Here is a 252,028-nt window from a genome sequence, read left to right as displayed (position 1 = left end):
TGCTGATGGAACTCAATATTTACAGCTTCTGTAATGGATTTTGGAGATGTGCTGCTGTCTCGTTCCACTTTTCAATTTGAAATGGGATGTCCACACTTCCCAGCTTAGTCAAATGTTGATAATGAGTCCATTAAGGACCTTGTATTTGCTGAAACTTAACAGTTAACTTTTTATAAAGCAACACATTCATGCCCCGCATATATCTCTTCTCAGGGTTCAGGCTTTCACTTCTATCACACTTACTTTCAATGATAGAGCACTCCAGGAGAGAAGATGCACAGATACAACTAACGTATGACACTGACTTGGACCACAGCCTCAATCTGCCTGTGTACCTTGTACACGGTACGCAGGACTCTATTCTGCAGCTATTACCATTTAAGGTCTAAGAGGTTAATTAAGCTAATCGCCTCTTGAGATGGTGAGTACGGTATGAGATGGTGAAGAGGAGCCTCCCTTGTAACTCACCTGTCTGGTTAGTCTTCTACTGCAATGTCATCAGGCGAGATATCACGTGAATCTGTTCCTTATTAAAAAAGGATGAACATAAAGCTCAAGCTGAACCTCGGCAAGACGGAGCTGCTCTTCCTCCCGGGGAAGGACTGCCCGTTCCATGATCTCGCCATCACGGTTGACAACTCCCTTGTGTCCTCCTCCCAGAGTGCTAAGAACCTTGGTGTGATCCTGGACAACACCCTGTCGTTCTCCACTAACATCAAGGCGGTGACCCGATCCTGTAGGTTCATGCTCTACAACATTCGCAGAGTACGACCCTGCCTCACACAGGAAGCGGCGCAGGTCCTAATCCAGGCACTTGTCATCTCCCGTCTGGATTACTGCAACTCGCTGTTGGCTGGGCTCCCTGCCTGTGCCATTAAACCCCTACAACTCATCCAGAACGCCGCAGCCCGTCTGGTGTTCAACCTTCCCAAGTTCTCTCACGTCACCCCGCTCCTCCGCTCTCTCCACTGGCTTCCAGTTGAAGCCCGCATCCGCTACAAGACCATGGTGATTGCCTACGGAGCTGTGAAGGGAACGGCACCTCCATACCTTCAGGCTCTGATCAGGCCCTACACCCAAACAAGGGCACTGCGTTCATCCACCACTGGCCTGCTGGCCCCCCTACCTCTGAGGAAGCACAGTTCCCGCTCAGCCCAGTCAAAACTGTTCGCTGCTCTGGCACCCCAATGGTGGAACAAGCTCCCTCACGACGCCAGGACAGCGGAGTCAATCACCACCTTCCGGAGACACCTGAAACCCCACCTCTTTAAGGAATACCTAGGATAGGATAAAGTAATCCTTCTAACCCCCCCTTAAAAGATTTAGATGCACTATTGTAAAGTGGTTGTTCCACTGGATATCATAAGGTGAATGCACCATTTTGTAAGTCGCTCTGGATAAGAGCGTCTGCTAAATGACTTAAATGTAAATGTAAATAAAAATCCCTCATGACATCAGAATCCTATATTCTCCCCTAGTGAATGTGGGTGGCAGATTGAGATCCATCCAGGATGAGTTGTTTCAGAAGTGATCAGGATCCTGTAAGATCTCATAAATCCCCATGTAGAATGGACTTCTGGCTTGTAGAGGTCCTCCTCGGTATTACAGCTCTGCATGTCATTCATAAAAAACCAAACTGTCCGTCAGCGCCCCCTGGCAGACAAACCCTTCAGGCGTCAGACTTTGGTCTGGTAAGGGGTTACTGTTGATGGGTGCTGACACATTTTCACACATTCACAAACAAACGCATGATGCTGTGTCTGGTTATACACAAACCATTTTTAACGATTAGCATGTGGCTCATAAAAGCCACTTGGAAATGCAACTCTCTTTGTTTTCTCGTCATGAAACAAACATATTTTTATACTTATAGCACGGAGTCTTTTGTACCCATAATTGATGGACTTTGTATGAACCCCAACTCCTGTGACTGTGCCTCTTGTCTTTACACTGTATGTATTTATGTAGCTAAGCGTGTGCATATGCCATTCCCTTATCACATGCTCAGCCTTCCCTGTAAAATGTATTGACTGCAGGGTGACGTTTTTTGGGATTAGTCTTGCCCTGGAGGCAGAACTGCGTGATTTCCGCTAGATGTGCCAGCGGAAAAGCAGTGGCGGTTCTAGACCATTTCAACTGGGGGGGCCAAGCTGGGGCCAGTTGTACTGTTAGAGGGGCCAGTTACATTAGACGTTATTGTTGTCATATCGTTTTCTTCACTGCATTGCAGGCATTAGCAGGCAAAAGAGCATGTTCATAATCATCATCGTTGCCACTGTCTAATAACGGATGTAAAAAAAGAACGATAGCAAAAATTTGTTATGTAAAAATTATTTCAAACTCCACATTTAGGGGGGCCACAAAGGGGTCCAAAATTGTTCTCACAGGGGCACTGCCCCCCCTCCCAAGAACCGCTAGTGCGGAAAAGTCAAAATTGTATGGCAAAAATTAGTGAAAACAAAAATGTGCTTTTTGTTCTTAATTTAAGGTTAGTGTTAGCGGTGTGGTTACGATCATGACTTTGTGGCTGTGCCAGGTCGTGACCACTCTGTAGAGCTGCCTCCAGTACATGAGTCATCCCAATAAATGCTAACCTACGTATTGACCTCTGTCATGGTTTGCTGACCTAGTCACAGATCTGTTTGTGCTGTTACTGCCAGAACTGATCTGCGACCAGGCTAAAGGTTAGCCAGGTTGCACCCATACTGTAGAACTCTGCTTGTTATTGACCTGACGTCGCATTGTAACCAATGTGTCAATTTCACTATACAACAGGCATTTGTGTAAAATAAACATTTGTATGAACATTTGTTAACTGGCTCTAAGAAATACTTTTTCAAGCATTCCTTTGAAAGGATATTTTTTGGGTCCATACAACTATATCCTAAACATGTCTGTGGTCCTGTGGTGGTTATAGGTAACACATTGAGTGCCATTGGTACTAAGAAATCACTTGTATTGACTGTCACCCAGGCATAGAAAGTGAAATGACCATTACTTGTTGCCTCTTCTGTGAAGGCTCAATGAGGAGCTGTCAATGTGTATAATTGTCTAGACTAGAGTTCCACTGCTTTATAAATGAATACAGTGCAGCCAGACTAACCACAAGTACCACAGTGTGTTGTTATGACCTATTAACTGTCAAACCCCAATTTTAAACATTCTGCTCTGTCATCGCCCATTAACAGTTTGATCCTGCTATATGAGCCAAATGTCAGCTTTTTGGGTTATTTTGGGGCTGGCTGGTTGTTGTCATGGTGCCCATAGTAATTGGCTTGCTGTCAGGCTCTCAGTGGGGCACCACGCAGCCTTGTGGGTAAATGAATGTGTGCAGCGGCGACGCACGCGACCTCATCCCCTGAAAACTAGCTGCGGGCCCATCTGTCACTACTCATCTATCACCAGTTTAATCCTCGCTTCTCCTTCGCTCTCCAGAAGAGTCACAGAGATACATTGTCAGAGTGTGGAGAGGAAATGAGAAGCATTTGCATCTAAATGGAATGTTTTTTTTCTCATACTTTCCCTCGTTTGGTTTTGTAATGACTTGGTGATGTGTGCTGGCCTGGCTGTGTGCAGACCGACTGAAGCAGGGAGGAGAGATCAGTGGTATTTTGTTCTCACAGCCTGCTCTGAGCCAGGGCTTTTGGGCTTTGGGCTCTGCTGAACAAGATCAGTTCTGGGTAGGGCAGATCTATAGTACTACCCTGTGCTCACAGAGTCTGACGAAGCTCTCCTGACCAAGGAGCTTGACTCTGAAACACATCAGGAATACGCACTGAAAGGTCCAATGCAGCTGTTTTTATCACATTATCAAATCATTTCTGGGTAACAATTAAGTACCTTAACTCTGATTGTTTTCAATTAAAATGGTCGAAAAGAAACAAAAATAGCTTCTTAGCAAAGGGCAATTTCTCAAGCAAGAATTTAGCTTGGACTGTCTGGGAGTGGTCTGAGAGGGGAGGGGAAAATGGAAAATGAGCTGTTATTGGCAGAGGTTAGAAACTCTTTCTTATTGGTCTATTAAATGAGAATGTTGCTTTTTCACAACCAAATCTATTATGTAAATTCCATGTTATCGAAGGGTCCAGACACTTTTTTGCGATTTCACTTGTTTTTGAGAAACGTACACCAAGCAGCGATTCGCTTCCTCATTGCACCATGGGGGCTCTGAAAAAACATGAACAAATTCTACAAAAACATTCAGAACTTTATCCACAATATTATGTTCTGTTTTGTTGCGACTCGAGCGATACCTCTCCTTCCATTCTAGCAACAGGCTACACGGAGAATGGGACTGCTGGGTAAGGGAAACGGCATTAAAATGGAATGGAACCTTGTGGATGAAGTTCGGAATGACAATTTCATGTGTACAATATCTAAACACCTGCATCACTATACTGAGTGTTTCCGTTTCAAAAAATACATATTTGGGTGTTTTTGGAGCATTTGTTGCTGTTTTTTTTAGAGGCCCCGTACTGCACAACGAAGATGAGGAAGTGAATCGTTGCTTGGGGTAAGTTTCTAAAAAACTAGTGAAATCACCCAAAACAACCTGAAACATTACAATTACATGAATTGAGATTTGGTTGTAAAAAAGCCAACTTCTTTAACTATATAATTTACTGCATCCCACCAAAACAGGCTGAAATTTCAATTTGTCTTTTCAAGTAGCGCTTACACTAAAGTAGCATCATTTTCACAATTTCAGCAAATTTTGTGTGGAAAAATATATAAAACACAGGAAATCACTTTTTTGAATGCACTGGGCTTTTAAATGTGCACTAATAGTGGCAGGTGCACATACAGTGCCTTGGGAAAGTATTCAGACCCCTTGACTTTTTCCACATTTTGTTACATTACAGGCTTATTCTAAAATTGATTAAATTGTGAGAAAGCAAAAACAGGTTTAGACATTTTTGCTAATTTCTTAAAAATGAAAAAAAGTAATCACATTTACATAAGTATTCAAACCCTTTACTCAGTACTTGGTTGAAGCACCTTTGGCAGCGATTACAGGCTCGAGTCTTTTTGGGTATGACGCTACAAGCTTGGCATACTTGTGTTTGGGGAGTTTTTCCCATTCTCTGCAGATCCTCTCCAGCTCTGTCAGGTTGGATGGGGAGTGTTGCTGCACAGCTATTTTCAGGTCTCTCTAGAGATGTTTGATCGGGTTCATGTCCGGCCTCTGACTGGGCCACTCAAGGACATTCAGAGACGTGTCCCGAAGCCACTCCTGCGTTGCCTTGGCTGTGTGCTTAGGGTCATTGTCCTGTTGGAAGGTGAACCTTTTCCCCAAATCTGAGGTCCTGAGCACTCTGGAGCAGGTTTTCATCAAGGATCTCTCTGTACTTTGCTCCGTTCATCTTTGCCTCAATCCTGACTAGTCTCCCAGTCCCTGCCGCTGAAAAACATCCCCACAGCATGATGCTACCACCACCATGCTTCACCGTAGGGATGTTGCCAGGTTTCCTCCAGACGTGACGCTTGGCGTTCTCCCATCTCCACAGAGGAACTCTAGAGCTCTGTCAAAGTGACCATCAGGTTCTTGCTTACCTCCCTGACCAAGGCCCTTCTCCCATGTTTGCTCAGTTTGGCTGAGTGGCCAGCTCTAGGAAGATTCTTGGTGGTTCCAAACATCTTCCATTTAAGAATGATGGAGGCCACTGTGTTCTTGGGGACCTTCAATGCGCAGAAATGTGTTGGTACCCTTATCCAGATCTGTGCCTTGACACAATCCTGTCTCGGAGCTCTGCGGACAATTTCTTCGACCTCGTGGCTTGCATTTTGCTCTGACATGCACTGTCAACAGGTGTCCAATCAATTGAATTTGCCCCAGGTGGACTCCAATCAAGTTGTAGAAACATCTCAAGGATGATCAATGCAAACAGGATGCACCTGAGTTCAATTTCGAGTCTCATAGCAAAGGGGCTGAATACTAATGTAAATAAGCTATTTCTTATGCAGGTGCTTCTACACCTGCAGGTGCTTCTACACCTGCAGGTGCTTCTACACCTGCAGGTGCTTCTACACCTGCAGGTGCTTCTACACCTGCAGGTGCTTGCTGTTTGGGGTTTTAGGCTGGGTTTCTGTACAGCACTTTGTGACATCAGCTGATGTAAGATGGGCTTTATAAATACATTTGATTGAAATTTGATTTAGTTTTTTAATACATTTGCTAAAATATCTAAAAACCTGTTTTTGCTTTGTCATTATGGGGTATTGTGTGTAGTTTGCTGAGGAATTGGTTTTATTTAATCAATTTTAGAACAAGTAACAAAATCTGAATCTGAATACTTTCCGAAGGCACTGTAACTCCTGAGTGGCGCAGCGGTCTAAGGCACTGCATCTAAGGCACTGCATCAGTGCAAGAGGCGTCATTATAATCCCTGGTTCAAATCCAGGCTGCGTCACATCTGGATGTGATTGGGAGTCCCATAGGGCGGCGCTCAATTGGCCCAGTGTCGTCCGGATTTGACTGGGGTAGGTCGTCATTGTAAATAAGAAATTGTTTTTAACTGACTTGCCTGGTTAAATAAAAAAATGTAAAAATAAATAAATACTGAGGTCAGATCTCACACTGCCAGCCAGAGTCCTGACCAGCATCCTCTCACTATAAATTATTCAAACCGTTCTGAATAATGCAACATTGTTAGTCCTTCTAATGCAGGGTGGGAAGCACAGGCAGCCCACACACACACACATACACACACTCTGGGTGAATCGGTGTTACTGGGTATAAATGAATAATGAGAGATTCACTTCAAATCACCTCCCTCCAGCTACTCATATGCTGTGGTATGCAGACAGTATGTTTGGATTATGGCAAAATGCATAAACATGCAGCATGGCTGAAGGGATGTGGTGGAGGAGCTAAGAGGTTGTATCCGTAGGCGACAGGACAGATCACTGCATGTTCTCCCTGCCCCATGGGAACCGGGGAGTGAAAACACTTAAGACCAGAATGAGTGTGTGAATTATGGTTGTGGCCCCCAGTGAGAGTCTCCAGGGCCTTCAGTTTTATTGATACCCGTGTCACGACAAAACGTGATGATGTTCAACATGAATAATGGCTGAAGTAAATGCAAAGAGCGGCTGGCATGTAGTTCAGGGTTTGGGTTATTCAGTGAACAGCACAAGCTCCATGGAAGTGGCCAGCTCTAGGAAGATTTGGTCGAGAAGGGATACAGCTTTTATTAAAATTGACTTTTCGTAGCTGGTATAGGAGAACTTACGCAGCAGGTTAGGATAATTAATGTAGCAGGTTAGGAGAATTAGGTTAATGTTAGGAAAAGGTTTTTTATTTTTTTTATTTTAGTGTTAGCTATAATCCCTTCTAGACATGACCCTAAGAAGAGGATAAGAGTAGGTAAATGAATGAGGCCCAGGATGGAGATTACCTCTATCAGCTCAACAATGGGGCCCTAAAACTTTTTTTTTTTGTGGGGGACTTAGAGGGAGGTTTATTGCAGGTGCAAAATCAAATAAAAAGAGACGATTGATTGAGGGGGAGAGTTAAGGAGCCTCTGTAATGATAGGGGTCTGAAGCTCTCTCTCTCTCGCACGCACACACACACACACACACACACACACACACACACACACACACACACACACACACACACACACACACACACACACACACACACACACACACACATACATACACACACACACATACACACACACACACACACACACACACACACACACACACACACAGTACACATTTGTCATACTTGAGTAAAAGTAAAGACACCTTGATAGAAAATGACTCAAGTAAAAGTGAAAATCACCCAGTAAAATACTACTTGAGTAAAATTCTAAAAGTATTTGTTTTTAAATATACTTAAGTATCAAAAGTTAAAGTAAAAATATAAATATAAATAATTTCTTATATTAAGCAAACCAAGCACCATTTTCTTGTTTTCTGAATTTACGGATAGCCAGGGCACACTCCAACACTCAGACATCATTTACAAATGAAGCATGTGTGTTTAGTGAGTCCGCCAGATCAGAGACAGTACTGATGACCAGGGATGTTCTCTTGATAAGTGCCTGAATTGGACCATTTTCCTGTCCTGCTAAGCATTCAAAATGTTATGAGTACTTTTGGGTGTCAGGGAAAATGTAAAAACTACATTATTTTCTTTAGGAATGTAGTGAAGTAAAAGTTGTCAAAAATATAAATAGTGAAGTAAAGTACATATACCTCAAAAAACAACTTAAGTAGTACTTTAAAGTATTTTTACTTAAGCATTTTACATCACTGCACGTACACACCAGCGGAGGCTGGTGGGAGGAGCTATAGGAGGACAGGCTCATTGTAATGGCTGGAATGGAATAGATGGAACGGAGTCAAACGTGGTTTCTATATGTTTGATACCGTTTCATTAATTCCATTGCAGCCATTAAAATGAGTCTGTCCTCTTATAGCTCTTCCCACCAGCCTCCACTGGAACAACACACATCACATGCATACATGCACCCAAAACCTTTAGGTTGCATTACATTTATTCATACAGTATCACATAGTTATACAATCAAGTATTTATGGAATCAAGACAACACAACCTGGTCTCATAAGAACCTTTACCTTTACAATCCTCCGCCATAAAGAAGCTTTAGCTTTTATTTAGAAAATGTAAAAAGTCATTCTATGATGTACTGGTGTTGCGGTTTATTTCACAGTCTAATTAAGTATTTACTTGCTATGGTCTGAGAAATTGCATGGTAACAATTGGTTATTTTAGTGCATCTAGTACAAAGAACTGAACACTACAGATAACTACCTGGTATCAAGCAGTAAAGGCTATACATGTACTTATTTTAATAAATCCCACAGAAACCAAGCGTTTACTATTAGATCATTCTCAGGCAACTACCATTTCACCCTACAATTTCCATGAAAATGCAAGATAAAATACCAGACTGTTCAATAAAGCATAACCCATGCAATCTCTGCTATACTGCAGGTTAGTCACTGTCATCATGGTCATCATAGTCTCCATGATCCTCGTGATCGTCACCATGGTGCCTATCCTCCCTGTCAACCCTGTCATAATCATAATCATCCTTCACATCATCGTCATCCTCAGTGTTGACCTTCCCAGACAGCACGTCTTCTATCCAGTCCTCCAGTTCCTCAGCTGTGGGCAGGTCTTCATCGTTGGACATGTCCAGCCAGACACTGTCCGCCTGCCACAGTGGGGGTCAAAGTTCAACCACAATCATCCAATTCAATTTAGTCTTCGGCTCAAGAGGTCATACAGATTCTATTGTAACGAGATGTCCACAGATATTATATGTTGAACCAACAGTTGGAACACAACTTAAGTTAAAGGAGAGCTCAACTTACGTCTGTCACGTTCACAACTCCAATCTGAGGCTTAAACAGGTTCACCTTGAAGGTCTTCTCCCAGTATGTGGTCAGCTGGATCGGGGAGACAGACACAAAGCATTGGTGCAGTTTATAAAGCTGAACAATCACACCAGATGAAGTAGGTCATCATATACAGTATGATGGTGTGTGTGGGGTCAGAGGTCATACCAGTGGGAAGTCATCAGGGTCAATCCACACTATACTGAGCTCAGGGTTGTTGGTGTTGTCTCTGGCCACATCTTTCAGGATCTCCAGGAACTCATAACCATCTGGAGAAATCACAGATGGACAGCTTAGATATATTTGTACGCACCCATTTGTGTCTCTATCCATGTACTGTGTTAAATATAGAATCCGCATTAGGGGAAACAGCGCCACTGTCCGCCCCAGCACATTTGTTATTGGTTTTGTTTCGTGGACAAAATGGCGGAGAGGTGTGTCGAGAAAATTGGAGTACATGTTCTTCTGTTCTATTTCATGGGGGGACGTGTCTGTTGTTTTCAGTAACTTCTTTGTTGTTGTAACATCCCAAACGGACGTTGCCGTTTCACCATTAAGGATTCCAGCTTTAAAAATGAGAAAATAAAGATCAACAAACCAGGGTCTTCCTCCTCAGCAAAGGCTACAATGTGGATCCCATCCAGGTCATCCTCCTGGGAATGGGATGTTGAATTTGTAAAGGGTACACATATAATACTACCAGTATAATTCCCTTTTCTCAGGTAGAGGTACAGTGATACTGTAGGTAACTCACCCATGTCTCAAACATGTCCTCTGCACGCAGCTTTCTCAGAGTCGCCCTGCAGAAGACAGACCGCAGCCACACAACATTTCAAGAACATCCAATAGTAAACCGGGTCATCCATATGAGATAAGGAATAATAACAGGGACGATATGAAAAATGACTGGATTCTAATGATCCGTCTGCACCAATGGGAGACGTTAGAACCACAGAACTAAAGGGTGGCACACATCGCATTGAATGTGGATCTCCTGTTCATCTGTCGATCGTTCAGTGAAGTCTGACTGACAACATTTTCACGTAATTCTACATGTAAAATCGGTTTGCACGCTCTCGGCAGGAAAACGCTATTGGTGTGTTCGAGCCCTGAAATGAAATATTTTTTAGGGTTACCTTTTGTGTTGGTGGACAAACTCCACTATCTCCATCTCTGAGAGTTGCCTGCCAGGGAGGATGGCTGGTTCCTCCATGAAGGGCTCATAGAAGTTTACCTCGTTCATCTTCAGAGAAAGGTGCTTCGCCGTCTGCATCACAACACACATACTTAGCCATCACTGATGTTGTGTAGAAACTGACCTAGATACTGTCTACACACACACACACAGGTTTCACTGGATTCAGGTTTGTGGAGTGTACTGTACTTACAGCTTTGTCGAATGTGGCGAAGAACTTGATGTAGGGCTGAAACCGCTCTGAGGCCTCCTGGAACGCCTTGTAGTCTGATAGAATGGAAGAAGAGGGAGAGAAAGAAACGGATTACAGTTTGGCAGGATTGCATTCAAAACTCATCTTCCTTCAGAAAAGTATGTGATCAGGAAAACAAGGGTTGACATTCAATTTCAATTTCCCAGCGTAATCTCTCTCCCTCCTCCTCCTCAGTAACAGAACCATTTTACATCCAGCTTCTGAGGCGCCAGGCTATCCTCTCAATAAGCCCTAAGGTCACGGCCGTAGGACCTACAATCTTCTCTCCGAAATAGGATTTTTCCTAATAAAAGCTGCATCATGCCTCGGTCAAATATGAGATTTTATCTTCCCTTCTCTCGTGTCTCGGTTTCTTCTTTGGAGCAGCACTGTCTATAATTGCTCTCGACCTATTAGACAGAGAACTAGAAGCTATTAAAAGCATCTCAGGAGGCAAGAAGGAGTGTAGATCAGCTCAGAACAAAGTGTCTTTTTAGCAGCTGGCTTAATGGCTATTTGCCTCTATTAGGTCCTATGTGGAGTAGTGAGCTTCTGGGTTGTATAGGGCAGGAACAGCAGTTCTTCACACAATTCACTTGTTTGACCCGTGTGAACAGGCCGTCCCATAATGCATGCTTAGGCATACACAGACTCACATGAGTCCTCTCCCTTGAAGTAACCAATGAGGCGTATGTCTTCCTCCATCCTCTCAAAGGCCCTCAGTTCCATTGGGTTACTGATGAGCTCCACTGGGTCCTCCAACACCTAGGGGGCAGAGCAGCACAACAGCATGGCCATTCATTAACACAGTGGGAGAGAGTGGGCTGTGACGAGTGAGTTGCCTTTGATAACAGAGAAGTTGCCAATTGTATTAGGCCAAAAAGCATTGTTTATACAAGTTTACTCCTTGCGTTAATCTTTTATTAATTCATAATGTTTGCTCCCTACTCCCGTCAAATTCTACACCAACAGCTATATTTACCAGTTACAACATCCCTTCAAACACTAACTGTTTATTTTCCCTGGAAAGACAAGGGGGAGAGGACTTACAGTCTTCTCCCGTTGAGCCTTGCATTACATTGCAGAATTTACATCTCATCTAACAAGGCAGAGGCTGTTCATTTTTTATAACATGATGAGCTAGGAAGTCTCCCCCTGTGGTTATATCCCTCTTACAGTGGTGGAAGAAACACGTCCCTCTTCCCTCTCTCTTCCACCTTGCACTTACCTCTCTCTCCCATGTCCCAGCTCCCTCTTCCCTCTCTCCTACCTCCCTCTTCCCTCTCTCTCCTACCTCCCTCTTCCCTCTCTCTCCTACCTCCCTCTTCCCACTCTCTCCCACCTCCCTCCCCTTTGATCCTACTCACATCCAGCAGGAATTCCACCAGGGTGTCTGCTGAGAGTTCCCCGTCAAACTCAATCACACGGTCGTCCTTGAAGATGTACAGACTGCCCTCCTCCTCCAAACCTGAGGGCCCAGAGGAAAGGAGGATTCAGGAAGCATTGGTGACTGAGTGCCAACTGGAAAACAAGCCTTGACAAATACCTATTTTGTAGAAGTTATGGCATTTTGATATTTTTTATGTAAAGGAATAGTTCAGAAGCCTTGTTTCCATATTTGTGTTTTGTGACCAGGGGTTTGCCTGACCATGTGACCTGCCCAGGAAACACACTGGGACCTACAGAATATATGACAAATTACGACGTACCCAGTTTCTTGGCAACTTTAGCGTCCTTCTGGGAGTCGACCATCCCAAAGCCAATGTCCTTGTCCTCCAGGACCTGTGCAGTCAGCTGAGGATTTAACAAAACACAACATTTGTCATCAGTCAACTTGGAATTTCAACAATGTAGCAACAATGTGTTGTTTGGGGTGTTGTGGGCACTTATTTTCTTATGATCCACCTCAATAATTAGAACAATTCAGCATTGTATTAGTCCACTGTGGGAAATATAAATATATAACCTGCTTTCAAACTCAACTTCCTCTCTCCCTGATGCTTGGAATTTTGGCAAGTAACTGCAGCCAGTGCTGTCTTTGTCTATACAGCTTTGATCACCAAGTTTCTAGAGGAGAGCACCCTGTGGACTGACTGTGGGAGAAACTCCTTTGTAAGTGTCAGCACTGTTTACTGTTCAGAGAACAATTTCTCAGAGAGGAAAAAAGGTCTCTAAACTACCACTGCACTGCAGAGGGCTAAAGTGGAGTTTGACTCAGGTCCTTTTGTTGTGACTGCGGTGGGTACTTCTAACTTTCTGAAAAACAGATGTTTGCAACTAGTTAAGCTACTGTTTAGTATGCATCTATACTGTCACAAGAAGCAATTGAGCCTCTTTCATTAGCTAGTCAATGTATTCTGAGGCAATTAAGTAGTTACAGTGCATTCGGAAAGTATTCAGACCCCTTGTCTTTGTCCACATTTTGTTAGGTTACAGCCTTATTCTAAAACGGATTAAATCGTTTCCCCCCCTCATCAATCTACACACAATGCACCATAATGACAAAGCAAAAACAGGTTTAGACATTTTTGCAAATGTATAAAAAAAAATGAAATATCACATTTACATAAGTATTCAGACCCTTTACTCAGTACTTTGTTGAAGCACCTTCAGCCTCGAGTCTTCTTGGGTATGAAGCAAAAGCTTGGCACACCTATATTTGGGGAGTTTCTCCAATTCTCTGCAGATCCTCTCAAGCTCTGTTAGGTTGGATGATGAGTGTCGCTGCACAACTATTTTCAAGTATCTCCAGAGATGTTAGATCGGGTTCAAGTTCGGGCTTTGGCTGGGCCACTCAAGGACATTCAGAGACCAAGCCATTCCTGCATTGTCTTGGCTGTGTTGTCTTGGCTGTGTTGTCCTGTTGGAAGGTGAACCTTCGCCCCAGTCTGAGGTCCTGAGCGCTCTGGAGCAGGTTTTCATCAAGGATCTCTGTATTTTGCTCCGTTCATCTTTCCCTCGATCCTGACTAGTCTCCCAGTCCCTGCCTCTGAAAAACATCCCCACAGCATGATGCTGCCACCACCACGCTTCACCGTAGGGATGGTGACAGATTTCCTCCAGACGTTACACTTGGCATTCAGACCAAAGAATTCAATCTTGGTTTCATCAGACCAGAGAATCTTGTGTCTCATGGTCTGAGAGTCCTTTAAGTGCCTTTTGGCAAACTCCAAGCGGGCTGTCATGTGTCTTTTACTAAGGAGTGGCTTCCGTCTGGCCACTCTACCATAAAGGCCTGATTGGTGGAGTGCAGCAGAGATGGTTGTCCTTCTGGAAGGCTATCCCATCGCCACAGAGGAACTCAGAGTGACCATCGGGTTCTTGGTCACCTTCCTGACCAAGGCCCTTCTCCCCCTATTGCTCAGTTTAGCCGGACGGCCAGCTCTAGGAAAAATCTTGGTGGTTCCAAACTTCTTCCATTTAAGAATGATGGAGGCCGCTGTGTTCTTGAGGACCTTCAATGCTGCAAAAACTTTTTGGTACCCTTCCCCAGATCTGTGCATCGACAGAATACTGTCTCGGCGCTCTACTGACAATTCCTTCGACCTCATGGCTTGGTTTTTGCTCTGACATACACTGTCAACTGTGAGACCAACTATGGGACCTTGTGTGCCTTTCCAAACCATGTCCAATCAATTGAATTTCCACAGATGGACTCCAATCAAGTTGTAGAAACATCTCAAGGATGACCAATGGAAACAGGATGCACCTGAGCTCAAGTTCGAGTCTCATAGCAAAGGGTCTGAATACTTATGTAAATAAGATATTTCTATTTTTTATTTTTAATAAATGAGTAAAAATGTCTAAAAACCTGTTTTCACTTTGTCATTATGGGGTATTGTGTGTAGATTGAACATGTTTCATTTAATCCATTTCAGAATAAGGCTGTAATTTAACGAAAAGTGGAAAAAGTCCAGGGGTCTGAATAATTTCCGAATGCACTGTATAAACTATAATTATAAGCTGACCTAGAAACAGTCCTGGGAATACACATAATCATCACTTCCTGATGGTATGATATTGCTCTGTTCTACAAGAGAAACCAGGTAATGCTCTCTCTGAAACTACCCATCAACCTTTGACAAATAACAGCAATATAAACTGTAGAGTTCACTCTTTAGGTCAGGGGTGTTCACTCGTTCCACAGAGGGCCGAGTGTCTGCGGGTTTTTGTTTTTTCCTTTCAATTAAGACCTAGACAACCAGCTGACGGGAGTTCCTTACTAATTAGTGACCTTAATTCATCAATCAGGTACAAGGGTGAAGCGAAAACCTGCAGACACTCGGCCCTCCGTGGAATGACTTTGACATGTTTATCAAGTATGGAAAAGGGAAATAAGATATTATTCTAGTTTTAGTCTGTTCTTTCTCATGACATGTTGTAACAGATAAGCTTCAGTGTAAGTGACAGAAAGGTATGTGTGATTGAGGTGCCATTTGGCTAAACATTTGGCTTTGACTAAGCTCTGACATCAAATCTTTGTGTTACAAAGGCTTCTCAAATGGTCATATATCTGCTGTCCAGGCACAGAACTTATTTCTCTTGTCCACACAGTGTCTAGCAATCCTCATTTAAAATGTCCTGGTGGCGCATAAAGATGTCAACTCTATTTATGATGTCACTGGAGTTGAAGTGACAGACGGTTAACTTCAGCGAGAGAAGACATGTAAATCAACCAGCTTGAATGTGATGGAAAGACGATGCTGACCTTGGGAACAAACAGGTGCTTTTACAAAGACGTATCTAAGGAACTAGGATGTGTAATATATCTGCCGTGTCAATTATCAAATTAAATTTATAAATTCACTGTGATTACCATTAAGCCTTAAAGCTCTACATGTCCCCATCCTCATCTGTTAAAATGACCTTTTGTCTGTGCTCTACACATTTTGTCTTGGGGTCGAATAATAATCCCATAATCCTATTCACAACCTTATTGACCTTGCTTACCAGGAAACGTCTACTATCCGGGATCCTTAGGAATGTCTCTGCCCTAAACCCTAACCTTAACCATAACCATAACCATTACCATAACCATAACCCTTACCTAACCCTAACCCTAATCTTAACCCTTACCTTAACCATTTTAAATTTCAACTTCAATGGGGAGTAGGGACATCCCAAGGATCCCAGATAGCACTGACCCTCAGACAAGGAATGTTGGCCCCTGTTGGCTGACCTATAGCATCTGAACATCCCTGCACTACCTTCCCCCATCTCTCCTCCACTCTCACCTCATCTCCTCTTCCCCCTCTCCCCCTCTTACCTCCAGCACAAGCTCAGTCATCTGAAGCTGCTTCTGCCTGCCTTTGTGAGCCGGCTGCGGTTCATGGTAGAGTAGGCACAGCATGTCAAACATCTTCAGAGCCTTCTTGTAGTTGCGTTCGTTGATGTGCAGAACGCGGTCCTTCCCGTCAAAGCTGGGGAACTCCAGTCCCTGCTCTGCAGAGCACAGAGAGGTCACGTACAAACAGGGCAACAGAGACAGCCAGAAGAGCTGCATGTTTCTTAGAGGGAAATGCCCACTAATGGACAATGAGTAGGAACTGGAAGAAGTAGGGGAAACTATACAGAACTATAACCCTTGAGACTTCAATGGATAGTAGCCAGTACTAGCCACCAATTTGCACCAGTAAAGAAACAGAAAAATAAAGTTTTGAAAATAACAAGCAAGAGTAGAATTGTTGTTCGCCCTAAAGTCTCCAGCTCTAGTCGTATTCTTTCACTCTATCTCTTTCTCTCTCTTCCTCACTCTCTCTAGTTCTCTTTCTGCCTCTCTCTTTTCCTTCCTCGTTCTCTCTCTTTCCTTCTCTCTCTCTCTTTCTCTTTCTTGACTGCCTCACACTGTGGTTAAAAAATAAGTCCCCAAAAGTGAATCCAGGGAGCTTTGGCAGAGTGGAAAGCTCACAATAAAATAGCAAGTGACCCCCTCTCTATCGCACTTTCGGGGCCTTTTTATGAGGCCAGTTGTTTCTGGGCTTAAAATAACTGTTGGGTTGCAGAAAAGAGGACGGATAGATAGATAGGAGAACCCCAGGGAGTTTCCACTGTCTCTCTATCAGTGCCTGACATGATGAAACATCTCTCTAGCTGTCGGGGGAATAGCCAAGGAGTTGGGATGTGGGGCAGAGGAGAGAAGTGGATATGGAGTGAGAGGGTTCACCATTATTTTTGGAATGTGTGTTTTCAGTAATGTGAAGTGCTGTTACAGCATGCATGTTATCCTAATACAGTAGGGTGTTTAAAGAATAATAGGTATAAAGCCTGATCTACAATGTGAAGGAAATGTAATCATTTCCCTCACACAAGCCACTGTTTGTGCTAAGGAAGCCACAGTGTGTTTAGCTAACATTCCAATCCTTGTACTCCGTGTCATATGCCAAATGGCAAGGAGTGGAATGATATCTTAACAGACTGGTACCCAGACTAACAGTGTGTTTCCATGGTACAGATGAGCATACTGAATACTGATTTGTTCATTGTGTAATGTAGCTCCAAGGCTGGGTAGAGAGGGCCAAAATAACACTTACATTGCCATTGAAGACACGAGAGAAAAGTTTAAAAATGTAATATGTCTGTGTCCTATATTTGTCAGAGGGACTAACAGCATTGAACGAGGGTGTGTACATAACTGTGATTGAATGCGTTTTGTATTTGATCAAATTCAAATCTAAAAAGCAGCAGATTGAGGCCTCTTTACATTGAAACAAAAAGAAGCAATGTAGAGAACCAACCTGGACTCACAGCTACATGTAACATAGTAAAAGGAAATCTGTTTCTTATGGTAGGTATTCATTTGTGAATGTCCATCATCCATTTTGTATGATATGTTCCGAATTGCAATTCGTACAATATGTTACGAATGTGCAAAGCGTATGACATGTTACGAATCCCAATTTGTTGTGGCTAACGCTAATATTAGCTATGTGGCTAACATTAGCTAGGCTAGGGGTTAGCGTTAGGCGTTAAGGTTAGGAGTTAAGGTTAGGAGTTAGGGTTAGGAGTTAGGTTAAAGGGTTAAAGTTAGGGTTAGCTAACATGATAAGTATTTGCAAAGTTACTAATTAGCTAAAATGCTAAAGTTATCCGTGATGAGATTAGGCAAACTATTCGAATTTAACAACCAGGAAATGGAGGAGCGATTTCTGCATAGTGCTTCTTTAAAGATGCACTATGCAGAAATCGCTCTGCCATTTCTTGGTTGCTAAAATTAAAAATGATCATTGTTCGCCTAATTTCAGTTTATGTAACAAAAGTCATTGTGTAGAGACTCATTGTACCATCTAAATCGTTGTGAAATATATGTTCCATAACCCAAAATATTGTATTTTCAGCTGTTTGAAACTGGTGTACAAAACTGAAAGTAAAAGACACAAAAACTAAACTTAAGAACGAGAAGCCTAGAAATAACGGACAGAAGAGATCTACCGCTTACTATACTTGCATTCAAGATTTATAACGCACGTTTCTAGGTGAATTTGATCAGGTCTCCCAAAAAATGACGTATTGTAGCTTTAAGTAACCTGTTTTATGTAACTATACCAAACATTACATGTCATGCTAATTTGAGATCTCGGATTTACGTTTACTATGTTACATCTAGTCTATGAGACCAGGCTGACAGAACACACACGAATGCGGAAATGGTCCCAATATTACGGTAATGATACGTCAATACTTGTAATTACGGTAAGGGTTTTCAGACCAAACTAGAGGCTGACCAAGCATCAGTCATCGCTAACTGTCTAAGCGAAGAAAATGAGACTGCCGTGGCTCTTGATCCCTCTTCTAACGTTACAGTTTTGTGGAGTTGATTTCAGCGTGGCCGGATCAGGTAACAATAAAGATATGGAATATGTACAGTTTCGGAGGTCTGTGCTGGACTGAAATTGCATGACCGAATTATTCTCAGGAGTTCCCATTCATCCTAGCTAGCTAGCCCAGTTAACGTTAGCTAACAAACTAAGTTAGCTTGCAAGTAGAACCAATTGGTTGCATGCGAAATGATATTTATTGGCAGATATCTTAATACAATATTGGATACAGAGTTTTCCCAAGGCACCCCTTTAAAGAAGGAATTTGATTAATTGTGTGGCTCAAATTGTTACTTTAGCTAAGGTTGGTTAATGTAATGCAACAGGTCTGTCAGAGCTGTAGTAACGTTAGGTCGGATTATCTGACATTTAACCTAACCTTTCCCAGCCTGGTCTCATAGACTAGATGTAACACAGTGAATGTATATCCGACATACAAAATTAGTAAAATACAGTATGTTACGTTTGGTATGGTTACATAAAACAGAAGGTTACTTAAAGTAAAAAGGAAAGGAGTGTGGTTGTTCGGGTGGGCATATAACGCAAATGTCAAGGAACCCAAAGGTTGCGTATTCGAATCTATTCATGGTCAATTTTAGTTAATTAGAAACTTTGCAACTACTTAAAATGTTAGCTGACGTTAACTCGTAACCAGCTAGCTGAAGTTAACCAGCTAGCTGAAGTTAACCAGCTAGCTAATGTTAACCAGCTAGCTAATGTTAACCACCTAGCTAATGTTAGCCACCTAGCTAATGTTAGCCACAACAAATTGGAATACGTAACATATCATATGAATTGCAATTCGTAACATATCATACGAAATGGAGTGTCTCAGATTTATGTACAGAATAATATGAAATGCTCTGAGACCAGGTTGCCTTTCCTGACTTCAGTCTCTTCTAAATACTAGTGTGCCGCTAGTTTATCTCATATTTACAACCCAATGCAGTGTAAGTAGCCTTTGCCACGGGCTTTCAGTGTGTAAGCAATCATGCACACTGATCTGTATTTCAGTAGTCCAGGAACTGCATGCTCTTTGCCTAACAAGCTCTGTTTTATTAGGTAATGGTGGCAGGTGGCAGATATACCTTGAAAAGATCACCAAAGCCACGCAACTTTACAAGCCTTGCAGCCCATACAACTGCAGTTGCCATCTCAGGTAATGCATGCAGGAGAACCGATGTTGCTTCCTATGAGAACAGTATTGCTATACAAAAGGGTTTCAGCTTTTTAACAAAAGCCATTGGTTGCCTTGTTAGAGCAGATCCTTCATTCTCTCTCCGTTGTCCTCAATCCATCCAGTGTCTTGAATGATGACCTACGACCCTTCAGAGAAGGAGTGTCTGAGGAGCTAATGGCGGACACGCTTCGTCGTGGCGTGGGCACCCATTACCAAATCATTAGTGGTAAACTGTATCGGGAACAGAACTGTATGTTCCCAGCCAGGTGAGGAAACAAAACATTACAATTAGTCTCTGAACACATCTGAGTTTGTGTTTCTCATCAAGCTTAGAAATCAGACCCTGGTTTTGTATGATAAATGTGGTCCGTTAATTAGTGGTTTAGTAAAATGTATTATCTTTAGGCCTATATCAGTAGTGAGCAAGTTAATATGATAGTCATCATGTCCCAGCTGTCTGTCTCTCTGATTGGTTTAGGTGTAGTGGGGTGGAGCACTTCATCCTGCAGGTGATTGACAAGTTGCCAGACGTGGAGATGGTGGTGAACGTGCGGGACTACCCTCAGGTGCCAGGCTGGGTGCAGCCTATCCTGCCTGTCCTGTCTTTCAGTAAGGTCAGCTCTGCGACCATGCATGTCCTCATCACACACACACACACACACACACAACAGTGTTGCTTGTTTATGTTATTTATAAATGTTTCTACTTTTGTAAATGTATATATATTTGTTGGAAGTAGTAAAAGAGAGTTGTCCAATGTGATGGCATTTGTGTGTGTAAAATGAAAGTGTGTTGTGTGCATTTAGACTGCTGACTACCAGGACATCATGTATCCTGCCTGGACCTTTTGGGAGGGGGGCCCAGCGGTATGGCCCATATATCCCACTGGACTAGGACGATGGGACCTCATGAGGGATGACCTTAAAAAGTAGGTTTGACCTTGTGGTACAAGGAAACACTTGTATTTTATTTATATTACCAGGTAATTTTCTCTGTTATTCACAAACAATCTGTTTGTGTTAGATCGGCAGCACAGTGGTCCTGGAAGAGGAAAGAGTCCAGAGGATTCTTCAGAGGCTCCAGGACTAGTCCTGAGAGGGACCCCCTGGTCCTTCTGTCCAGAGAGGCTCCAGACCTGGTGGATGCTGAGTACACAAAGAACCAGGCCTGGAAGTCTGAGAAGGTCCGTCTGGAACTACCAATGCAAATGTCTGTGTGACAGTGGCTTGAATGCACTGAGAGCAGTGCTATGTTTTTCAACCGCAATATCAACATCAACAACTGTTCAATTGCCTCTTCTTTCTTTCTTAGGACACACTAGGTAGACCACCAGCTAAGGAGATTCCCCTGGTGGAGCATTGTCAATACAAGTAAGAACAAGATATCATGGTGGAATTGCATTGCGCTTGGTTTTGTGTTTACAATGTTTTACATCAAGTGCATAGATGTGGCTTCACTCTGACACTCACTGGCATTTTCCAGGTCAGCCTGGATAAAATTTGACTAATTTAAAAAAAAAAAATGTTTTTAGCTTCAGAGATTTTTAGATTGACTGAGAAAACATGGCCCTGGTTTTCATGAGTTGAGAGGGAAACTTCCATTACCTGTTTCAAAGGTCTGTTAATTAACCCTGGCTATTTATCTTAAACCTTCAGCTATGGAATAAAACACTACAGGTGTGCATTGTCAGCATCAGTTACATTTGCACGTCAGGCCAGGGCTCCAAATCATTAACTCACCATTGTGGCCCCACCTGTTAGACTACCAAGGACAGGGTAACTTTTTCCTTACCCTGTACACACTGTGTGATTTCCACCACAATTCCTACCTCATCATCTGACCTCTAACCCCTCAGGTACCTGTTCAACTTCCGGGGCGTGGCGGCCAGCTTCCGCCTCAAGCACCTGTTCCTGTGTGGCTCTCTGGTCTTCCATGTAGGGGAGGAGTGGCTGGAGTTCTTCTATCCCCAGCTGCTGCCCTGGGTACACTACATCCCTGTCAAACAGGACCTCTCTGACCTCAGGTGACCTGTCTGACTTGGCTGTGTATCATAACTGTTCAACTGTCAACCTGCTCCATGGGTAGTGTAGTGGAATATGCGGTTTGTCTAATGTCTGAATGTTCTTTGTTATATCTATAGTCATGTCCCCCTTTTCTGTCTTTCCAGGGAACTGCTACAGTTTGTGAAAGAAAACGATGACATCGCTCAAGAGATTGCCGTTAGGTAACAAGCGGGGTTGTGAACTAGAAAAAATGGCTTTAGACTGGCTACATTAACTGTCTGCTTTCTCACAGCTTGTACAGCAGCATGCTAAATAATCAAGACTATTGATATTGTTGACTTATGTTAGTTGACCAACCTCTGCCTCCAGGGGTCAGCGGTTCATCCTGGACCACTTGAGGATGGAGGACGTGTCGTGTTACTGGGAGAGACTCCTCACTGAGTTTGGTGGGCTGCTCAAGTACAAACTCCAGAGGAAGACTAACTACAATCAGGTCATCCACAAGCATGGGAGGACAGAACTGTGACCGAGCCGGGGAGGGGGGGGCATTCTGTATGGACTATATGAAGGCAGCTCCAGTCAATAGATAGCGGCAGATCGCACTGCTTATTAATGTCCTTAATGCTGGTCTTAGAATTAGGAATTGCTGGTCTTCACATTTATGCTGTGGTCTCCCCATAGATTCTTCATAGGGTTAGATGTAATGGAGTACCTTTTTAAAGTATTGTGTTATAGAAGATTTAGGAGCTGAAAAACACTATAAGAAGAAAGCAGCTATTTGGGATTGAAATGACCATTGGGATTAGCACACAGAAAGAGTAGGATACTCTATATATTGGTTCTATCACACAGTTTGCATTTAGCAAACCTGGGTTCAAATACTCTTTAGGATATTAGGATTACTTTCAAATATATTTGGAAGTAATTATTTAGATATTTTTCATTTGAAAAGACAAGTAGTTGAATATTGGAGTGTATTTGGAAATGCACTTGGAAAGTATTTGAAAATACTCAAATATGCATTTAGCCCAGGCATTCTATTTTTTGGTGTTGAAATTAGTATTGGAAAGGGAAAGGGGGATACCTAGTCAGTTGTACAACTGAATGCATTCAACTGAAATGTGTCTAATGCATTTAACCCAACCCCTCTGAAAATACAGTACTTTCAAATAATTCCAATAAAAGTAGTTGATTCGGGCCACGTTATTTGAAAATACTTTATTTTCTCTGTATTTAAGTAACAAATTATTAAATACTCATGTATTTGAACCCAGACCTGGTATTTAGTCTTTCCATGCTCAAAATATCAGCGACTTTATGCCTCGAAAGGAACTTAGGGTAGAGGATTTATGAAGTGCTTGATAGCGTTTGCTATTAGGCAAAATCAGTTATCTCACCCCACACTGAAATTGTGTGAAAAATCTATGAAATTGGTTGATTCTGGGAAATTACACCTAAAAGGCCATTTTCCATCTGCTTTCCCTTACTGCCCTCTAGTGTGTGACAGAAGCCCTGTATGCTGCTCAGGAGTTGATACTTACATCTTCCATTTTATTGCCACTGGTCCATTCAACTATAAACACAACCAAAACACTCCTCACCTCAGTGTTGCCTCTGTTTAAGAAGAACAATACACCACCATTGCCATATACTGTAGCGATATGATGTAGCTTGAAACACTACATGTTAAGCCGTAAATAACTACACTCAACACCAAGTGCCAATAGAACGTTATTCATTAATGTAGAATGACATGTTGTCAAACCCACTGTCACTGCACTACTTTACTTGGACCTGCCTTGGAAAAGATGAGTATAAGCCACAATTGTACCAAAATGTTGAATATTTTCAAGTTTTCCCATTGTAGAATGTATGTGTTAGTTCTCTGATTCTACAGCTGTGGCATACATGTATATAAGGTACTTTGTGCGGTGTATTGTCTTGACCAAAGAGTACGAGGTACAATGCCAAAAAACCATGTTCAGCTTGTCAAAACATATGATGTGCTCTTCATGGTTCGTCAGAGTATTGTATGCACAGAGATTGTACTATCATGGGCAGGTTGATTCACCTGCAAAATTGGTGGAATAGTTTTGGTTTGTCTGTTGGGCTTTAATTAATAGTAATTGATGCTATTTTTGTTGGCTTGAAACACAATGACAATGTTGTGATATGATGCAATAACAGCCTTTTGTCAATGTTTTGTTTCCTTACATTTTTATTCGAATGTATCATTTTTACCTCTGTAATAAACCATTCAAATCTCAAGTAAATTCAGAATGGTGTCCAATGAATGTGTATGTTTGGTCCTCCACGTGAAGGGGGTGCTCTCCAACTAAATAGCTTTCATTTACTACCTAGCAGTTCAACGGTGTGCCGGTGGAAATCACAAGCAGGTAGGAAAGACAAACTACAAGGACATTTCAGAATAAATTGGTAAATACTCAGTAAACAATTTAACCGTTTAAACGTAGTCTGCGAAAAACTGCTTAGCTACGTTAGACAAATAATAGACTGTGCTTCACAAAAGACGGAACTGCTGAACAAGTTAGCTTATACAGCTAGCTAGCTAGCTAGCATGATGAATCCCCTTTGCATAGAACAAGATGCTTTGAGAACGTGAAGTTATGGTAAAGACATGTACTGTCTTTGGTAACTGTGTCGTGTCACCTCACCTGCTCCACTTGAATGCAAACGTAACATTGTATCTATTGTCGTTCAGTCTGCTTCATACGATAGCTACGTAAGTGGTCATCTTTACCTTGGGTGTTGTTGACCCATATGTCATAACAGCTGATTGTAGCTAGCCTTATAATTTCCAGCCAGTGTAGACAGTATTTATCAATGTCCCAGCAAGTGTTAAAAGTTCCATAAGAATAAATACCAACTCTGGAAATGTATAGTAATGTACAGTAGGTATTCTATTGTACACACTGACTATGCAATGTCAGATGCGGTATTAAAACAGCTGTTGCACTGTGTATGTGTTTTGTCCATTTGCTCTCTATTCCTCTGCCCAAAGGGCATTTATTTAGCAGAAGGATTAGCTGTAACATAAGTGTAACATCCTAGCTCCTGGCCATGTGTTCTCAGATCCAGCTCCCATTGCTGGTGAAGCGTTCATGATGCATCCTCCTGAACGGCCTGGGGCGTCCCCAGCCCCATGGCAGCAGGCAGCCTCTGCCCTCCAGGGCACCCTCTGCACCAGACCACTGCGGGGTCTCCTCCAGCTAGCCATGCCCTCCCTGGGCCTCCTCCCCAGGGTCCATGCAGCTGACAGTGTTGTGCCAGCCCCGGTACAGATCCCCTCCCCCCTGCCCAGCCTCGTGGGCAAGCCAGAGTTCCCAGACACTGGATGGGACCGCATCAAGGATCTTTTCGACAGGGAGTAAGTTATGACCGTGACACCTCTCTCCTATTGTCTGTGGCTTAGCTGAGTAAACCCATCACCATCGGGGAGCGCTCTCCATTGCTTACCTCTGCAGCAGATGAGTTTTCTAGCCTGTACTTAGTTTAGAAGGTTCCAGTTAGTTTAGAAGGTTCCAGACTTCTAGTGTAGCATAACCATCACTTGCCTTACTGGGCTTCATACATTGGCTGTCTAAAAATGCTCTGTTTGATTTTAAAGCTTGTTTATACACTCCTTCCCTGTGCTCCCAGTGAAATGCAGAAGTATCCTGAGGAGCTCTCCAGCGTGGTGAAGAGTACCTTAGCTGCCGCCTTGGCCGGCATGATCTACGGAGGGTTGCCCGCCGCCCGGCATGCCAGGGAGAGGTTCATCCAGCTCCACCAGGCTGAGATATACCACAGCCGAGTGGAAGCTGTGGTGAGTGTCTGCGGTTGTGAATTAACAGCAGGCCGTTACATACATACGATGTCAGTGCTTTTGTATACATTTTCCCAAGTGCAGCAAAAACACATTGTCTGTCAATTTAAAAAAAAAAATGTTTGTCTTGTGTTGATGGAGGCTTTGTGTTGTCGTTGTTCTCCCCCAGCGTTCTGCCCATAACGCAGCCATCCGGGGCTTTGTGCGGTACGGCTGGAGGTGGAGCTGGAGAGTAGCAGCCTTTGTCACATTATTCAAGTAAACAATGACTACATGACTATTCAGTATGGGACTCTTTCCTCTGTGGCCACTATATTAGTTTGTACTCCTGTGTTGAGTGACATTGGTTGATTCTCTCGCTCTCTCTGTGTGTGTGTGTGTGTGTGTGTTCTGTCAGCACTGTGAGCACAGGCCTGTCTGTGTACAGAGATAAGTATACCCTCAGCCACTACGCAGCAGCAGGAGGTGAGTTACTTCAACACCCAAATGGAGAGGATACCTCAATGTATTATACACATCCACACTTATTCAACTACTTTACAGTAATAATTTGAAAAGACATATACAGTGCCTACGGAAAGTATTCAGACCCCTTGACTTTTTCCATATTTTATTAAGTTACAGCCTTATTCTAAAATGTATTAAATCGTTTTTTTTCTACACACAATAACCCATAATGACAAAGCAAAAACGGAAATATCACATTTACATAAGTATTCAGGCCCTTTACTCAGTACTTTGTTGAAGCACTTTTGACAGCAATTACAGCCTTGAGTCTTCTTGGGTATGATGCTACAAACTTGGCACACCTGTATTTGGGGAGTTTCTCACATTCTTCTCTGCAGATCCTTTCAAGCTCTGTCAGGTTGGATGGGGAGTGTTGCTACACAGCTATTTTCATGTCTCTCCAGAGATGTTTGATCGGGTTCAAGTCCGGGCCACTCAGGGACATTCAGAGACTTGTCCCAAAGCGACTCCTGCGTTGTCTTGGCTGTGTGCTTAGGGTTGTTGTCCTGTTGGAAGTTGAACCTTCGCCCCAGTCTGAGGTCCTGAGTGCTCTGGAGCAGGCTTTCATCAAGGATCTCTCTGTACTTTGCTCCATTCATCTTTGCCTCAATCCTGACTAGTCTCCTAGTCCCTGCCACTGAAAAACATCCCCACAGCATGATGCTCGCAAACTCCAAGCAGGCTGTCATGTGCCTTTAACTGAGGAGTGGCTTCCGTCTGGCCACTTTACCATAAAGGCCTGATTGGTGGAGTGCTGCAGAGATGGTTGTCCTTCTGGAAGGTTCTCCCATCTCCACAGAGGAACTTTAGAGCTCTGTCAAAGTGATCACCTCCCTGACCAAGGCCCTTCTCCCCCAATTGCTCAGTTTGGCCAGGAGGCCAGTTCTAGGAAGAGTCTTGGTGGTTCCAAACTTCTTCCATTTAAGAATGGAGGCCACTGTGTTCTTGGGGACCTTCAATGCTGAAGAAATGTTTTGGTACCCTTCCCCAGATCTGTGCCTCGACACAATCCTGTCTCGGAGCTCTACGGACAATTATTTCGACCTCATGGCTTGGATTTTGCACGTTCAACTGTGGGACCTTATATAGACAGGTGTGTGCTTTTCCAAATCACAATCCTGTCTCTGAGCTCTACGGAATTTAAATTGATGAAATAAAAAAAAAAATGCCCATTTTAGAAATTTCAACAAATTTGTTGAAAATGAAAAACATATCTAATTTACATAAGTATTCACACCCCGTTGCTATGACACTTCAAATTGAGCTCAGGTGCATCCAATTTCCTTTGATCATCCTTGAGATGTCGCTACAACTTGATTGGAGTCCACCTGTGGCCAATTCAATTGTTTGGACATGATTTAGAAAGAAACACACCTCTCTATATAAAGTCCCACAGTTGACAGTGCATGTCAGAGCAGAAACTATACCATGAAGTCCAAGGAACTGTCTGTAGATCTCAGAGAGAGAATTGTGATGAGGCATATATCTGGGGAAGGGTATAAAACCATTTTCTAGAGTGTTGAACATTTCCATGAGCACTGTGGTCTTCATTGGGAAATCTGGGTTTTATGGGAGATTGGCCAGACGGAGGGCACTCCTGAGAAAAGGTCACATGAACGCATGCTTGGAGTTTGCAGAAGGGCACGTGAAAGACTCTGAGCATAAGGCAAAAGATGATGTGGTCTGATGAGACAGAAATGTAAGTCTTTGACCTGAATGCAAAACGTTATGTCTGGAGAAAACCAGGCACAGCTCATCACCCATCTAACACCATCCCTACCGTGAAGCATGGTGGTGGCAGCATCATGCTATGGGGATGCTTTTCAGCAGTAGCGACTTGGGAGACTGGTAAGGATAGAGGGAACAATGAATGGAGACATACATGCTAATCCTGCTTCAGTGCAAACAACCTTAGACTGGGGCAAAGATTTACGTTCCAACAGGACAATGACCCCAAGCATACAGCCAAAGCAACGCTGGAATGGCTTCAGAACAAGACTGTGAAAGTCCTTGAGTGGTCCAGACTTGAATCCCATTGAAAATCTGTGGAAATACACCGCCGCTCCCCATCTAACTTTAATAGAGCTTGAAAACACCTGCGAGGAAGAATGGGAGAAAATCCCCAAATCCAGATGTACAAAGCTGATACAGACATACCCAACACAACTAAAGCTGTAATCGCCACCAATGGTGCTTCTACAAAGTATTGGCTCAAGGGTGTTAATATTTTTGTAAATGAGTCATTTGTGTATTTAATTTTCAATAAATTTGCTCATTTCTAAAAACATGTTTTCACTTTGTCATTATGGGGCATTGTGTGTAGATGGGTGAGAGATTTTATTTTATTTTGAATTCAGGCTGTAACACAACAAAATGTTGAATAAGTCAAGGGGTATGAATATTTCTGAAGGCACAGTAAGTGTGATTATTGTAAATGTGTGAGTATGACATTCCTGCCTGTGTGGGTTTGAGCAGCTGTGACAGGAGGCCTATTCAGGCTGAACCTGGGTCTTGGGGGACTGATGGCAGGCACGGCCATAGGAGCAACCATGGGGTGAGATATGAGGGTTTTCAATGGCAAAATAATGGGCTAGTCTTGAAAAATGTGGTTACCTGGACTAATAGTGTTGACAGTGGAGAAGAGGTATGAGGAGTAGTTTGAGGGAGCCAGATAGTCTGGGCTTGCCCAGCAGTATGGTAAAATATGAACTATGAAGCCTGAAGGATGTCAGAAGCAAGTCTCTGGCTGCCAGCTGCGCCCCCTCCCTGCAACCCCTCTGCTTCCCAGCTGTACCCTTTCCTCCTCTCCCCAGCCCCCCTCCCTCCCCCTAGCCATGCGCTGGGTGCCAGAGGGACTCATGTGCGTTGCAGAGGGCTGTGTTTTGGGCAGTAGAGCAGGGACAGAGGCCAAGGCAGCAGCTGCCCATCTATTTTTACCACCCCATTGTTACGCCAGCGTTTCATCTCCATCCAGCTCCCTCTATCCCTGCTGCACTAGTCCCTTCTGTCCTCTCCTCTTCACCTGTCTTCTCTCTCCTTTTCCTCTCCTGTCTCTCTTCCCCCTTCCATGTCTGTCACATAGTCTTTGATTTGTATGTATATCTAATGTGTCCGTGAAGGTTTTTAGAGTAGTAATGGACTGGGTGTATGTGATCCAACATCCAAGCCATGTTGCTGTGTCTCCAGAGCGAAGCAGAACGCTGTCCATGTCTGCCTCAGTGCCCAGCCACCTGGACCGTGTGTTTGATGTGTGCAAACAGCCCCGGGAGCACCCACAGCCTCAGCCAGGTGCAGGGGAGGGGGGAGGGAGAAATGAAAGCAGGCAGCTAATCAGATAACACATCACGCTTCAAATGTCTGCCCCTACCTCCCTCGTAGTCCTGACACATGGACGAGGTGATAGGGGCGGGCCGGGTTACTAAGTGAGTGACAGCCACCAAAGCTCTTCATACTAAGCTATGTTTAGGGGGGTTGGAATGAGAGCTGTAGTCGGTAACGGGAACCTGGATAGATTAAACCTTGATTGATACTCATGAGTGAAACAATTAAATGCTTAGAGAGGCAGCAACATGGCGTCCAGCTCTGAAGTTGGCCAAACTCTCTGTATTGTATAACAGTCTGAGGGTTACTGAGAGTAAGTGACAGCCACAGTGACATAATTTAATGTGACACAGAACATTGACATGTTGGAATGAAGGTGATGTCAGCTAAGCTCATGTCATCTCGTCAGGGTGCCGGCAGGAGCTCTGATCATTGCCATGCAGGGATTGGCGGGAGAAACGGTCCGGGAGAGGAGGAGGAGGGAGCGCAGGGAGCTGTATGAACTAAAACTGGCAGAATGGTACATTCCATGGGCATCAAAACACACACACACACACACACACACTTTTTTACTCCTAGTATTGACTCACTTTTTCCTACGCCCTCAAGGAGTGCCCGTTTGCAGTTGACGGATGACCTGATTGGTGATTTGAGCAGCAGTGGGCGGATCCAGGATGTAGACCAGGACATACAGAAGATCCAGGAGCTGCTCAGTTTACCACGGAACGAGGGCGTGGCCCAGGACTCTGACAGCCATTGACAGCAGCTGAAATACTCTAACTGATACCAATCATAGCCATCCTCACAGACAGACAATGGTGGGTGAGACTTTCCTCACCTCAGAGGACATACTGGTTTCTTTTGATGTTGACTACTCTATTCTATGTTCTGTTGAATAGAAAAGAGGACCTACTTATTCGCTCAACAAAATATGTATTGATGCTGAATTATGATTTATACTGTAAATGTGATTACTTTGTCTGGAACTTTTAAATGATTTCCTACATATTTAATATAAATGGCAATAATGACAACAGTATCTTCAAGTTTGAAATTCACTGCATTAGTCATGACATTGTGTGGAAAGTACATGAGGCTGAGAGCCAGTGGGTTTGAAGTTGTGGTCCCATTATTCAGATGAACTCTGAGGAAAATCACTACATTTTAGTAATTTAGCAGACAGGAGCAATTAGGGTTGTGTCTTGCTCAAGCGCACATCCGATTTTTCACTTAGTCGGCTCGGGATTCAAACCAGCGACCTTTCGGTTACGGTACCAACGCTCTGAACCGATAGGCTGCCTGCTGCCTAGTGTGTAGGTTAAGACACAATCACATTGCCATTATGTTCAGATAAATGATCAAGCAACCCACTGCTAGGCAATTCCATGGTAATGATGCTGAGACTCTGATTTTTCACTTTAAAATGTATGCCAAACAAAAAACAATGATTGCAAAGTTAAACAAACCATAAAGCTCTATGCCCAAGGACGACTTTTAACAATTTCCATTGAACATTTTACAAAAACATTTCTTTGAACAGTGCAAATGCAAAGTTTGGTAACAGAAGGACGGTTTGTGCTGTTTTTGCCATCCTTCTGTTACCAAACTTTGCATCGGCACTGTTCAAGTAAATGCGTTATTGTAAAAAAAAAAACATTTAGAATTGAAAAATCGGAGTCTCACCATTCTGTTACTATGGAATTGACCTGCTTTATTCTTTCGTAATCGCAGTGGGGCGTGTGTCTAGAAACATGAAAATTGAATTACAATCTGTGTGTGTTTCCATGTCTGTTTGTAGGCCTGTGATGTTGGCCCCTGGGCTTGTCAGCAGCAACTAGGTCAAACATAGCCTCTGCCCCTGCTGTAAACAAGATGTGGCACAGTAACAGCTGGGGCTCGGAACGCGACTCAGATTGACAACAAATAGCCAGGAGATTGGAAAGAGAGACAAGTCATTAGTTAACAAAGCTAACATTCTAATTCTACTTTAAAGGTTTGGTCAGTGACGATCGGTTACAGCCATGTGCCTTAGTGTGTCATTAAGTTATGATTGTGTAATTCAATTCAGTAATCATCTGAATGAATTACATTTCATGTCCTATCAGAGGGAGTCTGCTCACGTTATTATGCAAATTAGTTTTTGTTGAAATGCAATGCAATAGTGTCTCCTTTTGTTCCAGGGAGCTATTACTAAAGAAATGCATTCCTCTTCACCTCCCAGCTGAAGGCTAGCCTACAGTCCAATTGAAATAATTTGATTAGAATGGCATTAGGAATGTATGGAATTTATTTTCAGGGCACTGGGCAGCATGTTTTAGACAAAATGATGACAGGCTTTTAAAACATACAGTCGAAGTCAGAAGTTTACATACACTTAGGTTGGAGTCATTAACTGGTTTTTCAACCACTCCACAAATTTCTTGTCAACAAACTATAGTTTTGACAAGTCATTTTCCCAATAATTGTTTACAGAGAGATTATTTCACTTATAATTCACTGTATCACAATTCCAGTGGGTCAGAAGTTTACATACACTAAGTTGACTGTGCCTTTAAACAGCTTGGAAAATTCCAGAAAATTATGTCATGGCTTTAGAAGCTTCTGATAATTGACATAATTTGAGTCAATTGGAGGTGTACCTGTGGATATATTTCAAGACCTACCTTCAAACTCAGTGCCTCTTTACTTGACATCATGTGAAAACGAAAAGGAATCAGCCAAGACCTCCACAAGTCTGGTTCATCCTTGGGAGCAATTTCCAAATGCCTGAAGGTACCATGTTCATCTGTACAAACAATAGTACGCAAGTTTAAACACCATGGGACCACGCCGCCGTCATACCGCTCAGGAAAGAGACGCGTTCTGTCTCCTAGAGATGAACGCACTTTGGTGCGAAAAGTGCAAATCAATCCCAGAACAACAGCAAAGGACCTTGTGAAGATGCTGGAGGAAACAGGTACAAAAGTATCTATATCCACAGTAAAACGAGTCCTATATCAACATAACCTGAAAGGCCGCTCAGCAAGGAAGAAGCCACTGCTCCAAAACGGCCATTAAAAAAAGCCAGACTACGGTTTGCAACTGCACATAGGGACAAAGATCGTACTTTTTGGAGAAATGTCCTCTGGTCTGATGAAACAAAAATAGAACTGTTTGGCCATAATGACCATCGTTATGTTTGGAGGAAGAAGGGGGATGTTTGCAAGCTGAAGAACACCATCCCAACCGTGAAGAGTGGGGGGTGCTTTGCTGCAGGAGGGACTGGTGCACTTCACAAAATTGATGGCATCATGAAGTAGGAAAATTATGTGGATATATTGAAGCAACATCTCAAGACATCAGTTAGGAAGTTAAAGCTTGGTCGCAAATGGGTCTTCCAAATGGGCAATGACCCCAAGCATACTTCCAAAGTTGTGGCAAAATGGTTTAAGGACAAAGTCAAGGTATTGGAGTGGCCATCACTAAGCCCTGACCTCAATCCTATAGAAAATTTGTGGGCAGAACCAGGGGCGGAAATCCCGGGGGGGACGGGGGGGACACGACTCCCCCATCCTGGGAAAAATATTTGTCCCCCCCAATATATCACTGAAACATAACTATGTAATTTAAATAATATTAATAATACGCAATGAAAGCAATTGTGCTGATTATAGACACTTAATAGCGCGTTTTTAAGTTTCAAAAGATTGCGACCCCCCCCCACCCTTTGCCTCACAATGGTTTGATCCACTGACAGTTCCTTAGCTTGCTAGGTAACAGAGAGGTCGTATCTACTGTAAGTTAGTGCTTCAAAGTCCCTGTGATAAGGTTAGCGATAAACTGAAATCCAAACTGAACAGAACTACACTCTCTTCTACCATTGTCTTAAATATATTTAATGGTCTCGTTGCAAAAGCTAAATTGTCGCAAGGGAACTTTTATTTATTTATTTTATTTCACCTTTATTTAACCCGGGTAGCAAAGATTATAGCAAAGATTATAGAGTCTTTGTTTGGCAACATTATGAAAGGTTCTCAATTTTTTTTACTTGTAAAATAGGAACATAATTGGAAAATGCCATGGATACCCCCACTCTCAACTTAAACTGGTGACTGAACTAAGATTTGTTAAAGGCAATGGCATTGCTGTTGTGATTAGTTGTGTAGTTTTGGGTACCGGTAGTTAGGAGTACGGCAAACACCTTATTTCTTTGGTTCCTCAATATACATTTACCATATTACAATGTAGGCTATGTGTTACAGCACTACTTTTGGTGTCCCCCTCAGGAATTGCTCTTGAGAAAATTTCATGTAATTGTCCCCTCCAAAGTTGATATCAGATTTTCGCCCCTGGGCAGAACTGAAAAAGCGTATGCGGGCAAGGAGGCCTACAAACCTGACTCAGTTACACCAACTCTGTCAGAAGGAATGGGCCAAAATTCACCCAACTTATTGTGGGAAGCTTGTGAAATATCAGGAATTGTGAGAACTTGAGTTTAAATGTATTTTTGCTAAGGTGTATGTAAACTTCCGACTTCAACTGTATTTTACTGCTGTAAAATATTTTGCAGCTGTACATTGCATAGATAGTATAACATCTCTACGCCTACAGTGTGTATGTAAAGCTGTCAAAGCTAAGGGGATCTCCGTATAGGGCAGGCCCACTGCACCCGAAATAACATTAGAAAGGTAGGTGTCCATAGAAAAGCAACCTCAGAGGTTACGTGAGAAATGCTAATGAAAACCGACCAATTTGGTGCAGTTGAAAACCTCACCACTGTCAGTTCCTTGTCTCACTGCATCAGTGTTAACATCGCCATGTGCCCGCTAACATAACGTTGGGTTACGGATGTAGCCTTGGTTCCTTGAGTAGTCTGTCGCCAAGCGATTTATGGGAACTCCTTCACGCGATGTGATTGAGATGCTTAATATCAAAGATGTTTAAGTGATATGCCGGCTTTGGGGGCATTTTCACTTGTATACGAGTGGTTGCTAACATATTCAAATAATGATCGACATATTTTCATTAAACGTCAATGTATTCGTACTATTTCATCCTGCCACAAGATATAGTTCCGACACAAATGTAGGGTTGCGACCCAGTCGTTCGTTCTTTTTGTCTGTATGTATAGACGCGACCCAGTCGTTAGTATGGCAATGGAACATTTAGAACAGACTGGCAACGTTCTTATCCCTTGCTTTCTAGCTAGCCAACTACGGCTAATTTACAGTCACGTAAAAAAGTGTAGTCAGCAAAGTAGCTGCATTTGTTTAAGATGTTTTCTAGTTAAGATTTATTTGGATACATCCATAACAATGAGTTGATGATGCCTGGCAGAACAAATGTGTTCTCTTGTCATGACACTGTTCAGACAAAATAAAGACAATCCATGACATTCATTTGAGCTGGTTTTAATAAATGAAACCATACATTCACTTTGTTATCCACCACAGCTGACTTATGTGATAATTCCCGAGAAAACGGTGTTTGTTGGATATATTGGCACCGGTGTCTCCCTTGGGTCCAGAAGATTCTTTGTCGCCTCGTTATATGCGAGAGTGGCGTATCTGAGAAAGAATGCGTTGTTATAATATTGTTTTCCAGAAGCCTAATTACGAGTGCAATTTAGAAATAACACAAACAGGTTATGGACAACATGCCGTTGGGCTTTAGTTGTCTGTTACCCTCTTTTCCTCTTCGACCCAGATGTAACTGGAGGTCGAACCACACTTTCTGGACCAGACCGCTTGGTGTACCGGGATTCAGAGCCTGGGAGTTTGAGCTGGGCCATGTCCTTATCGGCTTAGTGATATATTTTCCTTGCGTTCTCAGCTGTTTGATGTTGCCCTGAAATACATGATTCGAGGTACCAGTTGCGACCGATGGGTGGGTCATTTAGAAACCGGTTGAGCCCACTAAGGAGTGCCAGGTAGAGACATGCTATACTGCTCCCCCTTCCCAATTCGTACATTTCCATAAAACTGTCGGAGCAGGATGTTAAACTCTTCCTTAGTGACAGTTTTGACGTCAACAAATTTATTCTCTGCTAGCCAGCCCCCGAAGCAACGCACAGCCCCGTTTGTGTTCTTAACTGTGTTTTTTTTTCCGTTGAGGCTTTTCTCTAGTCTAGGTCATTCAATGCAGTATCCTCCAAATCTTCATGCCTTGGTATTATTGCCATCCCCTTTTCTCATTCATCCATAGTAATGCCGTCGAAAAGATGTTCCACTCATCCGTTTTAGTTTTCGCAACAAAGTATCGATTTAGCCAATCAACTGAAAACGTTTGTGTTGCTATGATAACCAACTAAATTTGCTGTCAGTGTCGTTCTGATACATACATTTTATATGGGACGGTGGAGATCGCAATTAAATATTGAAACAATATTTAAAAGGTCGGAGAGCGACAGCAATGTTTATACAAATCTCTGCTGTTGAAAACCAAATGCTAATCTAAAAGAAATGAGGAGATAATGTCTAGATGTTTTTTTTTATAGTGGAGATCAAGTTTATACATTTCCTGGCAGGGTTGATGAGACAGTGGATGGAGCAGTGAGATGGAACAGAGTAAATAGGCATTTCAACGTCATTGATTTTGCCGGTGGTAATTTGTGAAATAGACACAGGCTGGAAAGCGGTTTTAACCAATCAGCATTCAGGATTAGAACCACCCGTTGTATAATTACATTCACTCCACACCCTTACTGTACCCACTTGACCTGTCATTATAAAAGGCGGTATGACGTGACATACTGTCTATTACTTCACATAACCCCACAGAGGTGGAGGAACGAAATGAAAGCTTAGCGACCCATTACTCTAATCTGAGAACCAAGGTTACATCAAAACATTCTCTTTCGTTATTGCAACATGTCACCAAACAAACTATGGGAGAGGCCCACCATTTTACTTAGACCAGATGAGTCCCTGGGACATCCTTGTATGCAGGATGCAGCAAAAATATAATTACCCAACAGGGTAACACAGAATTTCAACTGTGATATACAACCGTATACACAAGCAAGCTGAAAGCTAGAACTTAAAACATGAGGCTTCAACTGGGTGCAACAGCACCTTGAGTGGAAGGTCACTGTTTAGAACATCCATCTCACTGATGGTTGATAAGTATGTTCAAGGTTCACGGTACGCTCACTTTTCTGGGTTGAGAGAGTGTGCCGTGTCCAGATTCACAGCACTCACTGATGGTGTGGACATAACATTGAGTGTGTAGTACCTTATGAAAGTCATGGGTGTTGCCCTACTTACAACAGCACAGATAAAGTCCAGGGAGAACCCTCTCATGGGCCCTGCTCCTGGTGGAGTGTGCTACTACGCTGTCTGGAGTTGGTCTACCTGCTGCAGCGTATGATTTTGACACTGCATTGGTAATCCAATGTACCAGTCTCTGCTTCAAAACAGTGCAACCTTTGAAGTTCTCCCCATAACACACAAACACTGTTCCGTTTGACAAACAGTTCTTGTTGCAGCAAGATATACACTTTGCCCGGTTAGGGCATTGAGTGCCTGCAACTCATGACTCTCTTGTGGGGAGGCAGGTGAAATGCCGCTATGATTAAGCGCTGGTTATTATGTGATGATGAAAGCGCCTTAGGTAAGAATGCTGGATTTGGCCGAAGCACTGCCTTAGAGCCATGTTCTGCTGAAGTGAGGCAGGAAGGATGGGTAGAAAGTGCATATAATTCTCCAACATGCTTGGCTTAAACAATAGCCAATCAAAAGGCAGTCTTGACTGAGAGCTCACATACACTATAAACACAAAAGTATGTGGACATCCCTTCAGATTAGTGGTTTCGGCTATTTCAGCCACATCCGTTGCTGACAGGTGTATAAAATCGAGCACAAAGCCATGCAATCTCCATTTGACAAACATTGGCAGTTGAATGGTCTGAAGTGACTTTCAACGTGGCATCATCATAGGATGCCACCTTTTCAACAAGTCATTTTGTCAAATTTCTGCCCTGCTAAAGCTACCCCTGTCAACTGTAAGTGCTGTTATTGTGAAGTAGAAATGTCTAGAAGCAACAATGGCTCAGCTGCAAAGTGGTAGGCCACACAAGCTGACAGAACGGGACTGCCGAGTGCTGAAGTTCATAGCGCGTAAAAATCTGTTTCATGAAATGGGTTTCCATGGCCGAGCAGCCGCACACAAGCCTAAGATCACCATGCTCAATGCCAAACTACGGCTGGAGTGGTGTAAAGCTTGCCACCATTAGACTCTGGAGCAGTGGAAACGCTTTCTCTGGGGTGATGATTCACGCTTCACCATCTGGCAGTCTATGCATCTAGGTTTGGCGGATGCAAAGAGAAGGTAGCGACCTGCCCCAATACATAGTGCCAACTGTAAAGTTTGGTGTTGGAGGAATAATGATCTGGGGCTGTTTTTCATGGTTTGGGCTAGGCCCCTTAGTTCCAGTGAAGGGAAATCCTAACGTTACAGCATACAATGACATTCTAGATGATCCCGTGCTTCCAACTTTGTGGCAACGGTTGGGAAGGCCCTTTCCTGTTTCTGCTTGACAATGCCCCCGTGCACAAAGTGAGTTCCATACAGAAATGGTTTGTCAAGATCGGTTTGGAAGAACTTGACTGCCCAGCACAGAACCCTGACCTTAACCCCATTGAACACCTTTGGGATCAATTGGAACACCGACTGCGAGCCAGGCCTAATCGTCCAATATCAGTGCCTGACCTCACAAATGCTCTTGTGGCTGAATGGAAGCAAGTCCCTGCAGTAATGTTCCAGCATCTAGAGGAAAGCCTTCCCAGATCAGTGGAGGCTATTAAAGCAGCAAAGGGTGAACCAACTCCATATTAATGCCCATGATTTTGGAATGAGATGTTCAACCAGCAGGTGTCCATATACTTTTGATCATGTAGTGTAGCTCAAGTGAAGACAGGGGCTCAAATTGTGGGCTCATAAGTGATCGTAGGACAACATCTAACACCCATGAGGGTTTTGAAGGAGCATTGGAGAGCCGTAACCTGTGGGCACCTTTTAATGAATTGTAATTCTAGAATGCCCCTGATGATGCACCCACAATCTGGCCATGTTCCATAAAGATGGCTGCCATATACACTTTTAATGTATACTGAACAAAAATTTAAACACAACAATTTCAACAATTTTACTGAGTTCATATAAGGAAATCAGTCAAGTAAAATACATTCATTAGGCCCTAATCTATGGATTTCGCATGACTGGGCAGGGGCGCAGCCATGGGTGGGCCTGGGAGGTAGGCATAGGCCTACCCACTGGGAAGCCAGGCCCAGTCAATCAGAATGAGTTTTTCCCCACAAAAGGGCTTTATTACAGGCAGAAATACTCCTCAGTTTCATCAAGCTGGATGTAGAGTTCCTGGATGGCATGGTTACATGTGGTCTGCGGTTGTAAGGCCGATTCGACATACTGCAAAATTCTCTAAAACAACGTTGGAGGCGGTTTATGGTAGATCATTTTATTTTAATTTATCTGACAACAGCTCTGGTGGACATTCTTGCAGTCAGCATGCCAGTTGCGCACTCCCTCAAAACTTGAAACATCTGTGGCATTGTGTTGTGTGACAAAACTGCACATTTAAGAGTGACATTTTGTCCCCAGTACAAGGTACACCTGTGTAATGATCATGCTGTTTAATCAGCTTCTTGATGTGCCACAACTGTCTGGTGGATGGATTATCTTGGCAAAGGAGAAATGCTCAATTACAGGGATGCAAAAGAATTTGTTCACAAAATGTGAGATAAATAAGCTTTTGTGCGTATGGAACATTTCTGGCATCTTTTATTTCTGCTCATGAAACATGGGATCAACACTTCAGTATAGATGGGGACTTCCCTACAGACATAAGCTACTGGAGAAAAGTCAAATTACTGAAAAAATTCCACTTGTAGGTATACAGCGTAGAGGATGCCCTGGTTGCCTGAATTGTATCAATTACCAAGGAGGGCAACCCTGCAGCTACAAGGCAGTCACTTCCATGGGCCACACCCACAACTTCAGTATGCTGGGTTAGGGTGCCAAAGCTTGCCGTTCGCTTGTGACAGGAGGTCCTTTCGAAGAGGGAAATCCCATGGTTGGGAGGTTGTCAGCTGTACAAGGTCTGACAACCAGTGATGCTATGGCCAATGTGGATCAACTAGTAGAACTGACGCGCTCTCAGGTCTTGAGGAAGATCAAAGGAATTGGTGGAAACGTATACAGCAGCCCACTATATCCTCCAGTCATAAGGATAAGGGCCTCCCACTGGAGAGAAGGTATGCTGCCTGATTCTCCACACCCGGCAGGTGTATGGCTCTGAGGGATGTAAGGTGTCTGTTTGCCCAAAGCAGTAGCTCCCTCACTATCTGCTGCAGTGCCATAGACCTCAGTCCGCCCTGGTGGTTGATGTGTGCAACCACTGTTAAGTCCGTATCAGTACATGTTGTCCTATAGTACTGGGAGGAAGTGCCGGAGTACAAGGTGAACCGCATTGAGCAGTACGTTGAGGTGAGCTGTTGTCCATGGTGCTGACCATACACCATGGACCCCTGACTAGTTCAAGGCTGCTCCTCATCCCTGTAGGGAGGCGTCTGTGGTCAAAGTCACCCGGTTGTAAACTGTGCCTAGGAGAACTCCACTGGGAGTTTGAAGTGCAAAGCACCACCATTGTATCGCTCTTCAGTAACTCATTGAAATTGTCAGCTTTTTGTGTTTGTCTCTTCTGGGACATAGATAGTGTCTGTTGTACCAGCGTTGTATTGGCCACATGTGGAGCAAGCCCAACTGTACAACATGGACTGCAGCAGTTGGAGGCCTAGGAGCCTCTGGCTCTCTGGGGCCGTCACCTGTTTTCTCAGTTTGAATGTTAAAAGGCAATTTGGCAACGACACCACTCTTTCTGTAAAGAGCGTTGCTCACATGATTTGAGTGTACAGTGTCAAGCCCAGGAAGTACACACACTGAGTGGGGACCAGATAACTCTTTTCCAAGTTAATTGTTAGTCCCAACTCGGAGAGGTGATGTGAGACCATGGATGTGTGTGTCAAAGCTTAGCGATGTGACCCTGCACATATTAGCCAATCGTCTAAGTAGTTCACTACCCTGACTCCTGCTTGGCGAAAAGGGGCTAGCGCTGCGCTTATGCACTTCATGAGAGGGCTAGGCGCGAGTGAAAGGCCGAAGGGTAGAATGAAAAAACTGAAAACCCGTTTCGAAAGGCAAATCTCAGGTATCTTCTGTGTGCAGGTCGAATGGGGATATGAAAGTATGCGTCTTTCAGGTCCACTGTGGTGAACCAATGACCTGGTTTTACTGACTGAAGGATGATTTTGATTGGCAGCATTTTGAAGGGAAGTGCTGAAAGATGATGACTCAGACACCTTAGGTCCAGGATCAGACTGAGGCCTCTGCCCTTTTTTTGCCACCAGAAAATAGATTTGGGTAGAACCCTAAGCATTCTAGGCTTCGGAATGAGGCGCTGAAGCTCCATTTTGCTTCCTTGTGTTCTTCAGAAATATGCCTTGCCACCCTAATATATAGTCCTTTGTTTCATCACAAAAAAAGAGAGCAACATCTGTCCAATGAAGTCCACAAAGCATATTGCATGTAACAAATAGTCACATCAGTGGAGGCTGCTGAGGGGAAGACAGCTCATTATAATGGCTGGAACGGAACAAATGGAATGGCATCAAACCATATGTTTTGATGTATTTGATACCATTACCCTTTTCCAGGGGCGAAAATCTGATATCAACTTTGGAGGGGACAATTACATGAAATTTTCTCAAGAGCAATTCCTGAGGGGGACACCAAAAGTAGTGCTGTAACACATAGCCTACATTGTAATATGGTAAATGTATATTGAGGAACCAAAGAAATAAGGTGTTTGCCGTACTCCTAACTACCGGTACCCAAAACTACACAACTAATCACAACAGCAATACCATTGCCTTTAACAAATCTTAGTTCAGTCACCAGTTTAAGTTGAGAGTGGGGGTATCCATGGCATTTTCCAATTATGTTCCTATTTTACAAGTCCAAAAAATTGAGAACCTTTCATAATGTTGCCAAACAAAGACTCAACAAACTTACCTGAGACTCCCTGTCTCTGCCAGTCTGTCCCTGCATATCTGTCCCCAACTCTGCTGTCTGTGTGCCATCTGTTGCATGCTCTGCCTAATGACATCATTGTGAAACATTTCCATTAGAATTTCATTTCTTTCTTATAAACATTTTATCAACTAGTCTTTGAGATATTAGGCTACTAGGGTTCTTACTATGCGTTTTGGTGTATTGAAAAATACTCTGATGTCCGTCTTTTATTTTTCTGCCATTTTTCTACCTGGCTGGCTGGCTGGCTACACACACAGTGTGTAGGTTATTTACAGTAGGAGATGGGCTTCTATCATCTTCAATCATTCTATTTGGGCTTCGATCTAAAAGGTAGCTAGCAAATGTGAAACGGATTAAAATGACAAGAGTTGACAGCTGTATGAGTTCACCATTTACACAACATATGCTGCAACCTTTTGTAATTTTAATAGTTTGTTTCATATTGGCTGGCTTCCAACAATAGCTGAATTTGCAAAGCTAGCGAGCACCAATTCAGTTTCAGTGGTGTTTGCTATAATCTTTGCTACCCGGGTTAAATAAAGGTGAAATAAAATAAATAAATAAATAAATAAAAGTTCCCTTGCGACAATTTAGCTTTTGCAACGAGACCATTAAATATATTTAAGACAATGGTAGAAGAGAGTGTAGTTCTGTTCAGTTTGGATTTCAGTTTATCGCTAACCTTATCACAGGGACTTTGAAGCACTAACTTACAGTAGATACGACCTCTCTGTTACCTAGCAAGCTAAGGAACTGGCAGTGGATCAAACCATTGTGAGGCAAAGGGTGGGGGGTCGCAATCTTTTGAAACTTAAAAACGCGCTGTTAAGTGTCTATAATCAGCACAATTGCTTTCATTGCGTATTATTAATATTATTTAAATTACATAGTTATGTTTCAGTGATATATTGGGGGGGACAAATCATATTTTTCCCAGGATGGGGGGGTCGTGTCCCCCCCGCCCCCCCCCGGGATTTCCGCCCCTGCCCTTTTCCCGCTCCAGCCATTACCACGAGCCTGTCCTCCCCAATTAAGGTGGCACCAACCTTCTGTGAGTTACATGAACTACAGCATGGTCAAGGAAGTTAATGTTTCTGTCATTTTCGAATAACTAAACAAATTAATGGTTTATTCGACTGGACACGTTAGACTCCTCCTATTTATTTACACATGTTGGCGTGGTGTCATTGCACAATGGAACAACTGAAGAAAGATGTGAAATTTAATCCATCAACAACAGCCAATTTCTTTTCACGGGTGTTTTTCTGGTAAGTATACAACTTTGTTTACAGTTTGCACTGTAGCTCGATCTTTTGAAAGTAGCCTGGCTATTATGGGTGCGTTCGTAAATTCGCTCTGGCTATCGTTTGAGAGTACCAGAGCTCAAACAGACATTTACGAACGCCCAACACCCGTTGCCTATGGCAGGTGTCATTAAACGTAGGCCAAAAAAAAGCGTGATTAAATTGTTGCCAGCAGCACAGTTAGTCACCAATGATCTGGGTAACATAAACACAGCATAACCAGCTCTGCTAGGGCGAGTAAAATGGTCAGAGGTCTCCTCTCATTTGAGTCTGGAAGTAGCTGTAATGTACTGAACATTATGCCATATTCCAGTCCGTGTATGCTCCATGTTTTACAGTAGCCAGACAGTAGGAGTGATGTCATGTGAACTATGTAATGCCAGCAATACTTCGGAGTAACTTTAAACTAAAGTATACGAACGCACCAACATCTAAACAACTGTGGATGTTACAATTGGCGACGAGTGAAACACACAAGAGACGAATGCAATTTACAAGGCGAACCACGTGCCTATGTGAGTAAACGAAGATAGCAACAACAGACTAACCAAGTGTAACAGTGTAGGTTCCGTCCCTCTCTTCGCCCCAACCTGGGCTCGAACCAGGGACCCTTGCACACATCAACAACTGACACCCCACGAAGCATCGTTACCCATCGCGCCACAAAAGCCGCGGCCCTTGCAACGCAAGGGGCAACCCTACTTCAAGCGATTTAGATGCACTATTGTAAAGTGGTTGTTCCACTGGATATTATAAGGTGAATGCACCAATTTGTAAGTCGCTCTGGATAAGAGCGTCTGCTAATGACTAAAATGTAAAATGTAAATGTAGATTTCACATCGGTTACACAAGGTTGGAATCAGCTAGCTAACATCATACATTACGTTACAATACAATACCATGATGTACACACAGAACCCAGCTCAATCGGCTCGAGGTGGAAACAATTTTCTAGTGGCATTAGACATCGCGGATAACACACAGAAAAGGGCATTACTTTTACGCTATGCAGGGTCGGAAATGTACGATATATTTGACACAATGCAAGATACCGGAGCAGCTGATTACTATAATACAGCTGTAGTCAAGCTCAATGCATATTTCTGTCTAAAAATCAACACAGAATATGAAACCTACGTTTTCAGACAAGCAAGACAAAATTAAAACGCTGTGTACTACTCCCTTTACAGAACAGTGCAAACTGTCTAACCAGAATAGAAAGAGTGGGAGGCCCCGATGTATAACTGATCAGGAGGACAAGTACATTCGAATGTCTAGTTTGAGAAACAGACGCCGCACAAGTCCTCAACTGGCAGCTTCATTAAATAGTACCCGCAAAACACTAGTCTCAACGTCAACAGTGAAGAGGCGACTCCGGGATGCTGGCCTTCTAGGCAGAGTTCCTCTGTCCAGTGTTTTTCTTTTGCCCATCTTAATCTTTTATTTTTATTGGCCAGTCTGCGGTATGGCTTTTTCTTTGCAACTCTGCCTAGAAGGCGTAGCATCCCGGAGTCGCCACTTCACTGTTGAATTTGAGACTGGTGGTTTGTGGGTAATATTTAATGAAGCTGACGTACAATAATCCCTTTCAGAGTTTTGGCAGTTTCATCTCAACAACAAAAATAACGTACACCAAATGGCTTTTGAGGAGTGCTACCCGAACACGCATAACACCGTTTTTAAAATATACTAATTCAGGGAAAACGTAAAGAGGTATTCTGCTCGTTTTTCAAGTTAAGTCTCCATTACTCCTCAGTTGAGTTTACTTCACATTTGATAGCTAATGTAATGGATTTTTGCCAGCGCAAGTCTAGACATCACTAGCTGTTAACACGTTTCAGTCAACCAGGTGTATCTCTACAGCATGGGCATATCTCTGGGTTTGATGTGGACATCCCCATGCATGCACCTTATCAAAATATGACTTATTCAATATTGCACCATCCCGTTCTCTGGGCTTTGTCTGCAATCATAACCAGTAGGGTGTGTGTGTGTATATATATCACACACCACAGTGCCCTACATTAATATTGGTACCCTTGGTAAAAATAATAATAATTTGTTTATGCTCTTAGTCTTTCATTCAAAATATTCACAAAAATCTAACCTTTTAATTAAAGTAAAAAAAAAAAATATCATGTTTTTCTCACGTGTGACACAATTATTGGCAGCCCTACATTCAATAATTTGTGCAACCTCCTTTCCCAAGAGAACAGCTCTGAGTCTTCTCCTATAATGCGTAATGAGGTTGGAGAATACATGGCAAGGGATCTGAGACCATTCCTCCATACAGAATCTCTCCAGATTCCGAGGTCCACGCTTGTTGGACTCCTCTTCAACTCATCCCACAGGTTTCCTATGGGGTTTAGGTCAGGATACTGGGATGACCATGGCAGAATCTTGATTCTGTGGTCAGTGAACCATTGTTGTGTTGATTTTGAGGTGTGCTTTGGATCGTTGTCCTGCTGGAAGATTCAACTACGGCCCAGTTTAAGCTTTCTAGCAGAGGCAGTCAGGTACTTAGAGTCCATGATACCATGTATTAGAGGTCAACCGATTAATCGGCATGGCCAATTAATTAGGGCCGGTTTCAAGGCTTCGTAACAATCGGTAATTGACATTTTTGGAGGCCGATTATGGCCGATTACATTGCATTGCATTCCACTCCACGAGGAAACTGCGTGGCAGGCTGACCACCTGTTACGCGAGTGCAGCAAGGAGCCAAGGTAAGTTGCTAGCTAACATTAAACGTATCTTATAAAAACAATCAATCTTCACATAATCACTAGTTAGCTACACATGGTTGATGATATTACTAGGTTAATTAGCTTGTCCTGCGACGCATATAATCAGTGCGGTGCCTGTTAATTTATTATCGAATCACAGCCTACTTCACCAAACGGGTGATGATGTAACAAAGCGCATTTGCGAAAAAGCACAATCGTTGCACGAATGTACCTAACCATAAACATCAATACCTTTCTAAAATCAATACACAGAAGTATATTTTTTTAAGCCTGCATATTTAGGTAAAAGAAATTCATGTTAGCAGGCAATATTAACTAGGGAAATTGTGTCACTTCTCTTGCGTTCATTGCACGCTGAGCCAGGGTAATGTTATATGCAACAGTTTGGGCCGCCTTGCTCGTTGCGAACTAATTTGCCAGAATTGTACATAATTATGACATAACATTGAAGGTTGTGCAATGTAACAGCAATATTTAGACTTAGGGTTGCCACCCGTTCAATAAAATACAGAACGGTTCCGTATTTCACTGAAAGAATAAACAAAGGATAGTTTCCGGATTTGACCATATTATTGACCAAAGGCTCGTATTTCTGTGTTATATTATAATTAAGTGTATGATTTGATAGAGTAGTCTGACTGAGTGGTGGTAGGCAGCAGCAGGCTCGTAAGCATTCATTCAAACTTTACTGCGTTTGCCAGCAGCTCTTAGCAATGCCTGATTCACAGCGCTGTTTATGACTTCAAGCCTACCTATCAACTCCTGAGATTAGGCTGGCAATACTAAAGTGCCTATTAGAACATCCAATAGTCAAAGGTATATGAAATACAAATGGTATAGAGAGAAACAGTTGACGCGTCATAATTCCTATAACAACTACAACCTAAAACTTCTTAACTGGGAATATTGAAGAACTGGGAGTATTGAACCACCAGCTTTCATATGTTCTGAGCAAGGAACTTAAACGTTAGCTTTTTTCACATGGCACATATTGCACTTTTACTTTCTTCTCTAACACTGTGTTTTTGCATTATTTAAACCAAATTGATCATGTTTCATTATTTATTTGAGACTAAATAGATTTTGTATGTATTATATTAAGTTAAAATTAAGTTAAAATGTTCATTGTTCATTCAGTATTGTTGTAATTGTCATTATTTCATATATATATATATATATATATATATAAATCGGCCGATTAATCGGTATTGGCTTTTTTTGGTCCTCCAATAATCGGAATCAGCGTTGAAAAATCATAATCGGTCGACCTCTACCATGTATCCTAACAAGTTGTCCAGGGCCTTTGGAAGAAAAACAGCCCCACAACATCAAAGATCCACCACCATACTTCACAGTGGGGATGAGGTACTTTTCTGCATGGCTATCTTTCTGTCTACGCCAAACCCACCTCTGGTGATTGTTTCCAATTATTATTATTTTTTTTTTTCATCTGACCATTGAAAGTTCCAGTAACGTTTGGCAATCTGTAGGCGGTTGAGTTTGTTTGATGACAGCAAAGGCTTTTTTATTGCAACCCTCCCAAACAACTTGTGGTTATGTAGGTGGCGTCTTATTGTCGTTTTGGAGACTTTCTAATCACTCAGGTGAACATAAAAACGTAAAATATGAATGGGAATTTTCTTCAGTTAGATTTTACTCAAGAATTTCTAGGGGTGCCAATAATTGTGGCACATGTTTCGGAGAAAATGTTTATTTCGTTAACTTCACCATTTTTTTTCAATCACTTAAATTTAAGGTTTGATTTTTGTGAATATTTTGAATGAAAGACAAGAGGATAAACAGCAAAGACGTTTTTTTTCCATTGCCCGTTTTGCTCATATTTACCAAGGGTGCCAATATTAGTGGAGGGCACTGTACCAGGAGTAATGAAACACAGAATAATAATAATAATAATAGATGTTAGGTGAATGAATTATGACCACTGGAGTCTTTGCCACTGAACATATTTTTTTAAATATAATATTTAGATTCATCTCATCACTCAATCTTGCCAAAACATATTCTGTAGGAGGGGTTAATAGGAATTGAAAGTAATTTGACATGATTTATATGAATCGGGTCATTAACCTTTTATTTAACTAGACAGGTCAGTTAAGAACAAATTCTTATTTTACAATGACGGCCTACCCTAACCCGGGTCATGAACATATGACCTTTGAAATGAACAAGGGAGAAGTTAAACGTAGGCTAAGTCTGGCATAAGCTTATTCCCATACTTTACAATAACTCTGTTGCAGTGGTCTCCGTATAGGCTATTCCCTCCATCACCACACTTCCGCCCAGTTGAAGAGCTTGTGATCTCCATGCAGCACCGCAGCACCATGCGCCTTCGGAAGAGCACCCCTCAGCCTCAGAAGATGCCCTTCTGGAGGCATGCAGTCAGTCATTATACCCTAATGTAGGTCAATTTGCCTACTAGCCAAATAAAGTGCAGAGCATGCATGATGCGTGCAACTCGTCATTCCAACATATTTGAACATTTACTTCATTCACTTCAGTCAGTCAGTATGTCATCCATTTAGTAATTTGCCATTAATTCGGTGATATGTCAGTTGCAATAGGAACGAAATCAAAGAGAATAGAACAGTCTTATCCATTTGTTTATTGAAATCCATGTGTATTAAATATTATTCAAATTATCCAAAGTATTTTAGCCTATCACTTTAATAATTAAATGTTTAATTTAGTCCTATCCAAATAAAAAATGGGTCTTCAACTTGTAGGCATTGCAATTCAGGCTATAATTTTGTGTACTGGTATCTTACGGAATGATTTTATAACTCTATTTGTGTTTTATAACAATTTTTATTTTAGGGCTCCCTTTAAAAAGAGACCCAAGCTCACAGGCCTCTAAATAACAATTTCATGTGCATATTCATGTGGATATTCTAGACAAGGCTCTTCTTTGTCATTCTCTCTCAAGTCATTTGCTGAAGGCCCAAGCCTATACTACGCCATCTACTGGTATAACGTCGTTATTGAATGCAGGTCTAAAACAAGCTCTAGACTTTTGTATTGAAATGAAACCAGAAGCAGCAAAGCAACTCTTAACGTCTGGGCTAGAGTTGTTTGATTGACTAGCTACGTTTGGTTCATGTCCTTTGCAGATGCCACATTACTGACAAAAGTTTGTATGCATAAAAAGATCTGTAACCAAGTAAAGGGAGACGTGAAAATGTTAATTCATAGTTGTAACATAACTATGTACATTTACAGATCTATTTTAACGTTTGCGTTTCCCGCATGGCTTTTCTTACGATCCTAACAATTTACATATGGATTTTCTTACAACCCTAACGATACGTACGTTAAACCTTTTGGCAGGTATCTGGCTCCATAGATGTGTTCCACAATGTGTGCTATAGGAGGGGAACTCACCTTCCACTGAGTTGCATTATTTTCCAGAGCACGCATAGAGCCCCGATTTGAATGCTCTGCACCAGAGGTTACTCAGGCAAAAAGCAAGTTTAGCTTTAAAAAACAGAATTTATAAATTAATGTATCACAGCGCCTCTCCTCTTTCGAAAAATCGAATTCATCTGTACTGTATATATTAATAGTATGTTTGTTGTCGCTTGGTGTCTTTCCTATATAACTTATTTAGTTTATATATTTAATATTTTATGGTGTTCTTGTCTATTACTGTTCTGTACTTTGTCATGTATTTGTACATTTTATGTGGATCCCAGGAAGAGTAGCTGTGGCATGTGCAGTAGCTAATGGGGGTCCGAATAAACTAAACTTCTATACCATGCCCGTAATTTAACACATTTGCCGCTAGAAATATGTTCAGTTGCAGGTAGAAATGTGTTCAACATCCACTTAAGTAGATAGCTATAGTAGTTGCCTTGGCAACCAAACAAACAGACCTGCTAGTTTAGCTAACCCAAACCATCATATATACAAAAGTATGTGGACACCCCTTCAAATGAGTGGATTTGGCTATGTCAGCAACGGGTGTGGCTGAATGGTATATAAAATCAAGCACACAGCCATGCTGTCTCCATAGACAAACATTGCAGAGCTCAGTGACTTTCAACGTGGCACCGTCATAGGATGCCACCTTTCCAACAAGTCAGTTCATCAATGTGGTAGGCCACACAAGCCGTCAGAACGGAACCACCGAGTGCTGAAGTGTGTAAAGTCCAAACTGCCTCTGGAAGCAAGGTCAGCACAACACAAGTCAATGATTACCATGCGAAAAGCCTTGTCGTGTCTTTGACTATCATTAAATGTGAAGACCGTATATTATCAAATCAATTCTCTGTCATTTAATTACGTGACTAAACTAATCATGTCACTTTAATTAACTAGGAATTTGGGGTACCACAGACAAATGTTTATAGTGTGTTCATTTCCCTACTATAACTCTTCAGATATTTTCACATCTTATCAAAAGTCGCTTATTAATGAATTTTACCTCAGTCTCATTACTGAACGTCGTAAACCCTTGGATATTTGCACGAATCCTAGCATAGATTCATGAATTAGCGATATACAAATTGGCTTAATTATTTACTAACTTAATTAATCACAGAATTACATAAACACACACACACACACACACACACTCAATAGGTAATATATTGGTTACTACATGATACAAAGAAAGTCCCTAGCGGACAACCGATATGGCGGCTTGGTAGACAAAGGGGTGGGGCAGTTCAAGAGCGGGAAACTCAGTGGATTCACTACATACATAGAAATTGCTAATACTTTGAACATGAACACCCGCTATTTAGAAAATAAATTGCAATTTACATATTTACGAGTGTCTGCCTTTGTTGTCCCTCTCTGCGACTGCCGGTCCATCTGCTGGATAGTCAGTCGACATGGAGCCTCTGGTTTGTCCACCAGAGATCAAAGTCATAGGTTGTTAGAACAGCTACTTCAGAGTACCATTCAGAAATGTTCTTAGAACGGATGCGTTTACCAGACTAAAGTATTTAAACTGCTGCAGTCTGAATAATTGTTCTTTAGTTTGTAGATTTCTTAGCCATTTCAATGTGGGAATGATCTCCACGTTCCCCGTCTTGTCCTTTGGTAGAGTTGTAGTTCTTAACCATTTCAGCATGTTTTTTTTATTTTACCTTTTATTTAACTAGGCAAGTCAGTTAAGAACAAATTCTTATTTTCAATGACGGCCTAGGAACAGTGGGTTAACTGCCTTGTTCAGGGGCAGAACGACAGATTTGTACCTTGTCAGCTCGGGGGAGCCACAATGTACACCCAAAAGGGCCACGTCGTGACACATTGTTTTTAAGACTGTTTAATCATGATTTCTGCTAACAGACATAATACGCTACATTGATTAATGTGTAGAATTGCAGGAAATTAAATTGGAAAACCTAAATTTCTTTCTCTATGGTCAAGAAGGGGGCAACTAAAAAGTTTTGCTGCAAGGTGTGGGGTTGGAGGGGGGGAAACCAAATCTTGCATACGGCCCCCAAAAAGCTAGAGCTGGCCCTGACCATGTCAAATTGGCTAGCAAACTAATAAAATATGACAATATGGCTAGTTAGCCATCTAGTTGATACCCTGAAAGTTAGCTTATGTCCAAATATTGTTTGATTTACTTGCCATCTATAGTGGTGATGACAGAAGTCTGACTGACAACTTTACCAGTACGAGGACTTGCCGATGTCAAGCTCATTCCAAAAGCCTAATCTCTGTTGAAGCAAGCAAGCTGAAGTGCCTTCAGAAAGTATTCACAACCCTTGACTTTTTCCACATTTTGTTGTGTTACAGCCTGAATTACAAAATGTATTAAATGGAGATTTTGTGTCACTGGCCTGCACACAATACTCCATAATATCGAAGTGGGATGTATGGTTTCAGAATGTTTACAAATGAGTTAAAAATGAAAAGCTGAAATGTCTTGAGTAAATAAGTATTCAAACCCTTTGTTATGCCACGCCTAAATAAGTTCAGGAGTAAAAATGTGCTTAGGTCACCTAATACTTATTGGACTTACTCTGTGTGCAGTAATGTTTTACATGATTTTTGAATGACTGCCTCATCTCTGTAACCCACACTTAGGAATTATCTTGAGGTCCCTCAATCGAGTAGTGAATTTCAAGCACAGATTCAACCACAAAGACCAGGGAGGTTTTCCAATGCCTCGCAAAGAAGGGTACCTATTGGTAGATAGGTTAAGAAAAAGCAGACATTGAATATCCCTTTGAGCATGGTAGTTATTCATTAGACTTTGGATCGTGTATCAATACACCAAGTCACTACAAAGATACAGGCGTCCTTCCTAACTCAGTTGCCGGAGAGGAAGGAAACCCCTCAGGGATTTCACCTTGAGGCAATGGTGATTTTAAAACCATTAGAGTTTAATGGCTGTGGTATGAGAACTGAGGATGGATCAACAACATTGTAGTTACTCCAAAATACTAACCTAAATGACAGAGTGAAAAGGAAGTCTGTACAGAATAAAATATTCCAAATCATGTATCTTGTTTGCAACAAGGCACTAAAGTATTACTTTCCAAAATGTGGCAAAGAAATTAACTTTATGTCCTGAATACAATTACATTTTGGGGAAATCCAACCACACATCACTGAGTACCACTATTCTTATTTTCAAGCATGGTGGTGACTGCATCATGTTATGGGTATACTTGTCATCGGCAAGGACAGAGCTAAGCACAGGAAAAATCCTAGAGGAAAACCTGGTTCAGTTTCTTTGCCAACTGACATTGGGGAAACAAATTCACCTTTCAGCAGGACAATAACTTAAAACACAAGGCAAAATATACACTGGAGTTGCTTACCAAGACGACATTGAATGTTCCTGAGTGGCTTAGTTACAGTTTTGACTTAAATCGGCTTGGAAATATATGGGACGTCTTGAAAATGGCTGTCTAACAATGATCAACAACCATCTTGACAGAGCTTGAAGAATTTGAAAAAGAATCGTGCAAATATTGTGGAAAAAGTCAAGAGGTCTGAATACTTTCCGAATGCACTGTACTGTGCGCTATAATGAAATAGAATGCCTTTCAAACCAATCAAAAACTAGTATTCAACAATGCCATGGTGTAATTGTAAACAAAACACCAAATACCTTACTGAATCAGCCTTATTAAATGTTTTAATTATTCTTCAGGATGAAGATCCAGTGATATTTCCCCTAAAGGCTAAATTGTTTTTCATTTTCAGGAGAGTAACTAAGCTATTTACTGTGTGTTCTGTAATCATTACAGAACGTACTGAGCAATCGGGGGAGAAGGGCCTTGGTCAGGGAGGTAACCAAGAACCTGATGGTCACTCTGCCAGAGCTCTAGAGTTCCTCTGTGGAAATGGGAGAACCTTCCAGAAGGACAACAATCTCTGGTGAAGTTCTGAAATCAGGCCTCTATGGTAGTGGCCAGACGGAAGCCACTCCACAGTAAAAGGCACATGACAGCCCTCTTTGAGTTTGCCAAAAGGCACCTAAAAACTCTGACCATGAGGTTCTCTGGTCTGATGAAACCAAGATTGAACTCTTTGGCCTGAATGCCAAGCGTCATGCCTGGAGAAAACCTGGCACCATCCCTACGGTGAAGCATTGTGGTAGCAGCATCACGCTGTGGGGGTGTTTTTCAGTGGCAGGGATTGGGAGACTAGTCAGGATCCTTGATGAAAACCTGCTCCAGAGCGCTCAGGACCTCAGACTGGGGCAAAAGTTCACCTTCCAACAGGACAACGACCCTAAGCACACAGCCAAGACAACGCAGGAGTGGCTTTGGGACAAGTCACTGAATGTCCTTGAGTGGCCCAGCCAGAGCCCGGACTTGAACCCGATCGAACATCTCTGGAGAGACCTGAAAATAGCTGTGCAGCAACGCTCCCCATCCAACCTGACAGAGCTTGAGAGGATCTGCAGAGAAGAATGGGAAAAACTCTCCAAATACAGGTGTACCAAGCTTGTAGCATCATACCCAAGAAGACTCAATCAAGGCTGTAATTGCTGCCAAAGGTGCTTCAAGAAAGTACTGCATACAGGGTTCTTATGTAAATGGGATAATTCTGGTTTATATACATTTTCAAAAAATTCTAAAAACCTGTTTTTGCTCTGTGATTGTGTGTAGATTGAGGAGATGGAGGGGGGATTAATCAATTTTAGAATAATGCGTAACAAAATATGGAAAAAATGGTCTGAATACTTTCCAAAGCACTCCCTCTATGCAGAATGTAAATGTCTATGGTTCAACTCTTCAGATAGGCATTAGAAAGACAAGTTAAACTAATTAACAAGAATAGCTGTACCGCAAATGTTTTTTTTTATATTTTACTAGGCAAGTCAGTTAAGAACAAATTCTTATTTTCAATGACGGCCTAGGAACAACTGCCTTGTTCAGGGGCAGAATGACAGATTTTTACCTGGTCAGCTCGGGGATTCGATCTTGCAACCTTTCGGTTACTAGTCCAACGCTCTAACCACTAGGCTACCTGCCGCCCCAAATGTGAATCAGCTTTCAGATAATTAATTGAAAGTGGTGTGTGTTACAGTCTTTGCATGGTTTCTTATCCACCGAGGGCCAGTGTGGTAGGGTTTTGTTCTATCCAAACAAAATCACACCTGATTCAACTAATCAAGTCTTGATTGAAGTCTTTGATTAGTTGAATCAGGGTTTTGTTCTAACCACTGGTTGGCAAGAACAAAAGCTTAAGTTTACATTATCTGTCGATACAATTGGACATCCCCTTGTTATGAGTGCTACTTTCATTTTTATTTAACTAGGTAACCTTTCGGTTACTGGCCCAACGCTCTAACCACTAAGCTACCTGCCATCCCAAAATGTAATGACATGGTAATGATCAGTTTATTTTAATAACTTTAGGGTAAATTAATATAATCAAATTTTACATAAGAAATGTCAGCTTGTAAGTTTTGAACATTTGGAGATGAATTATATAAGAGGTGGGCTTTTTTGGAACACACATGGGCTGAAAGGGTACATTCAGTACCCATTAAGCCCAGTCTGGACTTTTCACATATTTTATCAAATATTTGTCTCTTGTTAGAAAATGTTAAGTAAAGTCATAAAACTTGATCAGAGATTCATCTCCACTTTATTTGTTATTTGATCTCTCTAAAAATGTGTGCAGTATGTGTTAGAAATATCTAAACTTAGATTTTGGTGGGCTTATTAGGTACACTTACCATATCAACAATAGGTTAATAAAACAAATACTAAAATATCATATTTGGGTGGAATTTTCCTTTAAGTGTCAGTGGTCTCTTTTAAAAATAACACTATCTGGATATTCTCTGCTGTTACATGCTCATTTCAAGTATCAAAACCCAAAATATGGTTGTACTTGTATTACTCTTGTTTATATTTTTGTTGTCTTTCGAGTCTTGTAAAGAATCAATGTAAAGCATCTATTACATTTGAGAGCGGTTCCATTTCTCCAGCCCCATCCTTCAGTGGAAGTGGTACGGCTGTCCACAGACCCTAGATTATCCATTCAATGCTGCCTGATTATCCATTCAGTGTTTTGCAGGGTTAGGAAACACCACAAAATCAGTAGAGCAAAGCAAGCAAACTGATCACAGGTCAGTCAAAAAGTTAACCTTCTGTGTCATAAAGGTCTACTAGAGTTCAGAGAGAATGTTGCACAGTGTTGATGGACAGTATGATGAACTGGTTGTTTTGAGCAAGATGAAGATAATGTGATTTGACACATCCAGATCTGAATGTGCCATTCCACACTGCTCATTGCTTCAGTCTAGAAGGAGGCAACCAGTTGCAATGTTCTTTCAAGCTGAAAAACAAGGTAACAGTAGCTAGGTTTCCATTCAATTAGCAACAGATTTCCATATGAATATAAAATAAATCTGCCTTTTGCCATTAAATTTCCATATAATGAATGGGAATTCAGTACATGGGTGCACATTTGTTTTTGCCCTACCACTACACAGCAGATTTAAAATATTCAAGGCTTGATGATGAGTTGATTATTCGAATCAGCTGTGTAATGACAGGGCAAAAAACTAAACGTGCACGGGGGGGGCCAGGACCGAGTTTGGGAAACCCTGCTTTAACAAACAGATGCAGTGTGGATAGGCTACCCAAGATTATTATGGATAACGCCGATATTATTTGTCAAACGGCAGCCAAGCATCAATCATGTCACCAGAATAAGACCCTTAATATTTATTGGAAAGGAGCATCAAACTCATCACCTTGCAAATTCAGCACCCTGTGAAGTTAATCATAATTGATTTAAACTGTAGCTTAATAAACTGCATGCTTTCCCAAGTCATAGTGGGAGGACCACACAAGATATCATCTTGTGACTCCAAATTTACTACAATATGATGGTTATTATATCAATATTTGCCCATAAATACATTTTACCAACAAATGGATCCCACCATGTTGAACTAAACGTGTTCTGTTGACATTTATACAATTGTACCGGCGTGGTTTGTGGTACTGAGAAAGGGGGAAAGTTCACAGTGCTCCTTGCATTTAGATGTAAAAACATTGTTCTTGCATGCATATTGATCACGCAACAGTTGCCACCTGTAATAGGATATTCTTTGTTCCATACTAATTCCTATATCAGTGACACTGCTGAGGGAGAGTGGCTGAGGTCACGTAAAGTTGGCGGACACAACTAAAGCAAATGAGCTATTGGTTAACACATTCATAAATAAGTAGCTTTATCTTTTTAAGGTACATCTAATTTGTTACTCTTCAACCAAGTTGTCGTAGGGCAGTGCAAACAAACAAGTCCAGTAGAGTTCTTCCAAAAACCAGGCCCTTCTACTACATGTATATCCTAATAGCAACCCCCATAAAGCAGAACATTTAGTACAGTGCATTTTGACATTGGGATTCATGGATTAAATGTTGCTCATACACATCCACTTCCTATTTTGTGTTTTCTCTTTCCTCAATGTGCATTGGTTAATTATTGCATTAGTTAATTGGTTATTGCATTGGCTAATTAATACATAGGTTAATTAACCTGCTCTCTCCCTCCTTTTCCTTCTCTATCAGTTGGGTAACCCCTTTATTCAGTATTGGAAATAAGCGGAGGCTAGAGGAAGATGACATGTACCAAGTGCTTCCTGATGATGCATCTCAGGGCCTGGGAGAGGAACTACAGAGGTATGACATACTGTGGCCCAGCTCTATTCTTCTCCCTAGCCCTATCCCCTAGGACATTGCCCTATCCCCTAGGACCAAGCTCTATTCCCTAGCCTAGGCCTATCCCCTAGACTTATCCCCTAGCCTAGCCCTTTCCCTTTTCCTTGTTTACATCCCTTATTGTATTTTTTGTTTTCTGAGCATTGAGAGATTACCTTTCCTTGCTCCATTTGAAGTTTCATGTTAAACACTGAATTTAGCACCATTTGTGTATTTAGGCTCCAAATAGCCCGAAATAGAGATTATGAAAATATTAATGGCCTGTGTTCAGTTTTCTGATCATAGTCTAACAATGTGCTTATCTTTACAGACATTGGGATAAGGAGGTTCGAAAGGCTGCCAAGGAACTGAGGATGCCCAAACTCACCAAAGCCATCTTGAATTGCTATGGGAAACCCTACGCAGTGCTGGGGATCTTTAGTTTCACTGTAGTATGTAGAAATATATATGTTTTCCTGTTCTTGATAATAACATTTGACCTATGTAACTACAGTACATGGTGAGTGGGTTATACAGTTGAAGTGGGAGGTTTACATACACCTTAGCCAAATACATTTAAACTCCGTTTTTCACAGTTCCTGACATTTAATCCTAGTAAAAATGCCCTGTCTTAGGTCAGGTAGGATCACCACTTTATTTTAAGAATGCGAATTGTCAGAATAATAGAGAGTGATTGATTTATTTGAGCTTTTATTTCTTTCATCACATTCCCAGTGGGTCAGAAGTTTACATACACTTAATTAGTATTTGGTAGCATTGCCTTTAAATTGTTTAACTTGGGTCAAACGTTTTGGGTAGCCTTCCACAAACTTCCCACAATAAGTTGGCTGAATTTTGGCCCATTCCTCCTGACAGCTGGTGTAACTGAGTCAGGTTTGTAGGCCTCCTTGCTCGCACATGCCTTTTCAGTTCTGCCCACAAATCTTCTATAGGATTGCGGTCAGGGCTTTGTGATGGCCACTACAATAACTTGACAGTTGTCCTTAAGCTATTTTGTCACAACTTTGGAAGTATGTTTGGGGTCATTGTCTATTTGGAAGACCCATTTGCGACCAAGCTTTAACTTCCTGACTGATGTCTTGAGATGTTGCTTCAATATATCCACATAATTTTCCTCCCTCATGATGCCATCTATTTTGTGAAGTGCACCAGTCCCTCCTGCAGCAAAGCACCCCCACAACATGATGCTGCCACCCCTGTGCTTCACGGTTGGGATGGTGTTCTTTGCCTTGCAAGCCTCCTCTTTTTCCTCTAAACATAACAATGGCCATTATGGCCAATCAGTTCTATTTTTGTTTCATCAGATCAGAGGACATTTCTCCAAAAAGTACGATCTTTATCCCTATGTGCAGTTGCAAACCGTAGTCTGGCTTTTTTATGGCGGTTTTGGAGCAGTGGCTTCTTCTTTGCTGAGCAGCTTTCAGGTTATGTCGATACAGGACTCGTTTTACTGTGGATATAGATACTTTTGTACCGGTTTCCTCCAGCATCTTCACAAGGTCCTTTGCTGTTGTTCTGGGATTGATTTGCACTTTTCGCACCACAGTACGTTCATCTCTAGGAGACAGAACGCGTCTCCTTCCTGAGTGGTATGATGGCTGTGTGGCCCCATGATGTTTAAACTTGCGTACTATTGTTTGTACAGATGAACGTGGTACCTTCAGGCGTTTGGAAATTGCTCCCAAGGATGAACCAGACTTGTGGAGGTCTACAATTTTTTTTTATGAGGTCTTGGCTGATTTCTTTTGATTTTCCCATGATTTCAAGCAAAGAGGCACTGAGTTTGAAGGTAGGCCTTGAAATACATCCACAGGTACACCTCCAATTGACTCAAATTATGTCAATTAGCCTATCAGAAGCTTCTAAAGCCATGACATCATTTTCTGGAATGTTCCAAGCTGATTAAAGGCACAGTCAACTTAGTGGATGTAAACTTCTGACCCACTGGAATTGTGATACAGTGAATTATAAGTGAAATGATCTGTCTGTAAACAATTGTTAGAAAAATTTCTTGTCATGCACAAAGTAGATGTCCTAACTGACTTGCCAAAACTATAGTTTGTTAACAAGAAATTTGTGGAGTGGTTGAAAACGAGTTTTAATAACTCTAACATAAGTGTATGTAAACTTCCGACTTCAACTGTATATCCATATATGTCAGCTTTTACAGTGTAAATAAGTGGATTTTAGTTCAGGTTGAAATCGCTCTACCTCTCTCTTGTTCCCCCAATAGGAGGTGATTAAGGTGATCCAGCCAGTGTTCTTGGGAAAGCTGATCCAGTACTTTGAGAAGTACGATCCTGATGATATGGATGCGCTGTATGAGGCCTTTGGCTACGCTGCTGGTATCTCTCTGTCCACTGTCGCGCTGACCGTCCTCCAAATTCATTATTACTACCACGTCCTGAGGACCGGCATGCAGATACGAGTGGCCATGTGTCACATGATCTACAATAAGGTCATTATACACTACATACTTGCATACAGGATTATACAAATTAAAATCTTCAAGAACAATTTACTAGTAAATGTAATTCCCCCATAGGCTCTGTGTCTCAGCAGCGCAGCGATGGGAAAAACAACCACAGGCCAAATAGTGAACCTGCTATCCAACGATGTCAACAAGTTTGATGAGGTAAAAGCAAGACGTGCATGAAGACATGCGGTTACTTTGGATGAATGGTTGAGCACATCACCACCCTTCATTCCATAGGTTTCTGAAGAGTATGGCTCTAGCTTATATAACAATTGACCATTCGTCAAATGTACAGGAATGGAATGCACCAATATCTGGAATGCCTTTGAGCCGTCTGTCATCCTGTCCTTGCAACTAAAGTACATAAGTTAAATCCACAGAGAGAACAAAGTCATGGATGAATGGAAAATGCAGATGGTTGCTTAGCACAAATGTTTACAATAGTCCGATGCTAAACTCAAACCAGACTGAAAGAATATAAATGTATATAACATAGGGAGCCCATGCAGCTTCTTCAGTGGTATGATGACAAGCGTGGCCTGTTGGCCGCTGTATTAGGTCATGAATCCAGCTCGAAGGATCATTATCATCTTTGTTATGTTAAATGCAACTACTTAGAAATATTATGTAACAGCAAAATTAACCAAGGATCACTGGTCTTTGCAGGTGACCACCAATCTGCACTACCTCTGGATAGCACCTCTGCAGGCTGTGGTGGTTATCATACTCCTGTGGCATGAGATTGGCCCGTCGTGCCTGGCAGGCGTGGTTGTCCTTGTGTTCCTCATGCCACTACAGACCATGTTTGGAAAGCTCTTCGGCTCCCTCAGGTGAATTACATAAGTTACATGACATGGCTTGAACTTAGAGTGGGGTCTTCTTGAGAAAAGTTGACCTTGTCCTTATCTATAGGGGGCAACGTTTTTCAGTAAGTGGCTCCTATGCTAAAGTGATTGTCAGAGCTACCTGTTAAATGGTAACCCATAGGTCAACCTACCTATATGTTAATAATGTCCTTGTTTTAAATCCCTTTTTTGTTTTGACTAATAATTTGCCCTTTGGAACACTAAGCACGTGTGAAGAAAAGTTAGCTTCATATATTGGCTGGCATATTGACTGACAATTGAACCGTGAACTCTTGCTTTGGCAGTTGTTCACACGATCAACGACACAAGTGCTGGAAGTAATAGTTTTGATTAGGCGTTATGAAACCCTAAAGCAATGCTGACTTCTCTGATTCTACTAAAGAGTTATCTTAATTAAATGCAATTTAAACATTGCCGTCGGTTCGTTAAACTCGGGAAACGTCAGAAAGTGTTTTATTCACAAGGAGGAGATCTGACTGAACTCCTTTTCTTGCAGGAGTAAAACCGCTGTCCTCACTGACAGTAGAATACGCACCATGAATGAAGTGGTGTCTGGAATCAGGATCATCAAAATGTATGCCTGGGAGAAGCCCTTCTCAGCACTCGTCAATGAAGTCCGAAGGTAAAAACTACAGTAGTAACATAAATTGTACAGTTGAAGTCGGAAGTTTACATGAACAAGAAGTAATGAGTTCAACCTAAGTGTTTCAACCACTCCACAAATTTCTTGTAAAACTATAGTTTTGGCAAGTCGGTTAGGACATCTACTTTGCATGACAAGTCATTTTTCTAACAATTGTTTACAGACAGAATATTTAACTTATAATTTACTGTATAACAATTCCAGTGAGTCAGAAGTTTACATACACTAAGTTGACAGTGCCTTTAAACAGCTTGGAAAATTCCATAAAATTATGTCATGGCTATAGAAACTTCTGATAGGCTAATTAACATAATTTGAGTCAATTGGAGGTGTACCTGTGGATGTATTTCAAGGCCTACCTTCAAACTCAGTGCCTCTTTGCTTGACATCATGGGGAAATCAAAAGAAATCAACCAAGACCTCATAAAAAAAATTGTAGACCTCAACAAGTCTGGTTCATCCTTTGGAGCAATTTCCAAACACCTGAAGGTACGACGTTCATCTGTACAAACAATAGTACGCAAGTATAAACACCTTGGGACAACGCAGCCGTCATACTGCTCAGGAAGGAGACGCGTTCTGTCTCCTATAGATGAACGTACTGTGGTGCGAAAAGTGCAAATCAATCCCAGAACAACAGGAAAAGACCTTGTGAAGATGCTGGAGGAAACGGGTACAAAAGTATCTATATCCACAGTAAAACGAGTCCTATATCGACATAACCTGAAAGGCCGCTCAGCAAGGAAGAAGCCATTGCTCCAAAACCGCCATAAAAAAGCCAGACTACGGTTTGCAACTGCACTTAGGGGCAAAGATCGTACTTTTTGGAGAAATGTCTTCTGGTCTGATGAAACAAAAATAGAACTGTTTGGCCATGATGATCATCGTTATGTTTAGAGGAAAAAGGGGGAGGCTTGCAAGGCAAAGAACACCATCCCAACCGTGAAGGACGGGGGTGGCAGCATCATGTTGTGGGGGTGCTTTGCTGCAGGAGGGACTGGTGCACTTCACAAAATAGATGGCATCATGAGGTAGGGAAATGTATATGAATATTTTGAAGCAACATCTCAAGACAGCAGTCAGGAAGTTAAAGCTTGGTCGCAAATGGGTCTTCCAAATGGACAATGACCCCAAGCATACTTCCAAATTTGAGGCAAAATGGCTTAAGAACAACAAGGTCAAGGTATTGGAGTGGCCATCACAAAGCCCTGCCCTCAAACCTATAGAAAATGAGTGGGCAGAACTGAAAAAGCGTGTGCGAGCAAGGAGGCCTACAGACCTGACTCAGTTACACCAGCTCTGTCAGGAGGAATAGGCCAAAATTCACCCAACTTATTGTGGGAAGCTTGTGGAAGGCTACCCAAAACGTTTGACCCAAGTTAAACAATTTAAAGGCAATGCTACCAAATACTAATTGAGTGTATGTAAACTTCTGACCCACTGGGAATGTGATGAAAGAAATAAAAGCTGAAATAAATCATTCTCTCTACTATTATTCTGACATTTCACATTCTTAAAATAAAGTGGTGATCCTAACTGACGTAAGACGGGGCATTTTTACTAGGAATAAATGTCAGGAATGGTGAAAAACTGAGTTTAAATGCATTTGGCTAAGTGGTATGTAAACTTCAGACTTCATCTGTATATGTTTATTTCTATTAGCTGGATACAGAAACGGTATGATAGACCAACAACCCTCAGCTAGATGCGATCAATCCCTTTAACATTCTAATTTAAAAAATCATTTTTTTTAACTAAACAAGTCAGTTAAGAACAAATTCTTATTTTCAATGACAGCCTAGGAACAGTAGGTAAGATTGATGCTAAACAACGTTTGACATGTTTGAACGAACGTAAATAAATTATTTTTTTTACTTTTCGCCGTGACTCCCCCCGCTACTTTTTTAGTAGCCTACCGAAGCGCTAACAACTTGGAGTTATTTGGACATCAATTATGAACTTTGTTGAAAGAAACCACATTTGTTGTGGACATGGGATTCCTGGAAGTGCCAATGGATGAAGATAATCAAAGGTAAGGGATTATTGACAATAGTCATTTTGATATTACATGGTTACAAGATGGTGCTAACCTGTATAGCCTAGCCTATTGTTCTTAGCACAGCACCCGGGTTATTGCAAATTGTGATTTCCCAGTAAAGTTATTTTGAAATCTGGCAATGCAGTAGCATTTACGAAATGTTAAACTATGAATATTTGAATGACAATATTATAATTTACCAATGTTTTCGAATAGTAATTTTGTAATTTGTAACGTTGTTCACCGGAAGCATTTCAGAGAAGAAAAAAATCTGAATTTCACCGCTACTGTAAAATGCTGTTTTTGGATATAAATATGAACTTGATGGAACAAAAAATGCATGTATTGTATAACATAATGTCCTAGGAGTGTCATCTGATTGAGATTGTCAAAGGTTAGTGCATAATTTTAGCTGGTTTCTGCTTTTGGTGACGCCTGACCTTGAATTGAAAATGGATGTTTGTACTTTTGTGGCTATGTACTGTCCTAACATAATCTAACTTTATGCTTTTGCCGTAAAGCCTCTTTGAAAATCGAACAATGTGGTTAGATTAAGGAGATGTTTGTCTTTTAAATTGTGTAAAATAGTTGATTGTTTGAGAAATTGAAATTATTAGATCTTTGATGTTTTGAATTTCCAGCCTTGCTAGCAATCCCGTCTCAGGGTTCATTGCTAACCTGTAGCCCCAACAGGTTTTAACTGCCTTGTTCAGGGCCAGAACGACAGATTTGTACCTTGTCAGCTCGGGGATTCGATCTTGCAACCTTACGGTTACTAGTCCAATGCTCTAACCACTAGGCTACGCAGCTGCTCCTTGTACTGTCTCAGCCATTTGTCTTGATGGTGGCGCTGTGGAGCGATGGTGCTTGAACCCCACCATGGCTGCTTGCGGCTATATTTTTATATATGAATTTCCCTTCGATGTGTTGATTTAAATTGAAAATAACTTTTGCATGCTTGCAACTGTTGTTTTCATAGGGGGATATCAAAGACCAGAAAATAAATGGGTCATTCCACCAAATTAATACCTTTTGTGTAGTGTAACTTTGGCATTTTTGGCAGGATTTCACCTAATTTGAACATTCTGCCATAAAGAGTACATGCTCAACTTGAAGGAGAAATCCATGAAGGTTGGTAGCAACATGGAAAATTGTTGCGGAAATCGGTTCCAACTCAAGTCGATTACAAAATCTACAATGTAATGCTCGCTCTATGGGCTTGCTAGCTTTGTAGCAAAGGTAGTTACACACAATAATACCAAAGACAATATCAGCATGTAAAGTGGCTACTGCAGTTTGTTTAGGCATTTTACAACGAACTGCACTATCAATTTAGGAGTCTATAATCTCACCATGTTCAACCTGCAGATCGATGTGCCTCAAACATTCGCAACGGCAGATATACTTTTGAGGAGATAGGAAACCTTGTCTATTCTACGTCACTGGGTCGCGTGGTGTAAGGAGCGCTCTCTTACAAGGACCCAACATTAGCATGAATTTCGTCAACAAAAAGTACAACTTTACAAATCTTTTCCGAAATGTGAGGTAATTAACTTGCTACCTGTAATATCGTATAGCTTTGGAATCGTGCCGTGATGTACTTTCGAGGAAAATAGACAAGTTTCTTGTCATATACACTGACTTTGAAAAGGGATTGTGTGACGATTAGCTTAGCAACCACATGACACCGTGAACGCGATTGGTCGACAGTCTGCTGGGTGGGGCGTTATACGTTCATTTGATTGATTGGATTCCTATCTCTTTCTGTAATTTCTCTGGCACCGGCACCATACAATGCACCCTGGACTAAAGAGGCAGACAAATAGGAAACATGTGCTAGACCCTCCGTTAAATTACACATTTTTCAAAGTCGTAAACATATGATCAATGGCTCATTCGAGAGAGGACATCCATCCGAGTTATGACATCGGCCAGCATTGAAATCTGACGGATGATAGACGTTTTCACGATCAAAAAGTCATATCCCTTATTAACTTCCAGTGTATTGAGAGCGACTTTATCACAGTGCTACGTCATACCGGACGGATTTCTGCCTGCTTGAACGCCAATAACTCAGATACACATGAAAACATGAAATGACCCAGAGAATCAATAGAATATCACTCAGAGATGCACAAAAACAATTCTAACTTAAAACATGCGCAAACATTTAATAAAAAACATTTTCCAATTTCAAAAGTTTAAATATAATGACTATAGTAAGTGCCTATTATGTGCCAAATAAAGTAAGGGTTGACTTTAACAGTGTTGACGATTTCATTTTAAATCAACCATAAATCCCCTTGACAGGAGGAAAGGAAGCTTGTTGTAACAGGGCTATGCTCAACCAACTCAGTTTTCCACAACAAAACACATTATTATACTCTGATTTGACTATTAGATGTTTATTTATTTTAAAACCAGAGTTCAGTTAATCTAACAGGGTTGACCTTAAAATGAGACAGACATTTGATGTCATAAGATGAATCACTCGCATTAAATAAATAATAATCTTCAGAAATGACTTTGTCAAAGCAACAAAAATAACTAGGGCTTTATAATGATGGTGAAACTTGGAGATATTTTTGGGATTAACCAGTCAAATGTAATCTACATAATCCCCAAAAGTAATGATTTATCATGAGGGCCATGAACAATAACTAGTAATGCTGCTTACTCAAAGGTTAAAATCATACCGTTCTGGTAGAAATAGTTATAAATTGCTGAGGTGTTGACACTTTTGAGGACACATGCTCCACTACACAGTGAAATATTTTATATGGTGGTATTTCCTATTCAACAAAACTGTATGAATAAGGCTTGAAATGACTTACTGTATATGCTTTGTAAATATAGCATAAAAATTATAAAACAACTAAGATTTCACCTTCCTTATAACTGTAAAATACATATCTGTATGTTTTGTTGGAGAAAATGTTCATGTTTTCTAAAGGTCGCTCTTAATCAAAACGTCTGCACCCATTGCTGTGAACGTCTAACAGAGCTTTAGCTTGTCTTCCTGAACTCGTAAGGAACTCTCCTTTCATCTCATATTAATCTTGTCCATCTATGACAAAGTGTTTTTTGTTTAAAATCTATTGTTTTAGATGAATGGCTATAAATCGAATATGCTACAGTGATGAAACCACTCTCTCCTGCTGCGCTACGATGTAACGATTGCAGGCATGTGCCTTTTCCGTGGCTGTGATGTATGCCAGGGGTTGATCGACAGTCTGAAGAGCAAATTAAATGGTAGGAGGGACATCCCAGCTTCAAGTGGTTTCAGATTTCACATCCTGCGTCACACAGGCTAATAGCCTAACCTTCATGACTAATGTTCCAATTTAGACGTCAAACAGTATAAATGTTCTGGTCCAATGCTTCTAAAAATGTTATACTACTGTATCCGAGGGAACCAGGGCTATCACTCAACCCTTTCGATCTACGATATCCACAGATTGATTTATAAGCGAAAATGTCAGTCGGAACCTGTACAAGAACCACGCCGGTCGCTTAATGGGGACCTTACGTCCTAAGAGGTTTTAAGTGGGATAAATTATTCCTAGAAGTCACAGTGGGTGTACAGAGATGTCAAAATGCAGAATTTTGGCATGTCTTTATTCATATAAAAAAATCGGATTAATGCAACTTTCCGTGTGGTTTATACCAAACGGTACTGGAGCATTGGCTCTCAGACCAACAGGCTCCAAGACAGCTTCTACCCCCAAGCTGTCAAGCTGTTTAAATAGCCTGACTTGACTCAAAGGTTTGAATACTTGTATAAATTAGATATTTTTGTATTTTATTTTCAATACATTAGCAAAAAATGCAAAAAATTGTTTTGACTTTGTCATTATGGGTGTGTAGATGGGTGAGAAATAAAATCAATGTAATCCATTTTGTATTCAGGCACAGCAAAACAAAACAAATGGAATAAGTCAACGGGTATGAATACTTTCCGAAGGCACTGTATATAGTGTGTGCATGTCTGCATGTGCGGTTTATAGTGTTTGGCTGAGTGCCAGGGACCCCTAGCAGGGTCTCACAGAGAGAGCAAAGCCACATGCACTTCACCAGCTGCCAACAAACAGCTATCAATTACATCACAGGTCTGGTCCCCTGATCCCTCTCACCATGACCAGCCAACACTATCCAGCCACGAGACCTGGCTGTAGTCTTCTTTCTGCTTCTCTTTGTTCTTTAACATGAGGAGAAGTTGCATGTTTTTGTCTCTGAATGTTATTGAATCTTACATTCTATGGCAGCTTTTAGTGGAATGTCTGGGGCGTTTGTGGAATTCCCATTCCGAAAACACTACCTCCCATATTCCTGGCTGCAGCAAAGTGCACAAAAGCTGTAATAGTCATTCTGCAGTTCTTCCATGTTTCCTCTGAGTGAAAAACCTTTGTTAAAATCCTTCAGTCTATTGACGCATCCGTGCGTCAATCTAATGAACATCATAAAAAAAATCCCCATCCAAATCTGTCAGTTTAAGCTAGATGTTTTTTTTGCATGGGGAAACGGACAAACACGATTTGAGAAAATGAACTGCAATTTATAAAGGAACTGGTTGACTTTGTCTTTTGGCTAGCTAGCTGTCTTTTTGCGGAAGGGCCTTCCCGCAACAGTGGTGGAAAGTAGCAGAGCAATAGCGCTGTTTGTCAGACCATTAGACATCCCGAAAATTGGCCTTCTCACGAAAAATGTCTGCAGCGTCCGAATGTTTTGGCCTACTAACAAATATGACCACTCTATGGTCTACAAGCCCCACTGGACTCTTCAGAAGTCAGTAACGCTATTGGGCGTTTGTAGCGTCCGAACCGTTTGAGCTACAAACTAATACGACCCCACTGTGGAAAGGGGAGACTCTCATGAACACAATGGTGTTCTCTGTTGTTGCTCTACGACCCAAACAAGTGTCACGGGAACTCATCTGAAGGTAGACCATACAAATGAATGGATGTATGGAGGTATTTTTGTGCCATCAAAAATAAGGGGTTAAATATGTGTCCAAAGAGGCACAAATATTTCCTGAGCTTTCTTATATCTACTAAATCTTATTCCTTTATGAATTTTTTTTTTTCTTTTTTTGTTGTCATTTATGAATGTTATTCACTGTGAATCTATGGGCTACAGTAGTAAAGGCCAAATTCAATACTTTATAAAACAATTAAATATATACATACACCTAAAAGGGTCCTGAAATTCCAAATCAAATAGCTAAATGATCCATCATATGACCCCCCCCTTTCTTTCATTCTTCTCTCAGGAAAGAGATCTCCAAGATCATGTCGAGCTCCTACCTGCGAGGCCTCAACATGGTCTCCTTCTTTGCGGCCAGTAAGATCATAGTCTTCATCACCTTCACCGTCTACGTCCTCCTGGGGAACACCATCTCAGCCAGCCGGGTGTTTGTGGCAGTGTCTCTGTATGGTGCCATCAAGATCACAGTGACCCTCTTCTTCCCACAGGCCATAGAGAAGGTGTTCGAGACCATCATCAGTATCCGCAGGATCAAGGTACTCTATAGATCATCTGGCACAAAATGGCTGCTGTGCCTCACCTAGGTGCAATGAGTTCTTGTGGTTTAGTAAGGTTTGTTTGGCTGCATCATTTCTCTGTTGACCCACAGAATTTCCTTCTGTTGGATGAGATTGAGAGACCCAACATGAGATTCACCCTGGAGGAAAAGAAAGACGCCTCTGTTGAGATCAAGGACTTAATTTGCTACTGGGACAAGGTGAATATTCTGATCAAATGTTGAATGTCCAAATGTTGATATACAAAACAAGAAGAAGCCTGTCCTGTGTGGTAGCTTCGTGTATAGCTATGAAATGTCCCTTCTCTCTCTCTCTCTCTCTCTCTCTCTCTCTCTCCAGTGTCTGGACGCCCCATCTCTCCAGAACCTGTCACTCACAGTGAAGTCAGAGCAGCTCGTTGCTGTCATTGGACCTGTGGGGTCTGGAAAGGTCAGAGGTCATGCACAGTACATAGTACACTATATATACAAAAGTATGTGAACAGCCCTTCAAATTCGGCTATTTTAGCCACACCCGTTGCTGACAGGTGTATAAGATCCAGCACACAGCCATGCAATCTCCATAGACAAACATTGGCAGTCGAATAGCCTTACTGAAGAGCTCAGTGACTTTTAACGTGGCACCGTCATAGGATGCCACCTTTCCAACAAGTCAGTTTGTCAAATTTCTGCCCTGCTAGAGCTGCCCCGGTCAACTGTAAGTGCTGTTATTGTGAAGTGGAAACTTCTAGGAGCAACAATGGCTCAGCTGCGAAGTGGTTGGCCATACATGCTAACAGAACGGGATCGGCGAGTGCTGAAGCGCGTAGCGTCTAAAAATCGTCTGTCTTCAGTTGCAACACTCACTACCGAGTTACAAACTGCCTCAGGAAGCAATGTCAGCACAATAACTGTTAGTCGGGAGCTTCATGAAATGGGTTTCCATGGCCGAGCAGCCGCACACAAGCCTAAGATCACCATGCGCAATGCTAAGTGTTGGCTGGAGTGGTGTAGTAAAGCTCGCCACCATTAGACTCTGGAGCAGTGGAAACACACTTTACCATCTGGCAGTCCGACAGACGAATCTGGGTTTGACGGATGCCAGGAGAACACTACCTGCCCCAATGCATAGTGTCAATGCATGACAATGCCCCCTTGCACAAAGCAAGGTCCATACAGAAATGGTTTGTCAAGATCGGTGTGGAAGAACTTGACAAGCCTGTACAGAGGCCTGACCTCAACCCCATCGAACACCTTTGGGAAGAATTGGAACGCCAACTGTGAGCCAGGCCTAATCGCACAACATCAGTGCCCGACCTCACTAACGGTCTTGTGGCTGAATGGAAGCAAGTCCCTGCACCAATGTTCCAACATCTAGTGGCTCAGTTGGTAGAGCATGGTGTTTGCAATGGTGTTTGCAATGGTGTTTGCAATGGTGTTTGCAACGCCAGGGTTGTGGGTTCGATTCCCACGGGGGGCCAGTACGGGGGGAAAAAAAAAAAAATGTATGAAATGAATTGAAATGTATGCATTCACTACTGTAAGTCGCTCTGGATAAGAGCATCTGCTAAATGACTAAAATGTAAATGTAAAATGTAGTGGAAAGACTTCCCAGAAGAGTGGAGGCAGTTATAGCAGCAAAGGGGGGGACCAACTCCATATTAATGCCCATGAATTTGGAATGAGATAATCAACGAGCAGGTGTCCGAATACTTTTGGTCATGTAGTGTGTGTGTGTGTGTGTGTCTGTGTGTGTGTATATATGGTAAAATATGTAGTAAGCCATATCAGCCAGCTCACATGTTTACCATCCCATCTCCCACAGTCCTCTCTGCTCAGCGCCATTCTAGGGGAGCTGCCTCACGACAAGGGCGTGTTGAGGGTCAAAGGTCAGCTGACCTACGCCTCCCAGCAGCCCTGGGTGTTCCCTGGAACCATCCGCAGCAACATCCTGTTTGGCAAAGAGCTCCATCCTCAGAAGTATGAGAAGGTCCTGAGAGCCTGCGCCCTCAAGAGGGTAAGACACACTGAATGGAGCTCTCATGGTATTTATTCTAGGAGCTTTGCAGTGGTTGTAGTGGCTTTGTGTTCAATGACTGTTAACTCTTGTTGTCGCTGTTATCACTTCTGTGTTTAGGACATGGAGCTGCTGCCAGACGGGGACCTGACATTGATAGGGGACAGAGGAGCCACCCTCAGTGGGGGACAGAAAGCTAGAGTGAACCTGGCCCGGTAAGACCACAGCTCCACTTCATACCAGAGTAGAAATGAGTTGAGGTACATTCAATAGATGAATATCCTCCAGTCTCTATCTGAAAGCCTTGTTGTGTCTCAGGGCTGTGTACCAGGATGCTGATATCTACCTGCTGGACGACCCTCTAAGTGCTGTGGATGCTGAGGTCGGGAGACACCTGTTTGAACAGTGAGTGAACCACAGTTTCAGCTAAACAGTTTTATTTTACCATGCTGGTCCCATTTGAGATAAATAATTATTTTAAAAGAGAGACATAATAGCAGCTCACAAGGTTTCAGACCAATTTACAACATAAAACACAACAGTTAAAAAAACATACATTTACACATTGAGCAGCAAGATGGTTTGGGGAGGTATGGTGCAACTATAAAATGATGACCTCTTCCTATTGTATATATTTGGTCACATGATTCATTTTGCGTATGGTTTCCTAGAAATAAAGGGTGGCTCAACTAACCCTTTGGCTCAACTAACCCCACTATCCTTTAGTACAACTGAACTACATTCTTCCCAGACTCCGATTAGGTCTACTTACTGCCTGCTTCTTTAGGGCAGGAATGGGTTTTTGTATAGCATTTACAAGTAAAAGGATGTTCAGGGTCATGTGGATTCTCTGAAGTTAGAACAGGCCTTAGGCCTTCACCAGCAGGTTGAAACTGCTCTTAAAGTGTCTGTCTCTCTCCATGTGTCTGTATGTCCAGGTGTATCTGTGGTATTCTGAAGAACAAGCCCCGCATCCTGGTCACCCACCAGTTGCAGTACCTCCAAGCAGCGGACCAGATCCTCGTCCTCAAGGAGGTGTGTTCCTGGCAGGGTTTAACATTCTACACATGCTTTGTAACCTACATATGACCACAGGTGCATTTCTGCTTACCTTTTAATTTGTTGAGCACATAACACATATCTGCTGTCAATCTTTATGAATTTAATTGTTCACCCAGAGGCATATACATTTCCATATGAATACAGACTCCAGAAGTTGGGCAGGGTGTGACGTGTGTGTGTGTGTGTGTGTGTGTGTGTGTGTGTGTGTGTGTGTGTGTGTGTGTGTGTGTGTGTGTGTGTGTGTTTCAGGGTCACGTGGTAGGGAGGGGGACATACTCCGAGCTGCAGCACTCTGGGGTTGACTTCACCTCCCTGCTGAAGAGGGACGAGGAGGAGGAGCCACAAACCAACAACAATCACTCAGTGGTCAAACACGCCTTTTCCCAGGACTCAATTTCCTCCCGGAATTCAGTGGTCTCCCACACCTCCTCCATGCACTCTGTTAAAGATGGAGCTGAACAGCTTCCGGTGGGTCCAAACCCCACTCCCTTTCAAGCCCTTAGATACAGTCGCAAGGAGGATTTTCATTCTGAAGTGTGCCTGATTGTCCCTCCCTTAGTTAACAGGGTATTATCCGTCCATGTCTCCTCCCAGGAGGATGTCCAGACAATAGCAGAGGAGAGCCGATCGGAGGGCAACATCGGTGCCAGCCTATACTTCAAGTACTTAAACGCAGGAGCCAGCATCCTGGTTATGCTGGGCACAGTCCTCCTCAGTCTCATCGCAGAGGTATTAACGCATCCAAAATGTCAGGCAGTGAATAGCCATATGTCACCATTCTACCTCATAGCATCTACAGTAAATACAAGCATTTTGACTTCTGATAGATGTGTGCAAAATCTAACTCTGAACAGATCAGTGCATTGGAACTAATGACAATGCAATGATCGAATCAACTATAATGTAATTTGTCACCCACAGGTAGCGTATGTTCTTCAGGATTGGTGGCTGGCCTATTGGTGAGAAGCATCGATTGTTACAGTAGTTCATTATTTGTTTCACAGTTCAGTTGGACCATAGCATTGTGAACATTCAAATAACAATGCTGTTTGATTGACAGGGCAGGAGAGCAGGAGAAACTCAATATTAACAGCACTGGGATTGTCCAAAATGGCCTCAACATCACTCAAGAATTGGACCTCGGTTTCTACATGGGCATTTATGCAGGTATACAGAGGAAGAGAATTCCTACATATACTTTATATTAACGTTTCCCTTCAAAGAATGGGAATATTTTCCAAGTGAGTATGAGGTTGTCCCCTTACCTGGGAGGAAGCTTTGGAAAATCGTGTAATGACTGACAAGTCACCTTCTCTGTGTTCAGGTTTGACTCTGGCCTCAGTCATCTTTGGCTTTGCCAGGAGTCTGGTGATGTTCAACGTGCTGGTGAAAGCTGCTCAGTCTCTGCACAACCGCATGTTCAACTCTATCCTCCGAACGCCTGTACGCTTCTTTGACGTCAACCCAATTGGTGAGAAACCCCCCTGTGAAATATCATTTATTTGTGTTGTCTTTTTCTTGTAGACTTGGAATTGAGTCCTGACCTCAAAATGCTTTGAAACTGGTTGGGTGAGAAGGGAACAGATGTCATTTCAAAATCTAGTTTTGATTTACATTTGGTTGAGTGTCAACTAACGTGAATTCAATGTAAAGGAGAAAAAAAAGTAATTTGTATTTAGGTTAAAAGTTGGGTGAAAAAAAAATACTAAATTCCCTTACATTTGTTAGGAATTGAAAACTGGGTAAGTTGTAGAATGCTAGATGCAAAATACAAGGTGAACAACTTCTATATTTAAATGTTTAATAGACAGACAGACAAACATATGCATATGGGAAGACAGAAACATTCCTCTATGAAGTTCGCAGCAAAGCTCTCCCCTTCCAGAGGAGAGGGCGGAACTAAATACTCTTGCCTTACCTGTTCGCTGTTTCACCCTTCCGTGTCTGGTGCCAAAGCATTAAATCAAGGCCGAGACCTTGGGGTTGAATAGACTATACAATTTAAACGTCTTAATGGCTATGGACACCCATGGTCGGTTTTATTGCTCAGGGGCACAGATACCAGTAACTAAGACCTGATTTATGGTGACCACTGGCCTTACAGAGGATACCTAGAGGCCAAATTTCAGTAGGGAATAGTCATCCAAATATAGCATTCTTAGCAGGTGATAACTTTTTTCAAATCCAATCAGTTTTCCAATTTGAGTAAATGTCATCACATTGAATTTTTGTTGTTGAAATGACGTGGGAAACAATGTTGATTTTTACCAGTATTTGCCCAGTGGATTACTCCCTCCTGTTCTGTCACAGGAAGAATTCTCAACAGGTTCTCTAAGGACATCAGTCAGCTGGATTCCATGTTACCTAATACCTTTGTTGATTTTAGTCAGGTAAGTGAGTTTAGCCCTAGAGGGGAACATCTATATATTTTGGCAGGAGAATATAGATTTCCCAATCCAGTATCTATATTCCATAAATCTTTTCTTCTCTTCATTCTCCTGGGCGTATTCAATCTTGCCACAGTCGATCCTGCAGAATATCGGCGTAGTGGTGGTGGCAGCCTCAGTCATGCCCTGGATCCTCATTCCTGTGGTTCCTCTACTCATCGTCTTCCTATTCCTGAGACGCTACTTTCTGCAGACGTCACGGGATGTCAAACGCCTGGAGTCCACCAGTGAGTAACAGGACTGACTGGGACAGTTAGGGGAGGCAAGAGACAAATGATGATTGTACATTTCCTCTAATGTGTATGATTTCGTTTTGTGTCTGCAGGCGTGTGTGAGTTTATGTATTTCCTGTGTTCTGCAGCTCGGAGTCCCGTCTTCTCCCACCTGTCCTCGTCCCTCCAAGGTCTGTGGACGATCCGAGCCTTCAGAGCCGAGGAGAGATTCCAGAACACCTTTGACGCTCATCAGGATCTGCACACAGAGTCCTGGTTCCTGTTCCTGGTCACCTCTCGCTGGTTCGCTCTCCGACTGGATGGAATCTGTGCGGCCTTTGTCACTGTCACCGCCTTCGGCTGCCTCTTCCTCAGAGATGGTAAGAGGATAAATTATTATAGCTGTGCCTCAAATGACACCCTATTCCGTATGTAGTGCACTTTTGACCAGTGCCTTAAGATGTGTATATATACCTTCTATTAAGTCCACCTTAAGGGACCCCTGACTTCATTACACAAGCTGTTACACAATGGTAGAAATCAATGTTGGTTTCATTTGACATAAAAAATTGAATTCGAGGTTGGATAATCTTTCTGCTCAAAGTGTTTGGCTCATTGCCTGTTACCGAGCAACAACTTTTATTACACTTGAGGCCAAACAGTTATCCAAGATACACTAAAGGTCAAAGGTTTTAGAACAGCTACTCATTCAAGTGTTTTTCCTTTATTTTTACTATTTTCTACATTGTAGAATAATAGTGAAGATATCAAAACTATGAAATAACACATGGAATGATGTAGTAACCAAAATAGTGTTAAACAAATCAAAATATATTTTATATTTGAGATTCTTCAAATAGCCACCCTTTGCCTTGATGACAGCTTTACGCATTCTTTCCATCGGCTTCATGAGGTAGTCACCAGGAATGCATTTCAATTAACAGGTGTGCATTCTTAAAAGTGAATTTGTGGTATTTCTTGCGTTAATGCGTTTGAGCCAATCAGTTGTGTTGTGACAAGGTAGGGGGTGTATACAGAAGATAACCCTATTTGGTAAAAGGCCAAGTCCGTATTACGGCAAGAACAGCTCAAAAAAGCAAAGAGAAATGACAGTTCATCATCCACATGAAAGTCAGTCAATACGGAAAATGTCAAGTGCAGTCACAAAAAACATCAAGCGCTATGATGAAACTGGTTCTTATGAGGACCGCCACAGGAAAGATAGACCCAGAGTTACCTCTGCTGCAGAGGATAAGTTCATTAGTTACCAGCCTCAGAAATTGCAGCCCAAATAAATGCTTCACAGAGTTCAAGTAACTGACACATCTCGACATCAACTGTTCAGAGGAGACTGTGTGAATCAGACCTTCATGGTCGAATTGCTGCAAAGAAACCACTACTAAAGGACACCAATAAGAAGAAGAGACTTGCTTGGGCCAAGAAACACGAGCAATGGACATTAGACCGGTGGAAATCTGTCCTTTGGTCTGGAGTCCAAATTTGACTTTTTTGGTTCCAACCGCCGTGTCTTTGTGAGATACGGTGTGGGTGAACAGATGATCTCCTCATGTGTATTTCCCACCATAAAGCATGGCGGAGGTGGTGTGGGGGTGGTTTGCTGGTGACACTGTCTGTGATTTATTTAGAATTCAAGGCACACTTATCCAGCATGGCTACCACAGCTTTCTGCAGCGATACGCCATCCCATCTGGTTTGCGCTTAGTAGGACAGTCATTTGTTTTTCAACCGGACAATGGCCCAACACACCTCCAGGCTGTGTAAGGGCTAATAGACCAAGAAGGAGAGTGATGGAGTGCTGCATCATATGACCCTGCCTCCACAATCCCCAACCTCAACCAAATTGAGATGGTTTGGATAAGTCTTGAGTGAAGGAAAAGCAGCCAACAAGTGCTCAGAATATGTGGGAACTCCTTCAAGACTGTTGGAAAAGCATATCAAGTGACGCTTGGTGAGAGAATGCCAAGAGTGTGCAAAGCTGTCAAGGCAAAGGGTGGCTACTTTGAAGAATCTCAAATATAAAATATATTTTGATTTGTTTAACACTATTTTGGTTACTACATGATTCCATGTGTTATTCCATAGTTTTGATGTCTTCACTATTATTCTAAAGAAAAAACCCTTGAATGAGTAGGTGTCTTAAAACTTTTGACCGGTAGTGTATGTCAAGAAACATAATTAATAAGAACGTTTCATGAAATAAAATAATCTAAACAAAATTACATTTTAGTTGTCACATGCTTCATATAAAACAGATGTAGACTAACAGTGAAATGCTTACTTACAGGCCCTTCCCAACAATGCAGAGATAAAGAAAATAGAGAAATAATAGAAAAGTAATAAGAAATAACAATAACTTGGTCGATGTGCAGGGGTATGAGGTAGATATGTACATATACAGTGCGTCCGGAAAATATCATCTCTTTTTGTTACATTACAGCCTTATTCTAAAATGGATTGAATCATTGTTTCCTCTTAATCTACACACAATATCCCATAATGACAAAGCGAAAAAAGGTTTCTATACATTTTAGCAAATTTATTAAAAATTAAAAACATACCTTAAATAAGTATTCAGACCCTTTGCTATGAGACTTGAAATTGAGCTCCGGTACATCCTGTTTCAATTGATCATCCTTGAGATGTTTCTACAACTAGGTTGGAGTCCACATGTGGTAAATTCAATTGATTGGACATGATTTGGAAAGGCATACACCTGTTTTATGTAAGGTCCCACAGTTGACAGTGCATGTCAGAGCAAAAACCAAGCCATTGATGGAATCGTCTGCAGAGCTCCGAGACGACAGGATTCTGTAGAAGCACAGACCTGGGGAAGGGTACCAAAGAAATTCTGCAGCATTGAAGGTCCCCAAGAACACAGTGGCCTCCATCATTCTTAAATGGAATAAGTTTGGAACCACCAAGACTCTTCCTTGAGCTGGCTGCCTGGCCAAACTGAGCAATCGAGGGAGAAGGGCCTTGGCCAGGGAGGTGACCAAGAACCCTATGGTCACTCTGACAGAGCTCTAGAGTTCCTCTGTGGAGATGGAAGAACCTTCCAGAAGGACAACCAGCACTCCAACAATCAGGCCTTTATAGTAGAATAGCAAGATGGAAGCCACTCCTCAGTAACAAGCACATGACAGCCCACTTGGAGTTTGACTCTCAGACCATGAGAAACAAGATTATCTTGTCTGATAAAACCAAGATTGAACTGTTTGGTCTGGAGGAAATTAGGCACCGCTCGTCACCTGGCCAATACCACTCCTACGGTGAAACATGATGGTAGCAGCATCATGCTGTGGAGATGTTTTTCAGCGGCAGGGACTGGAAGACTAGTCAGGATTGAGGGAAAGATAAACGGAGCAAAGTACAGAGATCCTTGATGAACACGTGCTCCAGAGCGCTCAGGACCTCAGACTGGGGCGAAGGTTCACAAGTCTCTGAAAGTCCTAGAGTGGCCCAGCCAAAGCCTGGACTTGAACCCTATTGAACACCTCTGGAGAGACCTGAAAATAGCTGTGCAGCAACACTCCCCATCCAACCTGACAGAGCTTGAGAGGATCTGCAGAGAATGGGAGAAACTCCCCAAATATAGGTGTGCCAAGCTTCTAGCGTCATACGCAAGAAGATTCAAGGCTGCATTCACTGCCAAAGATGCTTCAACAAAGTACTGAGTAAAGGGTCTGAATACTTATGTAAATGTTATATTTCAGTTTTTTTATTAGCAAACATCTTTTCTTTGTCATTATGGGGTATTGTGTGTAGATTGAGGATTTTTTTTAATCCATTTTAGAATAAGGCTGGTATGTAATTTTTGGGGGGAAAAAGTGAAGGGATCTGAATACTTTCTAAAGGCACTGTAACTAGCAATAAAGTATACAGTGCATTCGGCATATGAATGTGCAAAGGATAGATAATAAACAGTGGCAGCATTGTATGTAATTAGTCAAAAGAGTTATTGCAAAAAGGGTCAATGCGGATAATGAAATAGCTACCCGGACTAACTACTAAGCACTCTTATGGCTTGGGCGTGGAAGCTGTTCAGGGGCCTGTTGGTTCCAGACTTGTTACATCGGAAGCTCTTGCCATGCGATAGCAGAGAAAACAGTCGAAGACATGGGTGTCTGTGTCTTTGACAATTTTTAGGCCCTTCCTCTGACACTGCCTGGCATAGATGTCCTGGGTGACAGGAAGCCCTGCACTGGGCCTTACGCACTACCCTCTGTAGCGCCTTGCAGTCAGATGCCAAGCAGCTGCCATACCAAGCGGTGATGCAGTCAGTGAAATGCTCTCAATGGTACAGTTGTATAACTTTTTGAGCATCAGAGGACCCATGCTAAATCTTTTTAGCCTCCTGAGGGAGACCAGGTGTTGTCGTGCCCACTTCACGCCTGTGGTGGTGTGTGTGTGTGTGTGGACCATGATAGATCCTTAATGACGTGGACACAGAGGAACTTGAAGCTCTCGACCCGCTCCACTACAGCCCTGTCGATGGGGGTGTGCTCAGCCCTCCGTTTCCTGTAGTCTATGATCAAGTCCTTTGTCTTGTTGAGGGAGAGGTTGTTGGTCTGGCACCACACTGCCAGGTTTCTAACCTCCCAATAGGCTGTCTCATCGTCGTCGGTGATCAGGCTTACCACCATCTTGTTGTCAACTTAATGATGGTGTTGGAGTCGTGCGGGCCACACAGTCATGGGTGAACGGAGTACAGGAGGGGACTAAGCACGCACCCCCGAGGGTCCCCTGTGTTGAGGGTTAGTGTGTTGGATGTGTTGTTGCCTATCCTCACCACCTGGGGGCGGCCCGTCAGGAAGTCCAGGATCCATTTACAGAGGGAGGTGTTCAGTCTCAAGGTCCTTAGCTTATTGATGAGCTTGGAGGGGATGATGGTGTTGAGCACTGAGCTGTAGTCAATGAACAGCATTCTCACATAGGTGTTCCTCTTGTCCAGGTGGGAGAGGGCAGTCCGAGAGTGCAATAGAGATTGCGTCATCTGTGGATCTTTTCGAGCGGTATGCAAATTAGTTGGGTCCGGGGATGATGGTGTCGTTTAAAGCATTTAAGGCTACAGATGCGAGTGCTACAGGCCATAGTCATTTAGACAGGGTACCTTGGTGTTCTTGGGCACAGGGATTATGGTGGTCTGCTTGAAATATAGGTATGACAGACTAGATCAGGGAAAGGTTGAAAATATCAGTGAAGACACTTGCCAGCTAGTCAGCGCATGCTCAGAGTACATGTCCTGGTAATCCGTCTGGCCCTGCAGCCTTGTGAATATTAACCTGTTAAAAGTTCTTACTCACATCGGCTACGTAGAGCGTGATCACACAGTCGTCCCGAACAGGTGGTGCTCTCATGCATGATTCAGCATCTGCTTGCCTTGAAGCGAACATAAAGGCTTTTAGATTGTCTGTAGGCTTGCATCACTGGGTAGCTCGCAGCTGGGTTTCCCTTTGTAATCAGTGATCGTTTGCAAGCCCTGCCACATCAGACCAGTGCCAGAGGATTCGATCTTAGTGCTGTATTGACGGCTCGATAGAGGTTGTTGTGGGACATGCTGTGTAGCCAATTAATAGAGTAAATGTTCTTATCTGTTCTAATCAGGGCTAGAGGCAGGAGCTGTGGGTTTGGTGTTGTCCTACGCTGTCACCCTTCTTGGGAACTTCCAATGGACCATTCGTCAGAGTGCGGAGATGGAAAACATGGTAAGATCACATCAAAGTCCTAACTCTGGTATTGTCCATCCCCCAGCTTCCCAGGCCCAGGACCTTTTACAATATGTAAAGGATTTTACCTGGGTATAAATATCCACAGGGAAAATAATCAAACCCAGAGATCAAATCAAATTTTATTGGTCACATACACATGGTTAGCAGATGTTAATGCGAGTGTAGCGAAATGCTTGTGCTTCTAGTTCCGACCATGCAGTAATATCTAACAAGTAATCTAACAATTTCACAACAAAGGAATGAATAAGAATATGTACACAAATATATGGATGAGCGATGGCCCGAACTGCAAAAGCAAGATGCAGTAGATGGTATAGCGTGTGTATGTATGTATGTATGTACGTACGTATGTATGTATGTATGTGTGTGTGTGTGTGTGTATACATACATACATACATACATACATACATACATACATACATACATACATACATACATACATACATACATACATACATACATACATACATACATACATACATACATACATACAGTGGGGAGAACAAGTATTTGATACACTGCCGATTTTGCAGGTTTTCCTACTTACAAAGCATGTAGAGGTCTGTAATTTTTATCATAGGTACACTTCAACTGTGAGAGACGGAATCTAAAACAAAAATCTAGAAAATCACAATGTATGATTTTTAAGTAATTCATTTGCATTTTATTGCATGACATAAGTATTTGATCACCTACCAACCAGTAAGAATTTCGGCTCTCACAGACTTGTTAGTTTTTCTTTAAGAAGTCCTCCTGTTCTCCACTCATTACCTGTATTAACTGCACCTGTTTGAACTCGTTACCTGTATAAAAGACACCTGTCCACACACTCAATCAAACAGACTCCAACCTCTCCACAATGGCCAAGACCAGAGAGCTGTGTAAGGACATCAGGGATAAAATTGTAGACCTGCACAAGGCTGGGATGGGCTACAGGACAATAGGCAAGCAGCTTGGTGAGAAGGCAACAACTGTTGGCGCAATTATTAGAAAATGGAAGAAGTTCAAGATGACGGTCAATCACCCTCGGTCTGGGGCTCCATGCAAGATCTCACCTCGTGGGGCATCAATGATCATGAGGAAGGTGAGGGATCAGCCCAGAACTACACAGCAGGACCTGGTCAATGACCTGAAGAAAGCTGGGACCACAGTCTCAAAGAAAACCATTAGTAACACACTACGCCGTCATGGATTAAAATCCTGCAGCGCACGCAAGGTCCCCCTGCTCAAGCCAGCGCATGTCCAGGCCCGTCTGAAGTTTGCCAATGACCATCTGGATGATCCAGAGGAGGAATGGGAGAAGGTCATGTGGTCTGATGAGACAAAAATAGAGCTTTTTGGTCTAAACTCCACTCGCCGTGTTTGGAGGAAGAAGGATGAGTACAACCACAAGAACACCATCCCAACCGTGAAGCATGGAGGTGGAAACATCATTCTTTGGGGATGCTTTACTGCAAATGGGACAGGACGACTGTTTGTATTCGGTCATGTTTCCGTGAGTACAACATCACCGATGCACTTGCTAATAAACTCTCTCACCGAATCAGCGTATACATCAATGTTGTTGTTCGACGCTATCCGGAACATATCCCAGTCCATGTGATCGAAGCAATCTTGAAGTGTGGAATCAGATTGGTTGGACCAGCGTTGAACCGACCTGAGCATGGGCGTTTCCTGTTTTAGTTTCTGTCTATAGGCTGGGAGCAACAAAATGGAGTCGTGGTCAGATTTGCCAAAAGGAGGGCGAGGGAGGGCTTTGTATGCGTCGCAGAAGTTAGAGTAACAATGATCCAGAATTTTCCCAGCCCGCGTTGCGCATTCGATATGCTGATAAAATTTATGGAGCCTTGTTTTCAGATTAGCCTAAAATCCCCAGCTACAATAAATGCAGCCTCAGGATATGTGGTTTCCAGTTTACATAGAGTCCAATGAAGTTCTTTCAGGGCCGTCGAGGTGTCTGCTTGGGGGGGGGATATACACGACTGTGATTATAATCAAAGAGAATTCTCTTGGTAGATAATGTGGTCAGCATTTGATTGTAAGGAATTCTAGGTCAGGTGAACAAAAGGACTTGAGTTCCTGTATGTTGTTATAATCACACCACGACTCGTTAATCATAAGGCATACACCCCCCGCCCTCTTCTTACCAGAGAGATGTTTGTTTCTGTCGGCACGATGCGTGAAGAAACCAGGTGGTTGTACCGACTCTGGTAACGTATCCCGAGTGAGCCATGTTTCCGTGAAACAGAGAATGTTACAGTCTCTGATGTCTCTCTGGAAGGCAACCCTTGCTCGGATTTCATCTACCTTGTTGTCAAGAGACTGGACATTGGCAAGTAGTATACTCGGGAGTGGTGGGTGATGTGCCCGTCTACGGAGCATGGCCAGAAGACCGCTCCGTCTTCCCCTTCTGCGGCGCCGTTGTTTTGGGTCGCCTGCTGGGATCCGATCCATTGTCCTGGGTGGTGGACCAAACAGAGGATCCGCTTCGGGAAAGTCGTATTCCTGGTCATAATGTTGGTAAGTTGACGTTGCTCTTATATCCAATAGTTCCCCCCGGCTGTATTTAATAAGACTTAAGATTTCCTGGGGTAACAGTGTAAGAAATAATACATAAAAACAAAATACTGCACGGTTTCGCGAAGCGAGGCGGCCATCTCTGTCGGCGCCGGACCTGTAGAAATAAGATTAATTGGAATCAAAGGGTTTTAGTTGCATCCTGTCATTCAGCAATGTTCAGCTGAAACAGCTCACTTAAGAAATCAGCGTGTGGATTATTGCAATTCTGTAAAGTTTTATAATTTAGTGCTGAGAAGCCATACTAGCATTAGACCAAGGTTAACCACATTCCCAGTCTCAAAGAGTAGGCCGGCAGACGAGATTAGAACCAGGTTTGTTTGATTGACATGGTTATTTATTTACCGTCCTCAGATGACGTCAGTGGAGAGGGTGGTGGAGTACACAGAGCTGGAGAGTGAAGCACCCTGGGAAACCCAGAAGCGTCCTCCTCCTGAGTGGCCGAGCCAAGGCCAAATCACCTTTGATTGGGTGAACTTCTCCTACAGCTCAGATGGACCTGTGGTCTTAAAGGACATTAAGGCCATGTTCAGACCCAAAGAGAAGGTTGGCATCGTGGGCAGGACGGGTGCAGGGAAAAGCTCTCTGGCATCGGCCCTCTTCCGCCTGGCAGAGCCAGAAGGCAGGATCTACATCGATGGAGTTCTGACCTCCGAGATCGGCCTTCATGACCTGCGCCAGAAGATGTCCATCATACCTCAGGTAGCTACTGTTGGTGGGTCTTCTGTGGCTGCTCTGTCCCTTAGTCCTTCGGAATGTAGTAAAGGAAAGGCTTCTATTTCAGATATGGCTCTGTTAGAGCTTAATACATGTTTCTGTTTGTGGCCCCTCTGTTCTGCAGGAGCCAGTGCTTTTCACGGGCACCATGAGGAAAAACCTGGACCCTTTCCACCAGCACACAGACGAGGACCTGTGGAACGCTCTCCAAGAGGTACTTCTCCTCAGACTCCTATTGATACAGATGCAGTAACGAGATATACTCACACATATTTACATACAGGTTAATGTGTGCTTTTGGTGGCATCGGGGTCTTACTCCAGTAACTGTTTCCTCTCCAGGTCCAGCTGAAGTCTGTGGTGGAGGAGCTGCCCAATAAGATGGAAACGGTTCTGGCCGAGTCGGGCTCCAACTTCAGTGTGGGTCAGAGGCAGCTGGTCTGTCTGGCCCGAGCTGTCCTCAGGAAGAACCGCATCCTCATCATCGACGAGGCTACGGCCAACGTGGACCCCAGGTACAGAGCTGCCTCACACACACACACACACCGTCTGTCCTGTCGTGTCTTTGGGCACCATTAACTGAAGACATGTTTATCAAAATAACTCCCTGTAATTATCACGCGATTAAACTGATTAATCGTTGAACTGTAATTAACTAGGAGATCGGGGCACCAAGGAAAATATTCAGATTACAAAGTTATAATTTTCCTAATATAACTTTTCTATATTACAACATTATATATTATAGTATAGGCCGATTATCTTCTGGTTTAAATGGTGTATTTTACCTCGCGTCCCATCTCATTCCAAACGTTGTAAATTGTTGTATCTGCGCGAACCCAGCCTTTACTAAGAGTCATCCAAACTAAGTAATTCACAGAAAGCATACAAACAGTTGGTTATCGTTACAAAGCATTGGTGGAGTAATGTGCCCCAGTGGGCTAAACAGGCATGGCGGCCTGTTAAACCAACAAGGGGTTTAACAGCTCTCTCTCTCTCTCGTCGTAGAATGGATGTTTCGTCGGTCTTCACGTTCAATGATATAATTTCTAGCTGCAGACTATTACTTAATATCAAAGACTATTCTGTCTGTATCGATAGTCTAAAAGTTTAACCACGTGGTATGCTTAAAGTTAAGCAGAGGGATGCAGGGTCAAACCTATTGGCCAACTCGTAATGGAGTGGAGGCCTGGTCTGAAGAAAGTAACCCTGGGTGGGGGTTTTATTCGGAATGACAGAAAAAGTGTGAACGTTTATCGTGAGTAATTTAGTAAATTCACCGGCAGTGTTCGGTGGGAATGCTAGTCACAAGCGTCCCACCTAGCCCATAGAGGTTAACATCGGTACATAGCATCAACATATTCCAAATAGCTTTATCCTTATTCATACATTTTATACAACCATTAGATGTAAGTCTCATCGCTGAGGCTAGTATATAAACCTTAGTATGGTAATATGGCAATATTGTCTCTCGTGAGTTTCATAAAATTGTACCCAATGGACCAGTTCGTAGCTGGATTCTTCACCGATCTTTTATACCTTCTCCAGAACATAAATGTCATTCGGTTACCCCATCCTGTGAGGTGGAAGAATCCTTTGGTCCCTTCTATGAAACCACTTTCTGTCTCAAAACTGGGCCATGAGGCAGGACATTCTCCTTTGGAATTTTTACGACCTCTCACCACAGCAGCCTGGGTAGGGGGAGGTAGGTAGGGGAATGGTGCATAGAAAAGGCCTGGTGCAGAGGGAGGGGGTTTAACTGTGTTCTCTGTACCCAGAGAGAGGGCAACGTAATGACAGTCCTTTAGAGCTGATCAGCAGAGGCAGCTGATATGCTTTACGACTGGGAGGCATCTAGTAGTCAAGCAAAGCGTGATGGTGTTTCTTTATCCTGGTTGAGTCTCTTTCCTGAACTGTGTCCTGGATCTGTAGAACAGACGAGCTGATCCAGAAGACAATACGAGACAAATTCAGGGAGTGCACCGTGCTCACCATCGCCCACCGCCTCAACACCATCATAGACAGCGACCGCATTCTGGTGAGAGCTCTTCCCATCAAATAGATGTATATCTGTCACACACACACACACACACACACACACACACACCTCATCAGTCATATATATGAGATAAAAAACCAGACTGAGCAGGTTGTGAGAAATGTACTTTTATTCACTTTAATTTCAGGTTGATCTGAGATCTTATCCTATGTTTGTTTAGTGAAATGAGCTTACCCTGTTTATACTTCTCTGAAGGTTCTGAGTAATTAATCCAGTGCAGAGTGAAGTTGGTTACTCTCTATTGTAAACGGAGCGCTAGATCAGTGGTTCCCAAACTATGGGGGTCGGCAGGGGGGGGGGTTCCCCCCCATCCCCAAAAAATGTTAAGGAAAGGTCTGAATTTAAACTTAATCCTGAAAGTTGTAATAGTAGAATGCACAAGGTGCAGTTTTGAGATTGGGTAGTGTATCAATAGTTTTCCTCATCATGACAGTCATTGCAGACCTTAGAGTGTTATTAATCTAGGCCATGTCAGCTAAAGTTTTTTTTTAGCTAGGTTTTTTTGCCTATTGATTTGTTGTAATGTTTGAGTTTTAGAATGGCAACAAAAAAAATCTGCATCTCATAGCAAAATGTATAGAATTGCAGGAAATACGCTACATAAGAGGGGTGTGAACAGTTTGTCATGAACAGTGCGTGCTTCAGCCCATAGAAAGATGGGGGGGGGGGGGGAATGTTCCCCAGTGCTGGAAGTGGAGACTAAGTGAAAAAGTTTGGGAAACCCATAGATTTTCATTCCAGACCAGTTTAGCCAGGTTGACTTACTGACCTTTGACCCTGCCTTCAGGTGCTAGACACTGGTATGATCCAGGAGTTTGACGAGCCGTACGTCCTTCTTCAGAACCATGAGAGTGCCCTCTACAGGACAGTCCAGCAGACGGGCAAGGCTGAGGCAGCTTCCCTGCTGGAATCAGCCAAACAGGTGAGCACTGACACTGCATCCCAACCCAGCACACACATTCTCTCAACCTAACTTGATTTCTTTACCAATTCACAATATTTTCATTCAGGCGTATATGAACAACGGCAACAGCCATGGTCTTCTTTGAGACAGTTGTGTGACAGTGCAGGGACTTGAAGAGCAGAAAGAGATATGTGATATCTGCCCAATTTATATATTTTTTTCCCACTAATTTGTCTTTTAACCAATCACATCAGATCTTTTCACATCACTCTGGCTGTGTAAACGCAGCCAAAGTAATTTTAATGGTAAGTTGTTGATTACTTGTTTTCATGCAAAATCAGGAAAGATTTATGGAACTGACTTTAATATGCAGTGCTTTATAATAAAAAAAAAAAATTAAATAAGGAAGCAAAATGTATTTCCTTATTGACACTTTGCTGATGTGTGTTGCATCTTTAATAATACTTTCATTGACAATCGTAAGAATAGTGTTACAACAACGGAAGTAGCATTGCATTTTCATACTTTGTGCCTCAATCTTTTACTATTTCAACTGCTGCTACTCCTATTGATTTATTCTACTGCACAGTATCCTGACATCATGCTGCACTGTTTATGCAATCACTTTACTGGGCAATGGAACTAATTGGCGTGTGTATTCATATACTATACGTGCAATAGAAATTACACTTCACCATTGTACGCACATGAAAAGACATGCTGTCATTATGCTATAAGGGATTAACTTGACCAAAGTGAGTAACCCATGTATGTCTCACGTTGTTTGCATGAGTGAAAGCTGTGTGATGGTTGTAAGGACAATCTAGATCATTTAAAAGCAGGAATACCTACCCGTCAAGTTTAAAGTTCAATGCATTTTCACATTATCTTGAACTTTGACTTATTCCCTAATGGGGCAGTATAGAGAGACCTTGACCTTAGATTTAAAAAATGTATAATTTGGATTCCATTGGTTTTGCAGTGCATGTAAAATGTCATTGTTTTCCCAAAGGTGGTGTTGTTTTTAAATGTAACTATAGCAACATAGTACCTCCTGTTTTTTACACGTTTCAGATATATTGATGTTCCTTACATAGTAAAGTTTGTTTGTGAAATGTAACCTTCATTTTAATAAACTGTTATTTAAGTCTTGTCTATTATGTCACGTCTTCAACGCAGAACATGTAATTCCGCTTCTTTTGGAGTTTGTTAACACTAATCACTATCGACTAAAGAAAAGGGACCAAAATGATAGCTCCTCAATTTTACACCATCTGTTCCTTTTCACAAGCTGGTTTTGTAAGCCTCTTCCCACAATTTCACTTTACCCTCTTCAAACACACACTTAAACAGTATTACATTATCCACCTTTATAGACATGAACATTTTCAGATAAACCAAATATACACAGGTTTGACAAGTATATCAAGTATTTAAACGCATCATCCATGACATTTTGCAGTGAATACTTTGTGAAATTCCTAATCATGATTATCTGAGGAGAACCTTGCGCAATGTGAGTAGGAGGATGCATTATATAAAAGGCCAAGTAGGCTGTGTTTAGACAGGCAGCCTAATTCTGACATTTTTTTCCCACGAATTGGTCTTTTGAACAATCGCATCAGATCTTTTTCAGACCTGAAAAAAAATATCCAAATTGAGTTTTCCTTAGCCAATCTTGTTCTGAGGACGAATGTGAATGGTTGGATGAAAGCTCAAATGGTCAGTGGGCAGAGCTTGCAAGAGGTGAGAGTCAAATAAAGAACAGCCTTTTAGGGTTGCAGGGGGATGGAGGGTCTTAAACACGGGTTGTGACAGGCTAGGTTGCCAGTTTGAATCCGGCATGTGCATTTAGTTTTTATACCTTCCCCAACATTCCTCACATTTCTAATCTACATGACTAACGGACTGAACAGCTTTAAATATGTGAAACAACCAATGTGGTGGTCTCCCCCTGATGGGGCAGGGATAGGGACCAGAAGGTCACAGGTTCTAATCTTGTTGAGGCTCGAATCTCAGTCTGTTTTTTTTCTTTCTAACCTTACCCCTATTCACTCACAGGAATCTACACACACACACACACACACACACACACACACACACACACACACAAATGCATATTAGCTGCTGCTACTCTGTTTATCATATATCCTGATGCCTAGTCACCTTACCCCTATACATATCACCTCTACCACTCCAGTATCCCTGCACATTGTAAATATGGTACTGGAACCAACTGACCCTGTATATAGTATGCATTCTTAATTTATAGTGTTCTTATTTCTCATGTGTTTTTGTTCTCTTATTTTTAGTACTACATTGATATTGATTACGTCGTTGTTGGGTTTAGAGCTTGCAAGAAAGGCATTCCACTGTACTTGTGCAGTACGTTAAAACGTGAAACTAAAAGCAATATAGACTGCGGCAATAAGAAGCTTCAGAAAACCCTCATGCTGGATTCTTGAAAGAGCTGTTATGGATGAACATTCCATCCTGCCATGAATACCAACATGAACAAGATGAAAGGCCAAATAGACCAGGAGGCAGTTTCAGAGTCACCACTAATAGTTCTGAGAACTGGGTTACACATATCAATCAACATATTTCCAGACTAAGTTCTCTGGTGGGTTTGTAAAGCATCTTGTGAAGATGCAGGGCCAAAATGTGTCGTAGCTCACCTGAATGAAGGTCCAAGGTAAGTATGCATCCAGTTGGCCGATGTGCTTAGAGAAGCGGTTGAGGACTCTTCCTGAGACACAAGAGGAGAGAAGACCAGGGATTGAAAGACTTTTCTTTCTTTGTCTACAGATATATTATGTCTGACCTTAAGTAAACACAAATGCAGCATCTCTCAACACAAAACTGTGGCAACAGAAAATTGCTTTCCCTATATGTTCCAGTTTGCACATGGCTTATGGCTCACCAATTGGGTTAATGTCAAAGAAGCGTACAGGTGTCCGGAGGATAGAGTGTAACATGCAGTTGTGCAGAGACTGAGCAGCTTTCACCAGCACGTTGAACATCACCAGGCTCCTGGCAAAGCCAAAGATGAGAGTTGCTCCAGTCAAACCTGAAAACACACCGATTTCCCATTTTAGGATGTTACATTTTGAAGCACACATTTTGTAACACAGACAGACACACAAAGGTTATGGAGGAAGAAAGAGCCTGCTTGACACTATTTTAGGAGTAGCAAAACAATTTCCAGAGTAGGGTTTCCACTGTGTCTCACCTGCATAAATGCCGAGTTACAAATCCAGGTTCAGCTCTTCAGTGACATTGACACCATTTTGGACGGTCACAGTGCCGTTAACGTTGAGCTTCTCCTGCTCTCCTGCCCTGTCAATCACAGAGGAGACAGAGCTAAAGCAGAGAGTCAGTCCCAACACAGCATGTTAAAAGGGTAACATGACAGTTGCTCGATTGGAAATGAACAGTGAAATAAAAACATCTTACCAATATGCCAACCACCAGTCCTGTAGAACATATGCTGCCTGCACACAAAAACACGAAGTATGTTAGTAGAACAATATCATTTCATGAAGTCGTCAGATTTAGTTTCTTCCACACTACTAGTGCTGTTTTTGACCATGTAGTTGTACTGGGGTTATGTCATTACCTGAGCTAGGAACTGGAGTAATACAACTCCTATCAACACCAGGACGTTGGCGCCTGCCTTCAGGTACTTGACATAGAGGCCGACGCCGATGGTCCCCTCCGAGCGGCTCTCCTCGACTACTGTCTGGACAAGCTCTGCCTGCATTACATACAAACATCATAGGATTTATTGGGGGTTATTCATTAAAGCCACTGCAAATAAAATGATGCATGATATCTGTGCAATGTAATGTTAAGTGAGTCATTCTGTGCACTCTGTGTAGGAGAAACTCTGTAGAGGTTCAAGCATGAGGGAAGTTGAGAACTTACACAACCCCTGTGTTGGGGAATCTGAGCATGTCAACAAGATACAAATGAACTTTTTTTAAGGGAAGTATGACTTTGCTGTGGCAAAAAATATATATATTACGTGTGACTAAAGAATTTCAGTAAATTATTATAGCTACTGCCTTGGGCCAAATCAGTGTAATGGTGAAAATGCCGGGTCTATGGCAAGACGTCGTTCACCCAAGTGTCGTCAAAATCGGGTCAGTGCCGTCTGAGATATTGCGTGTGACGGACTTTGCTGTTTCTGGCAAACTTCTACTAAAAGTTTGTACGCACTGCCTTGTGGACAAAAAGAGCAAACACAGGTAACTTTTTCTTCACTCACTGCTTTGCTACAAAATATCATCAGGGACACAGGGTGAAAATGCTCCAAGCGACTGTATCTATGGGCTGGACCGGAAGTGGGGGGGACCCACATGAAGCTGTTCAGTTCCATCTTTAACAGAGCGTATGGAGGAGGTGTGAGAGACCACTGAATTCTGCGAGAGGGTGCAGCGAGAGGCTTTCGGTCTCCGCCCCTGGGGCTTGTGGCCCCTCCTCCTCTTCAGCAGGGAGGTGAAGTCGACCCCAGAGCGCTGGAGTTCGCTGTACGTCCCCCATGTGACCCTGAAACAGACACACGAAAGTCACACCTCACCAAACATCTGGAGTTTGCATAAAATGTATACAATACGTCGGAAGTCTACATACACCTTAACCAAATACATTTAAACTCAGTTTTTCATAATTCCTGACATTTAATCCTAGGAAAAATTCCCTGTCTTAGGTCAGGTAGGATCACCACTTTATTTAAAGAATGTGAAATGTCAGAATAATAGTAAAGAGAATGATTTATTTCACCTTTTATTTCTTTCATCACATTGCCAGTGGGTCAGAAGTTTACATAGACTCAATTAGTATTTGGTAGTATTGCCTTTAAATTGTTTAACTTGGGTCAAACGTTTCGGGTAGCCTTCCACAAGCTTCCCACAATAAGTTGTGTGAATATTGTCCCATTCCTCCTGACAGAGCTAGTGTAACTGAGTCAGGTTTGTAGGCCTCCTTGCTCGCACACGCTTTTTCAGTTCTGCCCAGAGATTTTCTATAGGATTAAGGTCAGGGCTTTGTGATGGCCACTCCAATACGTTGACTTTGTTGTCCTTAAGCCGTTTTGCCACAACTTTGGAAGTATGCTTGGGGTCATTGCCCATTTGGAAGACCCACCTACGACCAAGCTTTAACTTCCTGACTGATGTCTTGAGATGTTGCTTCAATATATCCACCAACTTTTCCTACCTCATGATGCCATCTATTTTGTGAAGTGCACCATTCTTCGGCTTGCAAGCCTCCCCCTTTTTCCTCCAAACATAACGATGGTCATTGTGGCCAAACAGTTCTATTTTTGTTTCATCAGACCAGAGGACATTTCTCCAAAAAGGACGATCTTTGTCCCCATGTGCAGTTGCAAACCGTAGTCTTATGTTTTTATAGTGGTTTTGGAGCAGTGGCTTCTTCCTTGCTGAGCGGCCTTTCAGGTTATGTTGATATAGGACTCGTTTTACTGTGGATATAGATACTTTTGTACCTGTTTCCTCCAGCATCTTCACAAGGTCCTTTGCTGTTGTTCTGGGATTGATTTACACTTTTCGCATCAAAATATGTTCATCTCTAGGAGACAGAACGCGTCTCCTTCCTGAGCGGTATGACGGCTGCGTGGTCACATGGTGTATATACTTGCATACTATTGTTTGTACAGATGAACCTGGTACCTTCAGGCGTTTGAAAATTGCTCCCAAGGATGAACCAGACTTGTGAAGGTCTCCAATTATTTTATTTTTTCAGGTCTTGGCTGATTTCTTTTGATTTTCCCATGATGTCAAAGCAAAGAGGCACTGAGTTTGAAGGTAGGCCTTGAAATACATCCACAGGTACGCCTCCAATTGACTCAAATTATGTCAATTACACTATCAGAATCTTCTAAAGCCATGACATAATTTTCTGGAATTTTCCAAGCTGTTTAAAGGCACAGTCAACTTAGTGTATGTAAACTTCTGACCCACTGGAATTGTGATACAGTGAATTATAAGTGAAATTATCTGTCTGTAAACAATTGTTGGAAAAATTACTTGTGTCATGCACAAAGTAGATGTCCTAACCAACTTGCCAAAACTATAGTTTGTTAACAAGACATTTGTGGAGTGGTTGAAAAACGAGTTTTAATGACTCCAACATAAGTGTATGTAAACTTCCAACTTCAACTGTATGTCTGTCTCTGTCTGTGTGCATTTATACAGGTTTTCCTATGTGTGTTTACATCAACTTTGTTTACACTAAAACCTCAGTGTAACCCAGGGTAACACATACCTCCCCCTGCTTGCAGTGTGGGTCCTGCATTAACTTAAGCGCACAGGGTAGTGTATGTGTGCTCCTATGTAGTCTTAAAGTGTGTGTGTGTGTGGTATTCGGGTTCTTGATCATCTCCCTGACCAAGGCCCTTCTCCCCAGATCTGTGCCTTGACACAATCTTGTCTCGGCACTCTACGGACAAGTCCTTCGACCTCATGCCTTGGGTTTTGCTCTGACATGCACAGTGCATCTGTGGGACCTTATATAGACAGGTGAGTGCCTTTCCAAATCATGTCCAATCAATTGAATTTACCACAGGTGGACTACAATCAAGTTGTAGAAACATCTCAAGGACGATCAATGGAAACAGGATGCACCTGAGCTCAATTTCGAGTCTCACAGCAAAGTCTGAATACTTATGTAAATAAGTTATTTCTGTTTTTTCTTTTTGTTATACATTTTCAAAATGTTCTAAAAACCTGTTTTCGTATTGTCATTATGGGGTATTATGTGTAGATTGCTGAGGGAAACAAATTATTGAATACATTTTAGAATAAGGCTGATATTTAACAAAATGCGGAAAAATCAAGGGGTCTGAATACTTTCCGAAGGCAAGGTATAGGCATAAAGCTGAGACAATAAGACACAGTGGCAGGATAAATTCAACCACACCTTTGTTTCATCACAAAACCGGAGAGCAACATCTGTCCAGTGAGGTCCATAAAGCATATTGCATGTAACAAATATTTACATGACCTACAGCATGGTCAAGCAAGTTAATGTTTCCTAAATGTTTTGGACCACTAAACAACTATTGATTTAGAACCACAGAGAGTTACCGCTAGTTGAAAAGAAAACAGGAGCTGCCTCCACTATTCCTGCACCATTTCAACTTCAACATTTCAGCATCATCAAATCACCTACAGTGGGGGAAAAAGTATTTGATCCCCTGCTGATTTTGTACGTTTGCCCACTGACAAAGAAATGATCAGTCTATAATTTTAATGGTAGGTTTATTTGAACAGTGAGAGACAGAATAACAACAAAAAAATCCAGAAAAACGCATTTAAAAAATGTTATAAAATGATTAGCATTTTAATGAGGGAAATAAGTATTTGAGACCTCTGTAAAACATGACTTAGTACTTGGTGGCAAAACCCTTGTTGGCAATCACAGAGGTCAGACGTTTCTTGTAGTTGGCCACCAGGTTTGCACACATCTCGGGGGGATTTTGTCCCACTCCTCTTTGCAGATCTTCTCCAAGTCATTAAGGTTTCAAGGCTGACGTTTGGCAACTCGAACCTTCAGCTCCCTCCACAGATTTTCCATGGGATTAAGGTCTGGAGACTGGCTAGGCCACTCCAGGACCTTAATGTGCTTCTTCTTGAGCCACTCCTTTGTTGCCTTGGCTGTGTTTTTTGGGTCATTGTCATGCTGGAATACCCATCCACGACCCATTTTCAATGTCCTGGCTGAGGGAAGGAGGTTCTCACCCAAGATTTGACGGTACATGGCCCCGTCCATCGTCCCTTTGATGCGGTGAAGTTGTCCTGTCCCCTTAGCAGAAAAACACCACCAAAGCATCATCTTTCCACCTCCATGTTTGACGGTAGGGATGGTGTTCTTGGGGTCATAGGCAGCATTCCTCCTCCACCAAACACGGCGAGTTGAGTTGATGCCAAAGAGCTCCATTTTGGTCTCATCTGACCACAACACTTTCACCCAGTTGTCCTCTGAATCATTTAGATGTTCATTGGCAAACTTGAGACGGGCATGTATATGTGCTTTCTTGAGCAGGGGGACCTTGCGGGCGCTGCAGGATTTCAGTCCTTCACGGCGTAGTGTGTTACCAATTGTTTTCTTGGTGACTATGGTCCCAGCTGCCTTGAGATCATTGACAAGATCCTCCCGTGTAGTTCTGGGCTGATTCCTCACCGTTCTCATGATCATTGCAACTCCACGAGGTGAGATCTTGCATGGAGCCCCAGGCCGAGGGAGATTGACAGTTTGTTTGTGTTTCTTCCATTTGCGAATAATCGCACCAACTGTTGTCACCTTCTCACCAAGCTGCTTGGCGATGGTCTTGTAGCCCATTTCAGCCTTGTGTAGGTCTACAATCTTGTCCCTGACATCCTTGGAGAGCTCTTTGGTCTTGGCCATGGTGGAGAGTTTGGAATCTGATTGATTGATTGCTTCTGTGGACAGGTGTCTTTTATACAGGTAACAAACTGAGATTAGGAGCACTCCCTTTAAGAGTGTGCTCCTAATCTCAGCTCGTTACCTGTTTAAAAGACACCTGGGAGCCAGAAATCTTTCTGATTGAGAGGGGGTCAAATACTTATTTCCCTCATTAAAATGAAAATCAATTTATAAAATTTTTGACATATGTTTTTCTGGATTTTTTTGTTGTTATTCTGTCTCTCACTGTTCAAATAAACCTACCATTAAAATTATAGACTGATAATTTCTTTGTCAGTGGGCAAACGTACAAAATCAGCAGGGGATCAAATACTTTTTTCCCCTCACTCTATGCTTAGTCGAATACAGTGACAACTAAAAGATACCAAAAACTATTTTGTCCAATCAATGCAAGCTAAATATGATGTTGCTGTCCATAGTACTGATTTGTGTGTGACTATGTCTGACTGTGTGTGACTGTGTGTGACCGTGTGTGACCGTGTGTGACTGTGTGTGTGTACAAGTACAAAAAAAACATGTTGACTCACCCTACTTGTAGAGAAACTGCAATGCCATCCTCCTCTCTTTCATTTGGCCAAAACGGTCTATGACTATGTCATACAGTAGGCCTACGAGCTTTTAGTTTTTGTTTTCCTAGGCTACCTGGCTAAAATGGTTGCAGAGTATGGAAAACTAGCCACGTTGTGGACACCGACGTCTCGTTCCGGACAGGCTGAACACCTTCCGTTGCTTTGAGGATAATACAGTGCCACTGAAGCGGCCCACTATCAAGGTCTGTGGACTCTCCTTCTCTGTGAATGGCGTGAGTAAGACATTTAACCTCTACAAGATCGGTGGATCCCCACGGGACGGTTGAGCTAACGTAGGCTAATGCGAATAGCATGAGGTTGTAAGTAACAAGAACATTTCCAAGGACATAGGCATATCTGATATGGGCAGAAAGCTTAAATTCTTGTTATTCTAACTGCACTGTCCAATTTACAGTAGCTATTACAGTGAAATAATACCATGCTATTGTTTGAGGGGAGTGCACAGTTAAGAACTTGAAAAGTTATTAATTAACCTATTAGGCACATTTGGGCAGTCTTGATACAACATTTTGTACAGAAACGCAATGGTTCATTGGATCAGTCTAAAACTTTGCACATACACTGCTGCCATCTAGTGGACAAAATCTAAATCGCGCCTGGGCTGGAATAATACATTATAGCCTTGCATTTCAAAGATGATGGTACAAAATGTTTTTTTTAAATGCCGTATTATCTTTTACCAGATCTAATGTGTTATATTCTCCTATATTCATTTCACATTTCCACAAACTTCAAAGTGTTTCCTTTCAAGTGGTATCAAGAAAATGCATATCCTTGCTTCAGGTCCTGAGCTACAGGCAGTTAGATTTGGGTATGTCATTTTAGGCTAGTCAAGGATCATATAACCTCCACCTTACCTGCAACCCTAGACCCACTTCATTTTGCTTACCGCCCCAATAGATCCATAGACGATGCAATCGGCACCAAAATCACACTGCCCTGTCCCATCTGGACAAGAGGCATACCTATGTAAGAATGCTGTTCATTGACTATTCAAGACCGTATTGCCCTCCAAGCTCATCATCAAGCTCGAGGCCCTGGGTTTGAACCCCACTTTGTGCAGATGGGTCCTGGACTTCCGGACGGGTCGCCCCCAGTTGGTGAAGGTAGGAAACAACACCTCTTCACTGATTCTCAACACTGAGGCCCCACAAGGGTGCATGCTCAGCCCCCTCCTGTACTCCCTGTTCACCCATGACTACGTGGCCAAGCACGCCTCCAACTCAATCATCAAGTTTGCAGACGACACAACAGTAGTAGGCTTAATTACCAACATCGATGAGACAGCCTACAGGGAGGAGGTGAGGACTCTGGGAGTGTGGTGCCAGGAAAATAACCGCTCACTCATCGTCAACAAAACTAAGGAGATGATCGTGGACTTCAGGAAACAGCAGAGTGAGCACCCCCCTATCCACATCGATGGGACCGCAGTGGAGAAGGTGGAAAGCTTCAAGTTCCTCGGCGTACACATTACTGACAAACTGAAATGGTCCACCCACACAGACAGTGTAGTGAAGAAGGTGCAACAGTGTCTCTTCAACCTCAGGAGGCTAAAGAAATGTGTCTTAACACCTAAAACGTTCCTCAAGGACATCAACCACCTGAGCCCCTGCCTGTTCACCCCGCTATCATCCAGAAGGTGAGGTCAGTACAGGTGCATCAAAGCTGGGACCGAGAGACTGAAAAACAGCTTCTATCTCAAGGCCATCAGACTGCTAAACAGCCATCACTAGCACATCAGAGGTGGCTGCCTATAGACATAGATTAGGAATCACTTGCCACTTTAAGGATATGAAACACTAGCCACTTTAATTATGTCTCCATGTCTTGCATTACTCATCTCATATGTATGAACTGTACTCTATACTATTCTACGGTATCTTAGTCACTTTAATTGTGTGTAAATATTGCATCACCCATCTCATATGTATATACTGTATTCTATACTATGCCACTGTATCTTAGTCCAATGCCACTCTGACATACACTACCGTTCAAAAGTTTGGGGTCACTTAGAAATGTCATTATTCTTTTGAGAAAAATCTATTTTTTTGTCCATTAAAATAATACCAAATTGATCAGAAATAGAGTAAAGACATTGTTAAATGCTGATGCTCCAGATACTCAACTAGTCTAAATAAGGCCAGTTTTAGTTCTTCTTTAATCAGAACAACAGTTTTTAGCTGTGCTAACATACTTGAAAAAGGGTTTTATAATGATCAATTAGTCTTTTAAAATTATAAACTTGGATTAGTTCATTCAACAGGCCATTGGAACACAGGAGTGATGGTTGCTGATAATGGGCCACTGTACGCCTATGTAGATATTCCATAAACAATCAGCCGTTTCCAGCTACAATAGTCATTTACAACATTAACAATGTCTACACTGCATTTCTGATCAATTTGATGTTATTTTAATGGACAAAACAATTGTTTTTCTTTCATAAACAAGGACATTTCTAAGTGACCCCAAACTTTTGAATGGTAGTGTATATGTGTGTATGTGTATATATATATATATATATTCTTAATCCATTCCTTACTTAGATGTATGTGTATTTTGGGTATATGTTGTGAAACTTAGATATTACTTGTTAGATATTACTGCACTGTTGGAGCTAGAAGCACAAGAATTTCGCTACACCCGCAACAACATCGGCTAAACACGTGTATGTGACCAATAAATTAGATTTTTATTTTTTTATTTTACCTCAGCGGGAAAACGAGCTCGGGCCTGCTGTGCATGTGCGGCAACTGGGCGCAAACAGGGTTGCCATGTATGCTGTTTTTGAACACATTGGGCTACTTTCAAAAACATTTCGCCGGTGAAAATGTATTGGCATTTGGGCTGCTTCTAAATTGCACCCGGCCGCCACGGCAATTTCATAAAAATATATATTTCACCGTGACCTGTTACTGCTGACTATCAGGCAGTGAGGCAGCCTGTTTGAGTGAATGGGAGTGGTGGGGAAGAACGGAGGAGTGTCTGTGTGTGTGTTGAGACAGAGCTGCAGTTGGCAGCTGAGTGAAAGGGGTGAAAGGGGTGAAAGGAGACAGAGCAGCGCGTGCAGGTAGGCTGTTTAGATTGTCATTATGGAGACACCTATTTCCAACCCTTTTTCCATAAAACATATTAAAGCTCTAGAACTGATGCGCATCAAGAAATAACGGTGACAAAGCGATAAATTCACGCAGAGGTGGTTTAAACTGCATTCTAATGTCAACTTTACTTACGGTAAACCAGATAAGCCAAGTGTTGCAGCGGTCTAAGGGCACTGCATCTCAGTGCAAGAGGCGTCACTACAGTCCCTGGTTCGAATGCTGTATCACAGCAAGCTGTATCACATCCGGCCGGGATTGGGAGTCCCATAGGGTGGTGCACAATTATCCCAGCGTCGTCAAGGTTTGGCCGGGGTAGGCCATCATTGTAAAAATAGAATTTGTTCTTAACTGACTTACCTAGTTAAATAAAGGTTAAATGTATTAAAAAATATATCAAGGGAAGGGTTTTACACATGCTCAGATCTTGGATCTCAAGCGCTGTGCCAGTGGCAATTTGAAATGGAAGTTAAGGAACCTGTTAGGGATAGGGGGCAGTATTTTCACGTCCGGATGAAAAGCGTGCCCAGAGTAAACTGCCTGCTACTCGGGCCCAGAGTCAAATATTTGCATATTATTAGTAGATCTGGATAGAAAACACTCTGAAGTTTCTAAAACCGTTTGAAAGATGTCTGTGAGTATAACATAACTCATATGGCAGGCAAAAACCTGAGAACAATCCAACCAGGAAGTGGGAAATCTGAGGTTTGTAGTTCTTTAATTGAATCTCTATCTAAACTACAGTGTCTGTGGGGTCATGTTGCACTTCCTAAGGCTTCCACTAGATGTCAACAGTCTTTAGAACCTTGTTTCATGCTTCTACTGTTACTGGGCAGAGAATAAGAGCTGTCTAAACCAGTGGACCAGTGAGTTGTTTACTGTGCACTCACACAGGTGTGCCGCTCCTTCTTTTCCTCTGTAATGAATACGCTACATTTTACATTTTAGTCATTTAGCAGACGCTCTTATCCAGAGCGACTTACAGTAGTGAATGCATACATTTCATATTTTTTCCCCCGTACTGGTCCCCTGTGGGAATCGAACCCACAACCCTGGCGTTGCAAACACCATGCTCTACCAACTGAGCCACACGGCTATTGTCTGGTTGGAATATTATCGAAGATTTATGTTTAAAAAGACCCTAAGGATTGATTGTAAACATCGTTTGACATGTTTCTACGAACAGTAATGGAACATTTTGACCTTTCGTCTCTGGTTTTGCGCTCGCGCATTTTGCCTTTGGATAGTGATCTGAACGTGCGAACAAAAGGAGGTATTTGGACATAAATATGGAGTTTATCGAACAAAACAAACATTTCTTGTGGGAGTCCTGGGAGTGCATTCCGACGAAGATCAGCAAAGGTAAGTGAAGATTTATAAAACTATTTTTGAGTTTAGTTGACTCCAGAACTTGGCGGGTAACTGTATAGCTTGCTTTGATGGCTGAGCTCTGTACTCAGAATATTGAACAATGTGCTTTCGCCGTAAAGCTATTTTGAAATCTGACACAGCGGTTGCATTAAGGAGAAGTGTATCTATAATTCTTTCAATAACTGTTGAAAATTTTATCAACGTTTATGATGAGTATTTTTGGAAATTTATGTGCTCATTCACCGGAAGTTTTTGGAGGCAATACATTTTCTGAACATCACGCGCCAATGTAAAATGGGGTTTATGGATATAAATATGAACTCTATAGTACAAAACATACATGTATTGTGTAACATTGAGTCCTGGGAGTGTCATCTGATGAAGATTATCAAAGGTTAGTGATTCATTTTAGCTGTATTTTTTCTCCTTGCTTGGAAAATGGCTGTGTGGTTTTTCTTGTTTAGGCGCTGTCCTAACATAATCTAATGTTATGCTTTCGCCGTAAAGCCTTTTTGAAATCGGACAATGTGGTTGGATTAACGAGAAGATGATCTTTAAAATGGTGTATAATAGTTGTATGTTGGAGAAATTTGATTTATGAGATTTCTGTTGTTTTGAATTTACCGCCCTGCTATTTCACTGGCTGTTGGCCAGGGGTTCCGCTAGCGGAACATCTCTCCATAACAGGTTTTAAGGAACTCTCTCGCGTTTTTCTGTTATGGGGAAAAGTCCAGAATGAAACTGACATTAAATGTGGAGAATTGTACATTTGCATCTGTTGGCCATCAATTAGCCTATTTATTTATATGCATATTTAGGCTAGCCTACCATTTTATACAATAAATATGTGGAAATGATTATATAACTGGAGTCATTGCAAATTTGTGCCACTTGTATAGCCTACCTGGAGCTGGCAAACGGGTTTAGTAAATAGCCTATAACTTCAGTTTGTTGTTGTAACCTTGTGTTATTATGCAAATATTAATGGCCATGTTTAGTTCAGGAAATGGGAAGTTATCAATTATGATTATGGTCAAAGTTCTATTGCAATTGCTGACAGACACTTTTTATTTTGGGACAATCTGTTGTTTCATGTAGTGAATCTGCTATTCAATGCGTTTGTATGGGCTAATAGCCCAACATTATTTTGTGTCATATCATTTTGTAAGGAGATGCCTGCATCTAGCTAACCGAACCGTGGCAAAGTTGAATTACAATCATAAACCCAGATTGTAGTCAGTAGGCCTAGACTATGCCTATTGAAATGATCTTGCAGATCAGCCATTTATAATGGTTTGTAGTCTTAACATCTGGCACATAATAGCAGCACAATTGCCAGAAAATAGCCTAACATACGTTTTTTGAAGTTTATTATTAAGGGCAAATTAGATTTTCTCTTGTGACATATTCAAAATAATTTATTAGTCACATTAGCTCGCAATAATTATTAATTTGATGGAAAACCGAATTTTGCTTAGGTCGTTAGAAGTTAAGTCGAGATTCCCTCTTAATTCGCTCAATAACGCTATGGAAAAACATTTTTATTGGTTAAATGTGGCAACTCCTCTCTTGCTGCGAAAAAATGTGGGCTAGTTTTCAGGCCTTGTGTGTGGGTTTTAAGTAGTCATTGGCTATAAATTTAGTAACACGAGGCAACCCTGGGCGCACGTGCGCTCTAGACTTATCAGGTCAGGCAGACTGGTTGTAGTTTTTATGGCGGATATAACGAGCTGGTGGTGAAAACTTTGATTAAACAATTCAGGGACTGAAACAAATAAATCAGATGACATAATTATATGTAAGGGTAGTAAATCGATATACAATGACAAAATCTTCTGTAATTGTCAATAGTATAATAAAGCTTAAAACGATGTTTGACTGAACCTTGAAAACAGAAAATGAATGTGAATTCGTCTGGACACGGTAGACTCCTCCTCACCGCTCTACTTATTTACACATTTTGGCATGGTGTCATAACACAACAATGGAACAACTGAAGAGAGATGTGCAATTTAATCCATTAACAACAGCCAATTTCTTTTCACGGGTGTTTTTCTGGTAAGTATACAACGCTGTTTACAGTTAACACTGCAGCTCGATATTTTGAAAGTAGCCAGTTAGTAAGGGATAATCAACAAGGGGCTGGCTATGCGTTCTATGGAAAAATAACGAGTGGAGTGGAACTGACCCGTCACGGAGTTGCATTATTTTCCAGAGAACGCATAGAGCCCCGAGTTGAATGCTCCGCACCAGAGGTTACTGCTTACTCAGGCAAAAAGCAAGTTTAGCTTTAAAAAACAGATACAAAAAACGCAATGTATCACAGCGCCTCTCACCTTTCTAAAGATCTAATTTAACTGTACTGTATATATAAATATGTATATATGAATAGTGTGTAAATAGTATTTTTATTGTCTCTTGGTGTCTTTCCTATATATCACTTATTTAATTTTGGTGGGATTTTTTTTTATTGAACTTAATGTCATATCTTATGTTGTTGGTCTTGTTCTGTACTTTGTAACGTGTCTGTGCGTTTTATATGAATCCCAGGAATAGTATCTGCTGCATGTGCACTGAAGTAGCTAGCAAGTTTACAAGAAGCTAGCTACAGTAGTTGCCTTGATAAGCAAACAAACAAGACTCGATAGTTTAGCTAACCAAACCATCAGTCCTAGCTTGCTATTATGAAAATCAATAAAAGTTCACAATAAGGTGCAGAGCTTTGATTTGCCTGCTAAAACCATTGACAACTGCTTGCTGTTTTCAAGGGATTGTTAAATGAATGTTGATATTAACTATTTGATTGTAATACAGTATAATTAACCTCTTGAAGCAACCTGGTCTCAGAGCATTTTGTATGATTATGTATGTAAATCCTACAGTATACACTCCATTTAGTATGATATGTAACATTTCGTATGGATGTATTAATTTGTGGATGTCCACCATCCATTTCGTATGATATGTTATGAATTGCAATTCGTACAATATGTTAAACATTTTCAAAGTGTACAATATGTTATGAATTTGAAAAATGTATGATATGCTACGAATAGTTAGAACCACACATTTACAATTATTCCATGCCAAACAATTGTGCACGTTTAGCTCTATCATCAGAGTTATACAGCAAATAACTGCATGATGTTCATTATGAGTAAACATCAAATGATCGTGTAATTACAGATAAGTGAGGGTAGCCTCAAGATATCTCTCTATTGGCCACCATTAATTGTATATTTGAGTGACATAAAAGTGAACTATACCTGACAAGTATGAGTGTTTTAGGTTAATTTCCCAAGTCGAGCAGTAGAAGGGCCCATTTGTGACCTACCGGCTCGATTCGGTCTTATGTAGCAAAATTTGAAATTGTGTTTTTTACATTGGATAGAAGTAAAGACTCAGATCTAGAAAATTGTATATCATACACTACAGAGGATCAATGGAAAAGTAATTCTGCTTTGAAAGTTGATTAAGTTGTAACCCCACTTTTGATAAAATGGTCCTGGAATGTTTTGGTACACCTACTGGAGAGCTCTTTGTCTACACTCATTCAGCATAGTTCACACCCTCTTAAGTAAGCCTTAGCCCCTCCCATCTCTTTAAGGATTCACATGAGGCCATGTGCTAAACAGAGTGAGTGCAGAAGCGTACTAAACAACCAAAGATTTCAAGACTAACGGCTGGTTAATACTGCGTCTTTCGACATGTCTGTAGACATTTATCGCAGTGACATCATGAACATTCTGTTGTCGTCCGACATCAAACTTGTAATTGTCGTTATGAAAAAGTATAAACACAAAAACTACAGGCTGCATGACACCAATAAACCCATCTGTTTTAAAAATGAATTTAGTATGTGTCAATGTAGCAAACCAGGCAACTAAATACAACTTTCTATACAATGTTTTGGTTTGTTTCTAGCTTCAAATAATGACCATATCATATAGCTGACCATCTTGACTGTAACTCATTTGTATGAATTATTACAGGACACAAAACCCTAAACCAAGATCATTATTTACAAGTTAATAGCAAGCTAATTGCAGAAAATAGCTTACGGTTGTGAGTGTGATGAAATAAAAATAGGGCATTCTACCAGATACTTTTTTTACTTGGACACTGTCTCATTGGCCTAACATTATATCCTAATTTGACTTTGGTGCAGGTCATGTTGTTCTTTTCATTACCGTCTCTGGTAAACACACACTATATCAAAGTTTGTCACATGCACAGGACACAGAAGGTGTAAATGGTACAGTGAAATGGTTACTTACACATTGCAGTCTTTTGTTCAGACATGTAGCTAGCTAGCTAAACAATGAAGCATAATCCCAACTCATAACGTTACTACCCTGCATGAATCTGCAGGTAGCTAACCAACTAGGTTCAATGTTAACTAGCTAGCTAACATTAGGCTATAACTAGCAATGCAAATGGCTCCGAGACATGAATAATATTACTACACAGATCATACATGTAACATTAGCTATCGAGCCAGCCAGCTAACGTTAGCTAGCTAGCTAACAGTACGCTTTAACGTGCAATGAAAACGACTTTCTGAAAAATATGAAACTGGTCATATCTGAAAATGTAGCTAGCTAGACTCTTAACTTCTCTAGGGCCACGTAACAGCCAGTGGAATCCTGTGGCGCGTTATTCAAATACCTTAGAAATGCTATTACTTCAATTTCTCAAACATATGACTATTTTACACCATTTTAAAGACAAGACTCTCGTTAATCTAACCACACTGTCCGATTTCAAAAAGGCTTTACAACGAAAGCAAAACATTAGATTATGTCAGCAGAGTACCCAGCCAGAAATAATCAGACACCCATTTTTCAAGCTAGCATATAATGTCACATAAACCCAAACCACAGCTAAATGCATTACTAACCTTTTGATGATCTTCATCAGATGACACACCTAGGACATTATGTTATACAATACATGCATGTTTTGTTCAATCAAGTTCATATTTATATCAAAAACCAGCTTTTTACATTAGCATGTGACGTTCAGAACTAGCATACTTCCGGTGAATTTACTAAATTACTCACGATAAACGTTCACAAAAAAAACATAACAATTATTTTAAGAATTATAGATACAGAACTCCTCTATGCACTCGCTATGTCCGATTTTAAAATAGCTCTTCGGTGAAAGCACATTTTGCAATATTCTAAGTAGATAGCCCGGCATCACAGGGCTAGCTATTTAGACACCCACCAAGTTTGGCCCTCACCAAAGTCAGATTTACTATAAGAAAAATGTTATTACCTTTGCTGTTCTTCGTCAGAATGCACCCCAGGACTTCTACTTCAATAACAAATGTTGGTTTGGTTCAAAATAATCCATAGTTATGTTCAAATATCCTCTGTTTTGTTCGTGCGTTCAAGACACTATCCGAAGTGTAAAGAAGGGTGACGCCACGACGCGTTTCGTGACAAAAAAATTCTAAATATTCCATTACCGTACTTCGAAGCATGTCAACCGCTGTTTAAAATAAATTTTTATGCCATTTTTCTCGTAAAAAACGCGATAATATTCCGATCAGGAAAGCGTGTTTACGTTCAAAGAGAGAGAAAATAAAAACATGGGATCCCCTCGTGCACGAGCCTCAGTCTGATGGTCCTCTGATAGACCAAGGCGCTAAAGTTTTTCAGCCAGCGGCTGGAATTACATCATTCAGCTTTTCCCCGGGTTCTGAGCACCTATGGGAGCCGTAGGAAGTGTCACGTTACAGCAAAGATCCTAAGTTTTCAATAAACAGAGCCAAGAAGCCCAAGGAATGGTCAGAGAGGGTACTTCCTGTACAGAATCTTCTCAGGTTTTTGCCTGCCATATGAGTTCTGTTATACTCACAGACACCATTCAAACAGTTTTAGAAACTTTAGGGTGTTTTCTATCGAAAGCCAATAATTATATGCATATTCTAGTTCAGTAGTAATAACAGTAGTAATAACCAGATTAAATCGGGTACGTTTTTTATCCGGCCGTGTAAATACTGCCCCCTAGCCCTAACAGGTTAACCTGTCACGGATGCCATGGTTGCCCTTAGTTTGAAGATGTAATCTCGAGAAAGGTGTTTTATACAACAGCCTGTGTGTTCTCTTTTCAACTCCCTCCACATATTTGCAATCAAAAGCCAGAATTTTCTCAATCTCCTTCGCTATCATACTCTGCTTCCACCGGGCATTCCACTGATTTCCAAACTCGGCCCTCCAGAAAGTGGAGAGCAGCACTTTTGCAGTTCTTCGTGATATCTTTCAAAAAAGCCACATTAGAAAGGATTACCTACACATAGTACAAGTTAGAGACAGAAGCGTGCTACATGGCAGTCCAATCCGAACTCATCTCTCGACATGTCCAGCCCATCCATTATCTCAGCCAGACATGGCTAGCATGGAAGTTCCTGTCTTTTTCCGTGGCTAAACCAACTATGCTCGTAATTTAACCATTTTATTTGTATTTATAGATGGCATACACATTTGTTATTAAGGCAGATGAAAAGTTCACATGTTCCAGAAGGTCAAAAATGCATTTTGATCAAATATAAATGTTTACGTTCAAATGCCTCTCCTGTGAAATAGTGATGTGCGAAATATGCCTAGTTTCCTGAAACGAGTCGATGTACACTTAGCTAATAATGTTTACTTTGCAAGCTACCGGTAGAAACTTTGTACAGTTGCCTGAACATAGTGGTAAGTAAACCCAACGTAGGCCTACCTAGCGAAGTATTCAGACCCCTTGACTTTTTCCACATTTTGTTACATTATAGCCTTATTCTAAAATTGATTAAATACAAATATTTCCTCATCAATCTACACACAATACCCCATAATGACAAAGCGAAAACAGGTTTTTTGAAATGTTTGCAAATTTCTTAAAAAGATAAAATTTCATAAGTATTCAGACCCTTTGCTATGATACTCAAAATTAATCTCAGGTGCATCCTGTTTCCATTGATCATCCTTGAGATGTTTCTACAACTTGATTGGAGTCTACATGTGGTAAATTAATTTGATTGAACATGATTTGGAAAGGCACACGCCTGTCTATATAAGGTCCCACAGTTGACAGTGCATGTCAGAGCAAAAACCAAGCCATGAGGTCGAAGGAATTCTCTCTAGAGCACAGAGACTGGATTGTGTCGAGGAACAGATCTGGGAAAGGGTACCAAAAAATGTCTGCAGCATTGAAGGTCCCCAAGAACACAGTGGCCTCCATAATTCTTAAATGAAAGAAGTTTGGAACCCCCATGACTCTTCGTAGAGCTGGCCACCTGGTCAAACTGAGCAATCGGAGGAGAAGGGCTTTGGTCAGGGAGGTGACCAAGAACATGATGCTCAGTCTGACAGAGCTTTAGAGTTCCTCTGTAGAGAACCGTCCAGAAGGACAACAATCTCTGCAGCACTCCACCAATTAAGCCTTTATGGTAGAGTGGCCAGACAGAAGCCACTCCTCAGTAAAAGGCATATGACAGCCCGCTTGGAGTTTGCCAAAAGGCAACTAAAAACTCTCAGACCATGAGAAACAAGATTCTCTGGTCTGATGAAACCAAGATTGAACTCTTTTCCCTGAATGCCAAGCGTCACGTCTGGAGGACACTTGGCACCATCCCTATGGTGAAGCATGGTGGTGGCAGCATCATGCTGTGGGGATGTTTTTCAGCGGCAGAGACTGGGAGACTAGTCAGGATCGAGGCAAAGATGAACAGAGCAAAGTACAGAGAGATCCTTGATGAAAACCTGCTCCAGAGAGCACAGGACCTCAGACTGGGGTGAAGGTTCACCTTCCAACAGGACAACGACCCTAAGAATGGGAGAAATTCCCCAAATACAGGTGTGCCAAGCTTGTAGCGTCATACCCAAGAAGATTTGAGGCTGTAATCACTGCCAAAGGTGCTTCAACATGTTTTTTTTGCTTTGTTATTATGGGGTATTGTGTGTAGATTGAGGAGCGGGGAAAAAACTATTTAATCAATTTTAGAATAAGGCTGTAACCTACCAAAATGTGGAAAAAGTCAAGGGGTCTTGAATATTTTCCGAAGGCACTGTGTGTGTGATATATACTACCGTTCAAAAGTTTGGGATCAGTTAGAAATGTTCTTGTTGTTGAAAGAAAAGCAACATTTTTGTCCATTAAAATAACATCAAATTGATCAGAAATACAGTGTAGACATTGTTAATGTTGTAAATTACTGTTGTAGCTGGAAACTGGAGTTTTTTTTATGGAATATCTACATAGGCGTACGGAGGCCCATTATCAGCAACCATCACTCCTGCGTTCCAATGGCACATTGTGTTAGCTAATCCAAGTTTATAATTTTAAAAGGCTAATTGATCATTTGAAAAGCCTTTTGCAATTATGTTAGCAAAGCTGAAAAGGAAATCCTGGCCGGCCAAACCCTTCTCTAACCCGGACGACTCTGGGCCAATTGTGCGCCGCTTCATGGGTCTCCCGGTCAGCCTGGGATCGAACCCAGCGCTGTAGTGATGCCTCAAGCACTGCGATACAGTGCCTTAGACCGCTGCGCCACGCAGGTGGCCCTCAGTCAACAACATTATTTGTTTAATTTCTTCCCGCACTTTTCTGTGGGAGGAAATACAGTACTCAAGAACATCACTTTGGATAGGTAAAACATTTTGTTGGTATTGATTCTTGACTTGAAGTTGGTAATTCGGTTTGATCATTTATTTACTTCTTCTTTCACTTCCAACTCTTTTTCTCCCAATTTCTCTCTGCAAACTCTTTATTGTACACAATCAATCCCAATTTTTTGATTTGTTCCTTTACCTCTATATCCAATGTAGTTTTGTTTTCAGGTTCTCCTGTCTATACTGTCTCTGATTTGGCCTGATTTAGCTTTGCAGCAGATACTTTCTCATAATGCCAAAAGTACTCTGACAATGTCAAATTCCTTTTTGTGTGTGAACAGTCACATCGTCGGCGTATCCTAGACTCGACACTTTATCTTGATCTAATAATACACCCTTTATCTTTTTTGATGTTTGTCAATAAGGGACTTATAGCCATACTGTATCGTCTGTCCGGTGGCCATTTACTGTTCGCTTGGCATACAGACATTTCACCATGTTTATAAACCTTGTTGGGAACCCATAGGCTGCCATAGCGTTCCATAAGTATTTTCTCGAGATTAAGTCAAAAGCCTTCTTTTGATCAAGAGCCACTATGTCAAAACCGTGTTCACCTTCATTTGTTTTGCTCAGGATCTCTCGTAGGGTACATAAATTGTCCTACATTAGTCTACCCTTTACAGAGCAGGTTTGTTCTTTTTCAGTAAAAGTGTCCAAGCATTGCGATATTTCATTATTCTTTTCTTTATGTCTAACAACCTGTTTTTGCTTTGTCATTATGGGGTATTGTGGTCCTTTAATACATTTTAGAAGAAGGCTGTAGCGTAACAAAATGTGGAAAAAGTTAAGGGGTCTGAATTCTTTCCGATTGCACTGTTTCAACAATAGACTAATAGTTTTCGGTGGAATTTTCCATGTGTCAGTGGAAAATTCAGGATATTCTCTGCTGTCACATGCTCATTTCAATTATCATCATAACCCAACATATGGTTGTATTGCTCTTGTTTATATTTTTGTTGTCCTTTTGAGTTTTGTAAACAATCAATGTAAAGCTTCAAAATATCTCATGGACTGTCACTCCATGCATAGACCCACATCTATTACATTTGAGAGCGGTTCCATTTCTCCAGCCCCATCCTTCAGTGGAAGTGGTACGGCTGTCCACAGACCCTAGATTATCCATTCAATGCTGCCTGATTATCCATTCAGTGTTTTGCAGGGTTAGGAAACACCACAAAATCAGTAGAGCAAAGCAAGCAAACTGATCACAGGTCAGTCAAAAAGTTAACCTTCTGTGTCATAAAGGTCTACTAGAGTTCAGAGAGAATGTTGCACAGTGTTGATGGACAGTATGATGAACTGGTTGTTTTGAGCAAGATGAAGATAATGTGATTTGACACATCCAGATCTGAATGTGCCATTCCACACTGCTCATTGCTTCAGTCTAGAAGGAGGCAACCAGTTGCAATGTTCTTTCAAGCTGAAAAACAAGGTAACAGTAGCTAGGTTTCCATCCAATTAGCAACAGATTTCCATGTGAATATTCAAAAATCTTTATAAAACAATTTGCGCATTTTAGACCTGAGATGTTTCCATCAAACTGACTTTTTGCAGATAAGAGGCTGTGTGTGAGGACAGTGCAGATAACAATAACTTTTGCCTTTCAATTTCCATGTACTGAATGAAAAATACAAGTTAATTGGGTTTCCATCACATTTATCAACACTACTGATGGTTTTGTCACAACCGTTGTGTTATATGACAAATGTGCCCACTCTGGTCTTGGCACGTGCGCTTTAACCAACAGCTCGCAGATGCAGTGTGGGTAGGTTACCTACATTATGAGATTATTATGAATAACCAATATTATTTGTATTTGTCAAACGGCAGCCAAGCATCGATCATCATGTCACCAGAATAAGACCCTCGATATTTATTGGAAAGGAGAATCACACATTCACTACCCTGTGAAGTTCATCATAATTTATTTAATCTGTAGTTTAATAAACTGCATGCTTTCCCAAGTCATAGTGGGAGGACCACACAAAATATCATCTTGTGACTCCAAATTTACTACAATATGATGGTTATTATATCAATATTTGCCCATAAATACATTTTACCAACAAATGGATCCCACCATGTCAAACTAAACGTGTTCTGTTGACATTTATACAATTGTACCGGCGTGGTTTGTGGTACTGAGAAAGGGGGAAAGTTCACAGTGCTCCTTGCATTTAGATGTAAAAACATTGTTCTTGCATGCATATTGATCACGCAACAGTTGCCACCTGTAATAGGATATTCTTTGTTCCATACTAATTCCTATATCAGTGACACCGCTGAGGGAGAGTGGCTGAGGTCACGTAAAGTTGGCTGACACAACTAAAGCAAATGAGCTATTGGTTAACACATTCATAAATAAGTAGCTTTATCTTTTTAAGGTACATCTAATTTGTTACTCTTCAACCAAGTTGTCGTAGGGCAGTGCAAACAAACAAGTCCAGTTGAATTCTTCCAAAAACCAGGCCCTTCTACTACATGTATATCCTAATAGCAACCCCCATAAAGCAGAACATTTAGTACAGTGCATTTTGACATTGGGATTCATGGATTAAATGTTGCTCATACACATCCACTTCCTATTTTGTGTTTTCTCTTTCCTCAATGTGCATTGGTTAATTATTGCATTAGTTAATTGGTTATTGCATTGGCTAATTAATACATTGGTTCATGAACCTGCTCTCTCTCTCTCTCCCTCCTTTACCTTCTCTATCAGTTGGGTAACCCCTTTATTCAGTATTGGAAATAAGCGGAGGCTAGAGGAAGATGACATGTACCAAGTGCTTCCCGATGATGCTTCTCAGGGCCTGGGAGAGGAACTACAGAGGTATGACATACTGTGACCCAGCTCTATTTTTCTCCCTAGGGCCTAGCCCTACCCCCTGGGCCTATCCCCATCCCCTAACCTAGCCCTAGCCTAGCCCTATCCCCTAGCCTTATCCCCCAGCCCTATCCCCTGATCCTCTAGCCTAGTCCTATCCCCTAGCCTTGCCCTATCCCCTAGCCTAGCCCTATCCCCTAGCCTTATCATCTAGCCTATCCCCTAGCCTAACCCTATCCCATAGTCTAGCCCTATCCCCTAGGCCTATACTTTAGCCATATCCCCTAGCCTAGCCCTGTCCCCTAGCCTTATCCTTTAGCATTTTCCTTTAGCCTAGTCCTTTCCCTCTAGCCTATCCCTATCCCCTAGCCTAGCCCTTTCCCTCTAGCCTATCCCTATCCCCTAGCCTAGCCCTTTCCCTCTAGCCTAGCCCTTTCCCTCTTCATTGTTTACATACCTTATTGTATTGTTGGTCTTTTTTTGTTTTGTTTTCTGAGCATTGATTGATGACTTTCCCTGGCTCCATTTGGAGTTTCATGCTAAACCACTGAACTTAGCACCATTGTGTATTTAGGCTCCAAATAGCCCCAGGTAGAGATGACAAAAATATGAATGGCATGTGTTCTGTTTTCCAATCATAGTCTAACAATGTGCTTATCTTTACAGACATTGGGATAAGGAGGTTCGAAAGGCTGCCAAGGAACTGAGGATGCCCAAACTCACCAAAGCCATCTTGAATTGCTATGGGAAACCCTACGCAGTGCTGGGGATCTTTAGTTTCACTGTAGTATGTAGAAATATACGTTTGCCTGTTTTTTAAAATAACATTTGATCTATGTACCTACAGTACATGGTGAGTGGGTTATCTATCCATATATTTCAGATTTTACAGTGTAAATAAGTGGATTTGAGTTCAGGTTGAAATCGCTCTACCTCTCTCTTGTTCCCCCAATAGGAGGTGATTAAGGTGATCCAGCCAGTGTTCTTGGGAAAGCTGATCCAATACTTTGAGAAGTACGATCCTGATGATATGGACGCACTGTATGAGGCCTTTGGCTACGCTGCTGGTGTCTCTCTGTCCACCGTAGCACTGACCGTCCTCCAAAGTCTCTACTTCTACCACGTCCTGAGGACCGGCATGCAGATACGAGTGGCCATGTGTCACATGATCTACAAGAAGGTCATTCTACGCGGCGTACTTGCATACAGCATTATACAAATTAAAATCTTTAAGAACAATTTACTAGTAAATGTAATTCCCCCATAGGCTCTGTGTCTCAGCAGCGCAGCGATGGGAAAAACAACCACAGGCCAAATAGTGAACCTGCTATCCAACGATGTCAACAAGTTTGATGAGGTAAAAGCAAGACGTGCATGAAGACATGCGGTTACTTAGGATGAAATGGTTGAGCACATCATCACCCTTCATTCCATAGGTTTCTGAAGAGTATGGCTCTAGCTTATATAACAATTTACCATTCGTCAAATGTACAGGAATGGAAAGCACCAATATTTGAGCCGTCTTGTCATCCTGTCCTGGCAAATAAAGTACATAAGTTAAATCCACAGAGAGAACAAAGTCATGGATGAATGGAAAATGCAGATGGTTGCTTAGCACAAATGTTTACAATTGTCTGATGCTAAACTCAAACCAGACTGAAAGAATATAAATGTATATAACATGGGGGGCCCATGCAGCTTCTTCAGTGGTATGATGACAAGCGTGGCCTGTTGGCCGCTGTATTAGGTCATGAATCCAGCTCGAAGGATCATTATCATCTTTGTTATGTTAAATGCAACTACTTAGAAATATTATGTAACAGCTAAATTAACCAAGGATCACTGGTCTTTGCAGGTGACCACCAATCTGCACTACCTCTGGATAGCACCTCTGCAGGCTGTGGTGGTTATCATACTCCTGTGGTATGAGATTGGCCCGTCGTGCCTGGCAGGCGTGGCTGTCCTTGTGTTCCTCATGCCACTACAGACCATGTTTGGAAAGCTCTTCGGCTCCCTCAGGTGAATTACATAATTTACATGACATGACTTGAATTTACAGTCAGAGTGGGGTCTTCTTAGTAGAAGTTGACTATGTCCTTATCTGTAGGTGGCAACATGTTTCAGTGAGTGGTTCCTATGCTTCAGTGATTGTCATAGAGCTACCTTAGGTCAACCTATATGTTAATGATGTCTATGTTTTAAACCCTTTTTCAGTTTTGACTGTAATGATTACTTCTTGGAACACTTCAAGCACGTGAAGAAAAGTTAGCTTCACATGTTGGCTGGCATATTGACTGGAAAACTGAATCGTGAACACTTGCTTGGGAAGTTGTTCACATGATCAATGACACAAGTGCTGGAAGTAATAGTTTTGATTAGGCGTTATGAAACCCTAAAGCAATGCTGACTTCTCTGATTCTACTAAAGAGTTATCTTAATTAAATGCAATTTAAACATTGCCGTCGGTTCGTTAAACTCGGGAAACGTCAGAAAGTGTTTTATTCACAAGGAGGAGATATGACTGAACTGACTGAACTCCTTTTCTTGCAGAAGTAAAACTGCTGTCCTCACTGACAGTAGAATACGCACCATGAATGAAGTGGTGTCTGGAATCAGGATCATCAAAATGTATGCCTGGGAGAAGCCCTTCTCAGCACTCGTCAATGAAGTCCGAAGGTAAAAACTACAGTAGTAACAAATGGTATATGTTTATTTCTATTAGCTAGATACACAAATGGAATGATAAACCAAGGTCTCTCAGCTAGATGGGATTGATCCCTTTAACATTCACATTTCTTGTACAGTCCATTTTGTCTTGATGGTGGTGCTGATGGAGCCATGGTGCTTGAACCCCGCCATAGCTGTTTGCAGCTATATTTTTACATGAATTTCCCCTATGGGAGAATAAATATGTATTGATTTAAATTGAAAATAACTTTTTGCATGTTTGCACCTGTTGTTTTCAAAAGGGAATATCAAAGACCAGAAAGTAAATGGGTCGTTCCACCAAATGAATACCTTTTGGGTAGTGTAACTTATTTCACCTAATTTTAACATTCTGTCACAAAGAGCACATGTTCAACTTAAAGGAGAAATCCACCCAAAACCCCTCATTCCTTTAATTTACACTGTTAAATAACACTAATATGTGAGAACAATATTGTTTGTAAACAAATGTTATAATAAGGTTGGTAACAACATGGAAAATCGTTGTGTAAATCTGTTCCAGCTCAAGTCAACGGCAAAATCCACAATGCAATGCTCTCTCTATGGGTGGCTAGCTAGCTAGCTAGATAGCACATGTAGCTACACACAGTAATATCAAAGACAATATCAGCATGTGAAGTAGCTAGTTAGCTGTAAAATCACCTTAACAATCTGCACTATCAATTTAGAAGTCTACAATATCACCATGTTCAACCTGTATATTGATGTGCCTCACAGAGTGGTCTTAACATTCACAACGGCAGATACATTTGAGGAGATGGAAAATGTTGCCCATGCTACGTCAAGGAGCGCTTATGGAGCCAGATACCTGACAATAGGTTGAACATACCTATCATTAGGATCGTAAGAAAATCCATACGTAAATTGTTAGGATCGTAAGAAAAGCCATGCGTGAAACATGAACGTAAACATGAAATTTCATCTGTGAACATATAAACACCATGTTACGATTACGGACCAACATTTTAGACTTGAACAAATCTTGTGTTGCAATTCAGACGCACAATAATACCTTTCAGAGGTTTGGCAGTTTCATCTCACCAACAAACAAAAACATTCACCAAAAACTGCCTGTGAGGAGAGCAACCCGAACAAGCAAAACACGATATAAAAAAAATGTAAGTTGGGGAACCAGGAAGAGGTATACTGCACATTTTCAAGTTAAGTCTCCATTCCCTATTACTCAGTTGAGTTTACTTTACATTTGATAGCTAATGTAATGCATTTGTTTCCCAGCGCAAGTCTAGACATCACTAGCTGTATTATGCCTTCAACAGTGCAGTTTCAGTCCGCTAGGTGTATCTCTACAGCATGGGCATTTCTCTGGGTGATGTGCACATCCCCATGCATGCACCTTATCAAAATATGACTAATTTAATATTGCACCATCCCATTCTCTGGGCTCTGAAATCATAACCAGTAGTGTCTACCAGGAATAATGAATCATAACCAGTAGTATCTTCCAGGAATAATGAATCATAACCAGTAGTATCTTCCAGGAATAATGAATCATAACCAGTAGTATCCTCCAGGAATACTGAAACAGAACAATAATAGATGTTTGGGGAATCTATGGATTATTTATGACCACTGGAATCTTTGCCACTCAAAATATTTTTTTTTATAGAATATTTTCATATTTATTTCATCACTCCAAATCTTGCCAAAGCATAATCTGTAGGAGGGGTTAGTATGAATTAAAAATAATTTAACGTGATCTATATGAATCGGGTCATGAACATATGGACTTAGAAATGAACAAGGGAGAGGTTAAACAGAGGCTAAGTCTGACATAAGCTTATTCCCACACTACAATAACTCTGTAGCCTATAAGATAGTCTCCTTATAGGCTATTCCCTCCATCGCAACACTGCTGCCCAGTTGAAGAGCTTGTGATCTCCATGCAGCACCGCAACACAATGCGCCTTCGGAAGAGCACCCCTCAGCCTCAGAAGATGCCCTTCTGGAGGCATGCAGTCAGTCATTATACCCTAATGTAGGTCAATTTGCCTACTAGCCAAATAAAGTGCAGAGCATGCATGATGCGTGCAACTTGTCATTCTAACATATTTGAACATTTAATTCATCCTTCATTCAGTTCAGTCAGTATGTCATCCATTCAGTCATTTGTCTGAGTTGCAATAGGAACTAAATCAAAGAGAATAGAACAATCTTATCCATTTGTTTATTGAAATCCATGTGTATTCAAAATTATTCAAATTATCCAAAGTATTTTAGCCTATCACTTTAATAATTAAATGTTTAATTTAGGCCTATCCAAATAAAAAATAGGTCTTCAACTTGTAGGCATTGCAATTCAGGCTATAATTTTGGGTACTGGTATCTTACAGAATAATTTTAGAACTCTAATTGTTTTTATTATAGGGCTCCCTTTAAAAAGAGACCCTAGCTCACAGGCCTCTAAATATAGCCTCTAAATAACATGTGAACAAAATAGTTGAAGAAGCACGTGCAGTGGCTGATAGGGAAAACAGATCTGGCAATAAGAATTAGCTATAGTTAGTCTTTACCATTTGGGACCCGATGGCTATTTCACTCAGGACAGATTATAGCCAAGACTTAATCAATATTTTGTTTTGTCTCATTTATTGATATGGATATACAATGCATTCAGAAATTATTCAGACCCCTTCCCTTTTTCCACATTTTGTTACGTTACAGCCTTATTCTAAAATTGATTAAATCATTTTTTCCCTCATCAATCTGAACACAATACCCCATATTGACAAAGCGAAAACAGGTTTTTATAAAATATTTGCATAAGTATTCAAACCCTTAGCTATGAGACTCGAAATTGAGCTCAGGTGCATCCTGTTTTCATTTATTGAAATTGATCATCCTAAATTCAATTGATTGGGCATGATTTGGAAAAGCACACACTTGTCTATACAAGGTCCCACAGTTGACAGTGCATGTCAGAGCAAAAACCAAGCCATGAGGTCGAAGGAATTGTCCGTAAATTACACATTTTTCGAGGTAGGAATATTGTAAACATATGATCAATGGCTCATTCGAGAGAGGACATCCATCCGAGTTATGGCATCGGCCAGCATTGAAATCTGACGGATGATAGACGTTTTCACGATCAAAAAGTCATATCCCTTATTAACTTCCAGTGTAGTGAGAGCGACTTTATCACAGTGCTACGTCATACCGGACGGATTTCTGCCTGCTTGAACGCCAATAACTCAGATAAACATGAAATGACCCAGAGAATCAATAGAATATCACTCAGAGATGCACAAAAACAATTATAACATTAAAAATGCGTGAACCTTTCCTTTAATAAAAAAATAAAAATACATGTTTTCAAATCTCAAGAGGTTAAGTAAAATGACTATAGTAAGTCCCTATTAAGTGCCAAATAAAGTAACTTTTGACCTTAACAGGGTTGACGATTTCATCTTAAATCATCCACAAATCCCCTTGACAGGGGGAATGGAAGCGTATTGTATGCAACAGGGAGGGACAATTGAATGCAAGCTTCACAGAAATAGCAATTATTTATAATGAGAGGGCCATAAATATTAACTAGCAATGCTGCATAAAATCTCACCTTTCTGGTAAAAGTAGTTAAATGGCTGAGGTGTAGTCACTTTGAGGACACAAGCTCAGTGAAAGTACACAGTGAAATATTTACTACTAAGCTACAGTGGGGGGGAAAAGTATTTGATCCCCTGCTGATTTTGTGCGTTTGCCCACTTACAAAGAAATGATCAGTCTATCATTTTAATAGTAGGTTTATTTGAACAGTGAGAGACAGAATAACAACAAAAAAATCCAGAAAAACGCATGTCAAAAATGTTATAAAATGATTTGCATTTTAATGAGGGAAATAAGTATTTGACCCCACTGCAAAACATGACTTAGTACTTGGTGGAAAAACCCTTGTTGGCAATCAGAGGTCAGACGTTTCTTGTAGTTGGCCACCAGGTTTGCACACCTGTCAGGAGGGATTTTGTCCCACTCCTCTTTGCAGATCTTCTCCAAGTCATTAAGGTTTCGAGGCTGACGTTTGGCAACTCAAACCTTCAGCTCCCTCCACAGATTTTCTATGGGATTAAGGTCTGGAGACTGGCTAGGCCACTCCAGGACCTTAATGTGCTTCTTCTTGAGCTACTCCTTTGTTGCCTTGGCCGTGTGTTTTGGGTCATTGTCATGCTGGAATACCCATCCACGAGCCAATGCCCTGGCTGAGGGAAGGAGGTTTTCACCCAAGATTTGACTGTACATGGCCCCGTCCATCGTCCCTTTGATGCGGTGAAGTTGTCCTGTCCCCTTAGCAGAAAAACACCCCCAAAGCATAATGTTTCCACCTCCATGTTTGACGGTGGAGATGGTGTTCTTGGGGTCATAGGCAGCATTCCTCCTCCTCCAAACACAGCAAGTTGAGTTGATGTCAAAGAGCTCCATTTTGGTCTCATCTGACCACAACACTTTCACCAGTTGTCCTCTGAGTCATTCAGATGTTCATTGGCAGACTTCAGACGGGCCTGTATATGCATTTTTGAGCAGGGGGACCTTGCGGGCACTGCAGGATTTCAGTCCTTCACGGCGTAGTGTGTTACCAATTGTTTTCTTGGTGACTATGGTCCCAGCTGCCTTGAGATCATTGACAAGATCCTCCCGTGTAGTTCTGGGCTGATTCCTCACCGTTCTCATGATCATTGCAACTCCACGAGGTGAGATATTGCATGGAGCCCCAGGCCGAGGGATATTGACAGTTCTTTTGTGTTTCTTCCATTTGCGAATAATCGCACCAAATGTTGTCACCTTCTCACCAAGCTGCTTGGCGATGGTCTTGTAGCCCATTCCAGCCTTGTGTAGGTCTACAATCTTGTCCCTGACATCCTTGGAGAGCTCTTTGGTCTTGGCCAAGGTGGAGAGTTTGGAATCTGATTGATTGATTGCTTCTGTGGACAGGTGTCTTTTTTACAGGTAAAAAGCTGCGGTTAGGAGCACTTATAATAAGCTGTATAATAATTTGTGTGTGGTCAGAAGTTTACATACACTAAGTTGACGTGCCTTTAAACAGCTTGGAAAATTCCTGAAAATTATGTCATGGCTTTAGAAGCTTCTGATAAGCTAATTGACATCATTTATGTCAATTGGAGGTGTACCTGTGGATGTATTTCAAGGCCTACCTTCAAACTCAGTGCGTCTTTGCATGACATCATGGGAAAATCAAAAGAAATCAGCCATGAGCTCAGAAAAAAATTGTAAACCTCCAACAAGTCTGGTTCATCCTTGGGAGCAATTTCCAAATGCCTGAAGGTACCGCGTTCATCTCTACAAACAATAATACGCAAGTATAAACACCATGGGACCACGCAGCCGTCATACCGCTCAGGAAGGAGACGCATTCTGTCTCCTAGAGATGAACGTACTGTGGTGCGAAAAGTGCAAATCAATCCCAGAACAACAGCAAAGGACCCTGTGAAGATGCTGGAAGAAATAGGTACAAAAGTATCTATATCCACAGTAAAACGAGTCCTATATCGACATAACCTGAAAGGCCGCTCAGCAAGGAAGAAGCCACTGCTCCAAAACCACCATAAAAAAGCCAGACTACGGTTTACAACTGCACATGGCGACAAAGATCGTACTTTCTGGAGAAATGTCCTGATGAAACAAAAATAGAACTGTTTGGCCATAGTGACCATCGTTATGTTTGGAGGAAAAAGGGGGAGGCTTGCAAGCGGAAGAACACCATCCCAACCGTGAAGCACTGGGGTGGCAGCATGTATCATGTTGTGGGGGTGCTTTGCTGCAGGAGGGACTGGTGCACTTCACAAAATAGATGGCATCATGAGGTAGGAAAATTATGTGGATAGATTGAAGCAACATCTCAAGACATCAGTCAGGAAGTTAAAGCTTGGTCGCAAATGGGTCTTCCAAATGGACAATGACCGCAAGCATACTTCCAAAATGGAGGCAAAATGGCTTAAAGACAACAAAGTCAAGGTATTGGAGTGGTCATCACAAAGCCCTGACCTCAAACCTATGGAAAATGAGTGGGCAGAACTGAAAAAGCGTGTGCGAGCAAGGAGGCCTACAAACCTGACTCAGTTACACCAGCTCTGTCAGGAGGAATGGGCCAAAATTCACCCAACTTATTGTGGGAAGCTTGTGGAAGGCTACCCGAAACATTTGACCCAAGTTAAACAATTTAAAGGCAATGCTACCAAATACTAATTGAGTGTATGTAAACTTCTGACCCACTGGGAATGTGATGAAAGAAATAAAAGCTGAAATAAATCATTCTCTCTACTACTTTTCACATTCTTAAAATAAAGTGGTGTTCCTAACTGACCTAAGACGGGGAATGTTTACTCTGATTAAATGTCAGGAATTATGAAAAACTGAGTTGAAATGTATTTGGCTAAGGTGTATGTAAACTTCAGACTTCAACTGTATTTAACCCCTTTATTTTTGGCACTAAACAGTCTCCATATATACTTCCATTCATTTTTTTCTACTGGTACCAGGGGACCTTCGGATGAGTCTTGTGAGGCCCCAACATGTACGTGTTTGTGAGATTCTCATCTTCTCAGGAGTCATATTAATTTGTATGCCAAACTGTTGGGTTAGAGGTCGACTTATTATGATTTTTCAACGCCAATACCGATTATTGGAGGGCCAGAAAAGCCGATACCGATTAATCAGCCGATTTCCCCCCCCCCCCCCATTTATTTATTTATGTATTTCTTTTTTTAATAATCTCAATTACAACAATACTGAATGAACAGTTATTTTAACTTAATATAATACATCAATAAAATCAATTTGGCCTGAAATAAATAATGAAACATGTTCAATTTGCTTTAAATAATGCAAAACAAAGTGTTGGAGAAGAAAGTAAAAGTGCAATATGTGCCATGTAAAAAAGCTACGGTTTAAGTTCCTTGCTCAGAACATGAGAACATATGAAAGCTGGTGGTTCCTTTTAACATGAGTCTTCAATATTCCCAGGTAAGTTTTAGGTTGTAGTTATTATAGGACTATTTCTCTCGATACGATTTGTATTTCATATACCTTTGACTATTGGATGTTCTTATAGGCACTTTAGTATTGCCAGTGTAACAGTATAGCTTCCGTCCCTCTCCTCGCTCCTACCTGGGCTTGAACCAGGAACACATCGACAACAGCCACCCTCGAAGCAGCGTTACCCATGTAGAGCAAGGGGAAACAACTACTCCAAGTCTCAGAGCGAGTGACGTTTGAAACGCTATTAGCGCGCACCCCGCTAACTAGCTAGCCATTTCACATCGGTTACACCAGCCTAATCTTGGGAGTTGACAGGCTTGAAGGAGTGGGTATAATTTGTGGAACGTTCCAACAGGAATCTGTTCCAAAAAACGTAAAGTAAAAGGTTGCCAACCAACAACGCATACAAAGTAGCAACGCATACAAACCTAGCTAAACTGGCTGCCGAATAGGCATCAACTCACCACATGGCTTATTCTTAATGTTTGTCCATAGGCAACCAGAGTGAGGACAGACATTTTTCTGAATAAACGTGATGAGTGAAAAACGCAATGAAATAGACCACTCACTACCCGGTATCTTATTCTGCCGCTATAGAACTTTGTATGCGTTGTTTTTTGGCAACCTTGTTATTTATGAAGTTTTTGGAATAGATTCCTGTTGGAACGTTCCACATGTTATACCCACCCGGCTTGAAGTCATAAACAGCTTGAAACACAGCGAAGAGCTGCTGGCAAAACGCACGAAAGTGCTGTCTGGATGAATGCTTACGAGCCTGCTGGTGCCTACCATCGCTCAGTCAGACTGCTCTATCAAATCATAGACTTAATTATAACATAATAAACACACAGAAATACGAGCCTTTGGTCATTAATATGGTAAAATCCGGAAACTATCATCTCATCTCGTGGAGTGCAAAGTAAGGCAGGTGGTTAGAGCGTTGGACTAGTAACCAAGGTTGCAAAAACGAATCCCCGAATCCCCCCTGAACAAGGCAGTTAACCCCCGTTCCTAGGCCGTCATGAAAATAAGAATGTGTTCTTAATCTGACTTGCCTAGTTAAATAAATGTGTAAAAAAAAAAAATAATAATCGGCAGCCAAAAATACCGATTACCGATTGTTATGAAAACCCGAAATCGGCCCTAATTAATCAGCCATTCCGATTAATCGGTCGACCTCTAGTTTGGATGCTTCAGACAATTTTGTGAGAAGACTGTCACCTTTTACCGCAGATGCGGAAGTGCGTCATAGGCAGGTTGAGACACATCCAATGATATCTCTTGCTTAAATTGACTGATTTTTATTGGTATTTTTGTGCTGATTAGATTCAGCGGGGGCGCAGACATCGACCTTGGGGGTTTTAAAGGGCATTTCAATCAGGAAAGGGGGATACCTAGTCAGTTGTCCAACTGAATGTATTCAACTGAAATGTGTCTTCCATATTTAACCCAACCCCTTTGAATCAGAGGGGTGTGGGGGGCTGCCTTAATCGACATCCACGTCTTCAGGGAACAGTGGGTTAACTGCCTTGCTCAGGGGCAGAACGACAGATTTTTACCTTGTCAGCTCGGGGTTTCGATCCAGCAACCTTCCGGTTACTGGCCCAATGCTCTAACCACTAGGCTAACTGCAATCGAGTACAGGCTTAACATGACAACAGAGACAGAATATAATAAGGAATTTTATTGAATAGTTTGCGGCCGGTAATTATGCTGTATTGGAAAGTATCATATGGAATGTTTCTGGATGAAATGAGACATCTGCGTGTATGTCTACCCAGCCACGCATTCCATAAGAGATATGCATGATTAACATGAAACGCTAACCGAGCATTGAACCCAACAGTGCATGCCATATACAGTGGCAAGAAAAAGTATGTGAACCCTTTGGAATTACTTGGATTTCTGCATAAATTAGTCATAAACTTTGATCTGATCTTCATCTTAGTCACAACAATAGACAAACACAGTGTGCATAAACTAATAACACACAAATTATTGTATTTTTCTTGTCTATATTGAATACATCATTTAAACATTCACAGTGTAGGTTGGGAAAGGTATGTGAACCCCTAGGCTAATGAATTTTCCAAAAGCTAATTGGAGTCAGGAGTCCGCTAACCTGGAGTCCAATCAATGAGAAGAGATTAGAGATGTTGGTTAGAGCTGCCCAGCCCCAAAAAAAACACAAATTTGAGTTTGCAATTCACGAGAAGCATTGCCTGATGTGAACCATGCCTCGAACAAAAGAGATCACAGATGACCTAAGATTAAGAATGGTTGACTTGCATAAAGCTGGAAAGCGTTACCAAAGTATCTCTAAAAGCCTTGATGTTCATCAGTCCATGGTAAGACAAATGGAGAAAGTTCAGCACTGTTGCTACTCTCCCTAGGAGTGGCCTCCCTGCAAAGGTGACTGCAAGAGCATAGTGCAGAATGCTCAGTGAGGTTAAGAAGAATCTTAGAGTGTCAGCTAAAGGCTTACAGAAATCTCTGGAACATGCTAACATCGCTGTTGGCGATTCTACGATACGTAAAACACAATGGTGTTCATGGGAGGACACCACGGAAGAAGCCACTGCTATCCCCAAAAAAACATTGCTGCACGTCTGAACATCGCAAAAGAGCACCTGGATGTTCCACAGCGCTTCTGGCTAAATATTCTGTGGATAGATTCAACTAAAGTTGAGTTGTTTGGAAGGAACACACAAAACTGTGTGGAGAAAAAAAGCCACAGCACATCAAAACCTCATCCCAACTGTAAAGTATGGTGGAGGGAGCATCATGGTTTGGGGCTGCTTTGCTGCCTCAGGGCCTGGACAGCTTGCTATCATCGATGGAAAAATGAATTCCCAAGTTTATCAAGACATTTTGCAGGAGAATGTAAGGCTATCTGTTCGCCAATTGAAGCTCAACAGAAGTTGGGTGACGCAAAAGAACAACGACCCAAAACACAGAAGTAAATCAACAACAAAATGGCTTCAACAGAAGAAAATTCGCCTTCTGGAGTGGCCCAGTTAGAGTCCTGACCTCAACACGATTTAAAATACTGTGGCATGACCTCGAGAGTGGTTCACACCAGACATCCTAAGATTATTGCTAATCTGAATCAGTTTGTAAAGATGAATGGCCTAAAATTCCTACTGACCTTTGTGCAGGTTTGATCCATAACTACAGAAAACATTTGGTTGAGTTTATTGCTGCCAAAGGAGGGTTAACCAGTTATTAAATCCAAGGGTTCACATACTTTTTCCACCCTACACTGTGAATGTTTACATGGTGTGTTCAATAAAGACATGAAAACGTATAATTGTTTGTGTGTTATTAGTTTAAGCAGACTGTGTTTGTCTATTGTTGTGACTTAGGTGAAGATCAGATCAAATTTTATGACCATTTTATGCAGAAATCCAGGTACTTCCAAAGGGTTCACATACTTTTTCTTGCCACTGTATGTATGATTGACATGAAACGCTAACTGAGCGTTGAGCCCAACAGTGCACACAGCAATGCTGGAAGATATGGGCACCTGCCCGAGTCCTGGCCAAATGTTGACCTGCTGAGTGCCTCGCATTTTCATGCAAATTTATTCAGAAGAAATGTTACGTATGATGGTACGTAGAACCCAACAACACTGTAATTCGATTAGTCTAATATGAGATGTTTGCTGTCATGCACCCAGATGTACATGTCGTAAACGAGCGATGGGGATGCATGTCAAACGGTGTCTGACCCAAAAGCCGGCTGTAATATGAATGACCGCCACATTCCTGCATGTCATTGGAAACTCGGCAACTAAATTAGCTATTGATAGCTATGGTAAGGAGCCATTGCTGAGAAGTCAAATAGATTGGGCCTAACAAGTGAGGTCTCGCAGAGCATAGCCAGGGGCCTAGTTGCTGGAGAGTGATGGTGGAATTAAACCCAATGTATCGAGGTGGTTACTGCTCCAGTTCTTAAAGACCAATGTAGCGTAGAGGGGAAAGATGGCACCTTTGTATATTACTTAAGAAAGGAGAGGGTTGAATAGGAGGGATGAATGGTGGAGCATGAATAAATATAAACATAAAGCAAGAAAAAGGATATTTGTAAGTGCGCACTTTCATGATAGTACTACAGGAAGCCAATTTAGAATGCTTAGGAGTGGGGCTAGTGATTTAAGTTGAAAAGACCAGAAACCCCTAAAAATGAGTGATAGAAGGGGTTGTGAGCACTAGGGTTGGGCGGTATCCAGATTTTCATATCGTCATAACGTCCTTCTCTCATCCCAGGATTTATGGTATTACCGGCTTAGTACACAAGGGGGCGCAAAAAAGACCATTGGGTGTCTGTTACTAGAATGTTAACAACATTTTCACAAGTAATATCACATTTCCATGGAGGCTGCTAGCTAATATGCTAACGAGCGCAAACGAAAATAAAGAAATTGCAAAGATAGGCAATCCAGCTCATAAAATGATGCATATATAGGTAGGAGCTACCAAATGTCCGTTTTGGTGAGTTTGGACATTTACAAGTGAATTTGAACAAGAGACATTGTGCAAATAAACAAAGTTTTGACGCATGCTTGTGTGGGTGGCAGGTAGCCTAGTGGTTAGAGCGTTAGACTAGTAACCGGAAGGTTGCAAGATCAAATCCCCGAGCTGACAAGGTAAAAATCTGTCCTTCTGCCCCTGAACAAGGCATTGAAAATAAGAATTTGTTCTTAACTGACTTGCCTAGTTAAATAAAGGTAAAAAATATAAAAAAGGAAGAACAGTACTGGCTCTGGAGCAGCATGCGTACACGCTGTGTGAAGTCTGGAGTCGTAGGGCAAAGGGCCTGCCTGCTTTGAGAAGATGGGGATGGAGCAGACAGGCTGAGAACGGAGACAAGAGAAAACGCAAGGAAATCAAATGTGGCAGCTGTACAGATACCGCATCCAAAAGTCTGTGTAGCTACTTTTCTCGGTGTAGCCAGCCTACCTTTCTCCATTAAATGCAAGATTAACAAGCTGGCTACATTCTTTCTATGATAAACATTAGAAATATGATGAGCATGCATCATTTTTTCAAAAAAGACTTTGCTTTTTCATTGTAAGCTCATTTTTCCTACATGTGTGGCTGCCAGCCAAATAATGAAAAAGAAGCCATTTTCTGCCGAATGTGTTGCACTAATGTATTTTCTGCGAAGGAAAACTAGTGTTGCACATCCCTGATCACTCTATTGAAGCCAAAAAACACTGTTGACTTTCAATTGTAAAACGTGACCCCTGTCAATACACAGCTGGACTCACCTGCTCCTGCTTTCTCCCGTTGTGCTATTTACAAACAAACATGTGACTGGCCCAACTGTTCTGGGGAACTACGGTAAGCTTTCATAATGTAAAATAATGTGACAGGTGAAATGAAGGAACGCAATCTGCTTTATCGCCTCAAAGAAATAGTTTTGACAGTATTGAACATTTTTCCAAATATCTCGGTATATCGACCAAGCCTCGTGAAAGAACCATGAAAAACCTGTAGGAAGAAGACCTCATGGAGATGTCAAGCGGAGGGAACCACCTTGTCTGTGGCTGCGAGTATATGCTGGAAAATAGGAAGTAGCTTAGGGTAGACATAAACATTTGCGCTATTGCAACATGACCATAGAAACTGGGACCAGCCGATAAAAAAAGGCTCTTGAAAAACTGAGTGCTACCCAAACCTGTGCAGGTGCCAGATGAACCTTGCACGCTAGCAGTAAAAGAAACAGCGTGGTATACCCATTGCTAGGTAGCCTGAATTCGCAACTCGAAGGTGGTGGCTATGGGACTAAACCATTGTTAGTAGGGTAGGATGTTTGAAGCTTGCCTAAAGAAACATTTCCCCGAATCAGTTTGGCAAGGTATCACCCATTCTTAAGAGACTGAAGCTCCACTTGTAACAAGAACAAATTATTAGAATGATGACAAAACCATATAAATTGCATTAATAAGCTACAGGCAACATAACTGAAGCTGAAAGCCACAGTTCTTGATTGATATATTACTGTCGATGGCCACCCTGCCACATAGTTTGCTACTGGAGAATATCTCCATTATTCGAGAACTGATTGCTGGGGCTGATATCAAGCAAACGGAAGACATTTTGTTTATGATGAGATTAAATAAAAATGCCAAGAGTGATGAGAGTTAAAGGCAGCAGTAGGTCTACTGAGCTCATAAAGCATGGATGACATATTTGAGTTGCTGATGAATCAATTGATCAAATGACTAATGTTGCAAAGCTCCACTTGAGCAAGGTTACTTAAAATCAAATATGAATGACTAGTTTACAGACCACGATTGTTGCGATGGATTGTCGATGAGGCCATTCAACAAGTTCTCTTGAGTTCAGCTTAGTAGAGTCCACTATGCAGCCAAGTAGCTCTGAACAGTACTCAGCCTGTGTAGATCAGTGGACGGGAGTTCTCATACCCGGCAGGGTACGACCATGGATGACACGCCAGTGTTATATAGCGTTCCATACGTTGAGCCACTACCAACAGCATAGATGCACCATTTTCCCTGTAAAGGATAGCTAAATTGCATGTTGTTTAGCAAATGGTGTTGATATTGCCTGCCTTGACAGCAGAGGGGGCACTTGATAATTGTAATGGCCGTTACTGCAGCACCTTAGTTCTGAGTCCACTCCTATCCAAATCATATAGCTGTGAACAGCACGACAGCAATCAGCCTGTGTAGACCAGTGTATGGCTCCCGGCCGGCCGGCCATGACCATGAAAGACGTGCCGGTGTTATGGCGTTCCATACATTCTAATAGACTTAATAGAGAGGAGAGAGCAATAGCGAGGGAAGAGGAAACAGCACAACATGTTAAGGGGAAAGAGTAGGCCCGTGGTCTACACACCTGAAACCATACATAATGCCTACACTGCACAAGATCAACATGACATGATCAAATTGGCATAGCCCTATGATGAGTGAACAAGATTGCCACCAGTAATTATGTCATTGAATGTCTATCCTGTACATATGACAATAACATTTGATTGTATTGATTTGTGCAGGCATGATATCCGCTGCAAAGAAGACTACGCCATAATGACTATGCATTGCGTGCAGAACTTAAGAATGAAGTAACAATGAGTAACGATGAATATCGTCAGATTATAGGCTAAGCATGGATTATACTTGCGAGCCACTACCAGCAGCATATAGCCAATGCGACCTTGTCCCTGCGGAGGATATATCTCTGTGTACTTCCTGAAAAATATAGTTTGACACAAGACAAGATATTAGGCACGTTCATATTGCACCTTAGCCCTGGGCTAAGGGAGATTTTAGTAAACGCGCATTTACAATGATCCATCCAGATCTGATTGCCAAAGTCATAGCTGCGGGAACTAGGGGTGCTGAGGGTGCTGCAGCACCCCATAATAAATCACAATGAAAAGATAGTTTTATATAAAAATAAATCCACCAAATTAGTGCACCAGGCCTCTATTACTCCTGTACGAGCAGATAAAAATACTCGTCAGCAGAGTGGTGAGAAATATATATATATATATATATATATATATATATATATATATATATATATATATATATATATATATATATATATATATATATATTGGATGGCTAGATGTGGCAGCATGATGGGGGAATCAAAATGCCGCCATGAGAAACAAAAGTAGGCTACAGTGATATTTCAGTGACAGCATCAGCTGGGCAAGTAGCCTGTAGCTATCCCTGGCAAATTGAAATACAGTGGACAATGATGATCCGTCCGAGTATTCGGGGTCCACCCCTTGCATCGATTTCCACAAATAATTCCACTTGTTGAATAGCCTACAGTTACCGGCTGAGAAACCAGGAATTCAAAAATATGCCATGGATAGTGAAATGATTTGATTGAAATCAACAATTCCCACACAGAAATACCCTCTGAAGCGCAGGCTGAAGCCTGAGGTAGCCTACACGATTGCCATTAAGGCAAAGCATGATGGTGTAAATTACAGAGACGATGTGGATGAGTTGTCGAAGACTGTTGCTGCAAATCTAATACAACACGTTACTGAGTACCACTCTCTGTATTTTCAAGCTGCATCATGTTATGGTTATGCTTCTAATCATTAAGGACTGGGAAGTTTTTCAGGATAAAAAAGTAATAGAATGGAGCTAAGCACAAGCAAAATCCTAGAGGAAAACCTTGTTCAGTCTGCTTTCCACCAGACACTGGGAGATGAATTACCTTTCAGCAAGACAGTAACCTAAAACACCAAAGGCCAAATCTACGCTGGAGTTGCTTACCAAGAAGACAGTGACCGAGCTACCGTTTGGAATTAAATCTACCTAAAAATGGTTGTCTTGCAGTGATAAACAACAAATTTGAAAGAGCTTGCATTTTTTTTTGTAAGAATAATGGGAAAAGTTGTAAAATCCAGGTGTGGAATGCTCTTAGAGACTTACTCAGAAAGACTCACAGCTGTAATCACTGCCAACGGTGCTTCTACAAAGTATTTACTTATGTAAATTAGCAAAAAATTCTAAAAACATGTTTTCACTTTGTCATTATGGGCTATTGGCTATATTATGGGTGAGAAATAAAATCAATGTAATCCATTTTGGATTCAGGCTGTAACGCAACAAAATGTGGAGTCAAGTCAAGTGGTATGAATACTTTCTGAAGGCACATATGCGTGTCTGCATGTGTGGTTTATAGTATTTGGCTGAGGGCCAGGCACCCCTAGCAGGGTCTCACAGAGGGAGCAAAGCCACATGAACTTCACCAGCTGCCAGCAAACAGCTTTCAGTTACATCACAGGTCTGGTTCCCTGATCCCTCTCACCATGACCAGCCAACACTATCCAGCCATGAGACCTGGCTGTAGTCTTCTTTCTGCTTCTCTTTGTTCTTTAACATGAGGAGAAGTTGCATGTTTTTGTCTCTGAATGTTATTGAATGTTACATTCTATGGTAGCTTTTAGTGGAATGTCTGGGGCGTTTGTGGAATTCCCATTCCCAAAACATTCTACCTCCCATATTCCTGGCTGCAGCAAAGTGCACAAAAGCTGTAATAGTCATTCTGCAGTTCTTCTTCTATTTTTCTTTATCTGTTAAAAACCTTTGTTAAAATCAATTGATGCATCCGTGCATCAGTCTAATGAACATTAAAAAAATCCCCATCAAAATCTACCAGTTTAACCTATAGATAACTGTTTTTTGCACGGGGAAATGGACAAACACGATTTTTAAAAAATGAACAGCAATTTTAAAGGAAACGATTGACTTTGTCTTTTAGCTAGTTAGGTCTTTTTGCGGAAGGGCCTATTTCACCCTTCTGCGGTGGAAAGTGGCAGAGGTACAGCGCTGTTTGTCAGACCACTAGACATCCCGAAAATCTGTCTTCTCATAAAAATGAGTGAGAGCTCGAATAATACAGAGAGGCAATGGGGTTTATATAGAAACACAAAACTGCTTAGTCATGGTTGGTTCCACCCCTCCGTGGCGGATCAGGACATCATGAGCTACCTTGTTCTCTTATTGTGGCCAGGTGTATCGGGTCATAGTGGACAAACAAGTGATAAAGGCAGTTCCGTTTACTCCCTTCTCTACCAAGCTAGCCTCCGTTCTCTTCTATCTCCCCACAGGATGAGCTGAAGAACTGTGGTCACTTCTCTGCTCTTTGTCTTATGTGGTGTGACAAGGTTACTCAGAAGCAAAGAGAAATTGAAACAATACAGGTCTATCTGGTCCTCAAGTTTATCTCTATCCCATGTCCTTGACTACACGCTTAGACCAGCTGCAGGGAGTGAACGTAGAAGAGATGAACCATCCTTTCTCAGAAGCACAGCATTGGCACTAAAGAAAATGTCTTTACTATTGTTAAGCATATTAATTATTAACTATTATTTTTAAACAAAAAAGGTAAAGACGTGATTTTTCTCTCTCATGCTACCGTCACTTATGACCGAAAATAACTTCTGGACATCAGAACAGCAATTACTCACCTCGAACTGGACGAAAATGTTTTCTTTAACGAGTCCGACGCGAAGGATATACTGCTTTCTCAGGAATGGGCCCAAATCCCCATCATTTGCATGAAGAAAAGACGTTGGAAAAGGGAGGCAGAGGTCGGGCTGCCTTCTGAGAATTCGTAGGCGAGTGAGTAAACCCCCTCCACCATCAGTCCTGTTAGCCAACGTGCAATCATTGGATAACAAAATGATTGAGCTCCGATCAAGGATATCCTACCAACAGGACATTAAAAACTGTAATATCTTATGTTTCACGAGTCGTGGCTGAACGACGACATGGATAATATACAGCTGTCGGGGTTTTCAGTCCATCGGCAAGATGGAACAGCTGCCTCCGGTAAGACAAGGGGTGGCGGTCTGTGCCTATTTGTAAATAACAGCTGGTGCACAAAATCTAATATTAAGGAAGTCTCTAGGTTTTGCTCGCCTGAGGTAGAGTATCTCATAATAAGCTGTAGACCACACTATTTACCAAAAGAGTTTTCATCTATATATTTTTTTGTAGCTGTCTATTTACTACCACAAACCGATGCTGGCACTAAGACGGCACTCAACAAGCTGTATAGGGCCGTAAGCAAACAGGAAAATGCTCATCCAGAGGCGGCACTCCTAGTGGCCGGGGACTTTCATTTTAAGTGAAAGTGTACTGTTAGCTAGCTAGCTAACGTTAGCTAGCTGGCTCACTAAGTAACGTTACATCATGCGTTGGGATTCATTGTTTACCTAGCTAGCTATCTAGCTACATTTCTTAACAAAAGACTCTCGTCTTAGTGTGCCAGAGCGCAGAATAACTGATGCATTTTTGAACGCTCAACACCCGTTGAATATGTCCAGTGTCAGTAAACGATTGTTGCCAGCAGCACAGTTACAGTCACCAACGCTCTAGATAACATGAAAAAAGCCTAACCAGCTCTGCTAGGGCGAGTCAAATGGTCAGAGTGGGGTGTTCTCTCATTATGTGTCTGGAAGTAGCTAGCCAATGTTAGCCAGTTAGCTTGGGTGCTTGACTGTAGTTGTGAGGTCAGAGCTTTTGGAACAATCCTACTTATTGGCCAGAGCGTCCAGTGTGCGCTCTGAACGCGAAACCGCAGAGTGATAGGGCGAGTAATATTCAGTGAGCTGTTCTCTTTCTCTTAGATGTCTGGAAGTAGCTGGCAAGTTAGTACAGAACGGTTGGATCAACCTTTAAAGAGATGGGTGGGGCTAAGGCTTAAGAGGGTGTGAACAATGCTGAATGGGTGTAGACAAAGAAGGGCTCTCCAATAGTAGTACCAAAACATTGAAAGACGATTCCATATGTTAACTTAGTAGAACCTCCCCCAACGACTTAGACTTTTATAGGTTAAAGGAAAGATTTATAAAGACTCCATTGAATTTAACAGGTGTAACAGAATGTTTTGTTTTATTGCGTTATTATTGAAAGACTTCACTTTCATTCTTCCCTCAGGAAAGAGATCTCCAAGATCATGTCTAGCTCCTTCCTGCGAGGCCTAAACATGGCCTCCTTCTTTGCGGCCAGTAAGATCATAGTCTTCATCACCTTCACCGTCTACGTCCTCCTGGGGAACACCATCTCAGCCAGCCGGGTGTTTGTGGCAGTGTCTCTGTATGGTGCCATCAAGATCACAGTGACCCTCTTCTTCCCACTGGCCATCGAGAAGGTGTTCGAGACCATCATCAGTATCCGCAGGATCAAGGTACTCTATAGATCATCTGGCACAAAATGGCTGCTGTGCCTCACCTAGGTGCAATGAGTTATTGTAGTTTAGTAAGGTTTGTTTGGCTGAATCATCTCTCTGTTGACCCACAGAATTTCCTTCTGTTGGATGAGATTGAGAGACCCAACATGAGATTCACCTTGGAGGAAAAGAAAGACGCCTCTGTTGAGATCAAGGACTTAATTTGCTACTGGGACAAGGTGAATATTCTGGCAGGTTCAAATGTTTAATGTCCACATGTTTTATAAAACATGTATTATTACTTTTTTTGTACTTTATCCACTTTCTCCTCAATTTCGATCGCGCCTCATCGCTGCAACCCCCCCAACGGGCTCGGGAGGTGAAGATCGAGTCGTGCGCCCTCTGAAACATGACCCGCCTAACCGCACTTCTTAACACCCGCCCACTTAACCCGGAAGCCAGCCACACCAATGTGTCAGAGGAAACACCATTCAACTGATGACCAAGGTCAGCCTGCAGGCACCCGGGTCCGCCACAAGGAGATGCTAGAGTGCAATGAGCCAAGTAAAGCCCCCCCCCCGGCCTAATCCTCCCCTAACCCGGACAACGCTGGGTTAATTGTGCGCCGCCCTATGGGACTCCCGATCACGGCCGGTTGTGATACAGCCCGGGATCAAACCCGGGTCTGTAGTGACGCCTCTAGCACTGTGATGCAGTGCCTTAGACCACTGCGCCACTCGGGAGGCCCAAATGTCCACATTTTGATATACAGTGCCTTCGGAAAGTATTCAGACCCCTTGACTTTTTTTCACATTTTGTTACATTACATTTTACATTTAAGTCATTTAGCAGACGCTCTTATCCAGAGCGACTTACAAAATGGTGCATTCACCTTATGATATCCAGTGGAACAACCACTTTACAATAGTGCATCTAAATCTTTTAAGGGGGGGGGTTAGAAGGATTACTTTATCCTATCCTAGGTATTCCTTAAAGAGGTGGGGTTTCAGGTGTCTCCGGAAGGTGGTGATTGACTCCGCTGTCCTGGCGTCGTGAGGGAGCTTGTTCCACCATTGGGGTGCCAGAGCAGCGAACAGTTTTGACTGGGCTGAGCGGGAACAGTGCTTCCTCAGAGGTAGGGGGGCCAGCAGGCCAGTGGTGGATGAACGCAGTGCCCTTGTTTGGGTGTAGGGCCTGATCAGAGCCTGAAGGTATGGAGGTGCCGTTCCCTTCACAGCTCCGTAGGCAATCACCATGGTCTTGTAGCGGATGCGAGCTTCAACTGGAAGCCAGTGGAGAGAGCGGAGGAGCGGGGTGACGTGAGAGAACTTGGGAAGGTTGAACACCAGACGGGCTGCGGCGTTCTGGATGAGTTGTAGGGGTTTAATGGCACAGGCAGGGAGCCCAGCCAACAGCGAGTTGCAGTAATCCAGACGGGAGATGACAAGTGCCTGGATTAGGACCTGCGCCGCTTCCTGTGTGAGGCAGGGTCGTACTCTGCGAATGTTGTAGAGCATGGACCTACAGGATCGGGTCACCGCCTTGATGTTAGTGGAGAACGACAGGGTGTTGTCCAGGATCACGCCAAGGTTCTTAGCACTCTGGGAGGAGGACACAAGGGAGTTGTCAACCGTGATGGCGAGATCATGGAACGGGCAGTCCTTCCCCGGGAGGAAGAGCAGCTCCGTCTTGCCGAGGTTCAGCTACGTTACATTACTTTTTTAACGTAATTACATTACGTTACTACGTTATGTTACGTTACAGCCTTATTCTAAAATTGATTTTTTTTTTTTAAATCCTCAGCAATCTACCCACAATACCCCATAATGACAAAGTGAAAACAGGTTTTTAGAAATGTTTGCAAATGTATAAAAAAAATTAAACAGGAAAAACCTTATTTACATAAGTATTCAGACCCTATGACTCGAAATTGAGCTCAGGTCCATCCTGTTTCCATTGATTATCCTTGAGATGTTTCTACAACTTGATTGGTTCAATTGATTGGATATGATTTGGAAAGGCACACACCTGTCTATGTAAGGTCCCACAGTTGACAGTGCATGTCAGAGTATAAACCAAGCCATGAGGTTGAAGGAATTGTGCGTTGAGCGCCAAGACAAGATTGTGTCGAGGCACAGATCTGGGGAAGTGTACCAGAAAATGTCTGCAGCATTGAAGGTCCCCAAGAATACAGTGGCCTCCATCATTCTTAAATGGAAGAAGTTTGGAACAACCAAGACTCTTCGTAGAGCTGGCCACCCGGCCAAACTTAGCAATAGGGGGAGAAGGGCCTTGGTCAGGGAGCTGATCAAGAACCCGATGGTCACTCTGACAGAGCTCTAGAGTTCCTCTGTGGAGATGGGAGAACCTTCCAGAAGGACAACCATCTCTGCAGCACTCCACCATCCAGGCCGTTATGGTAGAGTAGCCAGACGGAAGCCACTCCTCAGTAAAAGGCACATGACAACCCGCTTGGAATTTGCCAAAAGGCACCTAAGACTCAGACCATGAGAAACAAAATTCTCTGGTCTGATGAAACCAAGATTGAACACTGCCGAAGGTGCTTCAACAAAGTATTTAGTAAGGGTCTGAATACTTATGTAAATGTAATATCAGTTTTTAATTTTGGGGGGAAATTAGCAAACATTTCCAAAAAACTGTTTTTGCTTTGTCATTGAAGGGTATTATGTGTAGATTGATGAGGGAAAAAAATCATTTAAACAATTTTAGAACAAAGCTGAAAACTGTTATGTTCTAATTCTCAGAGTAAAAACTCTACGGACACTATGAAAGCTCAAACCAAGTTTATTCTTCCCCGAGGGTCAATACAGCTGCATTAGACAAAGACACATTTACACAAGCACTGATATTTAACCCGTTCTCCTATGCTGAATCTCCTCCTACACATCTGAACAAACATTGCATCTTTATTGCTAGGCAGGAAACTAAGTGATACGGGCCAAATACTGGCACCCCTCAGGTCTCTATTACAACTAATAACATTTAAAGTTCAGAAATCCAAACCTATCAAAACTAACAAAATGTGAGGAAAAGTCAAGGGTTCTGAATACTTTCCGAAGGCACTGTACAAAACAAGAAGACACCTGTCCTGTCATGTGTTGCTATGAAATGTCCCTCCCTTCTATCTCCACAGTGTCTGGATGCCCCGTCTCTCCAGAACCTGTCACTCACAGTGAAATCGGAGCAACTCGTTGTTGTCATTGGACCTGTGGGGGCTGGAAAGGTCAGAGGTCATGCGTAGTTAGGACTGTTACGGTGACCATATTAAGGCCACTCCGGTAGTCACGAGTCATGAAGGCAGTCAATGTCCACGTTACCATTTAGTCACAGGAACTAGGCTTCTCCAAGATCTGATGGTCATTAGTAGCCTACCAAACTTACTAACTGCCTGGTACTCAGCACTCTATTGTCCCTCTAATCACTCTGACATCAATGCAAATGTATCGAAAATCTTATCAAACACTTCATGAGAGACCATGAGCTCAACATTTCTATAGGCTATGCAATTGCGTCTGAAAACAGAGTGGTGGCCTCTGTTAAAAAGAGGAGGATCCCAGTAGCTTTCTATAGGCTAGGCCTACTGTATTTATTTCTCAACTTTCCTAATATTAAGCACATTGCTTCTCTTTACAACAGGAGTATAGGCCGGCTGGCCAACAAAATTAACCACAGGAAAAGTGTACTCCATTCGCTATTTAAGTGCATAGATTACATTAATTTGTTTCCCCTGCCCCTGTTTTGAGACATGTGCATGATAATGGTCTATTTTAAATCAAAACAAGTCATATCAGTTTGCAAACATTATAAAAATATATATACAGTACCAGTCAAAAGTTTGGACACACCTACTCATTCCAGGGTTTTTCTATATTTTACTATTTTCTACATTGTAGAATAATAGTGTAGACATCAAAACTATGAAACAACACATATGGAATCATGTAGTAACCAAAACAAGTGTTAAACAAATCAAAATGTATTTTATATTTGAGATTCTTCAAAGTAGCCACCCTTTGCCTTGATGACAGCTTTAGTATATGTAAAGACAATATTAAATCAAGAATAGTCTGATGGGTGACAATATTAGCCTATCACTTATATATTATCACTTTTTGTAATCATAGTTGCACACCTTATGTAGCCTAGCCCATACAGTGAGGGAAAAAAGTATTTGATCCCCTGCTGATTTTGTACGTTTGCCCACTGACAAAAAAATGATCAGTCTATCATTTTAATGGTAGGTTTATTTGAACAGTGAGAGACAGAATAACAACAAAATCCAGAAAAACGGATGTCAAAAATGTTATAAATTGATTTGCATTTTAATGAGGGAAATAAGTATTTGACCCCCTCTCAATCAGAAAGATTTCTGGCTCCCAGGTGTCTTTTATACAGGTAACGAGCTGAGATTAGGAGCACACTCTTAAAGGGAGTGCTCCTAATCTCAGTTTGTTACCTGTATAAAAGACACCTGTCCACAGAAGCAATCAATCAATCAGATTCCAAACTCTCCCCCATGCCCAAGACCAAAGAGCTCTCCAAGGATGTCAGGGACAAGATTGTAGACCTACACAAGGCTGGAATGGGCTACAAGACCATTGCCAAGCAGCTTGGTGAGAAGGTGACAACAGTTGGTGCGATTATTCGCAAATGGAAGAAACACAAAAGAACTGTCAATCTCCCTCGGCCTGGGGCTCCATGCAAGATCTCACCTCGTGGAGTTGCAATGATCATGAGAACGGTGAGGAATCAGCCCAGAACTACACGGGAGGATCTTGTCAATGATCTCAAGGCAGCTGGGACCATAGTCACCAAGAAAACAATTGGTAACACACTACGCCGTGAAGGACTGAAATCCTGCAGCGCCCGCAAGGTCCCCCTGCTCAAGAAAGCACATATACATGCCCGTCTGAAGTTTGCCAATGAACATCTGAATGATTCAGAGGACAACTGGGTGAAAGTGTTGTGGTCAGATGAGACCAAAATGGAGCTCTTTGGCATCAACTCAACTCGCCGTGTTTGGTGGAGGAGGAATGCTGCCTATAACCCCAAGAATACCATCCCCACCGTCAAACATGGAGGTGGAAACATTATGCTTTGGGGGTGTTTTTCTGCTAAGGGGACAGGACAACTTCACCGCAACAAAGGGACGATGGACGGGGCCATGTACCATCAAATCTTGGGTGAGAACCTCCTTCCCTCAGCCAGGGCATTGAAAATGGGTCGCGGATGGGTATTCCACCATGACAATGACCCAAAATACACGACCAAGGCAACAAAGGAGTGGCCCAAGAATAAGCACATTATGGTCCTGGAGTGGCCTAGCCAGTCTCCAGACCTTAATCCCATAGAAAATCTGTGGAGGGAGCTGAAGGTTCGAGTTGCCAAACGTCAGCCTCGAAACCTTAATGACTTGGAGAAGATCTGCAAAGAGGAGTGGGACAAAATCCCCCTGAGATGTGTGCAAACCTGGTGGCCAACTACAAGAAACGTCTGACCTCTGTGATTGCCAACAAGGGTTTTGCCACCAAGTACTAAGTCATGTTTTGCAGAGGGGTCAAATACTTATTTCCCACATTTAAAATGCAAATCATTTTATAACATTTTTGAAATGCGTTTTTTTTAATTGTTTTGTTGTTATTCTGTCTCTCACTGTTCAAATAAACCTACCATTAAAATTATAGACTGATCATTTCTTTGTCAGTGGGCAAACGTACAAAATCAGCAGGGGGTCAAATACTTTTTCCCCTCACTGTAGCCCTATATGTTTCGATAAGGTTTGTATCACAACTAAAGTGGCCAAATAACTTCTTAAAATTAAGCACATTCATTTGCTTTACAAGGGCTGTAGAGCCTAATTTGCATACATAAGCAGCGCTTGAGTTTCAAGTTTGGGTAAGAATTTACCATAAAAATGCACCTTAATAATAAAAGCATTACTTTTGATAATGGTATTTTCCCGCTAATGGAACATTCACACTTATAGCCTATAGCATTGCTGCGCATATAATGTGAAGAAATAACCAAGTAGTTCACCAACATTTTAAGCTAAACGTTCTGATCTGTTGCGTCAGCCTCATTGTGTAAAACAGGTTTATTGATGCTGGTGGTTGTATTAATATGGGTTCTATCACTTCCCACAACTGTCCCAGACTATGTTGGTAATATATCTTTCTCACACAGAATAGAATAGGTCAACTTTTTTACTATGGGGAATTGTAGATTGACATAGGCTAGTGTTTTTACTGTTCTTTAGGCCCACTCATCTTGTTGGCTGACAAAAAGTACATGTGGACAGTTCTTCCAATATCTTCGATATGCACCTCAGAATTGAATAAGGACGCCCGCAGTTGCGTCACCGACATGTCTGTCTTCACTTGTAGCCTGTGAGAAAGACCCGATCAGGTGATGAAGAGCCATGTGAGTGAGAGGTTTTTCGGAGAATACAGTACTCTGGGAGAAGGGAATTATAATTATTATATTCAGCCCAATGGCACTGTGGCCACTGGCTGCAAAAGGCATGGATTTCTTTAGGGGGCATTACAGCCACACGGGATGTAAGGGGATGCCGCCGGGAAATTTGAGGCATTATCAAGTGCTTGTCAAATTGTGAATGAGACTGATGAAGTGTGTACAGCCTGTGTAAAATAACAAAGCAGAGCTCATGCCTTTCATGCAACGTTTTTCAATTCATCATTAGTCACATCATGCAGCCTTACAATGTATTAAAAATCAAAACATATAGTCCAACATTTGTAGAACAACTAAAGTTACATTAATAATTCTATATTAAGCATATAGGAGTACCCATCTTTGTTAACTGCTCAACACAGAATAGCCTATGTGTAGGCTATGTGTTGAAGCCAGAAGATGCTAAATGTGTTGGCTAATTAACGGTCAATTACCGTGAGACCGGCATTTATTTGCTTGACCATCACCGGCGATGAAATTTCGTGACCGCCACAGCCTTATGCACAGTATATATAGTAAAATATGTAGTAAGCCATATCAGCCAGCTCACTTGTTTACCCTCCCATCTCCCACAGTCATCTCTGGTCAGCGCTATCCTGGGGGAGCTGCCTCATGACAAGGGGGTGTTGAAAGTCAAAGGTCAGCTGACCTACGCCTCCCAGCAGCCCTGGGTGTTCCCTGGAACCATCCGCAGCAACATCCTGTTTGGCAAAGAGCTCCATCCTCAGAAGTATGAGAAGGTCCTGAGAGCCTGCGCCCTCAAGAGGGTAAGACACACTGAATGGAGCTCTCATGGTATTTATTCTAGGAGCTTTGCAGTGGTTGTAGTGGCTTTGTGTTCTATGACTGTTAACCCCTGTTGTCGCTGTTATCACTTTTGTGTTTAGGACATGGAGCTGCTGCCAGACGGGGACCTGACATTGATAGGGGACAGAGGAGCCACCCTCAGTGGGGGACAGAAAGCTAGAGTGAACCTGGCCCGGTAAGACCACAGCTCCACTTCATACCAGAGTAGAAATGAGTTGAGGTACATTCAATAGATGAATATCCTCCAGTCTCTATCTGAAAGCCTTGTTGTGTCTCAGGGCTGTGTACCAGGATGCTGATATCTACCTGCTGGACGACCCTCTAAGTGCTGTGGATGCTGAGGTCGGGAGACACTTGTTTGAACAGTGAGTGAACCACAGTTTCAGCTAAACAGGTTGCATTTTTTTAACCTTTATTTTACTGGACTCGTGCCATTGAGATAAATAATTACTTTACAAGAGAGACAAAATAGCAGCTCACAAAGTTTCAGACCCATTTACAACATAAAACAATGCACTACAGTTTAAAAATATACATTTACACATTGAGCAGCAAGATGATTTGGGGAGGTATGGTGCAACTATGAAATGATGACGTCTTCCTAAAACTCAGAGAATTCTTAAAAATGCTAATAACTTCACAGATCTTCAATGTGAAGGGTTTCCCATGCTTGTTCAATGAACCATGAACAATTAATGAACATGCACCTGTGGAACGGTCGTTAAGACACTAACAGCTTACAGATGGTAGGCAATTAAGGTCACAGTTATGACAACTTAGGACACTAAAGAGGCCTTTCTACTGACTCTGAAAAGCATGCTGCAAGGAGGCATGAGGACTGTAGATATGATCAGAGCAATAAATTGCAATGTCCATACTGTGAGACTCCTAAGACAGCTCCACAGGGAGACAGGACGGACAGCTGATTGTCCTCGCAGTGGCAGACCACGTGAAACAACACCTGCACAGGATCGGTACATCCAAACATCACACCTGTGGGACAGGTACTAGATGGAAACAACAACTGCCCGAGTTACACCAGGAACGCACAATCCCTCCATCAGTGCTCAGACTGTCAGCAATAGGCTGAGAGAGGCTGGACTGAGGGCTTGTAGGCCTGTTGTAAGGCAGGTCCTCACCAGACATCACCAGCAACAACATCGCCTATGGGTACAAATCCACCGTCGCTGGACCAAACAGGACTGGCAAAAAGTGCTCTTCACTGACAAGTCGCAGTTTTGTTTCACCAGGGGTGATGGTCGGATTCGCGTTTATCGTTGAAGGAATGAGCGTTACACCGAGGCCTGTACTCTGGAGCGGGATCGATTTGGAGGTGGAGGGTCCGTCATTGTCTGGGGCGGTGTGGCACAGCATCATCGGACTGAGCTTGTTGTCATTGCAGGCAATCTCAACGCTGTGCGTTACAGGGAAGACATTTTCCTCCCTCATGTGGTACACTTCCTGCAGGCTTATCCTGACATGACCCCCCAGCATGACAATGCCACCAGCCATACTACTTGTTCTGTGCGTGATTTCCTGCAAGACAGGAATGTCAGTGTTCTGCCATGGCCAGCGAAGAGACCGGATCTCAATCCCATTGAGCACGTCTGGGACCTGTAGGATCGGAGGGTGAGGGCTAGGGCCATTCCCCCCCAGAAATGTCTGGGAACTTGCAGGTGCCTTGGTGGAAGAGCGGGTTAACATCTTACAGCAAGAACTGGAAAATCTGGTGCAGTCCATGAGGAGGAGATGCACTGCAGTACTTAATGCAGATGGTGGCCACACCAGATACTGACTGTTACTTTTGATTCCCCCTTTGTTCAGGGACACATTATTCCATTTCTGTTAGTCACATGTCTGTGGAACTTGTTCAGTTTATGTCTCAGTTGTTGAATGTTATGTTCATACAAATATTTACACATGTTAAGTTTGCTGAAAATAAACGCAGTTGACAGTGAGAGGACGTTTCTTTTTTTGCTGAGTTTATTTGGTCACATGATTCATTTTGCATATGGTTTCCTAGAAATAAAGGGTGGCTCAACTAACCCTTTGGCTCAACTTGCCCCACTATCCTTTAGTACAACTGAACTACATTCTTCCCAGACTCAGATTAGGTCTACTTACTGCCTGCTTCTTTAGGGCAGGAATGGGTTTTTGTATAGCATTTACAAGTAAAAGGATGTTCAGGGTCATGTGGATTCTCTGACGTTAGAACAGGCCTTAGGCCTTCACCAGCAGGTTGAAACTGCTCTTAAAGTGTCTGTCTCTCTCCATGTGTCTGTATGTCCAGGTGTATCTGTGGTATTCTGAAGAACAAGCCCCGCATCCTGGTCACCCACCAGTTGCAGTACCTCCAAGCAGCGGACCAGATCCTCGTCCTCAAGGAGGTGTGTTCCTGGCAGGGTTTAACATTCTACACATGCTTTGTAACCTACATATGACCACAGGTGCATTTCTGCTTACCTTTTAATTTGTTGAGCACATAACACGTCTTCTGTCAATCTTTATGAAAGGAATAGTTCACCCAAAGGCATATACATTTCCATATGAATACAGACTCCAGAAGTTGGGCAGGGTGTGACGTGTGTGTGTGTGTGTGTGTGCGTGTGTGTGTGTCTCAGGGTCACGTGGTAGGGAGGGGGACATACTCCGAGCTGCAGCACTCTGGGGTTGACTTCACCTCCCTGCTGAAGAGGGACGAGGAGGAGGAGCCACAAACCAACAACAATCACTCAGTGCTCAAACACGCCTTTTCCCAGGACTCTGTTCGCTCCCAGAATTCAGTGGTCTCCCACACCTCCTCCGTGCACTCTGTTAAAGATGGTGCTAAACAGCTTCCGGTGGGTCCAAACTCCGCCCACTTCCTATCCAGTCACTAGGAGGATTTTAATTTTGAAGTCTCCCTGATTGTTCGTCCCTTAGTTAACAGGGTATTATCTGTCCATGTCTCCTTCCCAGGAGGAGCCTGTCCAGACAATAGCAGAGGAGAGCCGATCGGAGGGCAACATCGGTGCCAGCCTATACTTCAAGTACTTAAACGCAGGAGCCAGCATCCTGGTTATGCTGGGCACAGTCCTCCTCAGTCTCATCGCAGAGGTATTAACGCATCCAAAATGTCAGGCAGTGAATATCCATATGTCACCATTCTACCTCATAGCATCTACAGTAAATACAAGCATTTTGACTTCTGATAGATGTGTGCAAAATCTAACTCTGAACAGATCAGTGCATTGGAACTAATGACAATGCAATGATCGAATCAACTATAATGTAATTTGTCACCCACAGGTAGCGTATGTTCTTCAGGATTGGTGGCTGGCCTATTGGTAAGAAGCATCTATCGTTACAGTAGTTCATTATATGTTTCACAGTTCAGTTGGACCATAGCATTGTGAACATTCAAATAACAATGCTGTTTGATTGACAGGGTAGGAGAGCAGGAGAAACTCAATATTAACAGCACTGTGATTGTCCAAAATGGCCTCAACATCACTCAAGAATTGGACCTCGGTTTCTACATGGGTATTTATGCAGGTATACAGAGGATGAGCATTCCTAAATATACTGTATATTTACTTCTCCCTTCAAAGAATGGGAATATTTTCCAAGTGAGTATGAGGTTGTCCCCTTACCTGGGAGGAAGCTTTGGAAAATCGTGTAATGACTGACAAGTCACCTTCTCTGTGTTCAGGTTTGACTCTGGCCTCAGTCATCTTTGGCTTTGCCAGGAGTCTGGTGATGTTCAATGTGCTGGTGAAAGCTGCTCAGTCTCTGCATAACCGCATGTTCATCTCTATCCTCCGAACGCCTGTACGCTTTTTTGACATCAACCCAATTGGTGAGAAACCCCCCTGTGAAATAGAATCTGTTTGTGTTGTCTTTTTCTTGTTGAGTACAATACAATTACTTGGAATTGATTCCTGACCTGAAAATGCTTTGAAACCGGTTAGGGTGAGATGGTTTGAAGGGCTAAATGTTCTCTTCCCACTGGGAACAGATGTAATTTTAACATCTAGTTTTGATTTACATTTGGTGTAAAGTGTATATACAGTTGAAGCCTGAAGTCTACATAGACCTTAGCCAAATACATTTAAACTCACTTTTTTCAGAATTCCTGACATTTAATCCAAGTAAAAATGTCCCTGTCTTAGGTCAGTTAGGATCACCACTTTATTTTAAGAATGTGAAATGTAAGAATAATAGTAGAGAGAATTATTTCTTTCTTTCATCACATTCCAAGTGGGTCAGAAGTTTACATACACTCAATTAGTATTTGGTAGCAATGCCTTTAAATTGTTTAACTTGGGTCAAATGTTTCGGATAGCCTTCCAAAAGCTTCCCACAATAAGTCGGGTGAATTTTGGCCCATTCCTCCTGATAGAGCTGCTGTAACTGAGTCAGGTTTGTAGGCCTCCTTGCTCACACACACTTTTTCAGTTCTGCCCACAGATTTTCTATGGAATTGAGGTCAGGGCGTTGTCATGGCCATTCCAACATATAGACTTTGTTGTCCTTAAGCCGTTTTGCCACAACTTTGTAAGTATGCTTGGGGTCATTGTCCATTTGGAAGACCCATTTGCAACCAAGCTTTAACTTCCTGACTGATGTCTTGAGATGTTGCTTCAATATATCCTCCCTCATGATGCCATCTATATTGTGAAGTGCACCAGTCCCTCCTACAGCAAAGCACCCCCACAACATGATGCTGCCACCCCCGTGCTTCACGGTTGGGATGGTGTTCTTTGGCTTGCAAGCGTCCCCCTTTTTCCTCCGAACGTAACGATGGTCATTATGGCCAAACAGTTCTATTTTTGTTTCATCAGACCAGAGGACATTTCTCCAAAAAGTATGATCTTTGTCCCCATGTGCAGTTGCAAACCATAGTCTTTTTTTAATGGCGGTTTTGGAGCAGTGGCTTCTTCATTGCTGAGCGGCCTTTCATGTTATGTCGATATAGGACATGTTTTACTGTGGATATAGATACTTTTGTACCGGTTTCCTCCAGCATCTTATCAAGTTCCTTTGCTGTTGTTCTGGGACTGATTTGCACTTTTCGCACCACAGTACGTTCATCTCTAGGAGACAGAAGGCGTCTCCTTCCTGAGCGGTATGACGGCTGCGTGGTCCCATGGTGTTTATACTTGCGTACTATTGTTTGTACAGATGAACGTGGTACCTTCAGGCGTTTGGAAATTGCTCCCAAGGATGAACCAGACTTGTGGAGGTCTACAATTTTTTTTCCTGAGGTCTTGGCTGATTTCTTTTGATTTTCCCATGATGTCAAGCAAAGAGGCAGTGAGTTTGAAGGTAGGCCTTGAAATACATCCACAGGTACACCTCCAATTGACTCAAATGATGTCAATTAGCCTATCAGAAGCTTCTAAAGCCATGACATCATTTTCTGAAATATTCCAAGCTGTTTAAAGGCACAGTCAATTTAGTGTATGTAAACTTCTGACCCACTGGAATTGTGATACGGTGAATAAGTGAAATAATCTGTCTGTAAACAATTGTTGGAAAAATGACTTGTGTCATGCACAAAGTAGATGTCCTAGCCAACTTGCCAAAACTATAGTTTGTCAACAAGAAACTTGTGGAGTGGTTGAAAAATTAGTTTTAATGACTCCAACATCAGTGTATGTAAACTTCCGACTTCAACTGTATATAATATATATCTCACCGTCATTGGATTTAGGTTAAAAGTTGGGTGAAAAAAAATACCAAATTCCCTTTGTTTGTTAGCAATTGAAAATTGGTCAAGTTGTAGAGAAATGCTTGATGCAAAGTACAAGGCGAACAACTTCTATATTTAAAGGTTTAATAGACAGACATATGCACATGGAAAGACAAACGGTCCTCTAAGAAGTTTGCCGCAAAGCTCTCCCCCTCCAGAGGAGAGGGCGGAACTAAATACTCTTGCCTTACCTGTTCGCTGTTTCATCCTTCCGTGTCTGGTGCCGAAGCATTAAATCAAGGCTGAGACCTTGGGGTTGAATAGACTATACAATTTAAATGTCTTAATGGCTTAGGACACCCATGGTTGATTTTATGGCTCAGGGGCCCAGATACCAGTAACTAAGACCTGATTTATGGTGACCTCTGGCCTTACAGAGGATACCTAGAGGCCAAATTTCAGTAGGGAATAGTCATCCAAATATAGCATTCTTAGCACGTTGATGGCTTTTTAAAAATCCAAATCAGTTTTCCACGTTGATCAATCACCAACACATTGAATTTTGTTGTTGAAATGACATGGGCGACGGCGTTGATTCAATCCAGTTTTTGCCCAGTAGATTACGTCCTCCTGTTCTGTCACAGGGAGAATTCTCAACAGGTTCTCTAAGGACATTTGCCAGCTGGATTCCATGTTACCTATTACCTTTGTTGACTTCAGTCAGGTAAGTGAGTTTATAGCCCTAGAGGGGAACATCTATGTATTTTGGCAGGCAGATACAGTGGGGGAAAAAAGTATTTGATCCCCTGCTGATTTTGTATGTTTGCCCACTTACAAAGAAATGATCAGTCTATAATTTGAATGGTAGGTTTATTTGAACAGTGAGAGACAGAATAACAACAAAAAAATCCAGAAAAACGCATGTCAAAAATGTTATAAAATGATTTGCATTTTAATGAGAGAAATAAGTATTTGACCCCTCTGCAAAACATGAGTTAGTATTTGGTGGCAAAACCCTTGTTGGCAATCACAGAGGTCAGATGTTTCTTGTAGTTGGCCACCAGATTTGCACACATCTCAGGAGGGATTTTGTCCCACTCCACAGATCTTCTCCAAGTCATTAAGGTTTCGAGGCTGACGTTTGGCAACTCGAACCTTCAGCTCCCTCCACAGATTTTCTATGGGATTAAGGTCTGGAGACTGGCTTGGCCACTCTAGGACCTTAATGTGCTTCTTCTTGAGCCACTCCTTTGTTGCCTTGGCCGTGTGTTTTGGGTCATTGTCATGCTGGAATACCCATCCACGACCCATTTTCAATGCCCTGGCTGAGGGAAGGAGGTTCTCACCCAAGATTTGATGGTACATGGCCCGTCCATCGTCCCTTTGATGCGGTGAAGTTGTCCTGTCCCCTTAGCAGAAAAACACCCCTAAAGCATAATGTTTCCACCTCCATGTTTGACGGTGGAGATGGTGTTCTTGGGGTCATAGGCAGCATTCCTCCTCCTCTAAACACGGCGAGTTGAGTTGATGCCAAAGAGCTCAATTTTGGTCTCATCTGACCACAACACTTTCACCCGTTGTCCTCTGAATCATTCAGATGTTCATTGGCAAACTTCAGACGGGCATGTATATGTGCTTTCTTGAGCAGGGGGACCTTGCGGGCGCTGCAGGATTTCAGTCCTTCATGGCGTAGTGTGTTACCAGTTGTTTTCTTGGTGACTATGGTCCCAGCTGCCTTGAGATCATTGACAAGATCCTCCCGTGTAGTTCTGGGCTGATTCCTCATCGTTCTCATGATAATTGCAACCCCACGAGGTGAGATCTTGCATGGAGCCCCAGGCCGAGGGATATTGACAGTTCTTTTGTGTTTCTTCCATTTGCGAATAATCGCACCAAATGTTGTCACCTTCTCATCAAGCTGCTTGGCGATGGTCTTGTAGCCCATTCCAGCCTTGTGTAGGTCTACAGTCTTGTCCCTGACATCCTTGGAGAGCTCTTTGGTCTTGGCCATGGTGGAGAGTTTGGAAGCTGATTGATTGATTGCTTCTGTGGACAGGTGTCTTTTTTACAGGTAACAAGCTGCGATTAGGAGCACTCCCTTTAACAGTGTGCTCTTAATCTCAGCTCGTTACCTGTATAAAAGACACCTGGGAGCCAGAAATCTTTCTGATTGAGAGGGGGTCAAATACTTATTTCCCTCATTAAAATGCAAATCAATTTATTACATTTTTGACATGCGTTTTTCTGGATATTTTTGTTATTCTGTCTCTCAACCTACCATTAAAATTATAGACTGATCCTTTCTTTGACAGTGGGAAAACGTACAAAATCAGCAGGGGATCAAATACTTTTTTCCCCCACTGTATAGATTTCCCAATCCAGTATCTATAAATCTTTTCTTCATATCTCCTGGGGTGCATCCGATTTTCCACAGTTGATCCTGCAGAATATCGGCGTGGTGGCGGTGGCAGCGGCAGTCATGCCCTGGATCCTCATTCCTGTGGTTCCTCTACTCATCATATTCCTATTCTTGAGGCGCTACTTCCTGCAGACGTCACGGGACGTCAAACGCCTGGAGTCCACCAGTGAGTGACAGGACTGACTGGCACAGTTAGGGGAGGCAAGAGACAATTTCCTCTATTAATGTATGTGATTTCCTTTTGTGTCTGCAGGCGTGTGTGTGTTGATGTATTTCCTGTGTTCTGCAGCTCGGAGTCCCGTCTTCTCCCACCTGTCCTCGTCCCTCCAAGGTCTGTGGACGATCCGAGCCTTCAGAGCCGAGGAGAGATTCCAGAACACCTTTGACGCTCATCAGGATCTGCACACAGAGTCCTGGTTCCTGTTCCTGGTCACCTCTCGCTGGTTCGCTCTCCGACTGGATGGAATCTGCGCGGCCTTTGTCACTGTCACCGCCTTCGGCTGCCTCTTCCTCAGAGATGGTAAGAGGTTGAATTATTATTGCTTAAATGTCACACCCTATTCAGTATGTAGTGCACTTTTGACCAGTGCCTTAAGGGGCCCCTTACTCCATTACATAAGCTGTTACACAATGTTGGTTATATATGATGACATATAAAAATGGAATTCAAGGTTGGATAATCTTTCTGCTCAAATTCTTTGGCTCATTGCCTGTTACCGAGCAACAATTTGTATTACACTTGGGGCCAAACAGTTTTCCAAGCTATGTCAAGAAACATAATTAACCTCTATGGGCTAGATGGGACGCTAGCGTCCCACCCGTGGTGCACTCCATCAACAGCAGGTGCATTTCAAGAGCGGCAAATTTGAATCCAAATAAATGTCAAAATTCAAATTTTTCAAACATACAACTATTTTACACCCTTTGAAAGATAAACATCTCCTTAATCTATCCACGTTTTACGATTTCAAAACGGTTTTACGGCGAAAGCATAAATTTAGAGTATGTTAGGACAGTACATTTACAAGAGTTGTGTGTAATGTTTTGTCAATTCAAAGACAGGGTCACCAAAACCATAAAACCAGCTAAAATGATGCACTAACCTTTTACAATCTCCATCAGATGACACTCCTAGGACATTATGTTAGACAATGCATGCATTTTTAGTTCTATCAAGTTCATATTTATATCCAAAAACAGCGTTTTACTATGGCATTGATGTTGAGGAAATCGTTTCCCTCCAATAACCGGCAGTCAAGTCAACACCACAAATTAAATAATTAAAATTAGAAAACATTGGTAAAATATTATATTGTCATTTAAAGAATTATAGATTTACATCTCTTGAACGCAATCAACTTGCCAGATTTAAAAAGAACCTTACTGGGAAATCACACTTTGCAATAATCTGAGCACTGCGCCCAGAAAAATACGCGTTGCGATACAGACTAGACGTCATGTTGGGGAGATCTAAAATCGAAAATACTATGTAAATAATCCATTACCTTTGATTCTCTTCATCAGATGTCACTTCCAGGTATCACAGGTCCATAACGAATGTAGTTTTGTTCCAAAAAGCTCATCAATTATGTCCAAAAATCTCCGTCTTGTTAGCACATGATCTAAGCCAGCCGGACTTCTCGTCATGAACGAGGGGAAAAAAATATATTTACGTTCGTTCAAACATGTCAAACGTTGTATAGCATAAATCATTAGGGCCTTTTTTAACCAGAACATGAATAATATTCAAGGTGGACGAATGCATACTCTTTTATAACGTATTGGAACGAGGGTACCCAACATGAACTCGCGCCAGGTGTCTAATGGGCCATCATCGTTCCATGGCTCTTGTTCGGTCAGATCTCCCTCCAGAAGACTCAAAACACTTTGTAAAGGCTGGTGACATCTAGTGGAAGCAATAGGAAGTGCCAAAATATTCCTCAGCCCCTGTGTTTTTCAATGGGATAGGTTTAAAGGTAATACAACACATCAGGTATCCACTTCCTGTCAGAAAATGTCTCAGGGTTTTGCCTGCCAAATGAGTTCTGTTATACTCACAGACACCATTCAAACAGTTTTAGAAACTTTAGAGTGTTTTCTATCCATATATAATAAGTATATGCATATTCTAGTTACTGGGTAGGATTAGTAACCAGATTAAATCGGGTACATTTTTTTTATCCAGCCGTGCAAATACTGCCCCCTAGCCCTAACAGGTTAATAAGGAAATAAAATAAATCCCTTCCCAACAATGCAGAGATAACATAGAGAAATGTTAGATAAGTATATAACACCATGTAATAATTAAAACATAATGATAAATTGGCTATATACACACGGTACTAGTACCGAGTCGATGTGCAGGGGTACGAGGTAATTGAGGTAGATATGTACAAATAACTAGGAATAAAGTGACTTGTCAACAGGATAGATAATAATCAGTAGCAGCAACGTATGTGATGAGTCAAAGAACTTGTGCAAAAAGGGTCAATGCAGATAGTTAAATAGTTAGCCAAATAGCTACCCGGACTAACTATTTAGCAGTCATGGCATGGGGTAGAAGATGTTCAAGGGTCTGTTGGTTCCAGCATCGTTTGTTCTTTCTGCTATTGCACGGCAAGCACTGTCTATGACATTGTCTTTGACAATTTTTAGGGCTTTCCTCTAACACTGTCTAGTATAGCGGTCCTGAGGGGCAGGGATTTCTGCCCCAGTGATGTACTTGGCCGTACACACTACCCTCTGTAGCACCTTGCAATTGGAAGCCAATGCAGCTGCCATATCAAGAGGTGATGCAGTCAGTCAAGATGCTCTCAATGGTGCAGCTGTAGAACTTGAGGATCTGAGGACCCATGCTAAATCATTTCAGCCTCCTAAGGGAGAGGCATGGTTGTGCCCTCTTCACGACTGTGTCGGTGTTTGGACCATGATAGATCCTTAGGGATGTGGACAACGAGGAACGTGAAACTCTCGACCCGCTCCACTACAGCTCTGTCGATGGGGGCATGCTCAGCCCTCCGTTTCCTGAAGTCTACGATCATGTCCTTTGTCTTGCTGATGTTTAGGAGAGGTTGTTGTCCTGGCACCATACTGCCAGGTCTCTAACCTCCTCCCTATAGGCTGTCTCATCGTCGTCTGTGATCAGGCCTACCACCGTCGTGTTTTCAGCAAACTTAATGATGGTGTTAAAGTCATGAGCAGTGGGTTGGATGTGTTGTGGGTTGGATGTGTTGTTGCCTACCCTCATCACCTGGGGGCGGCCTGTCAGGGAGTCCAGAGTCCAGTTGCAGAGGGAGGTGTTCAGTCCCAGGGTCCTTAGCTTAGTGATGAGCTTGGAGGGCATTATGGTGTTGAGCACTGAGCTCTAGTTAATTAAAAGCATTCTCACATAGGTGTTCCTCTTGTACAGGTGGGAGAGGGCAGTCTGGAGTGCAATAGAGTGCGTCATCTGTGGATCTGTTGGGGTGGTATGCGAATTGGATGGGTACAGGGTGTCTGGGATGATGGTGTTGATGTGAGCCATTACCAGCTTTTTAAAGCATTTAAGGCTACAGATGTGAGTGCTACGGGGCAATAGTCATTCAGACAGGTTACCATGGCGTTCTTTGGCACAGGGACTATGCTGGTCTGATTTGAAATAAGTATAAACAGACTAGGTCAGGGAGGGGTTGAAAATATAATTGAAGACACTTGCCAGCTAGTCAGCATAAACTCTTGTGTACACATGGTAATCCATCTGGTCCTGCGGGCTTTGTGAATATTAACCTGTTTAAAGTTCTTACTGACATCGGCTACGGAGTGCGTGATCATACAGTCGTCTGGAACAACTAGTGCTCTCATGCATGATTCAGTGTTGCTAACCTCGAAGCGAGCATTGAAGGCATTTAGCTCATCTGGTAGGCTCACGTCACTGGGCAGCTCGCAGCTGGGTTTCCCTTTGTAATCCGTTATCGTTTGCAAGCCCTGCCACATCCGACGGGTGCCAGAGGATTCAATCTTAGTGCTGTATTGACGCTTTGCCTGTTTTATGGCTCGTCTGAGGTCGTAGCGGAATGTCTTATAAGTGTCCGGATTTGTGTCCGTCTCCTTGAAAGCGGTTGCTCTAGCCTTTATCTCAGTGCGGATGTTGCCTGTAATCCATGGCTTCTGGTTGATGACATGCTATGTAGCCAATTAATTGAGTAGATGTTCTTATCTGTTCTAATCAGGGCTGGAGGCAGGAGCTGTGGGTTTGGTGTTGTCCTACGCTGTCACCCTTCTTGGGAACTTCCAATGGACCATTCGTCAGAGTGCAGAGATGGAGAACATGGTAAGATCACATCAAAGTCCTAACTATTGTCCATCCCTCTGCTCCCCAGGCCCTTTTACAATATGTGAAGGATTTTACCTGGGAATGAATATCCACAGAGAAAATAATCAAACCCAGAGATCTGCGCCAGTGACCTGTAGAAATAAGATTCATTGGAATCAAAGGGTTTTAATTGCATCCTGTAATTCAGGAATATTCCGCTGAAACAGCTCACTTAAGAAAACAGGGTGAGGATTATTGAAGTTCTGTAAAGTTTTATAATTTAGAAGCCATACTATCATAAGACCAAGGTCAATCACGTTCCCAGTCTCAAAGAGTGGGCTGGTAGACGAGATTAGAACCAGGTTTGTTTAATTGATATGGTAATTTATTCACCGTCCTCAGATGACATCAGTAGAGAGGGTGGTGGAGTACACAGAGCTGGAGAGTGAAGCACCCTGGGAAACCCAGAAACATCCTCCTCCTGAGTGGCCAAGCCAAGGCCTCATCACCTTTGACCGGGTGAACTTCTCCTACAGCTCAGATGGACCTGTGGTCCTGAAGGACATGAAGGCCATGTTCAGGCCCAAAGAGAAGGTTGGCATCGTGGGCAGGACGGGTGCAGGGAAAAGCTCCCTGATATCGGCCCTCTTCCGCCTGGCAGAGCCAGAGGGCAGGATCTACATCGATGGAGTTCTGACCTCCGAGATCGGCCTTCATGACCTGCGCCAGAAGATGTCCATCATACCTCAGGTACGGTGCATTCGGGAAAGTATTCAGACCCCTTCACTTTTTCCACATTTTGTTACGTTACAGCCTTATTCTAAAATTGATAAAATCATTTTCCCCCCTCAATATACACACAATACCCTATAATGAAGCAAAAACTGTTTCAGACATTTTTGCAAATGTATTAAAAATAAAAAAAACTGAAATATGACATTTGCAAAAGTATTCAGACCCTTTACTCAGTACTTTGTTGAAGCACCTTTGGCAGCGATTACAGCCACAAGTCTAATTGGGTATGATGCTACAAGCTTGGCACAACTGTATTTTGGGAGTTTCTCCCATTCTTCTCTGCAGATCCTCTCAAGCTCTGTCAGGTTGGATGGGAAGCGTCGCTGCACAGCTATTTCCAGGTCTCTTCAGAGATGTTAGATCCGGTTCAAGTTCGGGGTCTGGCTGTGCCACTCAAGGACATTGAGACTTGTCCTGAAAACACTCCTGCAGTGTTGGTGGCAGCATGCTGTGGGGATGTTTTTCGAGTGGCATGGACTGGGGCTGTGTGCTTAGGGTCGTTGTTGTGTTGGAAGGTGAACCTTCGCCCTAGTCTGAGGTCCTGAGCGCTCTGGAACAGTTTTCATCAAGGATCTCTCTGTGCTTTGCGCCCTTCATCTTTCCTGTGATCCTGACTCGTCTCCTAGTCCCTGCCACTCGAAAAACATCCCCACAGCATGCTGTCACCAACATGCTTCACTGTAGGGATGGTGCCAGGTTTCGTCCAGATGTGACGCTTGGCATTCAGGCCAAAGAGTCTAATCTTGGTTTCATAAAACCAGAGAATCTTGTTCCTCGTGGTCTGAGAGTCCTTTAGGTGTCTCTTGGCAAACTCCAAGTCGGCTTTCATGTGTCTTTTACTGAGGAGTGGCTTCCGTCTGGCCACTAAGGCCTGATTGGTGGAGTGCTGCAGAGATGGTTGTCCTTCTGGAAGGTTCTCCCATCTCCACAGAGGAACTCTGGAGCTCTGTCAGAGTGACAATCTGGTTCTTGGTCACCTCCCTGACCAGGCGAGCAGGCCAGAGGTGGATGAGCGCAGTGCCCTTGTTTGGGTGTAGGGCCTGATCAGAGCCTGAAGGTACGGAGGTGCCGTTCCCCTCACAGCTCCGTAGGCAAGCACCATGGTCTTGTAGCGGATGCGAGCTTCAACAGGAAGCCAGTGGAGAGAGCGGAGGAGCGGGGTGACGTGAGAGAACTTGGGAAGGTTGAACACCAGACGGGCTGCGGCGTTCTGGATGAGTTGTAGGGGTTTAATGGCACAGGCAGGGAGCCCAGCCAACAGCGAGTTGCAGTAATCCAGACGGGAGATGACAAGTGCCTGGATTAGGACCTGCGCCGCTTCCTGTGTGAGGCAGGGTCGTACTCTGCGAATGTTGTAGAGCATGAACCTACAGGATCGGGTCACCGCCTTGATGTTAGTAGAGAACGACAGGGTGTTGCCTTGTGTTTGCCTTTCCAAATCATGTACAATCATTTGAATTTACCACAGGTGGACTCCAATCAAGTTGTAGAAACATGTCAAGGGTGGTAAATGGAAACAGGATGCACCCGAGCTCAATTTCGAGTCTCAAAGCAAAGGTTTTGAATAAGGTTCAGTACCAGTCAAAAGTTTGGACAGACCTACTCATTCCAATGTTTTTCTTTATTTGTAGTATTTTCTACATTGTAGAATAATAGTGAAGAGAAACTTTGAAATAACACATTTGGATTCATGTAGTAACCAAAAAAGTGTGAAACAAATCAAAATATTTTAGATTCTTCTAAAGAAGCCACCCTTTGCCTTGATGACAGCTTTGCACAGTCTTGGCATTCTCTCAACCAGCTTCATGAGGTAGTCACCTGGAACCGGATCTAACATAACAGGTGTGCCTTGTTAACAGCTAATTTTTGGAATTATTTTCCTTCTTAATGCGTTTGAGTAGTAAACAGAAGGTAGCCCTATTTGGTAAAAGACCAAGTCCATATTATGGCAAGAACAGCTCAAATAAGTAAAGAGAAACGACAGTCGATTACTTTAAGACATGAAGGTCAGTCAATCCGGAAAATGTGAAGAATTTTGAACGTTTCTTCAAGTGCATTCGCAAAAACCATCAAGCGCTATGAAGAAACTGTCTCTCATGAGGACAGCCACAGGAAAGGAATACCCAGAGTTACCTCTTCTGCAGAAGATAAGTTCACTAGAGTTAACCACACTTCAGATTGCAGCCCAAATAAATGCTTCAGAGTTCAAGTAAGACACATCTCAACATCAACTGTTCAGAGGAGACTGCATGAATTAGGCCTTTGTGGTCAAATTGCTACAAAGAAACCACTACTAAAAGGACACCAATACGAAGAAGAGACTTGCTTGGGCCAAGAAACACGAGCAATAGACATTAGACCGGTGGAAATCAGTCCTTTGGTCTGATGAGTCCAAATTTGAGATTTTTGGTTTCAACCAGCGTGTCTTTGTGAGACGCAGAGTAGTTGAACGGATGATCTCCGCATGTGTGGTTCCCACCGTGAAGCATGGAGGTGGTGGTGTGGGGGTGCTTTGCTGGTGATACTGTCAGGGATTTATTTAGAATTGAAGGCACACTTAACCAGTACATCTACCACAGCATTCTGCAGTGATACGCCATCCCATCTGGTTTGCGCTTAGTGGGACTATCATTTGTTTTTCAACAGGACAATGGCGCAAAACACACCTTTTGGCTGTGACAGGGCTATTTGACCACGGAGAGTGATGGAGTGCTGCATCAGATGACCTGGCCTCCACAATCACCCGACCTCAACCCAATTGAGATGGTTTTGGAAGAGTTGAACCGCAGAGTGAAGGAAAAGCAGCCAACAAGTGCTCAGCATATGTGGGAACTCCTTCAAGACTGTTGGAAAAGAATTCCACATGAACCTAGTTGAGAGAATGCCAAGAGTGTCCAAATCTGTCAAAGGCAAAGGGTGGCTACTTCAAAGAATCTCAAATATTTATTTGTTTAACACTTTCTTGGTTACTACATGATTCCAAATGTGTTATTTCATAGTTTGTTTTCACTAATATTCTACCATGTAGAAAATAGTAAAAATAAAGAAAAACCCTTGAATAAGTAGGTGAGTCTAAACTTTTGACTGGTACAGTATATAATATTTTTGTTTGCAAAAATGTCTAAACTTGTTTTTCGCTTTGTCATTATGGGTATTGTGTGCAGATGGATGAGGAAAACTATTTAATCCATTTTAGATTAAGGCTGTAAACCAACAAAATGTGTAAAAATTCAAGGGGTCTGAATACTTTCCAAATGCACTGTAGCTACAGTGGGAGGATCTTCTGTGTCTGCTCTGTCCCTTAGTCCTTCTCTTTCAGATATGGCTCTATTAGAGCTTATTACATTTTTCTGTTTGTGGCCCCTCTGTTCTGCAGGAGCCAGTGCTTTTCACCGGCACCATGAGGAAGAATCTGGACCCTTTCCACCAGCACACAGACGAGGACCTGTGGAACGCTCTCCAAGAGGTACTGCTCCTCAGACTCCTATTGATACAGTAACGAGATATTAACCTGTATGTAAATGTGTGTGAGTATGTGTGCTTTTGGTGGCATTGGGGTCTTACTCCAGTAACTGTTTCCTCTCCAGGTCCAGCTGAAGTCTGTTGTGGAGGAGCTGCCCAATAAGATGGAAACGGTTCTGGCCGAGTCGGGCTCCAACTTCAGTGTGGGTCAGAGGCAGCTGGTCTGTCTGGCCCGAGCTGTCCTGAGGAAGAACCGCATTCTCATCATCGACGAGGCTACGGCCAACGTGGACCCCAGGTACAGAGCTGCCTCACACAGACACACTGTCTGTCCTTTAGAGCTGATCAGCAGAGGCAGCTGATATGCTTTACGACTGGGAGGCATCTAGTAGTCAAGCAAAGCGTGATGGTGTTTCTTTATCCTGGTTGAGTCTCTTTCCTGAACTGTGTCCTGGCTCTGTAGAACAGACGAGCTGATCCAGAAGACAATACGAGACAAATTCAGGGAGTGCACCGTGCTCACCATCGCCCACCGCCTCAACACCATCATAGACAGTGACCGCATTCTGGTGAGAGCTCTTACCTTCAAGTAGATCAATCTGTCTCACACACAAGATAAAAAATGCAATTTTGAAATTGGGTATTGCATCATCAGTTCCTCTTGTCATGTTAGTCATTGCAGACCTTAGAGAGCTATTTATAACTTGTCAAAAATGTCCAGATCAACTAGGCCATGTCAGCTAACATTCTTTTGCCTATTGATTTTTTTGTAATGTTTGAGTTTTAAAATGGCAAAAAAATGTCTCCATTCCATGGCATAATGTATAGAATTGCAGGAAATAAGCTTTAAACCTGCAAAATGTTCTCTCCGCCAACAAGAGGGGTGTGAACAGTTTGTGTCATGAATAGTGCTTGTGCCCACAGAAATAGACAGGGGGCACGGGATGTTTCCCAATGCTGGAAAGGGGCCTGAGTGAAACTGCTTGGGAACCCCATAGAATTTCAGTCCAGCCAGGTTGACTTACTGACCTTTGACCCTGCCTTCAGGTGCTAGGCGGTGGTATGATCCAGGAGTTTGACGAGCCCTACGTCCTGCTTCAGAACCATGAGAGTGCACTCTACAGGACAGTCCAGCAGATGGGCAAGGCTGAGGCAGCTTCCCTGCTGGAATCAGCCAAACAGGTGAGCACTAACACTGCATCCCAACCCAGCACACACATTCTCTCAACTTAACTTGATTTCTTCAGTTTAATCAATACACTAACAATTTATTCAAGAGTTTGGCCAGAAAATCTGTATAATTTGTTAATCATTTATTCCATCATTGCCATGGTTAATGACTTGACTGGTATATTAGACTTTTGGTGAATTCTAATAGCCCAACTGAAAATGTCTACCAAGTCACTGACACAGTTCACAATATTTTCATTCAGGCGTATATGAACAACGGCAACAGCCATGGTCTTCTTTGAGACTGTTGTGTGACGGTACAGGGACTTGAAGAGCAGAAAGAGATGTGTGATATCTGCCCAATTTATATATTTCTTTCGCACTAATTGGTCTTTTAACCAATCACATCAGATCTTTTCACATCACTCTGGCTGTGTAAACGCAGCCAGAGTAATTTTAATGGTAAGTTGTTGATTACTTGTTTTCATGCAAAATCAGGAAAGATTTATGGAACTGACTTTAATATTCAGTGCTTTGTTTTTTTTAAATAAGGAAGCAAAATGTATTTCCTTATTGACACTTTGCTGATGTGTGTTGCATCTTTAATAATACTTTCATTGACAATCCTAAGTATAGTGTTACAACAATGGAAGTAGCATTGCATTTTCATACTTTGTGCCTCAATCTTTTACTATTTCAACTGCTGCTACTCCTATTGATTTATTCTACTGCACAGTATCCTGACATCATGCTGCACTGTTTATGCAATCACTTTACTGGGCAATGGAACTAATTGGCGTGTGTATTCATATACTATACGTGCAATAGAAAATTACACTTCACCATTGTACGCACATGAAAATACATGCTGTCATTATGCTATAAGGGATTAACTTGACCAAAGTGAGTAACCCATGCATGTCTCACGTTGTTTGCATGAGTGAAAGCTGTGTGATGGTTGTAAGGACAATCTAGATCATTTAAAAGCAGGAATACCTACCCGTCAATGTGAAAATGCATTGAACGCATCTTGAACTTTGACTTATTCCCTAATGGGGCAGTATAGAGAGACCTTGACCTTAGATTTTTTTTTTTTTTTAAATGTTTAATTTTGATTCCATTGGTTTTGCTTTTTAAAAATGTTTTGTAGTTGATATAAAATTAAATTGTTTTCCCCAAAGGTATTCTTATATGTACCTATAGCAACATAGTACCTCTTTTTCAAGTTTCAGATATGGATGTTCTTTCCACAGTGAAGTTTAGTAAAATTAAGGTTACATTTCAAACAAACGTATTTAAAAGTCTTGTCTCATGTCACGTCTTCAAAGCAAACATGTAGTTGCTATTGTTAATACTAATCAGTATCGACTAAAGAAAAGGGACCAAAATGATAGCTCCTCAATTTTACACCATCTGTTCCTTTTCACAAGCTGATTTTGTAAGCCTCTTCCCACAATTATTTCCCTTTACCCTCTTCAAACACACAGTTAAAAACAGTGTTACACTATCCCCCTTTAGGTAAACCAAATACACACAGGTTTGACAAGTATTTAGATGCATCATTCTGCAGTGAATACTTTGTGAAATTCCTTTGTGATAATCATGATTATCTGAGGAGAACCTAGGGCAAAGTGAGTAGGAGGATGCATTATATAAAAAGGCCAAGTAGGCTGCGTTTAGACAGGCATCCTGATTCTATTTTTTTTCCCACTAATTGGTCTTTTGAACAATCACATCAGAACTTTTTCGTCCCTGAAAAAAAATATCCAAATTGGGCTGCCCATCTAAACACAGCAGTAGAGTTTCTTAGCCAATCTTGTTCTGAGGAAAAATGTGAATGGTTGGATGAAAGCTCAAATGGTCAGTGGGCAGAGCTTGCAAGAGGTGAGAGCCAAATAAAGAACAGCCTTTTAGGGTTGCAGGGGGATGGAGGGTCTTAAACACGGGTTGTGACAGGCTAGGTTGCCAGTTTGAATCCGGCATGTGCCTTTTGTTTTTATACCTTCCCCAACAGTCCTAATCTACATGACTAACGGACTGAACAGCTTTAAATATGTGAAACAACCAGTGTGGTGGTCTCCCCGATGGCACCGTGGACTCGGTACAGGGATCAGGTCAGAGGTTCAAATCTGTGTGTTTGTTTTCTAACCCAACCCTTATTCCTGAACTTTCCGCCCTCGACAGAAAAACATTAAGGAAAACCACATTCATCAGTCCTGTGACTTTCCTCACAAACATTTCACCACGTCAACGGTTGCAATAGTGAAAAGAGCTGATTTAAAAGTGGTATTAAACAAATCGATTAGGAGCTTTATTTAGTCCGTATGGCATTAGTTCCACGCTATAGCGCAATTGCCTTTCAATTTCAATGTTCCCGCGTAAGCGGGGACTGTATTCAAAGTAAACACCATGTCAGCTTAATCAGAAATGACCTTTACATTTCAATCATGCTATAATGGGAATCTTCTGCGCTACAGATTGATTTTAAAGGCTAGATTCACTCTAAGAAATAGAAGTGATATTCAGTCATGTAAACTCATCTGACAAGACCTGACGATGAGGATCAATGCTGAATATTTTTTTAAAAAGGCACATACAAGCTAGAAAAGCTCCCGTATACGCCATTTCAAGTCCCAGTGCAGCCAAACGTGATTTTCCTAGGTTAGGTTTCCAGTTCGAATCCGGCGCGTGACTTGTTTTTCAACCTTACCCAATATTCCTCACTAATCACATTTCTAATCTACATGACTAACCATTTCTTAACCCAGTGCAGTAAAACATGATTTTCCTGTTTTATAAAACATTTCCATACTGAGGTTGGAGTAACTGAAATTATGAAAATTATGATGCCCTTGTAGTGCAAGAGCTGTTTGAAAAGACAGGCTGAAATTTCAGCCTATTTTGGGATAGAGTTTTGGCCTTCCATGGTGACATCACCATGTGGTAAATTAGTTAAAAGACCAATAAGAAAGAGCGTTCCGAACCTCTCTGCCAATTGTCAGTTTTCCCCGGCCTCTCCGACAGTATTTGCAACATTTTTGCCTCAGAAATTGCCCTTTTGACTACATATTTAGTGGGATTCATATTCAAACTACCTGAGTATTGAGAAGACATTCGCAAACCCTATTTGGTACATTGATGTAGTGACTACAGCAGATACAGTAAATAATGCATTTGGAGCTGCTGGTGCAAATAAGTTGTAAAAAAAAAAAATACATCACTGGTATACAAAAGTTACACTTTACATGAGATTGATTTGGTATGGCTAAATAACTTACGTTTTTACTTTGAATACAAATTACATTTATTATAAATATGATTTATACAGAGATGATTAATCTAAAACTGCTGCTGCAAAAAATGAAAGCACTAAACTACATTACGTAGTATTTACTTTCAAATCGGATATTAAATTGGCCACAAATGAATCTAAGGAAAGAGTCCTCAAATGTTGGCTCTTGTAAATTGTATACGCAATTTGCGTATGTCTCAAATATCAGTCAAGTCACGATTATACAATCAATTGTCATGGGTCTCGATGGTTAATACTTTAAATCGATTGGTTACTGCATGTTCGGATAATGATAAATAAAATAAATAAATAAGGGACTGTTAACATTTAGTGTTATCCCACCACGTACTTTCCCAACTTTTTTTTTAGCTTGGGAAAAAAAATCCCTACAACTGCATAAGTGGATTTAACTCAACTCAGCCTGTGGCACACTGGACCAAACCATTCCAATTCCTGTCCAAATGGAGTTTCCAACATGGAGTTTTTGCTGGGTGATAAGGCACTGTTGATCTCTGTAGACTGGAGAATGCCATGGGACTGCAGTGCCAGCCGACTCCGAGGAGTAGTACTTCAGGCTTTAAAACAACAGTCAAAGCCTCCTCCAGGTTGTTACAGGGCCGTCTCAAAGATGACCAAATTGCCGTCTGCGCCGACCCCGCCGTTGGTCGTACTGGGACGACTCCGGCTATTGTATGCCTGAATCAAGATGAGACACCCGGTGTTAGTGTATGCCAACCCGAAACGCCAGAGGTATATGGTGGACACACAAGAACACAACTCCCACACATCTGTGTGGTAGCATGTCACTTTGAACATTAAGCTATTTCACTGCCAGAGAACAGAGTAGGAGAGTGAAGTAGACATGTTCTGTTAAGTCAGTGTGCTACGTACCTGTTTAGCGGACTGCAGGAGGGCAACGGCCTCCTGCCTGCCTGTCTGCTGGACCATCTTGAAGAAGATACCATCAGGGTTCTGAAGTAGGGTGTAGGGTTCATCGTATGCGTGGATCTGACCCGCATCTAGAACCTGGGAACAGAGTCAAGTTATATAGTAAGTAAATCGATGGGTGTATCATTAGGGATACTCCAAAGGACCTGACAAGCCCTTGGGACACACACACATTCATAAGTTTGAGGTCACTTAGAAATGTCCTTGTTTTTGAAAAGAGAAGCTAATTTTTTGTTCATTAAAATATCAATTTGATCAGACATTTAATGTTGTAAATGACTATTGTAGCTGGAAATGGCTGATTTTTAATGGAATATCTACGTAGGCGTACAGAGGCCCATTTTCAGCAACCATCACTCCTGTGCTCCAATGGCACGTTGTGTTAGCTAATCCAAGTGTATCATTTTAAAAGGCTAATTGATCATTAAAAAAAACATTTTGCAATTATGTTAGCACAGCTGAAAGCTGTTCTGATTAAATAAGCAATAAAACTGGCCTTCTTTGGACTAGTTGAGTATCTGGAGCATCAGCATTTGTGGGTTTGATGACAGGCCAAATGGCCAGAAACAAACACTTTCTTCTAAAACTCAGTCTATTCTTGTTCTGAGAAATGAAGGCTATTCCATGTGAGAAACTGCCAAAAACGTAAGATCTCATACAACGCTGTGTACTACTCCCTTCACAGAACAGCGCAAACTGGCTCTAACCAGAATAGGAAGAGTGGGAGGCCCGGTGCACAACTGAGCAAGAGGACAAGTACATTAGTATTGTCTAGTTTGAGAAACAGACCCATCACAAGTCCTCAACTGGCAGCTTCATTAAATAGTACCCGCAAAACACCAGTTTCAACATCAACAGTAAAGAGTTGACTCAGGGATGCTTGCCTTCTAGGCAGAGTTCCTCTGTCCAGTGTGTGTTCTTTTGCCCATCTTAATCTTTTATTTTTATTGGCCAGTCTGAGATATGGCATTTTCTTTGCAACATGCCGGAGTCGCCTCTTCACTGTTGACATTGAGACTGGTGTTTTGTGGGTACTATTTAATGAAGCTGCCAGTAGAGGCCTTGTGAGGGGTCTGTTTCTCAAACTAGACAATACTAATGTACAGTGGGGCAAAAAAGTATTTAGTCAGCCAACAATTGTGCAAGTTCTCCCACTTAAAAAGATGAGAGGCCTGTAGTTTTCATCATAGGTACACATCAACTATGACAGACAAATGAGGGGGGAAAAAAATCCTGAAAATCACATTGTAGGATTTTTAATGAATTTATTTGCAAATTATGGTGGAAAATAAGTATTTGGTTACCTACAAACAAGCAAGATTTCTGGCTCTCACAGACCTGTAACCTCTTCTTTAAGAGGCTCCTCTGTCCTCCACTCGTTACCTGTATTAATGGCACCTGTTTGAACTTGTTATCAGTATAAAGGACACCTGTCCACAACCTCAAACAGTCACACTCCAAACTCCACTATGGCCAAGACCAAAGAGCTGTCAAAGGACACCAGAAACAAAATTGTAGACCTGCACCAGGCTGGGAAGACTGAATCTGCAATAGGTAAGCTGCTTGGTTTGAAGAAAATCAACTGTGGGAGCAATTATTAGGAAATGGAAGACATACAAGACCACTGATAATCTCCCTCGATCTGGGGCTCCACGCAAGATCTCACCCCGTGGGGTCAAAATGATCACAAGAACGGTGAGCAAAAATCCCAGAAGCACACGGGGGGACCTAGTGAATGACCTGCAGAGAGCTGGGACCAAAGTAACAAAGCCTACCATCATTAACACACTACGCTGCCAGGGACTCAAATCCTGCAGTTCCAGACGTGTCCCCCTGCTTAAGCCAGTACATGTCCAGGCCCGTCTGAAGTTTGCTAGAAAGCAATTGGATGATCCAGAAGAGGATTGGGAGAATGTCATATGTTCAGATGAAACCAAAATATAACTTTTTGGTAAACTCAACTCGTCGTGTTTGGAGGACAAAGAATGCTGAGTTGCATCCAAAGAACACCATACCTACTGTGAAGCATGGGGGTGGAAACATCATGCTTTGGGGCTGTTTTTCTGCAAAGGGACCAGGACGACTGATCCATGTAAAGGAAAGAATGGGGCCATGTATCGTGAGATTTTGAGTGAAAACCTCCTTCCATCAGCAAGGGCATTGAAGATGAAACGTGGCTGGGTCTTTCAGCATGACAATGATCCCAAACACACCACCCGGGCAACTAAGGAGTGGCTTCGTAAGAAGCATGTCAAGGTCCTGGAGTGGCCTAGCCAGTCTCCAGATCTCAACCCCATAGAAAGTCTTTGGAGGGAGTTGAAAGTCCGTGTTGCCCAGTGACAGCCCCAAAACATCACTGCTCTAGAGGAGATCTGCATGGAGGAATGGGCCAAAATACCAGCAACAGTGTGTGAAGACTTACAGAAAACGTTTGACCTGTGTCATTGCCAACAAAGGGTATATAACAAAGTATTGAGATAAATAAGTATTTGGTGAATAACAAAAGTTTTCCACCATAATTTGCAAATAAATTAATTAAAAATCCTACAATGTGATTTTCTGGATTTTTTTCTTCTTCTAATTTTGTCTGTCATAGTTGAAGTGTACCTATGATGAAAATTACAGGCCTCATCTTTTTACAAAATGTACAAAATTTAAATGACCCCAAACTTTTGAACAGTAGTGTATATAAAAAGAATACTGTAGAGTAGACAGGTACCCAGTTGGGTGATCATTGTGTAACTGTGGAGCGCTCTCACCAGAATGCGGTCGCTGTCTATGATGGTGTTGAGGCGGTGGGCGATTGTGAGCACGGTGCACTCCCTGAATTTGTCTCGTATTGTCTTCTGGATCAGCTCGTCTGTTCTACAGAACCAAGACAAACAGACAGGTGAGGACAAAGCTGGGAAAAAGAAACACTCACACTTGTCTACTACTAGATGCCTCCCAGTCTTATGTTGCATTCATAACCAAGTGGGAAGTTGGTAATTTCCAGCTGGATGCATTCAACTAATTGAGAAAAGACGAGTGGCTAATTGACCATCGGTTGCATCAAACTAAAATTACAGCCATCATGCCTGTAAACAAATTAGTGTTCGAAAACCATATTATTAAGTTGCTTTTTATTTTATTTTTTTAAGTATGTTTTACTGTTTCATTTAACTTCCAAAAATGCTGTTATCAAGAATTTCCTTAGTAGGGGATGTCAGAGGTCAGCATGTGAGAAAAGTCAGAGCTCAGGGATGATAGACCAGTTTCCCCACTAGTAATTACCAGTTGGAGGGGCCTTCAAGTGGATTCTTCCCAGTCATATGTGGTAAATACCACATTCCCACTTGGCTATGAACGCAGCATTAAAGCATGTCAGCTGCCCAGCTCTAAAGGACAGACGGGAGGTCCTCCATGGCAACGTACGTGTGAGTGAGTGAGGAAGCTCTTTACCTGGGGTCCACGTTGGCCGTGGCCTCGTCGATGATGAGGATGCGGTTCTTCCTCAGGACCGCTCGGGCCAGACAGACCAGCTGCCTCTGACCCACACTGAAGTTGGAGCCTGACTCGGCCAGAACCGTTTCCATCTTATTGGGCAGCTCCTCCACCACAGACTTCAGCTGGACCTGGAGAGGAAACAGTTACTGGAGTAAGACCCCGATGCCACCAAAAGCACACATTAACCTGTATGTAAATGTGTGTGAGTATATCTCGTTACTGCATCAATAGGAGTCTGAGGAGCAGTACCTCTTGGAGAGCGTTCCACAGGTCCTCATCTGTGTGCTGGCTGAAAGGGTCCAGGTTCTTCCTCATGGTGCCCGTGAAAAGCACTGGGTCCTGCAGAAGAGGGGGGCCACAAGCAGAAAAATGTAATAAGCTCTAACAGATCCATATCTGAACTAGAAGCCTTTCCTTTACTACATTCAGAAGGACTAAGGGACAGAGCAGCCACAGAAGACCCACCAACAGTAGTTACCTGAGGTATGATGGACATCTTCTGGCGCAGGTCATGAAGGCCGATCTCAGAGGTCAGAACTCCATCGATGTAGATCCTGCCTTCTGGCTCTGCCAGGCGGAAGAGCGCCGATACCAGGGAGCTTTTCCCTGCACCCGTCCTGCCCACGATGCCAACCTTCTCTTTGGGCCTGAACATGGCCTTCATGTCCTTCAGGACCACAGGTCCATCTGAGCTGTAGGAGAAGTTCACCCGGTCAAAGGTGATGAGGCCTTGGCTTGGCCACTCAGGAGGAGGACGCTTCTGGGTTTCCCAGGGTGCTTCACTCTCCAGCTCTGTGTACTCCACCACCCTCTCCACTGACGTCATCTGAGGACAGTGAATAAAGCACCATGTCAGTCATACAGCCCAGGCTTTTGTACTAGCATGGGTTCTTTAAGCAGCCCAGTACATCATTGGGGGCGAGCTCCCTGCCATCCAGGAAGGAAGGCCCAGAAAATCATTAAAGACTCCAGCCACCCAAGCCATAGACTGTTCTCTCTGCTTCTGCACAGTAAGCAGTACCGGTGCATCAAGTCTGACAGAAACAGGCTCCTGAACAGCTTCTATCCCCAAGCCATAATACTGCTAAAGAGTTAAAATGGCTACATGGATTATTTGAGTTACCCTTGTATTTAATTTAGTCTCTATGCCCACTCACAGGACTCTACACACTCACTTCATTTGTACTAGAGGTCGACCGATTAATCGGAATGGTCGATTAATTAGGGACGATTTCAAGTTTTCATAACAATCGGAAATAGCAATTTTTGGATGCCGATTTGGCCGATTTCTTTTTTTAGACCTTTATTTAACTAGGCAAGTCAGTTAAGAACACATTCTTATTTTCAATGACGGCCTAGGAACGGTGGGTTAACTGCCTTGTTCAGGGGCAGAACGACAGATTTTTACCTTGTCAGCTCAGGGATTCAATCTTGCAACCTTACGGTTAACTAGTCCAACGCTCTAACCACCTGCTTTACATTTGCACTCCACGAGGTTACACGAATGCAGTAAGAAGCCAAGGTAAGTTGCTAGCTAGCATTAAACTTATCTTATAAAATAACAATCAATCAATCATAATCACTAGTTATCTACACATGGTTGATGATATTACTAGTTTATCTAGCCTGTCCTGCGTTGCATATAATCGCTTAGGTACACATTGCTCCAACCATAAACATCAATGCCTTTCTTAAAATCAATACACAAGTATATATTTTTAAACCTGCATATTTAGTTAATATTGCCTGCTAACATGAATTTCATTTAACTAGGGAAAGTGTGTCACTTCTCTTGCAAACAGAGTCAGGGTAAATCCAGGTTAGCAGGCAATATTAACCAGGTGAAATTGTGTCATTTTGCTTTCATTGCACGCAGTCAGGGTATATGCAACAGTTTGGGCCGCCTGGCTCGTTGCGAACTAATTTGCCAGAATTTTACGTAATTATGACATAACATTGAAGATTGCGCAATGTAACAGGAATAACGTTTTATTTGAGATGATAGTTTCCGGATTCGACCATATTAATGACCTAAGGCTCGTGTTTCTGTGTGTAATGTTATAATTAAGCCTGATTTGATAGAGCAGTCTGACTGAGCGGTGGTAGGCACCAGCAGGCTCGTAAGCGTTCATTCAAAATAGCACTTTCGTGTGTTTTGCCAGCAGCCCTTCGCAATGCATTGCGCTGTTTATGACTTCAAGCCTATCTACTCCTGAGATTAGGCTGGTGTAACCGATGTGAAATGGTTAGCTAGTTAGCCGGGTGCGCGCTAATAGCGTTTCAAACGTCACTCGCTCTGAAACTTGGAGTAGTTGTTTCCCTTACTCTGCATGGGTAACGCTGCTTCGAGGGTGGCTGTTGTCGATGTGTTCCTGGTTCAAGCCCAGGTAGGAGCGAGGAGAGGGACGGAAGCTATACTGTTACACTGGCAATAATAAAGTGCCTATAAGAACATCCAATAGTCAAAGGTATATGAAATACAAATCGTATAGAGAGAAATAGTCCTATAATAACTACAACATCTTACCTGGGAATATTGAAGACTCATGTTAAAAGGAACCACCAGCTTTCATATGTTCTGAGCAAGGAACTTAAACGTTAGCTTTTTTACATGGCACATATTGCACTTTTACTTTCTTCTCCAACACTTTGTTTTGCATTATTTAAACCAAATTGAACACGTTTTATTATTTGAGGCTAAATTGATTTTATTGATGTATTATATTAAGTTAAAATAAGTGTTCATTCAGTATTGTTTTATTTGTATGTATTTTTTTTTAAATAAATATATATATATATATATGTTTTTTTTTTACATACAAATAAAACAAAAACATTCAGCCGATTAATTGGTAGCGGCTTTTTTGGTCCTCCAATAATCGGTATCGGCGTAGAAAAATCATAATCGGTCGACCTCTAATTTGTACACACACAAATACAATCGTCATATTAGCTGCTGCTACCGTGTTTATCATACATCCTGATGCCTAGTTACCCCACCCCTATCACTCCAGTATCCCTGCACATTGTAAATATGGTACTGGAACTGACTGACCCCGAATATAGCTTACTGACTTCTCATGTTCTTCTTATTTCTATTTCTCATGTTTTTGTTCTGTTATTTTTAGTACTACATTGATTCCTGCATTGTTGGGTTTAGAGCTTGCAAGAAAAGGCATTCCACTGTACTTGTGCAGTACGTTAAAACGTGAAACTAAAAGCACTTTAGAGAGCGGCATTTAGAAACAGAAAACCCTCAGGCTGGATTCTTGAAAGAGCTGTTATGGATGAACATTCCATCCTGCCATGAATACCAACATGAACAAGATGAAAGGCCAAATAGACCAGGAGGCAGTTTCAGAGTCACCACTAATAGTTCTGAGAACTGGGTTACACATATCAATCAACATATTTCCAGACTAAGTTCTCTGGTGGGTTTGTAAAGCATGTAGCATCTCTGAGGAAGGGATTGATTGTAAATACAGGTGTTCCTCTACATATCTGGGTTGTCTCACCATGTTCTCCACCTCAGCACTCTGCCGTACACCCCACTGGAACATCCCCATGAGAGTCACAGCGTAGGACAATGCCAAGCCAACAGATCCAGCCTCCACCTCTAACAAGGCCAGAAGAGAAACAAACAGGACACTAGTTAGACCCAATGTTCAATCATTTCTATTCTAGGTCTGGCAACAAGCTGTAGTTTTCGTAACCTCCTTCAGCCCAAGTGTACTCTGTAACTGTGTTGGCTCTGTGTGCCATTGTCTCTTACGATCTCGGAGCAGAAGGCAGCCAAAGGCGGTGATGGTGACGAAGACAGCGCACATGCCATCCAGGCGGACGGCAAACCAGCGAGAGGTGACCAGGAACAGGAACCAGGATTCTGAGAAACGAGAGACACTGATTCAGTTATATTCCTATAGAACGGAGCAGACACTGTTTGAGAATTATATTTAATAACATGTATACATTCTACCCAATGTACTTAGAACCATTGGAGACAAACAAAATGGAAGTAAGGCAGCATTGAAAGGAGAACCACCTGAGTGCAGATCTTGATAAGCGTCAAAGGTGTTCTGGAATCTCTCCTCGGCTCTGAAGGCTCGGATCGTCCACAGACCTTGGAGGGACGAGGACAGGTGGGAAAAGACTGGACTCCGAGCTGCAGAGAGACACATGGTTACTGATTACTGTCCATGTGCACGCACACTATAAAGCAAAAAAGGCCACTGGCACTCACTGGTAGATTCCAGGCGCTTGACATCTCGTGACGTTTGCAGGAAGTAGCGTCTCAGGAACAGGAAGACGATGACAAGAGGAACCAATGGGATGAGGATCCAGGGTATGACGGAGGCCGCTACAGCGATCACACCGATGATCTGCAGGAATATCTACTCAGAAAAAGATCCCCAAAGACATAACCAGGAGAGGGAACCGGTTAACTGGTGATCGAATAGTAAATACCTTGTGAAGATGCAGGGCCAAAATGTGTCGTGGCTCACCTGAATGAAGTCCACAAAGGTCCAAGGTAAGGCCGCGTCCAGTTGGCCGATGTCCTTAGAGAAGCGGTTGAGGACTCTTCCTGGGACACAAGAGGAGAGAACACCAGGAATTTAAAAACTTCTCTCTTTGTCTACAGATATATTATGTCTGACCTTAAGTAAACACAAATGCAGCATCTCTCAACACAAAACTGTGGCAACAGAAAATCGCTTTCCCTATATGTTCCAGTTTGCACATGGCTTACCAATTGGGTTAATGTCAAAGAAGCGTACAGGTGTCCGGAGGATAGAGTTGAACATGCGGTTGTGCAGAGACTGAGCAGCTTTCACCAGCACGTTGAACATCAACAGACTCCTGGCAAAGCCAAAGATGAGAGTTGCTCCAGTCAAACCTGAAAACACAGATTTCCCATTTTAGGATGTTACATTTTGAAGCACACATTTTGTAACACAAAGGTTATGGAGGAAGAAAGAGCCTGCATGACACTATTTTAAGAGTAGCAAAACAATTTACAGAGTAGGGTTTCCACTGTCTCTCACCTGCATAAATGCCGAGGTAGAAATCCAGGTTCAGCTCTTCAGTGACGTTGACACCATTTTGGACGGTCACAGTGCCGTTAACGTTGAGCTTCTCCTGCTCTCCTGCCCTGTCAATCACAGAGGAGACAGAGCTAAAGCAGAGAGCCAGTCCCAACACAGCATGTTAAAAGGGTAACATGACAGTTGCTCGATTGGAAATGAACAGTGAAATAAAAACATCTTACCAATATGCCAACCACCAGTCCTGTAGAACATATGCTGCCTGCACACAAAAACACAAGTCTGTTAGGAGACCTATATCATTTAATGAAGTCGTCAGATTTAGTTTCTTCTACACTACTAGTGCTGTTTTTGACCATGTAGTTGTACTGGGGTTATGATGTCATTACCTGAGCTAGGAACTGGAGTAATACAACTCCTATCAACACCAGGACGTTGGCGCCTGCCTTCAGGTACTTGACATAGAGGCCGACGCCGATGGTCCCCTCCGAGCGGCTCTCCTCGACTACTGTCTGGACAAGCTCTGCCTGCATTACACACAAACATCATAGGATTTATTGGGGGTTATTCATTAAGGCCACTGCAAATAATGACATCTGTGCAACAATGTTAAGTGAGTCATTCTGTGCACTCTGTAGGAGAAACTCTGTAGAGGTTCAAGCACGAGGGAAGTTGAGAACTTACACAACCCCTGTGTTGGGGAATCTGAGCATGTCAACAAGATACAAATGAACTTGTTTTTTTTTTAAGGCAAGTACGACATGTACTTTGCTGTGGCTTGCATAGCTTCTACTAAAATTACAAGGCAACAGTAAACACTTTGTCCCCCACGAATGATGCAGTGCCCCCCCCTCCTCTCTCGGGCCAATTGAGATATAGCATGTGACTAAAGAATTTCAGTAAATTATTATTGCTACTACCTTGGGCCAAATCAGTGTAAATTCCATATCTCTATGGCAAGACATCGTTCACCCAAGTGTCGTCAAAAATCGGGTCAGTGCTGTCTGAGATATTGCGTGTGACGGACTTTGCTGTTTCTGGCAAACTTCTACTAAAAGTTTGTACGCACTGCCTTCTTGTGGAAAAAAAGAGCAAACGCAGGTAACTTTCTTCACTCACTGCTTTGCTACAAAATATCATCAGGGACACAGGGTGAAAATGCTCCTGGTGACTGTATCAAACGACTGGAAGTGGGCGGGACCCACCGGAAGCTGTTCAGTTCCGTCTTTAACAGAACGTATGGAGGAGGTGTGGGAGACCACAGAATTCTGCGAGAGGGTGCGGCTGCGTGGCGAGCGGCTTTCAGTCTCCGCCCCTGGGGCTTGTGGCCCCTCCTCTTCCCTCTTCAGGAGGGAGGTGAAGTCGACCCCAGAGCGCTGGAGTTCGCTGTACGTCCCCCTTGCCACCATGTGACCCTGAAACAGACACACGAAAGTCACACCCCACCAAACATCTGGAGTTTGTATGTAATGTATAAGTCTGTCTGCAATTATACAGGTGTTCCTATGTGTGTTTACAGTGTAACATATCTCCCCCCTGCTTGCAGTGCAGGTGCATTAACGTAAGCACAGGGTAGTGCATGTGTGCTCCTATGTGGTCTTAAAGTGTGTGTGGAATGTTAAACCCTGCCAGGAACACACCTCCTTGAGGACGAGGATCTGGTCGGCTGATTGGAGGTACTGCAACTGGTGGGTGACCAGGATGCGGGGCTTGTTCTTCAGAATACCACAGATACACCTGGACACACATGGAGAGACAGACAGGAGACAGTCAGATGACAGCAGACCTGCCAACCCTGCCCAACTTTTCAGAGTACCAGACTCACATGGGCAAATTGGAGATTGATAGGTGACACACAGGGCCAATCACTAGGGCCAGCTCACAACTATTGGCTTTAGACACGGTTCCTAATCAACACTAAAAGCAAAACCATTTTTTAAAACAAGATGAACTCATCGACACAGACCGCAAACTAGCTACACAAAGCTTAAGTAGGCTACCACAAAGGGAATCTGAACGCTGTTCGCTAGAAGAGGCCAGTGTTGCAGCCTATGTAAAGGTGCCTATTGTATTTCTTTGCAGTGCATACATAATTTCAGATTTTCGTAATTTATCAAATCTAAAATCTAGTGCAAAGGCATTTTAGAAGCATTGCCTCTATAGCTGATAACGGACACTCATTCATTATTCATTGCGCAATTTTTCTAAACTCCCGACTCCATTTAATGCCAAGATGTTTATTTTTGATTATACTTTTGTCATGCTTTTTGTGACGTGGATCATAATTACAGTTAGTCTATGAGATTGTGTGATCCTCGTAACGTTACGTGGAAAATACAACTAATGGGACGCATAATTAAATGTATATCATACTCGCACAAATGCGACCAGTTATTTTTCGTATTTGCATTTAATTTCTTTCACTAACAAATGCGAGTGAACTGCTGGTGTAACCGATGTGAAATGGCTAGTTAGTTAGCGGTGGTGCGCGCTAATAGCGTTTCAATCAGTAAAGTCACTCGCTCTGAGACTTGAAGTAGGGTTTCCCCTTGCGTTGCAAGGGCCACGGCTTTTGTGCCGCGATGGGTAACGATGCTTCGTGGGGTGTCAATTGTTGATGTGTGCAAGGGTCCCTGGTTCGAGCCCAGGTTGGGGCTTAGAGAGGGACGGAACCTACACTGGCACCACAGAGCCCACTGAATGTCCATCTTATGATCGCTAACGTTAGCTTGATACAATTAGTGGTTACCTTTCCACAACACAAGGAGTCGAAAGGGGATTTGTCCATGTGTTTACGGGGCTACTTCGAATAATGATGTATTACTCGCCATGTCCGTTGACAAAAACTCCGTACATGTCTGTGTGTTGCAGCTCGAGAATCGGGATGTTAGATTTACTCAGTGGATTTATTTTTTATTAAAATGAAAAATAAATTGAGGACCTATTCATTTCTGCGTACTTTTAACCCGGATCTCGTGCCTGTGTACATGGACAGAATTGCATTGTTGGTACGCAAAATGCGTGCATGTTGGCAGTTCTGTGACAGCATCCACACCAAAAACACAGATTTACTCTTACAATGGTTAGAACACATTTCAATCGCGTTATAGCTTTTTGTAAAAGTGCAGCCCACTGCTCATCACTGCCCTGCTGGTTCCATTATGAACACTTTCAGGGGACCATGTCATGTGACAGGATAAGGTAGAGTAGGGCTCTTGTGTGCCTGACAGTGGCAGCAGCACCACTCCTTTTCCTGCCTTCCAGAGGCTAGGGCTGCTTTGATGGAGACCTCAGGGAGGTAGGAATAGAGCGCTCCAGACTTTCCGCTACTCTGCCAGATAAATCACCAGCCACCAACAAAGGATTGGGGGACAGGAGCAGAATGCTTCATAACACCCCAGAACAATAGTGGAAGTACTGTACATATTCCAGTTTATGCTTCAGTAAGTCAGTAGTTCATCCACTGTATTACATACTTCAGTAAGAGAGGAACACATTGCTGTATGCTTTGCTCATGATCAATGAGGTAATTTCCTTGCTTAGCCAATGTTTAGACTTGGTGAGCTACCCTGTGGCAATCCCCGTGACCCCTTATAAATGACAAGGAGAGTGAGGATTATGCTGCTGCAAAAATGGTTGAGCTCGCACAGACATCAATTCAACATCTATTCCACATTGGTTCAACGTCACTTAATTGAAATGACTTGGAAACAACCAGTGTGTGCCCGGTCGGTTGTGTTTTCTATCGTTTTGCTCTTTTACAGTCATGTTGAGACGGTGTACTGAGAGCAAAGTCCTATCAGTGTATTATTCTATTGCATCACTCTATTCAGTTGTAAAAATAAAAAACGTGTTTAGCTGAAACTGTGGTTCACTCACTGTTCAAACAGGTGTCTCCCGACCTCAGCATCCACAGCACTTAGAGGGTCGTCCAGCAGGTAGATATCAGCATCCTGGTACACAGCCCTGAGACACAACAAGGCTTTCAGATAGAGACTGGAGGATATTCATCTATTGAATGTACCTCAACTCATTTCTACTCTGGTATGAAGTGGAGCTGTGGTCTTACCGGGCCAGGTTCACTCTAGCTTTCTGTCCCCCACTGAGGGTGGCTCCTCTGTCCCCTATCAATGTCAGGTCCCCGTCTGGCAGCAGCTCCATGTCCTGAACACAGAAGGGACAACAGAGACGACAGGGGTTAATAGGATCCACAACCATCACAATCCCTCAAACAGGAGGACCATAATGACTATGTGCAGGACCTGATCTTCCACACACAGAGGGAATGCAGTTTGTACACAGTGAAAGAGGACAGTGTTACAGAGTGCATGGCTGGGGAAGTGACATTACAGATCACCATGTGTTTGAAGTGTTCTCCATGGCAAGTGAATGTGTGGCTGAAAGTCCAGTCCTCCGATCAAAGAGGAAGTGTTTCTAGAGCAGATGTCCGTTTCATGGGATGTGGTTGTGAGAGCGTGAATCTAGTCTCACATTGTGTTCAATAGGGCAGAGGGGACTGAGAGCTTGCATGTGTTCATGTACGAGTGTTGACAGCTCTGATGAAAGGCGTACCACCTATAGCCAAATGTCTGATGCTCTTTGCAGTCAAAGTTCAAGAGAGCCAACGTTCACAATGGAGCTTCACCAATCCTTGCATTTAGCAATCTCCCAGCGTTAAATACCATGAGAGCTCCATTCAGTGTGTCTTACCCTCTTGAGGGCGCAGGCTCTCAGGACCTTCTCATACTTCTGAGGATGGAGCTCTTTGCCAAACAGGATGTTGCTGCGGATGGTTCCAGGGAACACCCAGGGCTGCTGGGAGGCGTAGGTCAGCTGACCTTTGACCTTCAACACCCCCTTGTCGTGAGGCAGCTCCCCCAGGATGGTGCTGAGCAGAGAGGACTGTGGGAAATGTGAGCTTGATAAGAACATACACTGAGTGTACAAAACATTAGGAACACCTTCCCGATATTGAGTTGGATTTAATAAGTGACATCAATAAGGCATCATAGCATTGACCTGATAATTCACCTGGCCAGTCTGTCATGGAAAGAGCAGGTATTCATGAAATTTTGTACACAGTGTACACAAAGGCAGGCACTATGTCACAGTAAGAGGAGAAAACCTCAATGTTTACACATCCTGCAATACCGGTTTCTGATTCACACTGTAGCTAAATAAATATTCCAGTTGGCTTACTTCCCTCTCGCTACGTTGGCGGTCCTCACACAGTGATGTAATAGGCTGGCACACCAAGCTAAGAAACATGACCTCTGACCTTTCCAGCCCCCACAGGTCCAATGACAGCGACGAGCTGCTCTGACTTTACTGTGAGTGACAGGTTCTGGAGAGACGGGGCGTCCTGACTCTGTACAGAGCGAGAGAGGGGTCATTTCAGGTTAGACTTTATTATAAAAGAGTGAGCTCCAAAATGCATAAATATACAAATGCTAACCAGCCTTGTTATTGAAATGGTGAGAGGTTAGCATGTTGGGGGGTATGAGCTAACTTTCTCACAAATCATTCAGGACTATCCATAATCTTGGTAGCATCCACATTCATGTAGAAAAGATTATATTCTTATTTACCATTAATTTCTATTGGGCACAAAATAATCTGAAACAACCAAAACAAAACAGCAAATGCATCCAACACGTTTGTAGACTCACAAGTTTAATACACAAGTGAATTTGTTTATAAATACTTTTGGTCCCCTAAAATGGGAGGACTATGAACAAAAAGTGCTGTAATTTCTAAGTGGTTCACCCGATATGAATGAAAATACCCTCAAATTAAAGCTGACAGTCTGCACTTTAACCTCAGTCTGTATCATTTAAAATCCCAAGTGCTGGATTAGAGAGCCATAACAATACAATTGTCCCAATACCTTGAGCTCACTGTACACACACAAAATCAAGCTGTAATAAAGGTGTTTGTGATAGCAGTAAACAGTACTGTAGGTGTATCTAGGAGTCTGGATGGCAGTAGTTGAACATTCACCTTGTCCCAGTAGCAAATCAGGTCCTGGATCTCCACAGAGGGTTCTTGCTTCTCCTCCTGGAGGAATCCATGGTTGCTTTTCACAATCTCATCCAGCAGGAGAAAAGTCTGTGAGAGTGGAAACAATAGTTCACCAAGAGTTCAACAGTGATATACAGCCATGTCTCCTTATGTTAACAACACCGCCACATCGAGATGGACCCGAGACTTTGTTTACAATCGTGTTGGATCAAGATGACACATTCAACAACTTGAGGATCTTGATCGCAATGATGCCTGTTACGTCCCTGGCTTTGAACAAGCAGATGACATACAGTAATGAAAAGCCTGGCTGTGGCCCAGATAAGTCCCATGATGATTTTACAGTCACTGATCATAAAGCATGATAATGTGACAGGATTACATAAATCTTAGGGGATCAGCCAGAGCTGGGCCTTGTGTTTCACATTGGCATCCAGGCAACTGTCAGGACAGCACATCTAAAATTAACTAAAAAAAAAAGGAACCCAGCGCAGAGACGACACCTGCACGGTCAGAAGCCAACTCGTGCAGAAGACGAGCCTTGCACAACTTCAGGAGAGCTCTGGTATTGCATGGTTCACACATTAAGAGATAATACTTACATATCTGTCAGAGATAATGCATAAAGTAATGCACAATAACCAAAACAACTTGTTGGGTTAAAACCACCCAAGAAAGAATGGGATTCATTTCACATGGAGTCTTTTTAGCGAGGGACAACGCGTCATAGCATCTCTACCTTGGATTAACTACAGATGCTGTGTGCTTCCCAGGAAAACATTACCATATACCACAAATAAAATACTAAAACTCCGTTGGAGAATGCAACCATTTCAGAAGCTCACATGCATTTTAATACCTTGATCCTGCGGACGCTGATGAGCGTCTCAGACAGTTTCTCTACGGCCGAGGGGAAGAAGAGGGTGACGGTGAGGCGGACGGCACTGTACAAAGACACGGCCACAAACACCCGGCTGGCTGAGATGGTGTTCCCCAGGAGGACGTAGACGGTGAAGGTGATGAAGACTATGATCTTACTGGCCGCAAAGAAGGAGGCCATGTTGAGGCCTCGCAGGTAGGAGCTCGACATGATCTTGGAGATCTCTTCCCTGGGGGGGGGGGGGAGGTGTTCCGTAACAAACAAACAAGCATTTCAATACATATGCTCTGATGAAGACCACAGAGAAACAAGTCTGCATATAAATATGCCTGGGGATGCTACATGAAAACCGGGAAGAGGATACACTGATAACATGGCTTTGATCACTTCATCTGGCGGCTGGCCACTTACCTTAGCCCTGTGAGTATGTGTAAACATGCATGGATATTCAAAGGGAGAGGAGCAGGGGTTGTCCTGTTGCGTGGGGAGAGGTTGTTGCTGTCCAGACTTCAAACAGAGCTGATGTGCACCACAGATTCACTCAGTGACATTATGAACCACTGCATGAGAAATCCCTATGTAGCCCTTTATAAAAAATACTCAATCTGAGCAATTTATATCACTGGGAAAAACCATGGGCACCTTGTTCTCCTTATACTAACAGGCAGGTGACAGAGATTTAGACAACCTTATGACTGGATAGTAGTAGCAGGTCCATGTCACAGCTCTGAGGTGGAGAAGCTGTGACAGAGCTTGTCGACACCTGTTAACATGCCAGTGGCTTTGTGCCAGCTCTGTGATCCGTTGTCCATTTTAGGACATCATCGTAGTATACACTGAGTGTACAAAACATTAAGGTCACCTTAATATTGAGTTGCACCCCCCTTTTGCCCTCAGAAGAGCCTCAATTCATTGGGTGGTGGACCATTCTTGATACACACAGGAAACTGTTCAGCGTGAAACTCGGCAGCGCTGCAGTTCTTGACACAAACCGGTGTGCATAGCACCTACTACCATACCCCGTTCAAAAGGCACTTAAATATTTTGTCTTGCCCAGTCACCCTCTGAATGGCACACACGCCTCAATTGTCTCAAGGCTTAAAAATCCTTCTTTAACCCGTCTCCTCCCCTTCATCTACACTGATTGAAGTGGATATAACAAGTGACATCAATAAAGGTCAGTCTATGTCATGGAAAGAGCAGGTGTCCTTAATGTTTTGTACACCTAGTGTACATGGTGGTTGTGTGTCAGAGGCCCACTAAGCAATACCACACCAGGTAATAGTGGTGGTTATGAAAAGTAGGGTTGGGCGGATTTTCAGATTTAGATCTTCATGTCGCTTCCGTACCATACAGAAGCACACAGTGCACACAAGGGGGCACCATTTCTTTTTAAAACAGTAAAAAAAATAACAATTAAAATTACAAATTACTAGAGTATTCCCATAGCGGACGCTTGCTAAATGCTAACAAGTCCAAGTCAACATAAACAAATTGCAAGGACAGACACCCCAGCTCATAAAGCTGTACAACCATCTTAAGGCTTGCTGCACGCACAAAACAAATATTAGACAACAGGGTTCTTGATCCAGGAAGGGATTGTCTCTGCTGTAACCAAGAAGCTTGATCTTGCAGGCTAGCCACTTAGCTAGCAAACCAAATACATAGCTGGAGCCCTGAGTTGGAGAGAATTAAAAGTTAAATATCTTGTAGCTATACGTTTAGCTGGCAAACAGGTGTGAATTCGATATCCGCGCTTTTAAACCCAGGGTCATTACACTATTCCCTCCTTTCAAAGAGCGCGTCCTCGCGCTAGCTTGCGACTCTACGTCTTACAGGAACGCGCTCACCAGCAAAGCACACGCATTGTCATGGATGCAAGGTCCGATCACTTCTGACACCAATGTAATGAAACAAGGAAGGAGCAGGTCTCGACCCCTCGACCTTCTAGCCCGAAGCAAAAGCATGCTCCTGCGGCAGTGTCGATATCCGCGCTTATAAACCCAGGGTCGATCGATATATATATAGACAGTATTGAAAATCATACCGTGGGTATTTCAAAATACCCCAGTATAACCCTTTTCAGGCTTGGGTGGTAATCAGTAGGATTTCAGTCGATTTGACTGACAATTGTATGTTTGTATAACTTATACATTTGTGTCAATGGTACTTTGGCACAAAGTAAGATTATCTAGACAATGCATTGAGTATCTAAAATGTCTGGACAAACCCTCAGAAGAGACAATGTAGTTAGTGTTTCCTTAATAAACATTACAAGAAGCCATTGTTGGTGTCGATTCCTCAACACAGAAAAATGACAAGAAGAGGAAGGTCTTTGGTTAAAACACACCATGGGACTTTCACTCGCGTCAGCAATCCTAACAGGACAACCAGCTGAAATGAATCATGGGTGATAACAGAAATCTTGAAATAACACATTTCACAAATCTGTAATGGGCTTTGGACAATAGCGCTTGTAAGCCTTATTACAGTAACAATATCTACAAATCTAACACCATCTCAATATTGAGTTTGTTCAGTGCAGTGGGATCAGTTAAAAATCTTCAATGTTATACTTTCTTTTACCTTCTGACATCATTGACCAGTGCTGAGAAGGGCTTCTCCCAGGCATACATTTTGATGATCCTGATTCCAGACACCACTTCATTCATTGTGCGTATTCTATTGTCAGTCAAGGCTGCAGTTTTACTCCTGCAAGGAAAGGACAGTCATTAGGTCTGGGTTCCTCAACCCCCAGATCCAAGTGATTTTTTGGGGGGGAAATCTGTTCCAAAGTATTCCCACGCATAAGAGAGATACATTTATGATTGTATACAAATGTAAGTAAGGTTTCAAATTACTATGATTTTGTCAAATATATCTGTTTGGGCTTCCTGCGGCCAATTTGCAGTCTACAAATTTGTAATTGTTTTCCAGCCCCCTGCCCATCTGCTCAAGGAAAAAAATATATATAATAAGTCCCACAGCTGAATCTAGTTGATGATCCCTGCATTAGGTTAAAAAAAGACCACACACACACATATACATACATACATACATACATACATACATATCATAGACAAACCTGGTTTATTGACAAGTCAGCCAATTGTTCCCTCACATGGCCCACACTAGGGTTAGGCCCTCACATGGATTAGTCTATGCTAGGGATAATCATTACACATCATAAAAGCAGGCCAAAGATCAGTTTACAAAGCAATTGGTATGTTCATTGGGTTTCATACTGGGCAAGAAAAGGCACTCACTGACCTCCCTGCTTGTTTTACATTTACGTCATTTAGCAGACGCCCTTATCCAGAGTGACTTACGAAAAATCTTAAGCGCAGTCTCCCATCTACATTGTGTGTTACCTGAACTTGGAGAAGAGCCTTCCGAACATGGTCTGCGTTGGCATAAGGATGACAAGGACGGCCATGCCTGCAAGGCATGATGGGCCAATCTCCACCCACAGCAGCCCCAGGACGGCCGCCGCCTGGAGAGGCCCTACCCACAGGAAGTGCAGGAAAATAGTCACCTGTAACCAAGTGGGGTCATGTGTTGAAACTCATAGGGTGAGTGTTTCTAAACGAGAACAGGATTTTTGGAGACTATGGTACATCAGTTGTCTCAAATTCCCTCCAGAAGGGCCACCACAGTGACTTGTGAGCTTGATGTGGCCCACAAGCCATGAGTTCTAGACCCCTGTGTTACATCTACACTGTAGTTTGATGCTACAGTCACTGAACTCAACTGTACGTTCCATTCAGCCATGTTCTAAACAGTAATATGTAGCAGCATATTTCCTTGACTTTGAATCATTGACCACAATATGCAACAAAACAGCCGTGTAGGGCAGTGTTTCCCCAACTGTGGTCCTTGAGTACCCCCAACAGTACACCGTTTCGTTGTAGCCCTTGACAAACGCACCTCATTCAACTCATTGAGGGCTTCATGATTAGTTGAATCAGGTGCACTTGTCCAGGGTTACAATAAAAATGTGTACTGTTGGGGGTACTGGAGAACCAGGACTGGGAAACACTGGAGTAACAACTCAAAATGTTAATTTGTCTGCCAGGTGCCCGGTGAAGCCTGTGACTCTGACCTTTATCAAAATGCACTGTACTTTAAACTCAAGTGTTACTTTGACTGGCACCGTGCAGGTTAACAACTCAGTCAGCCTTGTGCGACTTATGCAATCCTCCAGGGTTGAAGTAACAGAGCTGATATTGGATTGGGTCTGTCTGTCTGCACAGTGGATCAAAAGGTCTTAAGTATAGGTTCATTTTCAACAGTTTTTTCTACTGTTGCTAATACACTAAGTCAGCAATATGCAAAGTGAAGAAAAAAAAAATGTATTACAGGGTTCATACCTCATCAAACTTGTTGACATCGTTGGATAGCAGGTTCACTATTTGGCCTGTGGTTGTTTTTCCCATCGCTGCACTGCTGAGACACAGGGCCTGGGGTGACACATACATTACCAAGTTAATTATTGCAAACTCAATAAATAACCAGGTAATTTGTCACAATACAAAGAAGAAAATACCCACATGTCAGTTTGGAAAGGCAGTCATACCCTAGAGCAGGGTTTCCCAGCCCTCTCCTCAGGGAACCCTAGTCGTTTCACATTTTTGTTGTAGCCCTAAACTGGCTCACCGGATTCAATTACTCTATAAATCATCAACCACTTGACTAATTGAATCAGGTGTGCAAGTTTAGGTTTAAAAAATGTGAAACGTATGTTGGTCCCTGAGGAGAGGGTTGGGAAATACTGCCCTAGAGCAGGGGTGTCGGACTCATTCCACGGCGGGCCGAGTGTCTGCGGGTTTTTGGTTTCAATTAAGACCTAGACAACCAGGTGAGGAGAGTTCCTTGCTACTTAGTGACCTTAATTCATCAATCAAGTACAAGGGTGGAGCGAAAACCCGCAGATACTCTGCCCTCTGTGGAATGAGTTTGACATGTGCCCTAGAGGGAGGGTGGCTCATCCTTTAGTCAGCCAAGTTCAAGTCCAGGACATCAGATACGACCTTGAAAAAAACTGTTTAAAAAAATAAAATAAAATAAAAAAAGTCTGTAGGCACGCGTCTCTTATGCTGACCTTCTTGTAGATCATGTGACACATGGCTACTCGCATCTTCATGCCGGTTCTCAGGACGTGGAAGAAGTAGAGGTGATGCGTGACGGCCAGGATCAGGGTGGACAGACAGACACCAGCAGCGTAGCCAAAGGCCTCGTACAGTGCGTCCATATCATCAGGATCGTACTTCTCAAAGTACTGGATCAGCTTTCCCAAGAACACTGGCTGGATCACCTTAATCACCTCCTATTGGGGGAACAAGAGAGGTAGAAAATATGAGGTGAATCCACAGCTTGATATATAAAACATATGGCTAAGATATCATTAATTCCCTAGCAGGGTACCGGTAAGTCTTACACAGGTCGTGTTTTTCTTCTTCTACGTACCTCAATAAGAGTAAAGATCCCCAGCACTGCGTAGGGTTTCCAGTAGCACTTGATGAGGACTTTGGTGAGTTTGGGAGGCCTGAGATCTTTGGCAGCCTTCTGCACCTCATGGTCCCAGTGCCTGTGGAAAGATGGCTTTCATTTTACTTTGGGAGAATCTCAATGACTTGATTTCTCACGTCCTCTCCAATGAGTTTTGAGGAGGCGAGGTACCTGGATGTTCAATTCTGCATTGTGATACAATTGCAATTAAAAAGGGGCAATCTAAGATTGGTACATCCATTTCTTTACATTTAAATTAATTATATATAGCCATTGATTTGTGAGCTTAGTTCAACTGTCTTACTCCATCACAACACAAAATAAGCTTGTTTTACTCCACTGTATCTAAACAATGTTATTTTAAACAAACACTATGCATCTTCAAAACATGGTTAAAACTATAATTCTGACCTCATGCTCCATCCATTGCTCCGTCTGTGAATTTTAGAGTATGAATGTGTAACACAAAGATAAACTCACTGAAGGTTCATAATATAAACAATATCAGATCAGTCTTGAATGACGTCCTAATTACACACCAATGTGTCACCAGATCACACATGGAACACCTTTAAATAGTTCTGAAGTAACGACATTGATGTCATTTTAAAATATATATCGAGGTCGTTTTACCTGCAAAAACAATATTTTAAAAGAGTTTTTATTACTCAAACCACATGCGGGCCGAAATGGACCCCCTGCAATGTTTGACACCCCTGTTTAGATAAAGACAACGGATTGGTCAGCATGACCACATTTAAACAGACGTAGGATATGTTATTTAAATTTGTGTACCTCCATTTAGTATGATACGCTACATTGCGAATAGAATAATGGTCCGGTTACTTAAGACAGAAACAAAAGTAGGTCGGGGAGCATGGGTCCGTCCAGCAACTCAAAGGTTGCATGTTTTAGTCACATCGGGGACAACTGTAGCATTTTAGCTAACCCTTCCCCTAACCTCAACTTAACTTCCCCATACCTGCTAAGCAAATACTCCTAACCTGCTGCTTTAGCCACTAACGTTAGCCACAAATGCTAACAATTCAACAAGAAGCCTGGCCTCAGAGAAAGATGTATAATACTATATGCCCTCCAAGATGCTTGATACAGTCAGTCATCCAATTTGTTTGATGTGGTACAACCATTATTACATTTTGTAAGGTAACATATACTAAATGGAGAGAGACAAATGTACATTCCAAATCCTACAAATCTCCCTGAGGCCAGGTTGGATAGGTGAATACTGACAATGTCTTGGTGAAATGCTGAAACACTATTTTTTTCCCCCCTCATCATTTACAGGAGGGTATGCATGCTTTCTTTTATTGGGTCATTTTATAACTGTCCTTGAAAGCAGACAGGACAGGCAGCATGTAAAATATTAACAAGGACATGTTAAATGCAGCAACTCCTTTCCATCCATTTATCAAAGGATAAACAGCCAACAGGATATGGCTTTCATGATATGCTTGGTGTATAGTAGTGGTAGGATAAACATCCTCAGGTGGGCGATAAGCAACTGGTTTGAAGGCGATTCCGCTATTACGTTTTATTTAAGGTGATGTTTGGGCTTAATTAACCACAATTCAACAGGCCACTTCTGTCTTGGTTCAGAATTATACATTTGCCATACCTCTGTAGTTCCTCTCCCAGTCTCTCAGATCCATCCTCTGGGAGCACTTTGTACATGTCATCTTCCTCTAGCCTTCGTTTGTATCCAATGCGGAACAAAGGATTTATCCAGCTAATGAAAAAGGGAAGAGAGAATATATGGAAAAGGGGAAGAGAACAGAGGTAGAGATGAGGAAAGGTGTTTAATACATGTAGTGTTACATTCAGGATGAGCAGGGCAATGCATGCACTAGACCTGGGGTTCCCAAACTCGTTCCTGGGGCCCCCCCGTCGGTGCACGTTTTTTTCCTTCCTAGCACTACACAGCTGATTCAAATAATACAATCTTGATGATGAGTTAGTTATTTGAACCACTGTGTAATGATAGGGAAAAGAAAAAAGAAAAAGTGCACTCGGGGAGGCTCCAGGACCGAGTTTGGGAAACCCTGCAGTAGACCAGTGCGTCCTAAACTTTTTCACTCATGCCCCACTTTCATCTAGGGCTGGGAATTACCAGGGACCTCACGATAGGATATTATCCTGATTCTTAGGTGCCGATATGATATGCATTGTGATTCAATACTGCGATTTTATTGTGATACCATGTTCCAAACATATTGCTCACTATATGTCTGCTGCAGAGGGACAAGAGAGAGCTATGAGAAAACGAGTTTTGATCTGTCATGGAAATAAAAAAAAGTGGTGAAATTAATTGGCTCCCTTTTTTAAAAGATAGCAAAGCTATGAAGGGGGGAAAAAAATACTGGAGATTTGGTACAGCTAAGGCAAACTAGCACAAAAATAATATTGGGATAGTCAAAACGATAGATCAAAAATAATCTAAATTATGTAGGTATCATTTTTTTTCCCCCATCACTACTTTCATAGTCACCTGGACATTTCTGACAAGTTATAAATAGCTCTAAGGTCTGCAATGACAAGAGGGAAAACTGCTGATGCACTACCCAATTTCGAAGTTGCACCTTGTGCATTATACTACTACAACTTTCAAGAGTAAGTTGAAAGACAGATTGTATAAAAACAATTCTCACAAGTTTTGGTTTATTCCTCATCTCCCACTACTCCAAGCCCCCACTGCAGACCCCTCGCGGCCCCTGTTTGGGAACCACTGCAGTAAACGATCTACTCTATTTGTGACATAGGCCTACTGGTAGCATGTCTTCGTAAAAAGCATTTATTGCAAATGCTTGAGTACCCAACTGTGTGCACTGTGCATGTAAAATGTACAAATTGTCAGCAAATGCCTTAGCAAACAGCAAATGTTGTTTTAAATACCTACTCTACTCTCTTGAGCTCATTTGCACTGAAAAAAAAAACGATTTTGCGCAAAACATTTTGTTTTACCCATTTGTACATTACTGTATTTATACGTGGGGTGGGGTATTGTTTTTCAACTGGAAAAGTCAACGACAAAAAAAAAAAAATTGCTGGAGCGCGTCTTTAATGTAAATATAAAGCACTGATTGTCTCATTCAATTCAAAACAAGGCATCCATCCTTTCTCTTCTCGCAGAGGTTTACCTCTGAGTGTATCCGAAACAAACGAGATTGGGATTAATAGCCTAGTTTGCGCAAACAATATTCTTGGTTCATAAATTACTGGAATCTTATTTGGCACCATACATAATCCAAGACTGGATGAATCAACCGGAAATTGTGATTTCACAGTGGAGGAAACAATGGAATTACATGGATAAAACGCACTTTAGGTTATAAACCAGACTAGTGCTTAAGTTATAAGGGTTCATTATGACGTTATACCTAATTTAATTAAACAGCAAATCGTTTAACCTCTCAAACTAAAATTGCCCGAAGATTTTTCGAATAGCCTAACAGTAACACTGTTTCAGTAAAAACGATAACGACTATCTGTAGAGCCTAGCTCAGCTTCATTTCAATAACCCGGCGGCGAAGGTTGTTGACTTACCAGAAGAATACATGGGAGAAAAGATTAGCTGTTGCCGATGGATTCGTCTTCGCATCTTTTTTTACAGGTTCCATATTTCCCTGCAGGCACTATTCAAAGGCTTGGCCAACTTCTACGTGTGCGGTGCAACAAAGTCTGGTACCGCTACTCTTCAAAACTGTTACTTTATTTCCTGTTGTGTAACTTGGTTGCACGCACATGGTACTAAATTACAAGACAGACAGCCAATAGAAAATGTGATAATTATGTCAAGCCAATCACTGATCTCGAGTCGGAATTGTGCTGTGGCACGCCACGCGCGTGGATCGGCACTAGTTACCAAAGTCATAATCCCCGCCTATTTCTAAACTGTATCTTCTTAAAAATATGTTTTAAACCTAACCTTAACCACACTGCTAACCTTACGTCTAGCCTTAAATTAAGATCAAAAAGCACATTTTGGTTTTCAGGAATTTCTACGAAAAAGCCCATTTTGACTTTGTGGCTGTGGTAACTAGTGGAAAACCAGAGCGCCGTGGAAACATAGTAATTGGTGGCAATCAATAGCTGAGACAGGTCTCATTCAGTAATGTCCAAAATGTAAATGCATAGTACTGCATGTTACATCCTTTCTAGGGGTAGAGCCAAGTTGACTCTAAGGGCAACTTCTACCTGGAGCTAACTTCGAGTTCATGAACCTCCTGGTTCACTTGAAGGCATTGGTTTGTTGAGAACATGAACTCTACAAACATACTGCTGCAAACTAGTAAGGTCATTCCACAAATGTAGTGCCTTCTGAGAAGTGTAACTTAGTCCCCCAAAAACTTTAGATTTCACCTCATTTTAACATTCTGTCATCAACTTACTAAAAAACAAGTTTTCCCATCTCAAAAGGATAAATATTTGGCACTTATTTAGTGCCTATTTAGTGGCAAATAAAATAACAAGGTTGACCTTAACAGGGATGATTAATTATTTTTCAATCAGCTATAAATCCCTTTGTGACTGGGGAAATGGAAGGTCCTTGTGTGAAACAGGGAGTGACAATTGAATGCAAGCTTCACAAATTTGTGTTCATTATTTCGACCTGCTCAGTTCTCTACCACAAAACACCAGAAAATGGCCAAAAACAGTAGAACCAGCTCACCTGCTTTTAATCTACAAGTTGACAATTAGATGTTCAATGTTTCTTTTGAATAAAAAAAGAAATAGTTTCACCATATTAACAGGGTTGACCTTAAAATGAGGGGTTGACCTCAATCACTAATCACATGAAATAAATAATAATCTTCAGAAATGACTTTGTCAAAGCAACAAAATAACTTGGGCTTTACAATGATGGTGAAACGTGGAGACATTTTGGGATTATGTGGGTTAAAATCTTCCTAGAAGTGACAAAGGGTTGACATAGGCACTTTAGCAAGCCTGTATTCATAGAAAAAATGTTGAGTTTATTGAATTCTCCATGTGTTCTATATTAAAGGGCACTTCATTTAATATAACAGGGTTTTAAAATTCAATATTGGTGCATAATTTCTACTTAAAATATCAAAGAAAAGGCACTATTTTTGTGGAACGACCCTCTAACAAATATAAACGAGAGCTACAGTCTTGAGAGTTTAAGCACATCAACATCAAACATATCACTGTGTAAGTGTGTGAAGCCCCCTATAACAGTTATGTACCATACCTATTTGTTATTAGGTTACAAACAAATAATAAAAACAATAGGGATCCTGCATCTTTGGTGCTAAGAACTCTAAATAGGTGTGACACAAAACGAACTGTAAACCTGACTGTGTGTTCATGTTCCTGAATCCCGGCTAACGAAAAATGTATCCTTAGAACATACGTAGCCTATCAGGTTCCAGGGATGTGATCTGGTTTCTCTCTCTAGCAGAATGGATAGTAAACAGTGACACCATAACAACCATCTGTTATATATTTGTGCTGTGGCAAATATGTACTCAGTGTGGAGCTAACCTTCAAGCAATTAATTTGAACCACATGTAACCACACAGAGAGCAACAAATTTTCAGCATGCGCAAAACTTTTCAGCATGCACATACACTATTCTTGACACAAAGCATTTTTGAATGTAATTTTCAACAGTAAAAGCTACTGTAGACCTGCTGTAAGGCTCACTAAAGCATCGCTCTCTCTTTTCTCTCTCGCCTCTCTCTGTATAGCCACATATATACCTGGCGCTAACATGCATCCTTTTTCCTGATCTTGTCCACATTCTGATTGTGCCCACATTTTCAGAAATGTGTCTACACATTGTATTCAAATGTGGCTCATATCTTTCCACTTTGTCCGCATTGTGACCAGATTTCCTGGTCCCTCCCTGTATGCAAATGTTTTGACAGCTACTCTTTCAAAATAATGTGTTTATTTATTTTAAGATACATATTGATGCCATAAGTCCCATTGGGCACACACTGGTTGAATCAACGTTGTTTCTACGTCATTTCTGTCAGGCGTGTGCGTACTGGTAGCGAAGTCAGGTGCAGGAGAGCAGAGATTTGTGAACAGGTGCACACTTTATTTAGGCAAAAGTGCAAAATGCGCAAAACAGTCACAAGAATTATGTTTAACAATAAACATCTTCATGAAAATAACATGGAAAAACAAGCCAGTCTGGCGCGTCAACAATACACACAAACAATCTTTCACAAAGACATGATGGGGAACAGAGGAATAAATACATGTAGATTGATTGGGGAATGAAAACCAGGTGTGCAGGGAACAAGACAAAACAAATGGATACATGAAAAATGGAGCGGCGATGGCTAGAAAGCCGGTGACGTCGACCGCCGAACGCCGCCCGAACAAGGAGAGGAGCCGACTTCGGCGGAAGTCGTGACAGTACCCCCCCGACTCGCGGCTCCAGACACTGGTGCGTCGACACTGGCCTCGGGGACGACCCGGAGGGCAAAGCGCAGGGCTATCCGGCCGGCGACGGTGGAACTCACGCAGCAGTTCAGAGTCCAATACATCAGCCAACGGAACCTAGCACCTCTCCTCCGGACCGTACCCCTCCCACTCCACGAGGTACTGAAGGCCCCTTGCCCGACGCCTCGAATCCAGGATGGAACGGATGGAGTACGCCGGGGCCCCCTCGATGTCCAGAGGGGGCGGAGGAACCTCCCGCACCTCAGACTCCTGGAGTGGACCAGCCACCACCGGCCTGAGGAGAGACACATGGAACGAGGGGTTAATATTGTAATCGGGGGGAAGTTGTAACCTGTAACATACCTCGTTCACTCTCCTCAGGACTTTGAATGGCCCCACAAACCGCGGACCCAGCTTCCGGCAGGGCAGGCGGAGGGGCAGGTTTTGGGTCGGTGCGAACACCGGGGCCTCACTGCGGTGACGGTCCGCGCTGGTCTTTTGGCGCAGCGCGGCCTGCTGGAGGTGACCATGGGCGACTTCCCAGGACTCCTCCGCGCGTCTGAATCAATTGTCCAAACGTCGTCTTCCACTTGTCTCCCTCCCAGATACGCACCAGATTGTACGCACTCCTGAGATCCAGTTTAGTGAAGAAGCACGCCCCGTGCATTGACTCGATCGCCGTGGCAATAAGAGGTAGCGGGTAACTGTACCTCACCGTGATTTGATTGAGACCTCTATAGTCAATGCACGGACGCAGACCTCCATCCTTCTTCTTCACAAAAAGAAACTCGAGGAGGCGGGTGAAGTGGAGGACCGAATGTACCCCTGACGCAGGGATATGTCTCCATAGCCACCGTCTCCTCTTGCGACAGGGGATACACGTGACTCCTGGGAAGTGCAGCGTCTACCAGGAAATTTATTGCACAATCCCCCCCGTCGATGGGGTGGTAATTGGTCGCCTTCTTTTTACAGAAGGCGAGAGCCAAATCAGCATATTCTGGGGGAATGCGCACGGCGGAGACCTGGTCTGGATTTTCCACCGTGGTAGCACCAACGAAAACCCCTACACACCTCCGCGAGCACTCTCGCGACCACCCCGTGAAAGCCATCTGTTGCCAGGAAAAAGTGGGGTTATGACGAGCCAACCAGGGAAGGCCTAGTACCACGGAAACGCAGGAGAGTCAATGAGAAAGAGACTGATTCTCTCCTCGTGACCCCCCTGCATCTCCATGGCCAGGGAGACTTCCCTGATTAGTCCGGACCCTAATCGTCGAATATCCAGAGCATGAACCGGGAAAGGTCTAACCACAGGAAGAATGGGGATCCCTAAACTAAGAGCTAACAATCTGTCGATAAATCGACGAATCAAATCGACGACTGCCTTATGCTGGGAATGCGGGGAGAACTCAGGGAAACAGACAGGTACAAACAGGTGGACAACAGAGGACTCTGGGAGAGGGTGTTGCAGACTCACCTGGGGTGATGCCAGAGTGCCCTGAGGGACTCCAAGAGGGACCAACCCGGCACCGACCGGCAGTGTGCCCTCTGCGGCCACAGATGGTGCGCGTGAAGGCCCCTCCTCCAGCCTCCCTACGCGCAGCCCCTCCCAACTCCATGGGCACCGGAGCGGGAGTGCTGGGAGATGGAACCGACAGAGTCCCCTCAGGACGTCCACAGATGACCAGCAGGTTATCCAACCGGATGGACAGATCCACCAGTTGGTCAAAGCTGATGGTGGCATCCCTGCAGGCCAACTCCCGTCGGACATCCTCACGCAGGCTGCATCGATAGGGGTCGATGAGGGCCCTGTCGTTCCAACCTGCTCCGGTGGCCAAGGTCCGGAACTCCAGCGCAAAATCCTGTGCGCTCACACTCCAGGTGGGTCCTTCTTCAGATAAAGGGCCTGGTGAGAGAGAACCCCCCTTCCCTCCTCCTTTCATATCCTCCATCCCTGATCTGCCCTTTCACCACAGACAAAAGAGTGGCTCGGGAGCTCTTGAGGAAGCAGACAAGTCGTCTCCTAACTCTTTTTCTCTCTCTCTCTCTTCTCTCGCTCTCTTTTTCTCTTTCTCTCTTTTCTCTTTCTCTAAATTAAATTCAAAGAGCTTTATTGGCATGGGAAACGTGTTTACATTGTCAAAGCAAGTGGAATAGAAAATAAACGAAAGGGAAATAAAGAAGGGAAGTAAACGATCACAAATTATCAGTAAACATTACACTCACAAAGGTTTTACAATAATATAGACTTTTCACATGTTATATTATTGGCTATGTTGTAACAATGTGAAAATAGTTGAAGTATGAAAGGGGAAATAAATAAACATAAATATTGTTTGTATTTACAGTGGTGTTTATGTTCCACTGGTTGTCGTTTTGTTGTGGCAACAGGTCACATATCTTGCTGCTGTGGTGGCATACTATGTAATTTCACATAATAGATATGGGAGTTTATCAATATTGGATTTGTTTTAAAATGATTTGTGTTTCTGTGTAATCTGAGGGAAATATGTTTCTCTAATATGGTCATACATTTGTCTGGAGGTTAGGAAATGCAGTTCGGTTTCCAGCTCATTTTTTGGCCAATGGACACATAGTTTGTCATCTCCTGAGAGCCAGGTCTGCCTTTGGCAGCCTTTCTCAATAGCAAGGCTATGCTCACTGAGTCTGTACATAATCAAAGCTTTAATTTTGGGTCAGTCACAGTGGTCAAGTCTTCTGCTACTGTGTACTCTCTGTTTAGGGCCAAATAACATTCCAGTTTGCTCAGTTTTTTTGAGGTTTCAAATAATTCTCTTTTTGTTTTCTCATGATTTGGTTGGGCCTAATTGTGTTGCTGTCTTGGGGCTATGTGGGGTCGGTTTGTGTTTCTGAACAGAGTCCCTGTACCAGCTGGCTGAGGGGACTTTTCTCCAGGTTCACCTCAATGTGGTGAGGGATTTGTTAAGGAAGGTTTGACAATTGCTTCTTTGTAGGTGATTGTACAATTTAATACATTTTTTCTGGATTTGTATAATTAGTGGGAATCGTTGTAATTCTGCTCTGCATGCATTATTTGGTGTTTTTTTGTCCTGCATTTCATTCAATGTAATTGTACAAACTAGTGAGCTCTGGTAGTCTTTAATAGCTGATTCAAAGATTTCATGTTGTCGTTTGTTTAGTGTGTTCCAATTTTCCCAGAAGCGGTTAGATTCTATGGATTCTTCAATTACATTGAGCTGATTTCTGACGTGCTGTTCGTTATTTTTTCTTAGTGTATTTCTGTACTGTTTTAGCGTTTCATCAAATAAAATGTTATTAGTCACATGCGCCGAATACAACAAGTATGCTTACTTACGAGCCCCTAACCAACAATGCAGTTCAAAAAAAAATACGGATAAGAAATAAAAGTTACAAGTAATTACAGCACAATAGCGAGACACTATACAGTGGGGGTACCGGTACAGAGTCAATGTGCGGGGGCACCGGTTAGTTGAGGTAATATGTACATGTAGGTAGAGTTATTAAAGTGACTATGCATAGGTGATAACAGAGAGTAGCAGCAGTGTAAAAGAGGGGAGGGGGGGGGCAATGCAAATAGAGGCGAAGGTTGAGTCATGCGTCCTCCAAAACACGACCTGCCAAAAAACACTTCTTAACACCCACCCGCTTAGCACCAATGTGTCAGAGGAAACACTGTTCAACTGATGATTACAGTCAGCCTGCAGGTGCCCGGCCCGCCACAAGGAGTTACTAGAGCGAGATGAGCCAAGTAAAGCCCCCCCGGCCAAACCCTCCTCTAACCCGGATAACGCTGGACCAATTGTGCGCTGCCCTATGGGACTCCCAGTCACAGCTGGTTGTGACAGCCTGGGATTGAACCCAGGTCTGTAGAGACACCTCAAGCACTGTGATGCGGTGCCTTAGACCGCTGCACCACTCGGGAGGCCACATTTCTTTTGCAATTTACAAATAAAAAATATAATAATTACAAAAATGTATAAAAGCATTAGTGTTTAGTGAGTCCGTCAGATCATAGGCAGTAGGGATGACCAGGCATTTTCTCGTCTGAAAGGAATTTCATTTGTTGTTGGCTAATTGTTTTCTATTAGGTTTCTACACTATTTTCCTTCCATCTTTAGCATTTCTTAATAGTATGCAGTTTCTTCGGCTTTGATGCCTCATGATTGAGTATTGCTCTGTTCAAGTAGGCTGTGATTTTGTTGTGATCTGATAGAGGTTTCAGTGGGAGGACTGTGAACGCTCTGAGATACCTTGGGTGGAGGTCAGTGATAAACTAGTCTACACTACTGCTGCCAAGGTAGGTGTACCTACCGTAAGAGTCCCCTCGAAGCCTACAGTTGACTATGTACAGACCCAGTGTGCGACAGAGCTGCAGGAGTTGTGGCTCGTTTTTGTTGGTTGCTTTGTCATAGCTGTGTCTAGTGGGGATATTGTGGAAGGAATGCTGTTTTACTGGAAGAAGGAGAGAAGGTGATACCCTCGACTGGCGAATTGCTGACGTTGAAGCCCAGCGTGAAGACTCAAATATTTTTTTTTATAACATTGTTTGGATGGCTGACCATTTGTGGGCTAACACAGGGGTCAAACACATGGGTTTTCTCCAGGGCGGGACGTTCCCATGGAAGTCCTGGGGTCACCGATGCCAGAAGAGGAATGAAATAGACAAAAGGAATGTTACTGTGTGAATGAAATTGTCATGTTTGCATTGTCTCAAGAGTTTATAAAGAGCTATGACTTATGATATATTTTATTGCACTGTAATTGCTATGGATTTATTGTTACAGGGAAGCTGTATTCTTTTGTTCGTTGGACAGGGATAGTTCAAAAAGGAGTGACACAGAGGTGCGCTCTAATCATTTAATTCGATTAAATTTGAATCTGGGTGTGTTGTTCCTGTCTTTTGTTTTTACTAGCAAAGTGCAAAGAAATGCTAATTCAGGTTGGGGGTGAGTTTCCTCTTGAATTTGGTTAAAAGGGCAGTGAATTTGCTCATACTCTGAGAACGTGCTACCAAGCTCCTGTGTGTATCTGTCACGTCCTGACCAGTAAAAGAGGTTGTTTGTTATTGTAGTTTGGTCAGGGCATGGCAGGGGGTGTTTGTTTTGTGTTTCGGGGGTTTTGGTATATGTTCTATGTTAGTATATTTCTATGTCCGTTTCTAGTTTTTCTATTTCTATGTTTAGGGTTTTTGTTTGACCTTCAATTGGAGGCAGCTGTTCTCTCCAAAACTCTTGAACGGGCCGTGCTTGGCCAGCTCTCTTGCTATCTCTCTCAGAATGACCTTCTTGATCCTAATCAGTCAGGTTTCAAGACTGGGCATTCAACTGAGACTGCTCTTCTCTGTGTCACGGAGGCTCTCCGCACTGCTAAAGCTAACTCTCTCTCCTCTGCTCTCATCCTTCTAGACCTATCTGCTGCCTTTGATACCGTGAACCATCAGATCCTCCTCTCCACCCTCTCCGAGCTGGGCATCTCCGGCACCGCGCACGCTTGGATTGCGTCCTACCTGACAGGTCGCTCCTACCAGGTGGCGTGGCGAGAATCTGTCTCCGCACCACGTGCTCTCACCACTGGTGTCCCCCAGGGCTCTGTTCTTGGCCCACTCCTATTCTCGCTATACACCAAGTCACTTGGCTCTGTCATATCCTCACATGGTCTCTCATATCATTGCTATGCAGATGACACACAATTAATCTTCTCCTTTCCCCCTTCTGACAACCAGGTGGCGAATCGCATCTCTGCATGTCTGGCAGACATATCAGTGTGGATGACGGATCACCACCTCAAGCTGAACCTCGGCAAGACGGAGCTGCTCTTCCTCCCGGGGAAGGACTGCCCGTTCCATGATCTCGCCATCACGGTTGACAACTCCCTTGTGTCCTCCTCCCAGAGTGCTAAGAGCCTTGGCGTGACCCTGGACAACACCCTGTCGTTCTCCACCAACATCAAGGCGGTGACCCGATCCTGTAGGTTCATGCTCTACAACATTCGCAGAGTACGACCCTGCCTCACACAGGAAGCGGCGCAGGTCCTAATCCAGGCACTTGTCATCTCCCGTCTGGATTACTGCAACTCGCTGTTGGCTGGGCTCCCTGCCTGTGCCATTAAACCCCTACAACTCATCCAGAACGCCGCAGCCCGTCTGGTGTTCAACCTTCCCAAGTTCTCTCACGTCACCCCGCTCCTCCGCTCTCTCCACTGGCTTCCAGCCGAAGCTCGCATCCGCTACAAGACCATGGTGCTTGCCTACGGAGCTGTGAGGGGAACGGCACCTCCATACCTTCAGGCTCTGATCAGGCCCTACACCCAAACAAGGGCACTCCGTTCATCCACCTCTGGCCTGCTCGCCTCCCTACCTCTGAGGAAGCACAGTTCCCGCTCAGCCCAGTCAAAACTGTTCGCTGCTCTGGCACCCCAATGGTGGAACAAGCTCCCTCACGACGCCAGGACAGCGGAGTCAATCACCACCTTCCGGAGACACCTGAAACCCCACCTCTTCAAGGAATACCTGGGATAGGATAAAGTAATCCTTCTAACCCCCCCTTAAAAGATTTAGATGCACTATTGTAAAGTGGTTGTTCCACTGGATATTATAGGTGAATGCACCAATTTGTAAGTCGCTCTGGATAAGAGCGTCTGCTAAATGACTAAAATGTAAATGTAAATGTCTTGTTGCCTCTGATTGGAGGTCCTATTTAGTAGAGGTTTTTCAGCTTGTGTTTGTGGGTGGTTGTTTTCAGTCTAGTGTTTTGTACCTGACGGAACTGTTCAGCTGTCGTTCGTTTCTTTTTTTGTTTTCGTGTTCATTAAAAGTAAAAAATGAGCACTCAACTCGCTGCGCCTTGGTCTACTCCCTTCGACAGCCGTTACAGAACCACCCACCACAAGATGACCAAGCAGTGGGGATTGGAGCACCGGCCTGAAGGATGGACCTGGCAGAAGGAACGGCAATTATGGGAGGACAAGCTACGAGAGGCAGCCCCCAAAAATGTTTTGGGGGGGCACACGGGGAGTTGAGCAGAGTCAGGCAATAGACCTGAACCAACTCCTCGTGCTTATTATGGGGAGCATTGAGTCAAGAAAGCACCGAGCTATGGGGAATTGCGCACTGTAGTGAGAAGAAGCATTCAAAGGCTGGTGCGGTCGGTGGAAGCTCCTCAGCGTGGCCAGGCTACATTGAGCACTCAGCCAGGAAGGGTTGTGCAGGCTGTGCGCTCCAGACCTCCAGTGCTTACCCATAGTCCAGTTCGTCCTGCTCCCGCTCCTCGCACTAGCCTTGAGGTGCGTGTTTCCAGTCTGGCGCCTCCAAAGCCAGCACCACGCACCAGGCCTCCAGTGCGTCAGCCCAGTCCAGTACGTCCTGTTTCTGCTCCTCGCACTAGCCTTGGGGTGCGTGTCTCCAGTGTGGCACCTCCAGTACCAGCCCCACGCATCAGGCTTCCACTGCGCATTCCCTGTCCAGAACTTCCGGCAACAGTGCCCCGTCCAGAGTGTCCGGCAACAGTTCCCCGTCCAGAGTGTCCGGCAACAGTGCCCCGTCCAGAGCTTCCGGCGACAGTACCCCGTCTAGAGATGGCCCACAGTTCGGAGCCTGCAGAGACGGCCCACAGTCCGGAGCCAGCAGAGACGGCCCACAGTCCGGAGCCGGCAGAGACGGCCCACAGTCCGGAATCGACAGAGACGGCCCACAGTCCGGAATCGACAGAGACGGCCCACAGTCCGGAACCGACAGAGACGGCCCACAGTCCGGAACCGACAGAGACGGCCCACAGTCCGGAACCGACAGAGACGGCCCACAGTCCGGAACCGCCAGAGTCGCCCTCCAGCCCGGAACCGACCGAGTCGCCCTCCAGCCCGGAACCGCCAGAGTCGCCCTCCAGCCCGGAACCGCCAGAGTCGCCCTCCAGCCCGGAACCGCCAGAGTCGCCCTCCAGCCCGGGACCGCCAGAGTCGCCCTCCAGCCCGGGACCGCCAGAGTCGCCCTCCAGTCCGGAACCGCCAGAGTCGCCCTCCAGTCCGGAACCGCCGCAGCCAGAGTCGCCCTCCAGTCCGGAACCGCCGCAGCCAGAGTCGCCCTCCAGTCCGGAACCGCCGCAGCCAGAGTCGCCCTCCAGTCCGGAGCTCCCAGCGACGCGCTTCAGCCCGAGGTCTCCAGCGATGCGCTTCAGCCCGAGGTCTTCAGCGTGGGTGGACAGGTTAGGTTGGGGACTAAGGCCAGAGCCTGAAGATTGGGGAAGGGGGGTGTATCACGGGAGCCGTCGGTGACGGCAGCCACCCTCCCTTCCCTCCCTTTAGTTTAGGATAATTTTTTTGTTTTTTTTGTTTTTGTGTTTATTTTTTTGTGTGTGAGGTGCATCCAGGGTCTGCACCTTTGGGGGGGGGTACTGTCACGTCCTGACCAGTAAAAGAGGTTGTTTGTTATTGTAGTTTGGTCAGGGCGTGGCAGGGGGTGTTTGTTTTATGTGTTTCAGGGGTTTTGGTATGTTCTATGTTAGTATATTTCTATGTCCGTGTCTAGTTTTTCTATTTCTATTCCTCAGTCCTTAACGATTACAAGCATGCTTATAACATGATGCATTCAGCACTATGCTTGAAAATATTAAGAGTGGTAATGTGTTGTATTAGATTCAATGGACGTTGGTGGCACCTTAATTGGGGAGGACGGGCTCCTGGTAATGGCTGGAGTGGAATAATAAGAATGATATCAAATGCATAAAATACATGGTTTCCATGTATGCCATTTAATTTCCTCTGTTCCAACCATTATTATGAGCCATGCCTCAGCAGCATCCACTGGTTGGATTAGCCCCAAACACAACACTTTCTTCAGGACCAAAAGTTTATTGCTCTGCCAAATGTTTTATAGTATTACTTTCGTGTCTTGTTGCAAACAGGACGCATGTTTTGGAATATTTGTATCTTGTACAGGCTTCCTTCCTTTCCCTCTGTCATTTAGGTTAGTATTGTGGAGTAACTACAATGTTGTTGATCCAGCCTCAGTTTTCTCCTAACACAGCCATTCAACTCTGTAACTATTTTAAAGTCACAAATGGCCTCATAGTGAAATCCCTGATCGGCTTCCTGAATCTTTGTAGTGACTGGGTGTATTGATACACCATCCAAAATGTAATTAATAACTTCACCATGCTCAAAGGGATATTCAATGTATGCTTTTTTTTACCCATCTACCAATAGGTGCTCTTCTTTGCGAGGCATTGGAAAACCTTCCTGGTTTTTGTGGTTGAATCTGTGTTTGAAAGTCCATGCAACTTATTATGTGACTTGTTAAGCAACATTTTTACACCTGAAGTTATTTAGGCTTGCCATAACAAAGAGGTTGAATACTTATTAAATCAAAACCTTTGAGCTTTTCATTTGTAATTAATTTGTAAAATGAATTTAATCAATTTAAATATAGGCTGTAATACAACAAAATGTGGAAAAAGTGAAGGGGTGTGAATACTTACTCAAGGCACTGTAGGTAGCACACAATAGGACATTTTTCTCTGTTGAGATTATTTCCTTATTTATTTCTAACCAGATGTAAAATGTTCCTGTTTTTATTATTTAATTGAGTGGGTTAGGTCTGCTCTTTACCAAATTAGCATACCCCCTGAGTCTCTTCCCTGTTTCACACCAGGTCATTTGGTGGATGGGACTACCAGCTCTCTGTAACCTAGATGGAAACCAGTGGGTCCATCTCCTCTATATCATGTTTCTTGTAGGATGACAATGTCTGTATTTCCCGATTTCTTCGGTGAAGTCTGGGTTCCTGCTCTTTAGTCCAAAGGCAGATCTTGTATAATCCAAGATGAAATAGTCAAAGCTTTGTGTTACATAGTGCCCAGTGTTGTTATTTGTGTGGTTTAGGCTCGAAACATTAGGTGTGAGCTGAGTATCTGGTGCATGCCTTTTAGGCTGCAGGATAGGGCTTGGGCGGGTGTATTAGTGGGGGTTGGGCCTGTTGCTCTGGTTACGGCCTTTCTCTTTCTCTTTCTCTCTAACTCTCTCTTTCTCATTATCTTCATTACAGCAAAGAACAGAGATAACACCCTCTGGGTGTGGTGCATTGGCTGAAACTAAAAACAGCAGAATCATGCTATATTGCTGTAGCTTTTTAGCTCCTCTCTGGGGCAAGAACTCAGGGAGAACAGCCAACAAGGGATTACACTGTTGCCCTGCTCAACCAACTCAGTAAAGTTCATCAAGAAAGGATCAAGGCTATTCCCTTATTGAAACCTTGTGATACGATTAATCTTCTACTTCAGCGTTTTTCCTTATCCTTTCTTTCCCTCTTCGTTTTCTCTTTCACTACTTGGAAGGCAAGTGGCCATAGTCAAAGGACTGGAAAAAGGAAATGTATGTCACCATAAATTGATCTGTGCGAAGTATGGTAATTTTGGGATTATGTAAACGGAAAAGACTAGAAAACATGATCCAATACACACTAAAACCAAATGGTTCTATATAGTGCCAAATAAGGGTTAGTTGTCTTGTAACCATTGTGGATCCCTTTTTGGTTTGAAGGTTCTATAAAGAACCATACTCATATGGTTCTAAATGGAACCTGAATGGTGCTATAAAGAACCCTTTCCTACAGTTGTATAAAGAACCATTAAAAAAGGTTCTATATAGCACCCCAAAAAAGGTTATTCTATGGTTACAACCCTTTTTGGGGCTATATAGAGCCCTTTTTATGGTTCTTTTTTTATGTTCCAAAGTATTCCCACACATAATAGAGAGACATGTGCCCTTAGAACAGCCTCAATTTGTCAGGGCATGGACTCTACAAGCTGGCCCATGTTGACTCCAATGCTTCTCACAGTCGTGTCAAGTTGGCTGGATGTCATGTGGGTGGTGAACCATTTTTGGTACATACAGGAAACTGTTGAGCATGAAAAACCCAGCAGCGTTACAGTTCTTGACACATACGGGTGCGTCTGGCACCTACTACCATCCCTCGTTCAAAGGCACTTAAATCTTTTGTCTTGTGTGGTTTAGGCTTGGACCATTAGGTGTGACCCTCTGAATGGCACACACACAATCCATGCCTCAATTGTCTCAAGGCTTAAAAATCCTTCTTTAACCTGTCTCCTCCCCTTCATCTACACTGATTGAAGTGGATATAGGAAGTGATATCAATAAGGGATCATAGCTTTCACCTGGTCAGTCTATGTCATGGAAGAATAGGAGTGATTATGTTTTAGCAAATGCTCTTATCCAGAGCGACTAGGGTAAAGTTCCTTGCTCAAGAGCACACCAACAGATTTTTCACCTAGTCAGCTCGGGGATTTGAACCAGTGACCAGTGGCCCAACGTTCTTAACCGCTAGGTTACCTGCCGTCATACAGTGGGGGAAAAAAGTATTTGATCCCCTGCTGATTTTGTACGTTTGCCCACTGACAAAGAAAGGATCAGTCTATAATTTCAATGGTAGGTTTATTTGAACAGTGAGAGACAGAATAACAACAAAAATATCCAGAAAAACGCATGTCAAAAATGTTATAAATTGATTTGCATTTTAATGAGGGAAATAAGTATTTGACCCCCTCTCAATCAGAAAGATTTCTGGCTCCCAGGTGTCTTTTATACAGGTAACGAGCTGAGATTAGGAGCACACTCTTAAAGGGAGTGCTCCTAACCGCAGCTTGTTACCTGTAAAGAAGACACCTGTCCACAGAAGCAATCAATCAGATTCCAAACTCTCCACCATGGCCAAGACCAAAGAGCTTTCCAAGGATGTCAGGGACAAGATTGTAGACCTACACAAGGCTGGAATGGGCTACAAGACCATCGCCAAGCAGCTTGGTGAGAAGGTGACAACATTTGGTGCGATTATTCGCAAATGGAAGAAACACAAAAGAACTGTCAATCTCCCTCGGCCTGGGGCTCCATGCAAGATCTCACCTCGTGGAGTTGCAATGAACATGAGAATGGTGAGGAATCAGCCCAGAACTACACGGGAGGATCTTGTCAATGATCTCAAGGCAGCTGGGACCATAGTCACCAAGAAAACAATTGGTAACACTACGCCGTGAAGGACTGAAATCCTGCAGCGCCCGCAAGGTCCCCCTGCTCAAGAATACATATACATGCCCGTCTGAAGTTTGCCAATGAACATCTGAATGACTCAGAGGACAACTGGTGAAAGTTTTGTGGTCAGATGAGACCAAAATGGAGCTCTTTGACATCAACTCAACTCGCCGTGTTTGGAGGAGGAGGAATGCTGCCTATAACCCCAAGAACACCATCTCCACCATCAAACATGGAGGTGGAAACATTATGCTTTGGGGGTGTTTTTCTGTTAAGGGGACAGGACAACTTCATTGCATCAAAGGGACGATGGACGGGGCCATGTACCATCAAATCTTGGGTGAGAACCTCCTTCCCTCAGCCAGGGCATTGAAAATGGGTCGCGGATGGGTATTCCACCATGACAATGACCCAAAACACACGACCAAGGCAACAAAGGAGTGGCCCAAGAAGAAGCACATTATGGTCCTGGAGTGGCCTAGCCAGTCTCCAGACCTTAATCCCATAGAAAATCTGTGGAGGGAGCTGAAGGTTCGAGTTGCCAAACGTCAGCCTCGAAACCTTAATGACTTGGAGAAGATCTGCAAAGAGGAGTGGGACAAACTCCCTCCTGAGATGTGTGCAAACCTGGTGGCCAACTACAAGAAACGTCTGACCTCTGTGATTGCCAACAAGGGATTTGCCACCAAGTACTAAGTCATGTTTTGCAGAGGGGTCAAATACTTATTTCCCTCATTAAAATGCAAATCATTTTATAACATTTTTGACATGCGTTTTTTCTGGATTTTTTTGTTGTTATTCTGTCTCTCACTGTTCAAATAAACCTACTATTAAAATTATAGACTGATTATTTCTTTGTAAGTGGGCAAATGTACAAAATCAGCAGGGGATCAAATACTTTTCCCCCCCACTGTATATTATATCTGTTTGCGCTTCTTTTGGTCAATTTGCAGTCTGCAAATGATTTGCAATTATGTTCCGGACCCCTAGCCATCCGCTCAAGAAAAAAACAGCCCCCATGGCTGAATCTAGCTGATGATCCCTTCAATAGGCTTGAATTAATTGACATGTTGAATCAGGTGTGCTATCTCTGGAAAGGCTGGTGTCCCTGAGGAGAGAATTGAGAACCACTGAGTTAGCCAACCGTTCTCAGTTGACACAAGGCCTTACATGAGTCTTTCACAAGACACAGCATTGGTCATGTATAAAATGTAATGGCGTAATACAGCAGATTACATACACTGGAATGACACTCTCACTCACGGTTGCATAAAAAGAGCTGTCAGCAAACCACACCCCAAAAATGTTGAATACGCCGTAACCTACATTTTAATGACCACTAAAAAAGCGAATAACCCTTTTGTGAACTGTAAAGAACCATTGAATAGCTCAAAAGGTTCTTTGGGTCATTATGGTTCCTCATAGAACCATCACCTTTCCCAAAGAACCTTAAAAAAAAAAATCTTAGTGTGTAGGTAATTCCATTGAATTTTGAATGGAATAAGCAAACTCTCATATACAAGCTTGTACATGATTGTGTTATGACATGGTAAAGTAAAATATATATTTATCTGAGGTTGTCACATTTTAACTCTGGATGGACTTTGCTTCATAGCTCAATCACGTTGTCTACCTAGTTACACATTCAGTCATTCTGTCATTGTTGTTACAATTTCTTCCTAACAGAAACCCATGGATAACCTACCCATGACCCCAGACTTTGGACCCACTATTTAGGGGTCAGAATGTGTGACCTCAATGGAAATCCACTGACATTTCTAATGTCTACAACACAGTATACTAATGGTAGGAAAGTGAAGTGGCATTCTCTCAACCGTGGGATCTCACTATTAATCAACAGATTATGCTCACCTTAGTGTTATTTGACACTTTTCTGAATGAAGCTGAACCTTATGTGCTTGTTTCCCAGCCACAAAAAAGGGAATTCTCTTTAAGAATGTATTTTTAGTCCTGAACTAAGCTTAATCTAACCCTATATGACCTTTACATGAAAGTCAATCACCATGCGAACAACCATGCCTTTGTGATGCCATACTGTGTTCATACGAGAAGGGTGACATATTGTTGTCTTGTCTAAGTCTCCTATGATGCTGTGCCATTGTCATGACAGCACATATTCTGCTTTATCATTGGAGCAGCCCTAGATCAAATCTCTTTGGCAACAGCTGCTCTGGCAACACACCCAGATGACTTAAATACTATTGTCAGGGGTTTTTAATGGGCCGCACACCATATCCTCACCTCACCTTGTTTATAGAGGTGCACATGGTCAACGCATAGCCGTCTGGAATAGTTTAGTGTAAATGGTTTTCTTGAGATTTCAAATGTAATTTATTATTCCATTTGACTGGCTCTAGTTACTGACACAAAGAGGGAAATTAGCCCACAATAGTGACTGTTCAGAGGAGCTAGTAACTCTCAAAACAGAAACTGCAGGCTGGCCCAGCCCTCGAAATGACTCTTAACAACTGTACTCAAGAGGTTTTATTTGTTTTAGGGAGGCATGTAGCCTAGCGATTAGACTAGAGAGGTGAGCCAGCAACTGGAGAGTTGCAAGTTTGAGTCCTGGGTCTGACAGTAAAATTCTGGTGGGAAGTGAGCTGGCAACCGGAAGGTTACTTGTATCAATGTCATTGCCTCCTGTTTTGCCCTTGAGCAAGGCACTTAACCCCCCACATCAACTGCTCCAGTGTGGCAGCCCTTTGCTCCAATCTCTTCCAGAGGGGTTGGGATAAAATCTTATCTTAATTCTTTCTCAAGAATTCTGCCTTATCTGTATTGTTCTTATCCACCCACACACCTCTGTGAAGTAGAGGTGTTGTGTTCACGTTCTGTAGGTCTGGTCATCTGATTGGACGTTCACTTTTAGAGTATGTTATTGGCCAACAACTCAAATAGGTTGTTGGCCAATAGGTCAGATGGTTATAAAAGGGAATCAGATTCCTTGTATGTTTCTCTTGGTTCCTGCTCTCCATCGGTGAGGTCAGAGTATGTGAGCAGAGTGGAGCTGGAGCATACAGAGGCGTCCACCTCTACCACAAAGGGACAAGTAGGATCAAGATGAACGAAAATACATCCAGAGGTGAAACGTCCCTTGAGCAATGCCTGTCAGACTCAGGAGTCAAGCAAAAACTGATCTGGGACTTGCGGGTTATGACAGTGCAACCGCACAAAAGTTGCGTATAAAACGCCTGTAAAAATGGCCAAACCCGAGGAACCAGGTTCAACATATCAACATATCCCTAAGAGTGTCATTGACCAATGCTTGAAAGACTGCCGGTGAGTTCGATAATCCGAAGGGCATGACTAAATACTCATAGTGACCACTAGGGCTGTTAAAGGCAGTTTTCCACTCATCTCCCTCCCTGATTCTCACCAGATTGTAAGCGTTGCGGAGGTCCAGTTTGGTGAAGAATTTGTCCCCTTGGGCCAACTCCAAGGCAGCGAACATCAGGGGTAGGGGGTAATGATTCTTGATCATAATCTGGTTCAGCCCTCTGTAATTGATGCAAGGACGCAGGCCTCCATCCTTCTTACCCACGAAGAAGAAGAAGCCTGCACCGGCTGGGGATGTAGAGGGGCGAATGAAACCTGCCTCCAGCGACTCCCGGATGTAATTGTCCATGACTGCTGCTTCAGGGGTCGAGAGGGAGTACAGATGGCCCCGGGGAGGTGTGGAGCCGTGGAGGAGTTCTATGGCACAGTTGTATGGATGATTGGGGGGAAGGGTGGTGGCTTGCCTCTTACTGAAGGCCTCCCGGAGGTCGAAGTATTCAGGAGGGAGAGAGGAGAAGTCTTGGTCTTCAATGGATGCAGGAGGACATGGCAAAGCTCTTGGTAGGGGTCTTAGACATTTAGTCTGGCAGTCCTTACCCCAGTCTAGTAGGTGTCGCATGGACCAGGAGAATGGTGGGTTATGTAGCGCTAGCCAGGGGTACCCTAGGATAAGGGCGTTCTCGGGAGCAGTGATCAAAAGAAAAGTCTCTGAGTGGTTCACCTCAACCTCCAGTAGAATGGGCTTGGTCTGATATTCCACTTGACCGGAGCCAATGGGCTGTCCATGGAGGGTTTGAATCTGCAGAGGGATGGGACACTTCACACAAGGGATTTGTAATTTTCTGGTGAAGTCCTGATCAATGAAATGATCTGCGGCCCCGGAGTCCACGAAGGCTTGAATCTGGTGCTGACGGTTGTCCCAGTGGAGGTTTACGGGTAGTGACAGACGGTGACTGGGTAGCTGGAAGGTAACTGCACAGCTCATCAGGGTCTCCCCTTATCCTGGTGAGCCCTAGCATTTCCCGTCAGCTCTGGGCATGTAGCATGGAGATGGTGGAGACCTCCGCAGTAGAGGCAGCAGCCTTCGCGCATGCGCCTGTCACGCACCTGTGAGCTAAAGAAATGTGTGCATCCCAGCTGCATGGGCTCCTCAATGCTGCATTCGGGAGGCTTGGGGTGCTCAGGAAACTGGGATACTGGGGTGGTGTCAAAAAGGCACTGTCTCGCAGGTTCTAGGAGGTGGTTGATTGCCAGTGTTATCAGGGACTCGAGGTCCTCTCCCAGTTCCCGAGAGGCCAGTTCATCCTTTTCTTTTTTATACCCTTTTGTCTCCCCAATTTCGTGGTATCCAATTGGTAGTTACAGTCTTGTCTCATCGCTGCAACTCCCATACGGGAGAGGAAAAGGTTGAGTGCCGTGCGTCCTCCGAAACACAACCCAACCAAGCCGCACTGCTTCTTGACATAATGCCCACTTAACCCGGAAGCCAGCTGCACCAATGTGTCAGACGAAACACTGTACACCTGGCCACCGTGTCAGTTTGCACTGCGCCCGGCCCGCCACAGAAGTCACTAGTGCGCGATGGGACAAGGACATCCCTGCCGGCTAAACCCTCCCCTAACCCGGACAATACTGGGTCAATTGTGGCGCTGCCCCATGGGTCTCCCAGTCGCGGCCGTCTGCGTCAGAGCCTGGACTCAAACCCAGAATCTCTAGTGGCACAGCTAGCAGTGCGATGCAGTGCCTTAGACCACTGCGCCACTCGGGAGGCCAGGCCAGTTCATCCTTGAGAGAGTTAGACAAACCCTGGTGGAAAGCAGTGACCAGGGTCTCCGTATTCCACCCACTCTCGGCGGCGAGGTTGCGGAACTCAATGGCTCTGGCCCCTTGGCGGATGTTGAACAGTCGGCTGGCCGCTTCTCGTCCGCCAACTGGGTGGTCGAAGACTCATTGCAGCTCGGTAATGAAGGCTAATATGGAGCTGCAGGATAGTGGCTGCTGTTCCCACACTGCCGTTGTCCATGCCAGGGCCTTGCCCGAGAGTAGAGAGATGATGTAGGCGATCATGGCCCAATCGGTGTGGAACGAGGAGGACTGTAGCTAGAACACATTGAGTGAAGGACCCATTGCATCCTCCCGGATGGCCGTCATACCGCTCTGGGGCTGGGATCTTGGGTTCCCGGTGCAGGTTCCCTGGAGGAACTACGGTGACGCCTGTAGCACTGCACGATGAAACTTGGACATTGGCTCCTCCTGGGTTGAGGTTGGACTGTGGTCGGAGGGAGTCGGTAAGGGCCCGGAGGGTCTCTGATATTTGGGAGAGTTTTTCTTGCTGCCGCCCCAGCAGTGCTCCTTGGTGGGTTACAACATTCTTGATCTGGGTGATCTCTGCTGGGTCCATGTTTGGGCAGAAGCTTGCTGTGACTCAACAAAAGTCTCAAACTCACTCAGGAAACGAACGCACATGGTAAACAATTCAAGCTTCTGCAAAGGACAACAAAAAACACATCTCTTTTAACAGCGAAATCTTAATGAGTAAATTGGACACACCTGAGTGTCGTTAATGCCTCTAGGACAGTCTCTGCCACTCTCTGCTGACAGGTGGAACCATGACAGAAGGCAAGACAAATCAAAGTGACATATTCATGTAAGAAATTGTCTGATATCAAACTGTTGGTTTAGACCTCTAGGTCTAAACGACATGGTACACAAACGGTGAATCCAATACAATTCTCTTCTCAATAACAGATTATCAGTATCCTTCCCTCCTAGGAGTCTTAACATGCTCGATGCCAATGTATTTCAAAGAGCTAATGTTGTGACGAGCCTCCATGAAATGCGTAGCCACAGGGTTTCTCTGGTCAAGAGTCCTGATATTACTCATGTGTTCTGCTATCCTTGTTTACAGAGCTCGTTTAGTTTTTCCTACATAGCATAGACCCCAATACACATGATCAGGTATATCCATTTTTTTGTGGAACATGTAATGATGCCCTTAATCTTAATGACCTTGCCCGTAATAGGGTGATTGAACATTGTGCATTTTTTCGTAAAGTTACACTGGGTACAGTCGCCACATCTATAGTTACCGTCCGGCACATTGTCTATCTAGAAAGGTACTACATGGCACTGGTGGAAGATCAGACCTCCCCACCATATAACTGATGCTGGGGGCGCGTCTGAAGACTACCCGCGGGGGTTCTTTAAACCTCTTTTCCAGTTGTGGATCAGTGCTCAAGATGTACCAGTGTTGTTTAATGATGTGGTCGAACTGTTTACCAAGTGGGGAGTATTGAAGGAAGCATTGAACGCGTTGGTCAGGTGCGCGGGGAGGTTTGGGCGTGAGGGTGTCATCAAGGGTCACATTTTTTATAACGTTCCCTTGCGTCATGCAGCCATTCTTCTGGGTAGCCCTGCAGTCTGAAACGCTCATCCAGATAGACGGCTTGTTTGTCATAGTCACTCGGGGGACTACCAATCCTGCGTATGCGACTGTATTGGCTAATGGGGAGGCTCTTTTTTAGGGGTGTGGTGTGGAAGCTGTCTCCGCGTAACAGTGAATTCCTGTCCGTCGGCTTCCTGTATAGATCTGTGCTAAATCCACCCCTTCCCCCTTAAACAAAATGGCAAGAAAACTTGTTTCATGCGCATCAAAGGCTAGGGTGAATTTCAAATGTTGACTGCTTGTATTGATGAAGGAGTGGAATCGATGAAGTTCCTCTGCTGTGCCCTGGAATTAAAGGAATACGTCATCAAGGAAGTGTTTCCAGAGTCTGATATGGCGCAAGAATGGATTGCTAGGGCTGAAAATCACATTCTCCTCAAACAACCCCACATGTAGATTGGAATAATTTTATGCCATTTTACTACCCACAGCAGTTCCCTTCTGTTGAATGACCATGTCATTGTCAAACATGAAAAAGTTCTTAGTCCTACAATCTGAGCAAATTTAATAATACGGTCAGTGCTAGGGAGTGTGCCAGTGAGTCGTTGACTAAGACAGTGTGCCATTGCTTCTAGGCCTCCCTGATGGAGGATATTAGTATACAGGGATTCAACATCAAAGCAAGCCATAAGCGTCTCCCCATTGATATTGCGCATTGTCTTAAGGGTGTTAATCATGTCCATAGAATTGCGCACATATGCAGAGTGACACAACACTGGGTTTTAGAAAGAAATCTACAAAAGCAGAAATATTTTCAGTCAATAAACCAAATGAGGCCACAAAAGGTCTCCCTGGCGGCTTATCCAATTGTTTGTGGATTTTTGGTAAGGAATAAATAACGCTCCTTATTAGATAGTCTACTTTCATGAACTCACATTCTTTTTGCATAATGTCTCCACTTTCCACAAGAGACTTCAGCTTGCAGTGAATCTCATCTTTGAACAGTGGTGTGGGGTCACATGGCAATTTCTAATAGAAAGCCATCACGGGTTTAACCACACCACAGCTAATTAAGTGTATCATTGTAGAAAAGTATTTATAAACAAAAAATCTGATCTCTTAAAAGTTTCCTTAATTTTTCTTCTATTATCTATACAATAGGCCATAGTTGATTTTGGCTCCGTTTTGATTGGGTTATTTTGCCTAAAAACCTTTAGGCCTACCTATAGAATTAAAAAAAACTTTGGCAAGAGTGGCCAAAAGGGTGTTTAACATCCCCAGTGGCTCTGCAAGCATGGTGAGAAGATATTCTCTGCTGCTGGTCTGCTCTCCAGGCACCATCGCATGAGCAACAGACTCTGGCCAAACTGGTGTATCTAAATGTTAATACAAAGGCACTTTAGACTGAGTCTAATAGTGTGTCACACTCACAAATGCTTCACAATGTATTTTTTTGTAGGCTGTAGACTTGAAATAATTGAAATAATATAGCCTAAATAATTCATTTCCGTTCCATCTTAGACTCCCTGTCTGTCTCCTGACCTTTTTAGAGAGTTTATATGCTGTTTAATATGACATGTGGTCTATTTGAAATGATGAGCACTTCTAAATGTCAGGTTATGGGTAGATTATCTTTGTGTGTGTGTGTGTGTGGAGAGAGAGAGAGAGAGAGAGAGAGAGAGAGAGAGAGAATAACTCACCCAGAGTATGTGAGCAGAGTTGAGCGGTCAGAAAATCGCAATATATATATAGTATATATATATAATCCAAATTCATTCCATTAATTAAAATCAGAAATGTCCTTCTTGTTCTTGTCTGGCTCCTGACCTAATTAGAGTGTTTATATGCTGTGTAATATGACATGTAGCCTAAATGGTAGGTCCAGGTAGTCACAAAAATGGATGGGTGCTGGTTAAATTGCGATTTTAATTAATGGAATGAATTTGGATTATATATATTTTTTTTGCGATTTTCTGACCGCTCAACTCTGCTCACATACTCTGGGTGAGTTATTCTCTCTCTCACTCACTCACTCACTCACTCACTCACTCACTCACTCACTCACTCACTCACTCACTCACTCACTCACTCACTCACTCACTCATTCACTCATTCACTCACACACACATAAAGATAATCTACCCATAACCTGTTCCTTTGGACCCACTATTTAGGGGTCAGAAAGTGTGACCTCAGTGGAAATCCACTGGCATTCTGTCAACCGTAGGATCACACTATTAAACATCAGGTTATGTTCACCTTGTTGAGTCTAAATACTATTATCAGGGGTTTTTAATGAGCCGCACACCACATCCTCACCTCACCTTGTTTATAGAGCTGAACACGGTCAATGTAATAGTTTATTGTAAATGGTTTTCTTGAGAGACGGACTCACACTTCACAGGTTCTACTCACATCTAAATTTCAGCTTTAATTCATTATTCTATTTGATTGGCTCTAGTTACTGACACAAAGAGGGAAATTAGCCCACAATAGTGACCGTTCAGAGGAAAATGCAGTGCCTTTAATTGAATTGCCCCAACAACATTTCTCCAATTTACTCAACTTAACAATTGCCGTTTAAGAGTGCAATAGCAGTGGGATGAGTCATTCAAACAGGTTGCTGGAAGCGGTATGACATGGCAATTTCTACAGTAGCTATTCCATCAGGTCCTAGAATAAATAACTTTATTCTGTGATGTTCATTTTGATGTAAAACTGGATTTACAGCTTCTGGTCAATATGTAACCAGCCACAAGGAAGACACATCCACAATAACAGAACACTTATCTATCTCTCTCTCACTCAATTCAATTCAATTCAATTTGCTTTATTGGCATGACGTAACAATGTACATCTCTTTATCTCTCTGTGGTATGATATGGCATTTTTTTTTACAGTAGGGCATTTCCATGTAAAAAGCCCCATGGGCACTAACATGTGAAGTTCATAGGAGCACATCAAAGTTGGTATCAAATTAAATGAAGGCATTTACATTTTTCAACCATTTTCCATCCTATAATTTAGGAATAAGCAAAGGCTTTGATTTCTGGCCAAAGATATGGAAAAGGGGTCGTAGAAAACTAATATCAACATTTTATATTTAGTTTTGCAGAGATTTTTTTGCCTTCTGTAAATTTAAGAAATATTGCCTAGTGTCTGGTCATTCTGTTACCAAAAACCCACTTATCTTTTCAAATTTCTCTCCCTCATGAGGAGGGAGGATAATGAAAGTTCACAGTAGTAACAAGGAAAGGTAGACCTTCCAATTAGTTATGTTTTACTAATAATTTGGTTTATGATTTATTAAGTGATTAAAAAGCATCATTTTATTTTCCAAATTGGTAACAGAATGCCCCAAATATCTGTTACAGAATGACTGCAACTGAATTGTCTACAATGGGAATTCATAGAAGTCACAAACCACAGGTGGGTCACCTGCTACTGTCCTCCTTTCCATTGGCATACTTTTATGTTCAGCTCAAACCTACCCATGAGCCCCCTCTCTTTCCATTTACTATAACTAGCCCTTTCACCAACTGATCACCGACGGACACCGGACGTTGAAAATAGTTGAAAATTGGGCAGTCCAAATCTGAACCAATCATATATGTCAGTTTCACAAGTTTGGACAGTACAGTACAGTGGATTAAAGTAGAGTTTAATACAGTACCTTTGTGTCTATTCAGGATACATCACCATGAAGAGAATGACATTCATAATTATGGATTTCTGTATAGTACAGATCAGGGACCCATGATGTCATTCTGTTACCATCATTATGTTACCGGGTATTAATCCACTTCCCCTACTGTAATTCAATAAACAAAATTATTTTTTTTTAAACTGAAGGTGTCATATCAAAGCTGACACCCATTCTTTCTGCAGACATCTTTGAATCTTAACAGAGTTTTTGGAAAACGTGGTCACATAAAAAAAACGGAGGGAGATTTTACCGTCATTCTGTTACCAAACTTTACATCTGCACTGTTCTTCCAGTAAATGTGTTTTTGTAAAATTTGATGTGGAAATTGTTCTTGTGCATTAGACTGAGTCTCAGAGTCATTCTGTTACCGTGGAATTGCCCAGTATCTATTCCTTCAGGTCCCTAAAATAAATACTTTGGTCTTTGATGGAAAACTGGACTTACAGTTTCTGGTCAATATGTAACCAGCCACAGGAAGACACATCCACAATAACAGGAAACTAAGGTCAATATGTGTGATATCTCTCTCTCTCTCGATCTCCCTCCTTCAATGTTAAGCCCTTGTGTCATTTCTAACAGCCAAACACCCCCTATCCACAGGAATGACCATTTCTGCAGCAGAAATAAACAAACATGACAAGACATGTTGGCCTTTGCTGAAATATCAACTTCTACGTCATTTTCAACATACAGAAACAACCTCTACTTTCCTTCCATCTGCACTGATGTGAAGGAAATAAACCAGTGAATACTTACCCATGGCTTTCACCAATCCTGTGTTTGTTTGATCTGGATATTTTCAGATAAAACAGACTAGGAAATGCCCCTATTGAGGTTTTTGCGTCATGGCTCAGTACACCCTCATGTGGTTGCATGAATGTTTTATATTTTCTCTCCACTGGGTGGGGCTATGAGTCAACAGATAGGCTTACTGAACACCAGATAACTGCAACATTTAAACACTTGTATGAAACATTTATAGCATTACATTTTATAATCAAATCAATGAATTGTATAATTTCAACTAGTATAATCGTAAGGAAACTATGTGACACTAACCTTCGCAACGAGGGAACAACGGTCTTCCTGTCTAGCTATATGTTGAACAGTTGTTATTGTCAATGTTTCTGTCATACACATGCAAGTGTCTTAGCGCTGTTTCCTGTCCACCAACAAACATTTAAAATCCTTTCAATTAGCCCCATCTCCTACTGATCCACTCACTGACCCCCCTCCTCTCACTCAAATGACTACTGTGTGTGTGTGTGTGTGTGTGTGTGTGTGTGTGTGTGTGTGTGTGTGTGTGTGTGTGTGTGTGTGTGTGTGTGTGTGTGTGTGTGTGTGTGCGTCAGTGTGTGTGTGTGTCAGTGTGTGTGTGTGTGTGTGCGTGGCTGGGTATGTGTGTGAGAGAGAGAGAGCATGTGTCTCTGTGTGTGGGTTTGACTCAGTGTGTGTGTGTGTCAGTGTGTGTGTGTTAGTGAGTGATGTGTATCCTTGGGATTGGTCCACAGGTAGAAGTGCAGAGGCTTGAACACAGAGCCCTCCCTGTTGAGCATAAACCAGGCTACGACATCTTAACCACTGACACACTTCACCTCCTAACCATTCATCCTGGACTGCCTCTCTGCTCTGCTCTCCATCCACTATCTTTAGCGCCACAGACATACAGTCTCATCTGCCGCAGTTGCCGTTAACCAGCTTACCTGACCCAGCTCTACAACAGACAGGACAGGACTATCTGAGGAGGATGAGCAACATGGCCACGGAGATCGTTGCCTTCATCGTGACCATATCTGGATGGATCCTGGTCTGCTCCACGTTGCCTACTGACTACTGGAAGGTGTCCTCCGTGGATGGGACGGTCATCACCACGGCGACCTTCTGGTCCAACCTGTGGAAGACCTGCGTCACGGATTCTACAGGAGTGTCCAACTGTAAAGATTTCCCTTCCATGCTGGCTCTGGATGGTCAGTTCAAACTTTAGCTGGTTGCTATGTTTGCTGTGATGTTGTATTGTCATTGTAATTGTATGTGATTATGTGCATTTCTGTGTTAGCGTGTGTTTGTGTGTGTGCATGCGTGGGTCTGTTTGTGACTGTAATGGAGTTATGTGTGTGATTTCTTTGACCTAATCACAGATGTCTTACATCCTGAACATCCGTCTCCTGGGATGAATGGCTGGCTTTGAAAAAAGTGGTATTTGGAATTTGATAACCCTATTGGTTTGTTGGCTTAAGCCCAAGAGCCTCTAAAAGATACACTACCAGAGGCCAGAGTAGCATTTGAACCGGGTGTTCAAGCTGCCATTTGAGGATACAATGCTTTTAAAGTGGCAATGAGAGGAAAATTGAGAAAGTCAGAGCACTTTTACAAGTGTGAGATAACTCAGTGTTTGTCTCTTTATCTCTCTCTCCCTCACACCCACACACACCCACCCAGCGTATATCCAGGTGTGTCGGGGCCTGATGATTGCGTCTGTGTGCCTGGGGTTCTTTGGAGCCACCCTGGCCCTGATGGGAATGAAGTGTACCAGGATCGGAGGCTCAGAGATCACCAAGGCCAGACTAGCAGGCCTCGCAGGCCTTCACTTCATACTCAGTGGTGAATATTCATTATATTGTATGCTTTTTGAACTACTCCTTGCTATTTAGACCAGAGCTGAGTCCTCTCCGTTTTCTCTGCAGGGCTTTGCTCCTTGACTGCATGCTCCCTGTACGCACACAGGATCACATCAGAGTTCTTTGACCCACTCTTTTTTGCTCAAAAGTAAGTGTTTAGCTTAACTGTGCTACTTAATGTCCTACTGTACTGCATGTAGACAAATGAAAATACAGTGAGCAAATGTATTTACTAACTGGTCACTGGCTTTACTGGCTCTGCCCGTCCTCTCGTTGCCAGGTTTGAACTGGGCGCAGCGCTCTTCATCGGCTGGGCTGGCTCTGTGCTTTGCATTTTAGGAGGACTCATATTCTGCCTCTCCTTGTCAGAGGGCTTCAGGCAAGTTTGTACAATTAATTCAACGATGATCAATTACAGAAAAGTATTACTTTGATAGACATGTTTTTTTCCCCCCCTTCAATTTACTCAATGTGTTATGTAATCTGTAAGTACTGTATGTATCTCAACATCATGTTGACTGAGATACAGAAATCGAAAGTTATCTATTACAGAGTAGACGGATCGTAAAGCCTGTCATTCAGTAAGTCAATGTAGCAGTTTAATATGAACTGTAATTAAGTTGTTTAAGTACTGGCATATCCAGGGATCACTGTCAACATCTTGTCTCATAGTGATAACAGTATAAGGACATGCACTGTATGTTGACGACTGAATGTTTTCTTTGTGTATAGCATCGACGTATTTATGGGAAAGTCACCTTGGGTGGGGGGAGGCCTAGGGAACTAGTGTACGGGGTGGGATGAGGTAACAGGCTACTTCAATAACTGTCACTATAATTGGCCTAGATCCGGAGACTTCTCTGTCTTCTGAACTCTAACTTTTTGTTTTTTTTTTACCATGGAAATGGAATGAGGACACTGTATATCTGAAAGGAGTAACCCTTAGTGTTTTCCTCTAGTCGAGCAGAGTACTCCTACAGTGGTGCTACGTCTATGGTAACCAAGCGTCACAAACCCGGCAAGTCTGCCAACAGTTTCTACAAATCGCCAGTTTCCACAGACCCCCGCGACCCAGCAGAACACTCAAGGCAGTTTGGAAAGAACGCCTATGTGTGACAACTGACGGACCACTGGCATTGGCATATGGTCATATGAAGTGACCGTGGACTATTTGACCCTTGGGCTAAGCTTGTTGAGGTCACCTTTTCATACCTCTTCAACCAGAACCCCAATTCCTTATTGAGACGGATTCCTGTGTGATTACATTACCTAAGGGTGTGATGCATGCTACCTGCTTTTATTTTCCTTAATATCGCACTTCTTTCCAATGCACTGTACATAGAACATTGTTTTTGATATCTTCTCTGCCAAAGGAGACTCCTTACTGTCCCTGTGCCTCTGCTGTGTAACTGACTTGAACGATGTCACCCCATGTGGCACAAACAATGGTGGTGGAAATAACCCTTGAAATCAGCAAGAGGAAATAGATTGTTGGCTCCTCTCTAAAACCACATTAGGTAATAGGTCTCTTCTGTCAACGGGCGATAAACAAAATAAATCAGATAAGCTTGTTTTCTTCACAGGGCAGGAAATTCGGTTGGCTAGGATCACAATATGAACTCCTGGGTCACCTTGAAGGGACAAATGAACTGGTGCTCTTCCAAATCCATTGTTGTTCATTAGATATGAACAAATATCAGGAATGTGTGTCCGTATGAGGTCATCTAAAGACATTACTCGATTGGTTCATTCCTGTACATCTCCCAATATGTTGTAATCAGTGGCAATGTCAATAAATGTTGTTTTTTTGCATACAAGAAGGAATTCAGTGATCATTTTTCTCTGAATGATCCGATGAAAGAGCATGAATTAAGTATAAAGAAAAGGGCGATTGAATAAGTGGACTTTTTAATTTGGGGGTTTATCACTTTGACATGGACCTCTGTATGAGAGTCTCATGACAACTACCTCCGGAACTCAACTGTGGAGCCAATGCCTGTCTGCCATATGCTGTCACTCTTTAGCAGACCACAAGCGAAGCCTAGATGAAGGAAGAGTCAATAGAGAGCATTGTGTGCTCTCAAGAACTGTCAAGTTCTTGTATTTTTGCAATATACCTCACACTGAAAGATGGGCCCCCTACCAGCCACCACAGACAGAAAGGGGCTTCCGTTGTCTCGACTGATCACAGAGTTACCAATCAACAGCAGTCCTGCCCCAGTTGATCTTTGTTCGGACTCGGATATGGGAATCGGAAGTTTCCCCCTGCCGCCTGCCATCTATCTCCACCTTCTGATCAATGGAAACCTTAACCCTGTTACGCGAATCCTCTTGGCCCTCCGAGCCGGGGGACTCTCACCAGCTGGCATGGGGCTACAGCTGGCAGCCGCCCCGTGCTCCCTGCTCCAGTCCTGTGTGTCCGTAAACAAGTGTCGGGTGTCCCGCAGCTCTGGTTGGTCAGAGGACCTACTCTGACTACGCTACTCTGTTTGGACGATAGCAAGACATCTAGACAAAATCAATAATGGTGAGTGATTTCCCATTTTGATGTCCATATTTTTCAGAATGAATCAAGAGATGAATGCCATATTTTTTTTTTTTACAGTTTCATTGTATGCAATAAGTCTAAGATTCCTAAATTGTATGGATTGAAGCATCAGAAACGGCCACATGATTCACAAGCATCTATAATTCATGTTTATTTTGTTACATCAGATTCTACATTCAAACATGAAGGCCACCAGCAGAATCCTTGCCCCAAAAAGTTTATTTTTGCCAAATTTACAGCAAATACTTTCCGTACAAAATACACAAGTTGAGTCTGATTCGGACTGTGGTTGAGGCACAGTTTGTAACCAAACTGTACCTCAGTCAACAAGACACCACCAGACCGTATGTCTATACTTTATTTAGAGGACCATAGAATCAAACTATTGACAGATAGAAATTCAAACAATGTTCTGTGTATGCATCTTTGGATGGAACCTGACTTAATATTTCTTAAACTATCATGGTAGGTTATTATGCAGCAGGTATTTGTGCTTTATAACCCGTGATTAACGTGAGGCCCTGCCAGCGAACACAACCACTCTTTTGTTCTTTCTCCGTTATTAGCCCTTCATTAATGAAAAGCATGAATTACCACCATATAGGTCCATGCATCACAACAGTGGGTCCATTCCAATGTCCCATCTACTTTGCCAATAAGCCGAGGGACTCGGTACAAAGAAGACCCTTCTCATCTTCACTCACCACAAGAAAATCCATCATTCCCCATGCAACTAATACCATCAGAGAGAGCCGTGGATTTAAGCATAATTATATGAGGTCAAAGACGTTATGTTTTAATTATATAAGTGAAGCAGGCGGCACACCTAGCTAATAACCTACCGCAGCCCGAGGCAATGTCAACGGACAATGGAAGCGCTTCAACGGACTCTGAAGTTTTAATTCCTCAGGTAATGAGTTCTTATTGAACTAGTTAAGGTCAGACCAGCACTGTATTTAAAATAATGATGATCTTGAGATGAGGTCAAGTTTGTCCCATAGCTTTTAGGCCATACTAGGTCATGTTTATGTCCTTCGAATACATTTGATCAGAATTAGTCAAATGAATCAAAAACCCAAGAAATCAGCTTGGGACATAGAGATGGATGTTTTTGAAACGTGAGATAAACGCTTAGGTCAACATTTTTAGCACCCAAACAAGATTCTGGGAACCTGAGCAGCATCAGACCCTTATCCACCCTCATGCAGTATGGGAAAAGTGCCAACCAGGTAGAGTGACAAAATGACTGTCTCCTTAGTCACACTGAGCCCTGCTACCAAGCTGTATGACTAGGATGAGCAGGTTTCTTCTACAGCACAACACAGCAGGAGACTCCACTGGACGGTGGCTCCACCAAGGAGACACACCATTGTATAGACGAGAGAAAAAGGAATCGCCAATAAGTCAGATCTTGAGAAAAGAAACGCAAGAGATACAGTCATAATAAGGTAACTTGAGGGTTATCTAGATATAGAGCATATAGACTGACTTCACACACCGGAGTATTAGGATGAAAATCCGCGTGATGCAGATCTGGGGCTTCCTGATGACAGTGCTGGGCTGGATCTTTGTGGCATGCACCATGGCCATGGAGGGCTGGAAGGTCACGTCTATCGGGGGCATGGGCGGCTCGGCTGTCATCAAGGTGGCCTGGTACTGGTCTAACCTGTGGAAGGCCTGCTTCACCGACTCCACTTCTGTCACCAACTGCCAAGACTTCCCTGTGCTCTGGTCCGTGGACAGTAAGTACCATAGAGATATGCATAATATATTGTGTTCTAATTCTACGGTGGGTATGAAGTTGTATATTAACAAGAGGGACACATCTGAAGACAGCCTGTAAAGTTAATTTACCCCCCAAAAATAGGGTTTAAAACAAATTATGTTAATATGTGACTATTACTGTACTTTATCTTTTAAGCAATGCAGACAAACTTCTGTGAGTTTAGACTGTTTCAGTACAGTCACATTGGTTATTCCACTGACGTTATAAAGCCTACCGTAGTGTAAAATGTGACCTTGCGTTTGGTTGTGTTCTTATCAACCAGACCACATCCAGATTGTGAGGGGCCTGCTGATGGGTGCTCTGTCTGTGGGGATGCTGGGGTTCGTACTCAGTCTCATTGGGATGGAGTGCACCTTCCTCGGGGGCAAGGACAAGGCGAAGCACAGGAAGCTCTTCACTGGAGGAGTCTGTCACATCATCAGCGGTAAACATATTCTTTCAGGTGACTTCTCCCTCTGTGAAAGCAACCTGGTCGACGCACGCTGTAGCAGATTGAGAGTAGCTGACTGTCTCACTTCGTCTTATGCAGGCTTTCTGGCTGCGTCGGGGTATGCTGTCTACGCAAAATACGTCTCCGGGGAATACTTCAACCCCTATTTTGACGGATTAAAGTGAGTTGACTTGGATGCAGGTTTTTCCATTCAGTTACAAGATAATATTGATTCTCTCTCTCTCTCTCTCTCTCTCTCTCTCTCTCGCTCACACACACACACACACACACACACACTAACACACACACACAGGTTTGACCTGGGGACTCCTCTGTTTCTTGGCTGGGTGGGATCAGCTTTCCATATGACAGGGGGTTGGTTCTACTTGGTCTCTGTGTGCAAACTGCTCTGTGGGGACAAGAGGTGAGTAAATGCATAGTCATGCTCATCATGGAATAGTTATTCATTTATTCATAATAAACTTGTCATTGATTTATTCTTTCTCATTTTGTATGTTATCTCTCCCAGCAAAACTATAGTCATCCCTGAACTTCCCGAGGTTGAGAGGGACCAGGCCAAGTCCACCACAGCACAGTACCCAGTGTCCCCGATCACCTCCAAGATCATGGTTTCATCTGCATCTAAGATTTCTTCCAAAGCTGCACACTCAGATGTGTCCGCCATCTCCTCAAAGTCTGGTCAGTCCGGTCGTGCGTCCAAATCAGAGCGGTCTGGGCGGTCCTCGAAATCCGTGCAGTCCTCGAAATCTGCCGGTGGGTCTTTCACGTCTGGTCGTTCATCGAGGTCGAGGTCTCATGGGTCAGTAGACTCTGAGGTGAGCAGCGGCAGCAGTAGTACAGTGTCCTCTTTATCCAGTGGGTCAAGGAGGAGAGAGAGAAAACCGTTTATCAAGAACTCCTACATATGACCTGGTTCTGTGCATAGTATGTGTGATTTTGACTGGACCGAACTGAAGTAACAGTTGTATATACTGTATATGATGATTAGGTCTGTCAGAGTTAATCCGTTAACGTTTTGGAATTTTAGTGAACTGTTTTTTTTAAATCGGGATTAATCACATTGTCTGAAAGCTTTCAAAATACAGTGAGAACATCCAAAGTACATCATTTACACAGCTAAAAACAACAATTCGATGTCAAAACACGTTAACAATGAGGTTAAATTAAGTGTGCTTTATCAATTTACCTGATTTGCTATCCGTTACTTTGGACAACTCAATTTGAGCAAATTCTGAATTTGCGATGAATCGCGATCAATCACAACAAATCCTTTGATTAACTCGGTTAAATGTTTGAATCGTATGACGGCCCAATGATGATCCAATTGTGAATCTGTATGTGGGGGAAAGTCTCTGTATCTAATGGCCTTTTTATCCTGGGAGTGTTTCACGATCATCAAATAAACTGCTTCATCACATTCATTGTTTCATGTATTGCTATTGACTTTTCTGCATTTTGACCAAGCTCTCTCTGACTCCGTGTTGTTGTTCTCCATCTTCAAATGATTCAACTGTAGTCTAATCAAAATCAAGTTATTTTAAGGTCTATAAATAATCACCAACTCTTTCGGATGTTACTTTCCTAATATTGTCAGCACAGTCATACCTGCCAAAGCAGTCAGGGAGGTTGCCTGTAAACAGTCTGTTTTTGGTGTTGCCACTCAATTCTGTTTGGATAAAATCAGTAACCTTGTAATAGCTCCATTAACTTACCCTCGGTAGTCCCTGTGTGGTAGTCCCCACCTGTCCAGACAGAGGAATGTAGAGGAGGTTGGTTCAGATCCTGGGACTCGTGGTGTCCATGCTGGACTGAGTGTTTGTGGCCTGCACCCTGGCTATCGACTACTGGAGGGTGGCCCGGGTCGGGGGCCAGGGTGTGTCCTCAATCGTCAGTGTGACCTGGTTCTGGTCCAACCTGTGGAAGGACTGCTCTGAGGACTCTACCACTGTGGTCAACTGTGTGGACTTTGGGGTTCTGAGGACGGTGAAACGTGGTTTGAGTACTAGAATCTCTCATCTCGTATCTGGCATCTCTGTGTGGAATAATCAGGAGTCTTACGGGCGAAATGTCTGTTAATATGAATCTTTCTCTAAATTGAACTTAATTAATTAAAGCATATTGGCAGGTCAACACAGCTATGATACATAGTGACTAATACAACGATACATGATATGTGTGATATATTTTATTTGGCTAAGCTAGGTTCAATTCATTTTGTATATAATGTTACAGTAATTGATTAGCCTCCAAAGCAATGAGATCTGTCTGTGTTACACAGCGTACATCCAGGGAGTGAAAGGGCTTCTGATGATTGGTCTAGCCCTGGGGCTGGTGAGAACTGTGTTTTTCTTTGTTGGAATGGAGTGCCCTTCCATTGGAGGAAACCAGAGAACCAATGACAAACTGCTATTAACAGCTGCCTCTCTCAGGACACATACCGTACAAATCACCTTAACTTAGAGGGCTTAAACTTCCTCATCCTGACTATATGTTTTTCTTCTTTGTCATTGGTTCCTAATCCCTGACGCATCATCATGCAGGCGTCTCAGACATCAGCAGTTGTTGTTTATGAACACAGTCGCAGCAGCCATTTTTACATGCCAAAGCAGACCCATCAAAACTAAGGCAATGTCGCAAATAGAACAATCTGAGGGAAGATGTTGGAATAACAAATCGTATGGGAATATCAAGCTGGTTTTTTTTCTAAATTTTTCCCTACTCGGGTATGATATTGGATCTGCTCTTTGGCTTGGCCTAGTGGGATGCTTCCTCCTCATATTATGACCCATACTGTTCTCTGACTCTATATTCACAGTAGCCCATTCAAACAGGTTAAATGTACAGTACAGTATAAGCATACATGCCTGATTTACATACAACACCACATAAGCATGCTTCTCTAAATGAATGGTGTATTTTCAGTCTACAATGCGATTTGCATAAATTTTGAGTGCACGTTTTCTGAATATATGTTAATTCTCTAGCAGGGTGGAATTAGCCCCCTCTTCCAGATCTCCCATGGTGCCCCTCACCAGAGAATTTTGGACTAGAGAAAACAGCCAATCAAAACAGTCACAGGAGCCAAAGGGATCCAACAAGTCCCCCCTCTACAGTGATTGGTTGTGATCGTGTGGCATGTTGCACTGGGATTGAAGTTTTTTTTTGTTATGTAGCTGTTCCATGTGTATTAGCATGTTCTTTTTCATTTTAAAATGCTATTTTAATTATTGTGGCAAAACAAATAGTCCAATAAAGATCTACTTTGGGATACTGTCCTCAGCTCTACAGGTTATATTACATAGATCATTATCAGTTTGTTCAGAGAATATTGACATGAATCAGTTACATGCACCAGTGTCTTGTGACCTTAGCCGGGAGGGAGCAGTTCATCCACTGTGATTTGAGATAAAGGGCTATGAGAGAGAGACCCAGTCAAACCCCCATACGAGGGGAGGGAGGAAACCAGTTTTATGAATCCCCATCCCTGATGCTATCTCCCCCTGGATCGTGTGAAAAGAGACGTTTGCATACTGAGCAAAACACTGTGAAATAAGCCAAACTTCCACAATGCTGGTTTGACTGGGAGGCATCAGTGACATAACAATGCAGGTGCCTGGCTGCACCTTGACTTCCACAGACCAAAGATCCCTGAGCAACTCTGGAACTTCACTCCAGCATTGTTCACTACACCCATCTCTCGGGTAAATCCTCTTCGTAAACGTAGCTTTTTTCCCCCGTTACCACTGCCAAGCTCGAGGAGAGCATCCTCCTTATCACCATCATCATGAAGCATAGGACGGTGATGATGTACATGGAGATAGGCTGCTTGTGTCGTGTCTGGCTGGATTCTGGTGAGCTCCGCCCTGGCTATAGAGCACTGGACCTGGTCTGAAGTGGGAAGCGTGGCGCTCACCACCGGCAACTACTTCTCTAACCTCTGGAAGGACTGTGTCTCAAACTCAACGGGGGTGTCCGACTGCGAAGAGTACACCTCCATGGTGGACCTACCAGGTATGTTCTGGTCAGCTTGTCACAACTTCCATGGATGTGTGATTCTGTCTTAATATGGACACCGAACATCTGATGATACATGATGGGATATTGACTCTTACAACTTGGAGGGTTGTAATCAAGATCTTCAGTGCAGTTCGGTGCCGTTGATTGTCATTCAGCAGATGCTCTTATACAGTACAGGCAGATAATGGGGCAGAGCAGAAGTATGAATAGAAATATCATGATCAACATGTTGCAGACGGAAGTAGCGATACCATAGAGTGGAATCCACAAACTCCAATATACACGGAGTACACATTAAAAACACCCAATCTTTCTATGACAGACTGACCAGGTGAATCCAGGTGAAAGCTATGATCCCTTATTGACGTCACTTGTTAAATCCTCTTCAATCGGTGTAGAGGAAGGGGAGGAGAAAGCTTAAAGAATGATTTGTTTAAGCATTGAGACAATTAAAACATGGACTGTGTGTGTGTGCGTCATTCAGAGGGTGAATGGGCAAGGTAAAAGCTTTAAGTATCTTTGAATGGGGTATGGTAGTAGGTGCCAGGCACACCGGTTTGTGTCAAGAACTGCAACGCTGCTGGCTTTTTCACACTCAACAGTTTCCCGTGTGTATCAAGAATGGTCCACCACCCAAAGGACATCCAGCCAACTTCACACAATTGTGGGAAGCATTGGAGTCAACATGGACCAGCATCCCTGTGGAATGCTTTCGACACATTTTTTTACATTTCAGTCATTTAGCAGACCCTCTTATCCAGAGCAACTTACAGTAGTGAGTGCATACATTTTCATACTGGTCCTCCATGGGATTCAAACCCACAACCCTGGCTTTGCAAGTGCCATGCTCTAACAAGTGAGCCACACGGGGCTTGTAGTATCATGCAGAGTCCATACTCTGATGAATTGAAGCTGTTCTGAGGGCAAAAGGGGGTTGGTACAACTCAATATTAGGAAGTTGTTCCTAATGTTTCGTATACTCAGTGTATAATACATAACTGTAGTCCTGTACTTTGGCTTCCTGTTTAACTGAGTGTTCTACTCTCTGCATCAGTGTTCCTTCACTCAGTAAGGGCTCTGTCCATCTGTTCTGTCATTCTTGGGTTCTTCGCTGGAGTCCTCACACTGATAGGGATGAAGTGCACCAAGATTGGAGGGTCAGAGCTCACCTTCGCTGGGGGAATCACCTATCTGGCATCTGGTAAGATATGTTTATGGAGTACCTGATTAGTAACTGAAGTGGCGCAGCAGTCCCGAGTGGCACAGCGGTCTAACGCACTGCATCTCAGTGCTAGAGGCGTCACTACAGACCCTGGTTTGATTCCAGGCTGTATCACAACTGGCTGTGATTGGGAGTTCTATAGGGCGGTGCACCATTGGCCCAGTGTCGTCGGGGTTAGGGCTTGGCTGGGGTAGGCCGTCATTATAATTAAGAATTTGTTAACTGACTTACCTAGTTAAATAAAAAAAATTGTGATATGATAATAATAGCTGTTTTCCTCCTAGGATTTGCTGGCCTGATCGTGTACTCCTGGTGGGGTAACAAAGTAAGATCAGAGTTTGTGGATCCCAATTTACAGGCACGGAAGTGAGTGGATTTTTTCCCAATGAGACTGCTGGAACACACTAGAACAACAAGTAGTTAAGTATACAGTATATGCTTTGTAATTTTCTCTCTTCAGATTTGAAATCGGAGCAGCGGTTTTTACTGGCTGGGGAGGCTCGCTCTTGCTCATCACCGGTGGTTTCATACTCAGTTTCTTCTCTGGCAAGGAGTTTCCAGAGATTGCGTCAGAGGAATATATTTTGTGTCGAATATGTTCATCATCTCACAGTTCTCTTGCTCCGTCTTCCAGTTCGAAGAAAAGGCACCGCAGACCTAACTCCTATGCCACAGCTCAGACCAGACGCACATACATGATGCCAAACTCTTCCAGAGTGACTCCAATGCCACAATTGGTCCAAGGGAGCAGAGGTGGCAGAAGGATCAGGACAAGGACCACTGGGACGTATAGCAGGGACGATTTAGATTGAGCTGCAGTAGCTCCTGTACCGCATGAAATACACTGCTTCATATCATTGGTCGTTAGGTACCATGAAAACATTGTGGGAACTGAATCAATTTCATTTGGTAACTGTCTCACCACCTACACCTTGTAGATGCCTTATGTAGGACTGTTTTACTAACATATAACTGTGTTCCTTTTGTGAACTGAATTGACATCAAGGAAAGGGATGAATGTTTTCATTTGATTTAAAAAATAATAATAATGTTTTATTGCTTGTCTAGCATGTATAAATATTTTATATACAAAAACATTTTCTTTTCTTTCATAGGACATTCAAATGTCTTACAAATGTCATGTAAATTGTTTTGACACAAATCATACAAGTACCTCACATGGAGTGCAACATCACATTTCATAAAACCTCTAAGGTGACAATTATCCTGTAGCTAATATATAATCTGTATATAAAATAAAAACACTGAAAACTGCCACAAGGCAGATGGCTACCACTGTCATAGGAGTATATCTCTAGAGATACACAGTGTCCTGAGCAGAGAGGATCTCTTCGTTAAGTCTCTTTCATATGCAACTGTTATTCTAAAACAGTATCGGTAAATCATGTATAAGTATATTTGTCTTCCAAAGAATTCCTATGGGCGTCATATTGAGTTTTATCATTCTAGAACGGTAAACCCGTATCACCTCCATATTGCTATATATCATCGTCACTCCAGTCGCTGACGGAGACCAGGCTGCTCTTCAGAGTGCTGCCGGTTCCTGCTTCATTCAAACCTGGGGAACGGATAAACATCATCAGAGGCTGAAGGTGAAGGATAAAGGGACCTGCATGGAGCCAGGTCTGTGAGAGAGAGAGAGACTGACCTGTTTTCTGCCCCTTCCCGGTGGATGTTCCCCAGACACTGGTAGCGCTGTCTGATTCCAGGCTCTTCCTCAAGGGGGCGGTGGGTTTGCCCACGGGGGCGGGTACCGATAGGTCATCCAACGAGGAGATATCCCAGTCATCCTCATCGTCTTCGTTTGTATACTGAAACACCACATAACAGTCCAGATGAACACGATTAGGATATGGGAACATTCTGACGTCAGCAAATGTTCTGTTCGTTCTCTATGTCTTATGTTACTCTGAGTTGATGATGACACTGCAGAGAGGAGACTAGAGAGGATTTCTCACCTTGAGTTCCCGTACAACGTCTTTCCTCTCTGGTAAGATGCTCACTCCCCCTGGTGGCTTCTTTGGTCCTCTGTCTGCAAGCTGCTTCTCCAGGCTCTTAGTCAAGTCCTTGACCAGGTTATCTGGAAAGACAAATATGGTCAGCACAACACATAAAAACCTACAACAGTTTTCAATAAACACAACTGTAGACTTGAGATATGTGTGTTGTTATCTGATATTAGCACTTAATACCACACAAATGAGTAAATCAGCCTCCTGGTGTAAAAACAACAAAAGCCCCCCTACTGTTTGTAGTCTTCTGTACGTTCCCATTCTGGTCTTTGTAGTTCTGGAGCTGTTGTGGGTCGACCTCCTCCAACTCACTCCCCTCTGTCCACTCTCCTTCGCTCTCTACCACAGTGACTGCCGTCTTGGTCGTGTTGACCGCAGTGCTTCTGGGCTGCTGGGGTTTATATGGCTGAGCCTGGGTGGTAATGGGCTGGACCTGTTTGGGGTTGCTCGATCTGGCCTGGACCGGTTTGGACAGGGTGAGTTTGTGATGGGGGGTGGTCTTGGGTTGTGTTGGTCTGGGCTGGGAGGCTCTGTGATGAGGGACTCTCTGCTCCTGTCTGGGTTTCTGAGGTGGCTCCTCCTCCTCTTCCTCCTCCTCTGATGATGACTCATCGTCTGAGCTGAAGGGAGGGGTCCTACGAGGACAAAGGCAATGTCATAATTTGAAATGAACGTACAATCAATTACTCCCTTATAAGGTAATAAGAAACTGTTACCACATAAATTAAGCCAGTGGTGAGGTGGCCTCTTTAGACAGGGTGTCTATCTGGCATGCATTGAGACAAACAGCAGGAGATTCTGACTAGTTACGAGTGGAGTGGAGTACTTGGGAGTGGAGGTCTTGGCCAGGGTACTGGTAAGGGTCCGGGGGGCAGGCTGGGGGGTCGTCTGCAGCTGTTTGGCAGGCGCTGCTGGTGGTCCTGACATCACTTGGGTCACCTTGGAGGAAAGGCTGCTGGACAGCTGTCTGGTCTGGGTCACTGTAGGGAGGGACAGAACAACAACAATCAGCTGATTCGTTCGTTTGAGGACGTCTCGAGGCCTAAGTACGTTAAAACGGTGACGAACATGACTCCTGTTGGGAGCAGCTTAAGGCTTAAATGTTACATTGATTAAGGGGGACTTGTTTAATGTCACCAGCAGCATGCTAGCAAACTATCACAAGAGAATGGAATAGACCCACGAGATGAAACATGAACTCCTCAGCAAAAACCACATGAACATTCTTGAATACGTTACAAGTTCTAAGTCCTCATACTCCCCACATGCTATAGACCACCAAGTGCTAACAGTCAGTATCTGGATAATATGTGTGAAATGCTTGACAATGTATGTGACATCAACAAATAAGTATATTTCCTGGGTGATTTAAATATTAACTGGCTCTCATCAAGCTGCCCACTCAAGAACAAACTTCAAACTGTAACCAGTGCCTGCAACCTGGTCCAGGTTGTCAGTCAACCTACCAGGGTAGTTACAAACAGCACAGGAATGAAATCATCAACATGTATTGATCACATCTTTACTAATGCTGCAGAATTGTGCTTTAAAGCAGTATCCAAATCCATAGGATGTAGTGATCTCAATATAATATCCATATCTAGGAAAACCAAAGTTCCAAAGGCTGGGCCTAATATAGTGTATAAGAGGTCAGACAATAAGTTCTGTAGTGATTCATATGTTTATTTATTTTATTTTAATTTCTCCTTTATTTAACCAAGTAGGCTAGTTGAGAACAAGTTCTCATTTGCAACTGCGACCTGGCCAAGATAAAGCAAAGCAGTTCGACACATACAACAACAATAATACAGTAGAAAATATTTGGAGAGAATATTTGCTGGTCTGTGGTGTGTAATGAGGAGCAACCAGACGCTGCACTTGACACATTAATAAAATTGCTTATTCCAGTTACTAATAAGCACGCACCCATTAAGAAAATGAGTTTAAAAACGGTTAAATCCCCTCGGATTGATGAGGAACTGAACAATTGTACGGTTGAGAGGGATGAGGCAAAAGGAATGGCAAATAAGTCTGGCAGCACAACTGATTGGCACTTACTGCAAATCAAGAAATCCTGTGACTAAGCTAAATAAAAATAAACTATACTATGAAACAAAGATAAGTGATATAAAGAATGATAGTAAAAAGCTTTGGAGCACCTTAAATGACATTTTGGGTAAAAAAGCCAACTTGGCTCCATCATTCATTAAAACAGATGGCTCATTTATCACAAAACCCAACTACTTTAATGACCTTTTCATTGGCAAGATAAGCAAACTTAGGGATGACATGCCAGCAACAAACGCTGACACTACACATCCAAATATATCAGACCAAATTATGAAAAATAAGAATTGAACTTTGAATTACGTAGAGTCAGTTTGGAAGAGGCGAAAAAAAATTGTTGTCTATCATCAATGACAAGCCACCGGGGTCTGACAATCTGGATGGAAAATGACTGAGGATAATAGAGGACGATATTGCCACTCCTATTAGCCACATCTTCAATTTAAGCCTTCTAGAAAGTATGTGCCCTCGAGCCTGGATGGAAGCTAAAGTCAATCCGCTACCCAAGAATAGTAAAGCCCCCTTTACTGGCTCAAATAGCCAACCAATCACTCTGTTACCAACCCTTAGTAAACTTCTGGAAAAAAATAGTGTATGACCAGATACAATGCTATTTCACAGTAAACAAATTGACAACAGACTTTCAGCACGCATATTGGGAAGGACACTCAACAAGCACAGCACTTACACAAATTACTGATGATTGGCTGAGAGAAATTGATGACTTCAGTGCAGCTTTTGACATTATCGATCATAGTCTGGTGCTGGAAAAACGTATGTGTTATGGCTTTGCACCCCCTGCTATAATGTGGATAAAGAGATACTTGTCTAACAGAACAGAGATGGTGTTCTTTAATGGAAGCCTCTCAAACATAATCCAGGTAGAGGCAGGAATTCCCCAGGGTAGCTATTTATGACTTTTTGCAATCTTTACTAACGACATGCCCCTGGCTTTGAGTAAGGCCAGTGTGTCTATGTATGCGGATGACTCAACACTAGACACGTCAGCTACTACAGCGACTGAAATGACTGCAACACTTAACAAAGAGCTGCAGTTAGTTTTGGAATGAGTAGCAAGGAATAAGTTAGTCCAAATATTTCCAAAACTAAAAGCATTGTATTTGGGACAAATCATTCACTAAACCCTAAACCTCAACTGCATCTCGTAATAAATAATGTGGAAATTGAGCACATTGAGGTGACTAAACTGCTTGGAGTAACGCTGGACTGTAAACTGTTATGGTCAAAACATATTGAAACAACAGTAGCTAAGATGGGGAGAAGTCTGTCCGTAATAAAGCGCTGATCTGCCTTCTTAACAACACTATCAACAAGGCAGGTCCTACAGGCACTGGTTTTGTCGCACCTGGATTACTGTTCAGTAGTGTGGTCAGGTGCCACAAAGAGGGACTTGGGAAAATTGCAGTTGGCTCAAAACAGGGCAGCACGGCTGGCCCTTAAAAGTACGCGAAGAGCTAACATTAACGGCATGCATGTCAATCTCTTATGGCTCAAAGTGGAAGAGAGATTGACTGCATCATTACTTGTCTTTGTAAGAGGTGTTGACATGCTGAAGGTACCGACACCCACGCATACCCCACAAGACATGCCACCAGAGGTCTCTTCACAGTCCCCAAGTCCAGAACAGACTATGGGAGGCCAACAGTACTACATAGAGCCATGACTACATGGAACTCTATTCCACATCAGGTAACTGATGCAAGCAGTAGAATCAGATTTAAAAAGCAGGTAACAATACACCTTATGGAACAGAGGGGACTGTAAAGTAACAAACATAGGCACAGACACATTCATACACACACGATAACATACGCACACTATACACACACGTACACATGGATTATGCGTTGTAGATATGTGGTAGTGGTGTATGGGCCTGAGGGCACACACTTAGTGTGTTGTGACTTCTGTAATGATTGTATTGTAATGTTTTTTAAATTGTATAACCGCCTTAATTTTGCCGGACCCCAGGAAGAGTAGCGGCTGCCTTGGCAGCAGCTAATTGGGATCCATAATAAATACAAATACATTACCTTGAGTGGGTTGTTTTGGTTTGCCCCGCTGCTCGGGGGCAGAGTCACTCCCCGTCCTCTTGTCCTTCAGTCTCAGACGCAGTGTGTGAGCCACATCCTCACGGTGACGCCAGTAGTCCGGAATGTCCTTCGCCGTACTCTCTCTCTCCGAGCACAACTTAGCCATGAGATCACTGTACTCGCTGCCTCCGAGTCCCCTCAGACCCTACAGAGTTGTGTAGATTAGAAAACCGAAGACGCTTAACTATCATAAGGATTATCTTTACTGGGGAAACAAATGATCCCTCAAGTTAGTGAAGTCAATTTGTTTATAGGTTTTGACGGTGGATCTGTCAGGCTGACTCCTTAATGGCATAGATCTTCCAGTGTGATTTTATAGACGCCACTGTGTATTTGTACTCATGAAGGGACAGTACATACCGGTTTGACTCCCAGGGACTCAAGCTTCTCTAGGAGTGCCTGCTCCAAGGCGGGGCGCAGCTCTCTCTTGATGTTGGGGTTCTTCCTCAGGACACTGGTCACAGAAGACGGCTGCTTCATTACAACAACTGGCTTCTTCTCAGACACGCTGGACGAGTCTATGACAAGCACCAGACAGGTACAGTACAGTTACACACACACACTTGATAACACACTGAAAATAACACTGACGCCTTTGTAGTTTCAGAGGACAGGCTGGGCAAGCATGAAAATGATTTGAGAGAGAGAGAGGTGCATATGAGCTTCCTTTTCTTCCATTTACAAAGGACCTGTGCCATAGATAACTACAGCTAACTACAGCTAACAGCCACAGGATTATGGAGAGGGACTGGCAGAAGAGGAGAACATCTTGCTGCCTTTTTGGGCCAACGTGGCTTTGACTGACTTGACAAATGCTCACTGACTACATGGCAGGCATCACAGACCAACTGACACGTCCGTGCAGAGAGCATGCATGGAGCAGACAGACAGACGCTGCTGCCGTCTAGACTGTGTTACCTTTGTCCTCCTCAGACAGCTCCTCTATAGGATCCAGTTTAGGAGCAGAGGGAGGCTGCTCTGATTGGACAACACAGGGGGTCAGATGTCAGACAAGAGCGGGAATTAGGAGGAGGGAACTCAGGTAGAGGGAACAATAACACTGATCTCTAATGGTGTCTTGTTGGGAGGTCTGATCAACAGGGAGAGATCGCTGACAGAACAGTCTTGTTACATGCTAGCATACCTTTTGTTACATGCTAGCATACCTTTTCTCTGAGCAAAAGGATGCAGATGTCTAGATTGACTGAGCTACATATTGTTGGGAATCTCCTGCTAATAACTTACCCTTCACTACTCTCTTTGGTTTAGGCTCTGGTGCTGGGGCTGTTATGATCACTGAAACATACAAAGTAGGAACAATAGTCAGTAGTAACAGGTTCTTTACAGAACTACAAACAGCTAATATCCAAGTTCAAGCTAACATCCAGATTAAAGCTAATATCCAAGCTCAAGATATTATCCAGATTCAAGCTAATATCCAAATTTGACAAATATAAACATAGTAATACAAAAGATAGAGTCAAAGAAAAAGTATGCATACCTGGAACTTCAACTACTTTAGTAGGTGGATTTGAGGACATATGCTTTATCTGTGAAATGAAGAAGTACAATTGTCTACATTTCTTAATTATATATATAATTTAAATGTTTTGTATGTTTTGTATTCAACCCCTGCTGCTGAACCCCTAATTTAACTTCTTAACATGCTTATGAAGTCAGAGTGGCCCTGACGACAACACTATATGAGTGTGTGAAAACATGACACGTCCATCCGGCGCCATCAATCCAGGATTACCTGTATGAGGGCCAAGTAGGCGCCCAGTTTCCTCATTTTCCCAGCTGCCCCGGTGGTCGGGTCGCCAGGGGGTGGTGGTGAGTGAACTGACCTGCTCTCGCTGAGAGACGATGATTAGGTCCCGCTCCTGAAGCCGCTGGTCACTCTCCTCCTTCTGCCTCTGGCTCTGCTGCTGCCACTCCGCCACAGACGACTCCAACCTGCTAAACTGATCCCGCCACTGAGAGGAGACATAGGACAGACATAGACGTTAGAGATCCCACTGCGATGGCTGCCTCTTTCCCTCTGCCTCCGCTGACCATTAACTATTCAACAGAACTCACAAGTAGTTCTGTTAACCAGTATTCTTCATGAAAACTTCAGATACCTGATTCTTTTCGCTCTCATGGTTAGCCTTCATTTTTTCAATTTTTGATGTAAACCTTTCTTCCTGTAACAAAATAAATAGTTGATACATTGTTGTTTTTTTTTTAATCACAACTTGAAATATTTAAAGATAAGAAGTACTGCTTAGCTGCTTACCAGTTTCTTGTGTTTCTGATCCATCTTCTGGACCACAACCTTGTTTTTTTCATCCATGTCTTGGTCAGTCTGCTGGGGAGCAGGACTGGGCCTCCTCTCAGGAGTGGTCATCTTGAGATCCACTTTCTGTACAGATCCCATCCAATCATTTAATCAAAAACCTCCCTGACTTACAGAACCAAATCACCAACACATCAGTTTGAATTGGACACAGAACCATGAAAGTCAGTGCTTTGCCAAATGGACTAGTGGACTCACTTGTTGAAGAAGAGCGTTCCTGTTGTGAAGCATCTCTATCTCCCTCCGGAAACCGTCTCTCATCTCCTCCATCTTCCTGTGTTCTTCTTCCTTCCAGCTCTCTAGCTTTCTCATCAAATCCTGGTGCATGGACTGCTGGTCTCTTTCCTACAGATGAAAAGAGAATGAAAATGGTCAAAAGCTCTAAACAAATACGCAAGTGCAAACATTGCGTTCAGTAACGAAGATGATCAATGCCATGGAAACAAGCACGGTTCTCATTGTCCCACCTGAGAGGCTTTGGCCAAGAGGGCTTGCCTCTGTGACTCCAGCTCAGATGTGGTGGAACTCAGCTGCACTTTCAGCCGACTGATCTCCTCTTCATCTGCAACGCTCTTCACTTTCCTCTGGTTGCCTGTCCTTAACTCTGAGAGAAACAATAACAGAGACATACTAATGGAGAAAAAGTTAGCCTAAGTAGTGTTTCAGGGCCGGCCTCAAAGATGTACATCTCTCTCTTTCTGCTAGACTCTGTGGGAGTGTGTGACATGTCTAATGCTGCTGCAAACTAGAGCGGGATGTCATAGGAACGGGTTTTCCAGCACTGTAGGAACACTGTGGTGCGCTTGGGGACACCCATACCAGTGGGACTCCCTATAGGAGACAGGGTGGTTGGCTGCAGCGAACCTTCTTACCTGACTGACGGTTACTTTCCCTACCGTTCTCTCTACACTGATGATCAAACCTTTTAAAGCTCTCTTGACTTACGGCTGTCGTACTCGTCTGGATGGCGACGTTGCATATGATTCTGGAGAAAGGAGGAATTCATGAAGGCTTTATCACAATGTTGACACTAAAGGAAAAGAAAAGGAAACGGAATTATACATCTATAATACATTCCCATGCAAAGATTGCAACGAATCAATGGTCTGAACACATGTTGTTTGCTACCTTCACTTATAGATCAAATGTACAGCCAATTTCGTAATAGGCAACTTGGGCTGTGTGTACAAAATTAACACATCTGAACCCAAAGCTCAAGCCGCGACTATACTACCTACCAATAAGCTTTAGGGACTGTTTCCTGGGAGACAGATCTACATAGCGTGTGTGACGTGATTCACCCCGTATGGCTGGCGTCACCTCGCTCCAGCTCACAGGGGGAGTGACAGACGGGACAGATTAAACGCCGGAGCAACCACATCACACGCCACATTTAACGCCCGACACCAACACAGCACGCATCTGTGCCTTCACCTTGTTGTCTCGCATGCTGGTGCTCTACCATGCTGCAGGGGAAGTGGTGGTTTCTACAACAGAGACCCTTGTTGTCGTGTGCTGTAATTGCATTGCTGCTCTGGAATAACTTTGGAAATGGCCAGTGAAATTGAATTAGGTCCGGTCATTGATAGAATCAAGGCGGTTGTGTGTCTGTTGGCATCCGTTTGCCGTGTCTTAATGTGCGAGACGGTAATTAAAAAAAGCGGACTAAAATGTTGATTTTCTAGATTGCATTGACAACACACAGGCTGAAATAGGCAGGACGCTTCTTGAATGATAAAAGTACTACAATTTAGGCAACATTTCTGCCAATTGCAGACAATTAGGCTAGATACTGTGTATCAGATACACTGTGCATTCTGCATATCTGTTGAAGTTCCTGTATCTGTAAATGTAGCTTGACGCAATACATTTAGAGTACCTGTGTGAAACAATCAACTCATCGAGGTCTATTTTTGGATGCATGGTGGCCCATCAATTATTGAGCTGTACAGACGCCTCGGTTATCAACGTGCCTGTTAGCCGGGCAGGGCACTCTCACCTAGCAACAATGCTCAGTCATATGAAACACTAGGTGTTGCCTTGGCAACAGCTGGGCCCTATTCAACAGCAATGCCCTTTAATAATATAAGGAACCTTCTATTCTACATCTGTACAATAAATGCATCCATTTCTGGTGTAGAAAATAGAAGAACATCAAAACGACACGTTGACGCGAGACCAATGTCATTATGGAAACAAGAATGAGGGTGGGGGAGGTGGTTCAGTCATTTTGGTTCCGTCTCTTGCCACCCTTTTGTAAGTGGATTAAAAGAAGTAGGTCTGATTATCCCCAGCTGACACCATCTGCTCAGAGCACAATCCTATCGTTTAGGTCCCAAAACAAAGCTGATAATGATTACGTCTACCAATCCTTATAAAGTGGCCACGTTACAGCTACGGGACGAGGTGAACCTATTTCCAATACTATGTCTCTGATTTAAATGGTATAATTAACTTCAACCAAATTTGATTTGTCACAAGCGTCGTAAACAACAGGTAGACTAACAGTAGACTAACAGTGAAATGCTTACTTACGGGCCCTTCCCAACAATGCAAAAACATTTTTTTTTTTTTTTAAATAAACTATTATAGAAAAATGATAACACGAGGACTAAATTCCCATTGAGTAATGATAACTTGGCTATATACACAGGGTACCAGTACCGAGACAATGTGCAGGGCTACGAGGTAACTGAGGTAAATATGTACAAAGATGAACCTCCTGTTAGCACTCTCACTCTTCTGACAATGATAATTGAACAAAGCTAAAGCAGCTCTGAATATCGCCTGGGGAACAATGGCTAAGAGGGGGACCCAAAAGGAAGAGGGGTGGGGGGACTAACTGTTGTACAATACACATGGAAACCGACACCGAGAAGAAGTGGCAGCGTGAGGAGGTGTTCAGTACCTTATGGCAATTGGTCATGTTGATCATAGCCTGCTGGTTGAGGGCAATGATTTTCTTCCTCTGCTTCAGCTCCGTCTTCAGTACCTTGGCCTGGTCCGCCTGCTTCTGCTGCTGGGCCAGGAGTTGCTGGTGCTCGTGGGCCTGGGTCTGCAGCCTCTCCTCGGCCGCCCCCAGGCTCAGGGTCAAGTACTCCTGGGAGTGCAGCAGATACTCCACTGTCAGCTGGGCCAGGCGGAAGAGCTTGAGCAGCGCCGGGTCCACGGGGCTCTGGCAGCGGACACAACGCTCCCCCTCCACGTTGCAGAAGGTCACCCCTGTGATGTGCTCCTGCAGGGTCTGGAAGTCCAGCTCGCTGGCCACCAGGTCCACGTCCACCGCGCTGATCCGGCGCCAGTCAACGCTCTCGCGCCGCGGCCGGAATTTGAAGGGCGGGATGGTGGTGGATGTGGAGGCAGACATGGCTGGTGGTGGTGGTGCTGGAGGACACCGGCCGCTGGAGGAGGGCTGGCTCAGGGGGGAGTTTAGGAGGGAGGGGATCCCAGCTGATGAGTGGGTCCCTTGGTTCTCTGGCTGGTATGGGTAATAGACGTTATTGTAAAATGGCTGAAAAAAACAAGACATTTATACTAGGTTATTCTTTTTATTTGATTTGTGACAGACAACAATTAATAGATTATTGCGTTCTACAGATTAGAAATGCAGCATCTCAATCAAGGTCAGGGAGAAACAAACCTTCCGCAGGTATCAAAGCAATACAACAGCAGCATGAACAGAGTATAGAATATGGAAGAAAAAAAGCAAAGATTCCACCTCTCAGCACATGAATGAACCATATGAGACGACACAAAAAAGGCTGAGCATTACATTCGTATTCGATGGTAATCTACCCAATTCTTTCGATGTCAAGTTGACGCCGTGTTGTCCTTACCATCGTTGATTTCATGAGCCTTTATGAGATTGAACACAGAGAACGAGTAGTCGTTTCCTATTGGTGCACGCCCCCTTCAGCTGTACGCCGCGACACCGAGGCAGGGCGTCCTCTCGATCACCATGGAGACAGAACACTGCGTCCCACTTTACGGGCTCCCTGAGGAGACATGTTATCAAAATATTGCACCTAATCAATCCTAAATGATTCCACAACGCACCCGACTGCAGCATCAACAGGATCCTCGCAAGCTGGATGTTTGCAATGTTTTTGTAAAGCCACCCATGACACTGGCGTAATAATATATGACCAATTTGAATTAATGTTCTGCTATTCTGACCACGTGATATCTGTCTGGCTAACATCTGCAACAAAAATGCTTAAACTTCAACCTTTTTTTCTATTTGTGCATTGAAAGCCACATAACCAATTGAGTCAAGTGAAGTGTCAAGCTCTCAAACATGCATGACGTTGCTTGATTGCTATTACCAAATCATGCAGCTATTCTCATCGAACTAACGTTACATACTTTGTAGCCCCATTTTTTACAACTAATGACTGTTGACAAATCACCATATTTATATTCTGCAGCACCCCCCACTTCTGGTTGCCCCTCTCAAATTACGGGCACTGTGCCTCAAAACAGTTCAAGTTGGGACAAGTTGAGCCCAACAATAGAACAGAACGCATGTGGAGAAACAGTTTTAGGACTTTCTTTTTTAACGTTAGTTAGCCACCTAGCTATAAATGTAACTAGGCTATATTAGTTAATAGCGTAGTAACTAGTTATTTAGCTAGCTAAGTAACGTTTATTTTGTAGACATGAACAAAATCGAAACCAGTAAATTAGCGAGCTCACACGTCTGTATATTCAAAAACGTCCCTAGCTAGGTAGCGGACTAAACTCCACTCCATGGTGAAGGAATGGAGTGGAGTTTAGACCGTTAGTTACTACTGTCAGCACGCTAGCTAGCTAAATTGGCTAACGGACATTTAATTGAGCAGCAAACTAATTTATTGAACGTGGACTTCATCGTACGTGCCTTTTGAGTGTATCTCATAAAATAAATAACATTCTGAACGAACTCTAAGTTTTAGTTAGAACTCAAACTTACCGTTCGTCATAGAAACAGTTTTTCCACGGGACTCGAGCTTTACTGAGATCTTCGGATGGAGTGAGACTGGAGAGACCGCGGTGACGTAGCAGCTGCTGCACACATTCCAAAAGCCCTGCTCATCCCGTGTCCCCTCAAAAGAGGGGGAAGGGAATTAGGGAACTCAAACTGCTGAGATTTAGGAAAGGGGGATTGACAAATGTGGGTGTTAGTCTATTATCCCCTGAATACGCAATTGCATATACCATATACACATTTAGAGCCACAGTGCTTTTAACATTTGGCCGGCTGTTGGCCGTTACTTTTTAGCCACAGTCGTTGTTTTTTACAGGCAAGAAAAACAACCGCGCAAAGGACAGGCTGCTGCGCTCAAGGTGGTGTTCGTTCTTAAGCAGTTTTTATTGGCTAAAGGACTCCCCCTTGTGGTGTAGAGGATGAACTTCCCCACAGAGATTTGTGCCTTGTTCTGCCAGAAGATGTCAGTAGCAGGTCCTTTATAAAAATGCTTATGATTATGCATCACTGGCATGAGGCATTTTCAAGATAAGGCTGAGCACTTAGCCTAGTATTTCTGGCAAAACGTATTCCCATTTATTTGATTATATTATAATACTTTTATCACATTTTTAAGACAAATTCTAGCTAATTTGGTCCTTTGGAATCACAGTCCAGATGTCTCATAATAAAATAAGACCAAATTGAGATTATTAACATGAGTGAACTGTCAATGACTCAACAATTCCCTACACACTATTATTAGCATGACACAGACAATAGGACATCTAACTCACTATTATCAAGGGGAAACATGTCAGCTGTTTTAGTTGAGGGCAGTCAGGACAAACAGCTGTGGGGGCAGGGAGAGAACACAGCACCTCCTTGTTAAAAGAGACAGAAAGACACTGTGGGGTGCATCGTGCCAGTCAGCGTGTGCACACGCACACGCACATACGCACACACGCACACAGAAACACACACACACACACACACACACACACACACACACACACACACACACACACACACACACACACACACACACACACACACACACACACACACACACACACACACACAGTGAACATTACATTGCTAATTTAACAAGGGAGTTTAGGTAGTAGGACAATTCTAAAACTCGTACTTTCCATCTTGAGAGTGCCTTTCATATCACATCAGCTTAAAGGGGTGGCAGGTGGTTAGAGCGTTGAGCCAGTAACCAAAAGGTTGCTGGATCAAATCCCTGAGCTGACAAGGTAAACAAATCTGTTGTTCTGCCCCTGAACAAGGAAGTTAACCCACTGTTCCCTGGTAGGCTGTCATTGTAAATAAGAATTTGTTGTTAACAGACTTGCCTAGTTAAATAAAGGTAGAAAAGGAGAAAGTTAATCTAGTGCTGAACCTGTTGTTGGAGTCCTGCTGCTGTGGTAGACTGACAGTAGATGCTATATGAGCAGTGGATGCTGGTCAGTCCCCAGGCTGTACCACTAGCAGCAGATAGAGGTCCTGATGAATAGTGGATTTAATTCAGACAGACATGATAGCCCCAGATAGACTGACAGGATAGCCTTGGGCAGACAGACAGAGACTTTTCCCTCAGGGGCTTTTCCAGGAGCAGGCAGGAAGCCTATGCTGGTGTGGTGTGGCATCCCAATGGAACATCCCACAGTTCAGCGAAAGGACATCATGTTGAAGATGATGTGTAGAGGTCCAAGTTTCACACAAAGACACCTGACCACACGCCCATTAGATGCTTACTCCAAAGGTATTGGTGATGTCTGGAGACCTTTGGAAGGTGAAACCATCAGAGCCACTTCAGCAACTATCAAGCTGAGTGACATGGAAAATTGCAAGACAATTGAGTGCTACACTGTCGTCGCTATGCATCTTATCCTCCACTTTTCTCCATATCTCGAGCCTAGTGAACGCGGTATAACAAATGTGCAGTATCTCAGAGCTGAACATTCTATAGAAATGGTCCTTTTCCTTTCATCCAAGCCACTTTGTTGTCTATTTTTGACAGGCGAGCCGAGGAGTGTTTAGATACAGTGTAGCGAGGTGACTCGGCCTCGTAGGAAGAGAACATGAAAGGAAATAGCGACGAGGACAGAGGCAACCCACGGATCCTTTTATTGTCTACCCACAAACACGTGTTGCTAAGTTCACTGGGAACCGAGGACTCTGTGTTCACAGGTTGTGCGCGATTCGTTCCTGGAGCTAGGGCGGAGAAGGCTCTAATAGTGTGAGAGAGAAGGAGATAGAAATAGAGCGATTACCAAGAATCTCAAAGGTAATAAGAGGTAAGAGTCAGGGAGAGGTACCTGTATGCTGCATGGGGACTAGGACTGTGCTTTAGTGCTCTAAAATGGCTTCTTCTTCTTCTATCCTTTCCTGGAAGGTGAAAGGTCTCCGTTGTTTTCACTCATCTCCAACCTGGTTCTATATCACTGGTCATCAAACCAAAGGTCAAATAGGGGGTGCTTATATTTGTCCTGTTTCACACATATACAAGTGTGTAACCTGTATAAGTGTGTAGTGTGAATTGGAAATGTGTTTTTTTGCATATCCCACTCCCCCTGAGAAACCCTCGGTGAGTGGGGGCCACGGTCAGGGATCAGCCGTTATTGACAGCGACCCTGGAGAAATTAGGGTTTAGTGCCTTGATCAAGGGCAAATCTACCCAAAAAAATGTGAACCAGTGAACTAGCCACTTTTCGGTTACTGGCCCAACGCTGGTCAGCGACAAGGAAGGGAAGATAGTTCCTAAGAGACACAGCTTAAGAGTGTAGGTGGGCTCCAACATTTAATGGAGGAACTGTGAGACATGAGCACTTCTCACCATCTTCCAAGAGAGTGCTACGTGCAACACTGAATAGTATCATTTGTATGTTAGTGAGTAGCACTCACCAGTTCTGAGGATGGTTATTTTTACATCAGTGCAATATGCATCTCAAGGTCCTGCTTACAGCCCTGTATGCACTAGTTGTTCATCTGGGCTGGGGCATGTCGATAGGTCCCTGTGCTTTATGACATGTGACATCACATCAAGCCGTGTTTCTCTCCCTTTGGACTGGCTCCGGCACACAAATGGTAATAATCTCATTATAACACGTCTTTTAAAAGCAGCAGTCATTTCTAAATGGCTCGTCCCCACATGTCTTCCCAGAATATGAAATTCTACAGCTTTTAATCGATATAACATTAAAGAGCCATCAATCCGCTGAACATGTGTGGGTGTCTTCTTGACTTATGTGATGCAATGCTTTCAGACTTTCAGTATCTCTATATAACTCACGGTGTAAAGTCTGTACAGTATCACTCTGGTGTTGGAGGTAGAGTTTTCACACAACTGCAGTGAGCCAAGCATGGCAGGAGGGGAAGTGTTTGAGTACTGGCTGTTGCTATGCAATAGGGAGATGGGAAATGAACATCACCATGTATTAACATAGATCACACTGTATATCGGTGTACCTTGTTAGGAATGTTAGCAAATAAATAGGTTATGGCTCCACTTTCTATTCAATTGAAATACTTGAGTTCTCTATCTCAGTGTGCAGGTAGAGAGCATCAGTAGCTATCTTAATTTGACAGGTTGAAAGACAAAAAAGGGTGTAGATTTGAAAGGGTGATATCCGACATGGTCCCTGGCAATTCTCCAGCCTGATTCTCTCCCAATTCAGAGAAGGGATCTCATTCCTGTCAAGCCAGGACAAGAAAAGCACTTAACTTGACATTTAGAAAGGCTCAGAGATTGTCTCTAGAGGCCAGGGGAAAAAGAAAAGAAAAGAAGAGGATGTTATCGCAGACATGTGTTTAAATGTCAAATGGGCTGGTAGCTCTGTGACCACGGAGATAGCAAAAACCTGTCCTCTGGCCTATTTGGAGTTCACATATTAAGCTTTCTCTGCACATTCTCTTTTTTTATCAAACATTATCTTCCAAGGCTTAGTGCTTAGCGAAAGGTCATCATCCCAGAACAATCTTCTTACATAGCATATTAATGCTGCTCCAGCCCTTTCAGATACTACTGTAATACAAATTGACTTGAAACTGTCCACACATTTAGACTGGATGAGATTTCACTGATCTTCATGACTCATCTGAAGTCATAGCTGCCTCAAATGAACAGACAGTTCTATAACACACATACAATCAAAAACGTAATAACAGACATATTCCTGAACAAGGTTAGTATTCTCTTGTGTCCCAAATGGCACCCCATGCCCTATATAGTGCACTACTTTTGACCAGAGCCCTACGGGTCCCGGTCAAAAGTAGTGCACTACATACAAGTAGTGCACTAAATCCCTACATACTGTAGGGAATAGGGTGCCATTGGGGACGTATCCTACATCTACTTCAGGTGTCCCTTTGAAGCAGTCATCTACGGGTCCCGGTCAAAAGTAGTGCACTACATAGGAAATAGGGTGCCATTTGGGACGTATCCTACATCTACTTCAGGTGTCCTTTTGAAGCAGTCATGTTTTAAGACATCTCTAGATATTCAACCACTGCTCTTGAAAGATAGAGCAGTAGCTGCATCATTCATTCATCGTTCCAGCTGCTGCTTGTTGAAAGAATCATTACAATGTTATTTTAAATGGTGTTCCTTTACATTGATATACAGTACCAGTCAAAAGTTTGGACACACCGACTCATTCAAGGGTTTTTGTTTTTTTAAAACAATTTTCTACATTGTAGAATAATAGTGAAGACATCAAAACTATGAAATAACACATCTGGAATCATGTAGTAACCAAAAAAGTGTTTAACAAATCAAAATATGTGTTAGATTTTCGATTTTTCAAAGTATGACAGCTTTGCACACTCTTGGCATTCTCTCAACCAGCTTCACCTGGAATGCTTTTCCAACAGTCTTGAAGGAGTTTCCACATATGCTGAGCACTAGTTGGCTGCTTTTCCTTCACTCTGTGGTCCAACTCATCCCCAACCATCTTGATTGGGTTGAGGTCGGGTGATTGTGGAGGCCAGGTCATCTGATGCAGTACTCCATAACTCTCCTCCTTGGTCAAATAGCCCTTACACAGCCTGGAGGTGTGTTGGGGCATTGTCCTGTTGAAAAACAAATGACTGTCCCACTTAGCTCAAACCAGATGGGATGGCGTTTCGCTGCAGTATGCTGTGGTAGCCATGCTGGTTAAATGTGCCTTGAATTATAAATTAATCACTGACAGTGTCACCAGCAAAGCACCCCCACACCATCACACCTCCTCCTCCATGCTTCACGGTGTGAACTACACACGCGGATCCGTTCACCTACTCTGCGTCTCACAAAGACATGAGGTTGGAACCAAAAATCAAACATTTGCATTCATCAGACCCAAGGACAGATTTCTACCGGTCTAATGTACATTGCTTGTGTTTCCTGGCCTAGGCAAGTCTCTTCTTCTTATTGGTGTCCTTTAGTAGTAGTTTCTTTGCAGCAATTCGACCATGAAGGCCTGATTCACACAGTTGAACAGTTGATGTTGAGATGTGTCTGTTCCTTGAACTCTGTGAAGCATCTATTTGGGCTGCAATTTCTGAGGCTGGTAACTCTAATGAACTTATCCTCTGCAGCAGAGGTAACTCTGGGTCTTTCTTTCCTGTGGCGGTCCTCATGAGAGCCAGTTTCATCATAGCGCTTGATGGTTTTTGTTATTGCACTTGAAGAAACTTTAAAAGTTCATGACATTTTCAGATTGACTGACCTTCATGTCTTAAAGTAATGATGGACTGTTGTTTCTCTTTGCTTATTTGAGCTGTTCTTGCCATAATATGGACTTGTCTTTTTCCAAATAGGGCTATCTTCTGTACAGCAACCCTACCTTTTCACAACACAACTGATTGGCTCAAACACATTAAGGAGGAAATAAATTCAACAAATTAACTTCTAACAAGGCACACCTGTTAATTGAAATGCATTCCAGGTGACTACCTCATGAAGCTGGTTGAGAGAATACCAAGTGTGCAAAGCTGTCATCAAGGCAGAGGGTGGCTACTTTGAAGAATCTCAAGTATAAAATATATTTTCATTTGTTTAACATTTCTGTTTACTACATGTTTCCATATGTGTTATTTCATAGTTTTGATGTCTTCACTGTTATTCTACAATGTAGAAAATAGTAAAAATAAATAAAAACCCTGGAATGAGTAGGTGTGTCCAAACTTGTGACTGGTACTGTGATTGGCTTCATTAATCATTTAAAGGTCAACAAACATTTGTTTTGAGGTTTTGTTTCTGCTAATCCTACAATCTAGTCTACTAAGGGGTGTTGGGGACACAAGATACTCTATTTTCTATTTCTGTCAGCTCTCACAATTCTCATTCCCAAATGGCACCATATTCCCATATAGCGCCCTACTTTTAACCAGAGCCCAATGGGCCCTGTTCAAAAGTAGTGCACTATATGGGGAATAGAGTGCTATTTGGGACGCACACCCATGTCACTGTGGAACATGTCACTCAGGGAATGTACTATAAAATACTCCCTGTTGGCTGCCTTATGGAATGTACCAAGATGAGATTCACTATATTTACGGCCGGAGGGAGATGACTAATCCATTAGTATATTTTTCTTACCATTTCTGCTCTGCTCACTGAATATTTTGAGGCTTTGATGTACAGTTGTCTAATGCACTTACCTAAGCAGCCCAGCATAACAAGCTTTCACAGATTTCCCAGTGCAATTCTCCTAGTTTTGTGCAATGTGACTGCATTCTAATATTAAGATATCCGTTTGAAGCTTCCATGCTCCTCCTCTGGGGAAGGTGTTTTCAGTAGATAATGACTTTCTGTGATTCAGACGGATCCACAGGCTGTTCACCTTGTTTTCTTACCCAAGTTGCCTTGTTAAAAGTCCTGAATACCCACACATATTACTGCATGAATTCCACCATGATTCAGTGACATTATTACACATACTGTTTTGGGAAAAACAACAGCAATAACAGCTGTAATAACATAAAATCATTTTAGACAAATACACATTTTGTTTTTATATATACTGTAGTTGGTATATGACTTTAACAACATATATAAATATTGTTGACTTTCTGTGAGATTTGAAGCACTATGGGATGATGGAATGTTGGCCCTAGTCTTTAGTGGTGGAGTAATACATTGACTGGTGAGGGCTAGTCTGGTGCCAGGGTCTGTGTGGCACAGCTCCCACTTCCTCTTTGACTCAGGTGGCACCCTGGGTTAACTCAGCACCCACCCACCCACCCCCGCCCGCCCGCCCGCACCCACGCACGCACGCACGCACGCATGCCCGCATGCACACGCACGCACGCACACACACACACACACACACACACACACACAACACACACATAGATCAAGGTAGTTAGCCCTACCATTACCAAGGAAGGCCAGTGAGTGTAGTCTCTATCCTATTCTGCATCCTATGAATGCCCTTCCCTATAGATGGGTTAGCTGATTGCTAACTGATTGCTAGCAAGCATGACAAGAAACTGCCATGCAGGGAATCGTAAGTGGCTCGTTTCAGATGGTTTCAACTTGTTCTTCGTACCATGTCTTGTTTTGAGATGTTTTGACTGATTTCATGTCAATTCTAACATGGCAAAATGTGTTAGCTAGCTAACCAACAACTGGAGCGAAGTATTTAAGAGACAACTAGTGCTCATTGTGAAAATATATTTATGTTTTCAATAAACATATAGTTTACATGTTGTCAACAATCAAAGCCCATAGTCAGTTGCACATGCGTTGGTTTTGTTGCTAAACAACCAACCCGTCTATGCATCCATCCGATATACCAGACATGGGTTCAAATACTATTTGAAATCATTTCAAAGACCAAAACTGCAAACCCACCCATTTGGCACTCCAGACAGACTCAAGCAAACGCTTCTATTTGAATGATTTTAAATAGTATTTGAACCCAGCTCTGCTATATACATCTATCGGAATCCTATGCTAATCCAAAATAATTTGATGTATCCCGTTTCACCCATTACTGAGTCATCTATGGTTTGACTTGAGACCTTCTTTTTAATGCATCCATTACACAACTATAGCGAGATTTATAATGAACACTGACGTATCTTTCAAATAATTCTATCAGGAACAAGGCAAAAGGACACCTGAGAATTCACTCTCACAGCTTCACACTTTTGACCCACTTTAAATGGATCCTTTGAAATGTGACATATACAGTAATATACAGTACTTGCCTGAAATTCTAAAGAATATGATCAAAATAACTAGTATGTGGTTGAGTTTTATCACACTTTGTTTTTATTTTCTTCTTCAAATCTTTCATTATCTCCTTCAATTATGTCCGTAACTCAATCAATGTAACAGCACCACACAGTCAAGGAATTACTTCAATGGCCCTTGGATAATTTCCCCTCTGCCCGGAGACTGCCTGCAGAGAGGAGACTGCCTGCAGAGAGGAGACTGCCTGCAGAGAGGACACCCCAGCACTGGATCACTCCTGTGAAATCAACAGCAGGAGACAGAGAGGGTAAAACACCGTCAGAAACACTTGATGACACATCTAAGCTCTTTATCTCACACAGCAGCACTTATAATTAACATATTTTGATGTAAAAAAAAATACATGAACGCATTGATTCACAGGAAGGATTCGGATGCTTGTGCGTCCATGGATTTCACCATGCAGTATGTCAAAGCTGCCAGTACATGCGTTTCAACTAGTTTAATTCTAGCTTTAAATAGACAGGTAGGACAGCAATTACTTGTGGGCCTTTTCACATGTGATTTTTCCCCTGCAGTGAGGTAGAAAGGCCTTGCAGCGGTGAGTACTTCCTCCCCCAGCCCTGGCCTGATGGCAAAACGCTGGAAGGCTGAGGTGACAGACTCCGGTCGGAGCCCAACAGTCCTCCTCCAACGCCCCAATTTCCTGCCAAATCAGAGAGACAGGTTCTGTGTATTTCCTGTTTGGACAGGAGAGTGGGTAATGGTCCTCCTGGCACGCAGAGCAATCATAGCTGCCATGGTAACCTTGGTGGGCAGAGCATGAGCGAGAAGGCTTTTATACAGGCCCAAGAGGAAGACATGGGAGCTTTACCATTGTGTAGTTGGACCATGGGGGACAGTGGGGGGCGAAAGCTTGGCACTGGAGTTCCACAGGGCAGTGGGTCTTTACAGAAGCAAAGGGCTTCTATCTAACTCATTTATGTGCTGGCACACACACACACACACACACACACACACACACACACACACACACACACACACACACACACACACACACACACACACACACACACACACACACACACACACACACACACACAGTCCGTTATATGCAGCCAAGGCGAATGGCACAGTGTGTTATTCATGCACCTATGAAGTTAGATGTCACTTCCTGTCCAGAAAGTGTGTTGATTTGGAGGGCCATCTCAGCTCTCCAATGAGGATTTCTCTTGGATCTCTTCAACCAGAGCTACTCAGAACTATTGAAACTGAGAGGACGCGTTATGTACCCCCTCAATGTGATCCAATTCTAGAACAGAAATACAACACATACACAGAGCATGAATGCAAACAGTCACATGATCTGTCCTCACATCTCAGGACACCAGGGAACGTTTAAAAAATGTATATATCAAAAAAAGATCTAATATCCTGTAGGAGCCTGTGCACGTCGGGGCTGTATATCAGCGGTGAGGTGTTGTGCTGAGTCTGCACTCTGAGGGGATGTTCCTCATACCGCAGCCTGCTTGTCTCAGTCTCAGGCCCTATAAACATCACAGTCACAGGATTACAAGACTCTTTACCACACCTCACTAACTGGGACTGGTGCCAAGGGGGTAGCCAGCTAGCACAGAACATTCCCATAACGAGTCTGAGAACCAACATTTGTTAGCTGGGATGGCTGATGTTGATGTTTACAGTCACCAGGACTGGACTTTTTTATTCTGTTCCTGATTAGACTGGATTCAATTGAATAATAAGACCCCAACCTTATTGAGTAATGTACATCAGCTCAATCTTAAGCTGTAATCAATGATTGTAGCATTGGGAATGGCTCCAACTGCCAAACGTTTGTTCAAAGGTGTCCATGTGAACATCAAACAGTTTGGCAAGTGGGTTAATGTTCAACCAACGAGGAGAGGAAAATGGCGAGAACTTATCTGTCTAGTTTGTTGTGGGGTTCTGTTTGAACTCATTCAACTGCGTGGGGTCCCTTAACAGTGGTGATCTCTGTGCTATAAAGGACACAGCTGTTGTCTTCAGCCCTTTCCACAACACAACTTCTGCTGTATTATCCACAGTCTCTCACTGCTAAAGCCCGGCATGTGTTTATCTAACACTCACAGCTTATGGCTTTGTTCTCCTGGCTGCAGTGACACAAACCACAATGTCACATTTTCCGATGCTGATCAAAGCTGTGATTATGTTACCACAGGACCGGGCAGGAGTCGTGCTGGAGCAGTCACGGCAAAAAGACGATGGAATACTAAAGTGCTTCACCACATCGTCATAAAAGCCTTTGATGGTGGGTGTTTCACGCAAATCACAACAAAAGCATGAGATCGGTATAAAAGCTTAAGAAACATGCATTTGTTAAAAAGCTTAGTGGAAGCACTTAGTCATTATGATGCAGATTGAGAACAGCATGAGAATAGGCTACATTCACGCACACTGTCCTGCACGAGTAGGCTATGCACACGGTCCTGCACGAGTAGGCTATGCACACGGTCCTGCACGAGTAGGCTATGCACACGGTCCTGCACGAGTAGGCTATGCACACTGTCCTGCTGTCAGGCTGTGGGTAACTGGTGCATGGAATCAGGCGCAGGAGAGCAGAGATGAGTGTACAAGGTAATTTATTCCATGAACAGCACCAGTATAAAACAAATACTAAAGGTGCGTGAAATTACCGGTCACTCGTAAATAATGGGCGTAATAACGAACCCGGGAAACAATACCAGCCAACAAGTAACGACCTGAACATGGTGGTGGGAGATTCTGTCACGGTTGTCGTAAGGAGAAGCGGACCAAAGTGCAGCATGTGTCATTCCACATTTTATTTACACTGTGAAACTATGCAATACATAAATAAACTGAATGACAAAAACAACAAACCGTGACGCAGAGGTGAACCATACACTGACTCAAAGATAATCTCCCACAAACCCAGGTGGAAAAAAACCCTACTTAAGTATGATCTCCAATTAGAGACAACAAGGACCAGCTGCCTCTAATTGGAGATCATCCCAAACAAAACCCAACATAGAAATACAAAACTAGAACCTGAACATAGAAATAGAAAACATAGAGAGAAAAAACCTGTCACGCCCTGACCTACTCTACCATAGAAAATAACATATTTCTATGGTCAGGACGTGACAGTACCCCGCTCCAAAGGTGCAGACTCCGACCGCACCTAAACATAAACAACAACCCCCCCCAAAAAAAAATTAAAAATAAAAGAAGAGGGCAGGGTGGGTAACTATTGTCTATGGCGGCTCTGGTGCAGTACACCTTCTCACCCCGCGGATCCTCCCACAGAGGAGGCGGCTCCGGTTCGGGGCGTAACCCCCGCTCCACCCGCTGATCCCTCTGCTTCTGTGCCACCGGACCGTGGATCGTCGTCGGAGGATCCGGACTGTATATCATCGTTGGAGCTTCTGGACTGCAGACCACCACTGGAGGTTCCGGACTGCAGACCGCCGCTGGAGGTTCCGGACTGCAGACCGCCGCTGGAGGTTCCGGGCTGTAGGCCGCCGCTGGAGGGTCCGGACTGGGGAACGTCGCTGGAGGGTCCGGACTGGGGAACGTCGCTGGAGGGTCTGGACTGGGGAATGTCGCCGGAGGGTCCGGACTGGGGAACGTCGCCGGAGGGTCCGGACTGTAGGCCGTCTCAGGAGGTTCCGGACTGTAGGCCGTCTCAGGAGGTTCCGGACTGTAGGCCGTCTCAGGAGGTTCCGGACTGTAGGCCGTCTCAGGAGGTTCCGGACTGTAAAACGTCGCCGGAAGCTCTGGACTGGGAACTGTCGCAGGAAGCTCTGGACTGGGAACTGTCGCCGGAAGCTCTGGACTGGGAACTGTCACCGGAAGCTCTGGACTGGGAATTGTCGCCGGAAGCTCTGGACTAGGAACTGTCGCCGGAAGCTCTGGACTAGGAATGCGCACTGGAGGCCTGATGTGTGGGGCTGGCACAGGTTGCGCCAGACTAGTAACACGCACCTCAGGGCGAGTGCGGGGAGCAGGAACAGGACACCCCTGACTGGGCAGGCGCACTGGAGGCCTGATGCGTGGGGCTGGCACAGGTGGCACCAGACTGGTAACACGCACCTCAGGGCAAGTGCGAGGAGCAGGCACAGGGCGAACCAGGCTGAATAGACTCACTGGAGGCCGGGTACGTGGGGCAGGCACAGGATATACTGGACCGTGAAGAGGCGCACTGGAGATCTCGAGCGTAGAGCTGGCACAACCCGTTCTGGTTGGATGCTCAACCTAGCTTGACAAATGCGGGGCGCAGGCACAGATCGCACCGGCCTGTGAATGCACACTGGCGACACAGTACGCATCACCGCATAACACGATGCTTGCTTCGTCACTCGCTCCCCACGGTAAGCACGGGGAGTTGGCTCAGGTCTCCAACCTGACTCTGCCAATCTCCCCGTGTAACACCCCCCCCAATTTTTTGGGGGGGCTGCCTCTCGCACTTCCCTCGTGGTTGATATAGTGCCTCGTAGTATCGCTGCTCAGCTCTCGCTGCCTCAATTTCCTCTTTAGGACGGCGATACTCTCCAGCCTGCCTCCAGGGTCCTTTCCCGTCCAATATCTCCTCCCAAGTCCATTTGTCCTGCTGACCACGCTGCCTGGTCCTTTGGTAGTGGGAGATTCTGTCACGGTTGTCGTAAGGAGAAGCGGACCAAAGTGCAGCGTGTGTCGTTCCACATTTTATTTACACTGTGAAACTATGTAATACATAAATAAACTGAGTGACTAAAAACAACAAACCGTGACGCAGAGGTGAAACATACACTGACTGAAAGATAATCTCCCACAAACCCAGGTGGAAAAAACCCCTACTTAAGTATGATCTCCAATTACAGACAACGAGGACCAGCTGCCTCTAATTGGAGATCATCCCAAACAAAACCCCAACATAGAAATACAAAACTAGAACCTGAACATAGAAATAGAAAACATAGGGGAAAAAAACCTGTCTCGCCCTGACCTACTCTACCATAGAAAATAACATCTTTCTATGGTCAGGACGTGACACACGCACACAAACATGGGGGAAACAGAGAGATAAATAATGAACATGTAATTGGGGAATAGAAACCAGGTGTGTAGAAAACAAAGACAAAACAAATGGAAAATGAAAAATGGATTGGCGATGGCTAGAAAGCCGGTGACGTCGACCGCCGAACGCCGCCCGAACAAGGAGAGGGACCGACTTTGGCGGAAGTCGTGACACCTGCATGAGTAGGCTATGCACACTGTCCTGCACGAGTAGGCTATGCACATTGTCCTGCACGAGTAGGCTATGCACACTGTCCTGCACGAGTAGGCTATGGACACGGTTCTGCACAAGTAGGGTATGCACACGGTCCTGCACGAGTAGGCTATGCACACTGTCCTGCAAGGCCATGCAGGTTATGGTGTAATTTTGTGAAAGGCGGTAATGTTGGAGGTGCATTGCAAAGAAAATCATCAGGAAATGATTACACACACGCACTTGTGCTCACATGCACACGCACACACACAAGGCTGCTGGCCCAGACGGCATCCCTAGCTGCGTCCTCAGAGCATGAGCAGACCAGCTGGCTGGAGTGTTTACAGACATATTCAATCTCTCCCTATCCCAGTCAGTTGTCCCCACTTGCTTCAAGATGAACTGAACTAAATGAATATCACCCCGTAGCACTCACTTCTGTCATCATGAAATGCTTTGAGAGGCTAGTTAAGGATCATATCACCTCTACCTTACCTGGCACTCTAGACCCACTTTAGCAGGGAGAACAGGCCGGCCTGTTCTCCCCGCTACCATCCAGAAGGCGAGGTCAGTACAGGTGCATCAAAGCTGGGACCAAGAGACTTAAAAACAGTTTCTATCTCAAAGCCATCAGACTGTTAAATAGCCATCACTAGCCGGCTACCACCCGGTTACTCAACCCTGCACTTTAGAGGCTGCTGCCCTATGTACATAGAGACGGAATCACTGGTCACTTTAATAATGTTCACATACTGCTTTACTCATTTCATATGCATATTCTGTATTCTATTCTACTGTATTTTAGTC

General features: G+C 43.0%; 9 protein-coding genes and 3 long non-coding RNA genes across 25 annotated transcripts; 7 read left to right on the top strand and 5 right to left on the bottom strand.

Annotated features, from left to right (window-relative positions):
• Positions 1–8,493: 8,493 nt before the first annotated feature.
• On the bottom strand, positions 8,494–16,546 carry casq1 (Calsequestrin-1). The gene is made up of 11 exons (NM_001140160.1): positions 16,073–16,546; positions 12,516–12,600; positions 12,174–12,274; positions 11,463–11,571; positions 10,768–10,841; positions 10,516–10,646; positions 10,134–10,179; positions 9,978–10,032; positions 9,548–9,648; positions 9,356–9,430; positions 8,494–9,195 (listed from the first exon to the last, which is right to left on the bottom strand). The coding sequence occupies exons 1-11, from the start codon at positions 16,307–16,309 to the stop codon at positions 8,974–8,976; spliced, it is 1,236 nt and encodes a 411-aa protein (NP_001133632.1). The 5' UTR covers positions 16,310–16,546; the 3' UTR covers positions 8,494–8,973.
• Positions 16,547–18,494: 1,948 nt separating this feature from the next.
• Positions 18,495–24,076, top strand: poglut1 (protein O-glucosyltransferase 1). The gene is made up of 10 exons (XM_014150496.2): positions 18,495–18,640; positions 19,683–19,779; positions 19,923–20,066; positions 20,279–20,414; positions 20,607–20,728; positions 20,824–20,983; positions 21,112–21,170; positions 21,656–21,823; positions 21,968–22,024; positions 22,173–24,076. Exons 1-10 carry the CDS (start codon positions 18,565–18,567, stop codon positions 22,327–22,329), a joined length of 1,176 nt encoding a protein of 391 aa, XP_014005971.1. The 5' UTR covers positions 18,495–18,564; the 3' UTR covers positions 22,330–24,076.
• Positions 24,077–24,082: 6 nt separating this feature from the next.
• On the top strand, positions 24,083–30,496 carry timmdc1 (translocase of inner mitochondrial membrane domain containing 1). 4 transcript variants are annotated; one of them, XM_014150364.2, is made up of 8 exons: positions 24,083–24,199; positions 24,897–25,191; positions 25,464–25,629; positions 25,799–25,887; positions 26,027–26,094; positions 28,612–28,690; positions 29,323–29,424; positions 29,867–29,977. In XM_014150364.2, exons 1-7 carry the CDS (start codon positions 24,097–24,099, stop codon positions 29,381–29,383), a joined length of 861 nt encoding a protein of 286 aa, XP_014005839.1. In that variant the 5' UTR covers positions 24,083–24,096; the 3' UTR covers positions 29,384–29,424; positions 29,867–29,977. The 4 variants fall into 4 exon arrangements, with proteins under 4 accessions (XP_014005839.1, XP_014005838.1, NP_001134625.1 ...); XM_014150363.2 differs by lacking the exon at positions 29,323–29,424 and adding an exon at positions 30,067–30,496 and having other exon boundaries at positions 24,148–24,239; NM_001141153.1 differs by lacking the exon at positions 29,323–29,424 and adding an exon at positions 30,067–30,489 and having other exon boundaries at positions 24,184–24,199.
• A 4,335-nt stretch (positions 30,497–34,831) lies between these two features.
• On the bottom strand, positions 34,832–35,672 carry LOC123727763 (uncharacterized). Its single transcript, XR_006759645.1, has 2 exons — positions 35,121–35,672; positions 34,832–35,003 (listed from the first exon to the last, which is right to left on the bottom strand). It is a non-coding gene; the product is annotated as an uncharacterized lncRNA (long non-coding RNA).
• A 6,884-nt stretch (positions 35,673–42,556) lies between these two features.
• LOC106574543 (ATP-binding cassette sub-family C member 4) lies at positions 42,557–87,202 on the top strand. 2 transcript variants are annotated; one of them, XM_045697664.1, is made up of 30 exons: positions 42,570–42,812; positions 47,854–48,014; positions 56,620–56,730; positions 57,080–57,200; positions 59,003–59,227; positions 59,315–59,404; positions 59,912–60,075; positions 60,608–60,733; positions 68,062–68,311; positions 68,425–68,532; positions 68,672–68,761; positions 70,136–70,327; positions 70,448–70,542; positions 70,646–70,732; positions 71,266–71,362; positions 71,639–71,857; positions 71,984–72,118; positions 72,311–72,348; positions 72,450–72,556; positions 72,714–72,860; positions 73,700–73,779; positions 73,913–74,063; positions 74,198–74,428; positions 79,674–79,774; positions 82,730–83,077; positions 83,217–83,306; positions 83,434–83,606; positions 85,024–85,129; positions 85,938–86,072; positions 86,161–87,202. In XM_045697664.1, exons 2-30 carry the CDS (start codon positions 47,920–47,922, stop codon positions 86,197–86,199), a joined length of 3,951 nt encoding a protein of 1,316 aa, XP_045553620.1. In that variant the 5' UTR covers positions 42,570–42,812; positions 47,854–47,919; the 3' UTR covers positions 86,200–87,202. The 2 variants fall into 2 exon arrangements, with proteins under 2 accessions (XP_014005973.1, XP_045553620.1); XM_014150498.2 differs by lacking the exon at positions 47,854–48,014 and having other exon boundaries at positions 42,557–42,812.
• A 2,074-nt stretch (positions 87,203–89,276) lies between these two features.
• Positions 89,277–89,810, bottom strand: LOC106574591 (uncharacterized). Its single transcript, XR_001321563.2, has 3 exons — positions 89,674–89,810; positions 89,511–89,548; positions 89,277–89,393 (listed from the first exon to the last, which is right to left on the bottom strand). It is a non-coding gene; the product is annotated as an uncharacterized lncRNA (long non-coding RNA).
• An 11,467-nt stretch (positions 89,811–101,277) lies between these two features.
• LOC106574545 (ATP-binding cassette sub-family C member 4) lies at positions 101,278–158,775 on the top strand. 2 transcript variants are annotated; one of them, XM_014150502.2, is made up of 29 exons: positions 101,280–101,643; positions 110,968–111,078; positions 111,739–111,859; positions 112,028–112,252; positions 112,340–112,429; positions 112,928–113,091; positions 113,623–113,748; positions 132,254–132,503; positions 132,617–132,724; positions 135,640–135,729; positions 139,553–139,744; positions 139,865–139,959; positions 140,063–140,149; positions 142,075–142,171; positions 142,406–142,624; positions 142,743–142,880; positions 143,073–143,110; positions 143,212–143,318; positions 143,476–143,622; positions 146,103–146,182; positions 147,893–148,043; positions 148,167–148,397; positions 152,086–152,186; positions 152,571–152,918; positions 156,340–156,429; positions 156,551–156,723; positions 156,889–156,994; positions 157,473–157,607; positions 157,859–158,775. In XM_014150502.2, exons 1-29 carry the CDS (start codon positions 101,570–101,572, stop codon positions 157,895–157,897), a joined length of 3,933 nt encoding a protein of 1,310 aa, XP_014005977.2. In that variant the 5' UTR covers positions 101,280–101,569; the 3' UTR covers positions 157,898–158,775. The 2 variants fall into 2 exon arrangements, with proteins under 2 accessions (XP_014005978.2, XP_014005977.2); XM_014150503.2 differs by lacking the exons at positions 152,086–152,186; positions 152,571–152,918; positions 156,340–156,429; ... (2 more) ...; positions 157,473–157,607; positions 157,859–158,775 and having other exon boundaries at positions 101,278–101,643; positions 147,893–148,078.
• A 1,104-nt stretch (positions 158,776–159,879) lies between these two features.
• Positions 159,880–186,633, bottom strand: LOC106574544 (ATP-binding cassette sub-family C member 4). Its single transcript, XM_014150501.2, has 30 exons — positions 186,334–186,633; positions 184,409–184,519; positions 182,731–182,851; positions 182,366–182,590; positions 181,635–181,724; positions 180,636–180,799; positions 179,851–179,976; positions 177,244–177,493; positions 176,364–176,471; positions 175,642–175,731; positions 175,074–175,265; positions 174,433–174,527; positions 174,243–174,329; positions 172,004–172,100; positions 171,569–171,778; positions 170,753–170,890; positions 170,588–170,625; positions 170,364–170,470; positions 170,069–170,215; positions 169,824–169,903; positions 169,562–169,712; positions 169,364–169,483; positions 169,094–169,204; positions 168,837–168,937; positions 165,800–166,147; positions 165,571–165,660; positions 165,277–165,449; positions 164,595–164,700; positions 161,779–161,913; positions 159,880–161,583 (listed from the first exon to the last, which is right to left on the bottom strand). Exons 1-30 carry the CDS (start codon positions 186,405–186,407, stop codon positions 161,497–161,499), a joined length of 3,972 nt encoding a protein of 1,323 aa, XP_014005976.1. The 5' UTR covers positions 186,408–186,633; the 3' UTR covers positions 159,880–161,496.
• A 26,388-nt stretch (positions 186,634–213,021) lies between these two features.
• On the top strand, positions 213,022–216,063 carry cldn10a (claudin 10a). Its single transcript, XM_045697668.1, has 4 exons — positions 213,022–213,595; positions 214,068–214,229; positions 214,313–214,394; positions 214,527–216,063. The coding sequence occupies exons 1-4, from the start codon at positions 213,376–213,378 to the stop codon at positions 214,678–214,680; spliced, it is 618 nt and encodes a 205-aa protein (XP_045553624.1). The 5' UTR covers positions 213,022–213,375; the 3' UTR covers positions 214,681–216,063.
• Positions 216,064–217,297: 1,234 nt separating this feature from the next.
• Positions 217,298–220,448, top strand: LOC106574552 (claudin-10). 3 transcript variants are annotated; one of them, XM_014150520.2, is made up of 5 exons: positions 217,301–218,536; positions 218,843–219,022; positions 219,110–219,191; positions 219,324–219,434; positions 219,540–220,448. In XM_014150520.2, exons 1-5 carry the CDS (start codon positions 218,305–218,307, stop codon positions 219,937–219,939), a joined length of 1,005 nt encoding a protein of 334 aa, XP_014005995.1. In that variant the 5' UTR covers positions 217,301–218,304; the 3' UTR covers positions 219,940–220,448. The 3 variants fall into 3 exon arrangements, with proteins under 3 accessions (XP_014005991.1, XP_014005995.1, XP_014005996.1); XM_014150521.2 differs by having other exon boundaries at positions 217,771–218,536; positions 218,843–219,004; XM_014150516.2 differs by having other exon boundaries at positions 217,298–218,536; positions 218,843–219,191.
• A 3,327-nt stretch (positions 220,449–223,775) lies between these two features.
• LOC106574557 (uncharacterized) lies at positions 223,776–225,296 on the top strand. The gene is made up of 3 exons (XR_006759811.1): positions 223,776–224,249; positions 224,555–224,689; positions 224,905–225,296. It is a non-coding gene; the product is annotated as an uncharacterized lncRNA (long non-coding RNA).
• dzip1 (DAZ interacting zinc finger protein 1) lies at positions 225,297–237,924 on the bottom strand. 7 transcript variants are annotated; one of them, XM_045697666.1, is made up of 19 exons: positions 237,774–237,924; positions 236,463–236,817; positions 235,731–236,333; positions 233,768–233,852; positions 233,290–233,426; positions 233,021–233,167; positions 232,763–232,888; positions 232,608–232,670; positions 232,332–232,460; positions 231,986–232,034; positions 231,730–231,780; positions 231,403–231,462; positions 230,845–231,002; positions 230,425–230,629; positions 227,130–227,283; positions 226,538–226,938; positions 226,250–226,371; positions 225,940–226,102; positions 225,297–225,849 (listed from the first exon to the last, which is right to left on the bottom strand). In XM_045697666.1, exons 3-19 carry the CDS (start codon positions 236,187–236,189, stop codon positions 225,770–225,772), a joined length of 2,589 nt encoding a protein of 862 aa, XP_045553622.1. In that variant the 5' UTR covers positions 236,190–236,333; positions 236,463–236,817; positions 237,774–237,924; the 3' UTR covers positions 225,297–225,769. The 7 variants fall into 7 exon arrangements, with proteins under 7 accessions (XP_045553622.1, XP_045553621.1, XP_014005980.2 ...); XM_045697665.1 differs by having other exon boundaries at positions 236,595–236,817; XM_014150505.2 differs by having other exon boundaries at positions 236,659–236,817.
• Positions 237,925–252,028: the final 14,104 nt, after the last annotated feature.

This window comes from Salmo salar, chromosome ssa16 (genome assembly GCF_905237065.1).
Source record: "Salmo salar chromosome ssa16, Ssal_v3.1, whole genome shotgun sequence".
Lineage (NCBI taxonomy): Eukaryota > Metazoa > Chordata > Actinopteri > Salmoniformes > Salmonidae > Salmo > Salmo salar.
The sequence above is the reverse complement of the archived record's forward strand: the minus strand, read 5'-3'. Positions and strand labels throughout refer to the sequence as shown.

Bases quoted from the DNA above. Each gene is read 5' to 3' on its own strand.
- casq1 (NM_001140160.1), bottom strand. From the start codon at position 16,309: ATGCAGCTCTTCTGGCTGTCTCTGTTGCCCTGTTTGTACGTGACCTCT. The intron at 12,275-12,515 runs GTACGTCGTAAT...CTGGGCCCTCAG, and splicing joins TAAAGTTGCCAAGAAACTGG to GTTTGGAGGAGGAGGGCAGT. The intron at 10,180-10,515 runs GTAACCCTAAAA...TGTCTTCTGCAG, and splicing joins TTTGTCCACCAACACAAAAG to GGCGACTCTGAGAAAGCTGC.
- poglut1 (XM_014150496.2), top strand. From the start codon at position 18,565: ATGAGACTGCCGTGGCTCTTGATCCCTCTTCTAACGTTACAGTTTTGT. The intron at 20,984-21,111 runs GTCCGTCTGGAA...TTTCTTTCTTAG, and splicing joins AGGCCTGGAAGTCTGAGAAG to GACACACTAGGTAGACCACC. The intron at 21,824-21,967 runs GTGACCTGTCTG...CTGTCTTTCCAG, and splicing joins CAGGACCTCTCTGACCTCAG to GGAACTGCTACAGTTTGTGA.
- timmdc1 (XM_014150363.2), top strand. From the start codon at position 24,926: ATGATGCATCCTCCTGAACGGCCTGGGGCGTCCCCAGCCCCATGGCAG. The intron at 25,192-25,463 runs GTAAGTTATGAC...CTGTGCTCCCAG, and splicing joins AAGGATCTTTTCGACAGGGA to TGAAATGCAGAAGTATCCTG. The intron at 29,978-30,066 runs GTACATTCCATG...TACGCCCTCAAG, and splicing joins GAACTAAAACTGGCAGAATG to GAGTGCCCGTTTGCAGTTGA.
- LOC106574543 (XM_014150498.2), top strand. From the start codon at position 42,715: ATGTTGGCGTGGTGTCATTGCACAATGGAACAACTGAAGAAAGATGTG. The intron at 70,328-70,447 runs GTAAGACACACT...TTCTGTGTTTAG, and splicing joins GAGCCTGCGCCCTCAAGAGG to GACATGGAGCTGCTGCCAGA. The intron at 85,130-85,937 runs GTGAGAGCTCTT...CCCTGCCTTCAG, and splicing joins TAGACAGCGACCGCATTCTG to GTGCTAGACACTGGTATGAT.
- LOC106574545 (XM_014150502.2), top strand. From the start codon at position 101,570: ATGGAACAACTGAAGAGAGATGTGCAATTTAATCCATTAACAACAGCC. The intron at 139,960-140,062 runs GTAAGACCACAG...GTTGTGTCTCAG, and splicing joins GCTAGAGTGAACCTGGCCCG to GGCTGTGTACCAGGATGCTG. The intron at 156,430-156,550 runs GTACTGCTCCTC...TTTCCTCTCCAG, and splicing joins TGTGGAACGCTCTCCAAGAG to GTCCAGCTGAAGTCTGTTGT.
- LOC106574544 (XM_014150501.2), bottom strand. From the start codon at position 186,407: ATGGAACCTGTAAAAAAAGATGCGAAGACGAATCCATCGGCAACAGCT. The intron at 184,520-186,333 runs GTAAGTCAACAA...CTTTTTCATTAG, and splicing joins TTCTCCCATGTATTCTTCTG to CTGGATAAATCCTTTGTTCC. The intron at 161,584-161,778 runs GTACGTAGCACA...ATCTTGATTCAG, and splicing joins TCCTGCAGTCCGCTAAACAG to GCATACAATAGCCGGAGTCG.
- cldn10a (XM_045697668.1), top strand. From the start codon at position 213,376: ATGAGCAACATGGCCACGGAGATCGTTGCCTTCATCGTGACCATATCT. The intron at 213,596-214,067 runs GTCAGTTCAAAC...ACACCCACCCAG, and splicing joins TTCCATGCTGGCTCTGGATG to CGTATATCCAGGTGTGTCGG. The intron at 214,395-214,526 runs GTAAGTGTTTAG...TCTCGTTGCCAG, and splicing joins CCACTCTTTTTTGCTCAAAA to GTTTGAACTGGGCGCAGCGC.
- LOC106574552 (XM_014150516.2), top strand. From the start codon at position 218,305: ATGAAAATCCGCGTGATGCAGATCTGGGGCTTCCTGATGACAGTGCTG. The intron at 218,537-218,842 runs GTAAGTACCATA...CTTATCAACCAG, and splicing joins TGTGCTCTGGTCCGTGGACA to ACCACATCCAGATTGTGAGG. The intron at 219,192-219,323 runs GTGAGTTGACTT...ACACACACACAG, and splicing joins CCCTATTTTGACGGATTAAA to GTTTGACCTGGGGACTCCTC.
- dzip1 (XM_014150505.2), bottom strand. The intron at 233,853-235,730 runs GTACTGAACACC...CTTTTCCTTTAG, and splicing joins ACATGACCAATTGCCATAAG to TGTCAACATTGTGATAAAGC. The intron at 225,850-225,939 runs GTCAGTCTCTCT...TCCGTTCCCCAG, and splicing joins CGGGAAGGGGCAGAAAACAG to GTTTGAATGAAGCAGGAACC.